General features: G+C 38.5%; 10 protein-coding genes across 21 annotated transcripts; 5 read left to right on the top strand and 5 right to left on the bottom strand.

Moving 5' to 3' along the window:
* The first annotated feature begins 7,993 nt into the window (after window positions 1–7,993).
* On the top strand, window positions 7,994–48,892 carry cers2b (ceramide synthase 2b). Of its 2 annotated transcripts, none has more exons than XM_081388407.1 (11): window positions 7,994–8,361; window positions 32,773–32,949; window positions 35,284–35,401; window positions 35,489–35,607; window positions 37,460–37,517; window positions 37,618–37,668; window positions 38,467–38,559; window positions 41,022–41,150; window positions 41,654–41,760; window positions 45,021–45,174; window positions 47,559–48,892. In XM_081388407.1, exons 2-11 carry the CDS (start codon window positions 32,777–32,779, stop codon window positions 47,700–47,702), a joined length of 1,146 nt encoding a protein of 381 aa, XP_081244533.1. In that variant the 5' UTR covers window positions 7,994–8,361; window positions 32,773–32,776; the 3' UTR covers window positions 47,703–48,892. The 2 variants fall into 2 exon arrangements, with proteins under 2 accessions (XP_081244533.1, XP_081244534.1); XM_081388408.1 differs by having other exon boundaries at window positions 8,028–8,361; window positions 32,776–32,949; window positions 47,559–48,886.
* A 7,269-nt stretch (window positions 48,893–56,161) lies between these two features.
* Window positions 56,162–88,652, top strand: arnt (aryl hydrocarbon receptor nuclear translocator). 6 transcript variants are annotated; one of them, XM_081389688.1, is made up of 21 exons: window positions 56,162–56,708; window positions 62,211–62,283; window positions 62,657–62,695; window positions 62,810–62,857; window positions 64,603–64,816; window positions 66,438–66,651; window positions 66,734–66,836; window positions 67,765–67,830; window positions 67,903–67,988; window positions 68,108–68,184; window positions 72,963–73,097; window positions 75,975–76,049; window positions 76,474–76,625; window positions 79,016–79,138; window positions 79,298–79,379; window positions 80,539–80,578; window positions 82,365–82,461; window positions 82,550–82,736; window positions 86,059–86,239; window positions 86,316–86,452; window positions 86,807–86,945. In XM_081389688.1, exons 1-21 carry the CDS (start codon window positions 56,690–56,692, stop codon window positions 86,891–86,893), a joined length of 2,235 nt encoding a protein of 744 aa, XP_081245814.1. In that variant the 5' UTR covers window positions 56,162–56,689; the 3' UTR covers window positions 86,894–86,945. The 6 variants fall into 6 exon arrangements, with proteins under 6 accessions (XP_081245814.1, XP_081245813.1, XP_081245815.1 ...); XM_081389687.1 differs by having other exon boundaries at window positions 56,168–56,708; window positions 79,019–79,138; window positions 86,056–86,239; XM_081389689.1 differs by having other exon boundaries at window positions 56,168–56,708; window positions 79,019–79,138.
* LOC308704956 (uncharacterized protein) lies at window positions 85,980–98,806 on the bottom strand. The gene is made up of 5 exons (XM_081389692.1): window positions 98,266–98,806; window positions 96,492–96,591; window positions 96,178–96,385; window positions 89,614–89,790; window positions 85,980–87,005 (listed from the first exon to the last, which is right to left on the bottom strand). The coding sequence occupies exons 1-4, from the start codon at window positions 98,530–98,532 to the stop codon at window positions 89,730–89,732; spliced, it is 636 nt and encodes a 211-aa protein (XP_081245818.1). The 5' UTR covers window positions 98,533–98,806; the 3' UTR covers window positions 85,980–87,005; window positions 89,614–89,729.
* Window positions 98,807–113,199: 14,393 nt separating this feature from the next.
* Window positions 113,200–116,298, top strand: mrpl51 (mitochondrial ribosomal protein L51; the record flags this gene model as incomplete). Its single annotated transcript, XM_081389877.1, has 4 exons — window positions 113,200–113,515; window positions 113,683–113,747; window positions 113,857–113,964; window positions 116,102–116,298. Exons 2-4 carry the CDS (start codon window positions 113,684–113,686, stop codon window positions 116,296–116,298), a joined length of 369 nt encoding a protein of 122 aa, XP_081246003.1. The 5' UTR covers window positions 113,200–113,515; window position 113,683.
* A 66-nt stretch (window positions 116,299–116,364) lies between these two features.
* Window positions 116,365–124,282, bottom strand: tfpt (TCF3 (E2A) fusion partner). Its single transcript, XM_081389876.1, has 6 exons — window positions 124,015–124,282; window positions 123,493–123,717; window positions 120,460–120,530; window positions 118,869–118,938; window positions 118,597–118,731; window positions 116,365–116,980 (listed from the first exon to the last, which is right to left on the bottom strand). The coding sequence occupies exons 2-6, from the start codon at window positions 123,715–123,717 to the stop codon at window positions 116,906–116,908; spliced, it is 576 nt and encodes a 191-aa protein (XP_081246002.1). The 5' UTR covers window positions 124,015–124,282; the 3' UTR covers window positions 116,365–116,905.
* A 44-nt stretch (window positions 124,283–124,326) lies between these two features.
* ndufa3 (NADH:ubiquinone oxidoreductase subunit A3) lies at window positions 124,327–126,135 on the top strand. The gene is made up of 4 exons (XM_081387986.1): window positions 124,327–124,361; window positions 125,384–125,455; window positions 125,562–125,639; window positions 125,965–126,135. Exons 1-4 carry the CDS (start codon window positions 124,352–124,354, stop codon window positions 126,054–126,056), a joined length of 252 nt encoding a protein of 83 aa, XP_081244112.1. The 5' UTR covers window positions 124,327–124,351; the 3' UTR covers window positions 126,057–126,135.
* A 125-nt stretch (window positions 126,136–126,260) lies between these two features.
* On the bottom strand, window positions 126,261–168,645 carry LOC308704027 (BAR/IMD domain-containing adapter protein 2). Of its 2 annotated transcripts, XM_081388080.1 has the most exons (15): window positions 168,531–168,645; window positions 163,267–163,375; window positions 162,161–162,236; window positions 161,965–162,051; window positions 155,782–155,843; window positions 151,574–151,645; window positions 151,160–151,297; window positions 143,506–143,658; window positions 140,895–141,074; window positions 135,830–136,307; window positions 134,483–134,681; window positions 132,466–132,528; window positions 132,166–132,373; window positions 129,725–129,765; window positions 126,261–129,637 (listed from the first exon to the last, which is right to left on the bottom strand). In XM_081388080.1, exons 2-15 carry the CDS (start codon window positions 163,312–163,314, stop codon window positions 129,565–129,567), a joined length of 1,878 nt encoding a protein of 625 aa, XP_081244206.1. In that variant the 5' UTR covers window positions 163,315–163,375; window positions 168,531–168,645; the 3' UTR covers window positions 126,261–129,564. The 2 variants fall into 2 exon arrangements, with proteins under 2 accessions (XP_081244206.1, XP_081244207.1); XM_081388081.1 differs by lacking the exons at window positions 161,965–162,051; window positions 162,161–162,236; window positions 163,267–163,375; window positions 168,531–168,645 and adding an exon at window positions 156,075–156,198.
* Window positions 168,646–194,078: 25,433 nt separating this feature from the next.
* LOC308704318 (neuronal pentraxin-2) lies at window positions 194,079–211,373 on the top strand. The gene is made up of 6 exons (XM_081388524.1): window positions 194,079–194,185; window positions 198,904–199,867; window positions 204,796–205,222; window positions 206,788–207,038; window positions 209,007–209,186; window positions 210,181–211,373. Exons 2-6 carry the CDS (start codon window positions 199,178–199,180, stop codon window positions 210,388–210,390), a joined length of 1,758 nt encoding a protein of 585 aa, XP_081244650.1. The 5' UTR covers window positions 194,079–194,185; window positions 198,904–199,177; the 3' UTR covers window positions 210,391–211,373.
* Window positions 211,374–214,084: 2,711 nt separating this feature from the next.
* cyth2 (cytohesin 2) lies at window positions 214,085–236,446 on the bottom strand. The gene is made up of 12 exons (XM_081389635.1): window positions 236,300–236,446; window positions 233,991–234,141; window positions 233,235–233,301; window positions 232,478–232,596; window positions 231,908–231,988; window positions 231,349–231,461; window positions 230,740–230,888; window positions 229,497–229,608; window positions 219,593–219,669; window positions 218,959–219,030; window positions 218,654–218,808; window positions 214,085–217,719 (listed from the first exon to the last, which is right to left on the bottom strand). Exons 1-12 carry the CDS (start codon window positions 236,364–236,366, stop codon window positions 217,632–217,634), a joined length of 1,251 nt encoding a protein of 416 aa, XP_081245761.1. The 5' UTR covers window positions 236,367–236,446; the 3' UTR covers window positions 214,085–217,631.
* A 2,062-nt stretch (window positions 236,447–238,508) lies between these two features.
* Window positions 238,509–243,919, bottom strand: slc52a3-2b (solute carrier family 52 member 3-2b). Of its 5 annotated transcripts, none has more exons than XM_081389640.1 (5): window positions 243,799–243,895; window positions 242,212–242,319; window positions 240,621–241,697; window positions 239,258–239,381; window positions 238,598–238,950 (listed from the first exon to the last, which is right to left on the bottom strand). In XM_081389640.1, exons 3-5 carry the CDS (start codon window positions 241,649–241,651, stop codon window positions 238,738–238,740), a joined length of 1,368 nt encoding a protein of 455 aa, XP_081245766.1. In that variant the 5' UTR covers window positions 241,652–241,697; window positions 242,212–242,319; window positions 243,799–243,895; the 3' UTR covers window positions 238,598–238,737. The 5 variants fall into 5 exon arrangements, with proteins under 5 accessions (XP_081245764.1, XP_081245766.1, XP_081245765.1 ...); XM_081389639.1 differs by having other exon boundaries at window positions 243,651–243,830; XM_081389638.1 differs by lacking the exon at window positions 242,212–242,319 and having other exon boundaries at window positions 238,509–238,950; window positions 243,651–243,919.
* Window positions 243,920–288,358: the final 44,439 nt, after the last annotated feature.

Genomic DNA, 288,358 nt, shown 5'->3' on the forward strand with positions numbered 1-288,358 from the left:
AGGACAGACTTTCTAAAACCTTTAGAAAGAGAGAGATCTACTGTTTACTTAAAAGTGAACATGCAAAAGGAGGATATAATAAAAAAACTGAGAAGATGAAAATGAAAGTGGATACGAGGTTAGAGTTCTGCAGGGGTTTGACTGTATAAGGATGCTAAACACATACTTATAAAGGTGAATAGGAATAAAATGGTTAATTATCCCTTGTGAAAAAGAAGTAGACCTGAGAACACATTTAAAAAGACACTTTTTAGGGAAATAATACACATAACATTCAGTTTGCACTTAAAGGGTTAGTTCACCCAAAATGACAATTCTGTCATAATTTGCTCGCCCTCAAGTTGTTCCACACTTGTATACATTTCTTTGTTCTTTCTGTGTAACACAAAGGATGATATTTTGAAGAGTGTTGGTAACCAAACAGTTGTGGGGATCCATTGACTCCCATAGTATTTTTTTTCCATACAATGTAATGTTGTCAAGGTCAGTGTCTAATTTGTTAACTTTAATTAATGCATTAACTAACATGATCTAACAATGAGCAATACATTTATTACAGTATTTATTAATCGTTGTTAATGTTTGTTAATAAAAATACTGTCATTCATAGTTTGTTCATGTTAGTTCACAGTGCATTAATAATGATTTTAATAATGCTTTAGTGGTCCCACTTTATATTAAGTGGATTTAAGTACTATGTACTTACATTGAAATGAATAATTTGATACAATGTACTTATTGTGTAACTACATGTTTTTACATTGTACTTACATTTTAAAAATTCCTGCATGTAATTACAGCTGTAATTAATTTATGTAATTACATTTGTAATTACACAGTTGACCCTTCCCTTACACCTTAAACCAATCCACCACACCTGTCCCTAACCTTACCCGTATCACACCTCAATAGCAGCAAAAGTGTTTTACAATACAACATGAACACAATAAGTACATTGTACTTATTTTTTGATGTAAGTACATAGTACTTAACGCCACTTAATATAAAGTGGGACCGCTTTAGTAAATGCTAATATTAATAAATGCTGTTGAAGTATTGTTCATTTATAGTTCATGTTTAATAAAGTAGTTAACTAATGTTAACTAATGAAAACGTATTGTAAAGTGTTACCAAATATATTAACTTTAAATGTCATGACAAATGATCATCAAAACCAAATGATTTAAAGAAGTAAAACTTTTAATTTGACTGTTAATTACAAAGTGCAGTTTTTGAAAGTGTACTTGAGTATATTAAGAAATATAGTCATAGTACATAGACTTTAAGTGCACTTATTTCATTAATATCAAATTATCTGCAAGTACAGTTTTAAAAAATATATACTTAAGATTTGAAGTACACTATGAGTGCACATTCAGTCCAATTATGCACACGTCTTTTTCACAAGGGTTGTCTTGAGCCATAGATGAGGCTTTAAAAGCATAATTAAAGCATAAATGTGTCTCAGATCATCAATAAATGAGAGAAAAAGTCATAACACTTAACTAATGCTGTAAAAAAAAATTGGATAATTTGTCAAAATATACGGAGCCTGCACGTGACATGCAGGAAACAAATAGGCTAAATTGTGCGCACTGTTTATAAATCGAGGGAACGAATTAGTAAATCGTGCACACAATTTAATTGAAATATCTGCTTGTTTGATCATCACGACCAGCCTGAGTTTGGGGCCGACTATCTGTTTGTCTGAACAATGGTAGACATGGTATTCTCTCTTTGTATTCTCTCTATGAAAATCACAAACCACACAACAAGGTCCAAACGGCCAATCATAAATGACGGGAGACCCTGGCTATGGTTACCTAGCAACCATAATCCACTACCTCTGAAGTTGTAGTAAGTTGATTGGCCTGTCTGGTTGCCGTTGGCAATTGCCTATGTTTGGATTGCCCTAGCAACATTGTTTGTTTTGTGCCCTTCCCCCCGGCGACTGGCCATGAGGTGGGCTGCATGCCGTTCTGCCGTGGCTACGATGGACTGTTTGATGCATTTGTGACTTCTTGATTTCTCTGATAAATGACTAATTTTTCAGTTTGTTTGGAAATTAACTACACGCTTCGCAACCCTCTCACTCTTTCTATGATGATTCCTGCAGTGAACGTTGTGACTGCAGTTTGTTATTGATCCGTTTTTTAAACTGTTCCTATTGTGTGCTATAAATAGTGTACTTATAATTATTAGTGTGCTTTTCATTTGAGTGTGAGACATTAAGATGAACAATGTAAAATATTCAGAATGTATATCATATAACATAAGAGCATAACTGGTAAATTCAGATGTGATTAAAGGGATAGTTCAGCCTAAAATGAAGATTTGGTCATCATTTACTCACCCTCATGTTGATCCAAACCTGTATGACTTTATTTATTCTTTGGAACACCAAAGAAGATATTTGGAGGAATGTTCATGCTGCTCTTTCTCATAAAATAACCTTCACCTTTATTTCTGTAGTGCTTTATACGTTACAGATTGTTTAAAAAGCAGCTTCAGAGTAATAAACAGGAATACAAAATTATGCATAAAATCCAGCTGTAAATCAGCTCTACAGAAGACAGTCGTTATTCAGTCGGTTCAGTGTTGATTCAGTTCAGTTCAATAACTGTGTAAAGTTCATTAGTAACTTTATTCAGCTCGAGTCGGTTCAATGTTGATTCAGTTCAGTTCAATAACTGTATAAAGTTCATTAGTGTCTTTATTCAGCTCGAGTCGGTTCAATGTTGATTCAGTTCAGTTCACTAACTGTGTAAAGTTCATTAGTGTCTTTATTCAGCTCGAGTCGGTTCAATGTTGATTCAGTTCAGTTCATTAACTGTGTAAAGTTCATTAGTAACTTTATTCAGCTCGAGTCGGTTCAATGTTGATTCAGTTCAGTTCAATAACTGTATAAAGTTCATTAGTGTCTTTATTCAGCTCGAGTCGGTTCAATGTTGATTCAGTTCAGTTCAATAACTGTGTAAAGTTCATTAGTGTCTTTATTCAGCTCGAGTCGGTTCAATGTTGATTCAGTTCAGTTCAATTACTGTGTAAAGTTCATTAGTGTCTTTATTCAGCTCGAGTTGGTTCAATTTTGATTCAGTTCAGTTCAATAACTGTGTAAAGATCATTAGTATCTTTATTCAGCTCAAGTCGGTTCAATGTTGATTCAGTTCAGTTCAATAACTGTGTAAAGATCATTAGTATCTTTATTCAGCTCGAGTCGGTTCAATTTTGATTCAGTTCAGTTCAATAACTGTGTAAGGTTCATTAGTGTCTTTATTCAGCTCGAATCGGTTCAATGTTGATTCAGTTCAGTTCAATAACTGTGTAAAGTTCATTAGTGTCTTTATTCAGCTCGAGTCGGTTCAATTTTGATTCAGTTCAGTTCAATAACTGTGTAAAGTTCATTAGTATCTTTATTCAGCTCGAGTTGGTTCAATTTTGATTCAGTTCAGTTCAATAACTGTGTAAAGATCATTAGTATCTTTATTCAGCTCGAGTCGGTTCAATTTTGATTCAGTTCAGTTCAATAACTGTGTAAAGTTCATTAGTGTCTTTATTCAGCTCAAGTCGGTTCAATGTTGATTCAGTTCAGTTCAATAACTGTGTAAAGATCATTAGTGTCTTTATTCAGCTCGAGTCGGTTCAATTTTGATTCAGTTCAGTTCAATAACTGTGTAAAGTTCATTAGTGTCTTTATTCAGCTCGAGTCGGTTCAATTTTGATTCAGTTCAGTTCAATAACTGTGTAAAGATCATTAGTATCTTTATTCAGCTCAAGTCGGTTCAATGTTGATTCAGTTCAGTTCAATAACTGTGTAAAGATCATTACTGTCTTTATTCAGCTCGAGTCGGTTCAATTTTGATTCAGTTCAGTTCAATAACTGTGTAAAGATCATTACTGTCTTTATTCAGCTCGAGTCAGTTCAATGTTGATTCAGTTCAGTTCAATAACTGTGTAAAGTTCCATAAAAGTAAAAAGTTCCAAAAAGTAAAACATTTGACTTCTGCACTATATTTACGTTGTCTGAAGCCAAAGTTGACGTCATGAAAGAGCATACAGATTTTGAAAAACATGAGGATTAATAAAAGAATTTCTCTTTTTGGGTGAAGTATAATCTTCTTCATTGTGGGTCTGCCTGAGCTTCTGACAGTGAGGGTTACAGGAAGTGCAGTGCCTGGTGCTGAATGGAGGAAACACAGCAATTCTGGGGAAGATGCTATAAATATCACAAATCAGTGAACCTCATTTTTATAGCCATTGTGTTTGTACTCCAAAAGAGGTGTTCAGTTCTTCAGAAAGTTCCCAGAATTCCTGTTTCCAGTTGTTGTGAGTGATGCATGTTGGCTGCAATGAGAAGCACTCATAAGTCAATCTAATCGCACACACACATTCAAACACACGTGCACATAAATGTACAAAATATATAGACATGATCTCCAGAGCACACATGCAGCAGGCTTGAGCTTCACTGTGACTTGCATGTGCAGTGTGTGTGTGTGTGTGTGTGTGTTTGCGTGTGGAAAAGCACATTTGATTGAGGTTGTGAGTAGATTTCTTTAGGTTTTAGGTCAGGTTTGGCCCCTTTCACCTCCTCAATGCTGAAGTGTGTAATTTTATCCTCTTAAATACCTTCTCATTTCTCAGATTAATATGGAGAGACATTTGTATATTGAACACCATGTCTCTGTAAAACATTGATCTGATTGTTTATGCATCGTGACCAGCCCGACACAGCAACAATGACTCAGCAACAATCTTTTTGATTCATTATAAGAGCCATCACAGGAGTCACTTGACTGGAAAGAGTGAGAGTACTTTGGAAGTTCATCTAACATGGCAGAGAAGCTGTGGGTGATGATTTGAGGATGCTGTAATTCTCATTTATTGTGCCTGATGAAACAGCGATTCACCCTGAAAGCTGAGTCACTGTCTGCTCCTTGTCCAAGGTGGTTTTTGCCTGTGATCCAGCAAGCAGACAGACAGCAAAGTGAAACATTGAACAAATGCTAACATCAGTGTAATGCAATTAATCTCTCTCTCTCTCTCTCTCTCTCTCTCTCTCTCTCTCTCTCTCTCTCTCTCTCTCTCTCTCTCACATATAGGATGGAGATTATTGAAGCATTCACATAGCAGACAGACGCCAGGTGTTGAGCTGCACAGGTTAAATTGCTAACGTGAGATGTTTGTTATCTTGCACACACAGACACACATGTGTGAATATGCAAAGGACAAATAAAAAAATCATGTACATAAATTACACACGCATTCAAACACACAAGCACACACAGTTACGGAAAGATGTCAAGAGTATTAACACAAAAAAACACGCTACTTCCTATGGACCTTCTTAGCTCTACAAATAAAAAAGTATCATTTTTCATACAAAACAAAAAAAATATATATGTTAAAAAATAAAAGAGAGAAGACCAGCCACAGTAAATGACCATAATCAGGTTTAAATAATTAAGCTTAAAATAATCTATTTAAAGAAAATAAGAATAGTTTGCATTAAAGCAATGATGATAGTTACAGTATTATTATTATTATTATTATGATTATTATTGTTAGAAAAAAAAAACATCGTAAGATTTCTACTTTTTCATTATAAATGGGACATAAGGGGACTCAGAAGCTTCTGGGCAAGTTTTAATATTTTATCTTTTTATTTATTAATTTATTCATATTTGAAAAACATGGTTTGGGGTGAGGTCTTTTGGTTTTCCTGTTTTTTAAAGAAGTACATTAAAATAATTGTAAAACTTTGTAACTTATTGAAATGTGAATTACAATGATGTTATTTATGTCAACTTTTTTGATCAAACTTTTGTTTCTAATTTAAATAAAATAAAGGTATTAAAATAATGATGTGTCACATTTGTATGTGTTATGGACTGAGATGTGTGTAACAGTGAGAAAGCGTGTGGCGATACTACATTTAGATACTGAGAGTCTTATATGTGATGTCAATGAACCAGGTACTTTGCCTGTAGACTCTTCAAAGTGGAAAAGACACAAAGCTGCACCACTAGAGGGATCCACTGTCATCACCTGACAGTCTGACACACGTTCGCAACGCAGCACAATACGACTACAAATGCATTGCATGTAATCACAGACTAACACACACATTTTGAGAATAAATTCACTCTCTTAATCCAGTTCTATGCAAAGCATGGTAGGAACTAAAATCCACTGCCTAGTATCAGTTAATGCAGCAAAAATTATTCAAGCAGTCCCAACACAAATGGATTAAGTACTAGTGGACTGAATACAATAAAATGAAGTAGTGACAAAATATTTGCTGAAACTTGTTCCTGGATTTATCTGTGTAGTCTATTTGTCTGTGCCAGTGCTTAAAACCTCATGCACATGCAAACAATATCAAATCAATGTTTCTTCTTCAATAAAACAGCCTTTTTTTTTATGTAAACTCTGCAAACATAACTCACACTGAATATTAATAGCAAACTTGTTGAAGATTCGCAGACAGGATGTCAATTCATTAAGTGCTAAGCTGTTTCCTCACGAGTAGCCAGAGGTTATTAACTGACGTCCACTCAGAAAAGGCCTCTTATCTCCTCACCGGTATATTGCAGCGTTGCACTTTTTTTGCTTCCTCAGAGGCTCCCCCTGTTGAAATCCCAAAAAAATCCAGGCTTGTTCATTGGCCAACATTTGCGGGGCGGGCCAATGAGAAAACCTGTAGGCAGCTCTTCCTAATCTCAACCAGAGCCAACCAGTGAGTTTGAGACGGGGTTAAACATTTGTGCAAACACTTCAGTGCATTCCAATTTGTGTACTCATGCACTATTCTAATGCATTTGTAGTATAAACAGTTCTAGTAGTTGTTACAAAAAGTGCACTTCAAATACATGGATGATGCACTTATTTAACTAAGTGTGGAATGTCAGACACTCAATTTTGCAGCTTTACTTCCTTAGCCAAAAGAGAAGGGCTGCATCTGAAATCGCATCCTTCCCTACGATATAGTAGGCGGAAAACTGTGTGTGACAAAAGATGTATGTCAGAATTCACAGTCCTCATAAAAGAGTGGGCAGAAAGTACCCGGATGACTGACTTCTTCCGGTGAGATTCTGAAGTGTGCATACGATGGACTTTACTATCCCATGAGGCCACGGGAGAGGATTTATGAATGGCAGTGAAGCGAGTTGGTCACATGATAATGACAACATGGTGAATGTAGTAGCCTACGTCCAGATTACATTCATACTACACACATTAGTAGTCAACATTTGAAGTGGATTAAAACCTTTCATAAGTTACATGAATTTTGAACAAAACCCGTTCTTGTTTTAGGACAACTTCAATGAACTTTTTTGATCCACTTCAAATGTTGACTACTGTATATAGAACACACTTTTTAGCGGTCTTGAAGTATTTACTTATTCAAAATAAGTAGCTACTCAATAGTATGCGATTTTGGACACAGCCAAGGGATGTCAGACTACGATGTTGGATGAAAACATTACACTTTTAAACCTCATACACTACACTATAGATGGCCTAGTTGAGTAGTCTACAGTGCGTATAAATTTGTCATTGGGACACAACAACAATCATTTAGTATGTATGTATGATATCAGTTAATTATTTAACTCGCTGTTATCAGTTCTTTGTTTATGACATGGTCATAAAGTGTGGGGAACATTTAAGGACAGGCTATCTGGCAGAAGATGTTTTTAAAAAGTAGGCTATGTCATTTCTACCTAACAGTTGGCTAACGTTCTGGCAAAGTTATTCCAGTAACGTTCCTTCAAAGTTATCTGGTCTTTAATAATGTTCTTAAAAAGTTAGTAGGCCTACAAAACAACTTTTTTTTCTGAAATGTTTTAAATATTGAACTAACATTTTTAATTTATATTTTTCTAATAATAGCTATAATAATAGAACATAGCTTTTCGAATCCGGAAGAGTGTGATGTCTCTCTCTCTCTCTCTCTCTCTCTCTCTCTCTCTCTCTCTCTCTCTCGTCTGAGCGTCATGATTTTTAAGTCCCGCCCGTTCCGTTATTCGTCTCTCTGTACCGACGCCTGTCCCACTCCCGTGCGCTCGCGCTCATCCTCGGTGCCAAACGGAAGAAACTCTCTGAAACGGCTTTGAAATCCCACAATCAGGAAATACCATTCAAACTCGCCACATCTGGTGCTTTGGTGAGCACTTTCTCCGTTAAACCGATTCTTACCAATTTGAAAACTTTTCTGTCTTGAGAGAAGAGATGTGGGTGGTAAACAGTCTGGCCGAACCGCAAACCCACTAACGGAGCCGAAAAACCAGCAGAGAGTAAACAGCTTCTGGAGCGACGAACATCACCACGGTCCGCTGTGTCTGTTGACCGACTGAAGTGAGTCCCTCGCCTGTTGTTATTACAGGGTGTGACATTTATTACAGCAATTACTGTGTGTGTGTGTGTGTGTGTGTAGCCTACCTGGTAACGTTACTCCCTGTACTTAACGGGGACCAAATGTTTTTTGCTCTCCGTGTGGAAAACAGCTTATAAATCATAAGAGCTCATCATAAAAGCATTCTGAAAATGTAAAAATGCAGAAAGTTTTCTGTGAGATGGGTAGTTTTAGGGTCAGGGTTAACTTAGGGGATTGAATATAGGCCTACCGTTTGTACAGTATAAAAACCATTACGTCTATGGAGAGTCTACGTAAAGATATATAAAAAAAAGTTGTAGTGTGTGTGTGTGTGTGTGTGTGTGTGTGTGTGTGTGTGTACTTAACCATATTTTGGGGAGAAATTTGTATCCAGAAGTGAGCTAAACCTACCTGACAAGACATCTTTTTTTTTTTGCTATGTCTTTAAATACTAGCTGTAGGCTATATAAAAACAATACAAGTCTATGGGATGTCCCCATTTATAAAGCTATTAATTATAAGTAAATGTGAACTAGACGTGAATTAAGGATGACTGGTACAGTTTTGGAATTTCTGCCTTGTGTAAGGTTTCTTGCCATAAATTGCCATAAACATCAGCCCAACACATGATACATTTCTTTAATACTGATATATATATATATATATATATATATATATATATATATATATATATATATATATATATATATACTATCCATATGAACAGGAACACATGTAACACATGTAACACATGTAGACTAATTGAGGTAAAATAAGTCCAAAAGTCATTGAAAAGTGTAAACTAGTAAAAAAAAAAAAAAAAAAGAAAGAATAAGAAAAAAAAGGTTTCAGGTCTAAAATTACTTTTAAAAAAGTACTCTGACCTAAAAACCCACTGACCCATTTCCTTCTTTTTTTCTTTTCTTTTTTGTTTGTTTGTTGGTGAGCGGTGCCATTTGAATGAAAGGCTTGGGTGGCCCCATTACCCATAAATTGACAAACACACATTTAACCTGCACAAACCTTTGTTGGAATCATGAATATGATGAATTAATGCAACAAAATAAGTACCAAAACAAATGTTTTTCTATTTTCAGAGTTAGGTGCAACCTAAACCACATTTTTGTGGTTGATTAGGGGTTGCACAATTGAAAAGGTTGGGAAACACCAATTTAGAGCAGAGCATACACAATGGTTCTCTATTGTAGGTTAATCATTTTCTTCATTAGCTAAGCCTTTGAGCACTGTCCCAATCACCCAAAATCATGCTGTCCCATCTGTGTTTTGGTGGATGGGACAAAATAAAAACAACCTAATTCTGAAAATAGAAAAATGAAATTAACGAAATTAATGAAAGATTTTTTTGCAGTAGTGCATCATATTCATGTTTCCATCAAAGGTTTGTGTAAAATAGTAGCTATGACAATTTTATGACCAACGAGGACATCCAATTTAGATCATGTGGTTTCACAGCTAGGACTTTTTTTTCACTCATTAGGCGAGAAAAACGATCTCGTTCACAGTGATCCACGAAAACGACTAAAAATGCTGTGTTCTGCTGTCAGGCCAGTAGTTGGCGATGTCACTTTGTTAAGAAACCCTACGTGCCTATAGGCTGAACACGTAATAGGCATGACTTCACTGTTTTCACAAATTCAAATCATGTTTTTGTAGTTTATATGGAGACGATAACGGTATCGTTTTCAAAAACTTGCACTTTGAATCCTGTTTTCAAAAGTTATCTACTTTATATTAATATACTATATTTTATTAATGTATTTAATGCTCTTATTGTGCACATATATATTTTACATTGTCTTTATAAAAAAAAAACACCTGCATGTAATTACAGCTGTATTTAATGTCTGTAATTACATCTATAATTGCACTGTTGACCTTTCCCTTAACCCGTGGATTAAGAGTTAAGGGAAAGGTCAACAGTAATTATAGATGTAATTTAAACCTTAAACCCACCCATACCACCAAACCCGTTCCTAACCTTACCCATATCCCTCCCAACGTGAATATATATATATATAACTTTTTTTTTTTTATATATATATATATATATATATATATATAAATAATTTTTTTTTATCTAAGTAGCCTACATAGTTAATGATATAATCATTGACCAAATGTTCTCTTTATTTAATCACTTTTGGCATTGCATCATATCTAGTATTTTCTAAGAACTCACACAGTATTTTCTAAGAACTTATTCTGTTTGTAGTACATGAACGCTGTACATCTTGAAGCAACAAAATTTCTCCAGGCATATTTATTTCCTAAATTTGATCAGTCAGTATGAGTCCACTTCACATCCTCCACAACTCATCAGTCTCCCCTTACTTATGGAAACCATCGCATGATTTTGGTGATTTTGGTGCTCATTTTAATCAGCGGGCGTCTTTCCCTCAACACCAAGAAGGCTTTCTGTCTCAAAATCTACAGGTGTTTAAGTGCTGTGATTGGTGTTTGTTGCTATTTAGTGGGAAAATAAAAAAAAGGGGGAGTTGTTTACTACAGGAGGACTTTAGAGGGGCTTTCGCACCGGATAGTTCTAGGAACTTAGTTCTAGGAACGAGCCACCCGGGTGGTTCACCGAGGACTAATGGCTCTCCTAGGAACGTTTTCCTGGTTGCATTGAAAAGGACATCAACAGAGATGTTGCTGCAAGAGGGAGCAAGAGGACATGAAGGACAACGAGCCAGTAGGAACTCTGAAGTGACGTAAGCCGCGCTTGTTGTTGTGACTTTTATTTTGAACTGAACACACAGCACTCGCATTCTCCATGGTCATTAGTTTACGATCTGTCTAACAGTCCTGTCTAATACGTTATTAGATAGAACTGTTATACATAGAAAGACAATATATGAAAAGGTATTAGCATATGCCGTGTGGTTGATGTCCAGTGTTGCTAGCTGAGCAGAAATACATATAATCATGTTTCTCTTGGTCCCCTCAAAGTTGCGTTGGATTTTCTCCTCGGTGTAAAGGTTAAGAGGCCCATCTATCACTGTTTCCCATGTTCGTAGAGTTAGTTTGTAGAGTAAATATATAGGCTATAATCTGTGCGTTTACACCATAGACTGTAAAAAAATATGGACGACGCCCCTTCGCTCTCTTCCATTGGTGAGAACTGAAGCCGCCAGAGTCCCGATATGGCGCTGACATATTGGAACTTGAGTCTGCGCAGTAGCGATTTCGGGACCAGACCTGCGCAGTAGTGAGCAGGAAGTAAAGCCGCGAAATCAACGCTCCGCCTTCACTCTCGCAGGGAAAGTGCATTCTGCACACTTTTTTAAAAAATTGATTGTAGTACGACAAGAGGTTTGTTAAAATAAAGTAAATACAATCTCCTCAGTCCTCTGAAGATCCCGAAAAAAATGTCCGTTGGTGCTTCAGTGACTACTTCGCTCGGAGAACCTGTCAATCACAGCTGTCAATCATGACGTTACACCACCGCATCACGTAACTAACTAAACACCAACTTATTTTGGAAACAGATACTAGAACTTACATCAGCGTGATAAAAACGACAGCAAATGAAAGAAACCACCTTTGGAAAAAAGATATTTGAATTGTAATTTAATTGTTTAGTTGGTCTCGCGTCCCGTTGAATAACATGGGGAGGCGGGGCTTATGACCTATACTAGGACCAGTCACCGGGGGGCGATCGAGACGTTTTGGCTTCACTTTTCAGGGCTTGTGCGGCACGCTTGGTTTACACAGCTGTTTTAGAAATGGCGGGTGCTGGTGTCTCGCGTGCGTTCAGCCAATCAGTGAACACTAACGTCACTGGTAGTTCCTATAAGTGCTGGTTTAGACCCGACTCTGAAGTAGGAGCTACATTAGTTCCTCCAAAAGAGAATTCCTAGAACTAAAATCGTTCCTAGTTCCTGCAGTGCGAACGCGCCAAAATCCGGGTACTTGTCTTCCGCCAATAGTTCTAGGAACGAAAGCCCTAGAAAGCTCCTTAGGTGTACCTTACAGTTAAAAATGTAATGAAATATGTATTTTTAATTTAAATAATGAACTGTTTTTAAGGGTAGAGTTGTAGGAACGAGCCACCCGGGTGGTTCATCGAGAACTAATGGCTCTCCTAGGAACGTTTTCCTGGTTGCATTGAAAAGGACATCAACAGAGATGTTGCTGCAAGAGGGAGCAAGAGGACATGAAGGACAACGAGCCAGTAGGAACTCTGAAGTGACGTAAGCCGCGCTTGTTGTTGTGACTTTTATTTTGACGGCGCTGAGAACGCCAGAGCCTGAACACACAGCGCTCGCATTCTTTTTAATTTAATTTTTTTTATTTAAATAATGAACTGTTTTTAAGGGTAGAGTTGATTAGAGTTTATACTAGTAATTTAAAGTTGGTATTAAACAGAAGTTGTGCTTGTCTTTTCCCTAATGTGACGTATATCAGAGTGAAACGGCTTCTGGAACCAGAAAAAAATGCAGGGCGGAGCTTGATTTTGTCCGTGGGGAATTCATTGGATGTTTGTGGTTTGCTATTGGTGGATCTCATGTGAGTGACAGGTTGCCCCGCCCTCGTGCCAGTAAACATGTCATTAGAGAAGAGAAGAGATGTCGCTGCAAGAGGGAGAAGTTATTTTGATTGAGAGGACATGAATTTTTATAAACATTTATAATAAATACTGCAATATTCCATAAAAATATTAGAATTGTCTATTTTGATTTCATGGTGACTTTAATGGGAATCCCCATTTAGACAGCCAGATAGACACGTGCAAGTGTGTGTGTGTGTGTGCATTCATGTCCACTGAGCTGGATTGTATGATGGACCACAGTTCAAGAGTCCATGTGTTTTCCTTTCGTCAGCTCTTTCTGTCCATCTGCTATGAAACATTTACCCAGCACTCACTTCATGAGGCTGCAGCACACAGAGATTTCAACTTACATTGGAACTTTCTCAAAATAAATAGACATGTGACTAATAATGTGACTAATAAACCATCAGCTAAAGGCCAGCATGACACGTCACCTCTTTAAACATCTGCTCTTATACCTTTGACCTGATTAATACAGAAAGAGGAGATCCGTTGTCACACTTTACCCCAGAGAATGATTCTCATGCTAGGTTCATTTTTAAAAAGTCAAACGTCCCTCAATTAGCCGGGCATGTTGGCACACTGCGTGGGGTATGTTGTCACAATGGGATCTTTCCTTTAAACAGGCTAAACAGCAAAAGTCTTCATTAAGTCTCATCATTCACAAGCTTTCAATATGACAAAGGTCGTGGGTTACACTTTACAATAAGGTTCCATTAGTTAACATGAGAACTTTTCAACATTTACTAATACATTATTACAATCAAAAGTTAATGGACCTGAGCTGCATGAACTAACAATGAACAGTGTTTTTATTAACAACGTTAACAAAGAGACGATAAGTACTGTAATGTATTTTTTGTTAATGCATTAACTAATGTTAATAATTTGGACCTTATTGTAAAGTGTCACCAACGCTTGTCTAGGTGTTATTACTAATAACCCATCATTAAAGAGATGCAGTGGGAATCTCAGTGCCAGAGCTGTTCAACTTCAGCTCTGAATGAAAATGCCTGCCATTATTTGGCTTGAATGTTTTCCATTTAAAAGCACAACGTGAGCTATAAAACATTTAAAATGAATTCAAAGTCACATTGAAATGAGTCTGATTTTAATACTCAAATGAGCAATGCAAAATCACTCCCTCAATGTTCCATCTTCATGTGAGAACATCTGCGGCTAGATGTTCAGATGTGTTTAACACACTTTTTCCTACATCCAGTGATGCTGTTTTAAACTTTCCATTCATCATCTCTGGTTTGATGGTTTGCTGTATGAAGTTAAGGGTTGCTCCCATCAGGATTGTTTGGCCTGATTACTGACAACTGGAAGCAGTGTCTGTCATGACTATTTAAAGCCTTCTGTTTAGTATTAGTTATTATGATTTATTTATTTAGATATTCTTAACAACCTTGCATGTTAAGTATTAAAACTAAGAGATGAGAAAGTACATGCTGGTGATCAGCAATGCTGGATTATATCATATCGGACGAGTTCTGAGTATGGGTTACCATACTTGGCCGTCACGCAGTCAATATTTTACAGTATCCTTGTTGCATGTACTTACTATATTAATAACAGTAAATTATGCATATGTACCCAAACCCTAATCCTAACCTTATAGTAAGTACATGTAGTTAATTAATATTACTGAGTACTTAAAGGGGTGGTTGATTATGATTTCACTTTTCTAACTTTAGTTAGTGTGTAATGTTGCTGTTTCAGCATAAACAACATCTGCAAAGTTACAACGCTCAAAGTTCAAAGCAAAGGGAGATATTTTCTTTATAAGAAATCGCTTTTTAAGGACTACAACAAACGGCTGGTCGGGACTACACGACATTCCTCCAGGGTTAGTGACATCACCAACCCTAAAATTTACATATACCCCTCCCCCTGAACACGATTTATAGATTATCAAGACAGAATATGCTAATCAGTTACTAGAAGATAGACACATCAGCTGCATAAGTTCATCAACTAACCATTCAGAAATGTCCTGTTGCTCTACATCAGGCGTTCTCAACCCTGGTCCTCGAGGGCCACTTTCCTGCAGAGTTTAGCTCTAACCTTGATCAAACTCACCTGTCTGTAGCTCTCTCGTAATCCTGAAGAGCTTAATTAGCTGGTTCAGGTGTGTTTGATTAGGGTTGGAGCTAAACTCTGCAGGAGCGTGGCCCTCGAGGACCAGGGTTGAGAACGCCTGCTCTACATGTTGTCACTTTTTCTTGAGTCTCTCCATCATTGTATGACTCGGTTTGAACATAAAAGGCTTAAAGTTTTAGAAATTTTCAGTGCGTGTCTGTTAGGGGTGTAACGATATTCGAACCGAACCGAAAAACCGCGATACAACAGCCACGGTTCGAACCGCGATACTCTCATGTCGAACCGAACGCGCCCCGCCCCCCGCCCCCTGCTGCCCAACTCTCACTTCACTTTGTCACAAAACTATTTTTTCTTCCTTGACATTTGATTAAATAGTAATTGATGAGTACACTTTTAACAACTAATAAGAGCTGTAGTTTTAATAAATATTATTATTATAATATTATTTACTAAATAAAGTGCATGTCACGTGATTTGGGTGATCGATCACGCTCGGGAGTTTACATACGCACTTCAGGATGGCAACTCCGCGCCACGGCATATTGTGATTGAAGACCCTGCGGTCACAACCACTGACTGATATTGATACAGCAGCAACAGCAGCAGTGCTGATCACGAATCTTGAGAATGATCACCGACACCTGTCATCATCCAATATGATGACATATCACAGCTTTTTTTAATCATTGTTTGATTTGCGAACATAATTCTTTGCCGTCTGGCCGCTTCCGCTTCAGGCCTGACTCGTCTCGCGCTAACGGTAATTCCCTTTCACTGTCCACGTTTTGATTTCGGCAAATCACTTTTGGCGAATGCAAACAACGTGATTATTGTTCATGAGTCCAACATCCAGCCACGCAAGAAAATATGTAATCTACCTGAGGGAATAATATGCTCACAAAACATTTCTGATTATTATTTGTTTAAAACGGTTTTGTCCACTATAACACTAGTATAACACTATAAATGTACTGTCACTTTTGATTAATGTAATGCATCCTTGCTGAATAAAAGTAGGCAATTACTTTCTTTAATTACTTTCCCCAAAAAATAATCTTAACCTCAAACTTTTGAACTGTAGGCCTATGTATAATGTTAAAAAAGCTTTCCATTTCAGATAAATGCGGTTATTTTGAATGGTGGTTTGTTTGTAATGTGACATATATTTTTTTGTATGACATTAAAATTATTTTTAGAATTAAATTGTACATAAATAGGTTAAGCAATACAAATGTGTTTGTCTGATAACCTTTTAAACATAGCCTATACTTAACTACAGTTTGCAGACACTGAAATTATGTACATTGTGCGATACAGTAAATATTTTGAGTGTCCCTTATTTTCCTATAAAGAACCACAATTGTCCCGCATTTTACTTTTCTGAAGTTGGCAACCCTACTCAGGTGTGTTTATTTCTGACTAGTCAGTGGAGACATTTAGGCTATTTCATTTTAGTTAACTCAGGTGTGCTAACTGCTCTAAAGAAAACATGAAGCCAATGTATAAAATTAATAAAGTTAAGTTAAATTATTGTTGTTGTTGTTTTTATTAAGTTAAAAGTGAATCTAGTGTTATTATTGCTGGTGGTGCCCTGCCATGAACCCTGCCCCCACAGCAAACAGAACCGAACCGAACCGAACCGTGGCTCCAAAACCGTGATATGAACCGAACCGTGGCATTGGTGTATCGTTACACCCCTAGTGTCTGTGTGAGGTAAAAGGACACAAGCTGTTGTAGCTCTGCCCCCTGTGCCGGGAGCAGCAGCTCATTTGCATTTAAAGGAACAGACACAAAACAGTGCGTTTTTGCTCACCCTCAAGAAGTGACAATTTTAACATGCTATGTAAAAATATCTGTGGGGTATTTTGAGCTAAAGCTTCACATACACACTCTGGGGACATCAAAGACTTATTTTACATCTTGTGAAAAAGGCATTATACCACCCCTTTAAATGTATAATTACACTGTAACAAAGACGCCTTAAAATACAGTGTAACCAAACTCTTTTTATTATCAAGCACGTCCCGCAGTTTAGCAGCAGTAGACTTCATTTTACATACAACTATCTCTGATTTAGCTGATTTGGACATTAAGTTTGGGCTTTTAGGGAGGAACAAAAGTGCACCGCTGTGGAGGAAAGAAATGTCCGCTAGACGGATTGTGTCACAATAATCTTTTCTCCTTGATTATCATATTTTCATAATCGTTAGATGCCAAAATTGAAAGTAGAATTCAATTAATCTCAGCCCTAGTTTCTTGCTGTCATTGCAATGTCTCTGTTACCGACAGTTGAATTTCTAAACGGCCCCGTTCTCTTTCTGTCAGACAGTCTTAGTACTTTAAAAACGGCTCATATTCCTTTATATGAAAAAGCTTTCAAATGTCTGACAAGGTTGGTGGTGTTAAAAGGTTTTTTGTGCTTTCTGCCCCGTGGGATTTCCTTAGCACACACACTGCAAAGTGATTGTCTGGTAGAACTGTCAGATCGGTGAATTTAGTGAAGTCATTTTAGCTGCACGTAGAAAAGTTTAGTGTCTTCTGATCAGCCTTTATAGGGACCACTGATGAAACTGACAATGAGAGGACTGACAATGTCTGATTCAATTACAGGAGTATATAGAGTTTCAAAAGGCCACGTTCAGACTGCAGGCAAAAGTGGCCCAAAAGCACATTTTTCCCCTGCTCATATGTGACTCAGATAAACACTGATTTCAGTGTCCTCCATGTTTATGTCTGTATGATAGCGTTCTGCGCTCCATCTCGTTATTGATCTTTTGCGCATGCTGGTCAGTTTCGAGACCATGAGCAGTTCAAACTCTGATCTGATATTAGCCACATTGAAAAAATAATGTAAACAGCCAAACAAAATCTGAGCAATAAATCATACTTGAGTACTGAGGTTTGCAATGAACGAAGCCAAAGATATCTATTCAGTCTGTGCAGTGTTATTATTCTAAAGTAGTTCTACTAGTTTAGTCTTTGAGCTCACAACGTTTCCTCAGAGGTCTTCACGGCAACCCATCAACTGAAATATATTACTGTTGTAGAATTTTGCTATAATCCTAATAATAATAATAATATAAATTATTGTTAAAACTATTTTTTTTAAGGAATAATCAATTTTTCTACCATGTTTTAATTTTAACAGTAAAGCTCTGTTGCAGCGCTTTGACAAAAAAAAAATTGGATTAAAAGATAAATTAAATTAATGTTTCATGCCTTCATTTGACTGCCAGAAAAACACACTTAATAGAAATTAATAAAATAAAAAGGAAATGTAATAATGTGTTGTTTTTAGGAATTCAATTAATTAGACATGCTTTTGTGATTATTACAATTTAATTAAACCATTAAAATGGAATCTGAAAAACTTGAAACTGAAAACAGAGAATTTGGTAAAAAAAAAAAAAAAAATGGAATTTCAGGGGGAAAAATGATTTCATATGGCCCAAAATATGTAACTTTTAATACATTGTTTTTTAATTTGTATTCATGATTTCAATTAATCAGACATGCTTTTTGATGAATTTTATTTTAACATTTAAATGGAGAGAAAAAAATAATTCTGAAAAATTCAAATGAAAAAAAGCAGAATTTGAAGAGAAAAAAAAACGGAATTTGGGACAAAATAAAATGGATTTCATAGGGCCCTACTCCAGAACAGGAGCAAGAACTCTTTGACACGGGATCCCTGTGGACTAGAATTAGAAACCGATGATTTAGTTGATTGACAGTGGACATGCTATTATACAGACACACTGGTGTTGGTTCAGCTGCCTGAACAGACATATCATCAGCAGAAATCACCCCGCTATACAGCCTCACCAGGCAGAGTAATTACTACACACAACAAACCCGTTTACACAAGACCAGTGATAGATATTTGACTCCCAAATATTTATTGCTCTCTTTACAAACACTGACCAGGCTGCACATACTGCTGTTGATTAATTTACTCGGGTTCAGTTCTGGCTCATCATTGACCGGCATGAATGACTAACAAACCACCTCAGCATTACTAAGCAAAACCTCAACAGGTGGAAATTTGACAGCTCCTCCACCTGGTCTCGTCCGTCACTCGAGTTTGTTGAAACAGCTGTGATTCCACGGATTACAGTGATGTTAATGAGCCAGGAATGTAATTATGCAAATTCTCCTTGCAATAGTAATTGTTTTTGTTTTGCTGAAGCAAATGATGTGGTGCTTGTCTGTGCAAAACCCAGGGCCTCGATGGTGAGGTGTTGTTGTTAGTGGTTTCCAGTGCTGTGTCCCAATTCGCCTACTTCCACTATGCCCTATGAGTACGTACTGTTTTTGTGAAGAAAAATACATACTTTTGAGTGTGTAGCAGAGGAGCATGCAAGCTTTGGGACATACAGTACTACTAATTGCGTCTTTAACACTTAGTTACATGCATCCTGCCAACGTTTAAACTAGGGATGCACGATATATCGGCCACCATATCGGTATCAGCCGATATAAGTTAATTTTTAATGTTTATCGGTTTCTAAGAAAATTTGGCCGATATATTAAAGCCGATAAATAATGGGTTATTTCCTACAGCTGATGCAGTTCAGATGTGCACTGTTCGCCATGATAGTTTTAGATTGCTTGAAATATGATTGGAATCACTTTGAAAAGGAAAATGCAGTTAAGATACGCAACATGCAAGTCTGTCATATAGGCTACATAAAATTATAATGAGAACATCATTATAATTGTGTGATTGGGACATAAGACTTTTGTTTTTGTAATTGGGCTCTCAAAAATTAGGCTATTTAAAAATTCAAATTTAGATTTATAGACCAACATATCGGTTATCGGCTTTCAAATGTAAAGAATTATCGGTATCAGCCAAAATGTTCATATCAGTGCATCCCTAGTTCTGTCAGGGTTTGGGTTGGTGAAAGTAGCGAGGACTCAAGTGCAGAACAATGGGTATTTATTAAGTATAAAATAAAACAAAAACCACCCCGTAGGGGAAAACAAGACAGGAATCAAGACTTCGATTAGACTTGGCATGAACACAAAACAAGAGGCGACGACAGACAAAGTTAGATGACGAACCAGCACAGGACTGAAAACACAGGGAGAATAATTAGGGAGAGCAAGCAAAGCAGGCAACGAGGGAGAACAGGTGGGGCAAATGAGTCAATAATCAGGTAACAAGATGGGAGGGGCTAAACGAGACATGTACACGCAGCCAGCTCATAAGCTACGTGTTCACACAAAACATGACAACATGAAAGCACATGACACACTAATTCTAATTCTGAATGCTATTTAGGACGGATAGTATGCAAATTGGGATGCAGCACATGGCATTGCTATGTGGTTGCTATGATGTTCTGAGTGGTTGTTGACATGTTATGCAGTTGCTAGGTGGTTTTTTACTGCTTGAAACGGTCCACCCTCAAGTCTCTCCTGGTCTCTGACTCAGCTCCGTCTTTCAGCGGAAATCTGGGGGATTTTTTTTTAAACCTTTTTTTATTCCTTTGCCACACACAATCATGAGTATAATCGCTTAGAAAAGCATGCTTACAAGAGTCGTGAGATTTAATGAGTAGTCTTAACATTGAAGATATTTAATTTATCTTTTACAGATCAATACTTCTTGATTTGGTTGATTTTATGCCCTGTGAGTGTTTCTTAGCGAGTGCAACAGAGTTCTGATTCTTCATCAATCTGATCAACTGATAATCTAATCAACGCTCAATGCTCATCGTAATCTTGTTCAGTAGTGTAAATTCAGAGGATGGCCAGTGTCAGAGCATTTGACCTTGTTGAATAAATCATTTGTCGGACCTAGTCTTATCTATTGTCTGATGAGTCAAACGCGTGGCATAGGCATCTTTAGTGCTCTATATATAGACTAAGGAGTCTTTGCTGAATAACTCAATGGACAGCTCTGTTAAGGTTTTAAAAAACTCTGAGAATCATCAGACACACACAATGTATCATTCACACACACACACACACACACACACACACACACACACACACACACACACACACACACACACACACACACACACACACACACTCTCTCTCTCTCTCTCTCTCTCTCTGCCAATGTCTGCATGAGTTTCCAGCACTCAACAAAACCATGTTCCACACAAAATGCTTTACATACTTCCTCATGCTCTTACTAGACACACAAACACACACACACACACACACACACACACACACACACACACACACACACACACACACAGACAGACACACACAATGCACTGATAGGTTCAGCAGAGAATGGCCAGAGTGGAGTCACATGACCTGAGCAGCCAATGAGAGTTCAGGAGCAGAGCTGTCGTGAGCGGGAAGGGGCGTCTGACCCTCACATGTGTGTCTGACTGTGCTGAAAAGGAATGCTTGCATTAACACAAGTTCTGAATCAACACAGCAAGAGCGTTAAACTGAACGTTATCTGATCAAACTCGTGGCATGTCCACAGTATTGATGCATTTCACTTCTAAAAACACCTTGGTGAAAAGTAGTGTACTTTTAAGTGGAGTACTACTTATTATTAGGGAAATAATATGCTTGATCTGAATGTAATGCTTTCGGACACATGCTAATTGCAATTAGATGTTTTATTGATTAAATTCATTTTAAATGCAATTAGCTGAACTTTAGAGTGCTTTTTTTATCCACTTAAGTTAGACTTTTTTTACAATTACATCTAATGTCTTTGAAATATGGATAAAGTGTACTGCTGAATACTGACAATAATTTATTTGCTTATGTCATTTATTTAATTAAAGCTGCAGTCCGTAGCTTTTTTGGGTTAAAAAGTATCCAAAATAAATTTTTGAGCAAGTACATAACCAGCCAGTGTTCAAAACTATCTGCTTGCCTTAGCTCGCTTCAAAATGTTAAGCTTGTAATAATGTTTTAATGCCAGTGGTACTGGTGGATTTCCGCGGGAAATTCGAGCATGTCTTTGTGCCATTACGTCACATCTGTACACATAAAGACGAGTCTCGGCTAGTAGGCTATGAGTGTGAGGATGTTGGAGGTGGAGATTTATAGCCTTTTCTCGCAGCACTTGATATAATTAAACTTATCAATTTGATGGCGGATCCAGAAAAGTTCAAACGACAATCACCAGTGACAACTGGAGATTCACCCGCTGTAAAACGCGAAAGACTTCGGACTTAGGAGAAAAAAAGAGACTGCAACCGGCCCATGCAAAAACAAGGACAAATATCGGAAGGGCATTAAATGTAGTCACGCAATGATGATGTTGTTAACATTAACAATTTGAGAACAAAGTATAATTTGCACAGTTTGACGTGATATGATAAGCAATCATTAGATTTAATCTGTGCGATATACTGCAATGTTTTTTTCCATTAGTTGGTCAGAACAAAAGTGGATGTTACTTACTTGTTCAGACGAAATTTCCCGGTGAAAATTCTTATGTTGGTCATACTTCCAAAAAGTAGAATATGTGATTGCGAATGACAGTATCCACACCAGCGGTGACTGACAGCCACACATTCTCTTCAAAACATTAGATTCATCCGCGCTGTGCCGTGTCGAGGCACAACCCACGTAAAGTTGATAATTCCGCGAATAACTGCAATTGCAGATTTCGAACAGAGATGGCGACAAAGAGGAAAAACTACAGACTGCAGCTTTAAATTACTAAGACACATTTATTTTGTAATGATGAATTTATTACATTTAAAGTCCCCCTGTGGTGAAAATCAAGTTTATATGTCTATGTGGTGTTTTTAATACGCTTTAAGACAAACCATGTGCAAATTCATAATGCGACACCATTGCTGAGTATTTTCTCCTAAAAACTGCAGTGAACCAAAGACAGTCTCAAAAACACGGTTTGAAATCGCTGGTGTTTCTGATGTCACAAACTACCTTGTAACCAATCAGATTAACGTGTCAACGAGTGGATCGTCAACGATCGTCAACGAGTGGATATCTGAGCTGAGTGAGTGAGTGGAGGCGGGGCTAATATGAATATTCATAGAACCGCGTATACTAAATGAGGCAAGGGTGTCGAGTTACATTCAAGCTATTTCATGGGATTATTTTTTTTTTTTTCAAGTTAAAAACTTTTAATTATGCCATTTTGGTGATCAAAGACGAGTTTTAAGGGATAAAATTATTGACTACATGGGGACTTTAAAATATATTAACTTTAAATGTAGTATTGAATAGCACACTACAGTAGATATTACAATCAAGTACTTTACATGTGCTTTATATCTTAGTCAACACATTTACTTCTTTAGAGAACAACAAAAGATTACGAAAACTTGGTGTAAAATGTACTGTAAGGGTGGGTTTCCTACAGTGGTTCAGGCTGCAGGACTGTCGAATGACTAAAGAAACGTAACTTATCAGCAAAATGGTAGAAAACTGTACCTTTCTTGTTTATTAGCACCCCCTGCTACTTATACCACCAACGGAAATAAGCGCAGTTACAATCGCAAAATATATTGGAGAGCGTTGCTATAGTGTGACGATATTGCATTGCAATAGGTAGCATACCAAAGTTGATACTGAATCAAAAGCTTTTGGGTTTAATGACAATATGGTTATGGTTACACTTAAAATACTTACAAAATAGATGAGATGATAAAAACGTATACCATTAATCGTACCCAGCATATGTTTAATGTTACCTGAGAGATGGGAAGGGAGAGAGAGAAAGAGAGTGAGAAAGTGCAGAGAGAAAGAAAAAAAAAGGCAAAGAAAGAGTGACCCAAGAAACGGTCCCAGAGACAAGAAGAGCCAGCGAATAAAAGAGACAGAGCAACAGTTGCAATATTCTTTTATCCCTTCCTTGAGCATGTGACTGTAACCCAACTGTGAGACATTCAAACTGACCAATCAGAAAATGACAACTTCCCCCACTGTCCTAAAGGTGACCCCTGATGTACACACATTTGTGTGGCAGGCCTTGATCACTATCAGCACCTCTGTGACTTTAGGAATTACAAATGGCCCTTGGGGTAAGAAAGAGGGGGTTGAAAACTAAAGCAAATGTCTTTGTTCATTTTCAAATATCTTTGATTATTTTCAACCCTACTGTACTTTAAAGTAAAACTTTTAATTTGAAATTATTACTAAGTGCACTTTTAAAAATGTACATAAGTGTGTTAAACAGTCATGAAAGTGTACTCTCTTTAAAGCTGCAGTCGGCAAGTCTGGCAGATTGAGGGGACTTAGCCAACATGTTGAATGTTTGCAACTCTCGTGCCCCTCCTCCACTACCACGAGCACCCCCCCATCGAGTTCGTGCTCGTCAGTGCGTGTGCGCCAGATTTTCTACAGGTGTTTTCTTTTCCTTGGTTGTTTTGGACCTCCTAGCTCTGGTTGTTAACCGAGGAATTGGAAGCTTGCTAGTAGATTTTCTCTCCGCCATCACGCTTCGTACAGTCGAACTTCAGGCGTGTGCATGTGATATTGTAACGTGCGCGAGGGGGGAGGGGGGATCTGTGGCATGTGCACGAATAGTGATTGACAGTCAGATCTCACACAGCCCTGGGAGCGGTGGATTTTTGCAAAACAAATAACAGGCTCCAGGTGGAGGTAGAAGCGCAGGGTTTTTTCTAAAACCGGCTGATTTATGTGGTTCTGTCGGAGCATAGTGTCGGTTTCAGTGAATATGATCAAAAAAATCTTACCGACTGCAGCTTTAAGTACACTCAGAGTTTGACATTAATTTTTTTTGCTCAACAGCCACTGTGGCTAGTGGTTTTCCAAAGTTACTAGCCACGCATCACTTTCACTGGCCACAATTTTGACATTGATATCATGGGGGAAAACAGCCATATAGATATTTGTAATATTATCTCATAATTTGGCAGCAGGTTTATTAGGCTGCTGTCACTTTAAGAGCTAATGCACGGATCCATTATACTGTTACACATGCGTTTTCTATCTCAACTCTTTATGTTCACTTAAAACTGACTGTGTTTATGTGAATACTTGCCAACACCAGCATTTTGACATTATTTTGTGTGTGTTTGACTTTTTAAGCACAATAAGAAGCAAAAAAGAAATCAATTTAGACTGGGAGGTGGCTTTATGTGCACACACTTTGGGTGTAAGCAAAAAAATCTGCAGGATTGAGTAAAATTATTCGCAATACGCACAATCCCTTGTCGAAATTCAAACCCTGTAACAGCAACAATATTCATCCGTAGCAAATGAAACGAGTGAGTCAGGGGAGGCGAATTTGTGTGTCAAATCCAGATATTTTTAGTATTGATATGTGGGGTACAACGGGGCTAAATGCACACCGTAAAAAAAAAAAAAGAAAAAAAGAATTGAACTATCTCTTTAAGTGGCCTTTAATTTGTTTTTGTTTTTTAAAAGTCCTGTTAAGATTTGATGTAAACTACAAGTGCACATTAAATACAATTAAGCACACTTATTTTTCACAAGGGCACTCTCTGCTACATACATTACAGATAATTTGAAGTGAGGCTCAGTAAATTGAATTACAGTGCTCTGTTTTTAAATAGCCTAGAGATGGCGAGAGAGATTGAATGTGTCAGGATTTTGATCCGTGTTGGGCATAAACAGCACCTACACTTTAACCCCTTAAACCCTAAGCGTCCCGCCGGCGGGACGGCACCCCATGAAAAAAATTCATAATCAAATTACTAAGCAACCACTGAATGATATGATACAAAATAGGTATCATTTTAAAGCTTAGAATCTCAGCTTTTCAATGCACCTATACATTTTATCCAACTATTAAAAGGTGCTGAGTTATTCCTTTAGAACGGATTATACCGCCGGAGGGCGCCCCCTAGCTATGGAAAAAATTAATTGTCATATTTTTCAAAACTACTGCATTGATCAACACAAAATAGGTATCATTTGAAAGCTTAGAGTCTAAACTTTACAATGAATGTAGCCATTATGATTATCTCCAAAGTAGTGCTGAGTTATTTGCTGATAAAATGATTTTTTTTTAATACATAATTTATGAGGAAGAGGAAATTATTATGTACTGCAATGTGTCAAAAACATCATACTGCTCAGATAGTCTTGTGTCATATGTCATTTGAAAGGTCTCAATGAGTAGAATACAACAAGCATAATTGTTTCAGGCTTTTACTAAACTTGAGCAAGGTTTTTGTAAAATAAGCCCCTCAAGAGACCCATGGGTAAACCATATATGGATGCTGAATTTTAGACACATTTCCGCTTGTAACTTCATGAAACATGCTCCGATTGTGGAAAATGACACATCATTATTTACAGCAGATGCTTACAATTAAAATGAGTCCAAACTCAACGTAATCCATCACTCAGAACTAAAGATATTCCTCATGGAGTTCTAATTCACAAAAAATACACAAACGCACGTAGCCAAGCGAGGTAGCTTAGACTTGGCCTTTTTACTCGTATCTTCATGAAACATACATCGATCATGAAAAATGACACATCGTTATTTACAGCAGGAGCTCATGATTAAGACGAGCCCAAACTCATCAGTCAGATCTAAAGATATTCTTCATGGCGTTCTAACACAGAAAATACCAAAGACGTACCTAGCCAAATATATACTCATGAAGCACTCGCGTTTGGTCTTTACTTATAACTTCACGAAGCATGCACATATCGTAGAAAAATGCACATCATTATTTTCAGCAGACTCTCACGATTAAAAAGAGCCCAAACTCAGCATAATCCATCACTCATATCTAAAGTTATGCCTCGTGGAGTTGTAACACAAATGCGCACATAGATCTTTATTATAGATGTAGCACTTATGTCGCGTTCTAACTCATAACTCAATGAAGCATGCATCAATTGTGGAAAATGGCACATCATTATTTACAGCAGAATGTTACGATTAAAAAGAGCCCAAACACACCATAATCCATCACTCAGGTCTAAAGATATTCCTTATAGCGTTCTGACACAAAAAAATACCAGAGGCGCACCTATGAAGTAGCAATAGCAGTGATGCTATGTTGTTTTGATGTGACGTTTCAGCTCATAACTCAATGAAACATGCATAGATTGTGAAAATTCGAACATCTTTATTGACAACAGATTCTCACGATTACAAAGAGCCCACACACAACAGAATCCATTGCTTTGATCACGAGATATTCCTCACGAAGTAATGCATACTTGGCTAAAAAACAAGTCTCTCATCCTTCTGGGGAGCAAAGTGTTTTCCAATTTTCCCGGAACCGTCCGCGCTCGTTTTCAAACGTGGAATAACACAAAATATGTATCATTTTAAAGCTTAGAATCTCAGCTTTTTAAAGAATCTAACCACTTCGATCAACTCTGAACGAGTGCTGACTAGTCTCTCTAAACCGGAGTGTACTGCCCGTGTGCGCCACCCATGGCGCCCCCTAGCTGCGAAAATATTCATTATCATATTTTTCAAAAATATTGCCTTGATTCAAACAAAATTGGTGTCATTTGAAACCTTAGAGTCTGAACTTTACAGTGAATGTAGCCTATTTGAAAAACTCCAAAGTATTGCTGAGTTATTTGCTGATAAAGATATAAAAAAAAATTCATAATCTATAAAATACTTTTTTGTACTATGTACTGCAATGTGTCAAAAACATCATACATCTCACGAAACATTAAAAAATCGTTGAAAATGGCACTTCATTTTTTACAGCATATTCATACAATTAAAATGAGCCCAAAATTAACTTTATCTATTGCTTTTATGACAAGATATTCTTCATGGTGAAACACTATAAAAAATGCCCATGAGGGGGCGTCAAGGTCTCAACAAAAATGCTATCTTGGTTCCAAAGGCTGTAACGTTTGATTACTTTATCCAATCACCACAAAATTTGATCCAGATGCAGCTCATATGTAGAGGGACTTCCCCAAAAAAGAATTTTCCTCCTACCTTATTTCCTTCCTGAGTTATTCCATGTCAAATAAGAAAGATATGCATTATCATTATAAAAATTATATTTATTTTTTGTCTTTTATCAGCAGTTTCTCGGCAGAAGAATGTCCAAATGTAATTTAATTTATATTTTCAAAAAATGTGAAAAGTGTTCTTTCAAATGATACCTACCTTTTGACTCTCCTTGCTATAGTTTTGAAGTTATGAGTCTTTAGTTTTGTGTATGTCACTCAGAAAACTCTTTTTTTTTATTGCTTTCCTAATGTGTGAGGACTAAACAAAAAGGCTACCTTTGTTCCAAATGCTGTAACTTTTGAGTACTTTATGCGATCACCACAAAATTTGATTCAGATGCAGCTCACATTTAGGGGTACTTCCCCAAAAAAGAAAATTTGTGCTACCATATTTCCTCCCCGAGTTATTGCATGTCAAACAAGAGAGAGATGCAAAATCATAAAAAAATTATGTTTTTTTTTTTGTATTTATCAGCAGTTTCTCGGCAGGAGAATATCCAAATGTAATGTAATTTATATTTTCAAAAAATTTGAAAAGAGTTCTATCAAATGATACCTACCTTTTGACTCTCCTTGTTATAGTTTTGAAGTTATGAGTCTTTACTTTTTTGTGTGTCACTCAGACAAAAAAACTCCAAAAATGGCTCAGGGTTTAAAGGGTTAAAACAGAAGTGTGTTACAATGTCACTGATCCAACTTCTGTTTTGTAAAACTGTCATCTGTTAAATGTAAATCATGGGGTTTAAAGGAACAGTTCACCCAAGTGAAAATTCTGTACATTTATTCACTCTAATATCATTCCAAACTTGCATGTTGTTATTTTCTGTTGTGGAACACAAAAGTGAGAAGTTTTGAACTCGCAAAGTTCATTGTGACTTATGAACCTACAATCTCCAAAAAGCACCATTAAAAGTATTTGGAGTAGCCAAAGTAGTTTTATGTGAAGAACAGACAGAAATTTAAGTTGTAACTGTTGATCATCTTTCTCTCTGCTGTAACTCTCAAATTATACATGGCATCTTTAGGCCGTTTTCACCTGGTATTAAGATGCATTTTTGTCTATTGGATCACAAGTGGACGAATCTATATATAGGTGTAAAATGTTTTGAGCTTGTCCACTTTCGACCACTTCCAGAGGTAGAAAACGCATTAGACCGGATTGCTTTCGTAGAGAAGAAGCTCATGTGGTCAAATGTGTTCAATTAGCCGCAAAAGACCGTCTACTCGCCGTCTACTGACCTGATGCGTGAACATTATGGGAAGAGATGTAGCCAGACAGGATTTAAACTTTGTCGGCTGAAGACCCAAGTTTGGTTTGAAGATGAAAAACATACCAAGCACAGGGTTACGGCTCTCAGAGCAGAAACAAAAGCTGCTGCTCTCCGTATGTTTTTCTGTAGTCTCCGGGCGTGTTCAATTGCATGAGTTTATTTTGTCCATTAGATCGAAAGATCTGAAAAAGTCCATACATTTACCCCCCCATAGACCCTCCCCTCTAAGAAATCAGGATAGAAGTGATCGGAAGTGGACATAACAGATTAAAACACCAGGTGTAAACGGAAATGTGTCTCCGTCGTATACTTGTGATCCGATCGACCAAAAACACATCTTAATACCAGGTGTAAACAGAGCCTTGGACATGCTACAGGCTGGACTCGAGTTAAATGAGCAGTTGCCCCATACTCACCTAAACTGAGGGGATTCTTCGACAAGCTTTTTTCCTTTATGTGTCTGTTCTAGCAGTTTGACCAAACATTTGGAAACTCATTAACAATTCAAGACTAATTTTCTTAAATGAATTATGTTTAATCCCATCACGTTTGTCTGAATTCTGTGAATGAATTGCTATTCTCCTGAGTGGTGTCGTGTTATTTTTCTGTGATGGATTGTGTGAGTGAAGCATAACAATGAAGGCCACATCTGGTTGAGCTTGTCCTCTCGGAGGGGTCAGCGAGAGGAAACACTCTCAGTGAAACACAGATCAGTGTCTCTGCACACTTCAGCTGTACGGTACATGGAGCTCTAGTAGTGATCAGTCACATGTCGTTTACTGCTCTGGTGATTGATCATGTCCATCAGAAATAGATAATGCCTAACCTCCTTGATTGATTCCATTGGTTGTTGATTGTTTTTTTGGAATGTGGGAGTGGCACTCAAAAACGAATAAGAGCTTGCGGTCGAGTGTAAGAAAGTGACGGGGTTTAAGTGGACTAAAAGTATATACTTAAATGCGAACTTGAGTGGGTAAAAAACAAAAAAAATCACACTTAAGTTGAACTTTATCCACTGGTTTCACAGACAAAGCCTAAGTCGAGTCCCAGACCAAAAAGCATGTTTGAGCTGTTTTAACTGAAAGCAACTTGCACTGGCATATCTTAAAATATGGTACTTTTATTAAATCTATTTAAATATCCTAACTGAACTGATGCCTAATCCTGAAACCAGGCCTATATGTAATTAAATGATATCGATAGATAAAATACTTAAATCTTCTTTGAAATATGGTACTGCCAAATGTACTGACAAGCATTTGTGGTAAACTAAAATATACTCCTGGTCTGGTTAAAACATGTGGACCCCAAATTTCAGAAGTTGCCAGCCGATGCTTTTCAGTGTTTGTGCAATAGATGGTCAGATTCACAGATTTCATCAATCTATCAGACGGCGCCAACTTCTGCAAAGACTTCAGATGACGCAAACTCTGAGTCAACATGCACCAATGCTACAATTTTCTTTATGTCATAATCATTTTTGTTTACAAACAAGTATTCATTACGTCAATGAGCTCATTGCTTCTGCTTTAAATTATTACATTGTTTAAATTAGTACAGCTAACTGTGATTTGTATATGTACATTTCTGAAATACATAACTTAGACAGTTACCACTGATAATAGATGACTCTAAATTGTAATGTGGACTCATGCATTTTCTGTAAAACTGCTTTGAAGCGATGTGTATTGTGAAAAGCGCTATACAAATAAATGTGAATTGAATTGAACATCAGGAAGAAACCAAGCTGCTATAATGAGCATTTCTGAGGAAGAACTAATTCATGCGGTTGCCATTAGACGTCATCAAGTACTACGTTTGCTGCTGAGATATTTCCTCATTCGGACTAAAAATGCACATTTCCCAATCATTTCTTTCCTGTCGACTGTGTAATCCTTCCCATAAACTGCTGCACTATTACATCATGTATGTGTGAGATAGGTTGTTTTTTAATGCATTGGTCCATGCATTTTCCCGACTGAGTGGTCTGTTACTATGACACTTCAAACCTGCAAAGTTTTGTGTTTTCAGAAACAACGAATCCTCCCATGCTGCGTCTTTTACAATCTTCCAGTGCTTCAGTCAGTTGCATCAGTGACCACATCCTTCCACTCTGCGTTCTCCATCTTAGTTCTCTGTGTTGTAAAGCCATTGAGTGCAGATTCAGGCTTAGCCCTGGAATACGTAAAACATTAAATGTACAGTCGTAGTTTCACAGTTTTAGTTTTTAATTTGACTATGGCCAGGAGTAGGCCTTAGTTCAATTAACACATTTTAGTAGCTTTTATAAACATGCCTTGGAAAAAACATTACTGGTGTGCATCTTGAGACAAAACAATGACACTGACATGTTTTAAGTTATGTCAGTGCAAGTTGCTTTCAGTTAAAACACCTCAAACATGCATTTTAGTATGACACTTAAGCCTGGTCTGTGAAACTGGGGGTATGTGTGTTAACATAGTCTGTGGTTGAAGCTCAGACTGTAGCCGTTTGATGTGAGGATTGTTCATGTCTGGCGCACAAACGCTGCAGGATGACGCACACACTGAACTTTAAAACTTTCAATTTGAGCTTGTGAAAAATTCTTAACCCTTAATATGAGTAATAGCCAGAAGCATCATGTTCATTCAGAAGCGCAGGTGGATTTTAAATGTAACTTTGAAAATTAAGCTGCATGCTTATTGTAAAAACAAAAGCAGTGGCAGAAATAACACATTCACATGTTTGAATTTGGTCAGTACTATTGACTGGGAAAAAACTGTGTGAGTGAATGAATAGAGTTTTCCCCCTTTGGTCATGTTTCCAGCAAGCACTCGTTATAATTAGTCCACCAGTCACCACCACATCACACAAACCTCAGGTGCATCTGGGCAGATCACACACATCACATCACATCTGCCGCAGTCTGATTTCAAGACCCCTGCCCTGTAATGCCATACAGCACACATGCTCTTCCTATTTAAAATGACAAAAATAACCATTCTAACTCAACATTTAAGTTATAGATCAACTGTGGTCTGTTCTGAGGTTGTAACTTAACCAGTCACTCCACCCACTTGAGGTCTGTGATCTGTCATTATCTGATGATCTGTGTAAGGCGAGTGTAAATCCATCAGTATAGTTGTCTAGGAGCCAAAATCATTCAAATATGTTTTAAAACAGCATTGTATGAACATATGTCATTGTTTAGCATGGGCCAGTACATGTACCCATATCAGATTTTATAACACAGTTGTGTTTGCAAAGGCAACACTGCTATTTTTGCTCATACTGAGGGTAAGAGGTTTAGAACAAACAATGTTCAATGTGTTTGCCATCCTGCAGTGTTTCTGCTCCAGACACAAATGCTCCATTTTCACTTGCTGTAGCCAAAAAATGGGTGAAAAAGGTCCTACTGAGACCTGAGCCATATCTAGAGCAGGGGTTCTCAACCTTTTTGACACTAAGGCCCCACTTTTTCCAAGGCCGTTTTGAATGGATGATGATAACTGGATGGATGGATGGACAGACAGATAGACTCATCATCATCTTTGTGTCTTTGTGTTCAGCAGTATGTTGCAGTGGTTGAGTGAAGTGTTCTGGCAGGAGCATCTGTGGTTCCCAGAGGGTTTGGGATGGGCTGACCTGGAGGACCGTGATGGGCGGGTCTATGCGAAGGCACGGGATTTGTGGGTGGCATTGCCAATCGCCATCCTGTTTATGGCTATTCGACAGGTCTTTGAGAGGTGGGTCCAAAGCTACATCACTACACTCATCTTTCTTTTCCTCTGTTTTCTCAGTTTTTCTCTTTGTCAGATATTTGATAAGCTTTGCCTCTTTCTCTCTCTTGGCCTCTGTCTGGCATGCTTATAAATAGGTCTTCAGTTCTATTTCTGTCGGCATGCTTTTTCTTTAATGTCTTCTCTCCCTGCGTCACTCCCTTCGTTTTACTCTCCCACCCCTCTCTCTCTCTCTCTAGCTGTCTTTGCTTTCATCTAATTTCTTTCTCATTTATCCTGTAATTCTTTTTTATTACTGTGAGTATCAAAGATAAGGAAAAAGAGGCTGAATTAGAATCAATGCACTAAAATACAGAGAAATATATCATCTGCGAAGCTAATAACTAATAATCAAATAAGGATCCAAAGGGTCAAATTTACCAATTCATTTCAATAAAGCAATGTCATTTAAAATGCACAGTCCAAAAACAAGAAGACAGGAGCAACATAAACCAGTGCATGAAATAAATAAAACAGGCCTGTAAAAGAAAGTACAATAAATGGAATACATACAACAATGGTCCATAGACGATAAATATGGATAATAAAATGATCTATGCGTAGATACTACTCTACCATTCAAAGGTTTAGAGTGGGTTTAGTTTTGAAAGATACTCACCATGCTGCGTTTATGTGATGAAAATACAGCAAAAACAGGAATATTGTAAAAAATGATTACAATTTAAGTGGTCAAAATGGTTGTCCCCTGGAAAGGTACGTGGAGGAATTTTTGGTGGAGACACATACTCAAAGCATGTTTTAGGGAAGGGCTGGATAACCATCTGTTTGTCTTCCTATTGCCGGGAAATGATAGCACATCAGTAGCCCAGTATACCAATTATATTCTCTGGCTGGATGGTTCTGATTTTGTTGTGGAGGAAATGAACGAGGAATGTGCTCGAGACTATCCAGCCCCTTTCCCGATTGCATTTGTCTATTCCAGTCCTCCCCAGGCCATAACCCAAATCCTCCACGGACCTAGAGCCAGAGCCCACTACAGACCTGGAGCTTTAGCTCGCCACAGAGCCCATGCCTGAGCCCATCCTCGTCCTGGAGACCGAGTCCAACAAAAAGTCTGACCAGGTGTGTGAGCCGGCATCAATTTCCGTCCCAGAGAGTGTGTTAGTGTAGTTTAAGGGCATGATGTGGAGCCTCACCTATATTCCCGCCACTGAGGGTGGGCTGTGCATTACTTCCAAATAACTGTGTGAAGAATTGGAGGTTTTTCCAAGGTCTCCCGTCCACCCTGTCCCGTCTTTCAGTCCCTCGGCTTCTCTTCTGTTTGTTCCACTCTGCTCTGCAAATCCACCTCGGGTCTTCCGGCCTCCAGCTCTGCCTTGGCATGGGGACCCCCTGTTTCCACCACAAACCACTGTGCCTGTCACTCTACCTTGAACCGTCGACCATTCGGCTCAACCTTGGCTCCTCCCTCCCTCTGCTCACCTGGTATCGTCGTCTTTACGGCTCCACTGGGATCCCTCGTCCTTCTGACTTCGCCATGGTCAGTCGTTGCTCTGTCTACGCCACGGACTTCCGGGTCTTTGGCTGCGCCTCGTCCCTCCACCCCTCCGGCTCTGTTTGGCTCCACCTTAAGGTCCTTGCACACTTGAGTCCGAAATTTTCGTATGCGTTTTTTCATATTCGTCATTCAGTGGCTCTGAATTGTCAAAACACCTCTCAAAATGCTTTGCTACGGATGCGAAAAACGCTAAAAATCGAACCCAATACGAATTTTTTTTTTATGACCGACGAAAGTTTCCAAGGTAGTGTGTAAACGTGATTGACACAACGTGAGGTCGTATTAATTATATGCGAATATAATATTTATATTCTTTTAGTCTGCAAGGACCTTTAGTCCTCCAGCACCCTGGCTTCGCCTCGGCCTCCAGGACCTATGGTGTCGCCCGGTCTCTGTGTCTCCTCGGCTCCACCCAGGTTTCCAACTCTTCTGGCTCCACTGCCGGTGGTCGGATTTCTGACTCCACCTTGGCTCTTCACACCATCAGTTCTGCCGTGGGCCTTCATCTGGGCTATGCTACATGTTCCCTCCTGCCTTCATCCCCTCCCTGGCTCCTCCCTCCATCATCTCCTCCATCCCCCCCCCCCACACACACACACACCCCGTCACGCTTCTCTCCAGCTTCATGTCCTCCTCCAGAGCCCCCACTATCCCTTCACTGTTGAACTATTGTTTTTGATGAATAGAAATTTCTAAATATATATATATATTTATCAATTTAATGCATCCTTGCAGAATAAAAGTATTAATTTCTTTTCAAAATAATGTCCCTGTATGTTCAGATATGTTGCTACACCAGTAGCCTCTCTATTGGGCATTAAGGAAACAGTCAGAAGGCGAGTTACACACAACCTAACACTGGAGTCCTACTTTTGCAACACAACTAAAAACCCCCCACAGGTGCGTACACTTCTAACTGCACTTATAAATTAATCACAAATTGCCCCACACTACCACAACAGCTATCATTTTGTTTTTACCATCCAGAGTTCAGTTGAGAAACTGTGCAAGCAGACGGGATGGACAGAGCGACAGGTCCAGTGCTGGTTCAGGCGGCGCAGGAATCAAGACAGACCCAACCTTCTCAAGAAGTTTTGTGAGGCCAGGTAAAAACACACCAACACCCTGTTCTTCACATGCACTTTCTATAGTCCTGTTACCGTGGACCATTTACAATAAGATGAGCTTTAGCTGCTAATGTGTGAGATTACAGGCAGGTTTATTAAAAGTAATTTCTGTAAGTGAACTGCCCGTGTATAAGCTTGAGTCAATTCTGTATAAAAGGCAACTCTCTTCTGAAGTGTTCCCGCTGGTGTTTGGCACTTATTCAATTATTCATATGTTTAGTAAAACTTTTAAAGGCTCTTTCACATGCAGTGGTTTTCAATCCTGGTCCCGGAGGCCCACAGCACTGCGCATTTTTTTGACACACCCATTTCAGGTTTTAAAGCCTAATACATTGAATTCTATGGCAAAAAACTGGATGTGCATAGTAACCAAGGAGGTTCTCTATGTGTAGCATTTCCATTCACCTCAATAGTGTGGGACCACCCTGAATAATGTCACTGATCAAATAGTGGTGAAAAAATCTAATTAGTCGATTTTATTTTTACAGAAAAACTGAAACTGAAGTTTTCACGTCTACTTTGACCCGCCCCCAAACACTAGTTTTAGCTGAGGCCTGGAAGAGTGATTCGTGTTGTCGACATGTCGAGAATGTGCTGTTTTCAGCACTGCAAATCCACTTTGATGTACTTCACAAGGATGAGGACTTGAGCTGGAATTGATACTGAAAACCCGACATCGTCATTACTGTTCGCGTCACTGTGTATCAAGCTCTGAGGAAGCTGAAATTCAAATATGGTAATAGGCGTTTTGTTTCTAGTTCGCTGTAAGCGGTAGACCAATCTCAACAGATTGGGAGAATGAATAGTTCAAACTAATAGTTTTCAGACTCTTTGAGAAATGAGGTGATGTTTTTTTACCTTGAATGCATGTTGTAGGAGCCCTCCAAAACAAAATTAGGAACCTTTAAATTAGCATAATAGGGTCACTTTAGATCTCATATAAGGTGTTTTATAGGAAATTTTTAATGATATAATGTTTCTCCTCTAATTTGTTGTTAAAATATAATAATTTGAATGGTGGCTATAATACCGTCCTTCGGATGAGACGTTAAACCGAGGTCCTGACTCTCTGTGGTCATTAAAAATCCCAGAATGTCCTTCGAAAAAGAGTAGGGGTGTAACCCCGACATCCTGGCCAAATTTGCCCCTTGGCCCCTGTCCATCATGGCCTCCTAATCATCCCCATATACTGATTGGCTTCATCACTGTCTCCTCTCCACCAATAATCTGGTGTGTGGTGGGCGTTCTGGCGCAATATGGCTGCCGTCGCATCATCCAGGTGGATGCTGCACATTGGTGGTGGTTGAGGAGATTCCCCCTTCTATGTAAAGCGCTTTGAGTACCTAGAAAAGTGCTATATAAATGTAACGAATTTTTATTAATATTATTATTAATAAAAACTTGTTTTCATGATGGCATTTTTTCAAACATCAAGACAACAGGTTGTCAAAATATAATAAATATGTAATATAATGCTTATATTTATCAAACGGCTGCTCTCTAGGGTTAATTATTGAGCTACAGGAAATTGGTAGTAGTGATTGTAAAAAAACTGTAAACGTCAGTGAACGATTTCGGCCCTCCAAAACAGTTTTGTCTGAAACCAAGAATTCATTTGCAGCCAAATATTTTCAGTTATCAATTTCGGTGCATCACTAACTTGTAATATAATGAAATATTTGTCTTTTTAAGTTACAGTACACAGCTTTTCTTTAGAATAACCATAAATGGAAAAAAATACCCCATAATGGTGCTGTTACAGCATCTACCAGCAGCGAATAACTGGACCGTACTAACTAAACTTAACCTTGACCCTTTTTTTCTTTCATAGCTGGAGATTCGCCTTTTATCTTCTCGCCTTCATTGGTGGTCTTGTTGCACTGATAGATGTAAGTCATTTGCAGTTTCAGCCTGTTTTAACTCTCTGATTTTATTTCCTCTGCTGATTTATTGCATAACACAATCCTTCCTCTCTGTCTCTTTCTCTAGAAACCCTGGTTGTACGATCTAAAGGAGATGTGGAAAGGGTTCCCCACTCTGGTGAGTTATATCTCCTTTATAAACATGACACACTAAAGACAGACATCATGTAGAGCTGCTCATTTTTTAAAGGGCATCTTGTCATTTCCAGCAAATGGAATATACTGTAGACAACGTACAATAATCAGAAACAAACTTAACATACTGCATATATGGTAAATAAGAACCAAGCATTTACATAACTTTGAACATGAGCTTTTTAATCTTTTTGTTAGCACCCATAAAGTTCAAAATAAGGAGAGAAACCCTTGTGAAAAAAAGTTTGCTTTGGAATACTGGAAATAATATACTTTAAAAGAACGTACTTAAGTGTGAACAATGTAATGTTGTGCATTTAAAATATATGTAATATTGAATAACATACTGCGGTTAAAATTATAAAGTACTTTTCATGTGCTTTTGTATGTTAGTAAACACATCAAATAAGTGTACTTCTTTAACGACAAAAGATTATTAAAGCACATTTAAAATGTACTTTAAAGTAAACCTTTTAATTTCACATTATTGCAAAGTGCACTTTGTAAAAATGCATTTAAGTCTGTTAAGTGTACTGTCTTAAACTGCACTTAAGTGGCCTTATATTTCATTAATATTATATTATCTGCAAGTTTAAGATTTGAAGTACAATGATAAATGATAATAACAATAATATCTGTTGTAATAATCCAAGTAATAACAATAAAGTCTGTTGATATGCAATTAGATTAGGATAATTTACACATTATTTGTAAAGCTCATGTCATCAAATGTCAGATTGCTGAAAGCTCTGAGTCAGTGAACCGTATCTCTCTCATTCAGACCCTCCTGCCGTCTCAGTACTGGTACTACATGCTGGAACTGGGTTTCTACACCTCGCTTCTTTTCAGTGTGGCATCTGATGTCAAACGTAAAGTAAGTCTGCCATAAGTCATACCGTCATCGTATCACACTGCAAACCTCATCTTTGCATCTCAATTAATCGTTTTATTCAAACACCTAGTTATTGTTATCTGAGCAGAGCAGTATTCAAAGCAGCAGTTTATGGGAATCATTGCAGGCTGTTTTGTTTTTGCGGCAAGGTTGATGACAGATGTTTAGAATATGTTTCCATGTGCTACTTTTAGTAAAAAAATGATTGTGCAACTCTCTGACATTAGAAAAAAGAAAACCTTTATACACATTAACATTTGAACCTGAATTTGTGGAAGTAAATTTATGACGCAACAAAAAAGTGAACCCAACATTGCCTGTTGAATATTGTAGTAGTGGTAATTAAAAAAAAATATTTTTAAATGATTGTGAATATTTATTGTTGTATTTTTAAAAATGCTATTGTGTGTTAAAATGTTTCCTTTTGAATATTTACAGATTAATTATGCAACCATGTTGAATTGCAGCCCCCAAAAATGCAAGCCCAAGAAAATACAATGCATAAAAAATGCAAGCACTGTTAATGCTTTTTCAGAGACATTTGTCATTATTTTACTTGTGGACTTTCAGACCACCACCTTAGCTTTAAGGGTTCATTTATAGTGTCAAGTCACCTTTATTTATATTTATTTTTAAATTGGTTCATTATGTCACCGTCCAGCTCAGTTCAGTTCTCATACAACAGCGTCAGTACACACATATCAATTATATTGTCCCTATCATACACCCGGCGCAATGCAGCGCCAAGCGCGACGCAAGTGTTTTCTGCTAGTTTCAGCCTGACGCAGTTATCATTTTCATTTCATTTTCATTACACTGCTTAATATACACACAGGGCACACAGCACACAAACTAGCCAAATAACCTCTAGAAATCTTTAAAAACAAAATAGCAAAGGGAATGGGAGATGAGACTCTGGTTGTTTTTTTTGCATGTTACGCCCAAAACACACCCATTACTCATTATGGAGAATAGGAAGAACCCTTTTAGACCATGCGCCGGGCGCGCCCGCGCCCGCGCCGACCATTTTTCCCGTCATTAAACTAGCAAAAGTGGATTCGGACACACCCTAAGTGCACTTGCGCCCTGTTAGAAATGGCTCTTGTGGTCTCTGCTGAGGATCAGTGCCCATGGCTGTCATGTCGACGATGCCTTCACAGGGGATTGTCTAGTAGACACGGTCTTTGCTGACATTCAGGGCTGCATTGTGGTCATGTCTTCTTGGCGCAGGTCCACCATCTGATCTGGATACGGCCCGGATCCGGCTGACTACGGTAACCACGGGATAAGGACGAGACAGACTAATATTAGCGTAGATGCTATTCTTCTTACAATGTAACGAGTACAATGGGTGTTATAGGAAGTGTTCCCGGTTCCGGTTGACATCATTTATGCAGCCTAACAATCCGTTAAGGGATTTGAATAATAGAAATTGATAATGTGTGATGTGTGTGCCAGGTTAAAGAGATGTGTTTTTAGTCTAGATTTAACGGACAAAGTGTGTCTGCTTCCCGATCCCGAACCAGGCTAGGAAAATCTCCTATTTAGGAGGATCTACCGCCTGCAGTTGATATTCTGGCCAGAATTTTGAAATTGCAATAGAAGTGAAGACTTTAATGCGTTAAGAGCTCGCTCAAGTACTGAGGAGCTAAACCTAAACAAATTACATTGTAAGTAATTAGTAAGATTTTAACATGTATGTGATGTTTAATGGGGAGCCAATGCAGTGTTGACAGAACGGGGCTAATATGGTCATATGTCCTGGTTCTAGTAAGAACTCGAGCTGCTGTATTTTGGACCAGCTGGAGTTTGTTTACTAAAGGGTTAGTTCACCCAAAAATGAAAATTCTGTCATTAATTACTCACCTTCATGTTTTTACAAACCCGTAAGACCTTCGATCATCTTCTTCTAAACACAAATTAAGATATTTTTGATGAAATCCGAGAACAATACCTCTAATTTTGTTTTCTTTCAGTTGCGCTAAATTTTTTCAGGTTGCTCTCTTGAGGGCGCGAGTGTGCTCGTTATACAACGGTGTTGGACTACTTTCCTTAATCTTCTTTTAGCGTAAAGGAGCAACCATGTCCATGTCATGGTTTCTGTTGCAACATCGAGTTCATTCAAATACTGTTAAAATATATGCTAATATTCACACAAAACCACACAAGGAGGGTGGAAAATGGTCATTATAAACAAAATTATGAAATATATATTGACTAACATTATAACTGGACCTCATGGGAAAGGAAAAAAATGATAAACAACTGAAATGACTGTTCAAACGCATGAAATGTATTGGCTGTGTGTAATTTAAACTAGTGAGTCAGGGATCATGATTGAATTCCATGTTTTCTTTATAATGAATCACATTAAAATGAGAGGCGTAGTATGAACATCTCATAATGGTGTAATGATATCAGCATTATCTTACGCTTTCTTCCAGGACTTCAAAGAGCAGATCATTCATCATGTGGCCACCATCATGCTGATCAGTTTCTCCTGGTGTGTTAATTACATCAGAGCGGGAACGCTCATCATGTTCATGCATGATTCAGCTGACTATCTACTAGAGGTGAGTAGAACAACCAGAGACAGAGACCCAATGGGACGTCAATGTGATATTGTCAAGAGAGTGGACTAGGATAGATGTTGTGTATATTAGTGGTTAAAGATCTGGGCATATTAGTTGTGCAAATCAATATATTAGAATGTTTTCTGAAGGATCATGTGACACTGAAGACAGGAGTAATGATGCTGAAAATTCAGCTTTGCATCACAGAAGTAAATTACCCTTTACAAAATAGATTTAATTAGGAAACAGCTTTTTAAAATTACAATAATATTTTACAATATTGTCCTTTTACTGTATTTTTGATCAAATGAATTCAGCCTTGGTGAGCATAAGAGACTTTCAGAAACATTACAAAAATCGTATAGACCCCAAACTTTTGATTTTGGATGAACAACTCATGACATGTATATCAGTAGAAAAACCATTTCTGTCTCCCTCTACCTCTTCTATACACATCAGTTTCTCTCCCTCATATCATCTCTCTCTCTCTCTCTCTCTCTCAGTCAGCTAAGATGTTTAACTACGCGAGATGGAAGAACGCATGCAACTACATCTTCATCCTGTTTGCTGCGATCTTCATCGTCACACGCCTCTTCATCTTCCCTTTCCGGTACACATCTCATCTGTCTCTCTCTCAATTTCTCCACACACACATGTTGTCATCACCAGTTTCGATTATGATACAGTTGTTCTGTGGATATAAGATAGATTATACTTTATAAGTAAAGCCAGGTGTTAAATTGTTTGATTGAGAACAAAGACAAAGAAGTAAGTGTGTGTAATACTGTACAACATTACAAATTAGTATGATGCCTTAGAAGGCAGCTGCCTATGTAGGTAGTAGACAGCAAGGCAGCTCACTAGGTTTTGGAGCAGAGCTAATGTTACATGGCAGGAGAACAGTTCTTACTCATAAAGTGAAAAAGTATGACTTTAATCAAAAACAAAACCACAAAATAAATAAATTCCTGATACCTATGGTTTTATGCAATGAATATGTTTTACTTGTGTTGTCTTATACACCTTAAACACAAGTTTAATCCTAAAGTCCGACCGAAAGAAGTCTAAACCAGTCTCAACATGTATATTCAAATAGGTAGGAGCGGCAAATAGAGAAACATAACAGGAATTAAACATCAGAATAAACATAAGAAATAATATAGAAAATACATAAATAGACATGAATACAGGAATATAATGTGCATTACAATACATTGCATTACAAAAATAAAAATATAGAACTGCACCTTAAATTTACTGTTACCTCAAACAAACAACAAGAAGCAAAGAAATGATAATTAATATACACACTGTTCAGATTGGCTCTTACAGTTGGTGTCACATAACCAGGGCTTGGCATTTTAGCAGTGGCGTGTAACACAGTCACTAGCCACATTTTGCAGGCTGAATTTTTATATTCAGTTAAATAAATATATGCACTGCTGGTTTCAGAGTGAAGTTCACCATGCCTGCAGGTTACGTGTTTCTTCCAGCGGCTCCGTGCACAGTAAATGCTGCTCCACACAAACTCAGTCTCTGCATGTGCTGTTTGTTTAGGTTAACGAACGCATAAAGTCTGAGGCGTTATCATTTACATAGCTCAGTTGATAAACTCTCTGTATACTCTGTGAGTTTGGGTTGCTTATTACGTTCATCTGGAAACGCAACATGCGTCATTTCACCGTCATTTCACATTTCACCCTCCTTTGTAACCCTAAGCCAACACAGGAGAATACATTCATATTTTTCTGAATATGCGAAATGTTGTTCATCACGTTTTCAAAATAAACTTTTAAACCCTTGCTCTGAGTTTGCATGTTTTGAAGTCCACATGTTCTTGTTCAAGAAATTACAGTGACTGTAGCATTTCTATCATAAAGAAGTGTCCAAATATTAAATATTAAGTGGACATTTGAATTAAATGTTGTTTGTCCAATATTAAACAAGGATTTGATAATGCTGTAAAGCGTAACAACAATCACCAGGCCGTTGGCACCTCTGCAGGCATTTGTTATAATAAATAATGTACAAAAGTTGATTATGTTTATATGATGTAATTACTTGCTTTTGATACTTTATTTTAAGCCATTTTAAAGGGGTCCTATTATGCTTTTTCACTTTTTTAACTTTAGTTAGTGTGTAGTGTTTCTGTCTGAGAATAAAAGATCTGCAAGGTTACAAAGCTCAAAGTCCACTCCAAAGGGAGATATTTTATTTAACAGTTCACTTTTCAAGAACTACAACGAACGACTCGTTTGAACTACAACACATTTTTTTCCAGGCTTTGTGAAGTCATAATGTTACTCATGACTAAAACCCAGATGTGAGACATTCAAACTGACCAATCAGATAATTACACTTCCCCCACCGTACTAAAGGTGTGACAATTCATCGACCCCCAAAGTACAAACATACTGGCCTACAGCCTAGATCACTATCAGCCCCTCTGTGCCTTTAGGAACTCCAAATGGTCATTGTGGTGGAAAGAGGGGGTATAAACAGTAAAGAAAATATCTTACTCTTTACAGACATCTTACCCCTTTCACACATACAGTTAGAGATACTGTCACGTATGATGAAATAACTAGCTTTCTCCTGGAACAAGGCATAAACTTCCAGAACGCTGGTAAATTCGCCAATTTTACAGTAATTTGCCGCGATTGCTGTGTGAAAGGGGCCAGTGTTGTCGCTTTTGTAAGATGGTTCACTGCTCCTTAGGTTTTACTGTTACTGTTTGTGTTACCATAGTTTCCCCACAAGTATCGTGATTAAATGGTGGATACGGGTGGTCACCCTACTCCTGGTTATGGTAACACACACACACGTTGTCATCACCAGTTTCGATTATGATACAGTTGTTCTGTGGATATAAGATAGATTATACTTTATAAGTAAAGCCAGGTGTTAAATTGTTTGATTGAGAACAAAGACAAAGAAGTAAGTGTGTGTAATACTGTAAAACAGTGCAAATTAGTATGATGCCTTAGAAGGCAGCTGCCTATGTAGGTAGTAGACAGCAAGGCAGCTCACTAGGTTTTGGAGCAGAGCTAATGTTACATGGCAGGAGAACAGTTCTTACTCATAAAGTGAAAAAATATGACTTTAATCAAAAACAAAACCACAAAATACAAACAAAAAAAAATATGAAAAAACTCCTGGTTATGGTAAGGGGCGTGACATTTTCCGAACACACACTTAGTGGTGCCATTCACAAGACACTGGGCCAGCTGACCAATCACAGCACATTTCACATTTCAGAAGGAGGGGTTTCATCTAAACCGAAACTAAGCGGCGTGTTCGGGCCAGACTGGGGAGAGAGGTGCTGTAATAATGTAAAATATGTGAAAAATTATGTTTTTTGAACAATCAAGCATGAAAGCATATTCTAGTGTACTACCCCAAACACAATATCAAGACTTAACAAAAGAGCACAATAGGACCCCTTTAAAGGCTATGGTTTATTGGTCTATTTTTACTACCACACAAAAAAAATATTATCCAGTTACTTGATTAATCGTCAAAATAATCGACTGATTACTCAATGACCAAAATAATCATTAGTGGCAGCCCTAGATTAGTTAAAACCCGCATTGTTTTGCATTTTTGTAACATTCAGTGGAATAAAAGACCATTTTTCCAGTCAAATATCCTCATTGAAGATTTCTTCAAAATAGCATTAAAATACTGTCTCGTCTTGTTCTCTTGTATCATCTCATCTCGTGAGCTAAGTGTATCATCACACCCCTAATGAAAGGCAATTTCTCAACAGCAAAATTGTGGCCAGTGAAAGTGCTGAGTGGTTACTGAGGAAACAACTTACTGTCAAGCCCTGCATATACAGTAACTCATGTGTTTCTGTCTTTCTCACAGGATCATGTACTGTACGTGGGTGTATCCCGTGACCCTGTACCCTCCTTTCTTTGGATATTACTTCTTTAACGGGCTGCTGATGGTTCTGCTGTGTCTGCACATCTTCTGGGCCGCTCTGATCATACGCCTGGCCTTCCGCTTCTTGAGCAGTAATGTACGTCTGTGTGAATTCAGTTTTATCAGTAACAGATAAACAGTGTTTCCGTTTATCTCATGAAAATAGTGTAAGGTTGTACACATGGGAGACTAAACACACATTTGAGAAAGGCAAATTCTCTGCAAAGTGTGACTAACACATTTTCAATTACCAGTTTGGTCCTTAGTTTATCATGTGCTGCTATTTCAGGATCAGCAGATCTTAAAGAGAGATTCTTACATTTGTATTCCCACAGCATAGAATATTTTTTTTAAGTTTAGGTAGAAGAAAAAACACTCAAATAAATACACAAATGCATTTGAATTTAAATATATCTATTAAAATTGTTTATATAATTTAGACAGCTGTTACTATATTTGGCACAGCTGAAACACTGGATTGACCAAACAGCATCCACGACTAAAACTCTCCTTATTTTCATTATTATCTTTATTATAATTTAAATAATTATATTGTAGGATCATGACTTATGTCTTGACTTATTGTCATGACTTATGACTTATATTGTAAGTCTGTGACTTTTGAAGAAGAATTCTTATGTGGGGAAGTTTTGAATCTCTGTTTTATTTTGCTTTTTCACCCTGTAGTTCAGAGTGAGAAAGAAAATTAAACAAAGATAGTTCAATAATGTATTATAATTCTCTCGCTCTCGTGTTGTTCAAACCTGAGTGATATTTTCCTCGCATGACTTCCGAGGCTCAAAACCCTTGTAAATAACAAGACACCTTAGCATACTTTTAAAAAGAGTACTTATCACAGAAATAATATACTTTTAAAGTACATGCTTAAGTGAGAACTGAATGTAATGCTTTTAATTGCATTTTAATTACAATTAAATGAAAATGTGTTATAGTTTAAATTTATATTAAATGCAATTAGCTGACTTTTTTTTTTGACCCACTTAAGTAGGACTTAAGTACATATTTTATATGTTATTTCATAACTTATATTGTCTTTAAAATATGGTTAAAGTGTTCTGTTGCATGTACTGCCATTTATGGTAAACTAAAATATACTTTAATGTCATTTCTATTGAAACTAGTGTCATTTTTTGAGGTTTACACTTAATTTTAAGGTGCCTTTGTTACACTGTAAAAATACATTTAAATACTGAGTAATATTAAGTAACTACATGTACTTACTATAGGATTTGGATTTGTTTTGGTTGAGGGTTAGTTGCATGTAATTATGCATAATTTACTCTTATTACTATGGTAAGTACATGTAACATATGTAACAAGGACACTGTAAAATAAAGTGTTACCATAAAGTGCCACGTTTTTAAATATATTTGTAATTACACATTTGTAATGATGTAGTTTGAATTTAGTATGTTTAAAATATATTAACTTTAAATGTAATTTTGAATAACACACTACAGTTAAAATTAAACTCTCAAGCACTTAATAATAAGTGTACTTCTTTAAACAGAGACACTTTCATGACTTTGTTTCTTAACACATTTAAGTACACTTAAAAAGTGCACTTTAATATATCAGAATAAAGGTTTTCTTTAAAGTACATTTTATATATATATTTTTTTAATAATATTTTGTTGTGCTTTAATTAATATTGTATTATCTGTCAGTAGTTAAAAAAAAAATGAAGATTTGAAGCACACTACAAGTGCACATTCAATACAATTAAAGGGATACTTCACCGATTAAGCTTTGTATCAGTAGAAACCCGGTAGTATTTTCGAGTGACCGTGCTTCCCTCCCTCATGTCCCCCTGAGACGAGGCGTCTGGAAAAAAACCTCTGATGTTGCAAAAATGGTCAATTAGCTCATCAGAGGCTCTTCTGTCCAGAGGCGAGAGACTCCAGCCAGTAGGAGGAGCTCGTCCCGCACGTCTTCAACCCGCCCATAGGGGGATCTCACGATAAAACGGCGCCTGTTCAGTTTCGAGTCGACTAGTAGCCTAGTTGTGTCATTTCTCCCGATACTGCCCTCTGTAACCGGTAGGCGTGGCTTGGGAGTGTCCTCGTAGGGCAGCGAAGCAAGTGCATTCTGGGAGTTGTTGTCTTTCATCCACATGAACCAAAAATACATTTTCTGGCTTTTCTCAGTCTAGAAGGCACCAACTTCAAAACTAATTTCACATTTCTACTACATAAATGACCCAATTTAAATACACATTCATCTTTCCAGCGGTGAAATATCCCTTTAAGCACACTTGTTTTATGGAGTGAGTCACTCTTTCATAAGTCATTATCACATTTATGCTTTTTTTGTGTGGAATTGGACAGTTGGTCCGTGAGCTGTGTGAAATTTTTTTTTTGAATATCACAGTTTTGTTCCCTGGAAGATATACAGGTGACAGAAGTTTCCATCCCTTTAAATCAGCTGTCTTTCTGATTCTCTCCTGTTCTTACTCAACAGTCGTCGGTTGAAGACGAGAGGTCCGACAGAGACGAGACGGAGTCGGAGTCGGAAGAGGAGATGAAAAACGGAGAGATAAAGAAAAACGGACCAGCTCAGAATGGTCACGCTACATATAACAACAACCACTCTAAAACAGAGTGACGTCCTGAGAGGACAGGAGAAATGCTCAAAACACAAACTCTCCTGAAGCAGAACAGAGAGGAGTGAAGAACAGAGGAACAATCCCACTTTTACCAACAGATAATCGCTTTGTACACTACAGAGTACAGACAAACACGCACACACACACACTTACAGTAACAGTCATCACATGAACACAGGCACATCGATCCCAAGTGCCAAACAGAGAGCAATGCTGCCTTACAGGAGCAGATCACCTAAAAATCAATATCATTTCCTGATGTTGTTCCAAACCTCTATGAGTTATTTATAGCAGAAGGTCCAAACTGCTCTTGCCTATAGAATGAAAGTCAATGGTGACCACAGTAGTCAAGCAAGATATTCAGTCTCGAAGCTGTTGTACGACTTGAAGTGAAGCGCTCATGTCGTGCGGACTTCTTTTATGGTGCATTTTTGTGCATTTCTAGAGCTAATTTTATTGTATGGAAGAGAGCAGCTCAGACATTATGCTAAACTTTAGTTTTTTATGTCCTAAATAAAAAAAGCCATGTGGGTTGTGGACAACATGACAACAGAACACTTATTTTAGGTGAGCTGTCCCTTTAAATAGTGCCTTCCTTTGCCATCGTTTGCTCTTTTTCATGCCTTGCTTTTCTTGTGGGTTTCTGCAATCTCTTTCCTATGGAATAAAAAAAGTTAATTGCGACTTTTTGTCTCACAATTCTGACTTTTTTCTAGTTTATTTCTTGCAATTTGGACTTTATGACTCGCAACTGTGAGTTTACATGTGACAATTCTGAGGAAAACGAGAAAAACTCACAATTGCGTGAAATAAAGTCAGAATTGTGAGAAACTCGGAATTATGAGAAATAAAGTCAGCATTGTACGAAATAAACTCGCGGTTGCAAGAAAAAAGTTTATATTTCATTATCTCTTTTTTTTTCTTATCAGAATTATGAGAAATAAACTCGCAGTTGCAAGTTCTCTCAGAATAGTGACGCTGCTTCCGGGAGTATTTTTTCCATTAAATCCCATAGGAATTTTTAAAAAGTCGTTGTTAAAGCTCTATAAGCCATGAACCAAGCCAACCAGCCACGAGGTGAATAATAACAGTACAAACTTTGACTTTAAGCACAAGAATATTTGAAAACTTCACAGCTTTAGTGACAGAAACAACTACAATCCCATGAAGCATTGTGAACAGCATAATCAAATTAAAAATGATAGAGAAATATAAAACTATAAATGTTTATATATATATATATATAAGTTTATTGCAAAACATGCAAATATATACAAATATTTTAGTATTTTTATTCGATTAGATCATTCGCAGTGCTTTGTGAGAGTGGGCGGAGCTAAAGAGATCTATTGGCGTGTTTTGCTTTGATTGGTGGCATTTTCTGTACAGCATAACAGGCAATGTAGTTTTCCACCACAAGTTCCATTGTTAAACACTACTATTTAGATATAATGCAGACTGATGGCTTCAACAGAATCAAACACCATCGGTTAACAACCTCGTAGCTCACAGAAGGCCTGTCTTTAAAGGTTTATAAGTTCTCCCTATGGAGAAAATTAATGGAGTTTTTACTTCCGGAACCCGACTGTATCACTCTTTGATGAAATATGAACAATATATATATATATATAGAATTTATATATATGTATATATATAGTACAGGTCAAAAGTTTGGAAACATTACGTTTTTTTATAATTTTGAAAGAAGTCTCTAATGCTTATCAAGGCTGTGTTTATTTGATCAAAAATACAGAAAAAAAAACAGTAATATTGTGAAATATTATTACAACTTAAAATAATAGTTTTCTATTTGAATATACTTTAAAAAATAATTTATTCCTGTGATGCAAAGCTGAATTCTCAGCATCATTATTCCAGTCTTCAGTGTCACATGTGACATCCGGTCTATCACATGATCCTTCAGAAATCATTCTAATATTCTGATTTATTATGAGTGCTGGAAACAGTTCTGCTGCCTCATATATTTGATGAATAAAATGTTAAAAAGAACTGCATTTATTCAAAATTTAAAAAAAATATTTTCTAATAATATAAATCTCCTTTACTATCACTTTTTTATCAATTTATCATTGATTAATTTATTTCAAAAAAGAAAGAAAAAACAAATTACTGACACCAAATTACTGACCAGTAGTGTATATTGTTGTTACAAAAGATTTCTATTTTTAAAAAAATTGCTTCTTTTTTTTTTTTTTTACTTTTTATTCATCAAAGTATCCTAAAAGTATCACAGGTTATGAAAAAATATTAAGCAGCAGAACTGTTTCCAACTTTGATAATGAATCATCATATTAGAATGATTTCTAAAGGATCATGTGATAGACTGGAGTAATGATCCTGAAAATTCAGCTTTGCATCACAGAAATAAATGATAATTTAAAGTATAATAAATTGAAAACCAATTATTTTAAATTGTAATAATATATCACAATATAAAAATAAAAAAAAATCTGTATTTTTGATCAAATAAATGCAGGCTTGATGAGCAGAAGAAACTTCTTTCAAAAACATTAAAAATAGTAATGCTTCCAAACTTTTGACCTGTACTGTATATATATATATATGAAGAGTTCATCTGATCATATGAAGTGTCATCTGAAATTTTCTTCTAGAATGATCATTTTTATCAAGCTCGTATATTTAAGTTCAGTAGTTTCACTTAAATGACAATTAATAGGTCATTTTCATTGCTATTTAAGTGAAATTACTGAACTTAAATATACAAGCTTGATAAAAATGATCATTCTAGAAGAAAATTTCCGATGACACTTGGACCACTTGACTTGACACCACTTATGCTTGGTTCAGATTACACGATTTTAGCCCGATTTTGCCACGATCCGTTTGACGTAGGGTGTCGTGGGGATTCGCAAACGACAACGGGCGTCGGGACGCAAGATTCGATCGTGTCATCTCGTATAGTGTGTCATAGTGGGCGACAACCTACGTCGCGTCTGCGATGCTTCACGACATCACGACAGAAAGACTAGCATGTTTAATTTTTTAACGGTCCTCCATGACGACGGCGCGCGAGTGAGGCGGGCATACACTGTGCGATTTTCGTCCGATTTTGAGCCGAATTCTGACTCGTGCGACTCTTTTTCAGGTCGGGCCGATTTTCAGCTTTGTCGTGCGTCGTTTGTCGTGCAGTGTTCGTGCAGTGTACAGGGGGAAAGAGAGGCGATTAACCTCTCACGACCGGCAATCGGATGGTCGGATGAATTTCAGGCATGTTTGAAATTTTGGTCGCTCCTCGTGACTATATCGCACAGTTGAAGCAGAGCTACGAACCGATTGCCCTAAACTCAGTGTTTTTTCCCTCACTGCGCATGCGCGAAAACAGTTTCATCTGCAGCAAAAAAAAAAAAAAAAAAAAAACGAAAAAAGGGAGATCTTTAAGTTCAAAGCTATTACTGTTGCTTACCTCCAGTTCGTGCTGCAAAATGGATTAACCATTACCCACTTCTTCCAAGCCACCTGCGATGTACACTTTGCCTCTTTTATTATTAAAAAAAATGTTTGGAAAGAAAGCTGTTTTTAATTTTCATTGATGAATTATTGCAGTGTTCGGACATATTATAGACTGTTAATAATTAATTATATGTATATAATTCATTGTAATCGACCTAAATGTTTTAGACAATTTTTAATGAGGAGAAGTAAAGCTTCTATGTAGGCTAATATTTTATTATCCTCACAGCGCGTTGGTTATGCGGTGATGCGCTATGAAATTGTTGCGTTTAATTTAATTATAATTAAATTATAATAGCCTATCAGTTTAATAATAAAAGGAGCCTTCCCTAATAATAATAATAATACAATAATACTAGCCTACTAATAATTTAATATATAAATTGGAAATGTTAAATCTTCTTGATACTGATAGCTGATGCTTGTTTTGACAATATCTCTGGATAGGCTACATGATATCGTCCATAGGCGCAACCCGGCATGAGGATTTATCGTGCTGATTCGCGCATATTTCACACGTATAGTGTGAGCAGTCAAGTCGCAGCTCGACGTTCGGACCGTACAGTGTGAGCACATAAATCCTGAGCTTATTGGCTTTACATCGCATGCGATCTACTCGTTCAGTGTGAGTAGGTTCCTTGCTGAAATCGCACAGACATCGCACAGTGTATGCTCGCCTTGAGTGAGTGAGCGAGTGTGTGTGACTGTGTGTGCGCGAGAGTGAGAGTGTGTGGTGAGAGAGAGAGAGAGAGAGAGAGAGAGAGAGAGAGAGCGCGTGTGTGTGTGTGTGTGTGTGTGTGTGTGTGTGTGTGTGCGCGAGTGTGTGTGTGTGTGTGTGTGTGCGCGAGTGTGTATGTGCGAGTGAGTGAGTGAGTGTGTGTGTGTGTGTGTGTGTGTGTGTGTGTGTGTGTGTGTGTGTGTGTGTGTGTGTGTGTGTGTGTGTGTGTGTGTGTGTGAGTGAGTGAGTCAGTGCGTGTATATGTGCGAGTGAATGAGTGTGTAAGACGGCTCGCGATGACTGGTCGGAAAACAACGTGTAGTCTGACATGTTTCTTGTCCACGACATGACAAGATTTTTAGGAGTCAAAATCGTGTAATCTGACACCGTGACTATCGTAACAGACAACAAAATCGTGTAATCTGAACCAGGCATGGCTTTTGCATCTGAACTCTTTATACTCTCTACTCTATATATATATATATATTCAGTCACAACTGAAGTACATTTGAATACAAAGCGCTTTAAAGGTGCTTTCACACTAGCGAAATTTTGCTGGCAAAAAAATATCTCCATTGTCTGTTGTCAATAGCGTAGCGATGTATGAACAGCTCACACAGAAGTCACTTAAATCAAGCAGATTTCTGTTTGTCAATGCGGCAAATCCATGTTGTTCAAAGTCTCTCGCCCTCATGCGAAATTCCCGATTGCATGGATTCCTATTGAAATGACTGGATTTCGCCCACAAAAATTTGCCAAACAACTATAGGCTACAGTGGGATTTTTTTTTACTTCTATAAATACAGTACTTCCATCCATGTTTTATGTCATTTAAAAGTGCACTCAGTGTGTTTTCCTCACTGCATTGCACTAAAGTGTCAGTATAAACCAAGACGACTGCCATATCAGCCAGCGCATTATACACAAAATTACTGAGTGCACTTTTAAATATTGCTATTGTGCCAAACTTTCTGACACAGACAGTGTGTAAACCAAAGGAAAACCATGCGTTACACTGACATAATGTAGTTTAAAGTTATTTTTTGACAGGCTAACCACTACCATAAAGTGATTCCACAATTTATACTATTAAACCCATATTTATGATTATTATTCCTAACACTGAGCAAACACATACTGGATAAAGTTGTGGCATGTTCGTTGTCACACAGATTCTGAATATTCACAAGCCGCAAACCAAAGATAGAAACAATCTCACTCAAAGCGGCCAGTACTCTTTACATTTCTGTACAGATTCACTCATGGACTGCCTTATGTTAAACATCTCGTTCACACTGTCCTTCTCTGATTTCATCATTCCTCCCTTTGTCCTCTGTACGTTGTTTCAAATGCTGCCGAGTCAGATTACAGTGTTATCTTTATTTTGTATTTTTCCTGTGTTTTGTAATATGATGATATTATTATGGAGAATGTTAACAATAAAATACTGAATGCGAGTCACACCTGATGTGTTTGTCTGATTTACTAAAGCGCATGTAAAGTTTCTGATTATAATTGTAACTCTGTTAGTGTTCTTCCAAATAATAAATGTTCATATATTTTAAATGCACTACATTGCAATGTCATCAATTACATGTATATATTAATATCTACATGACATACAAGTTTCAGTAGAAGTGACAATAAACTACATTCCAGTTTAGCATAAATCAGCAGGCTACCTATTTCAAAGACTATAGGCACTCTAAAAAATGCTGGGTTGTTTCAACCCAACTTTGGGTCAAACATGGACAAACCCAGCCGTACTTTTTTAACCCAACGTTTGGGTTTGTCCATATTTGACCCAAAATTGGGTTAAAACTACCCAGCATTTTTTAGAGTGTAATTATGAAAAAATGACATATAGAGTTGTACTTAAAGGTGGTATCAGTGATTTCAGGCCCAAAAATATATATTTTTTTTCTAACGATCCGCCAGCTGCCCGCCCCATAAGCATGCCGTCAAAAAAACGCGTCTCTGTAGGCAGCCTAGGCTCTGAGATCTGCACACAAAAACAAATGGTTTAGCCAAACAATCAAAACCAAAACAAATAGTGTTCCAACCAATCACCTACAGGGGAAGGGTGTTGTGAGGTATTGTGGTCTTGCACGGCTGCACGCGAAGTCAGAGCTGAAGAAAAAGCTGGCTCAAAACCTCACAACACCCTCCCCCTGTCTGTGATTGGTTGGAACACTATTTGTTTTGGTTTTAATTGTTTGGCTAAACCATTTGTTTTTGTGTGCAGATCTCAGAGCCTAGGCTGCCTACAGAGACGCGTTTTTTTGACGGCACGCTTATGGGGCGGGCAGCTAGCGGATCGTTGGGAAAGATTAGATGAATGTGATAAAAATATTTTTGGGCCTGAAATCACTGATACCACCTTTAAGTCCAACTAAAATTCAGCTAATTCAAATTATAATACATTTTTATTGCAATAACATTGTAATTAAAGTGATAGTTCACCCAAAACGGAAAATTCGATCATCAAATTCTGGTGAACACAAAAGAAGATATTTTGAAGAATGTTGGTAACCAAACAGTTAATGCTTTCCATAGTATTTTTTATTTTTTTTCTACTATGGAAGTCAGTGGCTGTCAACATTATTCAGATTGTCTTCTTTGTGTTCAGCAGAAGAAAGAAATTAATTCAGGTTTGAAACAACTTTAGGGTGAGTAAATGATGGCAGATTTTTCATTTTTTGGGTGAACTATCCCTTTAAGTGTTCAAAAACATTACATAGTTCACAGTTTCTGTAGTAAGCTACTCTTTTTCTAAGTATGCTAAAGTGTAATTATTTTTCACAACGGTCATAATTCGCGAAATCTGTCGTATTTAGCGTTGTAGGACATTTTAAATGTCAAGTGAACCACTGAAAACTGTCAAAGTCAAGTGAACTTGAAGAGCCTCTGGGTCGGAATGCAGCCCAAGAACTGCACGCGACGAAATGTTCAATGAATGGAGGAAATGCCACTCGAGAGTCTCTTCCGTGGGGAGTCACGTGGCATCCAGAGGCTACTGCGATTGGTGGTTACCATGTTTTATAAGTACTGTCACACTTACTTTGAAGTCAACGTTGAAATCCGAGTGATAATATTTGCTTTCTTAATGCACGTTCCTGTCTTATTTTGCATGATTCGTCAGTGCACGTTAATCAAATAATAATATTAATAATAATAATAATAATAATACTTGATCTGTTATCGAAATACTAAAAAATTATTTAACCCCTCTATAATTATTTAACCCCTTCCCTCCAACGATCTGTCATAAGTCTGATTTTCATTCAGGGTACATCTATATCATAACTTGTTTACAGTATACATTTATAAGAAAACAAATAGCACATATAATGACTCCAATAACAAAATTCAAATCTCCACATGCATCAGTCTTAAACATAAAATACTATAGGTCATGGTGAATGTTATACGCTGTTGTGCATGTTGTATTTGTTATATTTGGGATATTTTTTGTATCTTTTACTACTACTACTACTCTGTAATTTCATTTTTATTTTAGCGTACTTCATTTGATATTTTATTGAAATGATTGTTTTACAAACAATGTTGGCAGAGCAATAAAGTGTCAGTAATACAAATAAAAATAACAACATTCAATTAAATAAAATATAATAAGATACTTTGAACAAGAAATGTAACCATTTAGTATGGAAGCCCATCTTCCACATAAGAAAAAAAAAAGATTATGTAGGTCATAATAATGACATAAAAAGTCGCAGTTTTGACTTGAAATCCATAATTATGACTTAGTATGTCAAAAAATTCGGCTTTTAATGATCGAGATTGACTAAAGCCTATTTTGTTGGTGAAGTGAGTGCGAAACGCCGCGCGCTGGTGACGCCTCCTGGTCAGAACAGTGTACACGCAACAACAACTCAGGTCAAACAAGCATAATAAACCCTTTTACAAACATATTGCAGATGTTATATTGAAAGTAAAATCTATCAAATGCTATTATCTAATCATATAATTAGATTAAATATCAAGTGTCTGTGTAATATGTGTTCTTTCATCTATTTTCATGGCTTGTTTTGTTTGTTCCATGGATGGCTCAGCTAAACAAGCCAATAAGAGACTATTAACTACTATTATTCTTTTTAATTTTACTAATCTCTAATTATAACCTGTGCAAATACAAGTGTATCAAACTGACCAGAGATTGAAATTACGAAACAGTTATGACGCAACGAAGCCTCGTTTACTGAAATCACGTGACTTTGGCAGTTTGATACTCGGTCCGAAGCCACTGATTAGAAACAAAAGACTCGTAAAGGTCTCGAAGTTTCACGAAGCAGTGTTTCGAAATTCGCCCATTATCACTACCTCAACGCTCGCGTGTTTCAGTCTGTTTCTTTTTTAGTCTATGGTTTTCAGCAAAGGCTGCTTTGGACGCAGAGTGGCGCGTCTCGCTCGCGCAGAGTCTCTAGTTTCCTCTTCTGACGCGTTTCTGCTGCTTACTGGAAGATTACAGGCGCCATCTTGGATCAAGGGAGGTTTTTAAACTGGAAAAAGTCAAAGAGCAGAAAAGAAAAACAACTATTATACGTCTGCAAACCCGTCCGTTCGGGCCTGCCGTGAGGATGACACTCGGTTTAAATTCATGACATCGGTTTTAAAGTACTTTTAAAAGACTCGAACGGAAGTAAACCCGCACTGGAGAAAGAAACAAACATTGGACAGGGAGATTTTTCTCTGCAGCTGGGAAAGTTGTTTTGTATTTGTTCGCTCGCAAGAGAACACATTTACCTATAAGATATGACATCAGCTAATCCAGGTAATGTATAAAACACATTTTTACACGGTTATGCTGTTAAATGTCTGAGTTATGACCATTATAAGCATTATAAAGCAGTTGGGCTGATTAGCTCGAGCAGCTGTTAGCTCGACAGTTGTGATGTAACGTTAGCTAATAACACAAGCTCATGCAGTAAATACTGGAATAACGTATGCCGTTCGGGTGATTTGCTGTGAGAAAAGTAGCAAAGAGCAACAGAATTCAGTAGCAAAGAGCAACAAGATTGGTGACAGTTTGTTCTGACACTTGTAGCAGTGTGTGTGTGTGTGTGTGTGTGTGTTTATGTATGTGTGCTCGCGCTTCAGCTGTCAGTCACACACAGGCCCAAAACAACATTCCCATGCTCATAATGGACTGAAGTACAGGGAGATTTGTGTTGATCTTGATTCAGGTCAGCTGTACTTATTCAGAGATGTATTGGTTTGTTCTACACAGCAGCATCAGAGTGTTAAAAAAAAATGTGGGACGGTTAATTATGTTTTTGATAATTAAATGACTTAGTTATTACTAATTACTAGAACGTTCAAAAGAACAGCATTTATTAATAGATAAATAGAAATATTTTGTAAAAGCATAAATCTTGTGATAAATTTAATGCATCCTGAAAAAAATAGTTTATTTTAAAAAATCGTACTGATCTTTAATTGATCTGTCCTGCAGGTGCAAGGGTTGGACAATGAAACTAATGCCTTGTTTCGACCTAGCGGTACGGTACAGTTAAGTATGGTACGGTACGGTACAGTTCAGTACAGTACGCAATTTTTAGCCGTTTTCATTGTCAGAAGTTGTGAATGGTACCCTAATGCCGAACCGTACCACTTTTTTGGGACCCTTCCTTTGGAGCATCTGGCACAATAGTCCGGTACTAAAGGGTGGAGCTAGACTCACTGCCGAACTGTGATTGGTTGACAGAGTATCGTCACTTGCGCGGGCTACAAGGGGATTGACAACACAAAAGGTGCCATTTTTTAACACAGTTAACACCAATACCCTGTCTTCTTGTGACAAACAGCCACATGCCGAGAAGCAAGAACAAGATCTGCTGTATGTTCTCCGTTGTTATTTACTGTGTTGCTTTCTTCTTCTTCGTGCGAGAATGACATCGATTGCTACTTTCCGCCTACAAGGGGAACTGTTGGCGTTGGAAACACAAGCCGGATCAGAGTTTACCGTCCCAAATCGTATAGGGGTGCTCCGATCAGGATTTTTGGGGCCGATCACCGATTTAGTCTATTTGAAGCCTTCTATTTATCATGTAGCATTATTTATTAAACTATATTTAACAACAATGTACATTAAGTATTACAATTAAGAGAAGACAACGTAGCATGAATTGACAACTGTGTATTTATTTGCAAGCAACATGTTCAACATATTAACTTAACAGTCTGTGCTTGGTTATTGGGAACAGCTTAGGGCTTGACAAATACCACAAACTAACAATAAATACAAATAAGTAACAGCTTCCACATCTGTATCTATCTATAACTTTAACTCCCTTCTCAGGGCAGGCCTAACAAGCCAGGCCCAAGTTCACATCTCTTGGGATGTCAAGAAGAAATGCAGTTGACACTAACAGAACCACAGCTGGCTTTTGCATCACGAGTCAATTATACATTCTGGAGTAGTTGCTTTTTTCTGGGATGTTCAGTCAGATTTTGTGGGCATTTAGACATGGGACGTGTCACTTGTGAAACTAATTGGTGTTATGTTGTCCTTCATAAGGCCGTCGACACATACACTGTTTGGTATAACTGCGGCAGGCACACATCAGGGGGATATTTACGCCCTGGCAGAGCGTAGCGTGAATCTAAATAGGACGAGTCGCCGGAACCCTTCGTCTTCCACAATAGACAGCGGCTGGTGATCTGGGCAAATGAATTTGATTATTTTGTCTGATATTTCTTTATGCTTCTTACTGTCCCTGCTGTAGTGTTGCTGTCTTTGAAACGAGTGAGTGGCGCTTGAGTTGCTGAACAGTCTCGCTTTCTCTTAGCGCTAGCTAACTTTGAAAACTGCTCATATTCCTTTACATGACGAATCTTCAAATGTGTGATGAGGTTGACTTGGTGGTGTTAAAAAGTTTTGTGTGCTTTCTGCCTCGTGGGATTTGCTTGGTACACACGTTGCAGATTGCTAATGTATTGTCTTTTTCACACACCTTATAGAATTGCCAGATCCGTGAAGCCATTTAGCAGTGCGAGTTTTGCGTCATCTGATCGGTTCTTCTGGATCGGCCTTTATAGAGACCGCCGATCAAACATCCTAAAGCGATTATCGGCCGATTGTGATCAGCGACCGATCAGTCAGAGCTCCCTCAGTACTCTACTGTACTGTACTGCTCGGTGGAAACGAGGCATAAAGGTGTTCACACCTGGCATGTTTGGTTCGATTAAAACGAACCCTGGTGTGATTGCTCTGTTAGGGTGTTTTCACCCCTGAGCGTTAGTTTAGGAACCTGTTGCGTTTTGGTACACGTTTTTGTACGCTTTGAAAGGTTGCCTTGTGAAAAATGCAACAACGCTCACATTCAAACCCTGGTGTCACCAAACAAGCGGACCAAGACCTCTGAAAAGATGGATCTCCCAAACCATCACTGATCCGCCGTGCGCTTCACTCTGGGCAGCAACAGTCTGTGACTCCCATGGGTGTGGGGAAAACAATGAAGATGGACTGATCAAGTCAAGTCACATTTATTTATATAGCGCTTTTTGCAATACAGATTGTTTCAAAGCAGCTTTACAGACATAACAGGAAAATAATAAAAAAAGAAGAAAATAGTGTCATAGTCCACCTTAAGTAAGTTCAGGGATGTTTTGTTTTTTGTTTTAAAAAATTAGAAAAAAAAAGTTATTAATTTAGTTCATATATATACACTGGAGTAAACCGTGATGTCATCGTCCAGCTCATTTCAGTTCTCATATAATGGTGTTAATGCAGGCAGATCAATATTATTGTTGAATATTAAATTAAATGTTCAATTTAATGTCCCCAACTAAGCAAATGGCAACAAAGGTGGAAAAAGGCGACAGTAAAGGCAGAATGGAGAAAAAAACCTTGAGAGAACCCAGGCTCAGTCAGGGGCCAGTCCTCCTCTGGCCAATGAACGAACAGTATATGATTATGATTCACAATAGATCAGAGAACAAAACCTGTTTCACATTTTCCACAGCCCAAGATTTAACCTGTTCGCACCATTGAAACACTCTGCTCTTACTGATGGAATGTAGATTCAGTGAAGATTGGCCAACAGGCCGCGTATAGATGTGAAACCTCCAAAAAAATGAATGTATAGATGTACAGTGTTTTTTTTTTTCTTGGAAATACATCTGGAAAAAAGGGTCATCTTATATTTAGGGTGTAGACTTTAACATGTCAATAATACACCTGCAACAATAGGGAGCGCCAAATGAGTGTTTCCGCCTAGGACTGATAAACTCAGCGGAGTCATTAAACAACTCTCATTGAGCAGCCAAGAAATACGATGTATCAGCGTGTAATGTTAGAAGATGACGAGCCCAAAAATGCTAACAGTCAAAGAAAAGCTTACCGTGGTCCTAAAAGTCAAGTCAAGTCATCTTCATTTATATAGCGCTTTTAACAATGTAGATTGTTTCAAAGCAGCTTTACAGAGATAAACGTATAATTTAAGGTAACAGAGATTGTTTTGGCTTTATAGCGGTTCTTTAATAAAGTTATTTTCCAGCTAAAGTTAGTTTTGATTGATTCACTTCCGTCGCAACGATCATTTGTTATTAAATTAGGGGCCGCTAAGACGACACCATTCTCTCTACACAGACTTTAAACGCGAACCTGTGAGAAACGCTGATGGCGGTCACATGCGCATTAAGAATTGGTTCTATAGTTATGTGCGTTTGAATATATGTGCGCAGGTTTGGAATTCCCTACAAACCAAGCCTAAACAAAGTACTGGCGTTTCCTTATAATTTTGATACAGAATTTTATTTTATTTTATCTCTTCGGGGTAGATACGCGAATTGAGTTTCCCGACAACGCTTTATCTGGAGTGGTAAAGGGATCCTCCATAGGGAGAGACTAGTTGGCACTTCAGCACTGCGTTGTCATCAGTCCAGGAGAAGGTCCTTCGTCAGATCTGGATACGGAAAACCTTGGGATAAACAAAGACACTAAAATTAGAGTAGATGCCATTCTTCTTATGATGTAACGAGTACATCAGGATTTATGGGAAGTGTTCCCGGTTCCAGCTGACCTAATCTATGCAGCCTAATATTGAATTATAGAAGTATAAAGTGTATTATGTAAATGCTAGGTCAAAGAGATGTGTCTTTAATCTAGCTTTGAACTTGAACTAAAAGCGTCCGCTTCGGGAGGTTGATGGGCTGTTGTGTTGGTACGTGGCCAAAGAAAGAAATGAGGGGCTGGCCATAACCAGACCCATTATCCAATCGAAGGCACTGGATAACGCCAGAGAGCTGAACATACCCACCAGCGAGGCCCATCATTTCTTATTTTGACTGTGCGCTTGCCTGTTAGTTTCTTAGCAGACGCCTTGAACAAGCCTTGCTCAGGGCTTTCCCTTTGACTTCAGGGAGAAACTGCTGTCTTTTCAGCGCTAGCCTATGTGATTGGCCTAAGGAAAAAGCATTAATATCCCTTGGATCAGATAGGTAATGTGGATCAAACATCTGTGTTACTTGACATGCCAACATCTGTCACTACATAAAAAAGATGAGAAATCAGTCATTGTCAAATCTACTGGAAATGAGAACTACAGGTTATTTTTATGGTATGCCATAAAGTGTTTATTTTTAAATGTGATTGTTGGTATATTTTACCAGTATTTACCATTCCTTCAATATGAAAATGTAATATGAAAAATATGCAATGTGAAAATTATTTTCAAATAAAATCATTTTATAAAAAATAAAATAAAGATTTGGCCCTCAAAAAGGCTTTTTCCGAAAGGTAACATCTTGAAAAAGGGGTGTCCTCTTATAATCAGGGTCATCGAAATTCTTGACAATACAGGTGTCTTCGACTTGGAGTGTTGTGCAGACTGATCGGTCTCAATCACATCAAAGTACCGCGAAAAAGTAATTCGAAAGCTTTTTCGAAAGATTTGAAAGTCTGCTCTCTAATCGCTCTCACAGTACTTTAATGTCATCGGTCTGTGCAGCACCGCTTCAAGTCCAACACACCTTATGTATATGTACCTACCGTGTGTTGGGCCTAATATATAAAGCCATATAGGCCGATTCCACAAAAACATCATGGGACACCAAATTACCCTATTTTTTATTTATTTTTTAATGCCTGGAAGATTTAAAAACTGACACTAATTAACTAGCCTGGCCAATATATGTCAGTGTAATTTTTCTACATATTGAGGATCTGGAGATAAAGGCACATACACAACTTTATTTTATCTTTACCCTATTTATATACAGTATATATATAGTTGATAGTTATCAGTCCTGCTCTGTGTGTGCTGTATTTTAGATATGGCTGAGGTCTCTTCACTGGCCATGGCCACACCAGCTGTGTCGAAGGCCAAAAACAAGCGGCAAGCCAGGTAAGTCTGAGCCGTCTCTTTAAAAGATATAAAAGTACTAATCATTATTAAATTAGTGCTTACATATTTCTGCTCATGTTCAGTTGATCTCCACTGTCAAAGGGATCATTCTGATGATTACTGCCCCTTAATTTGCTTCATATGTGAACGTAACAGTGGCTTTCCAGAGGCAGATTCACTGGAATGACATTTTGGTTTTGGCCAACAACAGTGTGCTTGTTTATTCAGTGTCTGTGGTCGATGATTCAGTCGTCTGTGAGTTTTGCTCTGGTCGTTGATCCGTCTGTCAAGTAGACGGAGAGATATGGGAATGTTTGAAAGCCTTTGCAGTTGTGCAATATTACTGACTAATGTGAATTTCCCTGTTTTCCAGCTCTGACTTTGAAGACGATGAGGGAAGTAAATTGTTCAGGTTAGTCATGATCTGTGACTCAAGGGTTCGACTTAGCTTGAACTTTGAGCTGTGTGTCTTTTGACTGTATTTAACAATTAGTCTTTTCTTTCATTCTGGCTTCTCTTTCTTCAGGTGTGATGATGACGGAGGTGGATCGAATGACAAGGAGAGATTTGCCAGGTATTGATTGATTGAAACTAGTGTGCATGAGAAGTACAAATATGGTAATCTGATCTTCCGTAGATTCTCAAGAATCTCTTTAGGCTAATCTCTGTTATTGCTCAAAGTTGACTGGAATTGCCTAGATATGCTGGTCAAGTTTCCGAACACTCTTCCCGTCATCTTTTTTTTTTTTTTTTTTGCCCAATCAGATGCACATTTAAAGGGGCTTTCGCACCGGAAGAGCCTTTTCATAGTTCCTAGAACTATTGGCGGAAGTACCCCTTTTTTTTTTTTTTTTTTTGCACCGCAGGAACTAGGAACTATTTTAGTTCTAGGAACTCTTTTGGAGGAACTTATGTTAGTTGGGTCTAAACCAGCACTATAGGGACTACCAGTGATGTTAGTGACGCTGATTGTCCGAAAGCACACGAGACACCAGCACCCGCCATTTTTTAAAAAGTTGTGTAAACACACAGATTATAGCCTATATATTTACTCCACAAACTAACTCTACGAACATGGGAAACAGTGATAGATGGACCTCTTAACCTTTACTCTAAGGAGAAAATCCAACGCAACTTTGAGGGGACCAAGAGAAACATGATTATGTATTTCTCGATTATGCATTAGTCCAAACACTGACACCGCAAATATTTAAATAAGGATATTAACTCAGGGTTTGGGAATGTGTAGTGTGAAACGTCATTTTATGAATACCCTGGATTCATTCTTAACCCCGGGTAAATTATGACCTTTGTGAAACGTGAAGAAAGATTACCCAGGATTCTGTTTACCCGGGGTTTAGATTGACCCAGGGTTAATTATTTCAAGTGTGAAAAGCCCTAATGAGTTTGTTCTCTTGCACAGAGTCAGAAATCTCCACTTTAGTTGGACTTACATACACCAAACTTTGTTTTATTCCTATCTATATTCTGAGAGTTTTTACAGAGTTTGTTCATATAACATTCGTCTGATTTGTATAATACTTTAAAAAATGGTAAACATGAATTTTTTTTCTGCCTGTTGAACGTATTTTCTGACAAAAAAGGTAATGTACTATGATTACTCAACTAGGGAAAGTATGGTGATATCTAATTAGCTTTTACACTATTCACATGTAGTGTCTTGCCTTAAAGCCCCGATACATTTTAAGTGAAATCAAAGAACAAACGTGTGATGTTATTTTGAACAAAATCTGGCCAAACTGAAAGTGTTTTGGAGTTTGTTTCGCTGGGTTACTTTAAACAGCTCTCCAGCATGAACTTTCTGGAAAACTTGCTGTTACCACCTTTGAACTGCAACTGGTGCATGATGATTGAACTTCGACCTTCCTTTTACCCCAGATCTTTGCAGAGTATATTTGGGCTGCATACTGTTTTACTCAGTATACAGTATACACTGTGTAGTATGCAGCAAGTTGTTATCTAGTATTTAATTTTGAGTCTGTCAGTGTCTTACACTTTATTTCAGGTGTTTCTTCTATCCCTCTCTTTTTTTTCAGGCCATTTGAAAAGGCTTTTTCTTTCAACTTTCATAAGATCGTTCATACACATTTGTTTATCACGGAGATGCGAGTGTCGTCTCATTTGAGGAGCACATTGATGCAGTCTTTATTTGCTTATTCATCCATCTCTCTTTCTCTTTCTCCTCCTCGTTTGGTTGTTGTTGCTTTCTCTCGACCTTTCTCTGTCCCTGCTCTCTTCTCCCCACGCTTCCATGCACTGCCCATCTCTCATGCTCCTGCTCTGACCTCCTGACCCCAGGGAGAATCACAGCGAGATTGAGCGGAGACGGAGAAATAAGATGACCGCTTACATCACAGAGCTGTCGGACATGGTGCCCACCTGCAGCGCACTGGCACGCAAACCAGACAAGCTCACCATCCTGCGCATGGCTGTGTCACACATGAAGTCTCTCAGAGGGAGCGGCAACACCAGCACCGATGGAGCCTATAAACCATCCTTTCTCTCAGACCAGGTCCGATATGATCAATGTAGATTCCTCATTGTATATACAAATAAGAACCAGGTGTCTTCTTGAAGAGACTTTCAACCAGTATAACAAAAAGTGTTTATAAAAAAGAAGATGCCTACTCTTCCTTTAAAGGGGTGGTATGCCTTTTTCACAAGATGTAAAATAAGTCTTTGCTGTCCCCAGAGTGTGTATGTGAAGTTTTAGCTCAAAATACCCCACAGATATTTTTATATAGCATGTTAAAATTGTCACTTCTTGAGGGTTAGCAAAAACGCCTCGTTTTGTGTCTTTCTTTAAATGCAAATGAGCTGCTGCTCCCGGCACAGGGGGCGGGGCTTCAAGAGCTCGTGTCCTTTTACCTCACACAGACACACACTGAAAATGTCAAAAACTTTTAGCCTTTTATGTTTAAACCGGATTCAGACAATGATGGAGAGACTCAAGAAAAAGTGACAACATGTAGAAGCAACAGGACATTTCTGATTCTGAGTTAGTTCAATAATTTATTTAGCTTATGTGTAGTTATCTTCTAGTCATTAGCATATTCTGTCATGATAATCTATAAATCACATTCCCAGGGGTGGGGTTTATGTAAATTTTAGGGTTTGTGATGTCACTAACCCGGGAGGAATGTTGTGTAGCCGTTTGTTTGAGTCCTTAAAAAGCGATTTCTTATAAAGAAAATCTCTCTTTACTTTGAACTTTGAGCGTTGTAACTTTGCAGATGTTGTTTATGCTCAAACAGCAACATTACACACTAACTAAAGTTAGAAAAGTGAAATCATAATCAACCACCCCTTTAAAAGAAGTATTAAAACTTTGCGAATTTTTTTCATTCGCTTATTTAACCGCAAAAACGCATTCTGTGTGAATGCCCTCTATGAATGTTCTTATCTTTTTCTTTTACTTAAGACACAAGAGAAATTCAAATTCTTGAAAAGAATCATCTTAAACATCATTGTAAATAACCTCTGAAAGCTAGGATAACCTCAAACTTTAATTCTTTAATTCCCTATGCAGCCCCTAATGCAGGCTTGTCCGCTCCTGCTCCTGGAGGGCCACTGTCCTACAGAGTTTAGCTCCAACCCCAATTAAACACACCTGAACCAGCTAATCAAGGTCTTACTAGGCATACTCTGCTAGAAACGTCCAGGGAGGTGTGTTGAGGCAAGCTGGAGCTGAACTCTGCAGGACAGTGGCCTTTCAGGACTGACTTTGGACACCTCTGCCCTAAATGGACACGGTGAAGGAAAAAATATGTCAATGCCTTTGCGTTCTCTCGCAAATGTTTTGCATTCCCAGAGAACTTTGCATTCACTCGCAAAAAAAACTACGTTTTGTGAGAGAACTTGGTTTCTTGGGGGAACGCAAAAAAGTTTTGTTAGAGAATGCAAAGATTTGGGACCTTGTAAAACGTTTTTGTTCCCCAGAGAAAGTTTTGAAATGCATGTTTCCTCCCATCTCATATTTATTCCACCACCATGTCTCTTTAAGGTCTCTGTAAATGCCTATAGGTACGATGTTTAATGAATTTAAGGGGATGTTTTAAATATTAAGCATTACATTTTAAATTCTGTTAAGGGTTTCTCTGCCACCAAATATTTATGTAGCTTTCTTTCTGTAGGAGCTGAAGCACCTAATTTTAGAGGCAGCTGATGGTTTCCTGTTTGTTGTGTCATGTGAGACCGGACGCGTCGTTTATGTTTCGGACTCAGTCACACCGGTTCTGAACCAGTCACAAAAGGATTGGCTTGGATCATCACTGTACGACCAGCTTCATCCAGACGACACAGAGAAATTCCGAGAGCAGCTTTCCACCAGTGAGAACAACAACAGCGGTAAGAAACGGCTCGACTACTTTCATCTTTTCTGTTGTCAATCTTTCCCTGTTTAAATGGTCCTCCTCTTTTCTGACTTTAGGCCGAATGTTGGACATGAAAACAGGCACGGTGAAGAAAGAGGGTGGTCAGACATCTGTGAGGATGAGTATGGGTGCACGCCGCTCCTTCATCTGCAGGATGAGGTGATGCATAGGGAGAACAGACAGACCTCTTTTAACCCTATAAAGCCTACTGTAATATATTTGATGCACATATTTCTAAGCCCTCTAAATTATAAACATGATCTAAATTCTGCTGAAAAACCTGTTGCATACAATCTACTACATGCCTTCTGTCATCAGATTGAAAGTTTATACTTGAAGCAAGTAAAAGGCCTTTTAGTATAACTGTAACATGAACACGTGAAGCAACTTTACTTGATTATACATGCATCATTTTTTTTAAAGGATATTGAAATGTGAGTATCAAATATGATCCATCAGGCTTTTGAGGAGTTTATTTGTTCATCTCTCAATCATCACTGTATTGCATTGCATTATGTTTTAAAACTCAGCATTCAAAAATCATTTCACTTGGACATATTATTGGGCGATATAGAGTGACGACTGATATTGGTATCTGCTATAATGATTTACAGTTAAAGCTATCAGAATTTCATCTTACTTTTTAGCCATATAAATATCAGCATCTGGAAGAAATTGCATATTTTCCTAAGTTGTGTGTTTTTTTTTTCTCCTGATATATGAGCTCCATATTCTAACTGTATCATACTATACGAGCCATAAAAACCCTGATTTATCAGATGTCACAAAACATATTACACATATGCAAACTTTTTTTTATTATCATTTTTTTTGTTCCATTTAAAAAAAGAAAGATCTTCCTGACTATTTCATATGTCAGGCTTTACACGAAAGTATAAAATATTAGCAAACAAATTTTTGCTCCACATATTCAATTCCAATGTATACATTAGTACTACTCAACTGAACCAGTAGGGCAAGTTATATGTCGTTTGCATGCACGAGAAACAAGTATATTTTTTGGAAAAAGTATTAAATCTTATCAAAATTTCTCAAATGCTTCATTGATTGTAATGTGTGTGTTCAGATGTGGAGTGTGTCCAGTAGAGCCAGTATCCATGAACAGACTCCACTTCCTGAGAAGCAGAAACAGGTAAAGCATCTCTCTGTCTGTAGATCTCAGTCCACAAACAGACATAGATGAAGATCATCTCTTCTTCTGCAGGAATGGATTGGGTCCTCCTAAGGACGGTGAACCGCAGTATGTGGTTGTGCACTGCACAGGCTTCATCAAATCCTGGCCTCCTGCAGGTAACACAATACACAGCACGATACACAGGAAGACCGTATTGTTCACTGATATTACCAGAGTTCAGTCAGAAAACAGCTGGAACTGATATTGTCCTTTGAACTCTTTCTCTTTCTTTCAGGAGTGACTCTCGCTGAAGAGGAGGCTGATAATAATCAGGGAAATCGTTATTGTTTAGTCGCCATTGGAAGGCTACAGGTACTCTTTCCCTTCCATTTTATTTAAATTTCCAATGAATTAGTCTCGTCACATTTGAAGGAATAATTCTGTCGTCATTTACTCAAAACTTGCCTCATATCTTCCTAAAAAGGAGAAGTTTAGCAGACCGTCCATGCTGCTTTCTCTTCACTTTGTATGTAAAAGAGTAACATCAGCATTTTACTAAACATCTACCTTTGTGTTCAAAAGACGGTCATATGGGTTTGGAACAAAACAGGGTGAATAAATTATGACGTGTTTACTTTCAGATGAATTATTTATTCAATGTCTCATTAATGACCAACACTTTTTAAAAAAAGACTAGTTCATCTAAAAATGAAAATTCTGTATTCATATATATAATATTCACCCTTGTGTCGTTCCAAGCCTGTAGACTTTTGTTCATCTTTAAAACACATGAAACAAATTGAATTGAACTAAATTCAATGAAACCTGAGAGATTTCTCTCTCAAGCCAAGTCACCTTTATTTATATAGCGCCTTTTATAATACAGATTGTATCAAAGCAGCTTCACAGTGGTAAGATGAAAATAATACAACAAAGTTTGTTTCTAGAAGAAAATTGCGTCATCGTCCACCAGGTCAATAATATTGTTGAATATTAAATGTCCCCAACTAAGCAAGCCAAAAGCAAGGTAACAGTGGCAACACTTTCAATTGAAAGTCCATTCCACCAAAACTTGGGCTTTTATTCACTCAAACATTGATCAAAGCACACACATAGAGCTCATAAAATATGGAAAACGTAAGCTCAAATAAGCTTGCGTCTAGCAAGCGAGCGAGATTCAATGCGGTTTGTTTTTGCGTCTGAGCTCCATTACCATATTTGATGAGCTCTATGTGAGTTGATCAATGTTTGTGAATAAAAGCCAATAATCTGTTCAACATCTGAACAGACGCGGTCGCTTTATAAGACTTGGTTTAGACCAACAGATGCATATTTTACAGTGTTTTTATGGACATTTTAAATCGTCAAGTCTCGTTTGTGTGGACTTACAATGTTGGGACAGAAATCTCTGTGGTTTAATTTTTTTCCTATTATGCTTTTCCACTTTTTCAACTTTAGTTGGTGTGTAATGTTGCTGTTTGAGCATAAAAAATATCTGCAAGGTTACAAAGCTCAAAGTCCACTCCAAAGGGAGACATTTTATTTAACAGATTCCTGAACATTATAATCCCAACGTTTATCTGTGCGCTTCACATTGTATGGAGAACAGCTTGTTTTCTGTAGCTTTTGTTAGCTCTCGCTTTTGTAAGACTGTTCACCACTCCATAGGAAAATTAAACATGGTTTTGTGATCGACTGTTGTTTCTATTACCTTAGTTTTCCGACTAATATCACGATTAAATGGTGGATGACATTGTATCTATAATGTATAAGAAAATTACAAAAAACATACTACTCTGAAACGTCCTGTGAAATCCGTGCTTGAAATCCGTTCTGGACGATCCTCTTGTTTGTTAACATTGTCAGGGTCTGAATCAAGCTCGAATTGGTCTGAAATTTACGCCATCGTTAATATTTACACCAGAGTAAAGCTCTGCAGTGTTTCCCCTAGGTTTACAGGTTTGGGGGGGGGGTTGGTTGGTTTGTTTGGGGAAAATTGACACAGACACTATCTATCTATCTATCTATCTATCTATCTATCTATCTATCTATCTATCTATCTATCTATCTATCTATCTATCTATCTGTCACATAAATTGTCTGGGAGGCTAATGGTTTGTAAAAGTTAAAAAATGTTAACATAAGATATCTCTTTAAAAAAATAAATAAACATATTTAAATCTTTTTAAAATTGACTTTTGCAAATAACCTTTGTTAAATTTATAGAAGTATTTGTTAATATTAATGGACCAGAGCTTAAATAGTTTTATTTTTTAACTACCAACTAAAAAAAGATTTATAAATACTAACAAATATATTGGTCATTCATTGTTCGTTAATGTTAGTTAATACATATATATGACAAACAAATTTCAAAAGGGCTTTTTTATGAGAAGTTTTTATTTCTATGATGCATTTATTGGAGAGAATAATCCTGTCAGACGCACCACTGCTGTGAACGCGCGTTCACGTAAACACAATTTAAACAATGTATTATTCAATGCATTACTTCTATATAATTATATATTAAATTGTTCAAGCAAGTGGTAAAATATTTAACCATGTACTTATATTAAAATCTTTTGTATTTAAATTTTAATACAATAAATCTTGCATGTCACAAAGAACTTGTTTTTCCACCTCCACGAATGAGACGAGTGTTGTTCATTATGTCGCCTTGTTGAGGTAAATTGTAGTTTTCCTTGCTTTAACTCAGTCTTAAAGTGAAAAAAGTAGTAATTAATTAAATAAATTTATGGTGAGATTACTACATTTTATTTAATTAATCGCACTTATGGTGAAATTACTACATTTTCAGGTCAATCGGTGTTCATTTTGATCACGAAACATGCGCTGTCACTTTAATTCAGCGTTTGCAGCACAGCAGAAATAGACTCGGTGCGGAAACGATCTCTGCACTGCTGTATACGCACCGCAACTGGAACGGATCGATCATCGACGGACTGCATCCGCGTGCAGTGTACGGGAAAAAAATACTCACCGCAAACGAAATATATGTGAACCGGGCGTTACGCCCGTTTCACACATACTCCGTTTGCAGTGCGTATGCGGTGCGTATTTTTTTCCGTACCCATGTTAACAGGTTAGAGCTTTCACACTGCACACGGATGCAGTCCGGCGATCCGTTCCAGTTGCGGTGCGTATACAGCAGTGCAGCGATCGTTTCCGCACCGAGTCTATTTTTGCTGTGCTGCACGCGCTGAATTAAAGTGACAGTGCATGTTTCGTGGTCAAAATGAACGCAGATTGACCTAAAAATGTAGCAATTTCACCATAAATGCGATTAATTAAATAAAATTTAGTAATCTCAACATAAATGTATTTAAATACTTTTTTTTCACTTTAAGACCGGGGTAAAGCAAGGAAAGCTACAATTTACCTCAACAAGGTGACATAATGAACAACACTTGTCTCATTCGTGGAGGTGGAAAAACAAGTTCTTAGTGATATGCAAGATTTATTGTATTCAAATTTAAATGAAAAAGAAAAGGCATGAGAGTCGGCTGTTTTTGTCAATTTTAAGTTTTAATTTAAAATGTTTGCGATTTAATATAAAGTACATGGTTAAATATTTGCCCACTTGCTTGAGCAACTTAATATAAGTAAAAGTAATCCATTGAATAATAGGCTGACGTTGTTTAAATTGTGTATAAACGTGCGTCTGTTAAAGAGTGTATATGCGTACAAAGACAATCGGAATGCTGAGACGTTAAGACCGGGGTAAATCAAGGGAAAATACCATTTACTTTAATAAGACAACATAATGAACAACACTCGTCTCATTCGTGGAGGTGGAAAAACAAGTTATTAGTGACATGCAAGATTTATTGTATAAAGATTTAAATTATGCAAAAGAAAGGCAAGGGTATGAGTCTGCTGTTTTTGTCAATTTTAAGTTTTAATTTAAAATGTAGGCTATGCGATTTTAATAGTATAGCCTACATGGTAAAACATTTTTACCACTTGCTTGAGCAACTTAATATATAATTATATAGAAGTAATGCTTTTAATAATATGTTGTTTAAATTGTGTTTAAACGTGAATACGTCTATTAAACAGTGTGTACAAAGAGAATCGCAATGCTGACAAAAAAAACTTTTTTTAAATAAAAGTTGCTGATAACTTCTGGATTTGAAATACAAATAGTGAGTATGTATTCGTGGTATAACAGCAGCGAATCAGTTACGCACTGCAAACGCAGCATATGTGAAAGCACTATTGCGCCTGCTGCTCCTGCACTGCATACGCACTGCAACACGCACCGCATATGCACTGCACACGGAGTATGTGTGAAACGGGCGTTAGACTTGGAGCAGGAGAGCTACTCCGGCTGCTACTCGCAGTAGAGCGAGTGTTGCCATCTTCAGTTCAGCGACATATTTCCCGCCGCGCGCTCTCTGTCCGCTAGTGCTCAACTGTATGTGACGCAAGTGTTTGTTTGTGTGTGAGTGTGCGCACTCATTGGGATAATTGTAAACGCGCAAACACAGACAGAAAAGACATGCCATCGTGGAAATAAGATAAATAACATATTACTTAAGGGCCATGTAGTTTTTTTTTATATAAAATAACAAATTGTAATCTGGCGCTATAAAGAAAATCAAATCAAATTTACTTGACCTCCAGGGGGGGGCGGGGGGAGCCGTTAGGAGGGCGGGGCGCCCCCCTTATATAATGGTAGGGGAAACACTGCTCTGTTATGGAGGGGCGTAACATTTCCCGAACACACGCTAAGCGGCCCCAATCACAACACACTGGGCCAGCTGACCAATCACAGCACATTTCGTATTTCGGAAGGAGGGGCTTCATCGAAATCGGCATGTTTAAGCCTGGGGAGAGAGGTGCTGTAATAATGTAAAATATGTGAAAAATAATGCATTTTTTGAACAATCAAGCATGAAAACATGGGTAAAGTAAAAAATTACTTGCTTGCTTAGTACACTCCAAAAACAAAATCAAGACTTCATTAAAGGGCATAACAGGACCCCTGTAATATGTGTTTCAAAGATGAATGAAAGTCTTATGGGTTTGGAATGAAATGAAGGTGAGTAAATAATGACAGAATAAAAAAATAAAAAAAGTGTGAACTATCCCTTGTAGTTCCTCTCTGACCTCTGTTTTTCATGCAGGTCACCTGTTGCCCAGGCGACAAAAACATAAATAACATCAGTGTTCCAGTGGAATTTATTTCCCGCCACAACTGCCAGGGCATGTACACCTTTGTGGATCACCGCTGTGTAGCAACAGTGGGCTACCAACCTCAGGTGAGTCAGGCTGGACCTCATGGCCAAAGGAAGTCATTTATGAAGAGCAGGGTGTTAAGATGCCTCTGCATTTCTTGAGTATAGCTGATCATCTTCAGGTTTTCATTGTCTGAACATAATGAAATATCTATAAAATGGTTTTGGAGGGCCAAAATCATTGACTGAAACTGTGAGGTTTAATTAGCACTTCTCCAATGCCGAGTTTTGACGGTGTCAGTGTCTCTTTCATGCATGCAACGTGGATTTACTGCAACAAGTAAACATGCCAGCCGTGTGGACGCCAGAGTGGGGTTGACAAGAACGATTTCTAGTTTTTCGTTTTGATGAACCGAGCTCTTTTAGTCTATTCTGTTTTCTGCCATCCAATAATATATGCACTATATTACATATTCATTGTATTTTTAATTAATATGTCTTCAGTATTTAATGAAGCATGTTACAGTCACCTTTTACAGTGCTATGCATAAGTTCAGACACCCATGCTAAAGTTGACTAAAAAGAGGAATAAAAAATCATCTTTTGGAAATTGAACTTAATGCCTTGATTAAAAAAATTAGGAAAAATCCAACCTTTAAGGACACCAATTTTCTTTGTGAATGAATAATGTATCCTAAATAAATAAATATTCTTCCTTAAAATACAGGGTGCATAAGTCTGGGCACCCCTATGTTAAATTCCCATAGAGCCAGGCAGATTTTTATTTTTAAAGGCCAGTTACTTCATGGATCCAGGATACACCCTGTATTTTAAGGAAGAACATTTATTTATTTATGATACATTATTCATTCACAAAGAAAATTGGTGTGCTTAAAGGTTGGATTTTTCCTAATTTTTTAAATTAAGGCATTCAGTTCAATTTCCAAAAGATGATTTTTTTTTTAATTCTTTTTAGTCAACTTTAGCATGGGTGTCTAAACTTATGCATAGCACTGTATATGGTTACATTAATACATTTTATGACATGGAAAATATGAAGGACTAAAAATGACAGAACGAAAAATAAATAAATAAATAAATAAAAGTAGAAATAAATAAATAAATGCAGAAATAATAGTAAAAATAAATACATTTTGGTAATATAAATGGCTATTTCTGTATTTTTACATGTATTTATTTATTTATTTATGCATTTCTATATGTATTTATTTATGTATTTATACATTTATTTATATATTTATGTATTTATATATTTATTTATTTATATATTTATATATGCATTTATTTATATATTTATTTATTCCTACATTTAATTATTTCTGTATTTCCACATTTCTACATTTATTTATTTCTGTATTTCCACATTTCTACATTTATTTATTTCTGTATTTCCACATTTCTACATTTATTTATTTCTGTATTTCCACATTTCTACATTCATTTATTAAGCCACGCCCCCAAACGCGATGAGCCAATCACAGTACGCATAGCTAACCCAATACACTTGGACGTTCTCTGCTTCCTCGTCCACTGCAATGCATTGCAGTTATCAGTTTTCATTCGTTTTTATGGTTTTTCTTGTCATTTTGGCTTTTAAACAGCGTGTGTGTGTGATTTTGGTTGGGTGACAGTTGTAGGTTACAGTTTGACAAGAGTTTACAGTTTGACAAAAGCACAATGTTGTGTTTTACACAAATATAAGTAGGCTAAACACTTTGCAGTTTTAATGATGTCCTGTATGAACAAAATGACGGAGTATGTTTTTATGTTTCCACTGTTCGATCGCGCCCGTGCCTCTCTCTGACACACACACACATTCCAGCAATGCAATCTTGACATCGCAGCCTGTTCATTATTCTGCGCTCCCACCAAACGCGAATAGAGCGTCAAATTCGCGCGTATCCGCGTCTAGTTCGACGCTTGAACATTTTGAATCCAAAGCGAATAGGACACGCGTATAAAGCGAGCGTTTGAAGCGAAATAGCACCAAACTATAACGTTTACACTGTGAACTGTAAATCTTTGTTCTGGAGCTGAAGCTTATCGGCCTTCTCAACAATAAAATTATTAATATAACCCTCCAATGCATATTTAAGGCCCTTTTGGTGACATCGAGATGATATATAATCTTTCTGTCTCCAAAAAATCATCAATTGCCTCCTATGAAATGTCTCCTACTGTGACAGCTGCTGTTACCGAATGTTGACTGAGTGAGTGGAGGGGGCGTGGTTAGCCATTGGTCAATTAGCATACATGCGCAGGGAAAAATAAATGTAGATATGTGGAAATACAGAAATAAATAAATGTAGAAATGTGGAAATACATAAATAAATAAATGTAGAAATGTGGAAATACATAAATAAATAAATGTAGAAATGTGGAAATACAGAAATAAATAAATGTAGGAATAAATAAATGTATAAATAAATACATATATAAATATATAAATAAATAAATATATAAATACATAAATATATAAATAAATGTATAAATACATAAATAAATACATATAGAAATGCATAAATAAATAAATAAATACATGTAAAAATACAGAAATAGCCATTTATATTACCAAAATGTATTTATTTTACTATTATTTCTGCATTTATTTATTTATTTCTACTTTTATTTATTTATTTATTTATTTTTCGTTCTGTCATTTTTAGTCCTTCATAGGAAAAGAAAGATAATTATATAATTGAAAATTTGACATAACTTCTTTATGAAAATGTTATATATAGAGTTATATATACATTTTATATATACATGTTTATACAGTTTTTATTTGGGTGTTGATTATTAAATAAATTGGATGAATTCATTGATTACTAAATAAACCTTATTTTCGGTTTCAGCTAAATAAAAGCTTTAATTTTGGTTTGGTGTTTCAGTGAAGAATTAATTTCATTCACTAGTGTTTTGTGTTGTTATGTGACACAGGAGTTACTGGGGAAGAACGTTCTGGAGTTTGCACACCCAGAAGACCATGGCTTAGTGCGAGACAGCCTTCAGCAGGTGTGTGGGTTTGCGTGGGACATCACGCTGAAATATTCAACACGTTACAACACTGTAGAAAATTGTATGATCGTTAAGTTATGACAACGTGATTTTACAATGCTCATCAAAATAAGCAATTTGCAACTTTTTTTTAATTATTATTCATACAAGATACAACTAATTTAAGTCAGTTTAATGTAAGTTAAGTTGAAATGACTTAAACATCCAAGTTAATTAAAAAATTTAAGGCAGCAGTTTTTTTTACAGTGAAGTTATTGTAATTCATATATTGTATTTTATGTGCATGGCTAGAAATCTTTGCTTTTATAAATGGCAGTTATAGCATGCACCAATGTTTTTATGATCGAATGATTTTAATGGGCCTTAAAGCTGGTCCGTAATCCTTTGTGTACGTGTAAGTGACCTTTGACCCTCGATGTAGGTGGTCAAACTGCGAGGTCAGGTGCTTTCGGTGATGTTCCGGTTCCAGTCTAAATCCCGTGAGTGGATCTGGATGAGAATGAGCTCATTCACCTTCCAGAATCCTTTCTCTGAAGAGATCGAGTACATCATCTCCACCAACGCCAATGTCAAGTTAGTATTGAAATGCATCACGAAAACACAAGACCAGATACACACACACACACACACACACACACACACACACACACACACACACACACACATGAAGGTGATTAATTACACTTGTGTGAACTGACTTTATTGCAAAAGTTGTTTGCTGGTGATATGTGCTATGATGATGCTGTGTACATTGTGACCTAAGTTTTGAAAGGTTTTTGGGGCCACTGTTTAAGTGCCGTGACATGCCAAGCCAACAGCAAATCTGTCGGGTCAGTGTTCGCCACCCGTGGGCTGTAGTCGGGCTCACACCTGGGGTGGCAACTCACCCGATCCAGCGTGTTTTATCTGCACTGCTGACAGAGATCACTCTAAATTGGCTTTATGCCCAGCTGCACTACTTCCTGAACTTCAGCCAGCTCCTTTGTTTCCTGTCTGCCATTATTGGACAAACTGATTAATCCAGGTGTGTCTGATTATTGTTACTGAGGTCAGGCACACCTGGATTAATCAGTTTGTCCAATAATGGCAGACAGGAAACAAAGAAGCTGGCTGAAGTTCAGGAAGTAGTGCAGCTGGGCATAAAGCCTATTGGCTGTTCAGTTTAGCGAAAGAATCAGTGCAAAAGTGAGCAAGTCAAGATGACTGGTCTGGTTTACTTTGTCTTCCCTGAGCATCTCAATATGCAGATATTTTCATAACACCCGCCTGGAATGAAGAAAGAGATGAGCGTGATTGATTTTCAAAATGGTAAGAAAGTGCTGCTTTGTTTAAGTCCTAGTTTCGGTTTTCCTTTTTGAAGGACAAATATATAGACCATTGATTCCTGCTGATATAGACAGGTATTTCCTCACACACGCTAGCGGACAGTCGCCCGACGTGGTCACGACTCACAACAGTCGTCTTTTGAAGCCGTTTGTTCTTTGACGCCGGCTCGGCTTGATGTGTCACGGTCTTAACACTTTCAGATTGATTTAGCCTCATGTTATTGAGTGTTGTCTAATGTAGAATGACTTCATCCAGTGTATAAAAGTGTTTTTATGATCCAAGGTTAATTCCTGTTGAGGTAATCAAATGTAAATGTATCAGTTTGTTTGAAGGCATGTGTTCATGTCTGGGTCTCTTTTCACCCCAAAATAATAAAAAAAGACACATAGATAATAGAATTTGTTCTATATAAGAAACTATGTAGATAAAGACAAAGAATATATAAATAAAGTCGTTAGCCTCATAGCATAATTGCCTAAGTTATATTAAAAAAAAAAAGACTTAGGCAATTATGCTATGAGGCTAACGAAATTGTGCTTCTTTTATGTATTATGACATAGTGAAATGTGACATTTCGTGACAATTAAGCATATTTACTTCCTCCCCAATTCTCCGTAATGTAATGAAGAAATATATTTGTTATTTCAGTTATTAACACTACCGCAAAAATATTTGGGGTCGGTACATTTTTTAAAGTCTTTTAGGCTCACCAAAAATACAGTAAAAACAGGAATATTGTAAAATATTATTACAATAAAAGAACTCTTTTCTTTGAGGATAATGTAATTTTACAGTGTAGACTGTAATTTAAAATGTAATTTATTCCTGTGATCAAAGCTGTATTTTCAGCATTATTACTCCAGTCTTCAGTCACATGATCCTTCAGAAATCATTACATGATGATTTGATGCTCAACAAATATTTCTTAATATTATCAATTTTGTGGTGCTTCATATTTTTGTGGAAACCATAATACTTTTTTTCTCAAAATGATTTGATTAGAAAATTCAAAAGAACAGCATTTATTTAAAATAGAAATCTTTTGTAACATTATAAATGTCTTTACTGTCCATTTTGGTTAATTAACTTACTGAATAAAAGTATAAATTTCTTTAAAAAAAAAAAAAAAAAAGCCGACCCCAAACCTTTAAATGTTAGTTAGTCTTATGCTGATTTAAATCAAAAGAATTTCCATTGTGAGTTACAAAAATGAACATAGAAATTGTTTATTAAAGGGATCATATGATGTGATTTCTTGTCTTTCTTTAGTGTGTTATGTGGCTGTTAGTGCAAGTATAAGATCTGCATATTTACAAAGCTCGAAGTCTCAAGCCCAAAGAGATATTCTTTATAAAAGTTGAGCCACGAAATATTGTTCGTTTTAGAACCATCATATGACCCCTTTAAAACTAAACACCTGGACACAATTCACAAAGAGAATTTGAGGAAAATGTGCTTAATTTTAAAACGCTGACATTTTTTATGCAAAACATATTTTCACATTTGTTTTTGATTGTTGGGGTGAACCATGATTCAGACATGCTTTGCCTAGATTGAGCCGTATGTGTCTGAGAGCGAGCGTGTTAATTCAGCTCCACTCTCTGTCTTCCACCAATCCCTCTGGTTTTGCGTGACAGTAGAGGTCCGAATCAGGATTCCCTGTCCCCCCTTTCCTCCCCGGGGGGGTCACTGCCCCCTTCACTGGGGCAGAGCAGTCCTAACCCCCCCTCCACACCCAGCCCAGGTCAAGCCACAGCCAGGTGAGAGCAGTGGGACTCTCTCTCTCTCTCTCCGTGTGTCTCGGGTGACCCTGTCGGTGGTAGATTAACCAGCATGCTCTCTCTGGTGTTGGCCGGTGGTGGGTCTGATGGTCACGGCGGTAGGACTGCACTGACGTCAGTGGTGTTTCTCTTCTTCAGGCAGTTGCAGCAGCAGCAGGAGTTAGACGGAGGGATCGGCAGAGATGCAGCCTATGAAACCAGTCAGGTGTCTCTTCCTCAGGTGAACACACTCTCCTTCTACACCAGTGGTTCTCCAACTCGGCTCTGTGTTGTCAGAATGTGTGTCGTTTCGTGAAAGCACCAGTTGACTGATTATTCAATTCACAAGTTTAAAAAAATGGTCACATCTTGTTTGTTCGTAGTCATATTTGTTGTTGGTCACACATTTATATTAGTTTTTACCCACTGTGTGTACTTGCATTCAAATACAATTGTTATATACAATGTACTTATTGTGTTGATGTTGTATTGCAAACACTTGTTCTGCTATTGAGGATGCGGTTACCCGGTTAGAGACCGGTTTGATGGTATGGGTAGGTTTAGGGTTGGTTAAGGTGTAAGACAACAGGGTTACTCTTTATTTGAAGGTGTCATTGTTACAGTGGAATTATATATTTAAGTAATACTAAGCAACTACATGTACTTACTATAGGGGTAGGGTAGGATTAGGGTTTGGTTGAGGGTTAGTTGCATGTAATTATGCATAATGTACTGTTATTACTATGGTAAGCACATGTAACATGTATAACAAGGACACTGTAAAATAAAGTGTTACCGAGAACGGTCAACAGTGTAATCACAGACATTAATTACAGCTGTAATTGCATGCAGGTATTTTTTCAATGTAAGTACAATGTAAAAACATGCATGTATGTACACAATAAGTGCATTGTATCAAATGATTAATTTAAATGTTAGTACATACTGTAGTAGTTAGAGGCTTAAAATAAAGTGGGATCTTGTTGTTTAAAGAAATGTTATAACACTAACTTCCTTGAGGTTGTAACAATAAAATGATGCACTCGTGAGAATTTGTGAAATCGTTCAGAAATGGCCGAGCCGCCTAAGAGGGTGAACTAATTACAAAACATTAATTTATGATGTGAACTGTTTCTGCTGTCTCACTTCAATAGCAGAACTCTACTTAAAATGTTAGTCAGTTTCTTCACTAAAAAATGATCACTTTTTCATGATCATCATCCTCTCATAATTTCCACTCTCTCTCTAACCCTAAAATGAAACAGGCCTTTTTTTGTTACAGTATCTTTGAGATTGTATGTAAATGATGAGCACTGTCAGATTTGCTAACCTGTTCACATAGTGAAGTGAGTTAACAACACAACATAATGACTGTCTGTCTCCATCTGTGTTTCTCTCAGGTTCCAGTGCAGACTGTAGGAGTAGTCAGTGCTGATCACAGTAAGACTCCCCATACACACACACACACACACACACACACACTACTGGGGCCCGTTCTTCTTACCTCGCTTAATACATCTGAGATGATTAGACAGATGCCAGATCTTCTAATTGTGATAACTGATCTCTGGCTAATTTGGTTCTGTAAACGAATTGTCTGAGATTACTGCACGTTCTTGTGTTCATTGGAAAGGGTTGATATATCGATACTTGAAAACATGATCAGCAATGCAGCGATTGGCTGACAGCAAGACAGCAACGTAATGACATCATATTATAAAAGAACATCACACACCTGACAGAAAACTTGAATTTCAGGACCTAAATCTCTGAGTAAAACTGACTGATAGACTACACAACAATCTCAATAATATTATTTTAAATTATTATCGTCCCTGGTTCATTAGCTTCTCTTGTAAGAAAGTTGCAGTGGCTGAGACAGACTTTTAAGTATAAACTCCGCTTAAAAAGATGCAATCTGGTCCAGTTTACATGAAATAAGATTTGAGTTTACAATACAAAAACATGTTTGAGTTTATGGACCTGTTGCCAACAATCAAACGTCAACTGTACAATCCAGATAATGAAGTAATCCATGTATGAAGACAGACACACATTCAGAATCAATGGAAACATAATTTGTTTACAAGTAAACTACAGAATAAGTTACTTATTAATTTGCCCCATAAAATACTTTAAAATAATAAAATTAGATAAATAAATGTATAAATTTTACTACAAAATATATATGAAGAGTTCAGATGCAAAAGCCTCTAAGTGCCATCTGAAATTTTCTTCTAGAATGATCATTTTTATCAAGCTCGTATATTTAAGTTCAGTAATTTCACTTTAATGGCAATGGAAATGACCTATTAATTGTTATTTAATTTACTGAACTTAAATATAAGAGCACTTAGAGGCTTTTGCATCTGAACTCTTCATATGCATGTCATAATTAGTTTAACAACTTTTATTTTTGGCAGTTAAAGATACGTTCAGACCGCGGGCAAAAGTGGCTCAATTCTTTTCTATTTACAACTAGAATCTGTTTTTTTTTCTTTCATAAGTGTGAACAGCACAAACCTCATGAAATCTGATTTGGGTCACTTCCATATGTGGTACTACATCAAATACAGGTCTGATGTTTTGCAAACGTTTACGTCACCTTTTACATCACCCTATTTCAACATTTGTCACAATTCTGCGCTTGATGGGAGCCACTCCAAAGATCTTACATACCGATGGTTCTTTGGTCACTCTGTAAATATGGAAGACGGCAGTGAAGTTAGCCAGTGGCGAGATGAGCTGTTATTCTCATAAGAATTACAGTGACAGCTCTATAACAGCAAACCGTTGCTCTTTCTCCTGATCCTCGTCTGCGTCCTCAAATTCGCTGGCTATAACCTTAACTTAAATGAGCATGTAAATGCTGACGTTAGTAATCTCTGTTTACTTCAGTATAATTTTGTGCCGCGTGCCGACTTTGTTATTGTTCTTCTGCACATGTGGGTTAGTTCAGGATCTGTTCGAACTCATTTTATATTAGCCATTTAGAAAATAATGTGAAATGCCAAACAAATAAATTGGATTTAGTAATAAATCAGAATTGAGCTCTAAGCCTTGCAGTGTGATTGTAGCCAGAGTCACGCAGAACATGCAGACTTTTTAGTGACACACACCTAATATCAAAAATGACAAAAGTTTGGTTTCGATAGTGTTTTTTTATTTCTAACCCAGTCTGAATTCAGCGTCAGTGATTTAACACGTCTCTCTCTGTCTCCCTCAGACTCTAAGGCCGTGTCATCCAGTGCCTCCAGCGGACAGCAGGTTTACCCACCAGCAGCGTCTTTCCCCAGTACTGCCTGTCCCAGCGAGCCCTTCAGGTACCACACACACACACACACCTCATCATTATCCTGCTGTTGGCATGGTCTTGCTCGCGCTCCTCTGACTGTGCTCTTCTGTTCTCAGGTCAGCAGTGATGGCCCAGCAGATGGTGCCGGTGTCTCATTCAGCGGGTCAGATGCTGGCGCAGATGTCCCGTCAGAGCACGCCCTCTGGAGTCCCCGTCAGCAACAACAGCCCCATCCAGGCCCCAGCGGGACCCTCGGCGCCCCCGGGAGTCTGGTCTGCCGCACGACCTTCCTTCAGCACACAGGTAGACATTTCATGCCTATAGGGCAGACCTGGGCACTGTATGCACACCAGGCCCTCTGGCTATCCTTGACCGGCCCACGTGAAGTATTTGGTAAATTAGAGCTGGAGTCCATAACTTTTTTTGTTTGTTCAAAATTTACAAAAATTATATATTGAGGGAGAACATCATGAATACATTTTCCAAACCGTGTTTTTGTCTTATCATGAATAACTATGGTACACCTATAATCAGTGTTTATATTGGGACTATTTTAGGCCGGTCGGGGTAAAGTATGGGCAGAGTAGCCCAGTGCCTGCGTTAGAGTTCTCAACAGGCCTGAAAATTACAACCCGACCCGACCCGGCCCGTGGCTTTTAAAGCCCGGACCCGATGTAACCCGACACATAACCATGAATTATCTGCCCGAACCCGGCCTGCGGACCGATGCCGCGTCGGATTTTTTTTTTCTCACACACATATTATCATGACCAGCAGATGGGAATTCAAATCAACCTTTAATGTTCACGCCTTTTAACAATACAAACAACTGAAACAATAAACTTTAAATATATAAATAGGCTGTAGTAGCGACGGTGAATTCACCTGCGGCAAGTTTACTTCTCACCAACTCCATCTTCTTCTCCAGACTAAAGGCGTGCACGCAGCGGCGTCAGGTCTGCCCCCGCCCCTCTCCATGATGCACGTTACACGCAGCAGCCAGACTTTCTTTACGGTGACCAGCAGCGAAGATTAATAAATGTGTTTTTTTTGTTTTTTTTTACTGAGCGGAAAAGATTAAGTCCGACCCGACTCATTTGATTATATTTTTGACCCGAACCCGCGGGTCCCATCGGGTTTGTCGGGCCGACCCAACCTGTTGAGAACTCTAGCCTGCGTGACTAGTCATAGTCATGAGAGAAGTGGCTCCGGCTGCAATGTTCTTCCGCAAGATGCAGTTCTGTTTATTAACCACTAGAGTGCAAAAAGTTATGGGCTGCTGCTTTAAAAGGCAAGGCAACTGATTTTTCTACATAAAAGCCAACAGAGGGGGAAAAGAGCAGAAAAAAACACTCTTTAACACTCTTAAAAAAAAAGAGCAGAAAAAAAAAAAAAAATCAGCCGTTGCAATGGCGTTCAAGTGTGTGTATAGCGGTTAGCGCTCTGCCTTACGGTTATAAATTGGTGCTTTTAAATAAGAGCATCACTGAAATATTTAAATGCTTTTGTTTAATTAAAGTTCTGGGCCCGGTTTCCCGATAACGCTCACTCTTAGTGCGCTAAGAAAGCTCGAAAGATATATCTTACCAAAGTTGTTTATGTTCCTAAGTGTGTTCCCCGAACTATACCTTAGGAAGCTGCTTAAGATATACCTTAAGTGCGCGTTACCCGGCGCTGTCCGTGGCGATGGTGCTGAATCTGCTGATATCGATGGTTCGAGAATCAATTATTCTCTCGTGCAGGGGCTGTTTATGTGAGAAAGCGGTGATCTTTATAAATGAAGCACTTCAGAAATAGTTGCAATTGCAATTTATTATGATTATTGGATATTATAAAAAATAATCCAAACTATAATAGCCTAGCCTACATATTTTGCATAGCCTACATATTATAACATATATTGCTGCCACAATAACCTTTTCAAAAATGTACGTGCCTTCTTCTCTTTCCCATTTTTGTTCGCTGAGGTGGAGCTGCGGTGAAATATTGTTCTTGTAAATACTTTCCAGCATTTCAGTAATAAAAGTTTACATCTTGCGTACGGTGCTCGGCAGTGATCAAAAAGGATTTAAACCGTGAATTTTGAATCTCAAAACAGGTCTGATGTTTTGCAAACGTTTACGTCACCTTTTACATCACCCTATTTCAACATTTGTCACAATTCTGCGCTTGATGGGAGCCACTCCAAAGATCTTACATACCGATGGTTCTTTCAGACGGCAATTAAATTACCACACGACCTGTTTGTCAAAAAACAGAAGGTACTAATTTGGCCAGGGATTTTTACGCGGGTTGGGTGAGAAAAACACTGATATTATGGATTTCGGACGGCACTAAAATCACCGACTTACCCCTGTAAATGTTTAAAATACCGGACGAGCCCATGAGAAACAATATTAGTGTCCGAATAGGACTTAACTGACAGTAGCCTATGCTTTCACTGGCCTTTAAAAGAGCGTTTTAATTAAATTAATAATATTGTATAATAATATAATTAAAAATCTAACAACAATCAGTGTAATGACAATTTGATCCTTTGCATGAAAACACTTGAATTAGCCTAATTTAATACTGTCTGGGTGTATTAAAACTTCAGAATTATATTCATATAGACCTGCAACAGTGATAAGGTAAAGCTAAGAGTGGTCCAGACCAACCTTACGAAAGTGTGACTTACAGAAGATATACTTGGCGAACGAACATTTCGGGAATCGTGCCATAAGGTTAAGAGAGAGGTTAAGGAATAGGTTAAGAACTACTTCTGGCGCTTTTTCACTGCATGGTACGACTCGACTCGTTACGGCACGGTTCGGCTCGCTTTAGGTCGTTTGCTTTTCCACTGCAGTTAGTACCGCTTCAAAGTGGGTGTGACTGATCGTTATATAGTTGCCGTCTCTACTACCATGACATCATATTAAATGCGAATTTTTCATTCCTTGTTTCCCCATCCACTCCTCGGCAACTGACGAGAGGAACGTCTGCACCTCGTCCACTGACCACGATTCAGCCATTTCTTTTTTGTTTATAATCTTTTTTTGAATCAAATACTTTAAATCTAGCGGGTTTAGTGTCTCGTGTTGTAAATACAATGACGCTGGTAGAGATGATTCTGTCTGACCAATCAGTGATCTGCAGTGTTTTCACGTCACATTTTAGTATCGGTACGGTACGCTTGGAACCTCAACAGAGGTGGTACCATTTAAAGTGAGCCAAAGCGAGCCGTACCGTACCATGCAGTGGAAATGCGCCATTAGAGATAAGAACGCTTTGGGAAACCGGGCCCTGATCTATTATGCTATATCAATGACATTACAAAGTGAAACTACTGCAGGTGTTCTTCATTGCACGTTTTTACATTTAAAAAGAAAATCTGTTTTTATTGGCGGCAGATTTGTTTAAAGGTTTAAAGGGAGGGCGCGACCAAACCACTGCTATAGGGAGAGCGTGTTTTTTTTTTTGTCCAGTTACTGTATTTTTGACTGTTAACTGTTTTTTATGCTTGGTCAGAAAAAAAAGAACAAAAAAAAAGAATTATTCCAAACCTTTGAGTGGTAATGTATATAATTGATTCCTTCACTGTACATAGTGATAATGCCCATTTTGTTGTAAATACTCTGTCCAGCAGGTGGCAGGTCAAGTTGGGAAAAGTCAGTCATCTCAGTTTAACATGGGTGGTTTCAGCTCCGCCCCAACATCTTCCACTTCCTCTTCCTTTGGCCAGATGGGCGGAGCTTCTGCTTCAATGGCAAACGCATCAAGTTACCAACAAATAAACAATCACACCAACCCCTCAACTAATGGATATGGTAAATATTTTGCAGCATATTTATAAAAATAAACCGTTGTCCCTGTTCCAGCTCTCACTTTTGCTCTTTCGTTTAGGTGACGTTAGTCAGATGGCAGCGCAGTTCAGCTCCAGGCCAGCAGAGGGAGTTACAGGGTGGCAGCAGTGGCAAAACCAGCCAGGCACTGCAGACACACACCCGCAGTCTCAAAACAACCAGCCAGAGATGTTTCAAGTGAGTGAGGAACAGACCCAAGTTTAATCATTTACTGTACGCTTTACCTGTACGCCACAGCTCTCAAATCGCATTCACACTTGGACATATTCAAACAGGTTTGATGTCAGAAACAAGGGTTGAAGTCAAGGCTGTCACATGACTTGGACAGGGTTCCCACAGGTCTTACAATCAGGTTTATAAAATGGAAGACTTAATGTTCATAATTAAAAGACCTGCGTTATGCATAAAATCTCTTTTTATGTCTGCATTGCGTTCCACTGACAAAATAAAATCCTACATGTTTGGACTACGAGGGATGGTCATTCTGCACGGTTTATTCCTTTAACATCCCTCTCTCTTTCTCTTCTTCAGGATGTTCTCTCCATATTGGATCAGACCGGCAGCTTCGGGAACGATGACTTCGGAGAGATGCCCATGTTTCCTCCTTTCCCCGAGTGATCCCACTTTTCTCCGTCAGTTCCTTCACTCACTGTTGCTCTCTTATGTGCCATTTCTTACTCTTTTAACCAAATGGACAGCAGGGTCGGGCAGAATGGAGGCACAGGGGGATCTGGAGAAAGAGACGGATGTGTTGTGAGAACGGAAGTTAAAAGCCATAATGTGAGGGAGACAGAGACGGCGTAGCGCACAGACAGACAGACAGGCGTTGTTGAAATGTGTTCACTTTGAAACCACGCACACTTGCACACTTCTAGCACAAGCGGTCCCAACACTGTCTCTGCCGTACACGCACATACTTTGATTTTTTGCTGGTGATGAGGAGGGTTAGTTTGCCCTATAAACACACACACACACGCACACACACAAAGGCAGTCTCGTCTGTCTGTCTCTGACTGTGATTGTGTACTGATTGCACTGCCTCTTTTCTAATGCCATGTGACATTTTGATCCCGATGATAAAATGTGTCAGTAAGTCGTTCAGAAATACGTCCAGATCAGATGTGTTGGTCGGGTTCGTTGTTGTCTGTAAAGCAGAAGCTGAGGCATTTTTTTTTTTCTTGTTTTTTAAGAGCTGCTTTTTTTTGAAGAACAGGCTCCCTTTCAGTCGATGACTTGGAATTTGAATTGAATTGGCCTGACAGGATGTTGAATCGGAAAGACAGGAAGATTAAATCAATTTTACTGAATTGGAATTTTGCACATTAAAGGCTGGCATTTACTCACCTTTATGAGTGTCTTTCTTCTGCTGAAGATAGTTTGAAGAACGTCGGTAACCAGACAGACCCCGTTGACATGAATATGCAAGTCATTTGAGACCAGAAACTGTTTGGTTATGAACACTCTTCAAAATATCTTCAGCAAATACAGGTTTGGAACAACATGAGGGTGAGTAAACCCTATCCCTTTAAATCCAAATCTCTATAAACATTGATTTTTAATATCAACTAATGTTTCTGGAAATACTTCGTGCATGATGTGTATAGGCAATACATCCTGCAAAATGAAATATGTACAACTACTTGAAATTGTATTGCATTTAAAATGTTACTTCTCTAAATGTAGCTTGCTATTCTGCATCCTGTTTGCTACCTCAATTCAGATGGAGCATTTAAAGTCATGTTGGTGCAGTATAACAGACGCTGATGCAGTAAGACTCCTCAGATGTTCTGCAGCTTTAAGCGGACAGACGCACTTCTGTCCGACCGCGTGTCTGGCCTGTGCCGAAGAGCTTTCACTCAGGCCTGTTTTTGTAAATGCAATGAAAAAGATAGAAATCAAGCAATAATCTGTCTCGTCCTAAGCCATCTTTATTGCTATCCTAAGTATTGTTATCATAATGTCGTGTTTTAATATGGAATAGAAGAAACCTATCATGCTTAATCTGGACTGTCCATGTTTTGCTGTTGGGATCCATTTGGAAGTCGCTATTCCGAATTGGTTTTGTAGAAATATTCCAGAACTTCTTTTGGCAGGTTTGATTATTGAATTGTTCATTTTCCTTTTGCTCTTTTTTAATTACATGTTTGCTCTTGAATGTGGGTGTCTTTTTCAGTACTTTTGTGCATCAAAATGAGAAAACTGATCCCTCCCCCCCTCAGATATGAAAGGGTCATGTGTTAGAAATCGTTTTTTGTTTTGTTTTTTCATCCAGATTTTCACAAAGTTGTGTACAACATATAGAAAAATAAATATATTATGTATGTATATGAAATATTAAAGAGAACTGTTTGGGTTTTTGTATTAAAATGCTATAATCAAAAAAATCTTTGTTGGTGCCTTCATTTTAACTCATTGGTCACTTTTTTGACAAGTCATAGACCTTTTAAAACAAACAAGCACAGGACTCAGTTCGTCTCTCGCTGGATTGAGCAGACCTAACAGTCTACTAATTATATTGTCATTGTACAGTTGTTGTGTATTTCTTTTAGAATAATAATGAACCCAGCATTCAAGCAAATGCTGCCTACGAATTGGCACGAAAGTCAAATTAGAAGAATGTGGACCATCGAAATATAGTTCATGGATCAATCCTTGTAGATTTAAAGCTTTGAGTTGCCAGCGACATCCATTTGACCTCAATCAATCATTGTCCTGACGCAGTGTGTCATTTCCTGCGGTCTGAAATCGGCCAGTGTCCAGTTCTTCATCATCACCTGTTGCCGGAAACACGTGGAGTGGAATCTAGCGTTTCTGACGCTTTAATGCCATATAAGGCCTGATCGTTACCAAACTCCTGTTTAACTATTCATCGAGGACACAGGTGCCAAGTGTTGGTGTGTATGTCTCTCAGACCAAAGGAAGACATGCTAATACCGGAGATAAGAGAACACGTATCCCTGACCAGCGACTGCGGGGTGAGCCACCGACACGATCAGCCATCACCGACCATCAAGGTACTTCTTTTAAACGTGTTCGTGTTGCATTGGTCGCGTATAAAATTTCGAGATCGAATGCAATTCAGCAGCTTGATTTACTTTCAAACGTGTTGTTATGAAAAGTCCCCCAAATGGATGAAGAAAAGGCTGTTGTGTGCTGGGAATGTGAGACGCATCTGATACAGAACTGACTAGCAACTGTTCGACACCAACCGAAGCACAACACGACCGACTAGGGTTGCTTTTGACAGGAACAAGAGGGAATTTATGTGGACAGTATTTCAAAGGCATGATCAAATCAGCCTCATGTTTTGGGAGTTTGTGCTTTTCACTCTGACTTACTAATAGAGTGGATTCCTCAATCATGGACCTTCCTCCTCCGATGTCTCGGATGGACATTGATGTGGATTTGGGCTTCGCTCTCTTCTTCCTGGTCCTGCTGTGTGTGTTTCTGCTGGTCACAATGGTGCGGTGTGCTCAGATGGTTCTGGATCCGTACCGCTCCGTCTCGGTGTCAACCTATCAGGAAGAGATGGAAGAGGAGGGATGAAGGTTCAATCAATGGATGCATTAAACTTGTGATGGAGGACAATTGGATTGTAGCAAAGCTATACACAGACAATCTAACCCTCAGATCTAACACTCTTGGATTTCTCTTGGAGCTCAGCCTGGAAAAGGGATCCGAGTTGCATTCTGCCAATCATCGAGCACAACTAAACAAATAAAACTGATGTGATTGGCTGACAGGGGAAACATGCAGTGGCTCACTGAATATTATTTTATTTTTGGTTCAGTGAGTCTTAACTGTGTGAACTGTTGTGCCGTGCAACTCAAAACCACACGAATGGATCTTGTTACACTTTTCCAGGTGATCACATGGCATTAATGAAACTGTGAGCTTTCCTCACATGACTAAATTTGAAATACTTTGAATAGAGTTTGAATAAGTGTTTTAATTAGTTAATGTGCTTATAGTGCATGCTTTTATTTATGCATGTTGACTGGCAGCAAAATAATAAAAATGTTTTATTAAAAGAAAAGGTGTTATTCAGTATTTTTAAGGTGCGGTATTACGATGAATACAGTATTGTCCTTTTCTTTAATCAAAATTAAACTACAATATATTATGATGCACATATACAAATATGATCAATTAGAAAAAAATTATTCACATACATACATACATACATACACCGGATATAGTTAATTGTTTACACATATTTAAAAGGACAATATGTAAGATTTTTGGATTTGTTATACATTTTGTTGATTTGTGTACGTACTTTATCCCAAATGTTTCCACCAATGTTTAAACCCAGAGAAATCAGCTTCTTTAACGAGTGTCATTGCGTCGGCAGTCATTGACCAGGGAAACACTAAAGATGCTTTAATATATTATGTTCTTTATTAGGTGAGCAACTGTTTGGACACCTTTATCAACACAAAACTATTTTGTCTTATTGTTTTTTTGATTTACAACGAGGAGCATGTTGGTACCCAAAAAGTAAATCAGACGGCACTAGGGCTGGGACGGTATGGATTTTTTCTTACCGCGGTTGAAAAGCAAGAAATTCCCGCGGTATTGCGGTAAACCGCTTTAAACCTCAACCCCCCTTTCCCACCCTCCCCCAGTTTTTTTTCTGCGACGTTGCGGCTGGAACAACAAACAAAGTGTGGCAATGATAATCTCAGGTAGTGTTTATGTGCTTTATTTAATGTTAAAAGCATGCAATGTGACTTTGAATATCGTTTAGTGCTCCAGCTTTGTAGCTGTAAAAGCAACAATGGATAATTCACCTCAGATCTTGAAATTAAACAAATGGAAACAAGAACGTTCAAACTGTGAACATACAAGTGTATTCTTTGACAAATATTATTTTAGTAACTCAGTAGCCTATGTATTTTTAATAATGTTTAAATGGTGTAATATTTGTGAATTTGATTATGTAGCCTACTTATCCATTTTCTTACAAGTGCCGTCAAGAAGATTACTCTCTGGTGCTGTGAGTGTGCAGTTGCCGCGACTCCGCAAGTGTTGACAAATGTGGTCTTCGCGTGAGAGAATTGTGTTAAATAAGCACGTGCAATTAAAAGCTGAGGTCCTGCTTTTACCTTTTTTTTTTTTTCGGTGCGGCTTGGACGTGGCGTCCGTCGAAAATAGACTAGGCGCCTATTTTTAGCGAAGCGGCGCGGAGAGACGCTTCTGAAACGCGCCGCTTCGTGGCTGTTGTAAACACAAGCATTGACTAGAGTGGACGCGATCAGCTCCGGTAGCCGCGTCGCAGCCGTAACGCGCCACAGAGTGTAAATAAGGGGTTATAGTCAATAGCCTACGAATGGAATGTTATTATGTGTCATGGAACAACTTGCGAACTTGCGAAAGGTCGGATTTGCTCCATCTTTTGATAAGTTTTGTTTAGAAAACCTTGAATCCATGCAAGACACAATGTTATTAGACACAATCCATGTCATTAGAATCAATGAATCCATGTCATTAGACACAACGTGAACACATGTGAAGGCCAGTGTTTTGTTTTTTTTTTTTTTTTGCGGTGATGACGGTGACGAGCTCAGACCCGCGGTAGGCGTCACGTGACCGCGGTATTGCGGTAATGCGGTAACCGTCCCAGCCCTAGACGGCACTATTATCAGCATAACCAGAAAGAGCTTTTTTCCACCATAAAATGGTTTAGAATTAACTGCACGCTATTTAGCAACAGAAGTCATCTAGCTTTTATTAATATGATATTCTAATTAGTGGTCGACGATATTGGATTTTTTGATGGTCGATATCTTAGAGAGCAGGGTGGCCGATATAAAGCAGATATATGTGTATGTATTTATGGAAAAATTAACGTGTTTACACATGCGATTAATTTCAGCTTAACACTTTAACGCACTCAACGCAGTATCAGTTTTTTTCCGTCATCCTTTGGCTAGCATTATAATATATGATCACGCTCTTATTCAAGCAAATAAATGAAATGAAGTCTTAAATGTGCGTAAAGATTTGAGAGATAATAGGATGTGCGTCAGGTCTTAAAGTGACCTAAGTGAACCCGCTGCTGTAATGTGTCATTAAGGATAACCAAAGAACAAAAGACAGAAAATCACTCACTGCTCTTGACTGAATAACGTTTGTAGCTTTAAGAAGGATTCATCTATATTTAAATTACAATTTATGCAGTGAAGACTGTAAAGTTTTTGATAACTTTATTTAATTTCTGTATATATCCTGCAAATATTATGAGATCTAAACATCATTGGTTCTAGTGTGTCAAACACTATAATCTTGTGTTATTTAAACGATATGATCTATGTATGTGTGTTGATCAGTGTTAAAGGGCACCTATTATGCAAAATTCACTTTCACATGGTGTTTGAACATAAATGTGTGTTGGCAGTGTGTGAGCAAAACCACCCTAGAATGATAAAAATCCACCCAGTGCTTTTTTTACAATCTCAATAAATCATAAGCACTGTCTCAGAATGAGCTGTTCTCAGATTCGGCGCACTGTGACGTAGAATTGCACAAGCCCCTCCGACGTGGTTTGATTGACACTGTGGTTACCCCGCCCTCGGTGATCTGTACACCATCGCCACTGTTTCAACGACAGCCGGTAATGTCTCCTAAGAAGTGTAGGTGTTCTGTTGTGGGATGTAACAATGGACATAGTAGTCTTCACTGACACCAGAGCCACTGAAAACGCAGCGGATGGATTTTATTTATGAAGAAAAGGCGCCACTTAAACTTCCTAAATACGTTTATATTTGCGAGAATCATTTTCTGACTGACTGTTTAGTGAACGAGGGTTAAAGTTAATCCTCAAGTGTGGATCGTTGCCTACTGTTCGCAATCTAACGTCATCTCCAGAAGAAGTAAGTGTATTTTATGATTTTTGAGCAAATAGTCATTTCAATCGATGTCAGCCAGTTCAACAACAAATCTGCGTCTAAAGCTATTTATTGTCGTCGTTATAGGATGTCTCAACAAACAACATCAGACAGTTTTATGTCACGTATCATTTTTTGCAGCAATTACAAATGTAAATAAAATAATACATGCTCTATCTCCATATAGACAGTAACATTATATAAACGTCTATCTCCCTGCAGCATGTTTTCTGGTTCTGTATAGCCATCTTCTCACCTTTGCCGCATAAGCACCTGTACAAGTAATGTCAACATGACGCAACAGCACCCCTGGCATAAATATAATTTCGTTTGTCCTTAAGAAAAAAATAAATAAAAAATTTTGTTTGTACTTAGCAAAAGTTATCACAGTATTTGTGTGTGTGTAGTTTCAAAAAAATTGCGCAAACATTATCACAATTTGTGTGTGTGTGTGTGTGTGTGTGTGTGTGTGTGTGTGTGTGTGTGTGTGTGTGTGTGTGTGTGTGTGTGTGTGTGTGTGTTGCACATCCATAATTGCAAAGGGGACGCGATTAAAACTTTGTAAGTATATAAATGTATCAAATAACCATTCCGAGACGTTTAGTCCATTCTCATTCGTGTCTCTTCATCATCTGGGTCCAGCAGGGCGGGGATATGCAGCTCATTTACATTTAAGGTGGTACACACCAAAACAGCTCTTTTTAAAACAGGCCCCAAAAATGACATTTTCAAATGGTTATAATAAATTAACTGTGGGGTATTTTGTGCTGAAACTTCACAAATACATTCTGGGGACACCCAAGACCAATATTACATCTTGTAAAAAGGGGCATAATAGGTGCCCTTTAAGAAAATAAATGTCTAAATTGGATCGTTTGAAGGATGCACTCACCTGTCCATCTCTTAATGGCTTTTACAAGTCAGGATGGGCAAGTGACAGATGCTTGGCCAGGTTTGATGGTTCTTCAGTTTTATAAGCAAAATAATTCCAAATTTAACTTCTACTGCCCTCTTTATTAAATAGTTTCGGTCGTGTTGAGTGAGATTCAAACTCCTTTATCCATTTTGTTCCTTTTAAACTAGGGACAGGATTTAAACTAGGGATGCACCGATACCGGTATCAGACCCGATAATGAATTAAAACACTAGGATAACTGGGTTGGGTATCGTTTAGGGCTGTGCAGGTGAACTTGTGGCTGAGTAGCATCGGCGGCAGTCCACCAAAACCAATTTTTTTTTGTACGTGAATGATGTTTTACGTGAATATTATGACACAAGTGAAGCACAAAGCTTTGTTTACAAAATAAATAATCGGTTAGCAATTAAATGTTACATTGCAGCCATGGAAACATTTGGATTCGTGTCGAATGAGAGGTACGTCACATTTACACTCTGTCGGTTTTGTATTGTTTTGCGATCTCACCCGATTATCAGCGAATTTAACAATATTCCATTGGACATGCCATGGAATATCTTGTTTCTTTTCCCATATCTTCACTCACGCCTCGACCATTTTCGCAGGGGATTATAAACGTTTCTTCCTTTGGTTCACTTTTAATTTTCGCAGGGGATTATAAACGTTTCTTCCTTTGGTTCACTTTTAATTTTCGCAGGGGATTATAAACGTTTCTTCCTTTGGTTCACTTTTAATTTGTCCTAACAGTGTTTTTTCTACTTTACCACAGTAAAAATGCAAATATAACAGGCCTGATTTCTATCAAATTCTATTTGACACAGTTTGTGCTTGTTATTATGGTAAGGCGCGTCAAGTTTATTTGTATAGCGCATTTCACACACGCTTGGGATTTCAGTTTCGCTTTCTCTGGCAGCACAAAATCCAACATAGCCTAAATGTCTCGACACTGCGCAAGATAAAATTCGCTCTTCAGACCTTTTACAGCGAGTGTCAGTTTCTTGGAACATCAGGAGAAAACATGAAGAGAATGACTGTCTCTTTCCGGCTCGTGTCCCACATCCCTCTCAAAGCGTAGGCTAGATGACGCATCTTTGTCGGGAAATATAAAGCGAATTTTTTTTTTAAACAACATGTAACTTTCTTATATTATTTAGGTTACCAATATATACTGATATTTATTTCAACGTTTTACATGCTGTAGTGTGGTGTTTCACTAACGGAAGTGCTCAAATAAACACGTCTGTTACAAAATGGAGGTTTAGCCTCGTTTATTTCATTTTTTATATGTACAGAAAATCTCTCACTGCTCTCTAAATATTCACTGTGCTGTTAAATTAAAGATAAAATATGATAGAGCAATATTATGAACAGTGAAAGTAACAGTAGCTCCTACAATACATTATAACAGGCATACAATCAGGCATGAAAATAACTGAGGGAACTGTTTATTTGCTAAGTCAACTAATTTGATTAATATTGTTTTGGTTTCAATGCACAATATTTAAAAAGATTAAAAATGAAATGAAAATACAAGTATCGATACTCTGTATCGACATGTAAAAATAAAAGTATCGGTATCACTCGTTCTGAAAAAAGTGGTATCGGTGCATAATTTAAACTTTGTCGGCTGGAGACCCAAGTTTGGTTTGAAGAGGAAAAACGTACCAAGCACAATACACTCTCACACCATTCCTGATTTCTAACACACACTCACAGCGTTCGGCTGATCTTGCGGCTGTCAGAGCAGAAACTAAAGCTGATGCTCTCTGTATGTTTTTCCGTCGTCTCCCGTCGAGTTCATATGTAAATTGCTAGAGTTTATTTTGTCCTTTAGATCAGAAGATCTGAAAAACACGTTTACCCGCCCATAGACCCTCCCCTCTGAGAAATCAGGACAGAAGTGATCGGAAGTGGACAAAAGAGACGCTTTAAAACACCAGGTGTGAACGGGAATGTGTCTCCCTCGTCCACTTGTGATCCGATCGACCAAAGCGCATCTTAACACCAGAAGTAAACAGAGCCATCGATGACATTTTTCAACATCTCTGAAGTTTTAGTGATAACCTGTGTATAATCTCTACCAAATATAGACTTACTTTTCTCTGTCCTCAAGTGATATCAGGCTCATAGGTGTCATCTGACGATTGTTTTGAGGTTCACGTTGAGCTGTCACTGAACGCGCTGTCTTCCATGCGTGGCCTTTAATTGGTGTTGACGTGAGACGTGGAGGTTCGACACTTGTGCCGGTATTATCGGCGGAACAACCGATGCCAATAGAGTGGCGTAAAGGCTTCACTTGAACCGCTGAAATTTTCAACACACATTTGACAATCAAACCCATGAAACAACACAAGAATACGATTCCCAGCTAATGCAATGAAGATAAACAGCTAGAAGCCTGTAACTTTACCTTTACTCCGTCTTTTCAGCTTTTGTGTTACTGTTTGGATCGAGGCACTCTTCTTCAAAGATGGAGCGTCACACTGACAGGCCACATCTCTGGTTAGGGGCTGTATAACAGGAATGGTATTACAGTGTGATATGGGTACAATGCCACACAATAGATGATGTGCACGACTGCCAACTTTTGAGATCAACTTGGGAGTGAGAATTATTCCTAAGTGGTGGGGTTTACCGTTTTACAAACAGATTTTACGATTCGATTCATAAGCTTACGATTCGATTTCAAACTTGATTCAATTATCGATTCATTTGGATATACAGTACATATTATTTTTTTCAATGAAATAAATCTCTCAACTAATTTTGTAAACTATACAGGGAACTGTTGGTACATTATTAAAGGTCAACATTAACAACTGATATAGCCTATATATATATATATACACACACTGTACCAGTCAAAAGTTTGGAAACATTACTATTTTTAATGTTTTTGAAAGAAGTCTCTTATGCTCATCAAGCCTGCAGTTAAAAAAAAACAAAAAAACAGTAATATTATGAAATATTATTACAATTTAAAATAATGGTTCTCTTTTTTAATATATTTTAAAATGTAATTTATTTTTGTGATGCAAAGCTGAATTTTCATCAGCAAGTACTCCAGTCTTTGGTGTCTTATGATCCTTCAGAAATCATTCTAATATGATGATTTGACACTCAGTTATTATCAATGATGGAAACAGTTGTGCTGTTTAATATATTTTTTTGGAAACTTTTTTCAGGATTCATTGATGAGTAAAACGTTAACAGCATTTATTCACAAAAACAGCATTTATTCAAAATAAAAACATTTCTAACAATATAAATCGTTACCATCACCTTTTATCAATTTAACGCATCCTTGTTGAATTAAAGTACTAATTTCTTAAAAAAAAAAATAGTTATTGTTCCCAAACTTTTGAACGGTAGTGTATATTGTTACAAAAGATTTCTATTCTAAATAAATACAGTTCTTTTTAACTTTTTATTCATCAAATAATCCTGAAAAAAGTATCTCAGGTTATAAAAAAAATATTAAGCAGCACAACTGTTTCCATCATTGATCATAAATCAGCATATTAGAATGATTTCTGAAGGATCATAAGACAACAAAGACTGGAGTACTTGCTGATGAAAATTCAGCTTTGCATCACAAAAATAAATTACATTTTAAAGTATATTAAAAAAGAGAACCATTATTTTAAATTGTAATAATATTTCATAATATTACTGTTTTGGTTTTTTTTTTACTGCAGGCTTGATGAGCATAAGAGACTTCTTTCAAAAACATTAAAAATAGTAATGTTTCCAAACTTTTGACTGGTACTGTATATAAATATATGTGCGTGTGTGTGTGTGTATTCAATTGTGGGCCCCTTTTTTATAATAACATTATAATAGTAACATTTTAATGAGTAAAATATAATATGTAATATAATGCATATAATTAATAAAATACTCGTCTTTACATTGTTCTCGATAACTATCGAGTTTATGGTAATGTAATGGCTTTTCTGGGGTAAATATAACGTGAATATTGTTGCTTTTTTTTTTCTTTGTTGCTTCATTCCGTGGATTCAACAATAATTGAGCGATTTGATGATTGAGAAATGTAAGTTGTACTGTATTTTTTAAACATACCCTCCAAAAAAATCATAGTTTATTGACATGAAGTTCTGTTGACAGCCCTGTAGACGATGTTCGACGTCTGATGAGCGGGGTTGTTGTGTAGTTTCACTTACCGTCGAACTCTGTGGGGAACCGACGGTGTAGACTGACGGGACAGCCGTGTCTGTTAATGACAGATATCTCACAAACCCCATTTCGTGCTCTGTCCAATTGTTGAAGCATTCGCGCGTGAAGTGCCTCGAACACAGCCGCGACCTCTCTGATATCGCTCCTTCCTCGAAGTGCAAAAACTCTAGCCATCGGGACCGCAGCCAGGGGGTTTTAGGGAATGGGAAAAGTGTTTCGGGAGAGCCACAACCAAACACACACCTCCTCGACATGATCTCCGCTTGTCGTCATGCTTCGTTTTTCGCGCGCTCGCCACTCAAACTGACTGACGTCATCAGAGCACCAGAGGGGAAGAGCATTTTCAGATTTTGATTAAAGATTACGAAAACAAACAAAATGTCGGTTGGCTTGCATGGATGATTTGTTAAGTACAAAACTAGGCTGCGTTCCAGTACAAATTGCCATGCCCTTCACTCGCTAGCTAACTTCCCTCCGTCTCGTTCACTCGGATGTACGTCATTGCTTCTTCTTCTTCTGATTTTTAATGGCGGTTGGCAAACAACTTTTTAATGTGCATTACCGCCACCTTCTGAAATGGAGTGTGGATCAAAATAGCCTACTTTACAGACTACTAATTAAATAAATAAATATCTAATAAAATTATTAATATTAATACATTACGTCATTGCTTAAGTTGCACGAGTGCCCACTACTGGCGGAAACTGCAGTGGGACGTCCTGGCCATTGACTGTAAAAAAAGATGGACGACGCTCCTTCCATTGGTCCTGACCTGGTCCTAACCTAAGCCCTTGATCACTTGCATGGAATTGATTTATTATTTCAATTAAAAAACAAAAATCCCTTTAAGAATTTGTTTAATGCAGTATCATTATTACACTTAAAAGAATTGCATACAATTTAGTTAGGCATGCATGGACAAGATTTGCCCGATGCAGAATCCCTCTTTTACCATTTGAAGCATTCTGGATCAGTGGTACGACTGTTGGAGAAGAGGATGTTGATGCCTGGGTATAAATGATGGAAGAAGTGCAAACATAAAGGGAACGATGAAAATTCATCAAGTGGTGAGCGCTGAACCCAGCTGTCTAAAATACAGAGACATACTGGTAAGTTGTTTCTGCCAGGCTGAAAAGGGTGTGTATGATTGCCCATGTTATGCACTCCAAGAGGCATATCTCTTTGCATGAAAAAAATGGAAAATCTTGCAACAACTGAACAATTTTCATTTGATTGTTCACTTCGTCCAGAGGTCAAAGAGAGTAAACACATTGGACAGTGTGTTCTTAATTATGATGAACAGCCATACCCTGGTATCATTCAGGAAGCGGAGAACCACAACATCAAAATCAAATGTATGCACAGGAACGGCATAAACACGTTTTTTTGGCCAAGCCCCAGAGATGTCATAAATTGGTACAGTGATGATCAGGTGATTAGTTTCGTCCCAGTGCCACTACCAGTCAACAAAAGGTCTGTTCAGATCAACCATGACATTTGGGAATACCTACAAGAACACTGAAATCTAAAGCAAAAAAATTGTGATACTGATAACAACCAAACCACCTGTAGGCACACTGCAAAAAATAGGCCCAGCTCTTGAGCTGTTTTGAATGTTTTGTGTTAAAAAAGCATCAATTTGATAAATATTAGAACCTCAGTGTGTCAGAAATATGGGGGGAACAGAATCCGACGGCAAAAAAAAAACAGCTGTTGGAATCCGATGGAGCTTAACTTGCATCAGTTTAAAGAATTATTTTTTTGCCTTTTATTATGATAGGACAGTATAGTATCAAGAAAGTTTGACGGACCGGGACTTGAACTCCGGTCGTAATAAGCTGAAAAACAACAAACACCAGTGCAAAGGGTACTGAACACTACGCTACTGGGTTTTGCAATTATTGCAATGTGATAAAGGTTAGAACCTCATTGTGTAAGAAACATAGGGGGAACAGAATCCGACGGCAAATAGTTCAGCTGTCGAAATCCGTTCCCCCAACCCATTGATGAGAGATGTTGATGTATCGGCTTAAAATGTGCTTATTCTATTCTGTGTGTGGAACTTAAACAGCATCAATTTGATAAATATTAGAACCACAGTGTGTCAGAAATATGGGGGGAACAGAATCCGAAGGCAAATAGTTCAGCTGTCGGAATCCGGTCCCCCACTCGCATGATGAGAGTTGTTGATGTAATGGCTTAACAAATGCTGATTTTATTTTTGTGTGTGGATGGAGCTTAACTTGCATCAGTTTAAAGAATATATTTTTTTGCCTTTTATTATGATAGGACAGTATAGTATCAAGAAAGTTTGACGAACCGGGACTTGAACTCGGGTCGTTATAAGCTGAAAAACAACAAACACCAGTGCAAAGGGTACTGACCACTAGGCTATTGGAGTAACCAAACTGCCGTAATGTGATAAATGTTAGAACCTCATTGTGTAAGAACCATACGGGGAACAGAATCCGACGTCAAATAGTTCAGCTGTCGAAATCTGTTTCCCCACCCCAATGATGAAAGATGTTGATGTATCGGCTTAAAATATGCTTATTCTATTCTGTGTGTGGATGGAGCTTAAACAGCATCAATTTGATAAATATTAGAACCTCAGTGTGTCAGAAATATGGGGGGAACAGAATCCGACAGCCAAAAAAACAGCTGTCGGAATCCGTTCCCCCACTACCATTATGAGAGGTGTTGATGTAATGGCTTAACAAATGCTTATTTTATTTTTGTGTATGGATGGAGCTTAACTTGCATAAGTTTAAACAATATATTTTTTTGCCTTTTATTATGATAGGACAGTATAGTATCAAGAAAGTTTGACGAAACAGGACTTGAACTCGGGTCGTAATAAGCTGAAAAACAACAAACACCAGTGCAAAGGGTGCTGACCACTAGGCTATTGGAGTAACCAAACTGCCGTAATGTGATAAATGTTAGAACCTCATTGTGTAAGAAACATAGGGGGAACAGAATCTGGCGGCAAATAGGTCAGCTGTCGAAATCCGTTCCCCCACCCCAATGATGAGAGATGTTGATGTATCAGCTTAAAATATGCTTATTCTATTCTGTGTGTGGATGGAGCTTAAACAGCATCAATTTGATAAATATTAGACCCTCAGTGTGTCAGAAATATGGGGGGAACAGAATCCGACGGCCAAAAAAACAGCTGTCGGAATCCGTTCCCCCACTACCATTATGAGAGGTGTTGATGTAATGGCTTAACAAATGCTGATTTTATTTTTGTGTATGGATGGAGCTTAACTTGCATAAGTTTAAACAATATATTTTTTGCCTTTTATAATGATAGGACAGTATAGTATCAAGAAAGTTTGACGAAACGGGACTTGAACTCGGGTCATAATAAGCTGAAAAACAATAAACACTAGTTCAAAGGGTACTGACCACTAGGCTATTGAGTTTTGTAATAAATTGTCATGTGATAAATGTTAGAACCTCATTATGTAAGAAACATAGGGGAACAGAATCTGACGGCAAATAGTTCAGCTGTCGAAATCCGTTCCCCCACCCCAATCATGAGAGATGTTGATGTATCGGCTTAAAATATGCTTATTCTATTCTGTGTGTGGAGCTTAAACAGCATCAATTTGATAAATATTAGAACCTCAGTGTGTCAGAAATATGGGGGAAACAAAATCTGACGGCCAAAAAAACAGCTGTCGGAATCCGTTCCCCCACTACCATTATGAGAAGTGTTGATGTAATGGCTTAACAAATGCTTATTTTATTTTTGTGTATGGATGGAGCTTAACTTGCATAAGTTTAAACAATATATTTTTTTGCCTTTTATTATGATAGCACAGTATAGTATCAAGAAAGCTTGACGAAACGGGACTTGAACTCGGGTCATAATAAGCTGAAAAACAATAAATGCCAGTGCAAAGGGTACTGACCACTAGGCATTTGGAGTAACCAAGTAACTAAGTTTTTTTGCCTTTTATTATGTTAGGACAGTATAGTATCAAGAAAGTTTGACGAACCAGGACTTGAACTCGGGTCGCAATGAGTTGAAAAGCAAGGAATGCCAATGCATATTGCACTGCCCACTAGGCTATTGAGTTTTGTGATAAACTACAATGTGATACATTTTAGAACCTCATTATGTAAGAAACATAGGGGGAACAGAATCCGACGGCAAATAGTTCCGCTGTCGAAATCGGTTCCCCCACCCCAATGATGAGAGATGTTGATGTATCGGCTTGAAATATGCTTATTCTATTCTGTGTGTGGAACTTAAACAGCATCAATTTGATAAATATTAGAACCTCAGTGTGTCAGAAATATGGGGGGAACAGATTCCGACGGCAAGAAAAATCAGCTCTCGGAATCCGTTCCCCCACTCCCATGATGAGAGTTGTTGATGTAATGGCTTAAAAAATGCTGATTTTATTTTTGTGTGTGGATGGAGCTTAACTTGCATCAGTTTAAAGAATTTTTTTTTTTTTTTGCCTTTTATTATGATAGGACAGTATAGTATCAAGAAAGTTTGACGAACCGGGACTTGAACTCGGGTCGTAATAAGCTGAAAAACAACAAACACCAGTGCAAAGGGTACTGACCACTAGGCTATTGGGTTTTGCAATTATTTGCAATGTGATAAATATTAGAACCTCATTGTGTAAGAAACATAGGGGGAACAGAATCTGACGGCAAATAGGTCAGCTGTCGAAATCCGTTCCCCCACCCCAATGATGAGAGATGTTGATGTATCGGCTTAAAATATGCTTATTCTATTCTGTGTGTGGAGCTTAAACAGCATCAATTTGATAAATATTAGAACCTCAGTGTGTCAGAAATATGGGGGAAACAAAATCTGACGGCCAAAAAAAACAGCTGTCGGAATCCGTTCCCCCACTACCATTATGAGAAGTGTTGATGTAATGGCTTAACAAATGCTTATTTTATTTTTGTGTATGGATGGAGCTTAACTTGCATAAGTTTAAACAATATATTTTTTTGCCTTTTATTATGATAGGACAGTATAGTATCAAGAAAGTTTGACGAAACAGGACTTGAACTCGAGTCATAATAAGCTGAAAAACAACAAACACCAGTGCAAAGGGTGCTGACCACTAGGCTATTGGTGTAACCAAATTGCTTTAATGTGATAAATATTAGAACCTCATTGTGTAAGAAACATAGGGGGAACAGAATCTGGCGGCAAATAGGTCAGCTGTCGAAATCCGTTCCCCCACCCCAATGATGAGAGATGTTGATGTATCAGCTTAAAATATGCTTATTCTATTCTGTGTGTGGATGGAGCTTAAACAGCATCAATTTGATAAATATTAGACCCTCAGTGTGTCAGAAATATGGGGGGAACAGAATCCGACGGCCAAAAAAACAGCTGTCGGAATCCGTTCCCCCACTACCATTATGAGAGGTGTTGATGTAATGGCTTAACAAATGCTGATTTTATTTTTGTGTATGGATGGAGCTTAACTTGCATAAGTTTAAACAATATATTTTTTGCCTTTTATTATGATAGGACAGTATAGTATCAAGAAAGTTTGACGAAACGGGACTTGAACTCGGGTCATAATAAGCTGAAAAACAATAAACACTAGTTCAAAGGGTACTGACCACTAGGCTATTGAGTTTTGTAATAAATTGTCATGTGATAAATGTTAGAACCTCATTATGTAAGAAACATAGGGGAACAGAATCTGACGGCAAATAGTTCAGCTGTCGAAATCCGTTCCCCCACCCCAATCATGAGAGATGTTGATGTATCGGCTTAAAATATGCTTATTCTATTCTGTGTGTGGAGCTTAAACAGCATCAATTTGATAAATATTAGAACCTCAGTGTGTCAGAAATATGGGGGAAACAAAATCTGACGGCCAAAAAAACAGCTGTCGGAATCCGTTCCCCCACTACCATTATGAGAAGTGTTGATGTAATGGCTTAACAAATGCTTATTTTATTTTTGTGTATGGATGGAGCTTAACTTGCATAAGTTTAAACAATATATTTTTTTGCCTTTTATTATGATAGCACAGTATAGTATCAAGAAAGCTTGACGAAACGGGACTTGAACTCGGGTCATAATAAGCTGAAAAACAATAAATGCCAGTGCAAAGGGTACTGACCACTAGGCATTTGGAGTAACCAAGTAACTAAGTTTTTTTGCCTTTTATTATGATAGGACAGTATAGTATCAAGAAAGTTTGACGAACCAGGACTTGAACTCGGGTCGCAATGAGTTGAAAAGCAAGGAATGCCAATGCATATTGCACTGCCCACTAGGCTATTGAGTTTTGTGATAAACTACAATGTGATACATTTTAGAACCTCATTATGTAAGAAACATAGGGGGAACAGAATCCGACGGCAAATAGTTCCGCTGTCGAAATCGGTTCCCCCACCCCAATGATGAGAGATGTTGATGTATCGGCTTGAAATATGCTTATTCTATTCTGTGTGTGGAACTTAAACAGCATCAATTTGATAAATATTAGAACCTCAGTGTGTCAGAAATATGGGGGGAACAGATTCCGACGGCAAGAAAAATCAGCTCTCGGAATCCGTTCCCCCACTCCCATGATGAGAGTTGTTGATGTAATGGCTTAAAAAATGCTGATTTTATTTTTGTGTGTGGATGGAGCTTAACTTGCATCAGTTTAAAGAATTTTTTTTTTTTTTTGCCTTTTATTATGATAGGACAGTATAGTATCAAGAAAGTTTGACGAACCGGGACTTGAACTCGGGTCGTAATAAGCTGAAAAACAACAAACACCAGTGCAAAGGGTACTGACCACTAGGCTATTGGGTTTTGCAATTATTTGCAATGTGATAAATATTAGAACCTCATTGTGTAAGAAACATAGGGGGAACAGAATCTGACGGCAAATAGGTCAGCTGTCGAAATCCGTTCCCCCACCCCAATGATGAGAGATGTTGATGTATCGGCTTAAAATATGCTTATTCTATTCTGTGTGTGGAGCTTAAACAGCATCAATTTGATAAATATTAGAACCTCAGTGTGTCAGAAATATGGGGGAAACAAAATCTGACGGCCAAAAAAAACAGCTGTCGGAATCCGTTCCCCCACTACCATTATGAGAAGTGTTGATGTAATGGCTTAACAAATGCTTATTTTATTTTTGTGTATGGATGGAGCTTAACTTGCATAAGTTTAAACAATATATTTTTTTGCCTTTTATTATGATAGGACAGTATAGTATCAAGAAAGTTTGACGAAACAGGACTTGAACTCGAGTCATAATAAGCTGAAAAACAACAAACACCAGTGCAAAGGGTGCTGACCACTAGGCTATTGGTGTAACCAAATTGCTTTAATGTGATAAATATTAGAACCTCATTGTGTAAGAAACATAGGGGGAACAGAATCTGGCGGCAAATAGGTCAGCTGTCGAAATCCGTTCCCCCACCCCAATGATGAGAGATGTTGATGTATCAGCTTAAAATATGCTTATTCTATTCTGTGTGTGGATGGAGCTTAAACAGCATCAATTTGATAAATATTAGACCCTCAGTGTGTCAGAAATATGGGGGGAACAGAATCCGACGGCCAAAAAAACAGCTGTCGGAATCCGTTCCCCCACTACCATTATGAGAGGTGTTGATGTAATGGCTTAACAAATGCTGATTTTATTTTTGTGTATGGATGGAGCTTAACTTGCATAAGTTTAAACAATATATTTTTTGCCTTTTATTATGATAGGACAGTATAGTATCAAGAAAGTTTGACGAAACGGGACTTGAACTCGGGTCATAATAAGCTGAAAAACAATAAACACTAGTTCAAAGGGTACTGACCACTAGGCTATTGAGTTTTGTAATAAATTGTAATGTGATAAATGTTAGAACCTCATTATGTAAGAAACATAGGGGAAACAGAATCCGACGGCAAATAGTTCAGCTGTCGAAATCCGTTCCCCCACCCCAATGATGAGTGATGTTGATGTATCGGCTTGAAATACGCTTATTCTATTCTGTGTGTGGAAATTAAACATCATCAATTTGATAAATATTAGAACCACAGTGTGTCAGAAATATGGGGGGAACAGAATCCGACGGCCAAAAAAACAGCTGTCGGAATCCGTTCCCCCACTACCATTATGAGAGGTGTTGATGTAATGGCTTAACAAATGCTGATTTTGTTTTTGTGTGTGGATGGAGCTTAACTTGCATCAATTTAAAGAATATGTTATTTTGCCTTTTATTATGATAGGACAGTATAGTATCAAGAAAGTTTGACGAACCGGGACTTGAACTCCGGTCATAATAAGCTGAAAAACAATAAATGCCAGTGCAAAGGGTGCTGACCACTAGGCTATTGGTGTAATCAAATTGCTGTAATGTGATAAATGTTAGAACCTCATTGTGTAAGAAACATAGGGGGAACAGAATCTGACGGCAAATAGTTCAACTGTCGAAATCCATTCCCCCACCCCAATGATGAGAGATGTTGATGTATCAGCTTAAAATATGCTTATTCTATTCTGTGTGTGGATGGAGCTTAAACAGCATCAATTTGATAAATATTATAATCTCAGTGTGTCAGAAATATGGGGGGAACAGAATCCGACGCCCAAAAAAACAGCTGTCGGAATCCGTTCCCCCACTACCATTATGAGAGGTGTTGATGTAATGGCTTAAAAAATGCTTATTTTATTTTTGTGTATGGATGGAGCTTAACTTGCATAAGTTTAAACAATATATTTTTTGCCTTTTATTATGATAGGACAGTATAGTATCAAGAAAGTTTGACGAAACGGGACTTGAACTCGGGTCATAATAAGCTGAAAAACAATAAATACCAGTGGAAAGGGTACTGAATACAAGCCTATTGAGTTTTGTAATAAATCATAATGTGATAAATGTTAGAACCTCATTATGTAAGAAACATAGGGGGAACAGAATCCGACGGCAAATAGTTCAGCTGTCGAAATCCGTTCCCACACCCCAATCATGAGAGATGTTGATGTGTCGGCTTAAAATTTGCTTATTGTATTCTGTGTGTGGAACTTAAACAGCATCAATTTGATAAATATTAGAACCTCAGTGTGTCAGAAATATGGGGGGAACAGAATCCGACGGCAAATAGTTCAGCTGTCGAAATCCGTTCCCACACCCCAATCATGAGAGATGTTGATGTGTCGGCTTAAAATTTGCTTATTGTATTCTGTGTGTGGAACTTAAACAGCATCAATTTGATAAATATTAGAACCTCATTATGTAAGAAACATAGGGGGAACAGAATCCGACGGCAAATAGTTCAGCTGTCGAAATCCGTTCCCACACCCCAATCATGAGAGATGTTGATGTGTCGGCTTAAAATTTGCTTATTGTATTCTGTGTGTGGAACTTAAACAGCATCAATTTGATAAATATTAGAACTTCAGTGTGTCAGAAATATGGGGGGAACAGATTCCGACGGCAAGAAAAATCAGCTCTCGGAATCCGTTCCCCCACTCCCATGATGAGAGTTGTTGATGTAATGGCTTAAAAAATGCTGATTTTATTTTTGTGTGTGGATGGAGCTTAACTTGCATCAGTTTAAAGAATTTATTTTTTTTGCCTTTTATTATGATAGGACAGTATAGTATCAAGAAAGTTTGACGAACCGGGACTTGAACTCGGGTCATAATAAGCTGAAAAACAACAAACACCAGTGCAAAGGGTACTGACCACTAGGCTATTGGGTTTTGCTATATAAATTGCAATGTGATAAATATTAGAACCTCATTGTGTAAGAAACATAGGGGGAACAGAATCTGACGGCAAATAGTTCAGCTGTCGAAATCCGTTCCCACACCCCAATCATGAGAGATGTTGATGTGTCGGCTTAAAATTTGCTTATTGTATTTTGTGTGTGGAACTTAAACAGCATCAATTTGATAAATATTAGAACCTCAGTGTGTCAGAAATATGGGGGGAACAGAATCCGACGGCAAATAGTTCAGCTGTCGAAATCCGTTCCCACACCCCAATCATGAGAGATGTTGATGTGTCGGCTTAAAATTTGCTTATTGTATTCTGTGTGTGGAACTTAAACAGCATCAATTTGATAAATATTAGAACCTCATTATGTAAGAAACATAGGGGGAACAGAATCCGACGGCAAATAGTTCAGCTGTCGAAATCCGTTCCCACACCCCAATCATGAGAGATGTTGATGTGTCGGCTTAAAATTTGCTTATTGTATTCTGTGTGTGGAACTTAAACAGCATCAATTTGATAAATATTAGAACTTCAGTGTGTCAGAAATATGGGGGGAACAGATTCCGACGGCAAGAAAAATCAGCTCTCGGAATCCGTTCCCCCACTCCCATGATGAGAGTTGTTGATGTAATGGCTTAAAAAATGCTGATTTTATTTTTGTGTGTGGATGGAGCTTAACTTGCATCAGTTTAAAGAATTTATTTTTTTTGCCTTTTATTATGATAGGACAGTATAGTATCAAGAAAGTTTGACGAACCGGGACTTGAACTCGGGTCATAATAAGCTGAAAAACAACAAACACCAGTGCAAAGGGTACTGACCACTAGGCTATTGGGTTTTGCTATATAAATTGCAATGTGATAAATATTAGAACCTCATTGTGTAAGAAACATAGGGGGAACAGAATCTGACGGCAAATAGGTCAGCTGTCGAAATCCGTTCCCCCACCCCAATGATGAGAGATGTTTATGTATCGGCTTAAAATATGCTTATTCTATTCTGTGTGTGGATGGAGCTTAAACAGCATCAATTTGATAAATATTAGAACCTCAGTGTGTCAGAAATATGGTGGGAACAGAATCCGACGGCCAAAAAAACAGCTGTCGGAATCCGTTCCCCCACTACCATTATGAGAGGTGTTGATGTAATGGCTTAACAAATGCTGATTTTATTTTTGTGTATGGATGGAGCTTAACTTGCATAAGTTTAAACAATATATTTTTTTGCCTTTTTTTATGATAGGACAGTATAGTATCAAGAAAGCTTGACGAAACGGGACTTGAACTCCGGTCATAGTAAGCTGAAAAACAATAAACGCCAGTGCAAAGGGTACTGAACACTAGGCTATTGGAGTAACCAAACTGCTGTAATGTGATAAATGTTAGAACCTCATTGTGTAAGAAACATAGGGGGAACAGAATCCGACGGCAAATAGTTCAGCTGTCGAAATCCGTTTCCCCACCCCAATGATGAGAGATGTTGATGTATCGGCTTGAAATATGCTTATTCTATTCTGTGTGTGGAAATTAAACATCATCAATTTGATAAATATTAGAACCTCAGTGTGTCAGAAATATGGGGGGAACAGAATCCGACGGCAAAAAAAACAGCTGTCGGAATCCGTTCCCCCACGACCATTATGAGAGGTGTTGATGTAATGGCTTAACAAATGCTGATTTTGTTTTTGTGTGTGGATGGAGCTTAACTTGCATAAGTTTAAGAATGTTTTTTTGCCTTTTATTATGATAGGACAGTATAGTATCAAGAAAGTTTGACGAACCAGGACTTGAACTCGGGTCATAATAAGCTGAAAAACAATGAATGTCAGAAAATCTTTAGTCTATGGCAACTCTAATCAATAGCCTACATTTAATATTTGACATTATTTAATTAGTAATTAGTATCCAGCTCTTTACATTAAATTAGCTGAGTTAGCATAATTAGTTAATGAACTAATAAAATAATAAAATAAAGTTTAAATTAAGATACTATCCATATATTTCTATATAGCATTGCTTATTCCACCACACAACGGACTGTTTATAAGGTGACAATCCGTTATACATGTGAAGATTGTAGGCTGTATCTTGAAGATTTTTGTATTGTATTGTATCTTCTGTTATAAAGACGAAGATTGACATTTCGTTAATTAAACAAAATAAGAACACAATTTTGTTAAAAATAAACAACTTTAGGCTACACTGTAAAACCTAACAGTAATATGTACTAAACAGAATTGAGTTCACACAGCACTCAAATATTACCGAAACTTGAATGACTGAAACAGAACTTTAAACTGAATGAATTATAGAACATTTCTAGATCCCAGAATGATAATTGTATAATTAACTGATTAATTAAGTGATGATTGAGCATTAGTGATGAGAACCTGCTGTTGACAAGCAGAATCACTGAAGGAAAGAGAAACGCAAGAACTACAACTGACTTCCAGCCACAGCAAAATCAACTGGTGAATAAAGAAGACATTAAATATCTCAAGATTTCAGCAGAGGAGGATTCAACAACTCCACGAACAGCATTACAAGCTTCACTTATTATTAACCACTTTGACTTTATTACTGCCATTCGTCTACAGAAGTTCTTATTAGAATTAACAAAGGTTTAGAAGTTGATGATTTGAGTTTCATTTAAGGTCACCATGATGGAGATCAGCGTGTGCTTTAGTTGGGCTCTTGGCCCTTCAATTTTGCACTTAAGATTTTCTTTGGCTGCTATAATTGAGTGTTTATAAAACATATTTGTTATGGCACAAAAGCCAAGGAAAAGTCTGATAGGGTGTTGATGGTGAAGGATTAATGATGACAATCATCATTTAGTGATTTGATTCACTGATTTCATTCAGAGTCTGATCTCTGATTAAAAGGGCAACATATTAGTTTTACTCAAAACTGTGATTCTACAGCACAAGAGCAAGCCTTGTTGTGACCGTCAGATAATATGAAGGATTTCACAAATAGTTGTGCACAAAAAGTTTCACAGAAAAGGTATTGCATTACTAAGACTCACACAGACATCAAGAATCAGCATATGAATCTCAACAATGGTGACCATTATTGCATTGCGGCAAATTCATTTTTTAATGGTCACCATTGTTGAGATTCATATGCTGATTCTTGATTACTGTGTAAGTCAGCATGATACCACAAAGGTTTTTAACATCTGATTGTCACAACAATGGGCCTTACAGCAGAATCAGTTCTATTATAATGAATAATACAAGTAATACATCACCTGTCTAATCAGAGATTAGGCTCTGGAAAAGATCAGAGAATCAAGTCACTAAATGATGATTTTTATCATCTAAACACAACTACATGCTCATATTTTCTCTTGGCGTATGTGCCATAACAAATGTGTTTTATAAACACTCAGTTACAGCAGCCAAAGGAAAAACTGGTGTTATAAAGACAAGGGCCAAGAACCCAACTAAAGCACACACTGATCTATATCATGGTGTCTTTAAATGAAACTCAATAAATCATTATCATCTAACCCTCTATTCATTCTCAGTAACAACTTCTGTAGACGCATGACAAAAGTCAAACTGTTTAGTAATAAGAGAAGCTGGTAATGCTGTTTGTGTAGTGGTTTAATCCTCCTCTGCTGAGATCTTTAGAGATTTAAATGTCTTTTATCTTGAGTTGATTTCATCTAAGGCTTTGGTTGGAAGTCAGTTGTAGTTCTTTTGTTTCTCTTTCCTCACAGCAGGTATTAATCACTAATTCTCAATAATCACTTAATTAATCACTTAATTTCTTGACTGCAATGTATATCTACTTTTAGTAAACTCAACTGAAATAATTGCAGAGTACTCATAACTATTGTTTTTTTTTTAATTAAAAGAATTAAGGCAACCGGTGTCCTCAAATGTAATAAGTTAGCTTAACTTATTGAATTTGACTTTGTGTGACATTGAGCTAACAGTAACTGCAAGTGCTCTGAGTTCATTTAAAGTTTGTCATTTCACAATTTTCAGCTATATAAAGTATTTAAATGCAGTGTAAAGTTTAATTGTGTATTACTAAATATTATTGTTTTAGTGGACTCAATTAAAATAAGTTCAGAGTACTCAACTATTGTTTGTAACTTAATTGAATTGAGGCAATCGGTTTCCCCAAATGAAATGAGTTAGCTTAACTTGGGTTTTACAGTTCTGCTAGATGTGTTTTGACTACTTTTTGTTTAATTATATCTCTAGGTAATGAAGATATAGCCTATAAAAAAAACATCTTATATATAATATATTATATAAAAAAAAACTTATAGGCCTATAATATATATATATATATATATATATATATATATATATATATATATATATATATATATATATATATATATATATTTTTTTTTTTTTTTTTTTTTTTTTAAAGGGCCTCATTGATTAATTTTGCCTGATTGAGGGCTGCTACTTGCTTAAGCTTTTTGAACATAGAAGTGTGATAAAGGCGTGATTGGCTATCAATTTTATGTGGATAAAGGCATATTTTGTACATGACTACACATTTATCACACTATAATTGATGTAGATGTAATTGATAAGGCCAAGAAAATATGTCGTTGTAACTACATAGCATCTCGTTATTACGAGAAAATACGTCGTTTTAACGACATAAGATTTCGTTATTACGACATAATTGAGTGGAAAAAATGTATGTGGCAGCAATGCGTCACCGTAATTGTTAAACCTTTTATGCAATATTACGTCTGTGGTGTTACTTCAAAACGTATCTGAAATTTCTTTCCTTCAGAGCCATTTAATCTTAAATTTATAAAGGTAGCACAGACCATTTTTCCTGCCTTTTTTATACACATTTAAAAAAAAATATTTGGGAAAAATATGGGCCTTTTTTATTTTTGAAAAATGAAATTTTGAAACCTTAAAGTAATTTATGTATTTATTCATTATTACCTAAAGTTGCATATCCCTGCTCATTTTTGAACAAACCAAAATTGTACTTCAAATATTGGTAACAAATTAGTGGTGGTTTCACCAGTGTTTGATTAAAATAATTTAAAAATCGAAATGTTATTAAGCTTCATTTTTAATGGATATAGAATATTAAACTAATTTTAAATGCATAGCAATACATTTTATTAAAAGAAAACAAACAAGCATTTTTACATTTTCTGCCTCTCATTTGCCACCCCAATTGAAGAATGACCATGTTAATGTTTAACACATACAGAGGTTATATATTTTCAAACACTTGCCTGTGGAGGTTGAAAAATATTATAGAAAGTCGAATTTACATACAATCAACTCATTACTTACGTCTGTGGTGATTATCATAAACAAAAAACAAAAATATTCTTCATAAAAAATCGGACTTTTATTATGAAAGACGTTAAATGGCTGCTGTGGTAGTGTGTACACATGGATAACACACCACCGGGATCGCTAGATTTACCTGGAGAATTTCCGAAGTTTTAAAGTATTTAGCAGCATCCAACTGTGGTTTGAAACACTTTCTAACTTCCAACGCGGATTCTCTGAAGGTAAAGCGCGTTTAAAGACAGACTGAGTTGAGCACGCGACAGGATCTAATGTCACTGTGCTCGCGACTGAAGGTCAAGAGCTTCATGAACACATGTATCACACTATCATTGATGTAGATGTAACGGTAATGCTTGAGAGTAAATCTGCGTTGTAATTGGTTTTACAGCATGTCTGTGTTTGGAGGACTGTTGAGTCGCGCGGGGACTTTCTGCGCGAGACACTTCAGCACAGGTGTGTGTGTGTGTGTGTGTGGATTCTCCTTTCATTATTATATCTGATTGATTGTGCGTATTGTCCTCTTGTAATATGAGTAACATGATGCATGTCCTGTATCACACAGGCACTTGTGCTAGAATACGAATGCACGCCATTCCCAAACTGAAAGAGGTGGATCGATGGACGGAGAAGAGAAGCATGTTTGGAGTCTATGACAACATTGGGATATTGGGTGAGTGACTTATTTACACATATACAGTTTACCCTTAATTCATTGCTATTTATTAAATGGTGTTCATCTTTGTATTTCAATAAGAAATGTGTTGTGGTCCTTAGTAAAGTTCAGTCATTTTAAAATTGGTTTTTATAAATCCTCATCCAGTATTCATGAACTACTGTGAAAATGTGGTGTAGGAACACTAGAACTCACTTTCACCATTTCGCCAATATTCAGAGTGTTAGTAGTTAGTAGTTGCTCTCAAATTGATTAGATACAATTTGTAATACAATATATATATTTTTTAAAAGAACACTTTTTTATTATTAAATGCATGCACCAAAATAACAATGCACAGCAAAAAAAAAAAAAAAAAAAAAAATTAAATAATTGCAAATAATCTGTATATATATATATATATATATATATATATATATATATATATATATATATATATATATACATACATACATATATATATATACATTTACAGATTATTTATTCACAATTATTTAATATTTACCTTCTTAATAAGAGTGTAAAATGCCACACAAGAAGTTCTGTAAACTAGGAATGATGCAAATAAATCATTGTAATCTAATGGGTCTCATTTAGCTATCAAGGTTTAAATCTGAGACTCGATTAAAATATGTCTTATCATTTTTAACTCAGTTGTGAAAAGTATTTAACCGAAAACTGGTCAACCAGGATGGAAAACATAACACATGGACAAATATTGCCTTAAAATCATCACAATGTTCAAATAACCATTTTCTAATTCTTCTATGTAAACCGCCCAGCCCTAGGCTGAAATGTATAGGCCAGGGTTTTTTTTCAATCTTTAGATGCCACAGATCCCCAAATATGATCATCCTCGTATGAGGGACCCCATCCTTAAAGTTTAAAAGGCAGCTAACTTTCCTGTATGGAGACCAAATTTATACTGTGAAAATTGAACAGTGTTTCTATTGTAACATTCAATCTTTTCTACTCACTATATTACTGTGCTGTAAATGTTGATGCATGTATTTTAGATGTATTGATTTATTTATCTTAATGTTTCATTTTATATATAGTGTATTTATTTTAGTTTAAATGGGTCACGACATGAGAAATCAAATTTGCCTTGATTATTTGACATATAGGCCTATATTAAACCATTAAAGCATCCTGCAAGTTTCAGAACTTAAAACATCATCCTCATTATTAACACAGCATTTATTTAATCAGGCTTCAAAACAACTCGTTTTGATATATTGGGGGATCTGTGACATCACATGGTCAAAAATGTATTTGCATATGAAATCCTCCAGAGCAAGACATTGAGGAACAGTTTTACATCATCACACCATAGGCCCCGCCCACTGGCGTTCAGTCACTTAAAGGGATAGTTCACCCAAAAATGAAAATTATCCCATAATTGACTCACGTTCAAGTCATCCTAGGTGTATATGACCCTCTTCTTTCAGCCAAACACAATCAGTTATATTAAAAAATGTCCTGCTCTTCCAAGCTTTATAATGGGAGTGAATGGAGTTTTTGAAGCTCCAAAAAGCGCATCAATCCATCGTAAAAGTAATCCATACGACTCCAGGGGTTAATAAAGGCCTTCTGAAGCGAAGCGTTTTTGTAAGAAAATTGTCTTCCAGTAAAAGCCGTACGTGAGTCTAGTTCTGGCGGAAGAGTGACCTCTGACCCTCTGATTTTTTTGCACAAAAACAATATACGGAAAAACTATTAACATTGTAAGTGAACATAATAAAATAATTGATAACACTTTACAATACGGTTCATTAGTTAATGTATTAATTAACATGAACTAACAATGAGCAATACATTTGTTACAGCATTTATTAATAAAAATATAGCTGTTCATTGTTTGTTCATGTTAGTTCACAGTGCATTAATGTTAACAAATACAACCTTCGATTTTAATAATGTATTAGTAAATGTTGAAATTAATATGAACTAAGATTAATAAATGCTGTAGAGGTATTGTTCATTCTTAGTTCTTGTTAACTAAGGTAGCTAACTAATGAACCTTCTTTTACACAATTTTCTTTCTACTGTACTTTTGGTCCAGCATTTGTATAGGGAACTGCTGTATTGTTTCCGCAGACCGTGGTGTAACGCTGACTGTGTTTGACTGCAGGTGATTTTAAAGCCCACCCTAAAGACCTGATCAGAGGGCCCGTGTGGCTCCGGGGCTTCAGGGGAATAGAGCTTCAGCGTCTCATCAGGAAGAAGCGGATGGTCGGAGACCGGATGATGACGGAGGACAAGCACATCCTGGACAAGAGGATCAGCTTCCTGTACCGCCGGTTCAACAGATACGGCAAACACAGATAGACTGAGCGACAGCTGGTGTGTGTGTGTGTGTGTCTCCTTCATTTGTATCCATGTGAAGTTCATTTTGTGTCAAAAGCTGCAGCTCTGTTTATTAAACCGTAAAAAAAAAACATCTTTGTCACAATGTCTTCATCTTTACAAAAGATCAACGTCAAGGATTGAGATCAAATGTATGGAAGCTTGTTTCTGCCACGGAATTAAAATTTTGTATCTCACAATTCTGAGGGAAAAAAAGTTTGTATTGTGAGAGAGTTATAAATGTGGAACTGTGAGCAAAAAAAAAAAAAAAAAAAAAACAGAATTAGGAGATTAAAAGGTTGCAATTGCCTTTTATATCTGTAAGTTTATAGCTCACCATTCTGATTTTTTTCCTTGCATAATCTCACAATTTATGACTTGCAATTCCAAGTTTGTATATCACAATTCAGAGGGGAAAAAAATTCAGAATTGCTAGGAAAAAAAGTTACAATAATATTTCTTTTAATCCTGTGGTGAAAACAAGCTTACATAAAAATGCTCTACACTAATTATAAAAACATAAAACATTTCTCATTCAGCCCCCCCCCCCTGAGTGATTTCCTGTAAGTGTGGAGGTTCTGCTCTGGGTTCAGTGAGAGAGGGAACTGGGACTGGGGAATCCGGTGAACGGACCCTCTGTAATGACCGGCGTCTCCGACTCCATCTGTGGGGAAAAACACAACAACACGTATCTCTTAATAATGTCACTATAATGGTGTTTGCTAAGGCAAGCTGATCATAGTTGAGGTCGTGGTTCTGCAGAGTTTGTGTTCGAGTGACTCCTCAAATCACGTGTCTTCGGGACGGTGTGATGTTTTAAAATGGCCGAGTTATTGGAGATGTACGTCCCCTTTCTAAAGTGACATTTATTCCCTCTAGAGTGTAATATTACCTGCATACACTAACATTGAAATGTTTGTGATCAGTATGATGATTTTCTTTTTTTAAATTAATTCTCAGCAAGGATGCAATAAATTGATCAAAAGTGACAGTAAAGACATTTATAATGTTACAAAAAAATTCCATTTCATAGAAATGTTCTTTTCAACTTCATATTCATTAAAGAATTGGTGAAACATTAAAAGAATCATGGTTTCCACAAAAAAAATATGACGCACATTCGCACAACAAACAACTGTTTTCAACATTAATAATAAGAATTCGAGTGATTACTGAAGGATCATGTGACACTGAAGACTGGAGTAATGACGCTGAAAAGTCAGCTTTGCACCACAGAAATTAATTACATTTTAAAATATATTCACATAGAAAACAGCTGTTTTAAATAGTAATAATGCCAGAACCTGTGCAGAATTCACTTTATAAATCCCAGTCAGCGGAAGACTGTGCGCACATGCGTCTCCACCCGAAATAACCATATATGGAGCTTACAACGCCTAGTTTTACTATGCAGATCCTCATCTGCATATCATTTGCATATGATTATTCATCCACGTGATAACGTTTAACGGTACAAGACACATTACATTAATAAAAATCAAGTAGTTGCCTATCCTTGCCTTGTTTTTGAATACATAGGCCTAAATCAAATAGTGTATAAAATACATTTCAGAGAAAGTTTTTCTCAATCTTTTCCACTGGCCGAATTGTATTTTTAATTGATATTTTTAATGGAAACAGATATGCCTTGGGCATTATTTGCACGAAACTATTTTCTCAGACAGTCTGGTATTATCATGATAAGCAGTTATCTCTGTGGTTAAAACATTAAAACAATCGCATCCACAACAAATATTTCTATTGACTGAATTTGAATATAAAAATGTTGTAACTTCTCAGTAATGATTTCATGTTTAAGTGCAACTCCATTCATTTGAATGGCATATTTAATCTAAATGTTTATATCAGAAGTAAAACATAGTTTAAATCATTATTTTATTTATTTAAACTGCGTCAGTTTCACTAAACGGCCCAACGCGCTCGCTGGCGCGGACATTTAAGAAGGGATGGATATTTGCTTCAAGTGACAGGCTTGGTGAGTGAAATTATATTTGTATTATCTTTCTGTATAAGTTTAATTTTCTTTAGATTTTCTGTCTAAAAGTGACCAAAAAGACACTTAACTCCAGCTCACCATCGGTGTCGCCAAACTCCATCTCCAAAACATTCGTACGCATGGGTCAGAGTTTGCGTGCAGGAGCGCACATTTTCCCGTCAAGTTTTTTTTTATAAATCACAACTTATGTGTCGGAAGTGGCGTACGCACATTTTCAGCCCCGTTTTGTGCGTACGCCACGTTTATAAATGTGTTTTTTATACCTGTGCGTCTCTCTCTCTGTCCTTGGGAACACGATGCCTCTTTCTCTTGGGTCCACCTGCGGACTGAAGAGCAAACGCTGGAGAAGAGCCGTCTTCATCACCGGCGAGAGCGGGATCTAAAGCCTTTCCTTCATCCTGTTTCAACACATCAAGCGTGTTTAGTGTAGTTACAACAAATAGAGTTGAATAACTTTCAAATAAATCCGATTTAAAAGCCAAATCCGCATTGGGTGTGAACACAGCTTCATGTTAAAGCAGTTTTTGTTCCTCACCTCTAGTGGGATGGTGAGCTGTGCCGTCCTGTAATCATCTCCATACGAGTCCAGAGTCTTCATCAGAAACCTGGGCACACATCAGCAGATGTTACACTGTGTTATATTAACACACTACCAAGTGACAGGGTTCTCTTTACAGCATTCGTTAGGAGATATTTCTTTCCTTAAGAAAAATGCCTGAAATATAACAGAACAGGTCCTATCAGCCCTTTTATGAAGTCTTGATTTTGTTTTTGGGGTGTACTAGACTATATTTTCATGCTTGATTGTTTAAAAAACACATTATATTTCACATTATTACAGCACCTCTCTCCCCAGTCTGGCTCGAACATTGATTTCGATGAAGCCCCTCCTTCCGAAATATGAAATGTGCTGTGATTGACAGCGCATGTTCGAGAAATGTCCCGCCCCCCCATAATTGAGAGCTCTTCTCTAGTGTAAATTTTAACGATGGAGTCAGTTTCAAACCAATTAGAGCTCGATTCAGACAATGAAAACGAACATGAATTTCAAGCACAGATTTCACAGGACGTTTCAGAGTGGTATGATTGTTTTAGGTCATTTTCTTATAGGCCTACATTATAGATATGATGTTATCCACCATTTAATTGTGATATTTGTCGAAAAAACTAAAGTTCGTCAGCCTTAGGAAGGTCAAACAAATGAGTTTCGGAAAAGGAGTGGGAAAAACGGTCTCTCTTTGACATAGCAGCAGCTCAACCAGGCCTCGTCCACTTCCTGCGGATTCGGCGGGCGGGAATTATTTAAATGAGATAAGATCTGGAAAAAACGCTCAAACAGCAACATTACACACTAACGTTGAGAAAGTGGAAAAGCATATTAGGACCCCTTTAAAAAAAGAATACAAATACATTTGCGGATATAATCAACACTAGCCATTGTTGGGCTGAATTTATATTGGACTCATGGACATTTATGTTAGTGATAAATGCCTTTTAATCCTTGCCACTTTTATGTTGGGATTTTTTTTTTTGTGAAAAAAATTCATGTACAAATATTTGAATAAAAATGTAAAAAAAAGAAAAAATCGTGGCAGAAATGACAGAATCATTGGATTAATCGATCAATTGAAAAAAAAATTATTGTTAGTAGCAACCTTAGTTATTATTATTATTCCATTTATGCTTTTAGTAATATGCACTGCTGTTTTTTTTTTTTTTTGTACAGAAGTGCGCAAAAGTGATGTCCGGTCTAGGAAGATTTACATCTTCATCCTTTATTCAAATATTAAGATTCTGTAAGCATATTGTAGTCGATTGTTTTATTTGTGATAACGCAATGAAACATGCCAAATTGTGCAACATCAATTTTAGCTGTCATGGCTGTCATACAAAGAAATTATGAACATGCAAAAACAAGAGAGAACAAACCAAATATTTAAAACTGATGATGATTATTTAAATTCATATTTTGATGTTTTAATCAAATGTGTGGGGTAATTAAAAACAAATATCCCCTCCGGCTTCACTCTCAGCCACTGCTTTTATTTATCCTTCAACATGGCAAACTCAGGAGTGATAACGTTTAACCATCACTAGTGTTTCTTTCTAAAACAAAGTGCACGTACCTCCTTTCCTTCCTCAGTCGGCGTGTCAGTCTCTGGACCTGGTGAAGCCGTCCCAAAATCTTCTCATTTACCTGAGAACGTGTTCATAGGACTTTTAGTCAAGAAGCCTTTCACTTAAATGTATAGATCAGTCCAAAATTAGAAATCCATTACTATTTACACACATTCACATCGTTTCAAATCTGTGACAGATTTTTTAATTTTGTCCATGGAACAAAAAAGGTGAATTTCTAAAGAATATCCTGAGCACAATTTCTAAATTTTCCACTCAAAACTTCCCTTTTGTGTTCCCCAGAAAAAAAGAAAGTCATATAGTTGGGTTTTTAATCTTTTAGATGTCAAGGACCCCCAAATATGATCGTCCCCGTGTGAGGGACCCCATCCTGAAACATCACAGGCATCTATCTATAATAAACACCCTATTCAGACATTGATTTTACTGTTACATGTATAATGTATTTATCTATTTTTGTTTACTTTTTGATTAATAGAAAACTACTATTTTTATTTTAATCACATTTTTTTTAAACTTATTTTAATCTATTTTATTTATTTATTTACTCATTTTTAACTTATTCTCAGGGTTCCCACTCTAAACCAAATGTCAAATTCCCTGACTTTTCCCTGACTTTCACTGACTAAAAAGATAAATTTCCATGACCTATAATGAACAGCAAAACAGGCTGCTGTTTTGCGGAGCACCGAGCTGTTCTGTTTTGTAGAAAGCCTTTCTTTAAAGTGAATTTCGTTTTCTATAAATTGTATCTTAATTTTAATATATTTTTCATCAACCAATTGCCTGTATTTAATAAATGAGAAGCAAATATATAGCAGACAATCAAATCAAAGTCCGTATTATTATTTTTGCAAAGGTCCCCTCAGGGGCTCCGTAGAAAGATTTGTGAAACAGCGTGATAAAAAAATCGTTATAGAAAAATTACATTTTTATAAATGGAAACTAAAATTTAAAGCAACAAACTAAATTCCCTGATATTCCATGACTTGGACAAAAAATATATAAAATTCCCTGACTTTCAATGTCTGGAATAGACCTTTTAAAATTCCATGACATTCCAGAAATTCCATGACCCGTGGGAACCCTGTATTCTTTATTAGAATATTTGGAGAGATTGTATTTCCATAAGCAAAATATTCATATAAATATATAGAAATATTAAATACATAATACAAAAAAATTAAAAGGCATCTATCTATTATCAAAAAATTTTAAAAATAAAAAAAAAGTTACATAACTATATACAGTATATACTAGGGATGTCAATTTTCACAAATTCCTATGATCGATCGTCATTTAAATTAACGATCAATTAATCGATTAATCGTTAGCCGTAATACTGCGATATGCGTCTACTGCAGTGGCTATGGCCAACAGCATGACAGGGTGTGCAAATGCTGCTCAGAACGCTATAATCCTCACCAAATCAATGAGAATGGTTTTAAATATAAATAAAGGGCTAATAGGATTGTAAAATGTTTCGATGTGATTGATAATTAAATTAATTATTTAATAATCAAATATAACTACTAATACAACGTGTCACCAACGCCGCCTCATATTCGCTTAGAATGTGTGACGCGCTCTTCCTGGAACAACTGCACGCGCTGAATGAATCTGCTACCGTTTCAACTGGAGCACTTTGCTAGCACGTTATTTATCTAAAAGAAACGCATCCTATATGAGATTAATCAGATATATTAAAAATAAACATAATATTACAAATCATATCTGCACAAAATGACGCAAATTCATGCACAAGTGAACTTGAACTAAGTTAACGTTACGTGCTATCATTCAGAACTACTCATGTTGTGGACGCGCGCTTCCTGGAGCAACGCGACACGGCAACTAAACCCAAATAATTCACAATGTTTTATTACAATATTGTTCTCTTTATAATGTTATGTAATATTACAGTCCCAATAGTCATTATTAGTCGTGCACTGCCGTTTGAGCTGCGCGCGCTGAAGCTGACGCTTTACTACAGAGTTAATTCTTAACCAAATGCATCCAATATGAGATAAATCAGATATAGATAGGCCTACACAAAATAAAAAGTATAACAACTTACATTTGCACAAAACAAAAGGCTGCGAATGCACACGCAAGCTTATAGTCATGATGAAGGTGTAAAATGGTCCCAAACATAACTCCGGCGCGCTCGCTTTACATGTTTCGCGGTTGAGCAGCGCACACGCGCATGAAGACCTGCTTAATCGATGATCGATAAGTTTTATCGATTAAATGTATTATCGACAATTAATCGATCGTCGATTAATCGTTGACATCCCTAGTATATACACATACTCCCTATAGTAATGTCCAGTTAAATGTATTATTTATTTATTGTAATCTATTTTTGTTTATTTATATTAAGATAAATAAATAAACATTTTGATTAATCTAATTTAATCTATACGCCAACAACAATTAACAATTTTTATTTTAATCACATATTTTAAATCACATTTATTTTAATCTAATTTATTTACTTATTTAACTTATTATATATATATAATATTATATCTTATTATTATTGGAGAGATTTTATTTCTGTAAGAAAAATACCCAAAATATTAAATAAATAAAACAAAAAAATTAAAAGGCATCTATTTAATATAAACACTAAATGTATACACTAATAAATAAATAAATAATATTATATTTATAATATTATAAATCTAAAATTAGTTTATTTAAAGTTACATTACATCATATATATATATATATATATATATATATATATATATATATATATATATATATATATATATATATATATTCTACTCACTGTAAAATGTATTTTTATTTATTTATTTTTCTAATTTATTCTACTCTATAGATAAATAACCAACTTTTTATAAATTTAATTCACAATTCAGATTTTTATTCATTCATATATTTATTTGAATCTAATTGATTTATTTACAGTTTTTCTCTAGTCTTTTCCCCGGACCCCAGTTTGAAACCCCTGTTCTACACCACCGTTCAGGGCAAATGCAGAAGCGGTTCACCTGTTCAATCTCTTTGCACCTCTTGCTGAGAGCTTGATACTTGCTTTTGTCCAGCTCTCTCCTCTCGTCTTCCCCGTCCTGTGCGGGGCCGGCAGGGGCCCCATCATCCTCCAGGAGCTCACTGCCGCTGGGGCCCAGCTCCACCCCACCCGTCTCCAGCTCCGCTTCCAGGATGTGGCCCCCAAACAGTGGAGGTAAAGCCAGACCTGAGAAATCCTCCATCATCTGAAGCACAGGAACAAACACAACGATCATTTGTCTTACATAGATGCATAGTGCATTCATCATGAGTGCACCTTCTCACCCAATATTCAGTTTTGACAGTTACATTACAGATAATGTTGAAAATAATTTTACTGACCAAGCATAATCTAAGCATGCTTTTCTATGACCTCACATGGGTCGTTTCTGTTCAGCAGTAGCCTATGATATGCTTGTGAATAAGCTAATGTAATTTACATTATTAAAAACTGTTCGTTTTAGCAGTTTTACTGATTGTGTTAGATTCAGCTCTGCACTCACCTTTAGTTAGAGATGTTATAAAGAGCCGCACATGATGTCCGATTATTGTAAATACTGAAGGTATCTTTTGTACTCCTCATTCGTTCCGTCTACATATAATTTAATCGATGCATCCAACCAAAGCATGTATTAGCCTATGTTATATAATAAAATAAAACTAAAAACATTCATTTTTAGCTACATTACAGCTCTCAAAACAACGAGATCAAACATAAGACGCGTTTTAAACACGTAATTGACCGTTGAGCCAATCCAGAGCGAATGCGTCACCAATATTACTTTTATTAAACTACATTTCCCATGATGCCTGAAGCACAGGAGGACTACAGAAGCAAACATGGCGGGCAGTAAGTACATTTTGCGTGTTAGCCGCTTGAAACATGACATGTTTTATTGTAGTTCAGTTCGATCGTGTTGTACAATAACAGAATCAATAGGGAGTTGAGGAGAGGTATATAAAATATTCGTGTAGTAAAAAACAATTAATGTATAATGTGCGAACACGAGAATGACCTTGGTCTCATACTAGCTGTGGTTTTCCTTGCTGTGTTTTAAACATGAATTTATGATTTACATCGATATGAGAACTTCTATTTGTTGTGCACCTATGACTCCTTTAGAAACATGACAAAATGTTTTTGTGTTTTGTTTTTCGATACTACGGTATTCTGAAAATGTATTGCCATAATTCAGCACTACTGTCTGCTGTATTTACACTACTGGTCAAAAGTTTGGAATAATTAATGTTTTTTTTATAGGTCTAATAATATTTTTTAAATGTTTTTGAAAGAAGTCTCTCCAAGGCTGCATTTATTTGATAGAAAATACAGTAAAACAATAATACGGTGAAATATTACAATTTAACAGCTGTGCTGCTTCATATTTTTGTGGAAACCGTGATACATTTTATTTTTCAGGATTCTTTAAGGAATAGAAAGTTCAAAGTACAGCAGTTATTTAAAAAAATAAATCTTTTGTGACATTAATGTCTTTACTGTCACTTTGATCTATTTAATGCGTCCTTGACTCCTTGCTGAATAAAAGTAGCCTATCAATTGCCAAAAAAAAAAAAACAACAACCTTTGAATGGTTGTGTATCACAGTTTATAACAGTCCTTAAACCATTGTAATGCACAATATTACTGTTTTTGATCAAAGACTGCAGCCTTAATGACCAGAAGAGACTTCTTTCAAAAAAACCTTAAAAAAGCATAATTATTCCAAGTGTTTAACCTGTAATGTATACCACAGTATTATCATATAATGTCATTACTGTGCTATGTCAAGTCACTGTAATCAAATGACATTAAACAGCACAACCAAATAAGCACGCCGCTTGTGTCTGTGCATTTACTCTTTCTTCCTTTAGTTGGCAGGTTTTTGAAGAATGCTTGGAATAAAGAGCCTGTGATTACAGTTTCCTGTGGACTCGGACTGCTGGGTGAGTGTGAGATTAATGCACGTGATCGCATTATCAGTGTTCGTCTTCCTGCTTTATGAATCTAACATATATATATATATATATATATATTCTTTTTTTCACTCAGCTTGTATTCTGCCGGCTGTGAGCCCTTTAACAAAGTACACAGGAATGATGAACAAAGCTGTTCCGTTTAATTATCCAGGTATGTTATTCTTCTACACAATGTCTAAATAGTTCAGGGCAGTTCTATGTGGGTTCAATTAGAGAAATGTTTTAATGTATTTCAGATATTGTAAACAACAAAGTAATGTTGTTATTTGGTTATTATCAAAGAAATGAGAAGAAAGGGACATCTCTTCCACTTCTTTAGGAATCCCCATTTATTTAGCAATAACATTTGCTGTATGTTAAATATATATAGTAGATGATTGTCAGTCATCTGTGTTGAAAAGCTTAGGCTCATGCATATGCAGTTAGCTAGTTTACCTGTTAGTTTGATCTTTTTAATCATGTTTGACTCTCTTCAGTCCCGGTTCGAGATGATGGGAACATGCCAGACGTCCCAGCGCACCCTTGTGACCCACAGGGGAGAAGCCTGGATTGGCTAAAAAACATGTGAAACGCCCTTCAGAATCCTGTGCAATCCTGAATCCAAACCCTCCTTTACTTCTGTCTCACTAGATGAATAAAAGCTCTTTATTTAATTATCTTGTTATTTTTTATTGATATTTTAGCCTTTCCAAAATAGACTTGCCATGTCTGGTATAATGTTTTTTCGCATCATTGTTAGTATATAGAGATTGACACCTAAAACAACAGAGATTAACTTTGTTTATTGAAGTACATTTAAAAAACAAAAGTCTATAGAGTTATCATGATGTTAAAACATTCAATAGTCCAAATACATGACTGATCCATAGAGACTGAATCCTGAGCCAGAAACATCTAGGGCAAGTAGTCATGTGTCTGTCAGGTGGCTTCATAACACATACGCATGAAACGATAATCAAAATAGTACAGCAAAGCATCCAGACTGACTTGTACAGTAAAGTCCTGCTTTAAATGCCAGTGTTCAGTCGCAGGAGTCTCTGGGATATTTAATAAAAGTACAATGTCAGCAGGGATCAAACCTGCTCAGCCGCGATTACATCAGTTCGGAAATTAAAATTACAAACTAATACAGGCTAACATGCAGAGGAGTCCAAAAGTCTGAGCACTGTCTGGGATAACGCATTACAGGTAACTTGAAATACGTAATCAGATTACTAGTAAAGTAATGCGTTACTTTTTCAAATAAGTAACTCAAGTAATCCACATTTCCTTGAGCCTGAGGCTTCAGGTCACTTTTGGTGTGAAAGGGCCTTTACATTTGCCAAAAATATAACTTTTTTTGTAATTAAAAAAACAAGCAAGCCCAGCCCAGCCCAGGTGTGAAAAGTAATGCAAAAGTACCTTTACTTTTACTTTACTGTAACACATTACTTTAACAGTAACTTTCCCCAACACTGAGAGATGCTTTTCATTTCAACTCAGAAATACGTCCTAGGATTTCAATGAATGAGAAATGAACATGGCATTCCAGATTGTGCACTATTTGAAGATCTCTAATCAAGCGTAAACGAGTGTCATTGATCATGTGACTCAGACGGTCAGATCTTCTTCTTCCACTGAAGCTCAAGGTGCTCTTTGGATTGTCTCAAATCATGCAGAGACGCATCAAATATTAAAACAATGATCATTTTTCAATTAATCTTACTGAAATTGTTATGCTGATGCATTAAGAGAACATTCGTATTAAATATTTCAATATTCTCAGACTTTTGGACCTCACCGCATTACAGTAGACAGTTATATTTACATATATAAGGTTGGAGATTAACCCTTTTTTTGCATTATTCAATTTAAGATATCCTTATAATAGAAAAAGTTAATAAAGGAAGGCATCAGAACAAACACCCTGGAGTGGAGAAAAAAATTATAATGTTTATGAACAAAGTTAGCGTCAGTTATATTGGTTTCAGTGTACAATCTTTTAAGACAACAGACCTTTAGTCAGGTTAGATGCCGTATTGAATTTAACGCGGATGAAAGCGAGGCTGTGAGGGATAGATGTACAGTCTTTACAATGGCACAGTGCTTTAAACATCCTGGAGAAAGACGTTTTATCAGCTGAACAATGTATGTTGTTAAACAACAGTACAATCCATTCAACACACTGTAATTTTGCAGCCTCGCTTTCATTCCTGTCAAAAATGTAATATGGCGCTACCCTGACCAACATTCAGAAACAATTTACTTAAAACACAAATTCACAACTGAATCATATATTTTTAGGTTCATTTTAAACCAATGGACATAGACATCTCCTCTATCCCAAAATAATGGCAAAAACATGGGGAAGAAAGAGTTTGGAAACACTTTATTTTAAGGTGACGTAGTTACACATGTACCAGTAAATGATGCATAATCATAAGTAACTAACCCTAACCCAAACCCTAACTCTATAGGAAGTACATGTAAGTTCATTAATATTACACAGTACTTATACGAGTAAATACAAGGTCACTACGTCACCTTAAAAAGTCTAACAGAGAGTGTTTCATGTCTTTAATTTTTAAATTCAACAGCACTTGACCACAGTCACATCCTCCAACACGTCTACACTTTCCAGACCTTTCTTTCACATCTTCAGATCTCCTCTCTGCACACAGCCTTCACATCCCTCACCTAGAATCTGCTGAAACTCATGACTACAAGCTTTAGTTGGGGAGATTTGGGGTTTAAAAAAATACTTGAGACAAGAGACGAGAGCTGAGAACATCTTCACAGCAGACTTTCACAAACACAACGCTCTTCCAAAATCCTTTCCAACTCTTTCAAAGTCCTTCTGTAATTATACTCCATTTATTCCCTCCTTTTGACACCAACAGCCTGCATACCTACTTCTCCTAGAAAGTTCCAAGATGCCTTGTCTTTATTTAATGAAAACTTTTTTTTTTCTGAGAAAGTATCTTCTAATATCATGTGTGTATCAGTATTGTACAGAAAATTCTCTTTGTAAAAAAAAAAATTCTTCAGTGCTCAACAGAAACAAAAATACAGCATATGTGGAACGACATGGCAGTGAGTAAACAATGACAGAATTTACATTTAGATGAACTATTCCTTTATATATATTAAGGGTTGCACAGACTAGTCGACTTTGATGCTCTGCCATTACGCTTTAAAGCAATAGTTGACTTAAAAATGAAAATTCTGTCATCATTTACTCGCCCTCAAGTTGTTTCAAACCTGTATGAATATCTTTCTTCTGCTGAACACAAAAGAAGATATTTTGAAGAATGTGGGTAATCAAACAGTTGATGGACACCATTGACTTTCATAGTATTTTTTTCGTAAGTCAATGGGGTACATCAACTGTTTGGTTACCCACATTCTTCAAAATATCTTCTTTTGAGTTCATACAGGTTCGAAATAGCTTGAGGGTGAGTAAATGATGACAGAATTTTCATTTTCTAAGTCAACTATTGCTTTAAGCTTGATCATGGCCTATAGAGGGGGCAACAGGATAAGAAGTCTACTTTTACGCTCAGTTTCTAACAGTTAAAATGACTAAAAATAAATGCATACTCTGAGGGCGCTCCACAAGATATGTTTGATAACAGAGCATCTAGATGCTCAATATTGATCGAGTGAATGCAGGTTTTAAACAGCTTATTGTACACGCAAGTTAATGTGCTGCCGCATTGTAATGCACACATATAACAAGACATGTAGGAGCAATAGCCTTGCTTTTAAAACACTGTCGTCCATAATATGAATTCAAATGTTATAGGTCAGATTTTCCCCCTCTCTATTCCATGTGCACTCATGCGAAATACATAAAAACCCCTTGAAATATTTCATTATCTGATATTGTAATACATATATAACATACATTTGATGCACTGAATGCTAATTGATCATTTATCTGTGCTTTAATCCTATTGGTTACTCTCTAAATGTGTTTCTGTTGGCAAAAGTGTAAATCAAAATTTGCATATCAAAGGTTCAAAGCATTAGTGCATTCGGCATTAAGCATTAGTGACCTTATTCCAGTCAGCATCTGTGGTTGTCCATCAAAGGCTCTACTCTATTACTGGGGCGGAGCGATCATTGGTCACCGTCTTCCTGAGTCGAATATGGGCGAAGGGATTGATCCTGTGAAGAGGTAAAGTTTAAATCAACTAAGCCATCAGACATGGAGCGTCTTAACATGCTCTTCGAAACAGAGGTGACTAGCTGTACCTGGTGGGTGATGGAGGTGGAGAGGTGAAATCACTGGACATCTGAGGAACATGAAAACTGTGTCAGTGGAATATATGCCAATATACTCTAAATCCTAGCATGATTTAGTAAGACAGAGGAAAAAAAAGAGAACATCTACAATAACAAAATTGATAATTATCTTAATATAGTGTATAGTATGGAAGCTTGTTTCCGCCACAGAATAAAACATTTTAAAAGATAATTGCGACTTTTTATCTCACAATTGCGAGTTTACATCTCGCAATTCTGACTTTATTTCTCGCAATTGCGACTTTATATCACGCAATTCTGACTTTATAACACATAATTGCGAGTTTAAATCTCACAATTCTGACATCTTTTCTCAGAATTGTGAGATATAAACTCACAATTGTGAGATATTAAGTCCAATTCTAAGGAAAAAAAAGACAGACTTTTTTTTTTTTACCTCAGAATAGTTTATATCTCACAATTCTGACTTTATAATACGCAATTGCGACTTTATATCATGCAATTCTGACTTTATATCTCCCAATTGCGTATTATAAAGTCAGAATTGCGAGATATAAACATGCAGTTCTGAGAAAAAAAGTCAAAATTTTAAGTATATTTCTCGCAATTGCAAGTTTATATCTCATAATTCTGACTTTATAACACGCAATTTTGACTTAACACAAAATTGCGACTAAACTTTATATCACGCAATTCTGACTTTATAACCTGCAATTGCGACTTTATATCACGTAATTCTGAGATTAAAAGTCAGAATTGTGAGATGTAAACTCGCAGTTGTGAGAAAAAAAGTCAGAATTTTGAGATTAAAAAGTCGAAATTACCTTTTTTATTTTTCACTCTGTGGCGGAAACAAGCTTCCATAGTATAGTGTATACTGTGGTGAAAAAAAAGTTTTAATGTTGTTTAATGTGTCTATGTGGTGTTTTTGATGTGCTTTAAGACAAACCATGTGTAAATTCATAAGTCGACACCATTGCTGAGTCTTTTCTCCTTAAAACTGCAGTGAACCAAAGACAGTCTTAAAAACACGGTTTGAAATCGCTGGTGTTTCTGACGTCACAATCTACCTTGTAACCAATCAGATCAACGTGTGATCGTCAACCAGTGGATCTCTGAGCTGAGTGAGTGAGTGGAGGCGGGGCTAATTTGCATATTCACAGAACTGCATACTAAATGAGGCAAGGGTGTCGAGTTACATTCAAGCTATTTTAAGGCATGAAAAAAAAAAGTTTAAATATATAATTTCGGTGATCAAAGATGAGCTTTAAGGAATACAGTTATTAACTACAGGGGGATTTTAAGGCAAGACACTACAAGCAAAACCCTTGTTTTTCATGCACTAAGTTTGAGATTTTGGGGCTATTTTGCTTCCATAACTTGTCTTCTTTGAGACTACTGGAAAGAAAACATCCATATTAACATTTAAAGTTACACTAAGTAACTTTTTTGTTCAGAATTAATTTACACATTTAAATAATGAGTCAAGACATCATTAATCCTTCTTCCAAAACGTGTTGTAGAGCTGACGGGATGGTTTTCACGGGGATAATGCGTACATGCGCCACTCGCCCGTGTGTCTCGTCATATCCGGAAATAAAGAAAAGTTGCTCTGGCTACTTTGACGTGTGTCTGGTGTGGGAGTGGCAGAGGTTAGTCTCACAACGAGTGAGAAAGGTTGACATGGAGTAGCTAAATCTCAAACCTCCGGGGAACAGAGGAGAGTCTACGAGAAGGACCTGGCTGTAGCCAGAGCGCGACAGAGCTCGTAATAATACAACCATCAACATGGGCTTGGCTTTTCAGAGATGTTGCATATTTAAATAGGTAATGCCTCATATGCATATATGTGACCCTGCAAAACCAGTCTTATGGTTTTTTTTTATTTTTTATTGAGATTATTGAAAGCTGAATAAATAAGCTTTCCATTGATGTATGGTTTGTTAGGATAGGACAATATTTGGCAGAGATACAACTATTTGAACATCTGGAATCTGAGGGTGCAAAAAAATCTAAATACTGAGAAGTTTTGAGAATATTTCGCTGCATCCACTCACAAAATTAAATTTTTTAGATATTTAAGGTGGGAAATTTACAAAATATCTTCACGGATCATTATCTTTACTTAACATCCTAATGATTTTTGGCATAAAAGAAAAAAACAATAATTTTGACCCATACAATGTTTTGTTGGCTATTGCCACAAATATACCCGTGAGACTTGTGACTGGTTTCGTGGTCCAGGGTCACATATAAGCATAACATTTCAGAAAGCTGGTAATATGAAAAAAGTGTCTTAATGCACTGTGATTAGTGTATGGTGGTGGTAACTATTACTAATAATGTTTTACCCTGTTCGCATGCAGTGTCTTGCCTTATGTAGTGTTACAGTCAGAAGAGACAGTCATGATGATGGTGTGTTTTCTGACCCTGTCCTTCAGGCGCAGTCGTGGGCTCATCCTGCTGGTTTCGGGGTTCATCATGCTGTAGGGTCGTGGCCTGAAGGTGCTGACCCGCTGAGATAAGACACTCCTCTCGTCCTCTGAATCCGGAGAGACCTGCTGTAGCTGGCCAGCGGGAGGAAGCCTGTCCAGCTGCCCCATGCTGGTGCTGTTCACCTTCGACAGGGGAGGAGGGCTGGAGGAAGGAAAGAGAAAAACAGAGAATGTATCAACAACATTTTAATTAAATCGGCTGATTATTTTAACATGTTTGTTTTCCATACAGACCTGACATCTTGTCCGGAAGTGTTTGGATAAGTCTGTGTGTAGGAGACGGGAAACCAGCCTTTTCTATGAAGGAGAGTTTAGATCATTAGCATACATAACAATGAGCATCTGAATATCTTGAGACTTCTGAGCTGGATTCATTCAGGCATAACTATACAGTAGCTCTAATAAGCTTGTTTTTAACTCTTTTTATGAGATACCGCTTCCCTGCCATTGACGAAAATTTCTTTCCCCGTTTTCACTGTTATACAGTAGGGGGCGCTATTACACATCTTCTGAAAGAGTACTGAATCTCCAGATCAAAAAGCATGTAAAGAAGAAGCAGAAACAAGCGATAGCATATGTAAGCAGATGCATATGTAAAATAACACGATCATCAATATTAAACAGCATATACAGTACCAGTCAAAAGTTTGGAAACATTACTATTTTTAATGTTTTTGAAAGAAGTCTCTTATGCTCATCAAGCCTGCAGTTAAAAAACAAAAAAAAAAACAGTAATATTATGAAATATTATTACAATTTAAAATAATGGTTCTCTTTTTTAATATACTTTAAAATGTAATTTATTTTTGTGATGCAAAGCTGAATTTTCATCAGCAAGTACTCCAGTCTTTGGTGTCTTATGATCCTTCAGAAATCATTCTAATATGCTGATTTATGATCAATGATGGAAACAGTTGTGCTGCTTAATATTTTTTTTATAACCTGAGATACTTTTTTCAGGATTATTTGATGAATAAAAAGTTAAAAAGAACTGTATTTATTTAGAATAGAAATCTTTTGTAACAATATACACTACCGTTCAAAAGTTTGGGAACAATAACTTAAAAAAAAAAAGAAATTAGTACTTTAATTCAACAAGAATGCGTTAAATTGATAAAAGGTGATGGTAACGATTTATATTGTTAGAAATGTTTTTATTTTGAATAAATGCTGTTTTTATGAATAAATGCTGTTAACGTTTTACTCATCAATGAATCCTGAAAAAAGTTTCCAAAAAAAAAATATATTAAACAGCACAACTGTTTCCATCATTGATAATAACTGAGTATCAAATCATCATATTAGAATGATTTCTGAAGGATCATAAGACACCAAAGACTGGAGTACTTGCTGATGAAAATTCAGCTTTGCATCACAAAAATAAATTACATTTTAAAGTATATTAAAAAAGAGAACCATTATTTTAAATTGTAATAATATTTCATAATATTACTGTTTTTTTTTTGTTTTTGTTTTTTATGAGCATAAGAGACTTCTTTCAAAAACATTAAAAATAGTAATGTTTCCAAACTTTTGACTGGTACTGTAAATCAAAACCGCCTAATGTTACTGAATGAAATGACCAGGACGAGCTAGAGGACTGTGAAGCTTTAGGGGTGTTGATGGACTCGATCTACTCCATCTGTGTTTCGATCATCGTTCTGAATCTAATCTGGATTAAGTCTTTGACATGAAAAACATGATTTTCTCAGCTTTTTGCCCAAAATGCTGATTTTTTATGAAGCTTCCCCACATTCAAATGTTGATAAAAAAAGAATGTATGAAGCTGGAATAAAGCAGTTTTTTTGTTTAAAAGCAGAGGCTCTGTTCTTTATTTTGATATATTGCATGTTCAGATTTTCATAAACAAAATATTATGGGGGCCATGAAAATTTTGTGAAAATGATCAAAAATGCTGGCGGTGGCTGGCAACTTTTAAATAAATAAAAAAATGCTTGCGTGGAAAGAGTTAAAGGCCTGTTTGTACTAAAAGAAAAGGAAAGACTTAATATTATTGCTGATTAAGGACAATTATGTTCACTTCACACCAACTGAAATGAAATCCACTTAAGTTATTCTTGGTTTATACCAAGTCATCATTATAAAGCGGCCATGTTTTAAGAACAGGCCATATTGCTGATAAAATGAGAAACTTAAATAGTTATTTAGTCCTGCACCATAAATAAGCACACACACATAGCTGATGTTTTATTGCCCTTGTTTTGTTAACTGATGATTGATGGTCAGATACCGTCCAGTTCGCTCGTTCTGGCCGTAGTGCCAGCCGTCTCTGGGTTCACTGATCAGCAGGGAAAGAGTGTCTCCGGGCAGGAAGGACAGCAGACATGAAGCTCCTCCCTTCTCTCCCTCTGAGGAGTCTGTGGAGTGAGGGAACAGAGCCTCCACACGGGACGGCCCACAGAGAGGCAGCACACGGGGAAGAGTGGAGCCTGGAGAGCCACAACCATTGGAAGAGCATGCGTTTAATACAATTGTGAGATTGTGATGGAAAGGATTGTTCTAAATTAAACTAGATTAAAAAGGATCATCAAGACAAACTTGTTGGCTTGAGAAAGCAGTTTATAAAGTAGTTTTAAAAGCTTTGAAGTTTTTAAGTCTAAGATTCCTTGAAATTCTGGGTGGTAGCCAGGGTGTTGCTATGCAGTTAGGAGGATGTTCTGGCTGGTTGCAAGGGTGTTGCTAGGTGGATGCCAGGGTGTTCTGAGTGGTTACTATGGCGTTTTGAATGGTTGCTAAGAGGTTGCTTGGGTGTTACTGGGTAGCTGTTAGGATGTTCTGGATGGTTGTTAGGGTGTTGCTAGGCGGATGCTAGGGTGTTCTGAGTGGTTACTATGGTGTTTTGAATGGTTGCTAAGAGGGTGCTTGGGTGTTACTGGGCAGCTGTTAGGGTGTTCTGACTGTTCTGGATGGTTGTTAGGTGGCTGCTGGACAGTTTCTAGGGTGTTCTGTATGGTTGCTAAGGTGTTGCTGGGCAGTTACTAGAGTGCTGTGAATGGTTGCTAGGGTGCTTTTTAAAAATAAACGGCTTAAATGAAACAAATCAGAATTAAGAACAGACAGACATTATTATGATGCTGTAAACAAAAATGTGGACATTTTAAACATCTCTGATTATAATAATGTCAGGAAAACTGTAAAAAAAAATGTCCATAATATTTTACCTAAAAAATAAAATTATATTTTACAAAATCAAGAAAATCAAGCCTACTTTTTTTTAAACCTTCTTTTTGGATTTTGACATTTTAATGACAATTAAATGATTTTTCCTGTAATGCAATAAAAATATTTTTATATTACTTAAATTGAAAAGTATATCTGTAAAAAATCATTATGGCACTTTTTGCTGTAGTTATTTATCATTTTTAAAATTATTAAAAATATCCTGATTATTTATATTACTGTTCATGTTACAGTAACCAGGGAGGGCTAGGTGTCAATAAAATATTTGAATGCTACTCAAACAGATTTCATTCCCAAAGTAAAAATATAGCTTCTTATTTTTATCTTTTGATTTTTCGGCTGAAATATGACCTGGACATAAATGACTCAAAAATGGCAAAAATAAAATCAGACGCACCCAAGAATCCCGTCCGAGCGTCGCTCGTCTGTCTCCTCGGCAGTGGCAGTGTGGATGTGGCGTAGAGCTCTGGACCCTTCAGCACATTAAGAGCAATGGGAGAGCTGGACACTGCATGATGGGCCGTGGACAGGACAGGTGTGAGTGCGCGGGACATAGGGGCGCTGTGGGGGAGCGGAGGGCTGTGGGGGGCCGTTAGGGGTGGAGTCAGGCCCTGCAGGGAACCGTGGGAGGATGTGGAGGTGTGGCTAACCGAGAGAGAAGACTGTAACCCGGCCACGCTCACCGCTGGCTGGGACTGGGTAAGGCTAGTGGAAGAACTGGAGTGGGCATTTCCATTCTGCTGAGACGTGTTGCTGGGTGAAAGGCCAATGAGAGACTGGGAGAGAACGTCAGACTGGGACGACCGCTGCTGTTGCTGAGAACGGCTGCTGCTGTCCCCGTTCAACAGAGGTGGGACTTCCTGAATAGACAGCCTCTGAGAGAGGAGAGGGACATGAAGCATCATTAGTAATATATCTTGATTAATTACAGGGGAATTCAGTGGATTCATGATTTGTGTGGGAATATTTATGTTGAAAATGTTGATGTTTTAAATCACCAATGTAGCAATAAGGTTATAAGAAATGCTCTTTGTTCTGTCCTTTTTCTTGCAAGATTTATTTATTTATTTAGTAATATCTATTGTAAGAAAACATGGAAAATTCTAAACAAATTTAGTTTAAATAACAAAATTAATAGGAGTGTCCTAAAAATACCACATAGGATTTTTCCAATTAAAGCATGTTTTGTAAAGATTTAAGCAGAAAATGTAATATACCTGTGAATTTTGCGGACTGGAAAAAGATACAATGTTGCATTTGTTTAATTATTATATTTACTCAAGATTATTTTGGAAGGATTTATAAACTTATATTAGGGTATTATGGTATGATAGAAATCAGTGTATTTGATATTTGGATTTGATTATTTTCAGAATTACATTTTGAAAAGTAAACAATATATTTACTGTATTAGAAAAATACCATATACATAAAAAGAAGTGGGCACTCTGCAAACCATTTTTTAACATCTTATAAATGAGATTAAATTAAACATAAACCCTTTGGAACTAACTAAAAACAAAAAAGTTTTTTTTCCCTTTCTTTTTTTTTTCCTACCAGCTAATGTTATTTAAAATGTGACTTTATAATACGCTGGTTACTGGCGCAATCGTGGTTCTTTGAATAGTGGAAGATCACCAGAGACTGTCAGTACATGGTGGAAGGAGTTGTGTCTCGCTCATCACATCAAGAATCTCGTATTGATTCAGTCACACGTGACTTTAACCAATGACGTGTCGGAAGCGATATCAGTTCTAACTACGTCATGGTCGATCTCCTAGTCATTTTCAATCCAAGTGACCAGAGATTCCAGCATTCATATAACCACGGTTCTGCCAGTAACCACCGTTCTATTTCACTGTTCCAGACCACCAGAGATGGTCAGTCGATGGTGGAAGATCAATACAGCCAAGTCACATGGGTGTCACAGGATATGATAGCTTAAACGCTATCTGGCAGCACATTGGAGCTAATCAAAGGAATAGGAGCCATATTAAGCCTATAAAACCTTGTATCATATCTCCGAAAGGGGCACAGCACGCAATACTGCCCAAGAAGGGGCCACCACCCGAATCAAATGAGCAACCATTGTACGGCCTGTCGAACGATATGCCTCAACAATAGTGTCCACCACCCAGTGAGCGAGTCTTTGTATCGACAAGGGTGCACTTCTTCTGCCGGCCCAAAACAGACGAATAGCTGGTCTGTGGTACGACATGAGGCAGTCCTTACCACATACTGCCTCAATGCACAAACTGGACATAGGGCTGCTTGGAAAGCCTTGTCCGCCTTCCTAAATGCCGCCAGCTGAATAGGCTGATTTGTGAACTGAGCTGACAATACCTTGGGCTGGAAAGCTGGGTTCGGCCAAAGTGTAACCTAATTGCTCTCTGGCCCCCACCTAAGACACTGCAGACTGAGACAGCATGTAACTCGCTGACCCTTCTGGCTGATGTTATGGCTAAAAAGAAAGAAGTGTTCATGAAAAGATTCCTAATATCTGCTTGCTCCATCTGCTCATGGGCCAGACACACAGTTTCAACCGTCCAGAGAAGGATGACACTGTGGCCCCGTCCATCTGTGCCAGCAGATCTTTCCGAACTGGCAGTGGCTGAGGTGGACAGGTTGTGAGAGTTAATAGGAGAACTAAGGGATCACTGGCCAACAGGGGGCCACTAGAATACATCTGAGATGCTTTTCTTGTACCCACCTCAGGCCGGACCAGAGGAGCGTAATGGAGGGAAAGGCAAAGAGAAGGAGGTCTGGTCATTCGTGGCCAGAGCATCCTGGCCTAGCGAACCTTTTTCCTCTTGCACCGAGAACCACAACGGGCAAAGAGGCTTCTGTTCCATAAATCCTTCGGCCCCGTATGGGTAAGATAGTCCACACTGTTGCAGCAACTTGGGATGTGTGCTCTGACTAACAGGAAGTGTTTGTTTGCCCACAATAGAAGCACTTTTGCCAAATGGATACAGGGTAGGGACCTCATGCCTAACTGGTGGTTGTTTAAAAATACCACTGTGGTATTGTCTATCCTTACCAGAATCTGTCCCCCTGAGAGTTCCTGCCTGAAATGTCTCAGGGTGAAGAGTACTGCCTAAAGGAGGTTGATATGAGATGCCCCCAACTGTGGGTGCCAACTGCCCCGTATACCATGGTGTTGCCAAAGTCCTACTGGGGGAAGTGTCAGTGGTTACTACCTCCCTGCGTGCTGGAGGCGGCTCAATTGGTACACCTCTTTGAAGAAATGTATCCCCCCTCCAGAGTCTCAGAGACGCAACACATCTGGTCATGACCCGAACCAGTGTGCGATGATTGTGAATCGGTGAAAGACGTCTGGCTATCAACCAGTGTTGGAACAGACAAAGCTATCCTGGCTGGATAACTGATGAGGCCGCTGTGAGAAGACCTGCCAGTCGTAGGAAGCTGATAACAAGCAGTTTGCAATGAACCTGGAACCGTGCTAAGGTCCTCTGCAATACCTCCATTCTGCAATCTGTGAGGGGTGGAATAGAGTCAAAACTCTATCCAGCTGGGAGCAATGGTTTCCTTCAACAGAGAAGAAGGACTTTGAGAGCAGAGTAAAGCAGTTAAAAGTACAAAATAATAGACTTGTTTCAAGAAACAGTTTGTTTATTACTGAACATAATGCTGAAAGAAATTCCTACTCCTACTCCTACTTCCTACTCCAGTGTGCATGGTATGGAACAGCAGTCAGAAATTTAAAGGAGTGAGCATGAATGATCTTCTTCTGAAGGGCCCAGATGTTCTTAATCCGATCAGAGCTGTCCTAAGGTTTAGGAGAGGAGTTTATGCAGTCCTAGGAGATATCAGGAAGATGTATAACTCTGTAAGGCTAGAGGAGAGAGAAATGCATTTACATAGGTTTCTGTGGAGAGACGATCAGAGTGAATAGGAGAATATGCAATCACCAGAGTTAACATTGGGTGCATTGCACAGCGGGAAACTGCAAAACTGACAAAGTTCTTTCATCTTCTTGAGGAGTGCAAAGTTATTGGAGAGGATAGATACGTAGATGATATTCTAACTTCCCACAATAATCATAAAAATCTGGAAAAAATAACCAAAGGTGTTAAGGAGATCCTAAGCTGAAGGGTTTTTCTTGAAGCACTGGGATCAGTCAGAACAAAGTTGGAAGCCTGGTGATGGTGAGCCAGTAGAGTCAACAGTAGAAGACAGAATCCTGAAACTTCCAAACCATTTGAGGGATAAAGACAATAAGGCTCTTAGAGTTGGGTATCTGGTGGAAGAGGATAAACTTTACATCATGACATCAATAATTTTTCCAAGTGGAAAAAGAAAATGAGAGTGGGACAAAACCTTCTTAAAGAGGTCATGGCTGAAATGTGTGGTGCAGTTTATGCAGCCAGGCTTAGAATATACATTGACCAATGGTTTCATCTGGTGGACAGGCAAACTTGTTGGGAGCTATTCAGCAGGCTAGCTGTGGCTACCAGTCCTTCATTGCAAATAGAATTAGAGAGATCCAGAGAATTACGCATGTTAAAGACTGGTGGTGGATCCCACGTAACTTAAAACATTGCAGATATTATCACAAGGGGAGGTAGTCCAGATCCAGAAGGCCTAAAAGAAGATTCTGCATGGCAGAGAGGGCCAGTGTTCTTGAAGTGGCCAATGGAGGATTGGCCAATACAGTCAGCAGCTGAGGAAAGCATTCTCTGCAGTACTAACTAGAGGTTTGGCTAAGAAAAAGCAAGACTCAGTCCTCAGAAGAAACTTAAAGTGAGAGTTCATGAGGATGGAGGAATACGCAAGTCCAAACTCTCTAATGGGATGTACTGGAAAAAGAGGGGATCAAGAAAGTTTTGAGTTTGAAGGCTATCCATAAAAATTAAAAAAAAAATCATCCAGGAAGAAGTCAACAAGTTCTGGAGAAGATGGTGTCAGCTGGCAGGTCCTAACCTGTTTGTGAGAAACCAACCTGTATATCTAGCCCTCATGCTCCCAATGTCTCTCGTCTAGCTTTGTTCATGTAACATGCTGTTGGTAAAGTGTTGTCAGGTCTATGTCAAGTCTGCTCAAGTCAAGTTTAAATTTTTGGTTTTGTTTATTTGTATTTGATTTCTAAATTAACATCGGCTGAGATTTTGTATCATCTATCATCAGGAGAAAAAATTATGCTGGGATGTAATCTTGTCCAATGATTTTATGCCTGATCACAGGATAAATCATCAAAATATGACATTATGATACTCAAAAATGTAGAAACACTTAATATTTCATTTTTTTCATCAGAGAGAATATCAGAAAAATCGAGAAATGTCCATGTTATTTCACCTAAAATCAAAAGGTAGGAAAATATTTTTTTACATAAAGTAAATTAATCCTGTTTTTAAGACCATTACGTTTACATTTTTTTAATCATTGTGACATTTTTATGACAATTAAGCCCCTGTAATGTGGGAGTATTTGTCCCTCACTTGTTCTCCAGGTTGAGAGATTCCCAGTTTCGCGTTCCGCAGGACCTCCGCCAGTCCAGCTCCTCCAGAGCTCTGGGGGGCAGTGTGACGCAACAGGTTCAGGGCTCGTTCGGGTAGTTTGGTTGGCTGAGCACATGACTGTTGCCATGATGCCAGCTTCTGAGACAACAGCTCTCTCACCTATCAAACAACATTTCTGTCAAATGCTATATACACAGCAAATTTTCATAACTACACTCTTGTTTCTTGTTTTAAAGTTAAGATAAAAACACATTTGCTAAAATATGCTATTTTAAGGGTGCATGCTTGGCCATAATCAATGTAGCGTGTGCACAACGCGCATACACTTTGCTTATCTCATCTACACAGAAGCAGCAGTTTTCATTTTTGCAAATCATACATTATTACAAGGAAAAATATTAACACACGAGGGAAATCATTGTTGTGTCCATGAAGATGTGAAAAATAGGCATAAATCTAGCTTACACATTTACCCAAATTATTATACGCCTGTTTAACCGAAGCTAATTTGGTTGGGTTTCTCCCATCCCCAATGTCACTTCTCTGTGTTTTACGGCCCTGACGAGAACGTCGTCTCCTCGGCTGTGAACTGCTCCTGGCGTGCGCCTGGCAAATCCGCCGTTATAATAGCAATCCGCCATGGAACAAGCGCGCCTGCTCTTAAAGGGAATGTGAGATGACGCTCTGATTGGTTTATTTCACGTTACGCCCAAACCACACCTATGAGTAATGTAGCTACTTCAGACCAACCCCTTTTAGATTTGCGTCGGGCGCAAGAGTCATTTATCCCGCCGGTATAATAGCAACAGCGCCCGAGACCTGCCCACAAAGTTACTTGCGTTTAGGCCTGTCGCGATAGTCGATAATTCGATTAATCGCACGATAAAAAAAAATGAGCTCGATAATTTTTCCGGCCGCGATAATTCCATTTGCATGCTTGTTTGTTTTCCTCGTCTCTCTCTCTCTCTACCAAAGAGACTGGATGACCACTCTCGCTCGGTTCTTTAGCGTATAGGAGGAGTGAACCCTCTTTGTTGTCAGTTGCATGGTCTTTGTGTGGGGAGGCGGCGGCGCGGCGCTTGTCAGTCACATGCTCTTTGTATGGGAAAGCGCCGGCGGGACTGTTTGCGGCTACTGCCGGGAGAGAGAGAAGACGCTAGTTGTGAGTTGCGACAGCGAGCCCGATCACATGAAAATGCGTATCTATACCACGAATGTTATTTCTCGTGCCATTTATACGCCAAAAATAGTTTTTGCATGCATATGATACGCTCTTTATGGCGTGTAGGCTAATACGCACGCACTCCTCACCCCTAATCCTAACCAAGTATTTTCAGTGCATACACGCAATAAAGTGCGTCTCCGTCTTCCCGACAGTACACAATCACTTGACAAAGTAACAGGAGGACAAAGTAACAGGAGTAACAGTGCAAAATTGTGCGATATGGCTTGTTGAGGCTTTTTTTTATTTGTTTACAAAGGTCCTAACTGTCAGTTTTGCCTGTTATGGAATGTATCACTATTTAAGCCTAATGTCTAAAGCCTAATGTTTAATATTTTTTGAAGTGCAATTTTGTTTACATCCATTTTATTTATTAACAGACATTTATTTTGTTAACAGACACTACACCGGACGCGCAGCGCCACGTCTTTTAAATTCGAACACATTATTCTCTATGAGAGTACATACACCGGCGGCGCCTTTCGGCGTCTGTCCGCGGTGCCCAACAACGGCTCAGGACCGTGTTCAAAATCCTGCCGCGCCACAGAGCGCCATTTACATAGTTTTATATAAAATGTACATTTATGTGTCTCAAATCGTACTTAATGTATATATCGACTTAATCCTGTGCTGCAATATACATTTAGTTTTATATTTATTTACAGAAATCAGAAAATTGCTGACGTTATCGGATTTTCAGGTGACAGTTGTCCTAGACGCGGCGCGGCGCTGAGCTGCGCGTCCGGTGTGCGACCCGCTTAATAGTCTATTGCTTTCATTGTTTTTGGTTGTTTTGTTAATTTTTTTGGATATTTAAAATGTTTTCCGTTTTCAATGTTTAATATTCTTTAGAAATAAAAGTTTATAGATCGTTGAAAAGGTGTACCTGCATTATTATGCCATTATAATTATATTAAATGAAAATGGTCTCAGATAATTTCTTGGACAATTTATCGTCCAGCAAAATTTGTTATCGTGACAGGCCTACTTGCATTTCGCGCTTGATACTTGCGTTTCAGATCGTTAAAATAGGGCCCTAAGTGTTTTGAGGTCATAAAATAGTAATGCGTAAGGAACCGCACAAAAATAAGATAACCTGCCTCATTATCATTATTTGTGTGAAAAGACATTAAAGTTGTTGGTGTTTTACTGACTCTAGTGTTCATTTTAGCAGGAAACTAAACTAAACTGGAAGTGAATTACATGTATAGATTTTCAGATTATGTTTATTTTTATTATGTTTTTGGAGTAAAAAACAAAAATTAGGTAGAGACTTGTTTTTCCAGTGAACCTGTAATGTTTGCTAGTCCTCTACAGCCTGAGTTAGTTGGTTAAAGCTTCATTGTGAGCTCATATCTGTAGTGTTACCTTGCAGTGGTAGTTGACGAGGATCTTGGTGACTGAACACTGACGGTCCACCAGAAAGCAATAGCGCCGCCTTTCTTCTGTCAGAGCAGAGCGGTAACCAACCGCAACTAAAGAGTCCAACTCTCCCTGCCGGCGACTCATCAGCTCCACATACTGTTTCAGAGAGAGACTTTTAATTCATTCATCTTTACATAGAATATGACAAATGTACACCAATACTGGCATTTAAGGCAAACAACTAAAGTTCAGAATCCTTAAAGCAGGGGATTTACATTGATGAACATCTTTGATTTTAATGAGAAGAACCTAGAGCCTCTGACACGCTTAACAAAGTCTACCACCAGACCATAAGAGCACACAAGAAGTTAAAGCAGATTTATGTATTTATTAATTGATGTGAAGAATCTTGGGACTAACAACATATTTGTATTTTAGTAAATTTTATTTTTAAGAATGAAACTATCACGTTAAACATGACTTATATGTGGATAAATTAAACTCAATTGAAATTGAACATTAATTATTGTACATGATAGCATTGATATATAGCATTGTATTTACCCCCCCCACCACACACACACACACACACACACACACACACACACACAAACACTCCTGTCCCATCCACCTTTTAAAACAAAGTTATGCCACGAGTTAATTAAACCGCAGCCTTTGATTATTGCACAGCCATTCATTATATCGCACACATTTATTTATTTTAATGTAAATTCAATTTAATTAAATATTAGCTTTCATCAACCCCCGTTTGGAAAACCCAGTCTTAAAGGACCAGTTCACCCAAAAATGAAAACGCTGTCACCATCGTGTTGTTCTAAACGTTCTTTTAAGTGACATGTTCATTTTAATAATATCTCTGAATTTTCCTTTCCTTTCCTCATCTTTCAAACTGTGGTCCTGTTTTACTTCATCATTTCCCCTCTCTCGTTCCTTTGTTTTTTCTCTGTCCCATTGCTTTGTTTTTTTCTGGCCTCAAGTCAGTTGTTCCGGATATCTGCTTAATCTTAAACTAAATGACTTGTTCTTCTTTCTGATCCAAAATCACGCTTAGAGTAATGCTTCTGATAGCATAGCTCAGGCCTACACAAACAAAGATAGACCCACTCCTGAAAAAACACGTGCTGGAGGATACACATGCTCAAATAAACAAACACTTGTCCACACACGGATAAAAAGTCTTCCACTCACAAATCAGCTTTAATATGTAGGACACTGGCTCGCACAAACGGCCCTCATTGAGCTCAATTGGTCATTATGAGTCACACAAACTACAAATGACTGGCAGTACATGACATTCTACACTAAGCCTTCAGTAATGAACACAGCAAGTCAAAGAACTGGCAAACAACACAATTACTCAGTTCTTTAGCAGGCGCTTTAATCAAAAGTGACTTACTGTTCATTTACTGCAGTGCCAATCACTCTGAAGTGAATGTGGCTTCAGAGCTTCGCTGGAAGGTGATTGTGACCAAGTGGGATCAAATTAACTGCTTTTAAGTTGAGGCACATTACAAAATATTATTGCTATTTAAAAGAACATTTTGCATGCCAAATCAAATATCACGGTGTTACAAACAACTTGCAGGAATATGCATTTTGTTGTCGTGTAACAAGAAAACCATAAACAGGAACTTACTTATACTCAGAGCCGGATTAACGCAAAGGCAAACTAGGCACGTGCAGGGCCCGATTGGCGGGATGGGGCCCAGACAGAGGGACAAAAAAAACAAAAAAAATGTACAAATGTCCTATCTACAATTTATTTCAAAATGTATTAATTAACTAAAAATAGTGACGATGTTTATCTTAACCATAGACTGTTACATTACGTCACATTAACGCCAGCCCATGACTGTATATATAGAGGCGCCAGCCAGTTAAGTCCGAGGGGACGTCAGCGGCGGTCAGAGGCGGTCAACGAACGCATCCATCAGGTGCTACGAGTGCGAAGCAAAAGCCTAAATAGGCACGCAAAGAAGCACAGCTCGAAATGCAGGTCATCGATTTTGGAGTGATTGCAATGTATTTTAAATATAAACGTGTGGGCTACTGTAGATCAGCGTATTTCTGGAAAAATCATTCACCGCTTTGTTTGTCTAGTCTACGAGTTTAAAAGAGCGCGAGCGTCTAACGTGCCCAGACGCGACGCTTTGAATTTGCGCGTACAACGAATAACATCGCGTTGGGAGCTGACTAGTAAAAAGCTACAAAAGTAAAAGACAAGACGTTTGTATTCAAAGTTAAAAAACCAACACACTGCAACATTTTTAAATGTTTCAAATAAAGGATCTCATATCTATGGGTCTATCTTCTATATTCTGATGCTGATGATTAGATAATACCCTGACATCATAGCCTATACGAATATTAGATTAGAATTTTTTTCCTGCTCAGTAGCGATCGTATCTTTCTCTTCCACTTGATTTGTGTATAGCATATTTAAGGTAGCAATGCAATACATAATATCATATTACTGATATTAATAATATGACAATATCTGCAGATATTGATTAAATGGGAGGGAAAAATCCTGCCCATAACGCAGCTATGAAAACAATTATAAAAGCAGGTTCATGTTCATCTACTGAAGTGGGATTCTGGAACTGTGAATAAACTGAATAAAACAGCTAAAAATAACAACAAGAACAATAACATCTTCATTAAACAAAAAAGAGATTACCTTAGATAAATTTTGATGTAGTAGCTACCAGTAAAAAGTCTGGACCCATTACTATCTTTAATGTTTTTGAAAGAAGTTTCTTATTATGCTCTACAAGCCTGCATTTATTTGATCAAAATACAGAAAAAACCAGGAATATTCAGCGAGGATGTGTTAAATATATAAAAGTGATAGTGAAAACTTTTTTAAAACAACTTTTTAATAATCAAAAAATCCTGAAAAAAGTATCACATGTTATAAAATAAAAATTAAGCACCATTTCTAACATTTGATAATAAATCAGAATATTATAAAGTTTTCTAAAGGATCACGTGACACTAAATTCAGCTTTGAATCGCAGAAATATATTTTAAAGTATAGTAAAATAGAAAACCATTATTTTAAATTGTAATAATATTTCACTATATTATTTTTCTGTATTTTTGATCAAATAAATCCAGGCTTGATGAGCATAAGAGACTTCTTTCAAAAACATTAAAAATAGTAATTTGTCCAAACTTATTTACTGTGTAAGTAAAAATATACTAAATTTAAAATTAAATGTTGTATAAATAAAAAGGTTAGGAATCATATTTGTTTCAAGTGTTTTTTATTGGGGGTGGGGGGCCTCCAACATGAATTTTGCCTAGGGCCTCCAAATGTCTAGAACCGGCCCTGCTTATACTGTATGTAGGCCTACTGTTTTTGTGAAGGAAAAGTAAATAATTTTGGGTGTATAGCACACGAGGCAAACTTTGGCACAACCTACCACATCATAATTACACTCTGTTGCATAGTTATGTCTGTCACCATAAACCGGCCTGTCAATCTTTCTGTCACAGTTAGAATCCTCACATACACGCTCTATAATTAATTCAGTTTATACAACTAAAACAATTCTTCCCACAGTATTGGAGAGAAAACAAGTATGCAGAGAACTATGATAATGTTATTTACAGTTTTTTACGATTGCTATGACAGATTTTTCAATACATTTAACAATTTTCCAAAACTCTTAACACAGTTAGCACTACATCCGTCTGTGTAAGCTATACTATTAACACATTTCTTGTTGCTTTAACACAAAATGCATACAGTTAACACAATTTTAAAATGCTTGAACTTCTTTTACACACAAGCTCAAACAAGACCAAAACAATGGATTTTTACTGCCAAATTTACCAATGCTTTAACACTGTATGTCAGAACAGATAACACCATGTTCTAAACCTAACCTTACAGGCTGAAGTCAAGGTAAACCGCTGTTTATATTGTGAACTGAAACACAAATATATCCCCTGTATTTTATTCTATTCTTACTGAGAAACAGCTGATTGAATTATGCAAATAATTAGAAGATGACTCTTTTTTTTTTTTTTTCCTTCTGGTGCTTTTTCTGTTCGTATATTTTGTATTTTCACATTATTCCATTGCTAGTGAGAAACAGCTGATTGAAGTTATGCAAATATGGGACAATGTGGCATTCCACCATTCCCGTCTAGTCACAGCCTGGTTTGACGCCCATCAGAGGATGATGTCCATTTTCCTTGCCCCTTACTTCCCTTTCCTCAACCCCATTGAGGAGTTTCCTCAGCCTGGAGATGAAGAAAGGTTTTTGACCATAGTCCACAGGACCAAATGTCCCTCCTATATGCAAAAGATTCTGCATACCAAGACATCACAGCTGAACACTGCCAGGATAAGGCAAGCCAAAAGATTCTTCCCAAGATGCCTTGCTAGGGAAGATATCAGGTGTGATGTGGATGAGAACGTGGACAAATGCAGAAGACCGTGCAGAAAGATGGCTTTTTCTGTTTGTATATTTTGTATTGTCACATACAGTAATACTGTAAATGGCAGCTATATTGCATATTTTTGTTATCTTGCAGAAATGTCCTGTTGCAAATAAAGCCGTTACTGCAGCAAATCTGTCTCAGTCTTCTTTTTTTCACAAACCATACATTCTATAAAGCTACTCTAAGAAGGGTCATTTATTTTGTTGTATTGAATTTCTGCTGCAAAAAAAACAACAAAATGCATGCATTTACATTACAAACTAAACCAAAATATAGAGACTTCCAAAAAAAAAAAACTGCAGTGCAAAACACAATCTATGATCAATACAATATACTGTCTGTTGTATAAGGGCATACCTGACACATATAAAATAATGCAGTTTCTGTAATTTCAGCAGATGATAGTGTTTTTTTTGTCATTGTGTTATGATTGACTAAATGTTCCTGTTGGAAGAGAACATATGTTAGTGTTTTGAATAATTATTTGATTTTGAAACATGTTTGCAGTGTTTTGTTAGACATAGTGTATTGTGTTAGTGTATTATTGTATTTTGAAAATTAGTTTTGGAGTTTAGTTTACAATGTGTGATTTTGAGCATGAAATTAACCGTTTTGCCAAATGTGTGTTTTGGGTGTGTTGGTGGGTTAAGAGTAGGGATGCACCGATGCATCGGCTGAACATCGGTAACGGCCGATATTTGCCTCGTTAACTGCCATCGGCCATCGGGAAATAAAAATGACATTCGCCGATGTCACATGGGCGTCAGTTTGGTTTGATATGCTGGGGACAGAGACGCATTCGGAAGTGCATTTTCAGAAGTGCTGGGTACAATGACGCATTTATTTATTTATTTTTCTATGAGAAAACTCCTTTTCTCGAGAAAAGAACGACCATGGTGTGTAGCAGAAGAAGCGGCGGAGTATGCACGATCCGCGAGTGCTGAAGACGTTCTGCACGGCTTTGATGGGTGCGCAGGAGGACACAAATGGGCGGCGACCGCTTCTTCCAGTGGCGGGAGCTTTTCCCTCAGCGCCGTCAACAGATAGAGCGTTAACTGTACACACCGCCGCCGACTTGAGCTGCAAAGAAGCTCTGGCCTCCCTGTCAAGGACGCTTGTCAAAAAGTACGGGGAAGCTTGACCGCTCTGAATAGTGAGTGAGAGCGCGCGCGCGGTCGGGGCTCTCTCTCTCTCTCGCAGAAGAGCGCGTGCGCGTTTAAAATTTAATATGAACATTCACCCGTGTTTTTTCCCTCATAAATGCGAACACGAAAAATAAAATGAATATTATAATGTTTTTTTTGTTGGGTCAGACAATGATTACCAAATTTCTCTCTCATATTGCTCCTCATAACAACTGAAAAAGAACTTATAAATAAGGTTATAACTGTCAACCAGAAAGTGACATTAAAGGTTTTTTTTGTTTCATAAATTGCTTGGTCTGATTGAATTTGTGCTCATTCTAGGATAGTGTGATCAAGAGCCGAAAGACTTGTATGTTTCAGTGGCACAAAAGAAGGAATAAATAACAAAAAGAAAAAACATCGGCATCGGCCATCGGCCAAGTTGTTATGTTAAACATCGGTATCGGTATCGGCCCAGAATTTCCCAATCGGTGCATCCCTAGTTAAGAGTTTAGGAAACTTGTTAAATGTATTGAAAAAACTGTCATAGTGATTGTAAAAAACTGTAAAGTCCCCCTGCAGTCAATAATTTTATCCCATAAAACTTGTCTTTGATCACCAAAATGACATATTTAAACGTTTTTCTTTGAAAAAAATATTCTTCCTGTCTTAAAATATCTTGAATGTACTCGACACCCTTGCCTCATTTAGTATGCGCGGTTCTATGAATGTGCAAATGAGCCCCGCCTCCACTCACTCACTCAGCTCAGAGATCCACTTGCTGACGATCACACGTTGATCTGATTGGTTACAAGGTAGATTGTGACGTCAGAAACACCAGCGATTTCAAAGCGTGTTTTTGAGACTGTCTTTGGTTCACTGCAGTTTTAAGGAGAAAATACTCAGCAATGGTGTCGACTTATGAATTTGCACATGGTTTGTCTTAAACCATATTAAAAACACCACATAGACATATAAATGACATTAAAAACTTGATTTTCACCACAGGGGGACTTTAAATTATGATGTATTTAATAGTAGCCAAACGTATCTGTTTTGCTATTGTGCTGTATCTTATTAAAGTTCACAATGTTGTTGCAGATGTATTATAACACTGATAACATGAAATAAATATTTTTTCATCAGGCTAGATATTGATTGTGAATAAATCAAACCACTTTCAGGGCTTTTATCATTGGTCTCACACACATCCACCATTTTTGTAGTTCTAATGTAAATAAATGTAAATCAATCAATGAGGTCTTTTTTTGAACAGTATATCAAATACTTACACAAAATGCTAAAAAATTTTAGTTGTCACTCTATATCTCCCAATAATATGTCTTAGTAAGATGATATTTTAATGCTTAGTTTTATGATCAAAGCTCTGCAGTTTTAAACATATAATGCAATGCAATACAGTGATGATTGAGAGATGAACAACAAATAAACATTCCTCAAAATCCTGATGGATCATATTTGATGCTCACATTTTAACATGATTTTTCTAAAAAAAAAATATATATATATATATATATATATATATTCAAGTAAACCTAAGCTGCTTCAGTCCAGTAAGTGTTCATCTTGAAATATTACTAACAATATAAAAGTTATTCATACATTTACTTTTTAAAAATCAGTAAAGATTTCACAGCAAAAAGACACGTGAACCATGAGCTGAAGGTGGAAAGTTTTACAATTACTAAAAGGCTTTTAACATATAAACTGTCGATCAGACGACAGAAGGCATGTAGTAGATTGTGTGCAACAGCGTTTTCAGCAGTTTTGGTAACATTGATCACTTAGAGGCCTTAGAAATTAGATTTTTCATCATCATCATTTATTGGACCTAATTTGTCCTTATTGGTCGCTGAATCATTAACATACTCTTGCTACAACCATTACTCCAACAAACACAGTCCAGCTAATAAACATACAATGAGTTGGTTTCAGTTCAATTATTTTTAGCTTGGGCTCATTGCATACTGATTAAAGTCTCAAGATTGTCACATGTCGTGCCATACATGTAAAGCAGTGAATTATATGCAAGGTACCTGCATCTCTCTGTCTCCATACTTGTTGGGATGGCGACTAGCTTGACTCTTCCTCCGCAGTTTCTTGAGCTGTGATTGGCAGCGCTCGATGGACTCCACCTTTGACTTCCTCTCACTCTGGTACTTCTTCAGCGTTGACTGGAAAAAGTTTTCATACAGTATATTATGTGTCTGGTACAATAGTGACAGTTCAGGATGAGGAGTTAATTTCCATATAAATCTTTTGTATCCCTCCTCAAAAGCAGCAAAAGCATTTGCAATACAACATGAACATGTTTTTTATGTAAGTACATACAGTATTAGATAAAGACACCTAATATAAAGTGTGTCTGACAACCCCTGTGTTGATTTGTTTGAGCTCCCTAATTTAGTCATTTTAGTATGTTGTTTAGTTAAATAGTCATTTACACTCACGGTGAGATATTTGATGTCCAACTCCAGTTTCTGCTCCAGTTGAGACAGCAGCTCTGAATGAAACAGCTTCAGCTGCAGACAGACAGAAAATGTATAGCATTCAGTCAAATACAGTGATTATGGAAGCTCACCGGTCTTAGATTAACAGTGTCTACAAAGACTATGGATATAGAAAGACGGTTCACTCCTATTACTTATGAATGGGAGAAACTGCAACGCGCAATATGGCGGAATACTCCCTTTTCCCATCACAAATCAAATCAGAAAGGAATTTATTTTCAATAAAAAATGAAGAAAATATTAGAAAAGGGGAAATAAAGTGTCTAACGTGTTTAATAATAAAGTGTTTATTGGTTAGGGGTACGTGTAGGACTGGCTTTATTGTCCTAATAAGGCGGAATCCATTTAATAATTTTAATAAATATAATCCTTTATGCTCTATGTTATTATTGCATACCGTTATATTTACCCACTATTTACTATATCACTATATACTATGCTGTATAAATGGCATCTAACTGCTATTTACACTTATTGCAAAGAAAATACTGCTATTTTTACATAGTATAAATAGAATCTATTGCTATTTGCACTTAGTGCCAAGATTATTCACTGCAGCCTCTAAAAATGGCACTAAACTAAAATGGAGACGGTTTTAGGAATGTGTTCTTATTGGCACTTTAAAATGATTTCTTAGTTCTCAAATTTGTTCTGTATGACTATCATTCCTTTTCACACTCTGATGTTTTATCTCACGTTCTTAAAACTAAAGGTTCTTTATTAAAGGCACACTATGCAGTTTCCGTTTTTCTCAAACAGCGACCCCTAGAGTCGCTGTGGAGTGCTTGTATTTAACGTTACTGACGTAAATACCACTCACGCAGAGCCGTCTCTGCACTCTTCCGACCGCGCTTTCTTCGTTTTCTTCGTCGACTCTGTCATGATTTACGTCTGAAATGCGTGCTAGTGTCTTCCATAGAGGCTGCTTCATATGTTGTTGATGTGACGTCGTGCCGTAAAGCAAGTCGTGATTCTCGCGAGATTTGTCGGGGCGCCACCTCTCAAACCTGGATTGCTGGTTTTGCCAGCGGCGTCCCCCCCTGCTTTGCTATCGGGATGATTCGCCCTACTACGAGTTTGTTTACCATCAAAATGACTTTGAAGCTGTTATATTAAGGTACAAATCTTGCATAGTGTGCCTTTAAAGTTTCCATGAAGAACTTTTAGCATCTATGGAATATTTCCAATGCACAAGGTTCTTTATAGTGGAAGAAGGTGCTTCAGATTATTAAAATGTTCATCACACAAAGAAAAACATGGTTCTTTAAAGAACTGTTCACTGAAAGTTTCTTTAGGGCAGAGTTTCTCAACTGGCAGGTCATGGAGACCGTTTTAAGTGGGTTGTGGAGTATGTAGTCGCGACAACAAACTAATGTAATTGAAAATGTTGTTCTGATGCACGAGACTTTTCTTTTTGAAAGACATGCATGAAAGCTGATGACCCTTCCGCAAAGACTTTGCTCTTCTGTCATACAGAACTCGCTTTCCCATTCCACTGCTCTACTTCGCCTTTGTTTCTGTGGTGAACTGCACATTCCAGGGCCCAGTTTATGGCCGGGCCCCTCTCTTACTGCAACAGTGGAGAAGGGTTTGCAACATTTTGATTGGATCATGGTGGACTAACACAAACAAATGTCCAACACCATTAGATAAGGATGCTAGCACAACTGATAGACACCTTAAGCATGAGAAGGACAGGACTTCTCATTGGTCCACAGGCAGTTTCTGCCCTAATCCCTAAGGTTTAAGACAACCACCATAAAAAGTCTTTAGGACTTTATGGATGCAAGAGCAATGGCTGCAACAAAAGGAGGCCACAATGATCCACCCAAATCCATTCATTACTATGTTTGGGAACCTTAAAACTGATGAAAACTAAACACATCCATTTCATACTTATTCAGAGAAATAAACAAGTTTTCTCGGTGACAGCTATTTGTAATGCAACATCTTACACAAATTCAGCTGTTTATATACAAATGAAGATCATGATGCATGACAGTTCAATCTTTTCCCATCTTGTTTGGACTCTATTTGTTTAAAATATTGCCAAAAGTATTCTGGTGGTGGTTATGGAAAGTGAGAAATGCATCGGTAAAAGAAACTTTAAAGGGTTCTAACTGTGTGCTTTATGCAAATGAGTTCCATAGGGAAAATAAAGGTGTTTCACTGTGTCAGCAGCCAATCACAGCACTAAAGTGGAGAAGCGCCACACTGCAGTCTCCTTATTGGAAAGGGATAAAGGTGTCTGAGTCTACAGCTTGTGAGGCAGTAACAGATATGACCCCGTTCTGAGCCTCCAGTCTGTGAGGAAAGAGACAGTAACAAACACATTCAGAGTCCTCGTCCAGCAGGACAGCAATGACAGCACGTTCCAAGTCTCCATGCCAGAGAGACAAAAGCGGATTGACCAAGTATCTGGCCCAAAGAGGCAGAAGACAAACAGATATTTGCACCAAGGTTAAGCTCAGGAGAGCAAACCTGCACTTTAAGGTACGTTCCTCTGCGTGTTCCAGATTAAGGGCCTTCTGCACCAACTTCAGGGCCTCATCTGCGTGTTCCAGAGTTTAGGACCCTTTGGTGCTCCAGGAGATCAGCATCCCACAGAGCTTCGTGTTCAAGGCTGTTGAAACGGATTCTGACTCCTTTCCCCACTGCGTCACCGCCATCATGAGGAACGTAAATATCACTTTACCAAACCTCTTTCCAGAGACCTTGGTATTGTTGTATAATATCAGTATATGTGACCCTGGATCACAAAACCAGTCGCACGGTATATTTGTGGAAATAGCCAAAAATACATTATATGGGTCAAAATTTTAGATTTTACTTTTATGCCAAAAATCATTAGGATATTAAGTAAAGATCATGTTCCATGAAGATATTTTGTAAATTTCCTACTGTAAATATATAAAACATTTATTTTTGTGAGTGAATGCAGCGAAATCGCTACCATAAATTGATGCATAATAAGGTTCTTCACCTTCTTAGTTTCAGAGAAGATAAACAACAGTTTATCTTTCCATAAGATAATAACACTCTTCCATATAGCCACACTCAACTTAATCACTTGTATTTTATGACAGCACCCGCCGCGGTGATGTTTGGCTTGTTGTATGCTGTCTGTCAGCATCCGCCGTGGTGCTTTTTTCAATTTGAGAGATGGCCTGTTTGCACGGTTAGGTGAATGTGCTTTGTGCATGTGTTCAATGATGTATCTGTCCGTATTTGCTGTAGATGGATGGTTAAACAATGTCATACTGCAGGCTCTCATTTGCAAGTGCACTGATTGCGTGCCAGTCTCCAATAGGCTATACCTGGCATTTATTCAGTTGATTGCTCTTGTAAGTGCGCCAGATTGGTGCCAATTATTGTCATGTCTGCATTGTAATGCACAACTTTGCCTCTCCTTGTTGTAAAACAACGTGCATTGTTGCTTTACGAATACTATAGCATATCGGATTATAAAAAATTGTTAAGTGTGTGCGTGTTGTCATGTAGGCTATAGACTGATTGTCTTGGCTTGCATTCATGAAATATTGTGATGCTATAGGCCTACTGCATATTGAGAAAATTTAGATCGGTATTGCGCAACAATCGGGAGATGGGGACCCCCATGAATATTGATGGGTATTTCGCACACTGGCGATGCCACTTTGTAAAGAAACACTACGCGTCTATAGACTGAACACATAACATGCATGTGCATGACGTCACTGTTTTCCCAAATGTGCGTTTTTTTGTAGTTTACATGGAGAAACCGTTTTTTAAAAGTTTGCGTTTTCAGACCCCTAAAACGCCATTGTCATGTAAATGAATAGTCAAAACGCATAAAAATTTTTTTGTTGAAAACAGTCATGAAATTAAGTAACAATAAATTGCGTAACTAGTATGTAGCTTTGAGGGATTCGCATGCAGGTATGATGTTCATTCTATTCATCAGGATCAGTGTCCATATGATTTATTAACAGTACATGTTAGTATTGTGTATTTACCATCGTAACTGTAGTTCCCGTAACCTTTAGCACTACCTGCTACAGGAATTATTACTTGTCATACTGCATATTAAATGTTATTTTGGTATGTATGAAAGAATGTTCAAGAAAAACTGAATTATTTTGCAGAAGACCACCACGTCCTCTACTTACCACATCCTCTAGTTGGACCTGGATCTGCCGATGAACCTCTGCCATCTGGAATAATGTGTCACCTGAATCAGTAGGAAATAAAGAGAAGACGTGTCAAAGACTTTGTGCACAATCAGAAAAACTCAAATCACGAGATCTATATCAAGAGTATTATCAAACACACAACCTGATAATGACATCTAATATTCATCTCACTCACATCGACCCTGACTACATTAAGGTCACATTTGCTCATTTTAAGGCTAGATTTTAAAGGGATAGTTCACCCAAAAATAATGTCATCATTTACTCACCTTCAAGTTGTTCTTAACCTGTATGAGTTTCATTGATCTGAATAACTTAGAAATTTTTAAGAATGTGGGTAACCAAACAGTTTCTGGTCCCCTTTTACTTCCATAGTTTTTTTTTAGTAAGTCAATGGGTTCCAGCAACTGTTTGGCAGTGGCGGATTTAGCAAATCGGGGGCCCAAGGCGAAGGTAGGCTATGGGCCCCTACCCATCCAATCTTTAAAAGAGAACGAGAAAAAAATGTACCGACTGAATGGTGGATAGGCAGGTAAAGCTATACGGGGAAGTAAAGGTTAGAGAGGAGAAAAAAACGTCCCCTTTAAACCCTGCATACTTCTTTACTCCTAAACAGAAACATGTTACAATGTTTACATGGTACAATTTCTGGTAAGCTATGTGTTTTTTTTGTTTTGTTTTTTTTGCTTGGCAAATTTCACCATTTCGATTCAATTCTTGTGATTTGATTCAATATTGACTAATTTGGATAAATATTAGGTAACGTTTCACAAGACAGGCGTTACTTTTTCTCAAGAAAATAAAAAAAGCCCTATCAGCTGGTATAATTTAAGGTTAAAATAAGTAATATAGTACACATATTTAGCCAAATACTCTCTATAGCTCTTTTTTTTCTAGCCAATTAAATGGCTTTCCTGAGGTAAATGTTATGTGGCTATTGTTCTCCAGCTGTTTTACCTCTTTCCGCAGTTGAAAAACACTTATTGATCGATATTATGAATGAGAAATATACATTTCGGTAAGTTATACGGTATCTTTCAACATTGTTAATTTGTGTTTATTTACTATTAGGTAGTTTTTAGAATTAGATCAGTTCACATGCCGCTATAGGAATCTGTCACGTCACATTAAAACGGCAAAACGGTATTTATTGTTTAAATTTCGTAATAGAATTGACAGAATCTGAGAGCTGAGATTTTTTTAAATATCATGATTCATAAACTGCTCAGTTTTGTCTGTCGATCTCCGTGTCCTCTTTGCTTCACGATTTTTGCGTTGGACGTTGTTGTTCCTGATCTGTATCCCCAACAATATCCATAAAAAGTTTGTCATCTTTGGCAGCGTTCCCAAATAGCCTACTTATTATCTGCGTCTTTTAACTTTTTTTCTTTTATTTGAGCCGCTTGGGTAACTTCGAAACTTTAAATTTTCGCGTTTAGACTCGTCTTGCTCTGGGGATCAATTGCTCTATTTCCCAGTCCCCCTGTTACTGCGTGTTGTTTATCTTTCGCGCCGCGCACTTTTTTGGACTTTTTGCTTTCCTCCCGCTTCCTCCTTTTTTCAGCACCGCTTGGGTAGCTAGCTTCGCTTCATTTTTACTCTGTCTACTACTCTGTACACTCTGTCTGTCAATCACTTATTTTTCTCCGTCAGTTTTTTTGGCACAGCCTTGTCACTTTCGCAGATGCGCAGTAAAAGTGAGATAATGGAATAGTCCAATGTAGTGAGGCGGGGGGGCCCCCTCCTGTCTGCGACACTATGATTGATGCCATTTTTCGCAAATGGAGTTTTAGAAATATATAATTTGACAAAAAAAAAAAAAAAAAACTTAAGCATAAGTTAATAGGGCATTTTGGGGGCCCCTAGGTAGCTCGGGGCCCAAGGCAATTGCCGACCTTTGCCTAATGGTAAAGTCCGCCCCTGCTGTTTGGTTACCCACATCTAAGTTCAGCAGAAGAAAGAAACTCATACAGGTTTGGAGGGCGAGTAAATGATGACAGAATGTTCATGTTTGGGTGAACGATCCCTCTAATGTAATGTAACAACTTCATGCTATTGGATGAGAAGAAACCTTGAACTAAATTGCACTGAATGACGACACTATTGCCTTGTGTAGAGATGCTTATAGCTGAATCAAATTTGTTTCATAATTTGATCAACTTGATCAAACTAAACTGAATGAACCCTGAACGGCCTTGAGCTCAATAATGATCTTGTGTAGAGCGGCTGTATAGTTGAACTGAGTTCACTTCATAACTTTGCGACTTTGACACAATCAATTAACTAAATTTAATCAACATTGAACTAAACTGAGCTGAATAATGACACTATTAAATAGGGCTAATTTACAGATGAAATTGTATTTGTTTCATAATTGAAGAACTTAATTAATAGTTTATTACTGTGAAGCTGCTTTGAAACGATCTGTATTGTACAAAGCGCTTTACTAATAAATGTGACTTGCCTCTCTGACCTATTCAGTAAACAGATGCTGTAAATGCACCATTATGCAGGTAAATAGCCTGTTTCTCCTTTGACAGCCAATTCAAATGCAGACATGCACATTTTTTACAGAGATTTTATCATATTATAGCAGATGTGTTCATCACCGGTGCCTGATTTAAACAGCATGTTTTCTCTTTTTCTTTTCAGGGGGAAAGCTCTTGGAAAGCTAACAGACTGCTTTCTCCAGCTATACCTGTCAAAACATCTTCATATGTTGGAATGATCTTGAAATTCCATAAACTATAGGATCATAAAAAAAAACTAAAGTTCTTTATTGGCATCAATGGTTCCATGAAGAAACTTTAACATCTACAGAACATTTCCATTCCACAAAAGGTTCTTCATAGTGGAAAAACATTATTTGGCTTATTAAAATGTTCTTCACGCTAAAAAATTGGTTCTTTCAAGAACTATTGATATGTTATTTGGCATCGCCCCTTTTGAAACCTTTATCTTTAAGAAAACTTTTGTCAGAACAGAATTGAAGAGAGTAATTTCTTCCTTTAGAGGATGTGATACTCGTGGCAATGTCTGTCCATTCTTAAGTTTCATTGAAGGTGAAAATTTGTGTCGTGTTTTGTTGTTGGTTCCAGTGGGCCGAGCTGTGGATGTTGGCCTTCTTTATCCCCTACTGAGCAACTGTGTGTGTGAAACTTGGCATCTCTCCTTCGCTGCCTCCCTCCCTCCCTCTCATCCACCCCCGCTGTGTTCAGCAGTACAATGAGATCATGTGGTGTTGTTAATCTTTCAACAAAGGCCCCTCTCTCTCTCTTTTGCCCCTCTCTCGCTTTCTCTTAGTTTCTTCATCTCCATTTTATTGTACAGGCTTGCCTCTTCATTTTCTTCTGCTGCAGTCATTTGTTTCCACGCTTTCGTTTCCTGTAAACTCTGATGTACCGTGAACTTAAAACAATGTAGTTATATTTACTTACATATTCACAATCAGTTCTCACCACTGACTTTACTCTGCTGGACATGTCCCTCCAGAAACAGATCTGAATAGCCCTGATCTAAAAAGGGTTACTAAAGTTAACTAAAAACTATAACTTTAAAATAAAAAATAAATAAAAATAATAATAATGATGTTAATTGAAACAAAATATAAAAAATTTATAATAAAAACTATATAGAAATATTTATAGAAAACCAAAAACTACTAAAACTGACAAAAACACAATAAAATTATCAAAACTACAGTAACTGAAATTAAAACGAAAACAGAAAATATTAAAATGAAATCTAATTCAAAATATTAATACAAACTATAAAGGTATCTCAGTGATACTAAAATAACCCTGGATCTAAATCATGGGGACTGGCGTAATTTAGAATCAATTGCTCTATGTATTTTTTAGGCAATTATTAATGATGAAGTGATGCAACTAGTTCACAGAAGAACAGACTTTGTTATTATAAAATTAGATTTAGGTCATATAACATAATAATCCAATAACGTAATATATTTCAACACTATTTTCTCTTTTATTGAAACAACAGTCTTAATAGCAGCTTGTTTCTGATTACAAACTCTGCTCCTGAAGGCCACGGTCTTACAGATTTTAGCTCCAAAACACCTGCCTAGAAGTTCCCAGTGATCCTGAAGACTTGGGCTGTGTCCGAAATCGCCCTTTATATCCTTATTTGAGGGGACATTTGTAGTGGTGTCCGAAACCAGAGTGGACATTATCTTGTGCACTCATTTAATCCCACAATGCACTGCAATAGCAAGTGTACAACTGATGTACACTTGCTATTGCAGTGCATTGTGGGATTAAATGAGTGCAATAGCAAGTGTACAACTGATGTACACTCAATGGCTAGAGAATACCCATAATGCACTGTGATGGTCGTGCTGAATGAAATCCCGCGTCTCACCAAAAGATTCCGGCATCCATCCATCGATTTTCCAAACCGCTGGTCCAATGTGGATACAGCGTAATATCATACAAGTATAAATTCCATTAGAATTGATTATTAAATTTTTTAATTAAGGTTTATACATGCCATAGAGTTCAAGATAAATCTTTTCATTACTACTAGAGCTGCCAGTTTGCTAAGTCTCAAATTATTATTGAACCGCAAGCACAAACTATGTAAAAGCGACAGCAGCTTCTGGCGTCAATTTACTCACTCGTTTTCATTCACTCCTTCAAGTGGACTGTATTAGTATATTAGACTAGTATATTAGACTATATTATGCAGTAATGTAGGAAAAGCTATTTTGGACACAGCCCTTGATTCAGGGGTGTTAAATTAGTGATGGAGGAAATCTCCGCAGGACAGCGGCCCTCCAGGAACTGAGTTTTGGCGCTTTTCCACTGCATGGTACATGCTTCGGCTCGCTTTAAATGGTACCACCTCTGTTGAGGTTCCAAGCGTACTGTACGATACTAAAATGTGACGTGAAAACACTGCAGATCACTGATTGGTCAGACAGAATCATCTCTACCAGCGTCATTGTATTTACAACACGAGACACTAAACCCGCTAGATTTAAATAGCCAGTAGACAACAGCCAACCTGTTTTAAAAGTATTTGCTTCAAAAAAACAGTATAAACTTCAAAAAAAGAAATGGCTGAATCGTGGTCAGTGGACGAGGTGCAGACGTTCCTCTCGTCAGTTGCCGAGTGGATGGGGAAACACGGAATAAAAAATTTGCATTTAATAAGATGTCATGGTAGTAGAGACGGCAACTATATAACGATCAGTCCCACCCACTTTGAAGCGGTACTAACTGCAGTGGAAAAGCAAACGAGCTTTACGTTACGACAAAACAAGCTTTGCGTTACGACAAAATAATGCCAAGATTTTCCTATTTACATGTTGTGATTTGTATAGTCACAGCGTGTACAAATAACAAGGTCACATGAGACACAGCCATCTTCTAACCGTATACATACTGGGAACTATATTCTCAGAAGGCGAAGTGCTGCTACTTGGGCGATTGCCAATGTTTCATTGTATTATGACAGATGTGTAATTGACATTACAGATCAGGATTGTGACTAGTGAAGAACTGAGACTGTGCTTTCATCAGCCAATATGTGTTTTAAAGGGATACTTCACCGATTAGCATTAAGCTGTGTATCAGTAGAAACCCGGTAGTATTTTCGAATGACCGTGCTTCCCTCCCTCATGTCCCCCTGAGACGAGAGATTTCTGTATTGTGTGTCTGGAAAAAACCTCCGATGACACAAAAATCGTCATTTAGAGTCATTGGAGGCTCTTCTGTCCAGAGGCGAGAGACTACAGCCAGTAGGAGGAGCTCGTCCCGCACGTCTTCAACCCGCCCATAGGGGGATCTCACCATAAAACGGCGCCTGTTCAGTTTCGAGTCGACTAGTAGCCTAGTTGTGTCATTTCTCCCGATACTGCCCTCTGTAACCGGTAGGCGTGGCTTGGGAGTGTCCTCGTAGGGCAGCGAAGCAAGTGCATTCTGGGAGTTGTTGTCTTTCATCCACATGAGCCAAAAATACATTTTCTGGCTTTTCTCAGTCTAGAAGGCACCAACTTCTAAAATAATTTCACATTTCTACTACATAAATGACCCAATTTAAATACACATTCATCTTTCCAGCGGTGAAATATCCCTTTAAGTGGAAATAGTTTAATTGTAAATGTACTGTAAATATACGGCTCTTGCATTCACTTACCCAGTTCTTTTGAGCCCTGGCTGTCACTGGCCAGCTCTCCTAGTTTGACCAGAGCGTCAAAGTATCCTTTAGCTGCGACTGTGACGCCTGTAAAGCAGTCAGAGAGACAGAGACAGAGAGTCAGGGATTTCAGTCCGTGACACTGATTTCCTGTGGACTTTAGCCCACAAAAAAGTGAACTATTGAAGTGTCTGACCCGTCAGAGCCTTTTCATAGTGTTTCCCCATCGTGACAAAATTCTTCAGACTGGGGTTGAACTGGTCCAGAATGCCCTGAACACAGAATCAGCAATAACTGACATTAGGACACAACTGTACACATTTTGATCTGTAATTAATTATATTACTGAAACAGAAGGATGCAAGAAACGGTCCATTTTGGCCACACTGAAAAAATGGTAGCCTAAAAAATTAGTTTCATGTGTTTCACCATCTAAATGAATTGATTTTATTCAAAAGAAAATTATTTAACATTATAGAATCAAACTAAATATACTAGGTTACACCAACAAAACCAAATTTAAGGGATTAAATTACTAATAATTTAATTTAACAAAATGTTGTACAGTGTCATAATAGGATAAAGTAATACATGAAGAGGGATATTGGAAAACCATCTGTGTAAGTGTCAATGTTGTGAAGCAAATTTTTTGTTCAAAGCTGGTTTATTTAAAATTGTCATATAAAAATACAATTCATACAGACAAAGACTGGAATATGCATTTTGAATTAATGTTTTGTGGCATTTAAAGGTAAAAATGTCTACCCAGCTAAAAAAAATATGTTCTAAGAATATTTTACAAACGTTCCTGTGAAAAAAGTTCTCAGAACATTCAAAACATCCAGTTATTTAGATGTAATAAAATGTATTTTTCTTGGTTATGTGAACATTAGATAAAACGTAAAGTTTTGTCTTTTTTATTATTTTGCAAATATTATGGGAATACTACTCTTTCTGAACCATCTTCAGAGAAGTAGTAAGTTTTAATGTTTAAAAAACCTTTGACTAATGTCCAACTAAAATGTTTCCAAAAAAAGTGTCCCATGAATGATGTATAAATAACATTTATGTGCTAATGCTAACGTTATTAAAGACTATAACTGAGTGAACGTTTTATTAATGTAACTGGAAGAACGTTTCGAACCTTTGGCATTATATATGTTTTTTTTTTTTATCAAAAAAATACAACAAATAAAAGATTACATTTCTATGAACTTGGCACGTGTTTAACACTAGATTTTTTTTATAGATATCTCCTATTATCGTCTTCAATAGTCTTTTCATTGTCTCCTTTAGTCTTACCTTGTAGACATTTTCTGTCATCTTGTTGACCTCATCTGAGCGTGACATTGTGCTTCTCTCTCCAGCTTCAGTTCACCTTTCTTTTACACGTAAATCACAGAACAAATGGCTACATGGAGAGAAGGAGAGCAAGAAAGTGAGATGAATCGGGATCATTTCATTTGCTTTTTTATTTGCAGAGATCGGCCTTAAATTTGGGATGGTATGAGCCCATCAAAAGGAAACATCATAATGATTTCAACCACAGTATACACTATTCATCAATAATAACTGGTAACAAATTCTAATGGAAAACTAAGCAATTGTAACTAGAAAATTTAGATGTCCTAAAACACTGTAATTATTGTGAAGTTGAGATAACAACCCAGACGTCTGAGGAATGCGTCTGAGGAACATTGCTGAAGGGATTTGCTTCTATTCAATCACAAGAGCATTAGAGAGGTCAGGCATTGTGTGATTGTGTGTTTAGTCCAGGCTCGCAGTCACTGGCCCAGTTTGGACTCGGTCAAGATCCTGCAAAACTGTTTTGGCATGGATGTGCACCGAGATATTGACGTTCAAAAACAGGAAACCAGTGTCACAATCTTGGAAGAAAATCGTCTAAAATATCACCGTGTCACCAAAAGACCCAACCCATATAAAAGCCCCAGATATTTAAACCAAACCATCAACAGGAAGGAAATTTTATGCAGGAATATGACTGTCATGTTTAAGCAAAAATGCATTAGGCGTGCATAAGCATAAAAGGGCCAAATTGCTTTTATCAAGTCAAATCTAGTACTTTTCACAATACATATTGTTTCAAAGCAGCTTTACAAAAAAACAAGAAGTTATTGGTTTTATCTTAATATCTTCATGCCTTATTGTTGCATTTAACAGATTAGAGCTGTGCAATATTATAGTTTACATTTTGAGACGATACAAGCAATTAAGCTGTTGAGATTTGCTATATATAGCATGTACCGCTCTACGCATGTATACTGATAAAGTTGGACATACTTGTGTATTCAACTTTATACAAAGAGCTGCGTGATAATATAATATAGTTCAGTTCAGTTGAGATTTTCTGTAGGCTATATTTGGCTTCATGTGAGTGTACTGTTTGTTTGCAGGTAAAATAATAGGATGTCCTTTATATACATCTTTTAATATATCGCTTTTTTTAAACCATCACTACATATTAACCCTTTAACTGTCAACTACCAGGACACTTGGCACTCTTTTTTTATTGTCTTTGTTTTTTCCATCACATATTTTGAGACTCAAGTTTCCATATTTGGCGACAGAAGTGATACTGTTAAAGAAAATTATTAATTTGTCACAGTAAAACTCATAAAAAAGCAATGGAATGTGTGTGTCACCCGGTGGCTATTTATGGTATTATGCTTAAACAAACCTAAATTTTTGTGATATCAACTTCAAATTTGGAACACAACTTGATTAGACATATGTCTTTGATTTAATAGTAATTTTATAGTAAAAATTATTTAGTCAAATATATATTTTCTATCAAATAAAAAATGTTTAGTACAGTAAAAAATTTTTACAGTAAACTTAAACTTCTATAACTTTTTTACACTTTCATTTTTTGAAGTGTATGTCTGCAATAATCTTCTTGAGTGTCTTCTTGAAAAGGGAGACCAACCTGAGGTCTGTATTCCAAAGCATGAATTACATCCATTTAAAAAATGAAAATTCTGTCAGTAATTACTCACCCTCATGTTGTTCCAACCGCGTAAGACCTTCGTTCATCTTCGGAACACAAATTAAGATATTTTTGATGAAATCTGAGCCATGTCTCACTCCTCCATAGGCTGCTATGTGACCGAAACTTGCTGGCCCAGAAAAGTTATTAAAGAGATCGTTAATATAGTCCAAGTGACTCCAGTGGCTCAATCTTAAGTTTATAAAGCGACGAAAATACTTTTTGTGCGCAAAAACAAACAAAAATAACGACTTTATTCCACTATTCATTTCCTTCTCTCTCGACCTCTAGTTGGTTCGCGTAGTGTTTTTGCGCTGCGCGTCTGTGTTGCACGTCATCACGCATCACACACATGACCGGCGTCGGCCAATAGTGAGCCTACGTGGTGACGTGTACACAGACGCGCTGCGCAAAAACACTACGCGAACCAACTAGAGGTCGAGAGAGAAGGAAATGAATAGTGGAATAAAGTCGTTATTTTTGTTTGTTTTTGCGCACAAAAAGTATTTTCGTCGCTTTATAAACTTAAGATTGAGCCACTGGAGTCACTTGGACTATATTAACGATCTCTTTAATAACTTTTCTGGGCCAGCAAGTTTCGGTCACATAGAAGCCTATGGAGGATTCAGACATGGCTCAGATTTCATCAAAAATATCTTAATTTGTGTTCCGAAGATGAACGAAGGTCTTACGCGGTTGGAACAACATGAGGGTGAGTAATTACTGACAGAATTTTCATTTTTGGGTGAACTAACCCTTTAAGTTTGGATGGTGCATTTTCACATTTTTGCTCAAAAAGGGGGTTAAAATGTGTTTTAATGAACACATTTTCATTAAAACATTATTTTATTAATGAAATTAATGAAACTGCATCCTTCTGCAAGAAGATCTAATCTCTGATATACAGAACATACCCCCAAAAATGATTTACTGTCTGAAACCTGAAGTAGTCCGGTTGACTTATGTCATAATATTTCTACCTGAATAATTATGTTAGATGGCACCACATGACGCATGTTTTAGGTTATTTGACATCTCATGGAACTGTTACCTTGTAAGTATTTTTTATTTTGTGAATTTCAAAATAAAGACCACCCCTGTCAGTGAACCTCAAGAGATTTCATTGTCTGAGTCTGGCCAGAGCCACCCTAAGACACTGTTATTGCATGTCTTAAGTTCATGAAATTGAGTCTGATATGCCATAGTGCCCTGGAGGAGAGCAATTCTTCCCCAGTCCAAGTGCAAGAGTCACGCCGCTGAACAAACACTGCGCTTTCCCTTTCTGGAAAGATCCCGAATAAAAGATTCCAGTCAGGATTACCCATCACATAAAGTTTCAGCTCTGAAGGCCAGTGTTTACACCAGGTCAGCGCTCTCATGCGTGTTATTAGAGAAAGATTAGGAGGAAGAATTTGACCTAAATGATCAAGTGAGACAAAAAAATAACATTCTCATCATATGACACTTCCAATTCCCATCTTCTCTTTCTCGTTTTTCTTTGATTCACACTAGATCTGTTTCCATCCGAAGTTAGCAAAACTGGAATATCACATAAATAATGTGCCAATAAAGCACCATTTCGATTCCATGTGTTCAAGAAAACAATATTGTGTGACTTCCTGGGAAATTGGCGCAAAATAACTGATCAGTCGGGGAAGCCAATGTGTCTCTTTTTTACTACATCCAAAATTCCCATAAAAATAGCTGGATGGAAACAAAGCTAGAGCAGACGATTGACTAATAGTTCAGTGATTCACCCACAATTCACTGCATCCATGTTGTACTTTTATGCCTGCTACAGACTGTGTGATTTCAGCAATCCTATAAGATCATTACAAATCACACTGTCCGACATGGATCTTTTAAACTTGGGTACGACATGTATGAAGATTGTATGATGATGACACTTATTGAATCGTAGGCTATGTTAGTATAGAAGAATAAAACGTCATCAGCATGTGCTAGTGGTGAACAAACAGAGCAAGATGAATCGACCTTTGGCAGTTGTGGTTTTTATGTGTGCTCAAAGAAAGATGTGGAAGTGAAAGAGGAGAATATGGACGCAGTCATGGCTTGGGAGAAGAGGCCAACTTGGCATGCAAATCTTGCAAATGGAGCTGAGGGTAAGTAGTTTTAAGTTTAGCGCCATATCACATTGATCAATACACCATTTCATGTTGCATTTTGATTGGCTAGTCAGTGGACGTGGGTCGTAGCAGCAAACACACTGTGAGATGATCATGCTAAAGATCTGACACTGTCAGAAAATGATCGCAGGCTATCTTTGGGTCGTCTTTGAACCTCTCTCACTGTACGACGAAGGACCACCTTTTAGGAGCCACGACTACAGAAATCACAACGATTCTTTCATCTTTCGTCTGGGACAGGCCAAAATTTTACAATGTGTACTGGGCATTAGGGGTACAACAGCTCGTCACTAGGGCAGTTCCCTTGAAGGGACAACTTTGTGCCTTATATTTACCCAAAAAAGTACATTAAAGTAGTAATATGTACCCATAAGGCATTACTATGAACCTTTTAGGGTAAATAAGATACAAAGATGTCACTTTGAGGGTATTGCCCCAGTGACAAACTGCTAAAGAGTAAAGGGCTCATCCCTTTTTGTAAAGAGTCAATAAGTTTTAGTTTACATTACGGCCATGAACCATGATTTGCTATTTGAAATTCAGTTAAAAGCAAGTAGTTTTGGGGGAGGGACATTCTTGCATTTGAATGGACAAAAATGTGTAAGCAGTCATGAGTGCAACAAGAGTCATCCGTATTTCTGTCCACTTCCCTTTAAAGAGAAAGACTGTGCATTTTAAGTGAATTCATATGCTCAAAGTAAATTTTCTCAGTGTTTACGAGAACATTAGCAGATATCTTCAAAACTAACACACATAGATTTAGGAAAATGAATCTTTAGGACTAACACCACACAAAAACAGATTGTATTTCTGCTTAAACTTTAGTCTTCACTGAATATATAATTGTGTCACTGCATATTTCTGTATAGTGCCACATTTCATAATAGCATAATAGCTTTCATTTTTATAACGAAAATTTGTATGTAGCCTAGACATAAAAATGGTTGTCAATGTTTTCACATATTTCATATAGGGTACTTCTCTCGTTGTTGACACCTGTTCCCTAATAGGGCTGATTAAAGTTATGTAATTGCGATATTATACTCAGATGTAATAAATGAGGTAAAAATGACGAGTAGATTCTGCTAATTTAACACACAGTGAAAGGCTGTAAGGAAAACATGTAACGTTATGAGCTGATATTAAAGTGATATTTTAGTAGAGCATTGCTGCTTCTTAATGCAATAATTCACAGGGCTGGAAAAATATTCATAGAAGAAAAAAGCAATGCAACTTTCTCAGCTCGTTGCGATTTACAATGCTAATCACGTTGACTAAACATTCGCATTTTTAATATTTGTTCAAATGGCACTTGTTGCACTGAGAGTCATTTAGCAGATTGTTCGTTTAATTAGTTGAAAGAACTACAGTGTTAGTGGCTATTCAGAGGTTTCGTATAGTAATTTTCCTACCTTTTCAGTGTTCATCGTTTCCTCACCGCTTTGTCTGGTGTTTTTTTCTTCTCGTCACTTTTCCTTCTATGACTTTCCGTTCAGTGGTGGGGGTAGTTTAGTTAGTTTGACCCAGTAAATCCCTCTTCCACCCCTCACCCCTCACCCTGTCTCTCCCAAACTCCTCACTGAATCCAGGTCAGAACACATTCAGTGCTCATTGTTCTTCAGATCACATGCACTCATGCTCACATCAAACTTTAATCTTCATTCCGCCTAAAATGTCCATTTGCTGTCGGTATGTAGATCTCGAGCGGCTCGTTCGTCGCTGTCTCTGTCTCTGTCTCTGTCCCGGACAATGTCGGTCTTCTTACTCTCTGTCAGTCTCTCTCACTGGGACTGAATGTCAATGAGGTAACGGGACTGAGATGTGAATAGAGCCTCCGCTCATTACAGGACCAACACACACACACACACACACACACACACACACACACACACACGCAGAGACAGAGAGAGAAATCCCACTCTCATTCATAACCCGTTCTGTGTCCACGAACACTTTTAATTCCATAAGTAAAATAGCCTATTAAAAGTGGAATGTGCAAAAATGTGGTTAAAATTAGGCCTACATGGGGCAGAATAGGCTTTAAGAAACCTCATAATTCTTAGCCTAAATGTAATTAGCATTTAGCCTACTTTAAACTTATCAACAGAATTGTGGTTTGTCAAAGTGTTGCTAAGCCAATAAGCCAATTAAATGGTCTGACATAGCCTATTTTGACTATTTGATCAGCTTATCGCAATATCTAAACTATACTCAACGGGTCATTCTGAGGAAGCATGAAAAGTTGCATGGAATTCATAGGGAACGCTATAGGCTAACTAAAAATTTGTCACAAGTTATTCCCCAGATGGCAGTAGTGTCGGCCCAGATCCGGCCCACATCTGGCACGCTTGGAATCCACATGTGGCCCAGATCTGTGCCGACACTACGTTGCTGTCTGGGTCAGCCGCTAATAAATTGCATTGTGAATGACTTATGAAGGTAAAACAGTAGCAAAACTCGAGAGCATGTAAATGTGAATTTGAGAACTTGTACAATAAATATTCGTACTTGTACATGAACATTTACACTCACAGCTCCAATGTGAAAACCTGTAAAATAAAAATCTGAAGTTGAATGTTGAAATTTGCACTCGCAAACAATAGTCACAAACCTGTATTCTGAATCTGAAGCTGCAGACAAGTAGACACAAATGTGTAAAATGCCATTCACAGAAATACAACGACAGACACAAACTTGTAATATATATTTTGCGTTTAATCTTACGTTCACATTCGCGGTACTTCCTCAATTAAGCACTTGCAGCTTCTCAAATCTGTCACTGCAATTTCAAATTTCGCGCCTTGACTTTTGCTACTCTTTTCGCGATATATCAGGTGCAAAACTAACTTGTGCACTTGAAACTCAGAGGCGGTGAGAGGGAAAGGGGGGCGGGAGAAGGGGGGGTCAAAGGAGCCGTTTTATTGGTTGGCACCTAGCCAATGAAATGGGAGTTCGATGATGTCACGAAACCCGCGTGCACTGAAACACTAACATGGCTTAATGCATTAGACTGATATTAAAATAAATAAACGAAATTATCAAACTCAGTAGGCACAATGCTAATGCATACTACAGAAAAGCAGATGAGCACAGAATATGACGTAAAACATATGACGTATGCCATATATATATATATATGCCCTATATATGGTATATATACCATATAGACTGTAAAAGAGTTTTGTGTGTCCAACAGTTAGGCTAGGGTGAATATTTAAAACATTTACATTTTTCCAAAGCGACTTACATTGCATATTAAGGTATACATTTTACATTCTTATCAGATAATTTAGGTGCATTTTCATATTGCAATGGAATTGGCACACACACACACACACACACACACACACACACACACACACACACACACACACACACACACACACATATATATATATATATGTATATATATATATATATATATATATAGGCTATATATATATATATATATATATATATATATATATATGAAGAGTTCAGATGCAAAAGCCTCTAAATGCCATTTGAAATTTTCTTATAGAATGATCATTTTTATCAAGCTTGTATATTTAAGTTCAGTAATTTCACTTAAATGATAATTAATAGGTAATCTTCACTGCCATTTAAGTGAAATTATTGAATTTAAATATATGAGCATCTGAACTCTTCATTTATATATATATATATATATATATATATATATATATATATAAGCAAATGTGTGTTCAGTGCAAATAAACTTGCTGCCTAGTGTTTTATTAATAAAGTAACAAATTATGTGTTTTTTTTATTGTTTTTAATTTTTATTTTATAACTGTTAGTCCATTAAGCCTCATTAAGCGTTTTCTTGGGTTTCGAGGAAAACGTACAATTAAACGCGTTGCGTTCATATTCTGTGCTCAATTTTTTTCTGTATAGGCTATGCTTTATGGTGTTTCCTGTTTGGTCTTTTAATACCACTGTCTCAATTAAACGCGTTGCGTTCATATTCTGTTCATTGGTGAGGCATCGACCAATAAAATGACTTCATTCCGACCCCAGCCCCGCCCCCGACTCTGCTCTCGCAAGTCTGCATTTACAAGTGCACGAGTGAGTTTTGCTACAGGCATATCGCAAAAAGAGTAGCAAAAGTCAAAGCGCTAGGATTTGAAGTTGTACTGCCAGATATGAGAGGTTGTGAGTGCCGACTTGTGGTTGTACAACGAAACTGAACTAAAGCACAAAGATAAATGTGTAGTACACAATTGTGCCTGTCATTTTGTTTATGTAAATGACACTTTACACATTTGTAACTATTAATCTGCAACTTCGAATTCAAAACACAGGTGTTCTGAGTATTGTCTGTGTGTGCAAATCGATAGATGCAGCTTTTCACATCAGAGCTGCAAGTATAAATTTCAACTTACAAATACAAATATTAATTTTACAAGTTCTCACATTCAAATTAGCAAGCTCTCGAGTTTTGCTACTGTTTTACCTTCATAATGACTGATTGTTATGCATAGGCTATTACAGTTTTTATGAATTGCTGAACCAAATTCTCAGTAGCCTAAACCACTTTGTCGAATAAATCCCTCTTTCTGTAAAGCCTTAAACAAGTTCAGGCAGTTAGACACCAACTCCAAATCTCATTCACTCTTTTTTTGCCAATCTCTAAACACATTCTCACTCACTAAAACACATTTTGCACTGTGATGCACTTGTTTCAAAACGCTAAACAGGCAGGCAAAAGTAAAACACAACTACAACACAGTTGCTATCATTTACACACAACGACTCAAAATTGTTATTTCTTACAGTTTTTTTTTTTTTTCAAATTGCTTGCACACTAAAGTGGAACTTGAGGCTCAGTCTGTGAAACCATTCACTCATGTACCTAATCTTCAGATCAAGTCTGCAAAACTGCAAGCACATTATACGCTTTACACTCAAATTGAAATTGAAAAATCAAAATTGTCTGAAATTGGAAAACAAACTTTTTGCAAAACTTGGAACACAGTTCTCTACATGCCACACTCATTTACTGATGACCTACACCCAATGATCATAAATTGATCACATAGAAATCTAATCTGTTTATAGTTCTGTTTATAGTGTAAATATATATGTATATATATTTACATATATGTACACTGAAGGGGGTGGATTGGAATCTACTGCTGCTTCAATGTATATGTAATGAGTGATTATAATCAAGGTATTACAGTTTTTCTCGATTGCTTAAACACTATAACCAGGCTTTTGAACTAAAATTTCAAAACCATAATGCCATTTATCAAAAAGCACACCCATTTCACTAAACTATAAACACTATTCCCTGTTTTGACACATGAGTCAGATTGGTTGAACTGTCACTGCAAAACTTTACACACAAATCCCTTCATTTCTCATTGCTTAGACCATGTTGTCATATAGAAAGCACTAGCATTCAAAATTGTTCACTCAATCAGCACAGCTTCAGCTCAGTTAGCACACAATTACCCAAGTGGAAACACTAAGAGTCAAAATTGAACACACATCAATCAGAACCTTCAATAGATATATAAAAGGGCCCAAATCAGTTTATTGCGTTTTGGAACAATGGATCCAGAAAGACATGAAGGAAGAGATCGAGGAGGGATAAGAATGAGGAGGAGGAAGGGCAAGGATAAGAAGACAAGCAGTCTCAGATGAAATTCAAGCCACTCTAGTTGCCCATGTGTTAGTCAATGTTATGACTATGAGGGAGGCTGGGCTACGAGTAAGGCCAAATTTGAGTCACTTTACCGTCGCCTTGAGAGCCTTCAGGGAGGTGTGGTGACAAACAAAATTCTATCACTGAGAGACAAACATTTCCAATAGTCTTTGATGAGGTTTATTTTCTTGCAAGAAAAGGCCAGCAGTCGTACAGTCACACAGAGTGTGACAGTGAAGGGAGGGCATCCTTTCTCCTTTATAGTCTGGACACCCAGAATGTTATCTTTCTAGATTTCAACCATATGTGGAACATTCTTAGACGTGTTCATCATATTGTATCCTTGAGTGGAGGCCCTCCTGTTACGTCCCAACACTCTTTACCATTCCAATACAATTCGAATTCCATATAAGAATATGGTTTGTGTGTGCTCTTTTACTGTCATATGTTGGTCACACACATCTTACTGTAAGTAAATATAAAAAAAAAAAAAATTTGAGGAGAGAGTAAAAAAAAAGAAGAGTAAAACAGGGAAAAAAATATTTTTGTGTGTGTGTGTGTTTTCTGTGTATGAATAAAAATGTGCCAATGTATCCACTGGTTGTGTCTTTTGTGCTCATCATGTGAAAAGGTTTGTGAGGGGGGAACCACAAGCAACATAACTTACCAGTTTTGGAAATGTTGTTTTGAATTTATTGCACCATTGTCTTAGACTATGTTGTAGTGTGTGTGATTTTGATGGCTTGTGTGTCCTGTCTGAGGGCAAAGTTTGGTTTTTCAGCGAGAGTGAATGGTTTTGAGTGTAGAGCTTCATTTTGACCTGAAAATAGGATGTTTGGGGAATTGGGTTGAGACGTTATGGATTTGTGTTTATAGTTTTGAGAATACGAGGCATAGTTTCAAGAAATGTGTTTAAGCAATAGAGAAAAACTGTAATCAATATTTTTCCTTCTAAATATCAAATGAGTTGAATGACTTCTCTGGAGATTTTACGTTGTTATAATATAAGTTACCAGTGTGATCACTGAAATGTTCTTTTCATGTATATTCTTTAATGTCAGTGTTTGATATCTGAATGCAGTAACAGTGCTTGCTTATTTAGCCCGGCTTCCAGAAATGAAATAGGGACAGGTTTTGAGTTTGAGAAAGGTCTTCAACGTGTTAAAACAAATAGGGGTCAATGAAGTCTATAGTTTAAGGGACCATTTCTCAGTTAAAGCCTATATTTTCCATTTAGACTAAAGTTTCCTATCCTTGAGAGAAAGAGCTTGTTATCTTGATGTTTTGAGATGAGACTCCTGTTTATAGTTAGAGCCTGGCCAAATCCAACCTTGGAAAAGCTGTGTGTCAGTGTGTGTGTTAGTCTTCCTGGTTACAGGTTAAGGAACCACTGGCATTATTGGAGATTGACTGAGTTGTTGCTCTGGACAGGCTGGCGCCCGGCAACCAAAATCTGCGACCAGGAAGGTCATGACGTGCCTAACTTCAGGGTCCGAGTGTCAGCTGCATAATCGATGGAGATATGCTTCAGTCTATCTGTATATGTGTGGAAAATACTATGTTTATCTATTTCTAAACCAATGAGAATCATTCAACCTGTAAGCAATGATGTAGCTTAGACCTTGGTGAAAGGGTATAAGTGCTGTGTGTGTGTGTGTGTGTGTGTGTGTGTGTGTGTGTGTGTGTGTGTGTGTGTGTGTGTGCGTGTGTGCGTGTGTGCGTGTGTGTGTGTGTGTGTGTGTGTGTGTGTGTGTGTGTGTGTGGTTGTGTGTGTGTGTGGCCTATGAACTCCTGTGTGAGTCTTGAAGCTGAACTTCTGCTGATGAAACTGCAAACTATCTTCAGTAAATCTTACCAAAGAGGTGGTAGACGAGGAGGAAGAGGATGAAGACGAGAAAGAGCAAGGTGTGGACAGAGTTGTCAAGACCGGAGGGTTTTTTCCTTTGCCTGGCAAGAGACAACATTGCCTGTGATGTGGACAGAGTCCTCAGGCTGACCAACATGAAGACGTCACGCTGAGGCAGAATCAATCTCTTGTTGACCTTGATTTTGCAGCTGCACAACTTACAGTATTTGAGTGTACTCTAACATGCTTTTTATTTAGAGTGTTTATTTATTTATTTATTTATTTTTGGCTTTTGCAGTTGAGTTACTGTATTTTTTACAGTATATTTAAGTGCTGAATACAGACATTCAATAGGCCTATACAATATTCAGTACAATACTATACTTGCAGTACAGTGTACAATTTATTTACCTTACTACTGCAAAATGGGATTACTATAATGTGGTGTAAGCATGCTTTGGATGCTGTGTTCTCCATTTTTTTATGTAGTGTCTAATGAATGATCTGTGTTTATAATATTGACTCATGTGTGTCTGATGTGAAAGCATTGTTTGAGCACAGATAAAATGGTTTTGAGGGAAATGTTTGATATTGCCAGAAGAGTCAGAGGTTCTCTGAATGTTGTCTGCAGATTTGGTTTTATCTATCTATCTATCTATCTATCTATCTATCTATCTATCTATCTATCTATCTATCTATCTATCTATCTATCTATCTATCTATCTATCTATCTATCTATCTATCTATCTATCTATCTATCTATCTATCTATCTATCTATCTATCTATCTATCTATCTATCTATCTATCTATCTATCTATCTAAATCATTCTTACAGTTTTTTTCAATTGCTTACACACTAAAATTAGAACTTTCCCACAATTAGCAAAACTTTACACTCAAGGAGCAAAACACCGGCCTAGATTTGCACAACTGTAAGCACATTGTCAACTTCACACTTTTTGCAAAACATTACACACAGTGATTTGCAAAACACTAAACACACTTGTATGCATTTGACACAGAAATTTATCATGATGTCATTTCCTTGCAATTTCAAAGCAAAGGCTTTCAAATGAGCACACCCATGAACCAATTGGTTAAACACAGGCACCAGGTGTGCACACACACTGGTGCTTAATTGTAGACACACCAATCAGGTTAAAGCACTATAAAAAGGCAACAGGTAAGTTCACCTGTCTTCAACAAAAATGGATGGTGTCAGAGGAAGAGGGAGAGTGCGGATGAGAGGGGGAATCCAGAGAGTACCAGGTGGAGGAAGAGGAAGAGGAAGAGGGAGAGGGAGAGGGAGAGGGAGAGGGAGAGGAAGAGGAAGAGGGAGAGGAAGACCTGGAGGAGGGGTAGGACATGCACAAAGAAGAAGACAACCAAATCTGTGTAATGAAATTCGTGCTACAATTGTGGACCATGTAATAAACCACGGACTAACACTGAGGGAGGCTGGATTGAGAGTACAGCCTAACCTAAGCAGGTACACAGTGGCATCAATAGTTCGGACATTTCGTCAAGAGCACAGGTGAGAAACTTCTCTTCAGTCAACAGAAAATCCATTGCTTACTGCATGTACTATATCAACAGTACTGTATATGTACTCTATATTTTGGTACTGTATATATTCCTGTGTATCATTTTACAGTAAGCTGTGTATTTTGTTTGGCCAACATAGGATTGAACGTCGTGAACACCAAGGAGGAAGGGGCCCCATATTCACACAGGAGCAAGAGAGAGAGATCATAAACCTCGTTTTGGCCAATAATGCAATCAGACTTCGAGAAATTCAAGCCCATATTGTCAATGATCACCTAATTTTCAATAATGTCCAACAGGTCTCTCTGTCAACAATAGCCCGTATCCTTAAAAAACACCAAGTTGTGATGAAACAACTGTATAAAGTGCCATTTGAAAGAAATTCAGACAGGGTGAAAGTCCTGCGGCGTGAATATGTGGTGGTACGTTTTGTTCACTGACTGTAGTATTGTGTACTGCACACATAACCTTTTTACTGTACATGTAATTTTACTGTATAGCAGACCTACAGTATACTGATCTACACAATGTGATCTTTTGCTGTATTTCAGAGAGTTTTGCAAATGGATGCGGAGGAAGTCCCACATGAGTTTATATACAGTGATGAGGCTGGATTTAACCTGACAACAGTACGAAGAAGGGGAAGAAACATCATCGGCCACAGGGCTATTGTCAATGTACCAGGGCAACGTGGGGGTAACATTACCCTTTGTGCTGCCATTACACAGAATGGGGTCCTCCACCGCCATGCCAACTTGGGTCCTTACAACACTGAACTCATTCTTACATTTTTAGACAGATTACACAATATCATCACAGCAGCAAACCAAAGGGACCAGATGCAATACATTGTCATCTGGGACAATGTAGCTTTCCATCGTTCTGCTCTGGTCCAAAACTGGTTTCAACAACACCCACAATTCACAGTTCAATACCTACCACCATACTCCCCCTTCCTGAACCCCATCGAGGAGTTCTTCTCAACATGGCGGTGGAAGGTTTATGATCTCCGGCCCTATGTCCAGATGCCCCTCATTCAAGCTATGGAGGAAGCATGTGATCAAATTGAACCAGCATCCATACAAGGGTGGATTCGTCACTCAAAAAGATTCTTCCCACGTTGCCTTGCAAATGAAAATATAGCCTGTGATGTTGACGAAGCCCTGTGGCCAGATCCAGCTAGGCGGAGAGATGTTTAGTTTTTTTTTTGTTTTTTTTTTTTTTCGGTACTGAACTGGATATGTAATTTGTTACAGTATTACTGTAAGCTTAGAGTACAATGGTATGTTCAGTAATAATATATGAAAACTGGAAAATGTTTTATGAATATTTGTTCAGTATTGACTGACTTGAGTACATGAAAATAAATTATTTTCATCAGTCTGCACAATTGGTGTCATGTGGTGTTGGTGAATTTATTTTTACACTTTCTGTGTAAATGCTAAAAGTGTTTTAGGTTGAGCACAGGAGTGTTAAACTGATTCAAACAGAGTCAGACCATATGATGGTTGTGTTTATGTTATGACAACAAAATAAGGTTTTTATAAGACATTGTATAGTTTTGACAAAAGTGTTTCATTTTGCAAATGATCTGAGGTGTTGTGCTACTTTGGTGTAGTGTTGTGCTAATTGTGTGAAGGGTTTTGAAAAACCGGGCCCTGTTTTCAAAATTGTGCTTAAGCAATTGAAAAAAACTGTATTTAAAACCATCCTGTTTGTCTTCACACAAAATTTGGTATCCATAATTTTGAGAGGCTACTCGTAACAAAAAGTAAATCAATGAACATTAATTTAATCGTTAAATTACATATGGATAATTTGGTATCAGATATTATAGGATCTGGTCCATAATGAATAATTGGCTTATTTCTTGTAAATACAAATGTCCATAGGCTACTTCAAAAATAAAATAAAAAAATTGTGCACGTGACTCGAATAACAGGACAATCTGAGGAAACATTCAAAAGTCATAAATGAATGATGCTGGCGGATTACGTGTATGATCAGCCGTTTATATCAGTGTAAATGACAGAAGGAAGCTGTAATACTTGTTCACTTGTAATACTAGGGCCACTAGACACAGGATAAAAACTTTTCTCATACAAGTTTTTATAGATCTTATAGGCATCAGTGTAAATGGTTCAATAGCTTCACATGTACAGTAACAAATGCATATATTCATTTAAAAAAAACAAGGTACACTTACAGTACCTCCTGAGACAAAAAAAAAAAAATGATCTCCAAAATGCTTATTGATCCATAATAATTACCTTCATTCATAAATATCTTTATGATATTAAATATATATTTATCAGTTGTCAGACAAGACCTTTATTTGGACGCTGATGATGGCTGTATGTGGCTATATTTTTTGTTGTTGTTGAAGTGGTGTTACAGTTTTTCTCAGTCGCTTTGGTGCATTTCTCACATCACTATTTACATTTGCACAACAGTTAGTTCAACCTCCACAACATTTAGTCATTTGTGCACATCATAGTAGCAGTTTCTCATTCCTTCCAACAAATTGCAAATGCTTTTGGACATGCATCAATTGCTTTCATACAACTCTCTGCTGTTTTATAACATTATCATTTGCTTATGTCATGTCAGTCAAAATTAACTATACTTGTGAATGCTGAATAGTCATTCCATATAAAACTAATAGTCCTCATTTCATTGCTTGAGTCATCACATACAAAAATGTTGAACAAGTTGTCAAAATCTGTCAAGCAAATTTTACACATTTTTTTAAATCTTTTTTTTTGAAAATGTCTCCTAAATTGAACAATTTCTCTCAGGTGAACCTCAGCTTTCACTGATGAGGAACGTCTGGATGTGCATGAATGATTACAGTACTATGTATGCTGTATGTTCAGTTCCAATATGTACTGCAATATTGTTTACAGTTGTGCACAGCTCTACCCAAAGGGAGTTTATGTTTGTTGTAAATGTTTGTTGTGGGTGTATTTTTTCTTTTGCACAATGCTGTGAACAAATTAGAATTGCAAAGAGCATATGCAGTAAAAATGTGAAACATACATATTCAGTGTCTTGTACTCAGTTACCTCACTAAATACAGTAATGTGTAACTTTACTGTATTTTTCAAATGGCTGTGCAAATAGTATATAGTGCTGTCTTGAGCATGTTCAGGTAGTGTCACCAAGATCTGACTTTTTTGCAATGGAAAACATTTACAGAATAAACTGTCATAATGAAAACATAACCAAGCCATTTGACTATCTTGTTCATAAACAATGGTGTCAGGACTTTTTATCTTGATGACAATGACACTTTCATTGACATGAATACTTGCTTTTGAGGAATGGGCTTTCCATTTTGATCAAGTGACACGCTTTTGCAGGTTATCAACTAGGTTTTGCAGTTTGTACTAATTGTTTTGAGAACTGCATTAACTGTTGTGCAAATGTAAATAGTGATGTGAGAAATGCACCAAAGCGACTGAGAAAAACTGTAATAGTATTTACAGTTTTTCTCAGTCGCTTTGGTGCATTTCTCATAACACTATTTACATTTGCACAACAGTTAATGCAGTTCTCAAAACAATTAGTACAAACTGCAAAACCTAGTTGATAACCTGCAAAAGCGTGTCACTTGATCAAAATGGAAAGCCCATTCCTCAAAAGCAAGTATTTATGTCAATGAATGTGTCAGTGTCATCAAAATAAAAAGTCCTGACACCATCGTTTATGAACAAGATAGTCAAATGGCTTAGTCATGTTTTCATTACGACAGTTTACTCTGTAAATGTTTTCCAATGATAAAAGTCAAATCTTGGTGACACAGTGACTACCTGAAAATGCTCAATACAGCACTAAATACTATTTGCACAGCCATTTGAAAAATACAGTAAAGTTACACATTACTGTATGTATGAGGTAACTGAGTACAAGACACTGAATGTGTATGTTTCACATTTTTACTGCATATGCTCTTTGCAATTCTAATTTGTTCACAGCATTGTGCAAAAGAAAAAATACACCATTATTTCCAACAAACATAAACTCCCTTTGGGTAGAGCTGTGCACAACTTTTGCAGTAGGCCTATATACTGTATTGGAACTGAACATACAACATACATAGGACTGTAATCATTCATACACATCCAGACGTTCCTCTCTGTCTGGTCACATAATTTAATCTACATCCCAGCGAATATCATCTCTTGCTCAATTGCAAATTGTTCAATTTAGGAGACTTTTTCAGCATTTTTTGTTGTTGTTTTATTTTTTAAATTACAGATTTTGACAACTAGTTCAACATTTTTGTATGTAATGACTCAAGCAATGAAATGAGGACTATTAGTTTTATATGGAATGACTATTCATCATTTACAAGTATAGTTAATTTTGACTGACATGACATAAGCAAATGATAATGTTATAAAACAGCAGAGAGTTGTATGAAAGCAATTGATGCATGTCCAAAAGCATTTGCAATTTGTTGGAAGGAATGAGAAACTGCTACTATGATGTGCACAAATGACTAAATGTTGTGGAGGTTGAACTAACTGTTGTGCAAATGTAAATAGTGATGTGAGAAATGCACCAAAGCGACTGAGAAAAACTGTAAAAAGCAATTTTGTTGACAGAGTTGACAGAAAAACAATGCTCTGCTGCCCTCTTGCGTTTGGAAACAAACTTTCAGCCTAAATATTTTTAATGCGATTAGCTTGGAAGTTGGCCAAGTTGAAAGTTGACGTGAAAAATTACAGAACAGAAACCGCTGATGCAAACTGTTTTACCTGTGCTGTAAATATGTAAATATATAAAATAACCACTAACTTATGTTTAAATTAATTTTACTAATAAATAAATAAATAAATAAATAAATAAATAAATAAATAAATAAATATATATATATATATATATATATATATATATATATATATATATATATAGGTATATATATATATATATATATATATATATAGGTATATATATATATATATATATATATATATATATATATATATATATATATATATATATATATATATATATATATATATATATGTGTATATGTACAGTACCAGTCAAAAGTTTGGAAACGTTACTATTTTTAATGTTTTTGAAAGAAGTCTCTTATGCTCATCAAGCCTACAGTTAAAAAAAAAAAAAAAAAAAAAAACTGTAATATTATGAAATATTATTACAATTTAAAATAATGGTTCTCTTTTATAATATACTTTAAAATGTAATTTTTTTTTGTGATGCAAAGCTGAATTTGCATCAGCAAGTACTCCAGTCTTTGGTGTCTTATCCTTCAGAAATCATTCTAATATGATGATTTATGATCAATGTTGGAAACAGTTGTGCTGCTTAATATTTTTTTTATAACCTGAGATACTTTTTTCAGGATTATTTGATGAATAAAAAGTTAAAAAGAACTGTATTTATTTAGAATAGAAATCTTTTGTAACAATATACACTACCGTTCAAAAGTTTGGGAACAATAACTATTTTTTTTAAAGAAATTAGTACTTTAATTCAACAAGGATGCGTTAAATTGATAAAAGGTGATGGTAACGATTTATATTGTTAGAAATGTTTTTATGCTGTTTTTATGAATAAATGCTGTTAACGTTTTACTCAATGAATCCTGAAAAAAAGTATTCCAAAAAAATATATTAAACAGCACAACTGTTTCCATCATTGATAATAACTGAGTATCAAATCATCATATTAGAATGATTTCTGAAGGATCATAAGACACCAAAGACTGGAGTACTTGCTGATGAAAATTCAGCTTTGCATCACAAAAATAAATTACATTTTAAAGTATATTAAAAAAGAGAACCATTATTTTAAATTGTAATAATATTTCATAATATTACTGTTTTTTTTTTTAACTGCAGGCTTGATGAGCATAAGAGACTTCTTTCAAAAACATTAAAAATAGTAATGTTTCCAAACTTTTGACTGGTACTGTATATATATATATATATATATATATATATATATATATATAAACTTTAATATTGATCTTCTCTGTTATTTGTTGTGCATGACTCTTCCAGTGGCGCAAACAAATTGAATTAATGCAGGACTGCATGTAGGCTAATTGTTAAATAACCATTTAACAGTGATAATAATGTATCATTAGCCTTCTGCTTAGCTAAAAATGGAACATTCTGCATTTAAAGCATGTCATAAGGTAGGGCTGCGCAATAGCCAATTGCCAAAGAAATCTGATTTTTTTGGCTAAATGGCGATGAATGGTATAATCTCAGTATTTAATTTTTTTTTTCTATTTGAATAATAAAAAAAAAACCTGTATTTAATAAAAAAAAAAAATGTTATTTCATATCTTGATCAATGTTGTCCTACAAACAATGTTCATATTGAAGGCTATGAAAACAAACATTGTGAATGTAACCTTGCAGTCTATCTACCTTGCAGTCTGTCTATCCAAAAAAAGGGGTCAAATCACATTACATTCTAACATTGCAACATTACAATCTAAAAAAAAAAATAATGTAAAAAAATAAATAAAATAAAGTAGTTAAATTACTAAACTTAAAATGAAAATAAATAAAAACAAAACTGATATCATAAAAATACACTTGTAGGTTTGAAATTCTTTAGCGCATTTATGTTCACCAACAACAACAAATATTCAACAACAAATATTTTAACAAAATATATTTATAATTTAGTGTTAATGTATGCGCTCCGTCTGTTCGGCGCGCATGCACGTGGCGGCGCTCGTTCACGGAAGTTTAGGCTCGTCCACTCATGACAGCAAAATGGAAATATTTGCTTGACTTTCTAACATTTACAGATGGAGAATATGTCCGTGGAATGTAAGTTATGCACTGAGGAAATTATTGGATGTCACTTCAGTTTAAAGGGAACTGAAACGAACAAAATATATTTCGATAACATGTTGGTTATTAAAATTGTAAACAAATTAATTAAAAAATAATATTAAAAACAAAAGATATATGAAGTTTTTCCCAATACTGAAATTTACATTTGTTGTTAGAGCGCAGCCGTGTTCGATGACGTCACTGGCATGGTACCACTGTAGGCTACTAATGTTATGTCAGGCTACTCTACTATGGGATCAATATCCCGTCTAAAGTATTGCAGCCATGGATCAAAAAATAATAAGCGTGAATCAAAAATTTACAAACACAATTTTTTTTTTTTTTTTTTTTTTTTTTTTTTTAAATGCAAAATGATCAGAATAGCAAACAACGTGGTCACAGATCAAAATATAATAAGCGTGAATCAAGAAATAACAAGCATGAATAAAAACTTTAAACGGAGTAAAAGTTATTTTGCACAAAACTTGAGTCAAGCTCTCCGGGATACCCCGTCTCTGAGATCTGGGCCGAGTGGTTCACTGTCAGCATCGCAGTCCCTCGGGTTGGATGCCTTACCTAAAGGCAAGTGTCCAGGGGCTCTTCGGACAGACAGGAAGTTGGCCAGGCTGAAGTGTCCAATGTAAATGGCGTCTCACTGTCAGAAAAAAAGGTACAAAAGTTGTCACTGGGACAGTACCCTTCAAAAGGGTTCTAATATCGATCATTTAGGTACTAATATGTACACTTTTGGAACTAAAATGCACACTTTTGGTAGCCTGGCAAGCCAGACCTACATCAAGATGTTAGGTCTGGCAACTCACCATAGACACGGCTCAATCCCAGGGGCGGGATAAACGGCTGTCCTTCAGATTCCCTCTGCACGCAATAGGACAGCGCTTCAACCAACCAGAGCGTTTTCCCAACAGCCGAGCTAGTTGATAGATTCAACTTTTGCCATATCTGGCCGGCAAAACTACGAACACATCTTCCTTTTTTTAAGAATGACTTAAGTGCCGTTCTTTGCTCTTTTCTCAAAGAAGAACTTAACTCCAAGTCCTCCAGAGTCGCGGCCAAATCCGATTCGAAAGACTGTTCTCCAGCAGCCGTCATTCTTTGTTTTCAAGTAGCAGCAGGTAACCGTCGCAACTCTGTCGTCATATGTTAAGCCCGCCCCACCTACTCTATACGCGACGTGATTGGCCTGACCCAATTTAGGTTTTTGCAGCTCGAAAGTCTATGGAGAGTTGCTAGACTGCCCTGGCTGCAAAATACATTTTGCTGCCGCTAGGGTGCGTCTAGATTGCACTTTTGGAACTAATATGTACACTTTTGGTACCAATTGGTGTACCTTTTGAAAAGGTACTGCCACAGTGACAGCTTTCGTACCTTTTTTTTTCTGAGAGTGCAGGTCAGGCCTTCCTGGTGGCATTTCAGGTGAGTATGTTCCCCTGAATAGTGATTGGCTGGGGTTCCTTCGGGTTCTCTAGCCAAATTCCCTAGAAGGGACCCCTTCTAAATTTGAAGCTGTGGTGCTAGACCCTTGAGCAGGCCCAGGTAGGCCTTTCATGAAACAAAGTTTATGAAGGTTTCCTGTGGAATGTATAGCTGTCACTGACAGCCCAGTGTGACCTGAGGGTGAGTGGTTCTGGCATTTCATTTGAATTTGCTGGTTTTGACAGTTGTCACTGCCAATGCATGCACTCCCCTTAGCATGGTGGTATTGGTATATCGTTCCCCTTAGCGTCAATCGACGCAGTGCGAGTTCCCTTTCGAAAGGGAACGTCTAGGTTACGACTGTAACCTCTGTTCCCTGAGAACGTGTCTTTTCGCCATGCCTCGGGGCCTGCCTACCAAACAGTCCCTTCAGACGAAAAGGTGATTATCATGTTTGCAAGGCACCCTTATATACTTTCAGGTCGCACGTTAAAGTCCAACTGAAATCAAAATTGACCCTATTTACTTTGTTAGCGCATATTACTAGTCTTGTGGTGAACAATTAATCCGTGCAAGTTAATACACAGAAAAAAAATGTTTGCCGTCGTAATCTTTAATCAAAGTCTGAAAAGTTACTTCCGGTCTGGAATGGCGTTCCTTCTCTGATGATGTAGGTTTGACGGCTTGGTTTGGGAAACGCTTAACCACTCCCCTCAAACCGTTAGTCTGCTATGAGCGAGAGATGGAGAGGAGGAGCGCTGGAGTAAAACCCTGCCCTCTGTTCAATATTCCGTTTCACTGGGAAATACGTCACAACACTGGAGAAAAGTCGTTTGCAACTTCCGGTTCACGCGGACTTTAATGATTCATGGGCTGTCGTCGGTCGTAGCATTACCGTGATTTGATTGTGATTTCAGACACCTGTCACGCCTGAGGCGTTCCCCTTAGCGTCAATCGACGCAGTGTGAGTTCCCTGTTCTCAGGTAACAGAGGTTACAGTCGTAACCTAGACGTTTCTGTGCATGACTCTCTCCATCTACATGCCACTGTTTGAGCCACAAAGGTAAATGTGAAAGAAGAGTCATGTGACAGCACTGAAATAAGGTAATGGACCCTTTTCACATTTCCGGGGTTCTCGGAAGCACAAGTCATCAGAGTTGAGTAAACTTCTAAAGTGGTGAACAAAATACTACAAATAGCTATATTTTGTGTTCTCATTTGTTTCAATAGAAAAAAAAAAGCATTTGACTTTCCAAAAGAGACAAAGATGTCAAATTTGCCATCAGTCCCTCATCCATTCTGTTTCGTAGCAACGTTGACTCGTTTGCTGTAATTTAATTTTCTGTAATTTAATAAGTTAGGAGAACACAAAGTATATAGTCTTATGTACTACTACATTTAGTGCTTTACCACAGGCGCTTTGTGGTCTTTGAATTATGTGTGCAACTAGGACATACAGGGTATCTTTCTTTCTATGTTTGAAAATATCTTTAAAAATACACAAATACATAACAAATTATTAACTCATGGTGAAATATCACAAAATCATTATTTAAAAACATCACTCTAACACTGGCTTTCTCTTCCATGATGTGACTCTTTTCATCTACATGTCATTGTTTGAAACGCCACAATGGTAAATGTAAGTCATCATGTGACAATGTTAAATTAACATGATAAGTTCAGTCAGCTCCATTTTTAAAAAGTAAAATCAGAAGAATGTGTTTCATTTGAATACATTAGAAAATCCCTTTATTTCTGATACTGGTCTTCTGATTCTTTCCATGCTTGACTCTCTTCATAATACATGCCACTGTCTGAGGAAATGGCAAGGAGAGTCATGTGACAACATTCAATTGACAAGGTATACCAACTTTTCACATGCACTTTTCAACAATATAGACCTCAGTCTTGTCCAAACCATGCATATATTATGCCATGAATATATTATGAGTGAATGTAGGGGTTCAGTAGGTTTCATAGGTTCAGTGTGTGTTTGCTCCAGTGGTCCGTCAATCAGTGTCTGTGTATTTAAATGTAAGCTTGTTGTGCGTGTGTTTTTATTTTGGGCCCTCTGCTTCCGTTCACCTCACTGACGCACAGAGATAAAGCGATACAGGAACTCCAGGCCTGGCCCAGTAACCGGATGACTCACCCGTCTCTCTCTCTCTCTCTCTCTCTCTCTCTCTCTCTCTCTCTCTCTCTCTCTCTCTCTCTCTCTCTCTCTCTCTCTCTCTCTCTCTCTCTCTCTCTCTCTCTCTCTCTCTCTCTCTCTCTCTCTCTCTCTCTCTCTCTCTCTCTCTCTCTCTCTCTCTCTCTCTCTCTCTCTCTCTCTCTCTCTCTCTCTCTCTCTCTCTCTCTCTCTCTCTCTCCTGTATCAGACGTCATCTTTCTCAGAACTCAGCAGAACTGAGCTCCTGAATGTCTGCACTGCTGTCGCTCTAGTTGGCGTCCTGCCTGAGATTAAAAGTTTTTCCTAAACATTCCTAGACAACTAATTTAGTCTCACCTACAACATCACAGCTGAAAAGACTGCTTTTAAATGTACAGTAAAGTATCCTTCACTTGAAAAAGTTGTTAGATCAGGGGCAATATATCTCAGTAACAACAAAATGTGTCAAATTTCAATTACAAAAAATGCTTGTGTTCTAATTGAATATGTATTTAAATGTAATTTATTCCTGTGATCAAAGCTGAATTTTCAGCATCATTACTCCAGTCTTCAGTGTCACATGATCCTTCAGAAATCACTCTAATATGATGATTTGCTGGATTCATCAAAGAATCCTGGAAAAAATGTATCATGGTTTCCAAAACTGTTTTCAACTGTTCAACACACGCACACACACACACACACACACACACACACACACACACACACACACACACACACACACACACACACACACACACACACACACACTGTGAGTCTGTGTGAATGTGTGTCAGTGTGTGTGATGGTCATTATTGTAACCTATATGTGAGGTGACTGCTTGATCCCTGTGTGTGTGTCTGTTTGGTGGGTCGTTGTTAAAGAAACATGCATGTTTATAGCGCAGACATCTGACATTTATGTACACTACAGTTCAAATGTTTGCAGTCAAAAATTGTTTTAAGAAATGATAACACTGTATTTTGATGGTCCACTTTAGACATTCTACTATCAAAAAGTACCATATCAATGCGAGCGCGAGTCCGATGACAAGTAACAAGTGCATGTCCATCAACAAACCGATTATTTTACTTGTACTAATTTATTTACAGAGTATTTTTCTAATATATTGCAGTGAACACGTGGAAACTGTATCAATAAAAGTGCTAATATAACCATAAACGTTGGTAAAACAAATCTTGCTCCATGCTTAATCTTTCCTCAAAGTAGTGAGAATGACAGACAACCTGCATTAATAGACACAGTTATAGGTAATGTAATTTGGTGGGTCGTTGTTAAAGAAACATGCATGTTTACAGCGCAGACATCTGACATTTATGTACACTACAGTTCAAATGTTTGCAGTCAAAAAATTTTTTAAGAAATGATAACACTGTATTTTGATGGTCCACTTTAGACATTCTACTATCAAAAAGTAACTTTGCCACTACATGTCAACTTATTCTACTAACCCATCAGTCTACTAATACTCGAATGAGAGTTAGTTGACATGCAGTTGCAGTTACTTATAGTTAGTAGAATTTCTAAAGTGGACCATTGAAGTAAAGTGTTACCAAAGAAATATATCCTTTCATTCAGGAAGGTTGCATTAAAGGGCCCCTATTATGGATTTTTGAAAATGACCTTTCATGTAGTGTGTAACAGCTCTAAGTGAATGAAAACATCCTGCAAAGTTTTAAATCTGAAAGTGCACCATATATAAAGTTAGTGTCTTTCAAAAGTAAGAGTCGACTCTGAGTCAATGAAATGAATCGTTTTTCAAATGAGTCATAAGTCGTTTCGTTGTGACGTCAAGAAGAAACATTAGTATATTGCCCGCCGACTTATTGCGCGCGCAGACACCAGGGAAAACTTGAACCTCAAACCTGCAGCGGATTCCTGTGGATACTGGACAGCATCATGTCGAGAAGACGCTGTGCTCTACAATGTGAAGGTAAAGCCAGTTTGCACATCATCACATTTTCAATGACTCTCAAATGACTCGTCAGTCGTCAGATGAATCAATCTCTCTAAATCCCTCCTCTCCGCGAGCTACTCTGTGATTGGTCTACATTCCCATTGCCATAACAACATCAGCTGTGCTTGTCCTGAGGCTTCCTACACCGTAAAATAACACAGTAACGAACAATGACTTCGATTTTACCATATCAATGCGAGCGCGAGTCCGATGACAAGTAACAAGTGCATGTCCATCAACAAACCGATTATTTTACTTGTACTAATTTATTTACAGAGTATTTTTCTAATATATTGCAGTGAACACGTGGAAACTGTATCAATAAAAGTGCTAATATAACCATAAACGTTGGTAAAACAAATCTTGCTCCATGCTTAATCTTTCCTCAAAGTAGTGAGAATGACAGACAACCTGCATTAATAGACACAGTTATAGGTAATAGTGGTCCACAACTGATTAGCAGAAGTATTTAAGACAGTGATAACGTGAGTTAGCCAGTTAGCAGGAGACCTACACAATATAAAACTCAAAACAAAGTATTTTGAACACCATCGTTCAAGAGTAAAACGGTTTGCGAATCCTGCATTGAACTCAGAGATTTGAGAAGCAGTCGTCAGTAAAATGAGGGGAACACAGCAAAAGTTTAGGATTATACTGCTGGTATCATGGTAAAGATGAATTTTAACCACTGATTCTTCACATGCTCGTCCTTGGGCAGTGAAAAAAATGTATACTATTATGAGGAAATAAAAAAAGTTTTTTGACCTTTGATGCATGTAAACGTTTTAGGAGACTCCAAAACAACATTAGGAAACTTTAAAATAGCATACCGGTAATAGGGGCACTTTAAAGTGATCTAAAGTGACAATAACCACTTTTACATTTTTACAAAAAAATATATTTCAAACTTTCTATTCATCAAAGAATCCTCAGAAAAAAAGTATCACAGTTTACACAAGAATATAAAGCATCACAACTGTTTTCAACATTGATCATAATAATAAATGTTTATTGAGCATCAAATCAGCATATTAGAGTGATTTCTGAAGGATCATGTGACACTGAAGACTGGAGTAATGATGTAAAATTCAGCTTTGATCACAGGAATAAATTACATTTTAAAATATATTACAACAGAAAACAGTTATTTTATATTGTAAAAATATTTCACAATTTTACTGTACTTTTTATCAAATAAAATGCAGCCTGGGTGAGCAGAAGAGACTTCGCTATTAATCATTAGTTAAGCTTTAGTAAGCAGTTAATTCATCATTTATAAAGCATTAATAGACTTTAATATGCAGTTTATAAATACAGCTATAAATGCTTTATTCTTAATTTAAGAGCATATTTATAATTTGATTAATAATTGTATTTGATACTGTATTAATGATCAGTTTATCATTTCTAAATTAAGTACTGCATTACTTACAAACCAGTTATTTAGGAGTTGTCAGTGGTTAAATAATGCTATACTTCATTTAGAAATGATAACTTGAATAAAGCATTTATAGCTGTATTTATAAACTGCTTATTAATGCCTATTAATGCTTTATAAATTATGAATTAACTGTTTATTAATGCTTAACTAATGATTAATAGCGTGCCGTTATTATATATATGTATATATATATATATATATATATATATATATATATATATATATATATATATATATATATATATATATATATATATATATATATATATTATTATAAAGTATTACAGAGAGTTCTTTAATAACATAATACACATTGTAGAACAAACAGAGATCATTTATACACTGCGCAAATGTTAAATTTATGGTAAAACCTGTGTTTGTCATCATCAAATGATCCATAAATGATAAAATGATTAAATGAAATGTTAATTTACCAAATTACTTGAACTGCACAAATCTGTGTAATACCTTAAAATATACGGACAACCATCAGAATAATATAATAACTCAAATAAAATGTCACAGTGTTAATAATAATAGTAATAATAATAAAGTAACATACAGTTATTTACCGTAAAAATATGTGTATGGTCTTGCTACTTCTAAAGTAAGTTGAGTAAGGTAACTTGTAGTTAACAAAGTTAAATATGATGTTAATATTAATATTTTGTATTATGTTTGTTTTCTCCAACTAAAAATATTACAGATGTTTTGGCTGAGAATTCAGAAAGCTTCAAAATAATTCCACTGAAAAAACTAACCTGTGTAACTAATGGAGTGTCCCTTTCAATGAATACTAATGAATTAAATGAAATAAATACAAGTTGTTGGTTACACTTTATTTTACAGTACATGTACTAACAGTGTTCTTGTAGTGTACTTACCCAAGAAAATACTGTAATATAAGGTAACTACATAGGTTCAGGTTAGGTTTAGGAGGAGATTCACGGTTAGTACTAGTTATTACCCAGTTATTGCGATTACTGTAATAAGTACATAGTATGTACATGGGGAACAGGACTGTAAAATAAAGTGAGTCAACATGCACCAATGCTATATATTCTAAATGTCATAATCATTTGTTATCAAACAAGTATTCATTACTTCAATGAGCTCATTGTATCTGCATTCAATTATTACATTCTTTAAATTAATACATTTTTAGCTAACTGTGACTTTGTATATGTACATTTCTGAAATACTTAGACATTTAGCTCTGAAAACAGAACACTCGAAATTGTAATGTGGACTCATGCACTTTCTGTAAAGCTGCTTTGAAATGATGTATTGTGAAAAGCGCTATACAAATAAACGTGAATTGAATTGAATTGAAAGTATCTCTTGGACAGGTGAGCTGACCTTTGACCCCTGGCTGTGTGCCGAGCAGATTTCTTTATTCCTGGAAACTGTGGAGCTGACACACATACAGCAACAGATAAGTGAACTGACCTGACTAGAACAATGATGACGATACTTATCTTATGTCATAATTTCATGTTATTCGAATGTACATTTTGTCTACTGGGGTAGCTAATCTGTTTCTGAGAGTTTTCAGTTGCTAATGTTAGGTTTTGATAGTCCACTCTAGACATTCTACTAATTATAAGTAACTTTTGCGTACAAGGTTGACATGAAACAGAAGTAGCGATAGTCTTTTCTTCCCTATTGTGATGCATATCCAAGTGAAGCTGCATCTCAAACAAGAACAAATGTAGTTGATTGGATGGTTGTGGATTGCTATTGGTGGATCTCATGTGAGTGACAGGTTGCCCCGCCCTCGTCATCAGAGAAGAGATGAGATGTCGATACAAGAGGGAGGGGAAGTTATTTTGATTAAAAATCAGATTAATAAAATAAAAAAAGAGGTGCGTAGATAAATAATTTACAAAAAATACTGCAATATTCCACACACACACAAAAAAACAAAACGTCCATTTAGTTTTTATGGTGACTTTATATATTTGATGATGTGATTTCCCACATTGCTGATATCTCTCGTATCATCCTTTCTTCGCAATTAGACAACACTCAAATCAATATCTCATGGTTCTCATGAGTTCTTTCTTTCTTTCTTTCTTTCTTTCTTTCTTTCTTTCTTTCTTTCTTTCTTTCTTTCTTTCTTTCTTTCTTTCTTTCTTTCTTTCTTTCTTTCTTTCTTTCTTTCTTTCTTTCTTGTTTTGTTCAGTCACAGTTACATTTCTGTTCTTTTAAATAGATAGACAAATAGGCATCATATTTTTTATCTAACTTTGTAAAGTAAACCAGTTTTTATCCTTCAACATGCTTGTTATAGACACAGAATGAAGGAGGTGATTATGAATGATCACATAGTGTGCATTGCCATATTTTAGTTAATGCTCAATGATCTTCCGAACTGTCTGTTACATTGTTAGAGCGATGGTAATTAATGAGTCGCTGCCTTGAGCCAAAGTCCGAGCCGATCACCTTTCTCTCAGTCTTTCTGCTTTGTGCATAAGCATAGCCTATTCCCCCTGACCTCAATACGTGTCCATCTGTCTCTGTGGCTGCTGTGCTGGATTTCTCTCAGACTTTAATCAGGCTGGTTATCTTGTTAAGACCTATGACAGCTTGTGGCTCAACATGGCCTCCTATTGTCACAGTCCGAGGAGTTTCCTGCGCGCACACGTGCAAACGAACAAAGAGAAGTAAACACTATCAAAACTTTGCTGAAAAACCTGTTGCACACAATCTGCCACCTTCCTTCTGTCATCTGATTGATATTTATAGCCGACTTTTTAAAAAAAGTTAAAAGCCTTTTAGTATAATTGTAAAAACGTGTGTTTTTGCTGTGAAATCTTTACTGATTTTTAACTGAAGAATAACTTATATATTGTTATTAATATTTCAAGAGCAAAACTTACTGGACTGAAACAACCTAATTTGATTATCCATACATCATTTAAAAAAGAAAAGAAAAATCATGTTAAAATGTGAGTGTCAAATAGGATCCATCAGGCTTTTGAGGAACGTTTATTTGTTCATCTCTCAATCATTATTGTACAGCATTATGTTTCGAAACTACAGAGATTTTATCATAAAACTTACTAAGATATATTATTGTAACGATGCATGCAGGGAAGCTGAAGACTCACAAAACACTAATATGTTTAATTCATACTCAAAAAGCAAGCAAACAGGCAGTGCAAACACATCTAAACATAACAGAGACTGGGCCAAGAGTGAAGGCAAGGGTGAGGCTTAAATGACAAACTGAAACGAGCTAATAAATGACACACAGCTGAAACCAATGAACTAATAATGAGGGTAACCATGGAAACTGAACAAAGGCGGGAAACTGAACAAAGGAACAGGTGAAACTCAGACAGATCAAAAACAAACATAACCCTGACAATTATTGGGCGATATAGAGAGACAACTGATACTTGTATGATTTTATGCAAGTAGTCTGCTATACTGTTCTAAAGATCTTTTGTCTTTTTGATCATATAGGCCCATATATTATTTTTTCTTTTGAATAATACTGAGCTATTTTTCCTCCTGGAGTAGGAGCTCCATATTCTTACTGTGTCATACTATATGAGCCATAAAAGCCTGATGTATCAAATATGACACTCAATAAAAAAACACATATGCAAACTTTTTTTGCCTAAAGGTTCAATACACTGTAAATGTAATTAAATAAAATGTAATTAACAATCTAATTCCTGACTATTATTTAATATGTCAGGATTTACAGGGTTAAAGCAAAATATTTTTTTAAACTCATGTCAATTTCGCAATTAAACTCTTCACTGAAATTGTCATGATGATAATGTAATTTTTTATGAAAAAAAAAGAGAGATTCTGCTGTAGGCTATATATCAGATAGAAACCGTCAACAAGACAACAGCACTTGTCAAATCTAAAGGTCTTGGTAGCACATCCCAAACATTTCACTGAAACGGTCATGAATTGCTAACTGCAGGTTCTTGAGGCCTTTAGGTTGTTAATGAGCACAGGACCAGAAGAAAGGAAGTGGAGGTGGAAGAAAAGAGGAGGAGGAGGGGAAAAACGGAGGGGAGGCGGGGGTTAAAGAGACTCTTCAGGATTAAGTCCCTTACAAGCTGTTTGGTGACTGAGTTTGACTAGTGACAGGACGAACAGACAGAGACCTGCAGGAGTCCACACATCCAGACCAATGAGCTGACAGCATCTGTACCGTTACGGTAAGTCTCCGTTTGTTGAGTGTTTATGGATGTCATAAATCTAGATAATAAATCTAGTGTGAATGACATTGATGGACATGTTCCAGTTCTCTGTGTGTCTGTTTATATTACACTCTATATTTCATGAGCAGTGTCTGTGTAGGGTTGCTATAAGGCTGGCATTATTTATCACATCCATTTCTTTGAGAACTTCAATTTGTCCTTTTCTTCTTTGCAGATTTGATTGTTTGGCTGCTTATTTTCAGCGAGTTCATGATTCATTCATTTGATGTTTTGTGTGTTAAAACTCTTCAGCTGTTTTCTATATGAATTGTGCTTTTGTGCAGTTGTTTTGGTTGAGGTTATGATTGAGGAGTTATTGATTACAAACATTTGGGTTACTGACACAGATATCAATGTTTGTCCATATAAGCAATTGCCATGATAGTCATAACTGTAATACTGGCTTTTGTTGTTAATGTTAATATGGGATCTCCTTCAAACAGTTTACAGGATCTTTCTGTATTTTTGTTAAGTTTCTATTTTTTTGACAGTGTAAGTAACCACAGTTTTGTTGGTGGATATTGAGAATAACACTGTGTTTAAGGACTGGAATACCCTTGTGAAAAAGAAGTGCGCTTAATTGTACTGAATATGCACTTGTAGTGTACTTCAAATCTTAAAAGTATATATATCTTTTTAAATTTGTACTTAAAAAAACTGCAGATAAAATAAAATGAATGAAATATAAGGCCACTTAAGTGCACTACTCAGAACTTAAATGTATAATTACACTGTAACAAAGACACATTAAAATAAAGTGTAAACATACATTTTCATCTTATTGTAATTAACATGTAATTAAGTATCCGAAAACATCACATTCAGTTTGCACTTTATATTGTTTTAAAGTATATTATTTGTGGAATAAGTGCTCTTTTTAAACCTAAGCTAAAGTGTACTTCTTTTTCAAAGGGATGATTGTCTTTTTGCCATAATTCTGAATGTATCGTAGCATTGTATGTGCTTTGAAATATCTGAGCAATACTTCAGTGATATTTAAATGAAAGATTACATATTTCACAGTAAATATGTCATTTTTAAATGTTGTGTTACTAAATGACTAAAACGGTCACTGTTTTGCTCAGCCAGTTGTTCCGGATGAAGATCCAGATGGTTCTTTACTAGACTAGAGGTGGTTGTTAAATACTATTTCATGGATTCAGCAGACGGCACATTCAATTTGAATGGTGTCTCTCTGGCTTAAAGTTCTGCCTTCCTTCGAAACTGACAATCAGGCTAATCAAGTGGATTTAGACTGGAAGATAAACCGAGATGAAGTGAGGATTGAGAGAGACTGGGGGAAACGGCTTCACGCTGTTCTCAACTGCTACCATCTGTCTTGCTTTCTAAGCTCGTGACACGCATGATCTTACCGCACACACATGTTCACGCAAGCACACGACCTGTGTGAGAGGGGTCTAAAACTCAATGTCATTTAAAGGCACACTACGCAAGATTTGTACCTTAATGTAACAGCTTTGAAATCATTTCGATGGTAAACGAACTCGTAGTAGGGCGAATCATCCCGCCGCTGGCAAAACCAGCAATGCAGGTTTGAGAGGTGGCGCCCCGACAAATCTCGCGAGAATCACGACTTGCTTTACGGCACGACATCACATCAACAACATACGAAGCAGCCTCTATGGAAGACACTAGCACGCATTTCAGACGTGAATCATGGCAGAGTCGACGAAGAAAACGAAGAAAGCGCGGTCGGAAGAGTGCAGAGACGGCTCTGCGTGAGTGGTGTTTACGACAGTAACGTTAAATACAAGCACTCCACAGCGACTCTAGGGGTCGCTGTTTGAGAAAAATGCCTAAAAAAACTAAAACTGCATAGTGTGCCTTTAATTAGTAAGATATCCTTGCTGTATGTGGGTGGGTAAAGCCGAATGAACAGTTATTATTTATATTGTTTAGTATTGAGGTCAAAGGAACTTTGGTTTCTTGCTGGTTTCATCAAGGTTGTCTGTCTGACAGCAAAATCCAACACAAACCCATTGGCACATGAAGCAACAGACACACTGACCCGACAGACTCCACCCTCAGGAAAAAACACTGCTGCTCTAGTCAAACCACAGGCAAAATCCACAAAAGCTTTAAGCGAGTTGTCTGGTAACTGGAAAGATGTGCATCCTGGTTAGCAGTGAAAATGATGGTATCTGCTGATTGGACAAAATGCACTGTTAGACTGTGGGGATGGACAGTCCAGTTGTATTGTTTGATACAGAATATATATGTCATTCAGGGTTCAAAATTCAGAACTGAAGAATTGGTTCCCTTTTAAATTTTCAAGAAGGAATTGATTTGATTTGAATTGGCCACACTCAACATGATGTTAGGAATTGGATTAGGGATTGGAATGACAGTAAGACGAATTTACTCAATTGCAATTCAAAGACTTGCAAGACTAATTGTAATATAAATGAAATACAGCAGTTTAAAACATTGATTATTAATATAATATGATGTTTCTAGAATTTCCCCATGTGTTTTGTATCATCAACATATTTAGGGCCAGATATACTAACAGTTTGCGCCAGCGCAAACCCTCTTTTGGCATAAAAAACTACTGTCAGGATTTACTAAAGGCACTCAGAGACAAATTAGCTCTGAAAAGGCGTGGACAGGGATATTTTTGCAGCTGACCTTATTGCACATGTATTTGTAGGAGTTTCCCTTTCAGACACAACATTTATGGGAGGAGAGTATTTTTGAAACATGCAAGGTGATTTACTAAGGTTCGCACTCGTTAATTTACTAAGGTTTACTGGTATATGCACCATTATTTATCGCCCAAGAAAAGCATGTCTTAAACCAGATGCAAATTTGTGATGCTCTTGGTAGATTCTGTTGGTCATTATGGAAATTATCCAGCTGGATAAAAAAATAAAAAGGCTCTCTACGTTTGATTTTAAATTGGATATATGCACTGAACATTGCATTAAATTCATTAGTGAAGCTCAAGCTCCCTTCAAGCTGTGTTCTTCTTGAAGTTCTGGACAGTATGAAACTCAGTCCAGCCTCCTTCCTGCCAGCTATCAGCCCAAGCACTTAATTAATCCAATTAATGGCAAAGTTCAGCAAGTAGAAGAGACAGTATACGGAGACTCTCTCAATTTACAGACACGATCACATGCTAATCCTCTGTAGACCCTTGATGACGACTCTTTTCTTGACTTATCTTCATTATGAGGGATTCTGACGCACAGACATCCACTTGTGCGGGCGGAAATGTTTGCCCTGTATTAATTCAGCAGCTTCAAACCACTTAAACTGATCATCCCAAACATCCCAAACGAAACGTTCTTCAGTGGTTTTTTGCAGCACTCAAATGTTATCCTTGAAACTTTCTTTGGAGATTATAAAAGCTCTTGATGTTACATTATAGGTTCTTCTAATCAGTCTATACGTTTCTGGGGTTCTTTGAAGCCATCTAACCATCCAGCCCGACTACTATTTTCATCATAAAAATAAAGGCACCAGCTACTGTATAAATGAAAGGGTTTGACAGCCTGATGCCACAAGCAATCCATTATGAGATCCTCAAAAAACGTTTTATTCGTTAGTTCTTCTAAAAAAAATCACCATACTGGAGCTTCAAAGAACCCCAGAAACTTATAGACTGATTAGAAGACCCTATAATGTAACATCAAGAGCCTTTATAATCTCCAAAGAAAGTTTCAAGGATAACATTTGAGTGCTGCAAAAAACCACTGAAGAACGTTTCGTTTGGGATGTTTGGGATGATCAGTTTAAGTGGTTTGAAGCTGCTGAATTAATACAGGGCAAACATTTCCGCCCGCACAAGTGGATGTCTGTGCGGCAGAATCCCTCATAATGAAGATAAGTCAAGAAAACAGTCGTCATCAAGGGTCTACAGAGGATTAGCATGTGATTGTGTCTGTAAATTGAGAGAGTCTCCGTATACTGTCTCTTCTACTTGCTGAACTTTGCCATTAATTGGATTAATTAAGTGCCATGGTAGGAAATGTTGCTGTGCCATTTATAACATTGTTCCTTGTAGTTAACAAAACAGTAAATTGTGTTATTGGTCATAAAGGTCATAACCCTTGTGAAAAAAATGCACTTAATTGTATTGAAGTGTATTGCACTTGAAGTGTCCTTCAAATCTTAAAAGTATAAAAACTGTACTTGCAGATAATAATAATGAAATAAAGGCGACTTAAATGTGCTTAAAGACAGTACACTTTAATGTTTCTTAACACACTTAAGTACAATTTAAAAAAATGCACTGTAATAATACTAAATTAAAGTTTTTCTAATGTTCTAACAATCTTCTGTCATGCTTTAAAGTACACTTGCTTTGATGTGTTGACAAACATATTAAAGCACATGTGAAGTACATTTATATTTCAAGTTAATATATTTTAAATGTCCTAAATGCAGCTTAATCATTGCAAATCTGTAATTACAAATATATTTAAACACATACAAGTGACATACAAGACATACAAGTTTCAATAACAATTTATTAATGTATTGAACTGCAGACAAAGTCGTGCATTTTTCTTTTTTTAAAGGATGGCCAATCAGTTCCATAGAACAGAAAATGAGATTTTAGATTTCAAGGTTAAAAGAAAAAAGATCCTGTTTTCCGAAAACTTAGAAACTCATCAGGAATAACAAGAGTTTTGTTTGTTTTCTTTCCCCAGGCTTTAGATGAGCTGCTCTGAAGAGACAAGAGAAGGATCATTGGGCGGATTACTTGTAAATACACATGGTCTCTGAACGGCTGATGACCTTGGAGAGGAAGAGGCTTGGAAAGACACAGTAAGCAGTAAGAGACCGTTTTACAGCATTTAGACGACGAGGACGGATACAAGTGCAATCCTGTTAAGGATAAAGACTTTATTTTAATTGTACTGCTGTGCAAAACAACGGAATTTTGTTGGTATCCCACATTCTTAAACATTTCATTCAACAAATATGCTTCCAACAAGCTCCACAGTAGGACTCAGGATGGGTGAACGTATTTTCCTGTTCTTCTTCTATGCCATCTGTCTTTCCGTATGCGCTGGGACTGGAATGCCAGGTTCGGACTACAACCCTCATCCTCGTTTCATTTGTACCCCCATTCCCGCTGACGCCGATCCCGGGTGTTTCCCCACGACGGGCGGCCCAGGTGGCCCCAGTCCCGGACACCACAGCGGACCTAACGGGAACAGCAACAGCTGGTGGGGAATGTCCGAGGAGGCAAAAGCGACAATCCTGCACCTGCGGGAGAGTTTGGTGCAGCAGAAAGAAACCATCCTGGACCAGAGGGAGACTATCCGAGAGCTCACCGCCAAACTGAACCTGTGTGAGGGCTTCAACCGCGGCATGGGCAGCCATGACGACCATCCGCACCACAAACCTACACACCTGGCTCACCACGCCCACCATGCCTACCCGACAGCACCCGACACAGCACACTTTGGGTGGGCGCCGCCCGATAGTCACCACGGCAGTCACGGAATGGAGCTGGGTCACTATGGGGACGGGGTCGGAGGACATCATCGCGGGAAAGCCTCACTAAGTGAGAAGCATGTCACAGGGGATATCCCTTCACCCTCGTCTACGCCGGAGCAGATGACCAGGATGCTTCAGTCCCTAAAGGAGCGGCTAGAGAACCTGCAGGTAGACTCACATTTATTTATACAGTGCTTAATCAATACAGATTGTTTCAAAGCAGCCTCACAGTAATAAACAGCAAAATAGCATAAAATGTATGAATTCTGAAACAAAGAAAATTTCAGCTGTAAAGCAACTCTACAGAAGATCAGGCAGAAGTGTCATTATTCAGCTTAAATTAGTTCAATGTTTCAATTAATCAATAGATGTTGGAAAGGGTATCAGTTATAAAGCATTAAATTCAGCTATAAATCAGCTTTACAGCAGACAATAATTCAGCTCAATTTAGCTTTGTCTCATCCAATAGTGTAAGAGCAGTCAAATCAATAATATTTTTTGAATATTAATCATGAATATACAGGGCCGGAGTGGGGCCACATTTCAGCCCGGGAGTTTCAGGCCCAAGACCGGCCCACTTTTTCCATGGTGGAATTCCAAATGAGCACTTTCTTAAAATTGGATAAATGAAGCAACAGTTCAGCTCGTACTATTGTGTAGTTAGTATTAATACCATGGGTTAACAAATAATGTAAAGGTTAAATAATAATTCACTTAGACTTTATAAGAAGCATAAGAAGCAATTGCAACTTTTTCACACAATTCTGACGTTATATTTCGCAATTCTGACTTTATATTTCGCAATTCTGACATTATAACACGCAATTGCTACTTTATATCACACAATTCTGACTTTATATCTTGCAGTTCTGACTTTATAAGCAATTGCGACTTTATTTCACACAATTCTGACTTTATAATTTGCAATTCTGACTTTATAACACGTTTTATGATTTTATATCACACAATTCTGACTCTATATCTGGCAGTTCTGACTTTATAAGCAATTGCGACTTTATATCACACAATTCTGACTTTATATTTCGCAATTGTGACTTTATAACACGTTTTTGACTTTATATCACACAATTATGACTCTATATCTTGCAGTTCTGACTTTATAAGCAATTGCGACTTTATTTCCTGCAGTTCTGATTTTATATCTTGCAATTCTGACTTTATAAGAAGCAATTGCGACTTTATACCACGCAATTTCTGACTCTATATCTCACAATTCTTTATAACACGCAATTGCAACTTTATTTCAGGCAATTCTGACTTTATATCTCACAATTCTGACTTTTTAACACGCAATTGCGACTTTATTTCAGGCAATTCTGACTTTATATCTCGCAATTCTGAGAAAAAAAGTCAGAATTGCGAGATGTAAACTCGAGATAAAAAGTCGCAATTATCTTTTAAAATGTTTTATTCTGTGGCGGAAACAAGGCTTCCATAGCCTACCTCCTGGCCTCTTCCTCCCATCCATCCTCCCTGACGCGTACCGTTACGGCCGGCCCAGCTATCAGTAGGCGCCGGCGGAGCCGCGTCTTTTGAACGTTTTCAAAAGACGGGCTATGGACACAACCATTTCTATAGGAGGGGAGGGGAGAACTCCCTCACATGGTACAACCCATGCTGAGTTGCGCGCTGTGGTGGCAGAATGCGGAACGTGTGTATCCTAATGTAACTAATGTGACATTGAAATGTAAAAAAAAAAAAAAAAAAAAAAAAATTCCTCGACCGGCCCAAAAGTGAAGCGGCCCACCGGGAATACTCCCGATTCTCCCGATTACCCACTCCGGGCCTGTGAATATATAATTAATTACTAATATATATATATATATATATATATATATATATATATATATATATATATATATATATATATATATATATATATATATATATATATATATATATATATATATATACTGCAGGGCTGTTGAATGCTTGATTCTGTTAGTTAATTTTGAGAAATGGAGCAACCTTGAAACCTTTGGAGATTATAAAAGGTCTTGATGTTACATTACAGGCTCTTCAGATCAGTCTATGGGTTTCTGGGGTTCTTTTAATCTTCAGTATGGTGATTTTTTTTTTTAGAAGAATTAGAGAATAAAAAGTTCTTTGAGGATCTTTTAAGGTATTTCCTGAGGTATCTTGTAAAATTCATAATCTCGTTTAGAGAACTGATGCCCAACTGAGCCTGGTTTCTGCCAAGGTTTTTATCTCCATTTCACATTTGATGATCTTTACACAGTTATTGAATGGAACTGAATCAACACTGAACTGACCTCAGCTGAACCATGACACTATTTTCCTTTAAGAGAAAATAGTGTTATTGCTCATCTGCTGCAGTGTGGATGAGGGAGAAGGAATCTCCCCCGTGACGTGGTCCTCACTCAGCTAGGCTTTCCCGCAATGATGTCCTCTGATGATGTCTTAAACTTTGAAAAATAGTAGTTGGATAATATCTAAGTATCCAAATGTATAACTTTTAAACATAAAATCAAGAATTTTTATGCTTCAGACTGGTAGGTTTATGTTTGCATTTTCTGGTTTTCTGTGTGCCTTTGTTCCCTATTTACCTGCTTTCCACTTGTTTTATGGTTACTCATTAGTTGATTGATTAGTCCACACCTGTGCCTTGTTTTCCACCTCAGTTACCCTCTGTATTTATAGAACTCAGTTTTAGTAATTATTTGTCCATTCTCCAGACAAAAATATGGATCTAGCTGCAGTCCCTTACCCCAAATCCTTCTCCTCTACCTTGCTCAAGATGGCCATCCCCTAAAATACTATTTGGAGGAGTTCAGCTCAGCCACCTAGTGTCCTGGAGCGACCTTGAAGAGAACTTTCTTGAGTGGGCTGGATGACCATCTTTTCCAACTGCTGCCAGCGAGAGCTACCACCTTAGCCACAGCCTACCCAGCCCACTTCCATCATCCAGTCACCACCTATCCTTGTTCCAGTGAGCCCACCTGCCTCGGAATTCCTCCCTAGTCCTTCCCCACTCCTCCACACGCCTGACACACAAACCCAGAGCCACTACCAATGCCACTACCAAGGACCTAATGCCTGAGCCTAACACAGACCCAAAAAGCAAGCCAAGTCTGACCAGGTGTGTAAGCCGGCCCCAATGTTCATCCATGAGCCTAGCCACTGTTTATTCCGGAGCCCGAACCAGCACTCCCAACCTTCAGCGAACCAGAGCCCACTGCAGACCCAGAGCCTGTCAAGTCTGACCAGGTGTGTGAGCTGGTATCCATGTTCATCTCTGAGGGAGTGCTGGTTGAGATGGATATTGTGAAGAGTTCCATTAATCATCCTCCCAGCCCCTTCTCATGTGAACCCCTGGATACCCTGATCCCAGCATACTTTCAAGCCCAGTCTCTGCTGCTGGTCCCACCCAGCTCCAAATCTCCTTCATCAGCCAGCCTCAAGTCTCCTTTGTCGCCGCTGGTCCCTCCCAGCCTCAAGTCTCCTTTGTCGCCGCTGGTCCCGCCCAGCCTCCCACTGCCTCTTCCTCTGACAACTCCATCCAGTTCCTTGGCCCCACCTTCACTAACTCCCTTCAGCCCCTCTGCTGCTCCATTGGTGGCACCACACAGCTACTTGGATCCACTTTTGGCTCCCTGGTCCTCAGCTTCACCTCAGTGTAAGGATCCTTTGGCTACACCTCAGGTCTCCGAGCCCTGGACTCCACCTCTGCCTGACGACCCATTGGCTTCACCTTGACTCCACGCTCCCTCGGCTGCACCGTGGTCCAGCATCCCCCAAGCTCTGCCGGGCTTCCTCATCCTCCAGCTCTGCCTTGGCTAGTCATCTCCCTTGTTGTACCACAGACTTCTAGGCCTCTGGCTATGCCTCGTTCCTCCACCCCTTCAGCTCCACTGGACTCTTTTCCTTCCCTCCGGCTCCACCATTGTCCTCACTCCCATCAGGTCTGCTGAGCCCGTCTCTCCCATGGTTCTGCAAGCCTGTGTTCTGCCTCGGCCCTCCAGTCCATTGGTGACACCCTGGGTCTTTCTCTCCTTGGCTTCACCTGGGTCTCTTCCTCTCCCGGCTCCACCTCAGTTGGCCAAGCTCCTGGCTCCTCTCTCCATCTTTTTTTCTGTGTGCTTTTGTTCCCTATGTTCCCACTTTGCATTTGTTGTCATGGTTACACATTAGTTGATTGATTAGTCCCCACCTCTGTCTTGCTTTCCTCCTCAGTTACCCTGTGTATTTATAGCCCTCTTTGTTCTTTGTTTGTTCTCCTTGTTAATAATATGGTTTGCTTCATCTCCTACATTTCCTGTTTCTCTGGCCTGTTTTTGATTTATTGTTATTAAAAGATGCTGCACCTAGATCCTGCCTCTACTAATCCTTGCTTTAACCCTTGTTGACGCAGACATCTACTGGTCATTATTATCATAACATGATTTTTATGGTAAAATTAAGAAATGTACATGTAAATAAGATCCAAATAACCTACATCTTAAAATAAGTATTTAACGTTATTGTTACTACTTTAAATTAGTGTAATATTTCATTAAAAAATATAATGCTACACCTTCAATAGTCTCGCGTAGCCCGACCTTCAGACTGACGGCAGAAGGTCTGGACTCCATCGCAGCTTTCATGGCCAAGGACCGCCCAAGAGGATGTTTGACTGACATGTAACGCAACCAATCACAGTTAGTTTTGTTCCGTGTCATGTTTAGGGGCGTGAAAATATAAAGTTGATGTCCCTACGATAACAGACCTTATTGGACGGCGTGCATCTAATAAATGATTCATTCAAGAACGTTGTGCAAGTTGCACTCTATCATTAAACAGCAAAACACTCTTACTGTTCCCAGTCTAAAATGACAGCAAACAATCAATGTGTGACCATTTTTAACTGCCTGTCAAAGTGAAATGAAACTGATGGGACACTGTTTGTCTCGCTTTTAAACATTGCTGTGGGAGCGTGTTACATTAGGGTGATGAAAGTCATCCTATCAATTTAAATATTATACGAATTGAGGTGTTTTGAGCAGTTACCAACATCAGCAGCATATAGTACAGCACTGTGCAGGCCTTTGCTTAGACTGCTGTGATTGTGTTTGCAGACAAGAAACACTTCCACCAGCTACGCGAGTTCACTGAAAGATCTCCTGCAGAGGAAGATCAACGCTCTAGAACAACAGATGCAACACCATTCTGCATCACTTACCAGTGCCAGTCACAGTGACCATGAGGGTGATGATGATGATGGTCACCATGTCGACGATCACGACAACAGCCATCATGAGAACAGCCATGACGACAGAGACCATGACAGCCACGACGATCACGATGGTCCTCACGATGAGAGCCACCACAGTGATCACCATGATGACAACAGCCATGACAATGGACACCAAGACAATGAGGTTTCTGAACATGGCTTCGAGAGGTTGTCTTATAACCTACAAGGTCACAGAGAAGCACAGGTTGGAGTGCACAGCAAACTGGACACAGTTCTGAGTCAACTGCAGCACAGGCTTACTGATACTGGTAAGAGCGCGGTAAAAGAATGCTCTAGTTACTTCTGATCTTTGAGCATTTAGATTACCCTGCTGGAGAATCCAGCTAAATGCAACTTAATCTTGGCCAGTTTTGGTCCTTAGCTGTTCTAGATTGTTCATCAGCTGGATGATGGACCTGAAAAAACACCTTGATTAAGATGATTAGGATTGGTAGACCACCTTTGATGGCCAGTCAGTTACCATGTTCTAAGCTGAAATTACCTGTTTTTACGTCTAATCAGGGTGCGAAAAAATCAGGGGGAATATTTGAATGTCATTATTGAAAGTTTTATGTAGATATTTAGACGTAATTTATTTAAAATTAATGTTACAAATACCATTGCTCAAAATGAATGAACTTAATTGCATTTGTTACAATTAAATGATTGACTATAAATGTATTTATACAGTTTACAGGCCCCATGAGGTAATACGATAAAATGTCAAACATTTTGAACACATTTAAATATTTAAATATATCCTGACAAATCTGTTTTATTTTCATTCCATCTTAATCCATTGGCTGGTTGCATAAACTGGTTAGACAAGCCTTAAATTTGTCATCTAATTTTTTCTTAAAGACTGGTTGCAACTTTTTAAAATTAGCTACATAAAAAGTTATCTTAAGATAATTTGAATCTGAAAAGTAAGACTTGACTAACTACTACTTTGGCAAACCGATGATACAAATGGGATTACAAGAGAATCCTCTAAAATTCAAATAAGATCCTACTGGATAAACTGAAATTCCAATCTTTTAAGTTGTAGTGTCCTGCATGTTTTACTACGCTGCTTGCAACGTTGAAAATAAAATCTGTAAAACAAGATAAAATTAAAACCTGTTTTGGTCTCAGCGACTGCATTGCGTTGACTATGGCTGAGTCCGAAAGCTTAGGCGAATGAAGGTACCTCACGAAACTGACTTTTCAGGCAGCATAACGGTTTAATGATATACAGCAAAATAGAGAAAGCTTTGGTGATAGCTAAGTTAATATATTTAATTACTACAACAGTAGTTTCTCACTAGAAATGACATCAAAAGTGCAACAACACACATTTACACACTAACTGATCACCAACCGCAACTTTCAGACACCATCTTTATTTAGCACATCTTTCTCAGAATGGAAAGCACAGGATTGTGTGATATTAAATGGCAGTGAAGGATACATCTATGCTGCCTTCAAAAATCGATCAGATGAAAGTATCTCAGGAGATAGGAAGTGAAGCTAACATTGGATTCGGACGTGTCTTGATGCCTTCCTACCTTGGAATCCTCCTAAGGCAGCATTTTTCAGTTTTCGGTTGCAGCCAATGTCGAGGACAACAATAGCTAGTAAAACTGTTGACCTGCAATGTATAATCATTAGACTTAAAATCATAACAGTATCAATCCAATTACAAGCAGTTTAGTTGTAGCAGTTTAGCATCTACTGTCCGAAATTGAAAATGCATCCCGTCTGACCAGAAGAGGGGATTAAAAAAAATCCCCCTTGACAAATCAATCACACTCTGCCTCAATGCAAAACTTGACACTGATTATCAATTCCACAGGTTCTAGAAAGACCAGCAAATCCACTGAAGCTTTCCAGGTCGGCTTCCCCATGCGAACCAACTACATGTACGGTCGTGTGAAGCGCACTCTGCTGCACGAGGTCTTCTCCTTCACGCTGTGTTTGTGGATGAAGGCTGGAATCATGCCTGGACTCGGAACGCCCTTCTCCTACTCTGTTCCAGGCCAGGCCAACGAGCTGGTGCTCATCGAGTGGGGCAACAACCCGATGGAGCTGCTAATCGATGACAAAGTGAGTGAAAGAGAGCGACACGAGAATGAGATGAAGGAGATCTGAAGGAATGTGCACATAATTCCATCAGTCCCTTATGCTCACCAATGCAGTAAAAACAGTAATATTATGATTATATAGAATTATTATTAAAATAGCTGTTTTCTATTTGAATTTATTGTAAAATGTAATTTATTCCTGTGATCAAAGCTGAATTTTCAGCATCATTACTCCAGTCTTCAGTGTCACATGATCCTTCAGAAATCATTCTATGATGATTTGCTGCTCAAGAAACATTTCAGATTATTATCAGTTGAAAACAGTTTTTTTTGTGTGTGTGTGTGTGTGTGTGTGTGTGTGTGTGTGTGTGTGTGTGTGTGTGTGTGGAAACGGTGACATTTTCTGAATTCTTTGATGAACAGAAAGTTCAAAAGAACAGCATTTATTAGAAATAGAAATATTTTGTAACATTATAAATGTCTTTACTGACACCTTTGAACAAAATCTAAATTGAAGCTAATTTCTTTCATGAAAAACTCACTCACCCCAATCTTTTGGACGTAGTATAACATAAAACTTTATAACATTTTATTTCATAGAAACCACAGTTTCACAGTTCATAAGTTTTGAGAATTACAACCACATAAAAATTGTGAGTTCACTGCTTTAAAAAAGAAACATGGATACTGAAAGTTCAACCTGTTTGGTGAAGCTGTGCTTATTTAAAATAAAGTATTAGTGACCAAAAAAAAAAAAGTATTAATATCTTGCAACAGTTAGGGATAAGGAATAGTTCCCCCAAAAATTAAAATTGTGTCATCATTTACTCACCCTCAAGTTGTTCCAAACCTGTATGAATTTCTTTCTTCTGTTGAACACAAAAGAAGATATTTTGAATAATGTTGGAAACCAATCAGTTGATGGACCCCACTGACTTCCATAGTATTTTTTTTTTTTTTTTGTACTATGGAAGTCAGTGGGGTCCATCAACTTTTTGGTTTCCAACGTTCTTCAAAATATCTTCTTTTGTGTTCAACAGAAGAAAGAAATTTGGATTTGGAACAACTTGAGGGCGAGTAAATGATTTAAATGTTTGGGTGAACTATCGATTTAACAACTAGTTTTGTCAATACTGGAGTTAATTCAGTTGTCAAATGTGGTTGTAACTCTGTGTGCTCAGAAGAGTGTTTAGCTGCATTGGGATGTGAATATAGTTGCAAATATGACTAGTGTGATGACCAAACAAATTGAAAAAAAATATTTTGGGGTTTTAAAATTCCTTCAGCTCTCCTGTGATTTCCATTAACTGTCCAGTTAGACGGCCCAGTTAAATATTATTCTTTAATATCTAGGTATTAAATAAGAATCAGAAAATCCTGTAGGAATTTCAGTTTATCCATTCGGATTTTATTTGAATCTTAGAGGATTCTCTTGTAATCCCATTTTTATCATTGGGGCTTAATTATGAAATAAATTCCAAAAAGGACCCCAATTTCACATTTCTTTAGGATTTTTAAAACAGACAAATGAAGGACATATGGTAAAATCAGTAGTGGCCTTTGCTATGTTTCACTTGAAACGGGCCTCGCAACAGAAGGGGCCTCGGCTTGAAAAAGAGACCCGCCATCATGGAAATTAACGGGGGCTTGGGGCAAAAAGGCCACCAAAATGAATAAAAATGCCCCTAAAATTCAAGATATATGGGGCAAATATTTACTTGTATGATTCTTGTTTTTAATATTTATGACAGGATATAGAGTGCTGTTTTCCCAAATATCAGCACAATTGCAAATGTAATAGTCCATTGATTTCATAACAGTTCAATAAAGTTAGGTGATTTTCATTTTAGACTTAGAACATTGTCTTTTTTAAACGGGCCTCCGAATTGCAAAGGCTCTGGGTGAAATAGAGGAGCACAACAGAAAATAAAGTGTTTATTAAGAGAATTCTGTGTTTAATAGAGGACATTATCTTGCCTCGGGTTCACAGGCTGTTACTTTACCCCTCTCGCTGAGTGATGGTAAATGGCACCATGTGTGTGTGACGTGGTCAACACGAGACGGCCTGTGGGAGGCCTATCAGGATGGAGTGAAGAGAGGGTCAGGAGAAAACCTCTCCCCCTGGCATCCCATCAAACCTGGCGGGGTCTTCATACTGGGGCAGGAGCAGGTAACATGAGACAAGCACAACATACAATCAGCTAAACTCATATTTCTCCTTTGACTTGAGCCATTGCCAAACACCAGGAACACATTAGCAACTGCATAGCAACACCCTGGCAACCATCCACAACACTATAGCACTGTGGCAAAAGAATTGACACTTAATTTAACTCCTGTGAGAAAAAAGTGCACTTAATTGTATTGAAAGCACACTTAAAGTGTGATTAAAATCTTAGTAAATTTTTTAAAACTTGAACTTGCAGATAATATGATATGAATTAAATAAAGGCCACTTAAGTACACTTTTAGGACTATGCTTCTTAGCACACTAGAAATTGCACTTTGTAATAATGTAAAATATATAGTTTGGTTACACTTCATTTTACAGTGTCGTTGTTAGAGTGTAATTATTTAATAATAGTAGTACCTACATTTAAGTACTGAATAATATTAATTAACTAATAATTTGGGTTAGGGTTTGATGTATAGAGTTAGTTGCTTTGGTAACACTTTATTTTAATGTCTTTGTTACATGTACTTACCATAGGAATAACAGTAAATTATGCATAATTACATGCAACTAACCCTCAACCAAACCCCAATCCTAACCCTATAGTAAATACATGTAGTTAATTATTATATAATCATTAAAATATACACTTTACTGTATACAAAGATGTACTTAAGTCCTACTTAAGTGGGTCAAAAATGCACTCTAAAATTAAGCTAATTGCATTTAATATAAATTTACATAATACATTTTCATTAAGTTGCTATTAAAATGCAGTTAAGTGTCAGAAAACATAACATTCAGTTCATACTTAAGTATATTCTGTAAAGTGTATTATTACTCATTTTAAAAGTATGTGAACTTAAGCCAATGAAGTTGTATTCATGAAGTTGACTTTACAAATAAAGAGCTAAGAAGTCAAAGTAAGATGAAGCATCTGGTTAGTGTTGCTAAAATAATATCACCAAATCTTCCATCCATGTTTTCCCAGGACACATTGGGTGGTCGCTTTGATGCGACGCAGGCGTTTGTTGGAGAAATCTCAGACGTGCAGATGTGGTCTCATGTTCTCACGCCACATGACGTCTACAGCCTGGCTTCATGTGGTGGTCATATGACCGGTGACATCATCGCCTGGTCAGAGTCAGTGGTGGAGCTGCACGGTGGGGTCACCAAATACCCCTTTGACCCCTGTCATTAAAGAGTATCACCGGGCAAAAGGACAATCCATTTACAAATCTCAGTGTGCAAAATGTCTGAAATAAGCTTGTTTTGAAGCATTCTGATGATTTGTCACCTGGTTGCAATGCAAAATTCATCCATTATCACTTCAAAAACATTGCCTTCTGTTTACATAAGAAAATTGGATGATCCCATGACCTCCAGGATTTACGATAGGGACCCTTTTTTTGTATTTATAACGTTTTCTTACTGAACTTTTTTCATTTGTATTCTATAAATGGCACTTAAGTGTCATTCAATGTTTGATGCAAGTATATGACATATTGTCATAACTTGGATAGAAATCCATAGAGGACACTAAAAATGTAGATGTTCGTGCAAAAAATAGAAAAGCGGCTCAACCTGAGCAGTGAGTTGAAGTTGAAAGATTCATTTTCTTGTACTGTAAGAAGAATCTAAAGATACAGCCATACCAAAGAGAAGAGTTACACACCGCTGCAGAGACAGCATTTGATCAGGCCACGTGCACTGTTGTTGTGTTTGTAAATTGTTTTTACTGTACATGTCCAGATGCTACTGTACTTTACTGTACTGTACTTTACCGTATTGTACATGTCCAAATGCTACTGTACTTTACCATCCAGATGCTACTGTACTTTACTGTACTGTACTTGTCCAGATGCTACTGTGCTTTACCGTCCAGATGCTACTGTACTTTACCGTACTGTACTTGTCCAGATGCTACTGTGCTTTACCGTACTGTACTTGTCCAGATGTTTGGTGTTTTGAGCTTCACATTAAGTGTAGTAGTTTGTTTTATTAATTTATTAATCTACTGTAAATGTGTTATTGATTCAAAAAAATATACTTTTCCACTGTAATGTTTGTGCATCTGAATTTTTTATGCATTTACAGTTTGTTTAGGCCTTACTTGTTTTCATTTGTTTAGAGATTTGGAAGCTGAAATGCAATAAAAGGGACTGATTTTTGGGGATTTTTCTTTAATAGCAATTTCATGGCTTCTGACTAATATAATTGAAAAAAAAATTATAGGATTTTAAATGAGGTTGATTTTCATTGTATTTCTAAACTAATTTCCTCAGTCCTGCAGTATTGATCGGCACAAGCCTCTCAGTGAAATAGCAGACCTGTCTTATGTTAGTCTTCATTGCTATTATTAGAAACTAGGCTAATTAGGCATGAAGTGTTTGATAAGGCCCTGCAGAAAATACTCTTGTATTAGACTGTAGTGTATAGATTCACAACAAGCTATCATCACTTACAGCATCTATACCAAAAATTGAGGACCAGAATGGATCCACTTTTGCCTTCAGAGCCTTAATTCTTAATGGCACAGATTCAACAATGTGCTGGAATCATTCCTCAGAGACTTTGGTCCATATTGTCATGATAGCATCACACAGTTGCTGCAGGTTTGTCGGCTGCACATCCTTGATGTGAATCTCCTGTTCCAGCAAATCCTAAAGCTGCTCTACTGGATCGAGATCTGGAGACTGTGGAGGCGGTTGAGTTTAGAGAACTCATCGTCATGTTCAAGAAACCAGTTTGAGATGATTTGAGCTTTTGTGATCTGCATTATCCTGCTGGAAGAAGCCATCAGAAGATGGTTCACCGTGGTCGTAAAGGGATGGACGTGGTCAGCAACAGTACTCAGGTGTGCTGTGGTGCTCAGTTGATAGTAAGTTGGCACTCAGTTGGCCCAAAGTGTGCCAAGAAAATATCCTCTACACCATTTACACCACCAGCAGCCTGAACCGTTGATTATAGACAGGATGGATCCACACTTTCATGTTGTTTACACCAAATTCTGACCCTTCTATCTGAATATATATATATATATATATATATATATATATATATAGCTGTGGTTTGCTGAAGCACAAAATAACAAGATTAAGCAGCACTAATCGTTCTAGTTCTCAGTCAGGAAATGAGCTAACAAGCTAAAGCAGTGTAGGATGGAAAAACAACACACTTATAGAAGTGTGTCCACCAACGGAAGACTGCGTTGAGGCATTTGTGTTAATCAAAAGTAGATTTTTACTTTTTTTAATAAAAATAAATAAAAAAATATTCTGGGTATGTGTCTCCCTCTGCAAAATCAGCTGCCATGATCCTCATCACACATTGAGGTGGTGATGCAAGTCAGGCTCTGTTTACTCCTGGTATTAAGATGCGTTTTGGTCGATCGGATCACAAGCAGACGAGGGCGACACATTCCCGTTCACACCTGGTGTTTTAATCCGTCTCTTTTGTCCACTTTTAAACACTTCTGTCCTGATTTCTTCAAGGGGAGGGTCTTTGGGCGGATAAATGTAGAATGTAGATTTTATTCAAAATAAGCACATGCAATTTACTTGACCAGAGACGATGGAAAAACATACGGAGCGCATCAGCTTTAGTTTCTGCTCTGACAGCCGCAAGATCAGCCGAACGCTGTGAGTGTGTGTTAGAAATCAGGAATGGTGAGAGAACATTGTGCTTGGTACATTTTTCATCTTCAAACCAAACTTGGGTCTTCGGCCGACAGTTTAAATCCCCTCTTCCAATAATGTTTACGCATCAGGTCAGTAGACGGTGAGTAGATGGTCTTTTGTGGCTGTTTGAACACATTCGACCACATGAGCATCTACTCTAACAAAGCAATCCGGTCGAATGGGTTTTCTACCTCTGGAAGTGGTCGAAAGTGGACAAACTCAAAACATTTTACATCCAGTTTACACCTGTATTTAGTGCCGTCCACTTGTGATCTGATCAACCGAAACGTATCTTAATACCAGGTGTAAACAGAGCATCTGTGGAGTAATCTTTAACCCTATAAAGCCCACTGTATCATATTTGATACAATAATTTCTCTAAATGATCAACATGACAAATAGTAAAAAATAAAATAAAAAATAAACTATTGCACACAATTTACTACATGCCTTCTGTCGTCTGATGACTGATAGTTTAGACTTTTTAACAAGTTAAAAGCCTTTTAGTAGATTTGTAAAACCATCCCCCTTCAGGTCATGGTTCATGTGTCTTTTTGCTGTGAAATCTTTACAGATTTTTATAAAGTAAATGGAAGAGCAACTTAGGTTTATCCAGGTTTTATTATCCACAATTTTTTTTTGTTGTAAAATCATATAAAATGTGAGTATCTGATCCATCAGGCTTTTGAGGAAGGTTTATTTGTTCATCTCTTAATCATCACTGTATTGCATTGCATTATGTGTTTAAAAAACTACAGAGATTTTATCATAAAACTAAGCATTTAAATATCTTACTTAGACATATAATTGGCAGATATAGAATGACAACCACTGACATTAAAATGCATTTTATGTAATTAGTCTGCTTTAAAGATCTCAAAGCCATCAAAATTTCATTTTTACTCTAAAAGGTACTTAATGCATTTTTGTAAATGGCATGTTCATGCAAATACTTGTTTGCCAGCCCTTATATTGCAACAGCCTCATGACAATTCATAATAATTTTGGCAAATTTATATGAATTTGTTAATGCTTACTTTTTTTCTATGAATCCCACTATGAATTTGTACAAAATATGTGAGATAGAGGTTGAATATTAATTTCTTCCATTTTGTAGGTTTAACGAGACAAATATTTCCAAGTACACCTTGTTGAGAACAATAGGATTCACCAGTTATTAATAAACACACACACACACAATGTAAATGTCTTTTTAAAATCTTTTTGTTTATTAGAGTTGATTGGCACCAGTGTACCATAACTGAGTTTTCATTTTGCTACATGAATTTCTCAACAATCTGTACCATTCTGTGGCCAATCAGAAACAGGGAGGGGGGGGGGGGGGAAGAAAGAAGAGGAGGAAACGCTTTCATTTGTCCTATCGTATTCACAGACTAGCTGAAAGGTTTTGGCACCTTCGCACTTCTCATCAAGAATGCCCCGATTTAGAGTCTCCAAAACGTATTCAAGTCATCAGAGTCGTTCTACAGTCTTCGTCAGACCACGTCATGCCCAAACTATCCGTTTAAACACATAGCTTATATCAAGGAATGTACTGTTGCAGTCAGCAGTTTAATGCCATTTAACACTTGGAGTCTCTTGAGATCTCTCGCAGTCATATATACGCGTACGGCCTGTGGGTTAACATACAATACAATGTGAAGCAGGTTCACCTCAAATGATCTGATGTGGATGCTGTATACTGGCATCCGTTCTGTGTGCAGCAAGGCTTAAACCAGTTAAGAACTGCAGTGTAATTACATACTCATAGAGGGCACTAGAGAGTAAATCAGGCTGTCGTTTAGTCGAAACTGTGCTGAACTCTATTAAAGTGCCATAAATATGGATTCTAACTCCAAACTATTAAATATGTCTTAAAGTCAAAGACATCGATTACTATAGCCAAGCTTTATATTAATCGGGAAAAATCACAAAAGTCAAGCAAAATGCACTGCTAAACAATTCTCAGTATTAACCATTTCATAATTAGTATATTTAAATAGCGTGGTTATTATTATTTTAGACTCCAGACGCTATTAGTGTTCCGTATAAATCGGCTTTAAAAACATTGATAGACCGTTCCTTATCGCTTTGTTTTGATCAAGTACACATTTTAATAGTTACTAGATGCTTTTTGAACTGCAATGCCAAATTTGCAGACTTGCTCGCTCACGTGAGGTTTAGAAATACAGAACGCTAATAGCCGCCGTAGACGTGCCCAAAACACGGGCATCAGATTCACCCTTTACAAAAGATGCTTCAATTCAGTACAACATGCAACCCCCGATCCTTGTTTCTCAAAAAAAGAACGATTTGGAAAAACAATAAATAAAAATGCTAGCAATGCGTGTAGTAAACAAAGATAACAACATGTATTTACAAACAGAAAAAAGGCAAAATATAATGTACATTGGAAAAAAGCTGCCATGGACTCCTTCAAACTGAACAGAACTGAGTAAGAGGGAGCAACTAGTGTTTCACACAAATAACAATACAAGTACGTCTGGCACATATTTTAGGATCAGGAATTATATTAAACCATCTTTTTCCATGCATTAAGCAGCAGACACAGCAGTCTTTCTCTGCTTTGGCAAACACACATTCTGAAAGGCCAATCGAGACGGTTTGCTTGTAATGAATCTCACCAAACCTGTCAAGATCATCATGTCAAATTTCATCCCAAATTCTAAAGAAATTAGGGTAACACTTTACAATAAGGTCTCATTTGTTATTAGTTAACACTAATTAACATCGCATTTATTAATCTTAGTTAATATATACTGACATTATTTAATGCTCTGTGAACCAACACAAACTACTGTATTTAAAATAAAATAAACAAATGCTTTAAAAATACGTTGTTCATTGTTAGTTCATATTAATGCAAAAATTAATGCTAACAAAAGGCTTAGTTCAGCCAAATATTAAAAGAATATCATTATTTACTCTCCCTCGTGTCGTTCCAAACCCGTAAGACTTTCGCTCATCTTCAGAACACAAATGAAGATCTTTTTGATGAAATCTGAGAGATTTTCCATCCATTGACAGCTACGCAACTACCACTTCACGCTTCAAAAAGTTCATAAAGAGATCCAAAACTAATCCATATGAATTGATCGGTTTAGTCCAAATATTCTGAAGAGACTCGATCACTTTATATGATGAACAGAAGCTCAACCGTACATAATTAACACGCAAAAATGAACCTCATTAGTTCTTGCACATAAAGCAAACATGCTTGAGTTGTGAGTTGATCAGTGTTTATATGTGAATAAAAGACTAAATGAAATCTGTTCATCATATAAAGTGATCAATTCATATGGATTAGTTTTACGATCTCTTTATGAACTTTTTGAATCGTCAAAGTTTCAGTTGTGTAGCTGTCAATGGCAGGGACGAAATCTCTCAGATTTCATCAAAAATATCTTCATTTGTGTTCTGAAGACGAACGAAAGTCTTACGGGTGTGGAACGACACGAGTGTGAGTAAATAACTGCAGAATTTTCATTTTTGGGTGAACAAAACCCTTAACAATATAACCCTTTAACAAATGTGACCCGATTGTAAAATGTTACCAAAATTAGATTTAATTCCGCCAAACATCTGGATGCATTTGGAGGGAAATGTGCTTTAGTTAAGGGCAAATAAATTAAAAAAAAAAAAAAAACAGTTAATTTCTTTTTGCAAAATCTATTTTTCTTCTTAGTGTACAATATAATCCGGAGATATTTTCATGAGATTCCCCCAAGAACAGTTTTGCAGCACCAGTGGTTGAGTTATCAGTTTAAACCCAGTTGGTTTAGTTGAAACACTAGTAAGAACATTCAGAAACAGGGCTGTGGGGACTTTTAAGGCTCTTTTCTCAAAGGTGGAGGAGCTTATTTAAGGACTCGCATACAATGAGATGTGTTTCTACAGATGCTTTGATGGGTCAATGAAGTTCAATATAGTTGTGCACTGGAAATGACATCACCGGCAGGTTTATCACGTGGCCTATACCATTATTATTCTATGTATATACCAATATTAGTCTAAAAATAACTGATTGGATATGCTTGACTCAGTCTTGATATGTAGTGTGAACAGCAATGACCTTCATTTACATCTTCATTAAATAACATGTAAATAAACTCAAATGAGTAAGAGATAAATAGTGTCAGTTTAGATAAATTAACTAAGACAGGTAGCAGATAGACCCAGTAAACCAATAACAAAAGCCTTCAGTGCGAACGAAACTTCCTGCTCATTTCTGCTAAAGGCTCGGTTGAATCTGTCCCTGATGGTGGAGGTGATGATGAATACATCAGGCTGGTTGGTCATCTACCCTGTATGTGTAAGAACTTCACAGTAAAATGCTGGAAATAGCAGTAATGGTGGTCAGAAGCCACCGAATGTGAGAGCGCTGTCAGTGACGAGGTGAATTATGCAGATTTATGAGTGTTATGTTTGTCGGTGAAGGTCTATGGAATGTCAGCGTAATATAGTGTGGGACTACAAACTAGAGTGATGGTGAATAACACTGTGTAGTGTACGAGTGTAGTAGAAGTTATAACATAAGAGATGGGCAATTGTGCAGTCCAGACCACCTAAATCCAAACCAAAGATGATGACGTTCAGGTTTCCCCAACGACATCCATCTCTCCATAAAACCAGCATTATGGATTCTTCTGATGAGAGGACAAGAGCTACCTTAATGAAGTATCATTGGTTTCTCAGAGAATGGATGGAGTGTTTGGAAGGATGGAGGAGAAAAGGAGGATTTCTAGGGTTGCTCCTCCTTCTTCTTTAGGGAAATGCGTTTCTTCCTGGCTGCAAGCATCTCGTAGAAGGGGTCGACGCTCACAGCAGATCTGCACCAAAAACAGAAGATCGGGTCACGTTCCATGCTCTTATTTGCAGAGTTGGCATAGATTTCCTATTTGACCCTATAATGCCTACTCTATCATTTTATACACATTTCAAATGATAAAAAAAAAACCTGCATGTCTTCTGTCGTCTTGATTGATAGTTTATACTTTATAAAAATCAGTAAAGATTTCACAGCACAAAGTATAGCTTTTATATTGTTAGTAAAATTTCAAGATGAACACTTACTGGACTGAAATAACTTAGGTTTACTTGATTATCCATACATCATTTTTTATAAAAATCAACAAAATCATCTTACCACCAAGACACATTATTGGCAGATATAGAGTGAAAACTGGTATGATTTTATGTAAGTATCTGCCATACTGTTATAAAGATCTCATTGATTTACAGTACAAGCTATCAGAATTTCATCTTAACCATAAAAATATATCTGCATCTGCAACAAATTTCACATTTTTGGGCCTCTGAATAAAACTGAGCTGGTTTTCCTCCTCTAGTATGAGCTCCATATTCTCACTCAATCAAACTATATGAGCCATAAAAGCCTGGCGCATTATGATACTAAGCAAAGACATTTAAAAAAAAAAGCTTTTTCTGACTATTGTTTCATGTAAGACAGGCTAAACATGTTGGGGAGGGACATATTGAAAGGCTTAGGAGCGCAAAATTTACATTTCAAATATTTGTATCAGTTATTTTTGTGCCCTGAGGAGTATACTAGCATATACACTGCTATTCCTCTCAGGAAATGCAAATATACTTCAGATAAGTATGCAAATATTTGTCAGAGGCTGATAAAAACTTGCACTGCCATCAGTGTGAATATTTTTACAGCATTTGAGCCCCTTGGTGTAAATAGTTCTTCACTCTTTCGAATGCCTTGTCCTCTGAGATCTTCAGCGCTTTACTCACTTGATGCTGTGTATCCATTCGTCCTTTTCCTCTGGGGTGGGAGCTGAGATCCGGTACACCATGTGGTTCCCCTCCACCACACGTCCATCAGCCTCGGTCTTGCACGCTTTAATCAGCTGCCCGCGGTTATTAGGGATGTACAGTTCAAAACAGTTCTGCACACAAAAAACAACACCATGAACAAACAGCACACAAACCCTTTTTGATATACTTGCCCAGCCCTAATGGCAAATAAAATAATCTGTCGTTGATATATGAAAATTATCATGGAAATTGTTCTATTTGATTAGGTGCATTTGGCTTACTGGCTTTCTGGGATCTTCGACCTCTCGAATGCTCAGGTTCTCCAATGGTATGATGCCTCTGGGCTCCTTGTCCTAAACACACACAAACACTCAGTAAATCAGTCAGAACTTCCCATCGGGTCAATTCAATCAAAGCTGAATTTTCAGCATCTTTACTCCAGTCTTCAGTGTCACATGATCCTTCAGAAATCATTCTAATATGCTGATTTGTGGCTCAAGAAACATTTCTTATTATTATCAATGTTAAAACAGTTGTGCTGCTTTATATTTTTGGGGAAACTGTGATGCATTTTTTCAAGATTCTTTGATAAATAGAAAGTTCAAAATGTTATTTATTTGAAATATAAATCTTTTGTCACAAATGTCTTTACTATCACTTTTGATCAATTTAATGCTAATAATATGCAGTACAAACAATTATTACAAGGCTCTCTAGAATATTTGATTCTGATTGGTCAACTGCAGCATTCTCGGGTCAAATTATTTTGTACAATGAACTATAATTGACTGTCCAATTCATTATCCTGCTTAATAAGATATATACATTTACTTGTTATATACAGCCATTACACAAAATTATTTTATACAAAGAGCTGTGTAATAAGATGAAATATTGCTATTTTGATTGACTTACTGTTGTGTACTCGAAGTAATAGAGGCAGTTATCTGTCAGAATGAACCACCGTCTCTTCCATGTTTTCACACGACCTCCTGAGAATGATCATTACACTGGATTAACGATGTAAGACAGGCTTTTTAAACATAACATTTCCTCTGTGTCAGCCTGCGAATGAAACTGCACAGACACAGCAAGAAATCTCTACACATTATATTATTAGTAGAGTGAAAACCTTGAAAAACCCAACTAAATTCCTACTAAACTAACTTTACAAGATTTTTACATCTTCTGCAGATTGGTAAGTGATGTTCTCTTACGAGAGGTTCTCTCGTATTGCGTAAGCTCTGCTTACGCAGCGGGAAAAGCCTTCTTTTCTCGAGATACTGAAACCAAAAATTATCCTTAATTTCATATATTGTCAACGCAGTGCGGCTGCAGGCAGCTGAGCTAGAGCGGCATACTGCGCGCTCATTGGCTGCCGCGCGGCAACTGCTTAAGCCTACCAGTGAGCCTGGCGTGACGTCACGCCCAATGAGGGCGCGCACGACCTTGCGCGTCATAGCCCGCCAGAATGGGCGGCGTCAGAGCGTATATAAGGAAGGCTCGTAGGCTATATTCTCTGATTTCTGTCTTTTCAGCGAAGCACTCGCATCGCTGGTCTCTGAGAGGAAACCGTCGCCGTGGCCTTCTTGGATCAAGCTAACGAGCCAGCTTAGGACAGCCTGAGGAAGCCGGACGATCTCTTCGCCGCCTTCAGCCTGCCGTGCCAGCTCAGCTATCCGGCGATACATATCCTTCCGTGTTAAGCTCTTTGTGTGTATTGCTTTTCTCCGCAGCACTCTAAAAGAGCACGAGGCGTTGTTTCAAATGCCTCGCACCACGTGCGGCTCATGCCGCTCACCGCTCAGCGACGGAGACCGCCATCTTCTCTGCGCTCTCTGCCTGGGACGGGATCATGCAGCCGTCGCGTTTTCCTCGGGCGGCTGCGAATGCTGTGAAGAGCTGCAGATGTCGACCCTGCGGGCTCGACTCGCCCTCTTTTCAGACGCCGCTCCTGCCGTTGCTGGGCCGCGTAAGAAAAAACGCCGCTCACAACGCCCACCGGAGCCTGAGACACGAGCCAAGGCCTCGCCGGAGCCTCTCCCGCGAGCCTCGCTCTCTCCCTCTCCGCCCCCGCTCCCCGACGCGCAGCCGACGGCTCTCGCCCTCGATGCCGTCGACACAGCGGATGAAGCGGACGACAACGATCGGCTGGACACATGCTCCTTGTTAGCGTCGGACAGCGAGGCGTGGTCCGGCTCCGCCCGATCCACCTCCTCCACCAGAGCTTCCAGCAGGGCTCCCGCCGGAGTGGAGGCCGAGCTTCTCCACCTCCTCACTATGGCGGTCGAGCGTTTGGGCCTCGAGTGGTCTGCACCGGAGGTACCCCCGCCTAACAGGCTTGATGGATGCTTCCTGACCACCGGTCGCCAGGCTCCAGCGTCTAGACCGGCGCCGTTTCTGCCTGAGCTCCACGACGAGCTTTCTAAATCCTGGAACGCTCCAGTTTCGGCCAGACTCCGCTCTCCGGCCTCATCGACTCTCTCCCGCGTGGACGGAGCTACGGAGAAGGGGTATGACCGGATTCCACCGGTCGAACAGGCGGTTGCAGCGCATCTTTGCCCCCCATCCGCGAGATGGCGCTCAAAGGTTGCCCTCCCGTCCAAAGCCTGCAGGACTACTTCGGCGTTCGCCAGCCGCGCTTTCTCCGCCGCTGGGCAAGCCGCCTCAGCCCAGCACACTATGGCGGTCCTTCAAGTTCTCCAGGCGGACCTCCTCCGCCAGCTTGACGAGGGAGAACTGGACAGATCGGCCCTAACCAACCTGCGCAGTGCGACGGACCTTTCCCTTCGCACGACCAAGACAGCAGCCCAAGCGATCGGACGATCCATGGCTTCGCTGACCGTCATCGAGCGCCACCTTTGATTAACTCTCGCCGATATGGGGGAACAAGAGCGATCCGTCTTCCTGAACGCCCCGCTCTCGCCTACTGGTCTCTTCGGCCCGGCAGTGAGCGGCCTCGTGGACCGTTTTTCTGAGGTACAGAAAGCGTCACAGGCCATGAACCTCTTCCTGCCCCGCCGCTCGAGCTCCGCTGCAGGCCGCTCTAGCCAGCCTCCTGCACGCAGCTCCGCACAGCGGCCGTCTCGACCCCCAGACTCTAAGCAGCGCCAGCGCGGCCGCCCCAGGTCCCGCTCCACCAGCCAGCACAGGCCGCCGCCCCCGCGTGGGCCTCGGCCTAAGGTAACGCTGAAGCCCGAGCCTGCTAAGTCCTCCTAGCACCCGTCGGGAGGAAAAGACGGGCGGCTCCCGCCGCGGCCGGACCACCGTCGAAACTAAGATGTATCCCTCTGCCAGTCCCCTTGTCAAAGGCTACTGCAGTAGTGCCCACAGCAGCCAACGAGCCAGTTTCGCAACTCTCTCGCCTGCACACAAACGCCGTTTTTACGGCGACCCAGATAAATCGAATAAAGAGCGTAATGTCTGGTCAGACGGCTCACGCCGTCAGTGTTATGAGTGTAGTAAACATGCCCACTTCCCAGTGCTCATCACTACACACAAGCACAAATTCCCCTGTGTACCCCACAGAGTGCACTCACATAAGGCGCGCTACGGCCGCTCGAGTGATAACTGTAGGTCACGTGCCCACACTTCAGTGCTCACACCTACACAGTGCTCGCTCTGTCCCACACGCTTGGGTAACGGAACATTCTGCCACTGGCCGCGTGTTAATACAGAGCCCTGTGCCCGCTACACAGCACGCACACTCTCAGCTAAACATGTACGAGCCAGCCACCGGCTGTGTGTTAATAAAGAGCCCTGTGCCCGCTACACAGCACGCACACTCTCAACTAAACATGCACGAGCCACCGACGGTGTGCTAATAAAGAGCCCTGTGCCCGCTACACAGCGCGCGCACCCTCATGTAAACACGCACAAGTCAGCCACCGGCTGTGTAATAATAAAGAGCTCTGTGCCCGCTTTACAGCACGCACACTCTCCGATAAACATCCACGAGCCCGCCCCGCTTCTGCGCCGCGAGCCGTCTCACAAAGCGCTCTCTCACAGCGCTGTTCAGCCGGCTGCCGCCATCTGCGAACCCCCGTTCCCCCTCACTGCCACTGCGCGATTCGCGCTTACACCGCCACAGATTCCCCGTCCCGCGCTGCGCGACGAGCGAGAGTCAGAGGCGATTCGACCCCTAGCTATGAGTGCGAATGCATGGAAAGCTATCCAGGGTGTGTCGAAGTGGGTACTGAACACAGTGATAAAGGGCTATTCGCTTCAATTCGCTCGCCGCCCTCCGCGCTATCGCGCTCGGGCCGAGACTACAGTGAAAGCGGATGCAGCGCATCTGCTTCACACAGAAATAGCGAATTTGCTGCGCAAAGGGGCGATAGAACGGGTTCTCCCTCCGGGTTCCGAGGCAGGCGTATACAGCCGCTATTTCCTCGTACCCAAGAAGGGCGGAGCACTCAGACCTATATTGGATCTGAGATATTTGAACAAAACGCTTATGAAACGGCCGTTCAAAATGCTCACAACCAGTCAAATCCTCGCGCAGATTCGCCCGGGGGACTGGTTCATATCTCTCGACCTGAAAGACGCGTACTTTCAGATTCAGATTATACCCCGTCACAGGCCATTCTTGAGATTCGCCTTCGACGGCCAGGTATATCAGTACACTGTCCTGCCGTTCGGCCTATCCCTGGCACCCCGTACATTTACGAAGTGCATGGATGCGGCTCTCGCACCCCTGAGATCGAGGGGAATGCGAATCCTGAACTATCTGGACGATTGGCTGATTATAGCGCACTCGGCGGAGGAACTAGTTTCCCACAGAGAAGCGCTTCTCGGTCACCTGCAAAGCTTGGGTCTTTCCGTGAACTGGGACAAGAGCTCTTTAGCCCCCAGCCAGTCTATCACTTTTCTGGGTATAGACCTGGACTCGGCGGCAATGACAGCCAGACTGTCCGCACAGCGCGCGCGCTGTGTTCGACACCTCGCCGCCTCCTTTCAGGAGGGAAAAGTTTTTCCATTGAAAACTTTTCAGAGGTTGCTGGGCCACATGGCATCAGCAGCAGCTGTCCTGCAGCTGGGTTTACTCCGAATGCGTCCGCTTCAACGCTGGCTAAAAACGGAAACGCCCCGCAAAGCATGGATTTCAGGCCGTACTCCAATCAGAGTGACTCAGCGCTGTGTTACAGCCCTGCAGCCCTGGCTGACGGCCGAATGGTATCAGCGGGGAGTGTCGATGGGAACCATCGCACACCGCAAAGTGATCTCGACAGACGCGTCCAACATGGGTTGGGGAGCGACTCACGAAGGCAGTCCGATTTGCGGCCCGTGGTCGAATACGGAGAAAGACCTTCACATAAACTGTCTAGAGATGCTGGCGGTCGAGAGAGCGTTGAAGCACTTTCTACCGCTTATACGGGGACACCATGTGCTAGTTCGCTCGGACAACATGTCAGTGGTGTCGTACGTGAACCGCCAGGGTGGAATCAAATCCAGAACCCTGTGCGCGCTCGCAGAGCGCCTCCTATCCTGGGCTCAGGGCCCGTTGCGCTCCCTAAGGGCAGCTCATGTACCCGGTCGTTTGAACGACGGCCCGGACAGACTGTCCAGGGACAACGTTCCCCCAGGGGAATGGTCTCTACACCGCCAGACGATACAGACGCTTTGGCGTCGTTTCGGCGAAGCGAAAATCGACCTCTTCGCCACGAGCGAGAACGCTCAGTGCCAGAGGTTCTTCTCGAAACGGGAAGACGCGCTGGCCCAGACCTGGCCCAGCGCCCCGCTGTACGCGTTCCCACCGATCTCGATGCTAACTCAAGTGCTAGCGAGGATCAGGAGTTTGAACTGCGCAGTGCTCCTCATAGCCCCGCGTTGGGAAAACCAACCATGGTTCCCCGAGCTAATGAGACTGGCAGACACAGCCCCATGGCCGATTCCGGTGAGGAGAGATCTCCTCTCTCAAGCCCGAGGCTCGATTCTGCATCCCCATCCAGAGCACTGGTCTCTGCATGCGTGGATAATCAACGATTACTCGTTGGCTTGCCAGAAGGGGTAATTAACACGATCACGCAGTCCAGAGCCCCCTCGACGAGGCGGCTCTATGCGTCTAAATGGTCAGTGTTTAACAAGTGGTGTGTGAATAAGGGTTCTAATGCTCGAACCTGTGGAGTTCCACAGGTACTGAAATTTCTCCAAGAGATGTTGGACGCGGGCAGGTCCCCCTCCACGCTCAAGGTTTATGTCGCGGCCATAGCAGCGTTCGCTGAGTCGGCGCGCGGCCGTGCACTGGGCAGAAATGAACTCATTACCCGCTTTCTACGCGGGGCCAGGAGAAAGAACCCTCCACGGCCCCCGACGGTTCCTATTTGGGACCTGTCCCTGGTCCTGGAGTCCTTAAAAGCGCATCCCTTTGAGCCTTTGGACTCAGTGGAGTTGAAATACTTGACGCTTAAGACCGTTTTTCTGCTAGCTCTGGCTTCAGTTAAACGTGTGGGAGATTTACACGCGCTGTCCATCAGCGCGTCGTGCCTCGAGTTTGGACCTAACGACTCGTTAGCCATTCTCAAACCGAAGCACGGCTATGTCCCCAAAGTGTTAGGCACTCCCTTCAGGACTCAGGTCGTTACCCTATCGGCTCTGCCGTCCTCCAGCAGTGAGGAAGGGGTCAACTGCCTTTGCCCGGTCAGGGCGTTAAGGTGTTATGTGACGCGCTCTGCAGCCTTCAGGTTCTCAGAGCAGCTTTTCGTTTCGTTTGTCGGGCGCACCAAGGGTCGCGCCGCTTCGAAACAGACACTGTCCAGATGGATAGTAGACGCTATTGCAGCAGCTTATGCGTCAAAAGACCTGCAATGTCCGTTAGGCATACGGGCTCATTCCACCAGAGGCATGGCCTCATCGTGGGCATGGTCCAGTGGGATTTCCATTGATGACATTTGTAAGGCGGCGGGCTGGGCGTCCCCCTCCACATTTGTTAGGTTTTATAACCTGGAAGTTCCCGCTATGCAGGCTAAACTTCTGTAAGTCTAGTCGTGATTCGTGTCCTGCCCAAGGGTCAGGCTGTATTTCCGATTAGCTTGTCTGTTGAGCTGCACGCTCAGGGTATCAGTTAACATGAACCGGCAGTGCCGTTCTGTGTTTTTTCCCTATGTGTGCTTATGAACATGTGTTGGCCCGCACCGCTGGCCACCTGTTAATCACCTCTATGTTTTTCTATGAGTCATATGTGATTGTTAGGCTCGCACGGCGTGGACAAAGGGTTCCCGCTGCGTAAGCAGAGCTTACGCAATACGAGAGAACCTCTCGTAAGAGAACGATACTTGGTTACTCACGTAACCTCGGTTCTCTCTAGAGAGGGAACGAGTATTGCGTTCCCTGACCGTGCTGAGCCTATCGCTCGCGTCGCTTCAGTCGACAGAAAACAGAGAATATAGCCTACGAGCCTTCCTTATATACGCTCTGACGCCGCCCATTCTGGCGGGCTATGACGCGCAAGGTCGTGCGCGCCCTCATTGGGCGTGACGTCACGCCAGGCTCACTGGTAGGCTTAAGCAGTTGCCGCGCGGCAGCCAATGAGCGCGCAGTATGCCGCTCTAGCTCAGCTGCCTGCAGCCGCACTGCGTTGACAATATATGAAATTAAGGATAATTTTTGGTTTCAGTATCTCGAGAAAAGAAGGCTTTTCCCGCTGCGTAAGCAGAGCTTACGCAATACTCGTTCCCTCTCTAGAGAGAACCGAGGTTACGTGAGTAACCAAGTATCGTTTTCTAGTGCAACATCAAGATGCCAGTGTATTGGGAGTGGTTGACTGAGTACAATTACACTTTTGTGTTCTGTTTGGTTGCTAGGTGGTTGTGTAGAGGTAAAAGCTCACAGCCCCAAACCTCTATGAGAATATACACTATATTCTATATGGAGTTTTGGGACACCTGACCATTACACCAACAGGGACTATAATGACACTGCATTCTAAATTCTAAAAGGATTTGGTCCTCCCTTTGCAGTTATAACAGTTTCCACTCTTCTGGGAAGGCTTTCCAGAAGATTTTTGAGTGTTCCTGTGGAAATGTTTTGCCCATTCATCCAGTAGAGCATGTGTGAGGTCAGGCACTGATGTTGGACGAGAAGGCCAGGCTTGCAATGTCCACTCCAGTTCATCCCAAAGGTGTTCAATTGGGTTGAGGTCAGGGCTCTGTGTGGGCCAGTCAAGTTCCTCCACACCAAACTCATCCAACCATGCCTTTATGAACCTTGCTTTGTGCACTGGTGCATAGTCATGCTGGGATAGAAAAGGGCCTTCCCTGAACTCTTCCAACAAAGTTGGAAGCGTTGCATTGTCTAAAATGCCTTGGTATGCTGAAGCATTATGTTTTCCCTTCACTGGAAGTAAGTGGCTTAGCCCAAACACTGAAAAACAGCCTCATACCATTATCCCTCGTCCACCAAACATCACAGCTGACGCATTTCAGTCAGGCAGGCATCCGCCAAACCCAGACTCGCCCATCATACTTCCAAACAGAGAAGTGTGATTCGTCACTCCAGAGAATATGTTTCCACTGCTCCAGAGTCTAGATGTGGTGTGCTTTACACCACTGCATACAACGCTTGACATTGTACTTGGTGATGTTACCTTGCATGAAGCTGCTCGGGCATGGAAACTCATTCCACGAAGCTCCCGCCGCACAGTTTTTGTGCTGGTATTAATGGATGTTTGGAACTCTTCAGCTATGGAATCAGCAGAGCGTCGGAGACTTGTACACACCATGAGCCTCAGCACTCGGTGACATTACATGGTCTTCCGCTTCGTGGCTTAGTTGCTGTTGTTCCTAAACACTTCCACTTTCCAAAAATACTACTTACAGTTGACCGTAGTAAAATAGGAGGCTCCGAGTGATACTAAATGAAAAGCCATTTGGGAGCCGAGCCAAAAGAGCCAATCTTTGAAAAGAGCCGGACTTCCCATCACTAGTTGACCGTGGAATATCTAGCGGGGATGACATTTCATGAACGGACTAATTGCAAAAGTGGCATCCTATCACAGTACCACACTTGAATTCACGGAGCTCTTTAGAACGACATTTTTCCACAAATGATTGTAAATGCAGACTGTGTGGCTAGGTGCTTCATTTTAAACACCTGTGGCAATGGGTCCGTTTGAAGCACCTGAATTTAATAATTAAGAAGTGTCCCCCAATACATTTGTCCATATAGTGTATGTGAGAGGTAGGTCACTTTTCAGGTCTATGAGGGTTTTTCCCCTTATTTTATGGTCTGGTCATTAGTGATAGTACAAGTAAGCTTTTCGAAACGCCCACATGCTGATGACTCCTGCAGGTCAGAATTGTGTAAATGCAACGTTAACACAACCCAAACAAGCATGCACTTTTTACAAACCAACTGCAAATGTTCTATTGAAAGTGTGTTATTTTATGAATTCGTATGGCTTGTTTTGTTTGTTTAATGGAGAGCTTGGTTAATCAATAAGAAACTACAACTCTTCCTTTTTTTTATTATAAACTAAGCCATTGAAAATTTCTACAGAATTATAACACTCACTGATCAGAGGTAAAAACTATAGACACTGGTTCATGGTTCTCAGAGATCGACCCAAGTGGCGAACCATTGGAATTCCGTACAATTTCTTGTTTACTGAAATCACGGCACTTTGCCAGTTTGACACATGCTCCGAATCACTGGTTTGAAACAAATGATTCGCAATGTTTCGAAGCTTCATGAAGCAGTGCTTCGAAATTACCCATCACTACTGGCACCAGTTGCATAAACTTAGCCACTATGTTAAGACTGTGTCTTAAAGGGATATTTCACCGCTGGAAAGATGAATGTGTATTTAAATTGGGTCATTTATGCAGTAGGAATGTGAAAATAGTTTTGAAGTTGGTGCCTTCTAGACTGAGAAAAGCCAGAAAATGTATTTTTGGCTCATGTGGATGAAAGACAACAACTCCCAGAATGCACTTGCTTCGCTGTCCTACGAGGACACTCCCAAGCCACGCCTACCGGTTACAGAGGGCAGTATCGGGAGAAATGACACAACTAGGCTACTAGTCGACTCGAAACTGAACAGACGGCGCTTTATGGTGAGATCCCCCTATGGGCGGGTTGAAGACATGCGGGACGAGCTCCTCCTACTGGCTGGAATCTCTCGCCTCTGGACAGAAAAGCCTCAGATGACGATCGGTGAAGTATCCATTTAAGAACTAATTTGGCCAACTAGAAATTAGTCAAGAGGTAATCAGTCTTACTTTTCTAATTCAAATTAGACCGATCTACCCTTTTAAGCAACTTTAAAAAGTTAGCACCAGTCTTGAAGGAAAAAATTAGATGACTTAACTTTTAAGACTAGTCTAAGCAGTTTATGCAACCGGTCATGATTACATAGTAAAGTAACAGCAGTGCTAACATGACTAATAAGATCATTGTGTCCTAATCTAAGTGGTCCTTCTCTACGAGTTGTTCTAGTAAGGCTGTACGTACCTCCTGAAGGGTGAACAGCCCCAGCAACGGCAGAGAAATCACAGGTCAAGCAGAGCAGGAGCCAGAAGAGATCGGAAAAAGGGAACGGGGGGACGGATCACAGGAAACAGAAAGACAGAGGAGAGGGAGACACAGGGAGAGGGAAAAAGATTCAAAAGCCTTTAGTGCTTGAGAGATCACAGAGCTCGCCATGCAGAAAGAAAGTAAATCTTCGAAATCAGAAGTGATGTTTCTCTTGGGTTTTTTAAGGAGAAAAAAAAGTGCAAAGCGCTGCAATGAAGTAGAATATCATGCAATGGCAACGATAGAGACCCTTCCAACGACTTTGGTTAAACAGAACCTCTCCTGGCGCACATCAGGAGGGACTCACCCAGCTTGAGGAGCCAGCCTTCTCTGTCAGGGTTGAAGAAAGTGTGCGTCAGGTCATTCCCATCATCCTCTGGGATCTTAAAAGGCTCGTTCTTAATGCTGTCATACAGATTCTGAAGAGAGCACTCACATTGTTTATAAAAGCATTCAATGTGAATAGTTATTATTAAAAAGGCCTTGAAACACTCAAGGGTTGTTCACACTGACAGCACTTTGAAGCAACATAGAGAGAAGTAGAGGCCTAAGAAATGGTTGATTAAAAATGTAGTAATTTTTAGTAATAAAAAAGCAGGTCTAATGTATTGAGTTTGTGAAACCTACATAATTTAACAATTTATTAAAAGACATTCTTAGGGCCCTATGAAATCCATTTTATTTCCACTCCCAAATTCTGTTTTATTATTTCTTCATTTTTGTTTTCCGTTTTAACTTTTTATTTTATTTTATGGCTTGATAAAATTTTAATAAATCAAAAAGCATGTCTAAACAATTGAATAAATAAAACTTAAACATTTAATAAAAATGTTACAATAATGTGCCCCATTTTTCAGAAAACCTGTGTTGCCTATTTAAATTTAGCTGGACTTATGAAAAATGAACCAAAAAAAAGTGGTAATCAAATGAAAGCATAAAGCATTAATGAATCTTTTAAAAAGTAATCAATAGAAAATGAACCATTTCTTTTATAATTTGACAAATAAAATGCTGCACAAAAGAGGCTTACTGTTAAAATTGTGATATTCCATACAATAAAGTTTGAATAATTTTAATAATACTATTATTATTACTTTGAGAAGTACATTCACACAGTGTCCCACAGAGACCCATAGAACATGCAGACTTCAACAGCAGTCTTTTTTCTATTTAATATTCACACACTGGTCCGTATCAAGATTTGAATAACTGTACCGCCTTATGCAATTCATCAAAAAGTCAACAATATTTGTAATATAAAATACTAGGCTTATTTGACAAACTACATCAGAAAAAAACTAGAGAAGAGAAATGCAGAGAAGACTTTTGATTTATTAATCTAATTTGTCAAATTCCACAAAATTACATTAAATTCTATTTTTATGACTGGATTCCATAGGGCTCTGCTAAAGTCATTCATTTTCATTATTTTATAGCAGAAAAAACACACAGTTCACCTTTTAAAATCAATAATGTTGATGTATTTATGTAACAGCATTTTTATCACAATATACCAATCAGCCAAGTCATGATGACATGTTCACACTCACTCTGAGCAGATCCTCAGGTAAATCTCCCCCGTCATTGATGCCTCTGTTCATGGTGATGAAGCGCTCCACTGTGGGCTTGTCCCGCACATTGGGGTTGTGCAGACTAGTGTTCAACATGATGATGGAAAACGACAGCACGTAGCAGGTGTCTGCGGGGACAAGACAGAGTTTAAGGACTGAGAGATGGAGTGGTGTTCTTGATTCTCAGCGTGTGGATGTTTTTCACTGCAAGACGAAGACGTTTGTTTGTTCGGGTTCGGCGTCTTGTGACGCAAATCCAATGACGCTGGTAGTGACGATTCCCTCTGACCAATCAGTGATCTGCAGTGTTTACACGTCACATTTCAGTATCGGTTCGGCTCGCTTGGACCCTCTACAGAGGTGGTGCTATTTAAGTGAGCCGTACCATGCAGTGGAAAAGACCCATAACCATAACCAGACGCACTTACTCAATTATGACTATTCTGAGAATCTTAGAATCAAAATTATGAAATAACACATATGTTGTGATCAAAAGCATGTGAAACAGCTAGTGTACATGTTGATGAAAGCCTCAGGAGCTGTGTGTGTGTGTGTGTGTGTGTGTGTGTGTGTGTGCGTGTGTGTGACCTGTGCTCTGGAAGACTCCAGGATTGCAGTGACAGTATCTCTGTGCAAAGGCCTCCATCATCCTGTCGATTTTCTGAGCCTCGCCTGGCAAGCGGAAACTCCACAGAAACTGCCTGCATTGAGCACAAACAGACAGACGCACCATGAAGACAAGCACAACACGATAACACGTGAATACTTGAAACTGTTTTGCATACAAAAAGCCCCGATACAAAATGAACAAGATGTTCCTAGATCAGTCAAGGGTTATTTTCGTTAACTAAAAATGTTCACTGAAATAAAGCTGAAATAAAATAAAATGTAAATATTAGTTAAATTATTATTAGAAATGTTGTCTTGGCAAATAAACTGAAATAAGTTTAAGTGTATTTAAGTACTAACATTAATAACTGGAAATAAAACTAACTGAAAAGAGAATGAATTAAACCTAAAAAGCTTTAAAAAAAGGAAAAAGGGAGGAAAAAAAAGACAAAATAAAAGCTAATTCAAAATATTAATGAAACAAACAAAACTAAAAAAACACTGAGGAAAGTCACAAAGGTTAAAGTTGCTGATTTACCGAAGAGCTTGTACCAAGTTCAGATCTGTGAATTCGTGAAGATCAACAAAAGCCTGCAATACTTTAATATTGAAGTCATCTCTGAAAGAAAGAGAGAGAAATGTATTAACAACATTCACAAAATCTCTGTTTAAATCACTGATCTATTATATATTATGATAAATCTGTCATAATAATATTATTATATGCTCTATTATAATGCTATTATAAATCAGTAGTTTAAATAGGCTTGTTGCTTTAGCTGTTAGAGACCGTTTGCAAAGTTAAACGGTTAGTTCACGCAAAAATGAAAATGACCCCATGATTTACTCAAGCCATCCTAGGTGTGTATGACTCCATGAGTAAATTATGGGGTAATTTTCATTTTTGCGTGAACTATCCCTTTAAACCCTCTCAGAAAAGCTTCTTTAAATTCATCTCAAATGCAGCTCTGCTTTGAAACTGATTTGAAACAAAAATTTAATTTTGCACATGCTTAGCTTATATGTTATTGTACTTCTTTTTCTTAGAGTCACAAATAAATAAATAATAAATAAATCACTGATATAATGCAGTTGAACTGCAAAGTACCTTTCACCCAAATAGTCTCCTATTGCAGTTTTATTGAGTCCTTCTCCTTTGTACAGAAACTGAGCAATGTCCTCTGAAGTGTGTCTGAGAAGCTCATTCTCCACTAGGAATACAATGCCCTGCGAAAGAGGAAAACATGAGGAAAAATGAAGAAAAGATTCAAATGTAACAAAATGTTTAAAATTTCCCAAATCGTCCAGCCCACGTAATGTCCTTAAATTATTGTAGCAACATATTTATGTGCTTTCACAAAACGTTAACTCTTCTTTTAAACATACATTTAAACAAAATGAATGCTTTTATTCAGCAAGGATGTATTAAACTGATCAAAAAACTTCCAATTTCTATTTCAAATAAATGCTGTTCTTTTAAACATTCTATCAAAAAATCCAGATTTATTTTTAGCAGTTTCCACAAGAATATGAAGCACCACAAAGTTTTCAACACTGATAATAATCAGAAAGAGTATTTAAGCTTTGAAATCACAGGAAAAAATTGCATTTTTAAAATATATTTCAATGAAAAACAGTTCTTAGAAATTGTAGTAATATTTCATTATATGACTGTACCTCTGACCAGATAAACAAATGCAATGTTTTGTAAGCATAAGAGACTTCTTTCAAAGAATTTTAATGAACATAAAAAAAAGTGACTGATAATAATGCTGGAAAACAGTGGCAACATGAAACACGTGCATTTCTTCTTTCTGTTATCTTGAGCTGTATTACTTTATAACTTCACTTTTAGGATGGCTTACCTTTTTCGGGTCCATGTTGAATTTTTTCCTGCCCATGGCCACATGTCGACTCTTCTGTAACGTTTTACTATAAAATAAAAGACAGGAGATCAATATTGTTTTCCGGTGTGAAATACAACACCTCACTGTAGAGTGTTTAATGAACCTACTGAACACACAGCATGAAGAGAGTTCAAGTTCATGTCAATGACTGCACTGTTCACACAGAGATAACGTGTGTGTGTGCGCTTTTATTGAGTGTTATCTATCCGAGAAGGCAAATTGGAGAAAGAAAACAAATATACCAACCATTCTTGCATGAATTCCCAACAATACAACCTGAGACTTTTTCGCCAACACTTGATCCATTAATACTAACACTTCCTCTTCTATTCTATTATATATCTATTTTAGGGCTGTCAAAAGATTAATTATTACATATAATTTATATTATATATAAATATTTTATATATAAATAACACATTTTCTTAAATATATATATGCATGTGTGTGTATTTATATATAGAAAATAATTATACTCCGTACACAGACATAAATTATGTAAACACAAACTTTTATTTTGGATGCGATTAATCGCGATTAATCGTTTGACAGCCCTAATCTATTTATAAAAAATACATGTACTGCGTTAGACTAAACTGGGAAGGGTCATAGCACTTGCATATTGATGTCCTATTGTTAGTTTAACGGCTTCTACTGCTCTCATTTGTGGATAAAAGCATCTTCTAAAGGAATGCATGTAAATGTAAGCCTAACCTGCCCTCTGTGCTGGTCTCCAGCCCCTCCACCTCTATGATGGCTTCTCTCAGCTCCTCTTTCAGTCTCTGGATCTCCAGAATCAGCGCTCCTTTCCTGCGCCGGATCTCCTCCAGCTCGGAGCGCTCCTCTGGGCTCAGGTCCGCTGGGACTGTGAAGGGAAAGAAAGAAAGGAGGGCGAAATGAGGTCACAGGGACTTGGATAGGAAAGGAACTGAAAAGACGGTTCACTCCACCCAGGAGTCTTTAACACAACTCCTCTGGTCTGCGTCTAATATCACTCACTTTATAATGCGAGATGGAAGCGTGATCAGGAGTGATGCACGGGAGAGGTTTACGTTCAGGTTCTCTGTGGACTAACACACGACTCTTGCGACACCGGTGGGTGTTTGGAAGCTTTAGAGAGAGCAAGCCAGGACAAACCTGAGCCAAACCCGCAGAAGCTCAGAAAGCAACGCCTGCAGGCAGAGACTCGTACTCATTTTCACAATCTTCAGCTCCAACCCTCAAATGATTCACTTAAAAAAACACTATTAGCTTCTGCTTCACAATAGGGTCTAAAAGCTTCTTTTGTAATACATTTTTCCAAAACAAACTGTCTTTATCAGCATGACAATTTGATGTTAGATTTGAACATGAATTTAAACCTTAAATTCAAACCTTTCACCCAACTCAACCCCATTTCAAGTATTTTAATTATTTATAGCTTTTTTTTTCTAAAACAGCGGTAAGAAAAATTCTAAAAGGCTAACGATTAAAAAGCAGATTAGGCCCTATATCAGTTTTTCATCTGCTATTTGTACCTACATATTTTTTTTTTTCATTTGCAAATCCTAAATTTGTATTCACAGAAATATCCAAAAAATCATTAAAAATAAAAGAAAGTTGATTAAATAACATGAATCTCTCAATATTTGGGGTGTGTCTCTGATTGCAGTGACAGCAGGACTGGATCTACATGAGCTAAAGCTGATGATCATGTTCTCCAGCATGATCTGAGATGACCTAAAGAGCATCTTGAGCTTCAACAGAAGAGCATCTGACGCTCTGCAAAGAGTCACATGACCGTGACCGTCTCCATACCGATGTGATGACTCCGATCATAAACCAGAAAGAACTGGAGTGAATGTTTTGAATGTTCAGATTGCAATCTGACTTCTGACCTGTAACGCTGCCTGAATCATTATTAATCACACGGTGTTCGCTCGTTGGCCAGAGGAGAACTGGTCCCGACTGAGCCTGGTTTCTCACAAGGCTTTCTTCGCCATTCTGTCACTGATGGAGTTTGGGTTCCTTGCCACTGTTGCCTATGGCTTGCTTGGTTGGGGACATTTAATATTCATATATATTATGGATCTGCCTGCACTGACACCATTATATGAGAACTGAACAATGACATCGCTGTTTTTTTTGTCCAGAGCAACTATAGATAGAACTAGTAATGATTTCTACAATGGAAATGAATCAGCACTGAACTTAAACTGGACAATGACTTTCTTCTAAAGATGCTGTACAGCCAAAGCAATCTTAGTTGCATTATTTTCCTGTTGTCACTATAAAGCTGCTTTGAAACAATCTGTATTGTAAAAAAGCGCTATATAAATTTAGATGACTTGTCTTGAGATGAGATCCATGTACTTACTAAAACAAATATCACTTTTGGCCACGACTGTACATCTGGTTAGTTACACAGATTTTATGGCTTCATCAAAACGTTTCTTTGTTGTTTAAATCCTTAGATTTTCAATGTGGTCTCAAGACTTTTCTGTCTAACTGTACATAGGCCTCCAGCACATCTTCCAGTGAAGAATTAATTGTGCAACAGACTGATGATGACAGATGACAAGCATTTCACTCTGTGTGCCAATATTAAGTTTATAATTGACTAAAAATGAAGTTATGACAAATATGTGTGTGCTTAAGAATGACTCCTTAAAACCAGCAGACAGAAACACTGTTAAAATCCAATAACGCCACCCAAAAGATGTATGATGATGAATTTATGTACGTATGTATGTATTTTCTGTATGAATTTATTCAGCCTCTGATAAAAGCAAAGAGACACAGATGTCAACAACTGAAGGAGGCCGAACATGAATGAATCCAGAACAATGACTGACTGGAGATGGGCAGATTAATGATGTACTAAAGCTGCAGAGATGCTAGAGGTGACAACAAAATAATGACATTTGGTTTAAACCCTTTAAAATAGCAAAAACATCCTCCTACGTGAAGCATTTCTCAAGCTCATATAAAACAGTAGCTACGTGATGCGGCACTAAACACAACGCTAAAACAGCTTTACTTACTGTAGTCCAGGTCATCCATTTTGGGGGCTTTGCTTTTAGGCATATATGTGTCGGAATCGAATGTCATTCAATAACCGAGAGATAAGGATATATAAAAATATACCCCACAAACGAAAATGAAATAAATAAATAACTAGGCGGAGGACCGATCGGGCTCAGACAAAGGAGGAGTTGAGAGCGGAAGTTGCGCCAGTGTCAGACAGCCAGTGAAATTTACGACCCGGAAATGCGGCCATCTTGGTAAGGGCAGGTTCTGTTTGGTTCGTGAACAAAAAATGTGTTTCTAAAAGTTTAGACTTATTATTAGATAGTCAAGTACGTAATAGTAGGCGATAACTTTAGTTTTTAACACATGATGATGTTACAACCAACCGAGGTAACAGTAGGGTCGTTGTAACACCAACAGTAAACATGAATTAATAATTAATAACCACCATCAGCTCCTTCTTCTACTCCACCCCATTTCAAGTATTTTAATTCAAAGAGGTAACTTACAAAACTGAAGACACCGGCGCAAAATAGGATAGCCTTATTATTAATTTACGTCTAGTCTAGTTATTTCATACAATAAGGCATACAAAAAAAACCTAGATGTTCTCATGTAACAACTAATGTGCGCTAAAATAGTAGTAGTTCTAAAGAAGAAAACATTTAGGCCCTAATGAAAACTCAATAACAGGTTTTCTATTACAAGCGTGATCAGACGTTTTGCATCAGTAGGCTAGTTCAGAAAATATGATCAAGTGGCATTCTTTTCTTTTTCTTACAAATTATCATACAATAATAATTAATTAATTATAATAACATAACGTATAAAAATAAAAAACATAGCCAGCTGTTTTTTGTTTGTGAGTGTTTTTGTCCAAAATTTAACAAATGCATGTTGTCAGAGAAGGAAGGCTAAGATTTAAACGGTCTTGCTCTTTACAACTTTGGGAGTGTTTATGGGCCATTATCACTATTGGCTTGTTCACTTGGGTTTTCTAGTCAAGCTTCTTTTGGAGAAAATGTAATATAATAAGAGCTAGATGATTTATGGAAATGGACATTCATGGCACATTTGCTGATATGGTATGTTGGTACATGTATTTAGGCTCACTTTTCCTTAATAAACATTTTCATACATGCATATCAAAATTTCACATACTCTGAGGTTTACCAGTTTGAGAACCTCTGTACTAAAATGGTTTTCTATGATTTAAGTTTTAATAATGTGACAGACTTATATCAGTTAAACAAATATAAAATATTTCACAGAAATAACCACAACACAATTTACATAATTCTTAGAGAACAAAGATTTTTTTTTTTCCAAAACTAAAGTCTTGTAAAAAAAGAAAAAAGGATTGTCAAGGCCTTACATGTCTTAAAATCATAAATATTCTCCAATTCTTTAAAAAAACATGACCTCAGACTTCAATGAGATATTAAAAAATACCACATATCAAGTATAACATTTAAATATAACAAAAATGCAGTAATTGACAAGTTAAACTGTAACTGTAAGCGAGTGCCAGATATTACAGCAGATTATAAAGCTTGTTTTATCATGATGTAACAGTACTATGAACTAAATGACAACTAAAAGGAAAGATAGTTGTTGGAACAATAGAGAGCCTAAGTCCCTCCCCTTCCGGTCGACCACCATGGGACCTTATTTCGGAAAAATATTGTATGGTAGTCAATGGCGAGAGACAACAAATATTTTGATCTCGTTTGAATTGTGCCCTGATTTACACATATGATGTTTGTCAATTTAAAAGATGCATTTTAAAGTCAAGAAAGTCGCAGCTTGATGTAAAACTGTTGAGGTATAAGACTGTGAAAATACGTAATTACAAAGACTACAAACCCAGAAGGCGCACATGCGACATCATACCTTTTCTCTTAATGAATGAAGCTAACTTTACTAAAGCTAACGTCTGTCATTTTTTTCTATAGTCTTACTTTATAATCGTAACGTTATGCCGTCATGCCTGAGTGTTTTGAGCCAGAATACACACATACGAGCAACGGATCTTGTGACGTACATAGTGCGAGACGAGAGATGTAGTTCATTGAGCGATTTTCACATAAAACTAAACGTTACTCTTCTGTTTTATGACAAACTGCGACTTTCTTGACTTTCATAATTACCTTTTAAATTGACAAACATCATATGTGTAGTTCAGGGCACAGTTCAGACGGAATAAAAAGATAAGTTATCTCTCGCCATTGACTTCCATACATATTTTTTCCGAAATAAGGTCCCATGAGCCGGAAGCGGAGGGGCGGGACTTAGGCTCTCTATACAGTAGCTGGGATTTGTAAATGTAAAAAAAATAGACAATAGGTAATAGCCTAATGGAAAAATGTGTGTGGCCAAACATGTGTGTATTATTCAGCCTTGTGTTTTATTGATTCATTTTACTCTGAATCCATCAGAATAATGCTTGCTTTTATTGAGGACACTTGGTATTACAGGGATCTCCTGACTGGAAAAGTCCATAAACACTAACCAAAGGGAACATTGTCAGGGCACCTAACATAGAGCCCAGCTGCACCACAGCTCCACACCACACGAGGGCGCTGTGGCCTTCATCTCGCAGGATCACTCCAATAATCACCTTCACATAGGACAGAGTGAGGACAAATATGACCCAGGTTATGACCTAAAGAGAAAATAGAGATTATGTGATGCTGTTGCCCTCACATTACATTTGTGCTGAAATATGTAGTACTGTCACTAAAATATATAATGTCATTCACATATAGATCAGTGAGTACTGTGCACTGTAGTGTATATGATGCATTTCTAACAAATGTTGTAAGAGTCCTAACATACAATTAGATGCCCTTTTGAACTCCTTTAAACAAGGTAAATGCCAGTGCCAGTAAATTTACTTTACAGTCACATTTACAGGTCAAAACACGGAACAACTACCACCAATGGTGTGCATGTGTGTGTGAGAACCTTACAATGAGGGCTGCTCCGAGGTCATGATTGATCAGCAGAGGGCATGGGCTTAGTGCTGCCAAGGCCATTATATACGCCCCAAACCCTGTGCCCGTCACTGTCAGAACCGCCATCAGCACCAGAGACCTTGGACAGAGTTACGTAGTTGGATGAGTTTGTATAATAAAAGCATGTCAGCCAGTCAAACATTTCTTGGAAATAGAATAGTTGAATTTTAGGGCTGCACGATTAATCGCCATTAACATGAAATCTCTTATTGCGATTATTATTTTTATGCACAGCTTATGAGTGACGTGCAGATCTGTGATCAGTAGTAAATGCCGCGTCGGTTTTCATTTATACTTATGCAGAGGGAGCATGTGAAACCCGAGGGAGGGGATCTAGCAGACATTTTTGGAGAGGTTCACGTCAGGGTACGCGTGATACACACAGCCTACGACGTAGCGACGCCGTGAGTTCGACGCAAAAGTATAAATTGGGATTTAGCAAGTGAAGGGCATAAAAATTGGGAGTGGAACGCAGACTTAGTGAAGAGAGCGCCCTTTTTGAAAACGATAGTTTTTTCACACAGCATTTTTAGCCGTTTTTGCGAACCCGTGTGTTTTTCCGTATTTAGCACATCACTGTCGTGTAAACAAACCCTTAGTGCTTTACCATAGAGCAATTTTTAGGGCTGGGCAAAATGACGATATATAACAATGATGCAAGTGATCCTCCAGACTTTAGATCTATACTGTGTTTATAATGTCGTCTAGCATATAAATCAGTGGATCAGTGACTCATCAGCGTTCAAAGGCAATTAATAGATTTAAATACTGGTTGGTATTATATTAAGAGATTTAAATATTGGTCGGTTTCGTCATACATATGGAGTGTGATTCTCGAAGTATTAATGAAAATAAGATGTCGCAGGTGAAAAGTTAGATGCTCAGGCACATGCCGCGAAGAATAAAATAAGGTTTTAGATTTTTTAGTCAGCAAGAGTAAACAATTCTCAGTCAGCATCATTGAAGACTCAATCAGTTGTCTTAAGTGAAAACTTGCCAGTTATCAAAGAGACTGATGTGAGTTTAACATTTTTTGCAATTTAATTGAAGTCTTTTAAGTGACGATGTGAAATATAGGGTATGGCTTCAATTGTAATTAGTAGCATCTCTAATTTCAGACAGATTTACTATAGTGTGATTGTGTTTCTTACGGTGATGAATAATTATATTATGGTGAAGATCAGGCTACACTGCATTATTGCATGTATCCCCTAGGAGTCAAACTCATGATCTTGGTGTTGCTCGCACCATGCTCTACTGTTTGAGCTCCAGGAAGAGAATATTGACTTTATAATCAAAGTTAATTCTTTTTCCTCACCTGATTGGGACAAACAAGGCAATGAAGCATGCCACTGGATTCGCAACTGAGGACAAAGTGGCTGCAAGATGATAGGCTTGATTTCCATACGGCAAACATGAGTATGACTGGACTGAGGGCAGGACTGCATTGGTCAATGCATTGACCCAGGCCAGAACTACAAAAATGAACACCAGCTCTGTTCTGCTGTAGGTTCCTTTTCCAAACGAGCTGTGTGGCTTTATCACTGGGCCTTCTGGGAAATCCAGCATGGGTGTCTGTTCTGGAGTTTCACCGTTCGGGGATTGACTTATATCAATCTTCTCCACCCGCTGAGAATCATCAATATAACCTTTGCTCTTGTGTTCCCGTTCCACAGCTGGGTGGAAATTGAGTAACAGGAAAGCGCCCAGGCACACCATCATCATCGCACTGAGGAAAAGGAAGAAAACCTGAGCCGAGAAGTTGGCCGGCTGGTAGAGTGCCTCTAGTTCTCCTTCGAAGCCCGAGGATGAGTTCTCCATGCTAAAATTTGCAGTAGCACTTGCATTTTTACAGTGGACTATCCCTACACCTTGGATAAGAGCCACCAGCGCTGGGACCAGACCACTCAGACCTTCTCCAATGAAGTAGGTGGTGAGGTACCGAGGCTGCAGACGCATCATGAAGGGCAAAAAGGTGACGGATGAGGTGCAGTCCACAACAGACAGAAGGAAGCTAAGGGACAGTAAGGCAGCACTATGTTCACGATCTCCAATAGTAAGCGTGCGGTTCCAGAGGAAAGCCAGGAGTGAAGTGGCCACCACACCGACCGTCACAATCGTGTAGATAACGGGCCGCTCGTCCAGCACGCCCGGTCTGAAGTGGTGCATGAGCGTGATGAAGAGAGGGCCAATGTTGGCCATCTGGATAATTATTGTGAGATAGGAGGGCAGGAGCCAACCCTCAGGAATGGCATTGACAATCAGAGGTAGCTCCACCCACATCCCGTTAATGGCCACCCATGATCCAATGCCAAAAAGGCACGCCAAAACATGTGTGAACAGTGACATGATGAAGGCACTGATGTCCAAAAGGCAACTGGTTTTTAAAGGTTATCTGAAAGATGGGAGTACAGGTAAAGTGATTAGTTTTACAATAGCCCCATTTCAAGCACTGTTTTGATGTCAGAAGTCATAAATAAATTACAACAACTTATGCTTCACTTGGAATAACGGTCAATTTTATAATGGTTACTGAAATACCTCCAGAGGACGCAGCCTTTAAAATGAGACACAGTAAGACATTCGGAAGACCTTGATTAGCTGGTTGAGGTGTTTAACATTAATGACACAGACAGCAGCAGGAATATTAGACTCAATCAAGACTCTAATATACTGACACATGCTTTTTCTTCCTCAACTTTTTACGTTCGCTTAAGATATAACCAACCGTGTTTACGAGGATGCTCACCAAGACGAGCATTTTGACATTATTGTGTGTGTATTTGTCCGTTCAAGTGCAAGAAGATGCGAAAAAGTAGTCATTCATCAGCAGTCCTTATTGACGAGCCCTGCATAGACGTAAAGGGATAGTTCACCCTAAAATGAAAATTAAGTCATCATTTACTCACCCTGGTGTTGTTCTAATGGCGTACCGTACACCCTTCTTTCTTTTTTTTTTTTTTTAAATAGACGCAAAAGTATCACAGAATGATCCAGTGTCATATATTCCAAGAGCCCTGGGGGTATAAGATGAAAAACAAATAGAAATGTAATGTAATACTGTTACTTTAATGTATTATTTAACTAAATTCTTGACCTTGGCTGCTGGGCTTCTCCGTACGACGTGCACTCTCATTTTAGGGTGAACTATCCCTTTAGGTTTAACAAAAAATGCAATATTTAGTTAAATGTTACCAATGTTTTAAGGCTAAGTATGTTAAAACATACATTTTTATAATATGCAACAGCGGGGTTACTTCACAGTCTCTTAATTTTTACTAAGAGGTCTTGGGCTGAAAAACAATTGATGATATCTGGTATAGATGAAAAAAAATAATAATGAATTCTACTTGTGTTGGTCAAAAGTGTGTTGGTCAAAAGTACCAGCACTTGGCCAATACTAAAAACAAAACAATACCAGTCTTTCTACAGTATATTAAGTTCAAAGTACTGACATTTGAACTGCTGTCTGACAGAGAGGTGACTGCATTGTAACAATCAGCATGTGGTCTATGGAGAGTGTGTGTGGCATATGGTATGCGGCTGTGTGTGTGTGAACAGTCTTATGCAAATTCTCCTCTTGGTGGGATATTAATTAGGGCTGGATCTAAACTGCTGGAAAGTGAGCAAGATTAGACATCCCTGTTGTCATTGTGATGTTCGCCTAACCATGCACCACTAATTACACTGAAAATATAATATTTTCTAAAAATCTATTTACTTTGCTTTAGCAAGTCCCATTTTTTTGTGCAGTTATCTGATATTTCGGTCTTGTTATTATTTGAAATTACAATAACACTTTACAATAAGGTTCATTAGTTAATGTCTTAACTAACATGAACTAACCATGAGCAATTTGTTTACAATAGTTAATAAAAATACAGCTGTTCATTGTTAGTTCATGCTAGTTCACAGGGCATTAACTAATGTTAACAAGATTTTAATAAAGTATAAGTAAATGTTGAAATTAATATTAACAAAGATTAATAAAACCCTTATTGTAAAACCACAGTTTGCATCAGAGATGTCACATGACCTTTCCCATTCAAACTCAGTCTAAAGCCGAGCAGCAACACAGATTACTTATAAACTCACTCACTACACATAATACTACACCAACAGTTCCTGTAATCACTTCTGTGTATTCACTGTGATCTCCTTTCTTGTTTTATGACATAACTGGTTCCTTCTACCTGATTGTATAATCAATTAACCACATTCACAATAACCAGTTTGTGTTCATACCAGTGGCAATGAACTCTCCAATGCCCTTGAATCTTTTTCTGGTTCATTGGTTTACCAAAAACACACTCGTGTTTAAACACAAAGATACACACATACATCCCACCTGATTCTCCTGGGGTTTCAGTACATTCTGCCAGCAGTTTGAACAGCCTTCAGTGTGAGTTTGAGCTCTGTTTTTCTCGCTCCTTCTCCTTAGCTCTCTCTCTCTCTCTCTCTCTCTCTCTCTCACTCTTACTCTGATATTAACTCACCTGATGGGAATAAGACCGCGCATGCGCGAGCTGTGTGAACTTGGGGTCCTTTATCCCAGTGGGCAAACATTCCAGACCATGTGCTCAACTGACCGACGGAGAGAACAGGGAAGGAAGGCGCATAAGCATGATGCAACTAACCCCTCCTCTTCTCTCTCTCTCTCTCTCTCTCTCTCTCTCTCTCTCTCTCTCTCTCTCTCTCTCTCTCTCTCTCTCTCTCTCTCTCAACAACCTTGACGTTGATCGGAAACAGGAAGTGTATCTTATTACATGACAGAGGCTGAACTGCTATTGAAACGATTCTTTAACCCTTGCTGTAAACTCTAACAACAATTAAAAGGATTTTTATTTACTAAATACGGGTTAAACCCCATACAAGAACAGCTCACAATCTTTTATTATAACATGTATCATAGCAACAGTTTTGGGAGGAACACGTTTATAATTTGAGCTTGACAAAGCCACACAACCCTTGAGAAAAAGAAGTGCACTTAATTGCATCTGTAATGTAAATTGAATTGTAATGTGCACTTGTAGTGTAGGCTACTTCAGATTTTAAAACACTTCCATTGCTGTTTCTTAAAACACTGAAAAAAACGGTGTAATTTAACTATACACATTTTTAAATCAATAATCTTTCGCATGATTTAAAGTAGGCTACATGTGTTTTGATGTGTTGACTAACATACTAAATCACTTGCAAAGTACCTGATTAATTAACTGTAGTGTTTTTTTTGTTACATTTAAAGTTTATATATTATACTAAATTCCAACATCATCATTACAAATGTGTAATTACAACTATTAATTGCATGATATAAAGGATTATTACATTCAAGTATATTTTAGTTTACCATAAATGCTTTGAACCATATTTCAAAGACAACAGAACTATGAAATTACATATAAAGCAAAAAAGCACTTTTAAGTTCAGCTAATTGCATTTAATAAAAATTTAAACAATACATGTTTATTTAAATTGCAATCTCCATAATAAATACACTTTTCAAAAGTATGCTGAAGTGTAATTCTTCTTTCTCAAGGGCACACGGTCACTGCCTGCACCATTGCTAACTCTTTTTTTATTTGACATTTAATTTTTTCTTCGTTCTCAGTGAAGGACAAACTGCAACATCTCAAAATTGTTATAAATGTGTTAATGTGATAATTTTTCTCATTCTTGTTGAAATGCAGCTGCATTAAAATAAGATTTGTTTATGTTATTTGTACAACAAAAGCCATTCCATTAAATGCTGATGTTTTTTTGTTTTTTTTTCAGATGTATCATTATGTTGTATCATTACAGATCTAAATATGTATGGTCAGATACTGGCTTGAATACTGACACCTTTGGGATAACAGTGGTGAAAAGTCAATGTAGTTTAAAAATCGATGCCTTCTTAAAGCACTTCTAAAATAAATAAATAACACATCTCTGGTGGAATTAAATGCATTAAAATTTCATTTCACAATATCAAAATCTTGTCACTCAATCTGTCAACTTCTAATCTAAAATCTTCTGCTCCTGTCATAAACACAATAACTGTACACATAAGAGCTCTTTATATGTCTTTTAAACTACATATTTCATTATTTTTGATAGTTATGTTGATTGATTGCTGTGGGTTGCGGTTTAAACTGGCTCTTGTCATCATGTTACTCAAGTCAAGTGCCAAGTGAGGCTTTAAATACAGTTCACTTATTGTATGAAGCTTAATGAGATCCTGAAAGCCTTTATTGTCACACAGTGGGAACCTACACACATGTGAAGCACAATATTATTTAGAAGCTCTGAGAAACTCCTGGCATTTGGAAACAAAAATACCAAAGGGAAAAGAAAAGGCTTGGCTGTCATTCTAAGGTTTATGAAACAATTATGTTAGAGTAGAACTGCACTGATCACTGACTGGCGCTCTGTTACTCTTGAGGATAACTCATAAATGTTATATTATTCATTCGGAGGACAGAAAGCTTTTCTATAGAAAGCTACAATCCTTTTGCATTTTGCACTAGTCTGGTATGGTAGCACTACTTTTAATATAATTTCCTCGCTTTGCTTCTGCCTTATTTTCATATTTGTAACTTTATTCTTGTATTATTAAAAGTGAAAGAATAGCCTACACATAAATAAAGATCACAGCTGTAAAAAGTTCAATAGTGGCTAAAAGTGATATCTGGAGGGAAATTTGTTTTTAATGGCCCAATTTAACCAAATTTTAAAGTTCAATTTAACCATCAAAATATGAGGGAAATATATATATATATATATATGTATATATATATATATATATATATATATATATATATATATATATATATATATATATATATATATTTTTTTTTTTTTTTTTTTTTTTTTAAATATGAGGAAGGAACAAAACACTAAACTTGGTTAAGGTATTGATCTGACAACATTATTTGGCAAAAAAGGGCAAATAATTATTTTACTATGTAAAAATGTTTTATAGAAAAACAAAAAGCTCACAGGAAAAAGCATACATTGACTACAACATAATCAGTTATTAATATTTTGTTGGTTCTCTCTTGTTTTACATGTTCATAATTTCTTTGTATAACAACCAGGACAAAAATGATGGCGCACAATTCGGCATGTTTCATTGCGTTATCACAAATAAAACAATTGACTCCAAACACAACTACACAATATGCTAAATCTTTAACACATTTTTTACAATATTTAAAGAGAGCATGAAGATGTCAATTTTCCTAGACCGGACATCACTTTTTGCCACTACTGTACATTTCAAGAAATAAATAATACTCGATTTTTCTCAATACTTTCTCAAATCTGATACGTTGAAAACTGCAGTCTTAACCAACATGCTGACCTGAACTTTTAAGTTAAATTTTTAACAATTATGTAGATTTGTCTGAATGATTTCCAAGTAACTGAATAAAAATAATGAAATAACTTGACATTGTTTCTCTACAAAGCATTTGGTAAGTGAATAAGCCACAGAAATCTGCAAAGAGCTTTTCTACAACAGAAAATAACTAATGAAAAACGTGTCACATCAATGCAAACTATGGAGGATGAAATCATTCCTGACAGCGTACACTCACCCGTTATTTTAATTGCTGTATTCTTCAATCTATAAGACAGTGAGAGTCAACGCTCTGGATGAAGGGAAGAGCTGAATTGCTGCTATCAGATAGACGAGAGTAAGACGAGAGTAAAGCAGGAGGGAGTGTGTCAGACGCTTCGTTTCAAGAGGCAGGACTGAACGCTTTTTGTTAAACAGATTTCACAATGACAAAAGGAAAGTTTGGTTGAAGAAATAGTTCACTCAGTTTGAAAATCCTGTCATTTACTCACCTTCATATCATTCCAAACCCATATGACTTTCTGTCAACCCTTAATGCAAACTTTTTAATACAGTAGCAGTTCATCATAGTAACCATGTCTTGGACCAAAAACTAGTCTATCTCAGTAGTGTGCTCTACTGTATGTCATATCACCTGAAGGCATCTGGTGTAGCTCTATAATGTCAAACCCTGCATCATGTGTTAATTGGCCATTTTTAAATCTGAACACCATCACAAATGAGATCTGAGAACTTTGGCAGATGAAAAGGTTTTCAGTGAGCAAACGTTCAGTCTGTTCAATGCTATTGTATGACATATTAAGACTTGGAACTTAGTATAAGTCAAATTATATTTTAATGGTGTATTTGGAGCCTGATGGAAGTGGTCATTGTTTATGAAAGGCTGTTAGATTGAAGGTTCTTGAAAAACGCTTTTCATCATTTCAAATTTACCATGAAATCAAAATTGACCCCTTTTTATTGAATATTGCAGTATTTATTGTAAATGATTTTTCCGTTTATTTTTTTCAATCCATAATCTTGAATCAAAATAACTTAGAGTGACATCTCTTCTCTGATGATGAGGGGTAACCTCACTCACATGAGAGCCACCAATAGCAATCCACAACCATCCAATTAATTCCCAATTGACAAAATCAAGCCTGCCCTACATTTGTTCTTGTTTGAGAAGCCAAGAAAATGCCACAATAGGGAAGAAAATAATATCGCAACTTCTGTTTCATGTCAACTTTAACTTTTTTCCCCCAAAATTGTATGCACTGTATGTTGATTTCTTTTAATTATTCTGTTGATACATGGAAAGTTCCTTTACACTGATGTGTTCTGGCAGGGAACTATATTTCTGTGTTCACCTCTGCCAAGAGTCCAGCTCCATGGTCACTTGTTCAGATTGGCTTTTCCAAGGCCTCACAGCAAGAGTTGTCAGCATTTTTAATACCCTTGAATGGTGTCAAGTAGAAATCAATAGCCCGCAGTGTTTGGAGTATGTTAGAACACAAGGAATGTTGAGGCTGGAGAAGATAAGTTCAGAAGAAACAATTCCCAAAAACCTTAAACAGCCTTGTGTCAGACACAGCAGAATTAGTGCATAACTTTGGTGCGTAAATATTACAATGTCATTAAATGCATAAAAATGGTTCACTTTAAATAATGTAATGAACTAGACAGAAACATTAGCAATCTGTCAAACAGACAGCAGCTATTAATGGATTCAGTAAAGATAAAGGAAACATCTAGGTTACATATGGTAACCCTCGTTCCCTGAAGGAGGGAACGGAGACGCCATGTCGAGACCGACGAATAGGAATCTCGCTAGAGAGGTGAATGTACTTTGAGTGAAACTAAACGAGCCAATGCACATTGGCGTGCAATCATTTGCATCAGCTGTTCAGCCACAGAGTGCGGGTATATAATGAGCAGCAGGTGAGATTGCACTTCAGTTTTTGCTGAGGAGCCGAGCCAATAAGCTGACTGCCCCAGCAGGCCGCAGCAGATGTGGCGACGGGACGTGGTGTCTCCGTTCCCTCCTTGAGGGAATGAGGGTTACCATATGTAACCTAGACGTTTCTCTTCAGTCGGTTGGTCGATGCCACATTGAGAATGACGAATAGGAATCCCTACCAAAGGGCCACAGCTGCTGACCCCATCCAGTGCCCTGTGCAAGCCTCTTGCCCCTTCTTGCCTGGAAGGACGATAGGAGTTCACATCTGTAGTTCGGTTCATTTGGTCCGGACCAAGGGTGAAAAATTATACTTTGTAGCATTTTTCAGGCGTTTTGGTTCCTTTTCTCACCACGCTGATCGCTCTGGTCCAAATCAGTTTATGAGTTGATAAAATGAACCAAAATGCAGTCACGTGACAACATCCACATCACTCGATGGCTAAATGTGTCTTGAACGCATTCCATTACTCCATCGATTGGTCAGAATTAACGTGTGGGAAAATTCCAACAGAACTCCTGGAGGTAAGCAGAGGTGGAAAATCCGGTAGACAACACACCGCTATTTACTATGGATAGACGACTGCGTGGGCTGATTGTATCCCTGGTCATATTTTATTATATAGTTTGTCTACACCACTTTAGACAAACAATAATATTTGAGAATGAAGTGAGGATGCGGCTCGAAAATAATGTTTTTATGCACTGCACGTGGCGAAGGCGCATCGCAAGTCACTTCAGGAGGAGGTGTGCATTAATGTTGCTAAACAGTGACATGCTCATCATCCAAAAAAATTATAGTGGGTTTTTGACAGTTGGGACCTAATATGGTCATCAGACCAAATTTCTATCAGGCTCCACACCTCCTCAAGTTTGTCCGCGAGCTGCCATGCTTAAAGTGCAAACTGTCAAAAAACATTTCTCCTCATCCCATAATGCACAGCGCAGCTGACTATGGCAACTGGTTTAGTCAGTTGGTTCTGTTCGAGGTCGACAGTTCGAGGTCGAGCTCTTGTTTTGTGTTACAGTTGACTCTGCTCCTCTGCAGGAACGAAGCTCCTAGTTTGGTCCGCTTTTGGTGCGCACCTGAGTGCGATTGTCACATTCACACCTGCCCAAATGAACGGCACCAATGGGGAAAACGAACTCTAATGAGGCAGGTGTGAAAGCACCCTCAGTGCTTCTACCCATTTAGGGTGAGAACACGGAAGGAGAACGGCTCTACACGTAGGCTATAATATCTAGCGAACATGTTAGGTGTCTTCCAGCACGCAGTTCTACAGATATCTGTTAGCGAGGAGCCACATGTCAGCGCTCAGGAGGATGCAACGCCTCTCATGGAGTGAGCATGCAACCTGAGCAGGCAAGGGAACACGTGGTAAGCCAAGGCGATGGCATCCACTATCCAGTGGGCCATCCTCTGCTTGGAGACAGCCTTGAGACAAAGAGCTGGTCTGAGGTCCTGAGACTTTGAGTTCTGTCCACGTACAGACGCAGAGTGTGGACAGGACAGAGTAAGCCAGGGCTGGGTCTGCCTCCTCCAGGGGCAGTGCTTGCAGGTTCACCACCTGGTCCCTGAAGGGAGTGATAGGAACCTTGAGCACATAGCCAGGCCGGGGTCTCAGAACAACATGGTTGTCATCCGGCCTGAACTCTAGGCACGATTCGTCGACCGAAAATGCCTGCAGGTCCCCTACCCTCTTGATAGAGGCCAGTGCAGCCAGCAGCAAAGTCTTCATGGAGAGAAACTTTAATCCTGCTGATTGCAAAGGCTCAAAGGGAGCATCCTGGAATACTTGGAGCACCAGGGAAAGGTCCCAAGAGGGTATGGAGGGGGGTCGAGGAGGGTTTAACCGTCTCGCCTCCCTGAGGAACCTGACGACCAGGTTGGGCTTTTCTACTGTTTTGCCATCTATGTGGTCGTGATATGCTGAAATAGCGGCAGCATGTACTTTGAGGATGGAGGGAGACAGCCTTCGTTCCAACCCTTGCTGCAAGAAGGAAAGCATGCACCCTATCGAACATCTTCGGGGGGTCCTCTCGGCGAGAAGAACACCACTCGACGAACAGGTTTCACTTCAAGGCGTACGCACATCTCATAGACGGTGCCTGCGCTGAAGTGATGGTGTTAAGTACCTCTGCAGGGAAGTCACCTAGAACCTCCGCGTCCTGTCCAGGGACCACACATGGAGTTTCCAGAGGTCCAGACGCGGTAGCCATAGATGCCCCATCTCTGAGTCAGAAGGTCCTTCCTCCGAGGAATGGGAGAGGGAGGGACTGTCACGAGGAGTATGAGTTCGGGGAACCAGGTCCGGGTGGGCCAATAGGGAGCCACCAGATAGACCTGCTCGTCGTCCTTCCTGACTTTGAACAGGGTCTGTGCAAGTAGGCTCACTGGGGGAAATGCATATTTGCAGAGGCCCCGGGGCCGGTCTCTGAGGAGGCAAACAGATTTTAAGCGGCTCAGAGCGAGATGTACTGCTAGCAACGCCCATCCACACCCCTGAGACTGCATACCCGTTGTACGTGGCACCCCAGCCAGTGGCAGAGGCATCTGTGAACACCACAGCATACCTGGACACCTGTTCCTGCCTGCAGGAACGAGGGGTCTGACCACAGACTGAAGATCTGGTGGTGCACCGGCGTGATTATCACCCAGTGAGTGCCGTGATGCCACGCCCATCTCTGGACTCAGCCATGAAGCCAGTGCTGAAGCGGTCTCATATGGAGCAGCCCGAGTGGTGTTACTGATGCTGCCCCTGCCATATGCCCCAGGAGCCTCTGAAAGAGTTTCAGTGGGACCGCTGTCCTGCCTTTGAACGTATTCAGGCAGTTCAGCACCGACCGAGCGCGTTCCTCTGTGAGGCGCTGTCTGTGTGACCGAATCCAACTCCATACCGACAAAAGAGATCCTCTGTACGAGGGAGAGTTTGCTCTTTTCCCAGTTGACCTGAAGACCCAACTGGCTGAGGTGCCTGAGCACGAGGTCCCTGTGTTCGCATAACTGATCTCAAGAGTGTGCTAGTATGAGTCAGTCGTCAAGATAGTTGAGGATGCGAACGCCCTGTTCTCTCATGGGAACAAGGGCCCCCTCCGTGACATTTGTGAAGACACGGGGAGACAGGGACAGCTCGAAGGACAAGACCCTGTACTGATATGCTCGACCCTCGAATGCAAAGCACAGAAACGGCCTGTGTCGAGGGAGAATCGAGACATGAAAGTACGCATCCTTCAGGTCGATCGCTGCAAACCAATCTCTGTGGAGACTCCGATTCAAAACTCGCAGGTCCAAGATTTGGGAACACAAATAAAAGGGAACAAAAGATTTTCCACCCGGCCCTCTTCCAGGGGAGGGAACGGTGCGGTAACCTTCTCCTGGAGAGCAGTCCGATCCATCTCCAGGTCACCTGTCCTAGGGCTGCTTACCCCTGGCTTTGCCGCCCCTCTTGGCGGGGGCCTGGACGGGCTGGGCGGCCTGCCTGCAACTGGCTCCTCGGCGCCGCTTAGGTGGAGGCTTCTGCTGCGGCGCGGGAGCAAGAGCAGACGCAGGAGGATGCCCCCGGCGATGAGCAGACTGAGGGGCCGCAGGCGATGGGGTGGAGGCAGCAGCTGACCGTCACGGCAGGATGTGTTTAATTGCCTCAGTCTGCTTTTGTACAGCCGAGAACTGCTGGGCGAAGTTCTCGACCGCGTCGCCAAAGAGGCCGGTCTGGGACACGGGGGAGTTAAGGAACCTGACTTTGTCGGTCTCCCTCATGGCAGCCAGACACATCCAGAGATGGTGTTCCTGGACCACCATAGTGGATATCGCACGACCCACCAACCGCACGGTCACCTTCGTCGCACGAAGCGCAAGGTCCGTCGCGGCACGAAGTTCCTGAAGTGCCTTGGCCTGATGGACCTGCAACAACGCCATAGCGTGTATGGCAGAGGTGGCTTCCCCACAGGCTTTGTAAGCCTTGCCGGTTAACTCCGACGAGTACTTACAGGCCCGGGAAGGGAAACACGGCTCTCCACGCTAAGTGGAGTTAGGAGAGAGCTGCATTACAATGGCCCGCTCCACTGGTGGGATACGCGTGTACCCCTTAGCTGCCCCGCCATCAAGGGTGTTGAGGGAGGAGGAGCCACCGGGACGGTTTCTGGCAGTGATAGGTGGCGAATCATCATCCACAGAGAAGTCTGACCCACCCTCCAATGCAGCGACCAACGTCTGTTCATCGTGGGGAGCGCCGAAGGAAACGACTGGTACACACCTCGTGGATGGTCCAGCACGTTACGTCGGCGGCTCTACTGGCTGCGGAGCGTGGGAGGGATAAAGGTTCCTAGGGGGTTGGTTCCCTGAAGGAAGCGCACTCACCGTAATCCTCAGGTCACCCGCACCACTACCTGAAGCAACCCTCTGAGGAGGGTTAGATCGCGGCAGAAGCACAGGGACTCTGCCCCTTTGCAGTAACAAGAGTCTCGACCGAAGCTCCTGAGATTGTCACCTTCCCACAATGGGTACGTGACTCATCCAGGAATGCTGCTTCAGCATGTTCAATGCCCAGACACACGATGCTGCGTTCATGACCATCCCGCGATCCCAGGTGACGACCTATGGAAGAAATGTAATATGTTCTATATGTTTGCATAACCTATAAAGCATAGAATCTCAGAAAACATGACTTGACAATGAGAAATGTGTGACTGATGTATGACTGAGACAAAGGGCCTTTACTCAAGGGTAGTTGGATGCAACAATGTGTTAATTATGGGACATGTTGTTCATTTAGCCACTCTGATAACATAGAGGAAGTAACAACTATAGAAAAAGGAGGATGCAACAATGTGTTAGTTCACTCTGATGACATAGAGGGAGTCACAACTATAAAGGAGGAAGGATGTCCTCCATTCACTGTCACACTCTGCAGCCACTCTGTATGACTGTATGATTGCTGACCTTTCCTTGTAAGGGAATAAATAATCTTTAAAGACAATTGGCACGTTGTCTATTATTCAGTGATGTAAAATTGTTTGCCACTACAATTTGGTGTAGTCGGCAGGATAAGAGACAAACATGGAACATGGAACAAACATCCAGAAACACACAGGTAGAGTAACATCTTTAAAAAGATGCGCTCCACCCATATAAGCTCTTTCAAGGGTTCTGCTCTCCTTGGTGCTGAAGCACGCAAGAGGAACGATTGCCGCGAACACAGACAGGGAAGTGTGCAGCCTGTCGTGCACTGTCTCTCTCTCTCACAGCGATCTTACCAGACGTAAAAATGGCTTTTTAGCGCTCTTGGCGCACCATACCAGCTGTAAGAACAGCCTTTTTGTTTTGCTCAGTGACAAACACAAACACAAAAAGACAGAAGAGAGAGAGAGAGAGAGAGAGAGAGAGAGAGAGAGAGAGAGAGAGAGAGAGAGAGAGAGAGAGAGAGAGAGAGAGAGAGAGAGAGAGAGAGAGAGAGAGAAAAGTCGACCCTGCTGTGCTGTATTGCCCACACCAGACGTGAGAGATCCTCCTGGAGAGCTCGCTCATTTCATTTATAGACACTCACTAAAGAGAACAGCATCAAAACGCTCAGCTCCGAAGCAAGAAGCTGAAGTGCAATCACACCTGCTGCTCATTATATACCCGCGCTGCGTGGCTGAACAGCTGATGCAAATGATTGCATGCCAATGTGCATTGGCTCATTTAGTTTCACTCTAAGTAGATTGGCCTCTCTAGCGAGATTCCTATTCCTCTGTCTCGACGTGGCGCCGACTGACCGACTGAAGAGGAACTTGCAACCCTAGTTGTCAACCCAGCTAACAAAAATATGTTCTGTTTTGCTAATGTTCCCATTAAGACATATGTATGTTTCTCTGAACATTTAAAATGTCTGTTTTTACTTGTTTTGAAAACATTTTATTTGATCATTTCGCAAACATTATGAATGTTGAAGAATGTTCAGAGAACATACAAAAGTAACCAAAAGTAAACATTTAAAAAGCATTAGATGAACGTCCAAGACATTTAAAGAAAAAAAAAATGTTCAATGAATAACGTTAAATAATGTTTTTGTGCTAACATTTTGAGAACACTTTAAGAAAATGTTCTGTTAATGTTACTTAAAGAATGTTTTTTTCATAACTTTGAGAGAACCTTGCCAGAACATTCCCTGTGAGGTGGGTAAACACATCTGAATAATGTGTATCTTCATGTAATTTCTTCATTTCACCTTTCTAATTTCACTTCATTTTCTTTTCTTTTTTCATATTTAGAGAGATAAATGTATCAATAACCTTCCTTAAAGGGATAGTTCACCCCAAAATTAAAATTCTGTCATCATTTACTCGCCCTCAAGTTGATCCAAACCTGTATAAGTTTCCTTCTTCTGCTGAACACAAAAGAAGATATTTTGAAGAATGTCGGTAACCAAAAATACTATGAAAGTCAATGGGGTCCATCAACTGGTTACTGACATTCTTCAAAATATCTTCTTTTGTGTTCAGCAGAAGAAATTCATACAGGTTTGAAACAACTTGAGGGCGAGTAAATGATGACAGAATTTTCATTTTTATTTGAACTATTCCTTTAAATGTATAATTACACAATTACAAGGACATGTTAAAATAAAATGTAACAAACGTTTCTTTGAGTGCTGCATTTTGCAAAAATGTACAAAGCAGTTTATAGACATTTTATACACAACATTCTATAAAACATTTTATTTGAACAGATTTGTAATCACAAGAAATGTCATAATTAGTGTCACTCCACAACTAGGCCCTAAAAGTAATGCAGTGCTGAACACAAATTCTACAGTATGTAACCTTATTTTACAAGATCAGAAACGTACAGAAAATAAGCAATAATGCTACCATTATTTACAGGCTCAGAGATGTACAGTACAATAATAGCAGGTGCATAGCAGAAGAGGATCTCTTTCTAGTGTTCAAGAAATGGATTATATAAACCAGCATTTATAAGCTGAACATGAATAATAAAGGAAATGAAATGGATTTTGAGTGTCAAATGGATTTTGCATAGATAATAATCAATCACTGCCAGGTTAGACATGGCAATAAAACACTGTCATTTCACCTGCCAAGAAATAACTCAAATGCTGTAATCCTGAACTCTCAAAACCCATTTTAACTCTCCGAAATTAAGAGAACCAAACTGCATATGCACAAAATTAAAAGACACACATATTTGATATGTAATTTGAATCAAATGCTACATCCGTAACACTTGGTACAATGGTACAAGAATTCAACCCATGACAATTCACAAATAGGTTTAAGGCAAATAATGAATACAGCAGACTTTGCCCTGAGCAGGACACAATAGAAAAGCAGGTCATATCAATGTGGTTTTGTTTGGCTCAAATAAAAGTAAAAAATAAGCCGGCACTGATAAAGGAGCATTTGCGGTAGGGTTTTATGTCATGTAATCTCATTGAGACCTACACTTTCATATCCACAAAGGAAGTTATTACAACTGGTAACATGATAGTACAAAACCAAAAAAGAAATTTTTAGGGGAGAACAAAATAAAAAACAAATACTCTATAGGTGTATATATACTGGAAATACACTAATATACATTTTACAGACACTGGGACGTGAAATATGTGGTAAACACAATCAAATGCTAAAGGACATTCCTAAACAGACTCAAAGCTCACAATAGAAATAATCAAGTATTTAAAGACCTCATGAAATGACTCAACGAGTGCAGTTTTTTTTCATTTGTTGCATTCAAGTCATGTTGGAATGATTGTATTTACACCACCAAGTCATAATTATCAGTAGGAAACTCTGGATTTTCGACCAATTGGATCCGATCGACCAAAACGCATCTTAATACCAGTTGTAAACAGAGCCTAGGTATCATACACTAAATCACTGAGGATCACTAGCAGATTTTTACACAGAAACTTTCATGCGTTTCATTGCAAGGAGAGGCGTGACAAATGAAAACAACGTGTGTTCTAAAACCAGCTCAAAACATGTTTGATATCCTCCGAATGGACGAAATCAAAGACTGAATCTGAGTCTGTGCCCATCATACACAACGCGATTTTCTGATTTTCAAACATCTGGATAAAAGTACTAGTATTAAAGCCTTTAGTTAAAGAATCAAGGCAGTTTTTATTTTTTTCAAATATAATATAATAAGAATATTGACTGTAAAAATTTAGTTTAAACACATTTTGAGTAGCATTAATGAAGACTGTCCCAGGAGGACTTGCAGCAATAGTTTCTATTAAAACAGGAGCTTCAGGCAGGACATATTGATGGGCTCTTCGCCTTTTAAAAATAAAAAATCCAATAGCCTCATTCACCACCGTGAACTATTATTTACTTGCTGTTGCTTATGGTGTCAGGTGATATTAGAGGGGCATATGAGTATATTTCATGTGGTCTTTAAATTCATGCTCTAGACCCTTAAGTATTCTAGCACTTGAAACCTGAGGATATAATAGCCACAGTTACACAGAACAATAACATCGACCCCCAAAGCAGTGCTTATCATAAAGCCTAAACCATAAGACAACAGACATCTGTTTGTTTTTGGTTTGTATTTTGCATAACTGTGGGGTGTCTTTATGTGAAACTAATAAAAAGGCAGTGGTTTTACTCTTGAGGATGCAGGGTAAGATTAAGCATTTGCCCCAACAGCGAGCAACTACAGCAAATAAAGACCTCAGCACATGTATGTTGTGTAAAGCACTACACAAGCTATTGCTCTCAGAGACTATGGACATCGTGCTGTTCAAAACCCATGCAAAACATTCTAGCAGTCTCTCATTACACTCAAAGCAGTGTCACAAGTCGCGACAAAGGAGGAGACAACACGTTGGACAGCAGGGAGTTCATTTTGTAAAAACAAAGTCTGTGAAGGTAACAAATCAAGGCATGTTATGATAGGAAACTGATGGTGTAACACACCTCAGAGCACTAGTGCAGAGGAGCTCATGTGATGAGCAAACTGTCCTAATGTGTTCACTGATCTGAGGCCTGCTGGGGTCTGTCCATCCTGGGGTTCAGAACAGTAAGGAACGCCTGCCTGTCTGTCTGTGGTTGATCTCATGGTGTGGGACAAGATGTGGTCATGTTGGCGGTCTTTCTGCCTCTTCTACAGAAAAACAAATCACAAAATTATTCATAATGTAATAATAAGAGGATAAAAATAAATAGGCAGGTCGCAGACGTTTACAAGCTGAAAATAACATTTAGACAGTAAAAACAGGATTCACACTGAAAGGAAATCCAATGGACCCTTTTCATAGACTGTCAACATCGCAAATGTAATAAAGTTTTACATGTGTTTTTTAATTTGTAACGCTATACTTTGTGTAATATTTTCTTGGCAGTACATACCAAAAACAAATTAACACTGATGTGTGAGTGTTTCTAATGGGAGTGACAGCAAATTTCACATCATTCTCTCTTCTGACTGCTGTTATCTATCTCTCTATATTTCATCCCTCTTCTGAAAAGTTGTGGTTTATTTTTCCTTTTGCTTCCACTTCCACTTCTGAGAACCTCGGAAATGTAAAAAGGGCCCATTCTTAATGAGCAATGACTAATATTTTCCATATTAGAATGATTTCTGAAGGATCATGTGACACTGAAGACTTGAGTAATAATGCTGAAAATTCAGCTTTGATCACAGGAATAATATACATTTTAAAATATATTCACATAAAACTCTTTTAAATTGTGATAATATTGCACAATATTACTGTTTTTACAAAAAAAAATTGAACAAATAAATGCAGCCTTGGTGAGCAGAAGAGAATTCTTTCAAAAATATCAAAACAATATTACTGAGTGACCACCAGTGTTGGGTGTAATTAATCACGAAGTAATCTGATTACTTTTCCATTGACAAAGTAAAGGATTACTCTTAATTTTTCTGTTATTTAATTACAGTTACGTCTGCTGTAATTTCATTAAGTACTGTGTAGAATAAATAAATATTATATAAACAGAATAGTGGATTTAACATCAAAATCTAATGTTAAAATATATGTTTTTAATACAACCTTCTCCATTTACACACTTTGGTGAGTTCAAAAATAATTTATGTAACTGTACATTGTTTATTTGAAAGAGGTTGAGTTTCATGTCTATCATTGTATTGTTCAACTGGTCGAGGTTTATCTGGGGTTTATAAAGTAATTACTAACTAATAAGTAATCCAATACATTTTAGTAGAGAGTAATTAGTACAGTACTCTAATTAAACTGTTGAAGATGTAATTATTTACTTACCGAACACTACTGACCACTAATGAATGGTAGTGTATTTTTTCAGTGGTTTTGAACTGTATTTTCTTACCAGATTTCTTAAAGCATAATCCAAAACAAGCCTTAATATTTTGCATTTAGGTATTTATACTGGTAAACAAATGCATACTGTATGGCAAACACACACTGCGACAGAGCTGAGTTTAAACCCGACTTTAACCTGAATGTGAAGGTGAGTCGATGTCGGCACAGAAGTGGTCGCTCCCCAGTGCAGCAATAGAGCTCCTGGGTCGAATACACCTCTCGCCAGAGAAACTTCTGCGTAGCAATGCCTGTGTCAGGACAAAAACAGAGTGACTTTAGAAAAATAAGTCTTGCCAATGACATTAGGATCCCTACAATGTTTTAGTATTGTTGCCGAGAATGCAGTCAGTTAGCGGTTGTCTGGTGTACCTTGCGTGTCAGTGGGCTGCTGGGAGCCGAAGCGCTGCTGTATAAACTCAGGCTGGAGTTGGATCTGCTGACAGTCAGGCCTTTAGCACTCCCTCTGCGACCCGATGCCTCGAACGCGTCTGGAGAGAGATACTTCTCCTTGATCTTCAGGTTTGTGCGTCCCTTTACTGTATGAGAAGAACCGGGGAAATGATGCGTGTCAGTGTTTCTGTCAGAAGCTGATAGTGATGCTGATTTATTTCAGAGATTTGGCCATATGTTTTTGAATTACTCATTTGTGGTGGTTGATATGGGTTCTTCAATTGGCAGTGCCAATAAATCCAATACCATTCAAAAGTTTGGTGTCAATAAGATTCAGTTTTCTGAAAGAAATCAATACTTCTGTAGCAAGAATGCATTCTATTTACTGTATCAGTAGTGTCAGTAAAGATTTATACATAATTACAAAAATAAAATAAAATCTATTTCAAATAAATGCTGTTTATTGAACTTTCTATTCATTAAAGAATCATGAAAATGTGACATGGTTTCAATGTTTTCAACATTCATAATAATGAGAAATGTTTCTTGAGCAGCAAATCATCCTATTAGAATGATTTCTGAAGGATCATGTGACACTGAAGACTGGAGTAATGATGCTGAAAATTCAGCTTTGATCAAAGGAATAAATTACATTTTAAAATATATTCAACTAGAAAACAGTTATTTTAAATAGTATTAATATTTCACAATATTACTGTACTTTTGATCAACTAAATGTAGCCTCGGTGAGCAGAAGAGACTTCTTTTACCAACCCCAAACGTTTGAATGGTACTGTATATGCTTTAGTTTGTTTTATAGTAGCAACTTCTCCTTGTTTTTCTTCACTAATATTATTAAAAAAGTAAACACTGAAGAAAGTAGTGACGGAAAAGTCTGTGCCCCAACAAAAGCATGGGAAAAAGTAATTATACAGTACACAATGAATATGAGGTCCCACTTTATATTAAGTGGCTTTAAGTACTACGTACTTACATTGAAATTAATAATTTGATACAATGTACTTATTGTGTAACTACATGTTTTTATATTGTACTTACATTTTAAAAATTCCTGCATGTAATTACAGCTGAAATTAATTTATGTAATTACATTTGTAATTACACAGTTGACCCTTCCCTTATACCTTAACTCACCCTTAAACCTACCCAATCCACCACAACTGTCCCTAACCTTACCCGTATCACACCTCAATAGCAGCAAAAGTGTTTTACAATACAACATGAACACAATAAGTACATTGTACTTATTTTCTGATGTAAGTACATAGTACTTAACGCCACTTAATATAAAGTGGGACCAAATATGATATTAATAGCGAACAATTACTTATTACATCATTTGAAATCTAAGAAAATAGACTTTTCAGAATGCTTGGGTCTCATTGGCTGATCATCACACAACATTCACGAGTTAGAGATGGACAGGTTTGTAATTAGCCAAAGCAACCAAACGGGAGATGATATCAGCCAGTGCTGTTAAGAATATTGTCTTGGCCATATATAGGTTGTTGTGGAATTACAAATTTAAGAATGTTTTAAGGATCTTACATCCTTACATAACATCACATGAAAAACTAAGGGGAAGTACATTGTGTTAAGCATTTAGGGTAAAGATGATGACATCAGAAGAATTATTCGGTTAAGCAATGCTTTCAGCAAGAGGTTCCTGCTAGTCCTGTTCTCTTTATTGTACGTCAAATGAGTCAGATTACTGAAACTCTCTTGGAGCCACTGTCCCATTCTTTGAATAGTTTTGCTGATTGGATAAGGATTGGTAACACTCGAGAGTCTAGGGCAGGTTCCTATACCTGGATACTTCATTTGCATGCTTTGTTTAAGGTCGTCACCCAGATGCTTTGTGTCCATTTCTAAACACGGCCTCCTAAAATCTATCTGAAACTACAATGTACACTGCCTTAGTTAGACTTGATGACTGCAGCTATACCAACAGTGCGTTTTCAATAAAGAATCCTGCTGAAGATACAACCGAATCTCCAGGTCTTCACTTCTGAGTTTCCTACATTGTCCTCTACTGATTTGATCTATGATAAGCAGATTTTGAATTAATGCAAGTTATTTACCTCTACAGGGGTCATTCTTCACCAGAAACTCATCTAATGCCGTCCATCCACCACCAACTCGAACCATCAGACTGCTTCGGAGAATACGAACCATCCGCAACTGCTGAGAGTCTCCAAACTAGTAAAAAAACAGATTTGAATGAAAATCACATGTCAAGCATGTAGCTGTGAATATGTAGTTGTGCTGCCCCATTTACACCTGGTATCTGTTTTGCCACTAAATACAGTGTAAACAGTGACCATACAATTTAATATAGTAAGTGATGTATGTAGTCATGAAATCAGAGATCCGTCCCTCAAGTGGCCACAGAAGACACTTTTGAGACACGTTACCATCAGGTGTAATTGGATCATCCAAGATTATGGGCCCTATTTAAGTGTATGGTCTAAAGAGCACGGCGCAAGTGCACTGAGGGCGTGTCCGAAACCACTTTTGCTAGTTTAACGACGGGAAAAAAGGTCGGTGCTCCCGGCGCATGGTCTAAAAAAGGTTGCCCCTATTGTCTTAATTAGTAATGGGTGTGTTTTGGGCGTAACGTGAAATAAACCAATCATAGTCTCATCTCCCATTCCCTTTAAAAGCCAGTTGTGCTCGCGCCATGGTGGATTCGCTATTTACATGATGGAGTTTGCAAGCGGAAAAACTGAACGATTCTCCAGAGAGGAAACAGATCTGCTCGTGCGCGAAGTTAAAGCGCAAGCAGACCATCTACGGGACAAAGTGTACACGCATGGGCGCTATGGGCGAACAAATGGGCGCCAATGTATTTGCTATTTAAACAACTTGACACAGGACATGAAAATGATAACTGCACTGGACTGAAACTAGCAAAAAACTATAAACGATTTCTACTCACCCTATAGCGGTTTGCGCTAATTTGCTCCACTTGAAATCTCTTTGGACAGTTGCACTGAGAGACCTGACGACTCACCTGCAAAATTATGTTTTTGTTAGTCATATTACAGAAAAACTCAATGTAGATGATAAGAATGCACTGAAAAAAAAAAATATTTTCATACATTAAATCAAGATACATTTACTTGAGATAGTAAGTCTTGTTTGATAATTAAAATGTAAACTGAGTTTACGCTTAAAACAAGAAAAATGTCTGTCAGTGTTGTAAGAAAAATAAACTTATAGTTCACCAAAAATTACCCTCATGTCGTTCCAAACCTGTAAGACTTTTGTTCATATTTGAAACACCCTCCATTGTCAGTCAAAGCAACTACCACTGTGACCCTTCATAAAGTTCATTAATAGATAGTAAAACTAATCCATATGAATTGAGCAGTTTAGTCAAAATTTAGAGACTTGATTGCTTTATATGATGAACAGACTGAATTTATTATTTTTTAACCACATAAACATTCATCATCAGATCTGGTAAACGGAAGCTCGAGCATGTTCGTTTGACGTGCGAGAACCAATGAGGTTCATCCTTATTTGTTACGCAGCAACATGTTCACTCTTGTGCGTTACACAGCACGCTTGAGCTTCCGCTAACGGTTTGTTCTTGCGCGTCAAGCAGGTTCGGTTGAGCTTCTGTTTATGTTCTCTGATCAATGTTCTTTATGTGAATAAATGCCTAAATTAAACCTGTTCATCATATAAAGCGATTGAGTCTCTTCTAAAGTGCTCAATTCATATGGATTAGTTTTACGATCTCTTTATGAACTTTTTGAAGCGTCAAAGTGGTAGTTGTGTAGCTTTCAATGGAGGGACAGAAATCTCTCAGATTTAATTTAAGAGATCTTCATTTGTATCGAAGTTGAACGAAAGTCTTATTGGGTTGGAATGACATAAGAGTGAGTAATATATTTTGTTTTACCTTTTTGGGTGAACTAAACCGTTAATTCAATTGAAAAAAACGAACGATTTTTTTATTCTTTTTTTAAGCATAAACTCACTTAATTTTGATATTATTATTTTTTTAGAAACCAAGACTTATATCTTAAGTAATTTTCCATCTCAAGTAAATGTATCTTGATTTAAGAAATTTTAGATATCAAAAACAAAAATTCTAAGTAAGATTTTGCAGTGTGTATATGAAAGATGAAACAGAACTACACATACCTCCTCATTGATTTGGTCTACATCTATTGCTTTTCTGTAAGGGTCTCGGCTTGGGTGGAGGGCACTCACAAATTCATAGTAGTCAATGAATCCATCACCGTTTACATCAAATATGTTAGCAACAGCCGTCATTTCCAGGGAGTTGGTGGGAAATTCTGTCCATATGCAAAGGCAAATATTGTGAAGTTACATGCATATCAAACACCTCGATGCAAAACATGAGCAACCAAGAGTGTTAAAACTGCGCTTACTAGAGGCCAGAACATTGTCGATTAACTCCTTGTGAGTTATTCGGCCATCCTGATCTCGATCAATGCTACGAAAAACATCCAAAATCCTGGATTTGAGGTGACTTATCCACTGCATGTATCTTTTCCGCCAGATGTTAAAGTCAAAATTAGCAAACTCCTCCAACTGCATGTGCCAAAGAGAAGGTTCTTAGACCAACCGTATAGATTCAAACACAAACATGTTCTTTTATCAAAGCTACAGCACAGTCATGATCACCTCTTTTAGCCTCTGTAGATGTTCCTCTAGTCTGCTCTGCCTGCCGTGTGCCAGGAGCCAGAGCTTCTGCCAATGACTCACCAGCTGACACATCAAGGGGGTTTGAGGGTCCAGTTTATCCAGTGGGAGAGGCACTGATTGCGGAGGCTTTGCCATGCCTCTTCTCTCTATTCATGCAATGCAATCCACAGAGATTACAGTTGAATGCATACACACAATAATCACAGTAATGAATCGCACTGATTCTCTACTCACTTGAAGGTGCCTTGCGACTGGGGGAAACCTGCTGCTTGGGAACCAGCTTGTGTTTACAGGATTTCGTGGCATTTTCAACTTCTGGTATCTTCCCTTTAATCTCATCCATAAAATCCTGCAAAAGCATCATTTTCTGAATTTAAACCTTATTTAAATGAGGATTAAATGCTGTGATGTCATCATTATCTTGTTTTGATTTGAACTTTTTCGATTTTTAGAACTTTTTAAATTGTTGCTCTATGTACGTCAGTTTTATTTTAGTATCATTGAGATACTATTGTAGTTTTTATTAATAGTTTGAATTGTTTTTTATCTTCCCAATTTTTATTAAAAATGTTCCTTACATTTTTAGTATTCTTTGATTTATTTATTTAAAAGGGACAACGCACATTAATCAACATGAGGACGAAGTCCAAAATGTAAATGTGCCAGATTCTTGTTGTTTTTTTTTGTCATTTTTATTATTATTATTTTTAAATATGTCTATATAGTTTTTATTAAGTTATTTTAGTACATCAAGTTAATATAATAACCGAAATTAGTTTTTTATTATTATTTTATTACATTATTTTAATTCAGGTAACAACAAATGTGTTATTTATTGTTTTAGTTTTACTTAACTTTAACACATTTTTAAGACTAAAAGCAAGTAATTGGTTTTGATTTTTCTAAGACAAGACAAAACAGGATTTTAAAAAATAAAAGCTTAGATCAAAAGTTAACATCATATAATACAGGTAATATATAATTCATTCATTTTTGACAAATAAATATAAGCACAGTTATCTAAAATTATAAAAACAACCATAAATCTAATCATTAAAGGTGAATTAAAGCTCAAAGAAGGTGAAATATGGAAAGAGGACCTGACTTTGATTTTGCCTAATAAAGGTTATTAAAGTATATGCACAAGTGTGAAATTTTATAAAAAAAGTGTATTAAAGTGAACTTTTTCCTTCTGTCAGTAATGATTGTAGTAAAGACATACAGTAGTGTCCAAAAGGGATGTCTGGACTAGGAAAATTGACCTTTCCCTTTCGTTGTCACTCCGAGTTACGTCGGATGACGACGAATGGGGTTTCGCTTAGAAATCCTATCATCTTCGAGTATTAAAACACGAGCCAATGGCAAAGAAATGCCATGGGTCTGCGGAATTTGCATAGCGTACCTCCGCCCCACCCTGGGGGTATATAAGGAAGTCGCTGGCAACATGCAGATATGTTTTCGCTTCGGAGCCAAGTTCAGTACTTCACTCCACAAGCCTTTTGAGTGTCATCTCAAATCTCTTCGAGACGAGCGGCTCTTCAGTGTGTTGGTGTGACGGCGCTTCCAGCGAGATCGCATTTCCTGCTGCTGATTTGTGCAGTAATCTGCCGACAGTGAGTGTGTTTCTCCCTGGGTGCTTCAGCACTCTGCTGAGCTTTTCCACTCTCTAAAAGAGCTGCACGCGGCACGTCTTTTTCAAGACGGTTCGCCCGTGTATTTTCTGGATGTGTGTGCGTCAGTCATCTGCCTAACGGTCGCGAGCGCTGTTTTGCGTGTTGGGCTTAATCACGCTTGGCAGCGCTCGTTGATGAGTCATGTTTTCATTGCGGGAACATGACCATCGCGATGTTTATAGATCAAGACTCAATGATCTCCATGTGAGTAGAGTCCCCTCTGCCACACCCCAATTTATCTCTTCCTCGAGAAGGGATACTTTGGCTGGTGGCCAGGGTGATCTGAGGGTTTGGTGTGGCACAACAACCGACGAGTCAATTCCTCGGGCCACACCCCCCTCCACATCGCAGACCATGCACTCACAGCATCACAAGGCGGGCTTGATTCCTCTGGAAATGAAGTTTCGACTGCGTTGCCTCCCACGGGAGTGCCATCGTTGCCGGGACCGATCCAGAGCTGTCAGCCATGCTTTCCCGGGCAGCTGAAAGCATCGGCTGGAGTGGCCCCGCCCTCCCCCCGAGCGCTGTAAGCTTCTCCCGGACGTGCATCAGGACGCCTGCGCTGCGCGAAACTCCACGTGACTTTCGCGGCCCGCGGGTGTCCTCCGCCTTCGCTGCTTCGATCGCATGGCGATCATGGTCTGTATGTTCCCTGTCACTATAGTGGCACGGTCATGCAGTGCTGTGTGTCGCCTGCGCCTTCGATGCAGTGCTGTCCCGGGAGTTCTGTCGAACCGGCCGCAGTGGAACGCTAGTCCTTCCCTGGCCAACCCTGGCAGAACGCGGAAATTCTAACCACGCCCCTATGCTGGGACGCTGTGCCTCCCATGCCCGGCCTGGTTGTTCCGCCACGCACACTACTGACCTCGCTCTCGGGCGACATCGGTACCTGCGTGATCCTGGGTCAGGTGATGTCCACTATGTGGTCCAGACATGGGCCTAGCCAGGTTGATGTGGCAGGGTCTGAGAATTCTTTTTCTCAGCTCCCCCATGTCCCAGGCTGAGCTCTTTGGCGGGGTGGCTTCGACCACCTGAAGCAGACTCGGGTCCGGCACCGATGGTCATCCATCCGTGCGGCCTCCTCAGTCTGCTTCCCGCCAAGCCCCCCTCCATGCGGCTGCTCCCCTCTGGCCTGCAAACGGACCTGAGCAGGAGGAAGCCGCAGGAGGGCGGCGCTGCCCGTCTCCGCCCCTTAGACTGCCACGCCAGTCTAAACAGCACCTTGAGGCGGGCAGCCTGGTCGGCGGGGTGGTTGAGGACTGCGCCCAACAGTCTTCGATCAATCCACAAGCAGACTGAGGCTTCTGCACTGACGGTCATCCGTCGGTGTGGTCTGCTTAGTCTGCTTCCCGCCGACGCCGCCTCCTTGCGGCTCCTTCCCTCGAGCCTTCACTGGCCTGAGCACAAGGGGGTCGCTGGAGGCTGGCACCGCCTGTCTCTGCCCCTTAGCCGGCTAACACCTGGCTGAGCAGCACAAACCTGAGACAGGCAGCTTGGAGTTAGGGCTCAGTTCTTCAGGAGCTGGTAGCAGGACCACTCCTTCCCCCGCTTGAGGGCTGGGTGAAGATCTCTACAAAAGAACTTATGCTCTTTCTCTGAGCCCCAAGAGGCTGTGGATGACAGCACGCGCCGCCCACGGGCCACGCTCCTCTCATCCCCCTCTGTCGCCAGACCCCTGCCAGAGCACGCCCCCGTGGGACGCTGGTCCTCCCCTGGCCTCCTCTGGCAGGACGCGGCTAATGACCGTGCCCCCGCACTGGGCCGCTATGCCACCCACGCCTGGGCCGGTCATTCCGCCTCGCTGCACCCCCGACGGAACGTCTGTGGTCCGTATGACCCCGCTGGTGCACTTTCTGGAAGCCTGGCTAGAGCTTCCCAGACTGTCCCGCTGGGTCGCGAGAACCATCAGGCTCGGCTACGCGATTCAGTTCGCGCGATCTCCTCCCCGCTACAGCGGAGTCCGCTTCACTATGGTCGGTGGCAATGCCCCTGTCATGAGAGCGGAGGTCACCGCCCTACTGGCGAAGGGTGCGATCGAGATTGTCCCTCCAGCCGAAATGAGGTCCGGCTTCTACAGCCCTTACTTCATTGTTCCGAAGAAATCGGGTGGGTTACGACCGATCCTGGACCTGCGCGTCCTGAACCGCTCCCTCCACAGGCTGCCGTTCAAGATGCTCACGGCCAAACGCATTTTCGAGTGTGTGCGGCCACAGGATTGGTTTGCAGCGATCGACCTGAAGGACGCCTACTTCCATGTCTCCATTTTACCTCGACACAGACCGTTTCTAGGTTTGCTTTCGAGGGGCAGGCATACCAGTACGCGGTTCTCCCTTTCGGGCTAGCCCTGTCTCCTCGCGTCTTTACGAAGGTCGTCGAGGCAGCCCTTGTTCCCCTCCGGGAACACGGGGTTCGCATCCTGAACTATCTCGACGACTGGCTGATCCTAGCTCACTCTCGAGACCAGGTTTGCGAACACAGGGATCTTGTGCTCCGGCACCTAGCTCGTCTGGGCCTTCGGGTCAACTGGGAGAAGAGCAAACTCTGCCCAGTGCAGAGGATCTCTTTTCTCGGTATGGAAATCGACTCGGTCGCCATGTGCGCGCAGCTTACGAGCGAGCGCGCGCAGTCACTGCTGACTTGTCTTCGCCAGTTCGAGGGCAAGAGTGCGGTCCCACTGAAACTTTTTCAGAGGCTCCTGGGGCATATGGCATCCGCAGCCGCAGTAACGCCGCTCGGATTGCTTCATATGAGACCGCTTCAGCTTTGGCTTCGCGATCGAGTCCCGAGGTGGGCATGGCAACACGGCAAGCTCCGGGTCCCAGTGACTCCGGCCTGCCGTCAGACCTTCACCCCGTGGTCGAACCTCAGCTTTCTACGGGCCGGAGTGCCCCTGGAACGAGTTTCCCGGCATGTTGTTGTCTCAACAGATGCCTCCACCACGGGCTGGGGCGCCATGTGCAATGGACATGCTGCCGCGGGCTCCTGGACAGGACCCCAGCGCCTTTGGCATGTCAATTGCCTCGAGTTGCTGGCTGTACGTCTCGCCCTGCACCGTTTCCATGCGTTGCTCAGGGGTCAGCACGTACTAATCCGATCAGACAATACCGCAACAGTAGCGTACATCAACCATCAAGGTGGTCTACGCTCCCGCCGTATGTCGCAACTCGCCCGCCACCTCCTCATATGGAGTCAGAAGCATCTGAGGTCGCTTCGAGCCATTTATATCCCGGGACACCTGAACCAGGCGGCCGACGAGCTGTCTCGAGTTCAGCCTCTCGCTGGAGAATGGCGACTCCATCCCCGGACGGTTCAGCTGATTTGGGATCAGTTCGGCGACGCACAGGTAGACCTGTTTGCCTCCCACGACTCGTCCCATTGCGACCTGTTTTATTCCCTGACCGAGGGCACGCTCGGCACGGATGCACTGGCGCACAGCTGGCCGCGGGGCCTACGCAAGTATGCGTTTCCCCCAGTGAGCCTTCTTGCGCGGACCCTGCGCAAGATCAGGGAGGACAAGGAGCAGGTTATATTGGTTGCCCCATACTGGCCCAGCCACACCTGGTTCTCAGAACTCATACTCCTTGCGACAGCACCTCCCTGACCAATTCCTCTGAGGAAGGACCTCCTTTCTCAGGGACGGGGCACCCTTTGGCACCCTCGTCCCGGTCTTTGGAACCTCCACGTGTGGCTTCTGGACGGGACGAGGCAGGTTTGAGTACCCTACCACCAGCGGTGGTGGCTACCATCACTTCCGCTAGAGCATCGTCCACGAGACATGCCTATGCGTTGAAGTGGAACCTCTTCGTCAACTGGTGTTCTTCTAAACAGCAAGAACCCACGAAATGCCCGATCAGTGTCGTGCTTTCCTTCCTGCAAGAAGGGTTGGAGCGAAGGCTGTCTCCCTCCACCCTGAAAGTGTATGTTGCCGCCATTGCCGCACATCACGATGCAGTTGAAGGTAAGTCTCTGGGGAAGCATGACCTGATCATCAGGTTCCTGAGGGGAGCGAGGAGACTAAATCCTCCTCGCCCTCCCCTCGTACCCTCTTGGGACCTCTCAGTGGTTCTGACTGCCCTGCAGAGTGCTCCATTTGAGCCTTTGCAATCAGTGGAGCTTAAGTTCCTGTCAATGAAGACAGCGCTCCTGGTTGCATTGGCCTCCATCAAGAGGGTAGGGGACCTGCAGGCATTTTCGGTTGACGAAGCGTGCCTGGAATTCGGGCCGGCTAACTCTCACGTGATCCTGAGACCCCGGCTTGGATATGTGCCCAAGGTTCCTACCACACCCTTTCGAGATCAGGTAGTGAACCTGCAAGCGCTGCCCTTGGAGGAGGCAGACCCAGCCTTGGCACTGCTCTGTCCAGTACGCGCCCTTCGTGCTTACGTAGACAGAACGCAGTGTTTCAGGACCTCAGACCAGCTCTTTGTCTGTCATGGTGGGAAGCTGAAGGGAAAGGCTCTCTCCAAACAAAGGTTGTCTCACTGGATAGTGGACGCCATTGCTTTGGCTTACCAGCAGCAAGGTCGACCGTGCCCCCTTGGTGTGACGGCCCACTCCACTCGGAGTGTGGCAGCCTCTTGGGCTCTAGCGCATGGCGCCTCGCTAACAGACATCTGCAGAGCTGCAGGCTGGGCGACACCTAACACATTTGCGAGATTTTACAATCTCCGAGTAGAGCCAGTTTCTTCTCATGTACTCGCTTCAACTAGCCGGTACTAGATTCTGCTCAGGTGTCTTCGCTTGCTCGCCATTCCTCTCCACGGACGGGATACGTGCGATATTTCCTCAGGTGAGCCTCATAAGCCCTGAGTCTCCTCCAGCACTGATGACGTCAACGCCAGAGTTATGCCACGGGCAGCTTTCGCGCTTGGCTAGGTGCCACCATGTGCATGGTTCCCTTCGGGCGACCCCCACATGTGTATTCCACTGTAAGCCTCTTTGAGCATGTGTCTTTCCCTTGGCAAGCCACCTTGCCACCCCTGGGGTTGAAATATTCCACCTGCGGCTGGACACCCCAGTGTTACTCCGTATGCAGCCCTTCGGGGTCATATGTGTATTCCAAGTCCCCCCCTTCGGGTTGGGCATGATTGCATATTTCCACTGGATATGCTTCCCAGTGTACCTTGGTATTCCTGTGTTAAGTAGGACTCCTTCGTCCGTGCTAGTTTCACGACAGGGAGCTCAGACTTACGCAGGGCACTGGTAGACAGTCGAGAGGTGGCGTGATTATACGGGAACCCCATTCGTCGTCATCCGACGTAACTCGGAGTGACAACGAAAGGGAACGTCTCGGTTACGTATGTAACCCTCGTTCCCTGAGTAGGGAACGGAGACGTTACGTCTCCCTGCCACTTCCGCTGTACCGCTGGAACGCCTGAGTTCAGTCTCGGCTCCTCAGCGAAGACATATCTGCATGTTGCCAGCGACTTCCTTATATACCCCCAGGGTGGGGCGGAGGTACGCTATGCAAATTCCGCAGACCCATGGCATTTCTTTGCCATTGGCTCGTGTTTTAATACTCGAAGATGATAGGATTTCTAAGCGAAACCCCATTCGTCGTCATCCGACGTAACGTCTCCGTTCCCTACTCAGGGAACGAGGGTTACATACGTAACCGAGACGTTATCCTTTATTCAAATATTACTAAAAATTGTTTTTAAAAAATGGTGGTGTCACACCGCATGGATTTGTTTGTGTTTTCTCGCTCCTTGTCAGTTGGCATGGTTATTCATTTGATTTCACCATTATGTTCAGGCGTGTGTGTCTCGTTATCACCCCTATTTAACTTCCGTTCAGTTTGTGAGTGTTTGTCGGGTCTTGTCAATGTGTACATTGTGTTAAGTTGGTTGTTCCTGATTTTGTTCCTGTTCCCGAGATTCTGTTTTGTGAAGATTTTAGTTTATTTCTAAATAAAGACTGCTGCACTTAGATCCTGTTTTATCTCTTCTGCAACCAATGCTGACAGAAGAACTGAACTAAACATGGATCTAGCAGCAGTGAAGATTCTCCTCCTCTCCCAGGGGGATCTGTCCCTGGAGGTCCACACACAGAGCTATTTGGATCTGGTTCCTTTCGTCCATTATGATGACACCAGCCTCTGTGTTTTTTTTCCGGGCAGTTTTCCCGAAGACGGGCCTCGCGGGAGCTTCCATGTGGAGTTGGTGCTTGTTCACAATGGATCCCCGATTACCATCGTGGAGAGTGAGGAGAAAACCAGCATGCCAGCCACAGCCCCCTTTCCAATGAGGAAAATTCCCAAGTCTATTCCAGTGAGAGAAATTCCTGAGTCTGTTCCAGTGAGAGAAATTCCTGAGTCTGTTCCGGTGAGAGAAATTCACCAGTCCAGAGCCCGTTCAAGCCCCAGAGTCTGCTCCTGAGAATACAGCGCTGACCATTATGGTCATGGCCATTTTGTGTGTGTGGGCTGGACACACATGGGCTCCAGCCCCTGACCGCAGTCCAATGACGTCACCAGACCCACTTCAAACCCAGTGCCCAGCCAATACACATCGGTTGGAATAAAGCAGTTTTAGCCCACTGCAGACGTCGAGCCCTTCTCTGCCGCGAACTGCGAGCCCTCTGGTTGGCGAGCCCAACATCGCGGCAGAGCCTGATATGTACGAGTCTGACCAGGTGTTGTCGGCTGTACCTCACTTGTTTTCATTCACCTCTTCAAGTGGAGTAATGTAAAGAATAGTGAATGAGAGTATAGGGGGTGATTTTGAACACAGCCCTTGTTCTTTGTCAGTTCATGGTTCAGTGTCGGATTTGGATTACATGGGTTTTAATTCCCTAAGTGTTCTAAGAATCTTTGTAAAAGTCGGTTTGTTTTGCTATTTTGTCTTCGGGTGCTTTAATACAGCCACCAACTTTTACAGTTGTAGTCAATGTATGCTTTTTTGTGAGCTTTTTTTTTTTTCCTATGCAGTTTTTTTTTGGCAAATAATTTTTTTTATTAAAAAAATTATTCCCTTAACTAAGACGAGTTGATACATACCTCTCTCGTCTCAGTGCGTGCACTCAATCGCTCTGGTGCACGGTGACAAGGGAATAACTAGTTAAGGGAATAACATAGTTTAATATGAAAAAACGGTGGAGTATCCCTTTAACCAAGTTCAGTGTTTTTGTCTTCCCTCATATTTAAATTTTAAAAAATTCAAATATATTTTTAAATATTTTCGATGGTTTCGTCAGACTTGTAGTAACATAAAAAAATATATATATATTCCCTCTGAGCATCACTTTTGGCCACTACTGCATGTACAATATGTATCTGCTTTTCTAAAAGGGTTAGTTCACCCAAAAAAGAAAATGCTGTCATCATTTACTCACCCTCATGTTCTTCAAAACTGTATGACCTTATTTCTAAAGTGGAACATAAAAGAAAGTTCTTTCTCAACAGAAGAAAGAAGTCATACACGTGTGTACTGACTTGAGGGTGAGTTAATGTGGACAGCATTATAATTTTTGGGTGTTTAATATGAATAGTTTATTATTGGGTATTAGTACCGCATGCTGAGTGATGAGCTCTGCGGTGATCTCTAAGTCTTCAGGCAATGGCTCCTGCTCCTTTAGACTGAGAGACTCTTCAGTGGAAGAGATCCAGTCCAGTAACCGCTGTACCTCCTCTCTCTCTGCCTCTAAAGCAGTCAGTGTGGTCTGGATCCTCTCGGCCTGCTGCTTCGCCCACATCTGGACCTGATGCGTGAAATCACACATGTACATATAACACACTTATACCTCTACAGAACAGTCAAAAATAAACAACACAACAGTGACCACCAAAAGTTCTTCATGCACATTAAAAATTCTAAGCCTGCACTCTCAGAAAAGTCCAATATATTTCTTATAATCTCACTGTCTATAGTTTTATAGTACCACCACCAGTAAGTAGGAAACTGACTGATTATATAATTTACATCATATCATTCCACTTACAGGGTGACAAAGACTCTGATTGGCGGAGCTCGCTTCAGGGTTATAATCAGTGTAATTCATTAGCAGGAGTTCAGCAATTATGTGATTTTTCAAAACCTAATTTGAAATCACTTTTACAGAACCATATTTCATCACTTAGCTGCGACCTCAGAGCTCATGGTAGGTCTGCCTTGAAAGTTTACACTGCATGTTATTGGTAAAAGTCCATTGATCTATAGAATTAGATTTTCTGTTGCACTCTAATTGTCAACAGATTGCAACTGTTAATGGCCTGCTCATCCTCTAACTTGACTCACCTCCTCATAGCGAGTCTTTGTGATACTGATCCATGACTTGATGGTGATGACAGAGTCAGGGTGACAGGAGGACAGAATCTCTTCACCCAGTTTGCGAATGTTCTCTAGCTCCATCTGCTGATCGTTCAAGGAACTCGTTGACTCCTGCAGATCACAGACACAATCATGCAACTCATATTGGGAGCAGCTAAGCGTACTATTTGGGAGCATACATTGGGAGCAGCTAAGCGTACTATTTGCACTATTTGTAAATAGTTGTTAGATGCTATTTATACTTAGTGCAAAGAGTGGCAGACACTATTTGCACCTTAGTGTATTGTAGTATATTATAAAAAAGTATCCAATAATAAAAACGTATTCAGTGTATATGGTTATATTTATTAAAATCATAAATGCATGCTGCCTTATTAGGTCATCCTTACCCAATAAACACTTTATTCCCACTATTAAATACCCATAAGGCACTTTATTTCCACTTTTCCAATATTTTCTTAATTTCTATTTAAAAATAAACACCTGTCTAAGCTGATGTGAAATGAAAAGGGAGAAGAATGAGTTCGGAAAAAGGCGGATTCGAACTCAGATTGGTCGCATCAAAAGCCAACACCACCCACCTTACTCTCCATGCCACTGCTCCTGTTATCAGCAGGATTTCTTTTATTTCTTGTCATTTTTTGTAATTTCGTCTGGCTTAACCAGACAATGGTGGATGGAGTTAGTTTAAAGAGCCTGTGCCAACAAGGCGGGCTATAGACACTCTGTATACATTTCTGGAGTAATAAGTGGGTCCATGTCCATCATACCCGATGACATGTACGAAATGCCAGAAGAGCCTCCTCTTCCTCAGGCAGCACTCCGTACTTCAGAACCCTCTCAACATCTGAAAGATGATCCAGGAACGAATGAACCATCACATCAAACTCTTCCGCCTGAGAACGACAGAGGTACAAAGTGTGCAAAATGTTGGGATTATCAATAGGCCTGATTGTACACTACTAATTTGAATCAATGTACTGTACAAAAGTTGAAAGAAATGGATGCATTAAACTGATCAGAAGAGACAGTAGACAATTATAGCCTAAAGATGTCTATTTAAAATAAATGCTGTTCTTTTGAACTTTCCATTCATCAAAGAATCCTGAAAAATAAAATATCACAGTTTCCACAAAAATCTGAAGCAGCACAACACTTTTCTACATTGATAATAATAATAAATGTTTCTTGAGCAGCAAATCATCATATTAGAGTGATTTCTGAAGGATCATGTGACACTGAAGACTGGAGTAATGATGCTGAAAATTCAGCTTTGATCACAGGAATAAATTACATTTGAAAATATATTCAAATAGAAAACAGTTTGTAAATAGAATGTCACAATATTACAGTTTGTACTGTATTTTTTATCAAATACATCTTGGTGAGCATACGAGACATTAAAGACAGAGATATAAAAAAAAACTTAATGTACTTAACAAATAACAACAGTTTGGAAACATTCATCGCATTCAAGGGAAAAAAGACTATACTTTTTTATTAATATTATAAAGTCTAAGTAATTTTTTGCATGTTTTTGTCAATTTTATTGGTTTCTTTTAAAAATGCCTATTTGGTTTTTATTCATTTTTATGGTAACTTTATTTCGATGGTCCACTTTAGACATAATAATTATGTTACTTTGCAAATCCATGTCAACTAACTATCATTAGAGTATTAGTAGACTGTCTATTAATATCATCTAACACTTTATATTAATGCTCCCAAAAGACATTCAACTGACTATAAGTAACTTTGCAACAACTACTAACCCGAACCCAAACCTAACAGTCTACTAATACTCTAATGAGAGTTAGTTGACATATAGTTAAAAAGTTTCTTATTGTTAGTAGAATGTCTAAAGTGGACCATTGAAGTAAAGTGTAACCATTTTTATATTATTTTTAGAAATTCAACTTAACTTATTTTGTTTCAGATAGTTATAAAGGCAAAATTTCTCATTTTCTTTTCGTTTAAGGTGCAGTTTATCTATTTTATTTCTGTCAGCGTTTATTTTATTTCAGTTTTTTTTTTTTTTTTTTTTAATGATAACACTACAGTACCTTGAATATAATGTAAGTGCTCTGAATAAAAGTATCAGCCAAATGCACAGTGTAAATATAACTCCACGATTATCATACAACGCAGTGGAGTGTGATGGTACCTGCTGAAGGGCCGCCTCTAGTCGAGCCTGTCTGGACACCGAGAGCTGGCACACGGCCTCCCAGCGGCCCTCCAGCTCCTCCATCTGCTCCTGCAACCAGTGGGCATCAGCCATGCTGCTCCGTGTCAGATCCCTGACCGAACGCTTCAGAGTCCGGATACAGCTGGCACGCTTCCCGAGCTCACGCTGGAACACCTGCAGTCACAGAGAAGGTGTACGGGTCACCTAGCAGCTTAGACTCTAAGAAGCAAAGGTTTAGTGGGGTTCTATATAGAACCACAGGGTTCTTGACTCAGTTTGAAAGAATCCTTTATGTCAAAAGGCTAATATATAAAGACAATCGTCTTAAATGATTGCATGACACTTTCATGTTAAATGGGTTATTTCAATTTTTTTTTTTCTAATGATAAAGTATGTTTACGAGCTGTTTAATTCAAAACATTTATGAATTAAAATAAAATGAATGAATTAAAACTAAATCCATATATGATCCCATGATGGGAACCCAAAGATTCTATATGAAGTGTCTCACAGAACCCTTTAAGGTTCTATATAGAAACTTTTCTTCTAATAGTGTATGCAATTTAAACCCGAACCCTCCAAATAATGAACTGGTTTGAGTAAGGTAAACTTAAATTAACAAATTATTTCAATCAAATTAACTTTTATGAGTATATAGAACTTTTTTTTTTTTTTTTGAGTTCACAAAATGTTTTTTTTTTTTTTTTTTTTTTTATGTAACCTGAATTGTTTCTTTGTTTTGAGTTAGACAAACTTAAAATGAACTGAAACATGGGCTGGAATTTCTATTTCCCAGCATGCTTTGCCATGACACTCAAAAGGTAGTGTAAATGCTAAAATGAAGTGTTATTTAATGTTTTTTTGTGCAAAATGAATGGGTATAACACTTTATAATGACTGCACGCTATTAATCATTAGCATTAAAGTGCCCCTATTATGCTATTTTAAAGTTTCCTAATGTTGTTTTGGAGTCTCCTACAACAGGTTTACATGCATCAGAGGTCAAGTAAACTGTTTAATTTCCTCATAATATACATTTGCACATCACCACATTTTCAATGATTCTCAAACAACTCGTCAGATGAATCAATCTCTCTAAATCCCGCCTTTCCGCAAGCTACTTTGCTCTGATTGGCCAGACAAACAAAAATGCCCATTGCCATAACAACATCAGCTGTCCTGAGGCTTCCTACACCGTAAACTAAAGACATTTTACCATATCAATCCGAGCACGAGTCCAATGATGAAACATTGGAAGAACTAGTTATTCAACTCGAACCTCCATCGCAAGGACAACTTTAGCAGGACGTTTCAGTGATACACTACTCACTACTCACGTACATTATGAGATGTTGCAACTGTAATTCCTCACCATCAGCATGAACAAGTGCATGTCCATCAACAAACTGATTATTTTACTTATACTTATTTATTTACCAAGTATTTTTCTAATTTATTGCGGTGAACATGTGGAAACTGTATCAATAACAGTGCATACATTAGCCGAGCTCTAGCGTGAATGACTGTAACATAAAGGTTGGTAAAACAAATCTTGCTCCATGCTTAATCTTTACTCAAAGTAGTGAGAATGACAGACGAAGTGAAAAAATCTGCCAGTTCTGCTTACTTAAACTTAAAAATTTGATGTAAATGATTACATTTTGGGGGTTTGCCAACTTATTGGTTTTACAGTGTAATATATGCAGAGATGTACCTTGTGCTTGTCAATCAGATTGTTGACCAGGTCTTTTTCACCACAGACAGGCACATCTTCGGCCAGCTGTGGCTCTGCCCTGTACAGCCAGTCATTAAGAGCCTGGAGAGCGTCAGTGAATCTCCCGGAAAACAGCAGAGCCTCTTCCAGCTTGTGTTGCCTTGGGGGACAAAACACAACTTAGAGCTCAGAGAATATTCTCAAATCACTACCGATCAGATGGTACAGCTCACATCAGACTCACCTCTCACTGGACTTCCCGCTGATGGTGTCCCATGAATCTCTGAGCTCGGACACCATGTTCTCCAGGTGCTGTGTGTCTTCTGGGCCCTGCGCTTTCTCCTGGAGTGAGCGGCCACTCTTCAGACAAGCCTCATACATGGGCCGCTTCGAGCGGAGAACTTTCTGGAACTCCTGAAGATATACAGTATAAATACACATCATAAATGAGCCATTGTGAAGACTTTATTTCTTTTGGGGTGACATTTCCAGTGTGGTTTATACATATTATACTATAGATTATTTACTTTCACTGTCCAGTTTATTTTTTTATTTTTTTACATCACATTTTTATGGGGCACCAAATGTAAAATAATGTAAAAGTAATTAATAATGTTTTTTGAGGATATTTTTCCTGCTTGCCAGTCGTGCCAGTAGTTCCAATTTTGGTAACATTTTATTTTGATAATCCACGTTCTCCTATAAGCAGTGTTGGGGGTAACGCATTACATGTAATGTGAGTTACGTAATCAGATTACTTTTTTTCAAATAACGAGTAAAGTAAATCATTAAAAAATATTGGAGTAAGTAATGCAAGTTGCACTGGCATATCTTAAAATTTGTCACTGCCATTGTTTTGTCTCAAGATGCACACCAGTAATGTTTTTAAAGGCATGTTTATAAAAGCTACTTAAATGTTCTAATTGAACTAAGGCCTAATCCTGGCTCAATCTAAGCCCTGTCTATTAAACATGTCTTTGCTGCTGACCTTTGATCCAATTAAAACATGCTAATAAAAAATGACTTTAGACAAACATCACATTTGTTTCTCTTTGTGTGTGTGTGTGTGTGTGTGTGTGTGTGTGTGTGTGTGTGTGTGTGTGTGTGTGTGTGTGTGTGAATTTGCCTTTTCTTAACCCTGATGCTTATTCACTTTTGGTGTGAAAGGGCCTTTATATTAGCACACAATCTACCCTTTTTTGTTATTAAAAAAACAAACTAGCAAGCCCAGCCCAGGTAAAAAAAAAAAAAAAAAGGTAATACAAAAGTAACGTAACACATTTTCCATAAAAAATAACTAACACAGTTGAGTAACACAATATTGTAACGCATTACTTTTAAAAGTAACTTTCCCCAACATTGACAATAAGTAAGTTTGCAACTATGTCAACTATCAGTATTAGTAGACTGTCTGCTTAATATCTGCCAACACTTTATTTTGATGCTCCCCTAACCGATGAGTTAGTCAACATACAGTTGCAAAGTTACTTATAGTTAGTCTAAAGTGGACTATTAAAATAAAGTTTAACCCCAATTTTTGCTTGGTATTATTAACATTTTTACTGGCCCCACCACAAAAGAATGATACATTTTTAACAATGCATTTTTGGGGGGATTTGCTAGAAATATTCATATTTTTAATTAAATGTGAAGATTTCCTTCCAAATTTTTTGGTTCGTTAAATATTTTTGCTTTATAAAAAGAACATTTCCTGGAAATTATACATTCTCCAAGCGCTGCAAGCGCTGCAACTGAAGAAGTTCACAACACAACCAAACACAGCACAGCGTCCATCAGCTGAATAGCTGTTCTTACGACAGAAATGTCTTATTATTACTGTTGCAAATAAATATACATTTTATACAAAAAAAGTTTTTAAAATATGCGTTATATATCTGTGTGTGAGCGTCTCAACCTTAAAACGTGCCTACTCATCTTTGGTCCCTACATTACCTAACATTTCTTATGAAACTTATTTAAACATAACATGACAAAATGTGTACAATGTAACTGATGTATAAATTAATATCTTACCCTCATGTTCCTCCCACTCATTGTTAACTCTTCTTTGTATTCTGATGACATTGAACATATGAATACATTTTGTATATTGTATACAAAGTTATGTGTCATAAACATGTCATCTCTGTATGTTTTGCCAAAAAAAAACAAAAAACATATTGTAGACTTTGAGCTACAGTATAAGCAGTCCCAGTCGGGTTTGTCACTTATTTGATTCCCCTGGAAACATTTCTGTTGAGGTCTATGCTATTTGCAGAGCGATTCTGTATTTGGTTGTGTTGTGAACTTTTGCAGCGTGTTTCTGTGTTTGGTTGAGTTGTGAGCATTTGGAGCCAACATGTGTTGTGAAACTGATGAAGATGTTTTCTTAATTTGCGGGTGTTTTTCAATTTGCATGGGGTTTCTTCAGTTGCAGCGCGTTGAGCTCTCTCGGCCACCGTATATACAGCTATATAGCTCCTTGAATTCATGAGCTCTTTTGCAATTGCAATACACTGTAAAGTGTTTTTTTTTTTTTTTTTTTTTTTACATTTGCAATGCAAAACATTATATTTAGTTTCCAACACATTCTTACTGATGCTTCCAAGACTACCAAGATGAAAAAATAAATTAAGGTAAACCAAACTTTGCATGGCAAAAAAAATTAAAACAAGACCAATGAATGTACATTTTTCTGTGGCAGTGCAGCACTAGCCCAAAAGGCCAAACTGTCAACTGACCCGAAACGCTCTGACATTGGCTTCAGACCCTCTTTGTTGAGACCTGAAATGTGAAGTACCTTTTGTTCAGTAAGCTGTTGTTTGATCTCTTCCTGTGACACAGCGATCTCTTTGTGTGTATCCAGTGTCTGTTCAACCTCCGTCATCCAGTCCACCAGTAAGTGCCATGATTCATTGAACTGTGGAAGTGAAAAGCACAAAAGTTTAGTAGTACTTGCCAAATGATTTCCTGGATACTTTGAACTAACTCTTTCTGTCTGTGTCGAAGTCCATATGAGAAGTGACAACCCGATCTCACGTTCTCAATTCGTACGAATTTTACGAGGTGGCTAATTCGTACGAATTAATATGACCTCACTCGTACGAATTCGCACGATTTTTGCTAAATCGCACATATTTTACGAGTTGCCCAATTCGTATGAATTCGTACGAATGACCTGCCCCTGACCCCGCCCCTAAACCTACCCATTACGTAGGTTTAGACAAATCGTACGAATTTGTACGAGTGAGGTCGTATGAATTAGCAACCTTTTTAATCACTCATACGAATTTGTATGAATTGGTCGTGATATAGTGTTGGAAGTGAATACCTGTTTAGCATGTCTTTTGACGTCCTCAAGCGTTTTCCCCCTCTCTGTAGTGTGTTGGAGGAGTTTCTTGAATCTGTCCTGAACGGTCATGATCAGGTTCTGCACAACATCGCAGTCTTCCTTCCTGCTTAGCTCAGACAGACGTGTAGCAGCGTTCTCCACGCTCGTCTTCCTCTCTCCATAAGACTGCACCTCACCTATCAGCATCTACACACAAGATGACAAAAATCACATAAACACGTACACTACCACAGACATACACAAGTCCATGTGCAGAAGCACATACCCTGTGCTCCTGAAGCTGTGAGGAGATGGTGTCCAGGATGAAGCTGGGCGCAGGTAGAGTGTTTATGGTCTCCTCACACTTGGCCATTTTGGTCAGCAGGTCTTGGACATTACTGTTAAACTCCTTTGCAAGACCAAGTCCCTCTGTTAACTTTGCCTAAAAAAAGAAAAAAAAAAGAATTGTTTTTTTAAAATAAAATGTGAAAATACGGAAATAAAAATTAATAAAAACTATTGACATATTTAATAAATAAAAAAAACATCAAAATGACATTAAAAGCCGCGGTGAAAACTTTTGAACAGGATGAAGACATCCAAATTACTTTTGTTTAAAAAAAAATAAAAAATCATTAAGTACTGCCCTTCGAAAGCAACAGAATATACTTACATGTTTCCTGGAAGACAAATTTAGTACAAATTACCTTGATCTTCAAATTCAAAAAGTTTTCAACCCTTGGATCTTAATGCATCATGTTTCCTTCTGGAGCATCAGTGAATGTTTGAACCTTTTTTAATAGTTGTGTTTGAGTCCCTCAGTTGGCCTCAGTATAAAAAGATGGATCCCAAAATGATACCGTTACTGCTGGAAAGGGTTCAATTATGCAAAAGATGCTAGAAAATGTCTTGGTATCATATGAAACCGTCATTCCCTAAAGGAGGGAACGGAGACGTTATGTCAGAACTGGGATCTTGCCTGAGAGCCCAATCACCTTCGAGTGTAAATTAAACGAGCCAATGCACATTGGTGTGCCGAGATTTGTATTGCACGCTCCACCGCACCCCGCATTTAGGTTTTTGCTGAGGAGCCGAGCCGGTGACCCGGCCGATCAGCGTTGGTACAGCAATTAAGGCGAAGAAACGTAAAGCCTCCATTCCCTCCTTCAGGAGACGAGGGTTACATACGTAACCAAGACGTTCCCTTTCATTTAGTCACGTTCACTATTGCTACCCCGTCCAACGCTCTGTGTCCAGCCACCTGATCCCCCCACACCTACTGGAGCGGCAGATGGGACAGGGCTTACGCAGAGATGGTCGATTACTGCTGTTTCGCTTGACCCATACTGTAAGACTATTGGATAACACTGGGAAAGCGTACCCTTTCCAAATGTAAAGGGACACTACGGAGGCCACATCCTGCCCATAGGGAGGTATCATGTGGAGATGTACACATATGTACACATATGGACAGGCCATTAGGCAGTGCAAGATATGGAAGGTATCTGAGGTAGCTCCGGCCTATTTAGGAGGAGTCAACACCAGCAGAGCGGGCTGTGCCAAGGGAAAGACACAGGCTCACCTGCAGGGGAAGCCGTACCATGGAAGAATACACATGGGATTACCGTAGGGATCACAACATATGGGCAACTAGCCTAGCACAGGTGTCAGGCAGCTCTACATATATCTGCCAGCGAGGTGCCGTGTGCCAGCGCCCAGGAGAAAGCAACACTCCTGGTAGAGTGACCTCTCAACCCAAGGGGGCAATATTTGGCCTAAAATACTTGCAGGTCCCCTACCCTCTTGATGGAAACCAGCACGGTCAGGAGCACCATCTTCAATGACAGAATTTTCAGCTCAGTTGACTGCAGTGGTTCGAAGGGGGTTCTCTGTAATGCTGTTAGCACCAATGAGAGATCCCAAGAGGGTACAGGGTGAGGGCGAGGAGGATTTAGCCTTCTCGCACCCCTCAGGAATCTGATGATCAGGTCATGCTTCCCAACGGATTTACCATCTACTGCATCGTGATGTGCGGAATAGTGCCAACATATACTTTCAGGGTGGAGGGAGACAGCCTTCGCCCCAACCCTTCCAGCAGGAAGGAAAGCACAGCTCTGATCGGGCATCTCTGGGGGTCTTCCCGGTGAGGAGAGCACCACTCAATGAACAGGTTACACTTCAAAGCGTAAGCACACCTCGTAGAGGGTGCTCTCGCCGAAGTGATAGTGTCTACCACCGCCTGGGGTAGATCACCTAAGTCCTCTGCCCCGGGCGCATCTGTGCCGAGGGTCCCCTCGGTCAGGGAGTAAAATAACTGGCAGTGAGACTTGTCCGGAGCAGCAAACAGGTCTACCTGTGCAGTCCCGAAGTGCCTCCAGATCAGCTGGACCACCTGTGGATAGAGTCTCCACTCTCCCGGAAGCATAGGCTGTCGTGATCTCTCAGCGAGATCCCAATTCGTCAGTTCAGTTCTGACGTAACGTAATTTTTGGGACCTGGAGGATGTATCTGAAGAACATTGGACAGTTTAACTGCTCAGGACAAATGAGGGACAACCATCCCAAAATAAAAAACAGTCGTGGATCATCCAGGTAACAACACACAATATTAAGAATCAAGGGTATGTAAACTTTTGAACGGGTCATTTTTATAAATGCAGCTATTTTTTGTCTTGTGGACTATATGTAAACATCTTTTTTGTAAAATATCTTATTCAGGACAGTATTAAATAAAAATGCACATAACATGCATTGTATGATCCCTCTCATTTTGTTAAAATAATTACCATTTTGCAGATTCTGCAAGACGTATGTAAACTTTTGAGCACAACTGTATATAATTAGGCAGAGTATACTGTCATCACCTTTCTTTCTTGCATTTTAGCGTAGACAGTGCTCCATTTCTGTTCCAGTATGCATAAGCTATGCTCCGTGCTGGAGCCCCGGGCCACCTCACTGCCCTCTAGCATCCTGTGGATGGCGTTGCGAACGTTTGTGTAGGCGTGCATTTTAGAATCCATCTCATTACACGACTCCTGTAAAACAAGAAAGAAACTGGTCAGGCTTCATTGTAAAATCATGTTTTATAAACACAGTTTGCAGGGTTGAGACTGCAAATTCAGTAAGCATAATTAAAGTCATTTTTACCAAATGAGTGTTTAGTCTCTCGCTGGCAGAGTCTGGCATACCCCACACTGTCTTAGTGGATGACAGCCTCAGGTCTGTGTGTTCCAGCCACTGCAGGAGATCCTGGATCTCCATGGTTACGTCTTGAACCTGAAATCCAGTTATAATTGTTGAGTTCTGCATGAACTTGAACTTATACATTAAGTGAATGTATGTATGCATGTATAAATATATATGTATAACCCTTAACAGTATATATACAGTTAAGGGTTATGTAAATTGAGAAAAGTGAAATGTAAATATATGAGCACAATGGGACTGAGACTGATTAAATTAAAGACATTGTTTTAAATAATTCTGTTTATTTGCTGGTGTTTGTGGTCACCTGACTGAGGTTATTTTCCAGCTCTAGCTGTCTGCGCTCTGTCTCGCAGCGCACAAATTCCCAGCGTTCATTCAGCTGTTCCAGGCGAGTCTGCAGGACATGTGAACTGTCTCCCGCCCCAGACTCCATCAGGTTTCTGCCGGCCTGGTTCAGAGAGTCTACCGTGCGCACATGGGACATCACATCATTCCGCAGAACCTAGATGCACACAACAACCATTACAGTGAGTCATTCAAAAATGTATACTATGAGTATGTTTGGAACTGCATATTACCTACAAAGAAAAAAGTATGCAGTATTTTTCATGTAGTAGCCACTATAGTAATGACATATTGGTCATATATATACTGGGGACAATAATTAATATTTCTATAGTGGAGATGGAAACACATTTCCCAAATAAATTCCTCAATACACATCAAAAACACGACTCTGTAATGGGACGGCATAACTGGACCAACCAGCGGACCGATCTTTTTGCACATGCAGCCTCTGAAATGCTGGTCTGGTCATTCTGAAATGCCTGAGAAACATTTGTCAAGTGTTTCATATAATTACCTTTCAGAATAGTCTTACACGACTGTGTTCCCAAACGGCAGACATCTGTTTCAGAAAGCAAGTTAACATGACCGCGTTTATTGTGGTTCGTCTGCAAGCTGTGAGGAGTGATATATTATATACTGTATACGAACATTATTATACACAGTGGCTTCTCCTACTGCATCGACTTCCATTTTTCTTAGTGATATTTATCGCCAATTATGTCGTTTATCAGGAAGTGACTATTTTGTTCTCTTCGACTCGCTGTATTTTTTATGCGATATTCCAATTTTGCGCATAAGTTATATTCACAACTTTCGATGGAAACAAAGCTACTGTCTGTATGTGGTGGGCCACTTTAGCCAAAATACTGCAAACCTAATGTATTTTCCCGGCTGCCTTGTACTAGAGATTTCAAATGATAGAAAACCACAATAATTGCATAGATAGAGTTCTTCTTAAAATATTTCGAAAGCACATTTTTGTCCCATATTTGGTTAGTTTTTATTGTACTTTGTACATTTTATTTGTTGCACATTGTCACCACACATTTACGCAGGCTTTTTTAAATACTTTACGGTATAATTTGTTGCTGTTTTCACTTGATTGCACACACATTGAATTATCAGCAACTTGAGGTTGAAAGTTTAATTACTTGATAGTGTACGGCAGTTTGTGTCAATAAAATTAAACATTTGCATATTTGCAGATCATGCTTATTTAAAGGTGGTATCAGCGATTTCAGGCCCAAACATAAATGATCACATTCATCTAATATTTCGCTAGCTGCACGCCCCATAAGCATGCTGTCAAAAAAACGCGTCTCTCTAGGTAGCCTAGGCTCTGAGATCTGCACACAAAAACAGCTGTTTTCAGTCTGTTTGGCCAAACAATCAAAACCCAAACAGATAGTGTTCCAACCAATCACGACAGGGGCGGGTGTTGTGAGGTTTTCGCGTGCAGCCGTCATAGGCAGCCGTGCACGAGCGCAAAACCTCACAACACCCGCCCCTGTCGATGATTAGTTGGAACACTATTTATTTTGGTTTTGAGTGATGTTGATACCAACTGTTTTTGTGTGCAGATCTCAGAGCCTAGGCTACCTAGAGAGACGCGTTTTTTTGACAGCATGCTTATGGGGCGTGCAGCTAGCGAAATATTAGATGAATGTGATAATTTATGTTTGGGCCTGAAATCGCTGATACCACCTTTAATGTGTGCATCCACTGATAGTTCTTATTGATGAGTGCTGGCTAGTTGACGATAATGATCAATAATGATCATAAGAATGATCATAATAATGATCATAATAATGTGAAACTGAGCTATACCCTTTTCAAGCTCTGTGACTAAGCAGTGAATACAAATAAAATTTTCATTCTACAATTTTTACTCTATGCTGTACGATATTCTGTTTCACACAGTATTTTTTTTAAAGTAGTAGCCATGTAGATACGCAGTAAGCAGTACATTCTTATTTCATTCTGAAATTAGCATAAATTCCTGCAAAAGAGGGGACTCAACGTCTTCAACAATAAAACATGCCGCAGACACTTAGAGTGTGTGTTTGTACCTTGTGTTTGGCTAGCTCTATCTCACAGGTCTGCAGGTCAATGCTGATTGGCTGAGAGGCCTGCAGGAGGTCAGCCGTGTGGGAGAGCCAGGAGTGCAACTCATCAAGAGTGTTCTGGAACTGACCCAAGCCCAGCAGTGCACACTCCAACTGGTGCTGCTCAAAAACACATTTTTCCGTTGAAGTATCGCTATGATGAAACAATCATTTTAATCACTTAGCTGAGATCTTACCTGTCTGCTAACAGTCACGGACTCCAAGTCGTCCCACCGCTGACGGAAGTCGCACAGTGGAGAGATGGACCCAGGCCTCTCAGTACCCGGGGAAAGATGACACACAAAGCGATGGTTTAGACTCTCTATCTCAATCTTCTTCTGATAGAGCTCCCGCTTAAATTCCTGACAAGAGAGGTGATGACATCATTACAAAAGCTCTAATGAAATTGATAATTCATTTCATTCACACAATTTTTAGTTTCTGAAGGTAGGTTGTTTGTTGGTCTCACCTTTAGGTCACATAGCTGCTCTTTAACTGATCCCAGGTCAGATCCCACTGAGAACTCCTCAGTGGATTTTAACTCCACAGACTTCAGCCACTCAAAGAGTCCCTTGAAAAAAAGGTCTTATTTTTTAAAAACCCTTTTGTAAAGTTTTCTTTACCCACCCTAAAATAGATGTGAATATTTTTGAATGCACATTTTGTCAGGTTCTTTCACTGTCAACAAGAAAATTCAAGAAAACCAACAAGAAAATGTACTTAAACTGACTTTAATCTAAATTCTCTATTGCTAGTCTCTCTCGGAAGGGCATCCAATTGGCCATTCGGTCAGAGACTCATTACTATGACCACATGGAGGCATGAATACTGAAATACTACAACTGTAGACAGAGACCTACCACCAATGGAGGAGACAAGATAGAAATAGGGATGAACAGACAATCCTTTGTGATTGTTTAAATGTTGTCAGCAGCAAGTACAGCATGCATTATGACGTCTTGAAAAGAATTTAGACTTGTTTCTTGTGGCTAACTCACCTGCATGCTGTCCTGATAATGGAGAGCCATTCGTAGACATTCTTCTAACTTACTGTTGCACCCTGTCCAAATCTTACTGAGATTGTTCCATGTGCCGTAAAGCTGCGGAGAAAGACTGCTGGGTAGTGAAATTTGAATAATTAACTGTATGATGTACAACAATTATATAGGGATTAGTCTCCGTTCAGTTTCAAATACAAACCTCATCCAAGCATTTGGTGACCTCTGGTTTGTCTGTGTCACCACAGGCTGACATGAGTTCCATTCCCAGAATTCCTAGTGTGTCCAGGTCACCTTGTAGAGAATCAATGTCTTCCCTGAGAGTCTGAGAAGGCAGGATAAGAAAATATGGATGGTATGAGACTAAGAGTTTCTTCAAAACTCAGGAGACCCTTTTGGAAGCTAGTCCCAAGCATTATATGTACTTGCTAGCAAGATTACTTATTTCAGCTTTTCTGTTTCACCAGCTGGATCAGCACCAAACCAGCAAAGTCCAAGCTGTTTAAGCAGGGAAACATTGACTACAGTGTCATTTTTGTAC

Source organism: Scardinius erythrophthalmus (genome assembly GCF_964197995.2).
Source record: "Scardinius erythrophthalmus genome assembly, chromosome: 16".
Lineage (NCBI taxonomy): Eukaryota > Metazoa > Chordata > Actinopteri > Cypriniformes > Leuciscidae > Scardinius > Scardinius erythrophthalmus.

Bases quoted from the DNA above. Each gene is read 5' to 3' on its own strand.
- LOC308704027 (XM_081388080.1), bottom strand. From the start codon at position 163,314: ATGTCACGCTCAGATGAGGTCAACAAGATGACAGAAAATGTCTACAAG. The intron at 141,075-143,505 runs GTAACACTACAG...GTTGTTTGATAG, and splicing joins TCGTCAACTACCACTGCAAG to GTGAGAGAGCTGTTGTCTCA. The intron at 134,682-135,829 runs GTGCGTCTGATT...GTGGCTCTCCAG, and splicing joins CGCTCGGACGGGATTCTTGG to GCTCCACTCTTCCCCGTGTG.
- tfpt (XM_081389876.1), bottom strand. From the start codon at position 123,717: ATGATGGAGGATTTCTCAGGTCTGGCTTTACCTCCACTGTTTGGGGGC. The intron at 120,531-123,492 runs GTGAACCGCTTC...ACACGTTCTCAG, and splicing joins GGTGCAAAGAGATTGAACAG to GTAAATGAGAAGATTTTGGG. The intron at 116,981-118,596 runs GTATAAAAAACA...TTTTCCCCACAG, and splicing joins ACAGAGAGAGAGACGCACAG to ATGGAGTCGGAGACGCCGGT.
- LOC308704318 (XM_081388524.1), top strand. From the start codon at position 199,178: ATGCTTCCAACAAGCTCCACAGTAGGACTCAGGATGGGTGAACGTATT. The intron at 207,039-209,006 runs GTGAGTGAAAGA...TCGGGTTCACAG, and splicing joins AGCTGCTAATCGATGACAAA to GCTGTTACTTTACCCCTCTC. The intron at 209,187-210,180 runs GTAACATGAGAC...ATGTTTTCCCAG, and splicing joins TCATACTGGGGCAGGAGCAG to GACACATTGGGTGGTCGCTT.
- ndufa3 (XM_081387986.1), top strand. The intron at 125,456-125,561 runs GTGAGTGTGAGA...TTTTTCACTCAG, and splicing joins CTGTGGACTCGGACTGCTGG to CTTGTATTCTGCCGGCTGTG. The intron at 125,640-125,964 runs GTATGTTATTCT...GACTCTCTTCAG, and splicing joins TGTTCCGTTTAATTATCCAG to TCCCGGTTCGAGATGATGGG.
- LOC308704956 (XM_081389692.1), bottom strand. From the start codon at position 98,532: ATGTCGAGGAGGTGTGTGTTTGGTTGTGGCTCTCCCGAAACACTTTTC. The intron at 96,592-98,265 runs GTAAGTGAAACT...CCTGTTATACAG, and splicing joins GTTCCCCACAGAGTTCGACG to CCCCTAACCAGAGATGTGGC. The intron at 89,791-96,177 runs GTAAGTCTATAT...TCTTCCTGATAG, and splicing joins TCACTTGAGGACAGAGAAAA to GTTGACACCGAGACGGAGCG.
- cers2b (XM_081388407.1), top strand. From the start codon at position 32,777: ATGTTGCAGTGGTTGAGTGAAGTGTTCTGGCAGGAGCATCTGTGGTTC. The intron at 37,669-38,466 runs GTGAGTTATATC...TCTCTCATTCAG, and splicing joins GGAAAGGGTTCCCCACTCTG to ACCCTCCTGCCGTCTCAGTA. The intron at 41,151-41,653 runs GTGAGTAGAACA...TCTCTCTCTCAG, and splicing joins CAGCTGACTATCTACTAGAG to TCAGCTAAGATGTTTAACTA.
- arnt (XM_081389686.1), top strand. The intron at 67,831-67,902 runs GTAAAGCATCTC...CTTCTTCTGCAG, and splicing joins TTCCTGAGAAGCAGAAACAG to GAATGGATTGGGTCCTCCTA. The intron at 86,453-86,806 runs GTGAGTGAGGAA...TCTCTTCTTCAG, and splicing joins ACCAGCCAGAGATGTTTCAA to GATGTTCTCTCCATATTGGA.
- cyth2 (XM_081389635.1), bottom strand. From the start codon at position 236,366: ATGACATTCGATTCCGACACATATATGCCTAAAAGCAAAGCCCCCAAA. The intron at 231,989-232,477 runs GTACTTTGCAGT...TCTTTCTTTCAG, and splicing joins GGAGACTATTTGGGTGAAAG to AGATGACTTCAATATTAAAG. The intron at 218,809-218,958 runs GTAAGCCAAATG...TTTTGTGTGCAG, and splicing joins TCGAAGATCCCAGAAAGCCA to AACTGTTTTGAACTGTACAT.
- slc52a3-2b (XM_081389638.1), bottom strand. From the start codon at position 241,651: ATGTCACTGTTCACACATGTTTTGGCGTGCCTTTTTGGCATTGGATCA. The intron at 239,382-240,620 runs GTGAGGAAAAAG...ACTCTGTCCAAG, and splicing joins GCCTTGTTTGTCCCAATCAG to GTCTCTGGTGCTGATGGCGG. The intron at 238,951-239,257 runs GTAAGGTTCTCA...TTTTCTCTTTAG, and splicing joins ACCTCGGAGCAGCCCTCATT to GTCATAACCTGGGTCATATT.